The sequence below is a fragment of the Adiantum capillus-veneris genome, chromosome 12 (assembly GCF_014529385.1).
Source record: "Adiantum capillus-veneris isolate H3 chromosome 12, ASM1452938v2, whole genome shotgun sequence".
NCBI classification, from domain to species: domain Eukaryota; kingdom Viridiplantae; phylum Streptophyta; class Polypodiopsida; order Polypodiales; family Pteridaceae; genus Adiantum; species Adiantum capillus-veneris.
The window spans coordinates 119730770-120019127 of NC_140942.1; the positions used below are offsets into that span (position 1 = coordinate 119730770).

At 42.1% G+C, this 288358-nt stretch overlaps 2 protein-coding genes across 2 annotated transcripts; both read right to left on the reverse strand.

Annotated features, from left to right (window-relative positions):
- Positions 1-54061: 54061 nt before the first annotated feature.
- On the reverse strand, positions 54062-56728 carry LOC147446417 (uncharacterized). The gene is made up of 3 exons (XM_086524704.1): positions 56540-56728; positions 54804-54965; positions 54062-54672 (listed from the first exon to the last, which is right to left on the reverse strand). The coding sequence occupies exons 1-3, from the start codon at positions 56726-56728 to the stop codon at positions 54412-54414; spliced, it is 612 nt and encodes a 203-aa protein (XP_086380830.1). The 3' UTR covers positions 54062-54411.
- An 81755-nt stretch (positions 56729-138483) lies between these two features.
- Positions 138484-140282, reverse strand: LOC147446418 (putative serine protease EDA2). Its single transcript, XM_086526226.1, has 3 exons — positions 139801-140282; positions 139509-139634; positions 138484-138989 (listed from the first exon to the last, which is right to left on the reverse strand). Exons 1-3 carry the CDS (start codon positions 139999-140001, stop codon positions 138822-138824), a joined length of 495 nt encoding a protein of 164 aa, XP_086382352.1. The 5' UTR covers positions 140002-140282; the 3' UTR covers positions 138484-138821.
- Positions 140283-288358: the final 148076 nt, after the last annotated feature.

Genomic DNA, 288358 nt, shown 5'->3' on the forward strand with positions numbered 1-288358 from the left:
CAAAAAGAATGCGGCAAAGCTTGACTTTTGACCATACATCGTGCCATTTCCGTTAGTGACCTGTTTTTCCTCTCAGCAACACCATTTTGCTGAGGTGTATAAGGCACTGTACATTGGTGTTTTATCCCACGACTAGCCAGAAATGCATTAAATTCATGAGACATATACTCCCCCCCTCGATCGGAATGGAGGGTGCCCATAGTACATTTTGAGACATTTTCAGCCATAGCCAAAAATTGTTTGAAGCACATAAAAACTTCGGACTTCGCTTTAAGCGGAAATACCCATGCATGCCTGGAGTAATCATCAATGAAAGTCACGAAGTACAGGTAATTGCCCAAGGACGGAGTTTGCATGGGCCCACAAACATCACTGTGCACAAGCTGCAACCTGCATGTGGCCCTAACTGAACCATCCTTTGGAAACTTAGAACGCTGCATTTTACCCAGAATACAGCCTTCACAAACATGTTTGACAGGTGCTTCAAGAGGCGGCAAAGAAGCAACCATATCAGATTTCTGCAAACGCAGCAAACTGGCAAAATTCAGATGACCAAAACGTGCATGCCAAAGTTTTGCATCTGAAATAGCCCTTGAATCTGCAACAGCATTTGCAAAATTTTGTCCACACTTGTCATACAAAGTGAGCTTATACAGCCCACGGCACAAAAGCCCAGATGCAACAATTTCATCACCAAAACTGAGATCATGAACTGTACATCTGTCATCCACAAATTTGACTACAAGTCCAAGTCTAGCAAGTGCGGATACAAACAAGAGATTCTTCTTGATCCCAGGTACATAAAGTGCATCAACAAGTGTGAAGGAACTGCCATTAGCAGCAGTGAGCACAATCTTTCCAACTCCCTGAACTGGATAAGAGGCGTTGTTGGCACAAGTGACTGAATTCCCATGAGGGACAGACTCGAGAGAGGTAAACAATTCACGATGTGAGGTAATGTGCTTTGTAGCACCACTGTCGAAATACCACACATGTGAATCTGCAGCAACTGACAAGCATGCATCATGGACAGCAGGATTGTAAGTGCACTCTGCGCTAAAAGCCCATTCTGCATCAACATCAGCATCACAATCTCCTTTCACAGAAGACTCAACAATGGCTGCATTTGTAGTGGATCCAGCATTTGCAGTGGAACCACCCTCTTTCTTCTTAGCCTCTTTGGCCTTCAACTTAGGACACGACTTGATCAAGTGATCATTGGCTTTACAATAATGGCAACGCATCTTCTTTTTGCCCTTATCACCAGAATTGCCAGACGAAGTGCTGCCAGCAGAAGCATTAGGAACAGAATTTTTGCCACTCGCAGCAGAACCATAAGAAGTGGCTGCATTACTGTTACCACCCTTTCTTTGAGAAGCAATAAAAGCCTGTTCAACTGCACGCTGCCTAGTCCTGTTTTTTTCTAGAAAGTGACTCTTGCAACAGCAATGTGCATAATGCATCAAACTTGACAACTTCAGGATTTCCTTGGGTCATCAGTCTCCAAGTACTAGCAAAAGTCTGGTAGGAATCTGGTAAGGCATCAAGAACAGTCTGCACAAGGGAACTGTCCGAAATGACTTCACCTGCAGAAATGAGTTGCTCATTGATATCCTTGACACTAGCAAGGAAAGTGTCCATATCATCTTCCTCATGCATAATCTTCGACTCTAGCTCTTTACGCAGCAAAGCAATTTTAGCCTCATTGCGGCTTGCATAAAGACCTGCTAGAATATCCCAAGCCTGTTTTGCAGATTTTGCTGAACGGATGTGAGGAATAATGGTGCGCTTCACAGACAACGCAATCAATGCATGAGCCTGTGCATCCTTAACATCCCAACGAGCTTGTTCTACCGTAGGCAAAACAACTCTAACAGTTGCAATCCTTGCAGCAAGACCTGCAACATCCTCAATATCGCCTACATCTTCAGAACCAGGACGTACATCAATGCCCTGCACAATGTTCCAGACACCTTTTGACACAAGAACATGTTGCATCATATAAGCCCACATAGGGTAGTTGTCCCCATCCAACCTGTCCTCAGCAGCAAACATCTTGAACACATCTGTGTTGTTGTTGTCAGCCATGGTAAATGCTGCACCTGATGTGAAAACTGCCCGAAAATAGGAGAAATGGAGAGGGAACAACTTGTGCTATATAGCACAAACCGTAGAAGACTATAAGGCACCTGTTATGCAGAAAACGGCACTGACAGAAAATCTGCACAAAATGACGAAATAGCCTGTGCAATACTGCCCGTAGTGGAAACGGAGGCCGAAATGAGCCCAAATCAAGATTCTGAGCAGACCGAGCTCGTCGAGCTCGCCCAAAATATTTGTTGACCTGCGAACGCTCGCCAAAGCTCACTGAAATCGGAGAAAGTGAGCAGGCGTGTGCTGGAGCAGCTGGCGACTAAGCCCGGGAGGACGTGACCTGCTTTGATACCAATTGTTGGAATTAGGGTTGCAGAGAAACACACACAGCTTGGAGAAGACGAAGGAAGCTCAAGGCACACAATAGAGAGTGTGTTACTTAGTGTGCTATGGAAAGATAGATAGCCCTAGAGTGATGGGCGTATATACAATGCACGGGGGAAAAAACCTCCTAAAGAGGGAAAAAATGCCCCGGCGGTCCTAGTGTGTTCACACACATCACTACCACATGTATATGGTAACACTGTCTGGCAGTAACATAATGTCAATACTCAGGAAGTGACTCGGATGGGGCACAAAGACTCTTTGATGGTGTCAACCTCAAGAAGTAAACCTAGTGAACTATGACATCATTACACCGACAAACTATCACTCTCTAATTTGAGAAATCCGCCTATGTCCTATCTCACCGCTCTAGGTCATCATGCCATTTAGTTGACCAAATGAACTTGGAATGCAATGAAACTTTAGGAGGAGCTATAATAGGCCTAGGGGTACTATCCTATAAAGTCTAGAGGTCATCCAAAAAGGTACCAAAATCCCAATCTCATGGTCCAAGTCTTGAAAACTACAATAGAACAATCCAAATAGGTCGCTCTATGGTCTAGGAAACCTCCCTATGGTCAAAATATCAAAAAACAATCATTTTTAAACTCAAAATTGCAAAGTTAGCTCATAGACAAGTAGTCACAAACCACAACAAAATCAAGTGATTATACTTAAATGAAAGAGCAAGAGACAAGGAACACAATGCAATTCTTGGAACAAAATTTTGATTACTAGTTACAATGGGTTGTTGAGTAGCTGCTCACACTCTTACATCCAAAAATCTCTTCAAAACCTTGGATAATGTTACAATGGGTCCTTTCAAACTAAAGATTTTGAGATTTATACCTAGAGACTTTCATAAGGCTAGTGCCGGTCTACAAGGATTTTTGGGCTCAGGATAAAAAAAATACAGTTATGAGTGTACAGAGTGCGGCTCAAAAATCATAGTGTCTCTTTTATACAAAGCTTTTCTAAAAAATAATATGAGTACATCAAAATCTTGGGTATTGAGGAAGTGTGGTCAGCTAGGAGGGTGCCCATCAATTGCATCCTCAAAAAACTCCCCCCTTCCTAGCCGTTGCACGTTCTCATGCAAGCTTTGTCCGTCGATCTTCTGTAGTTGAACTGCCGCTTTTCTAGTGCTTTTGTGATGTGAGTAAATTTGCCAGCTTGAGCTACTATGTCAGTCTGTATTGCTAGATCCTTGAATGGGTTGTTCAAAATGGCACTCTAATATGCTATGCACCTTGCCTAAAAATCTTTGGTTAGGGGATTGAAGATGGTAGAGTCCATCTCAAAGAACCCTGTCATAAATGCTTTCTCAAATGTATGTGGTGCAAGGGGAGAAACATTATTTTGGCATACATCCCCATGATTATGTTCCTGCTGGGGGCTTCAGTCTCTAAATTCCATGAAATGCCTTCAATTCCTTCAAGAAATACCTGCTAAGCATGCTCTGCTATATCAATATCTTCAAATGATTGGATACAAGTGATTACCATCTTTGCTCTCTTTGTCAGCATCTGGAAAGTGAGGTCCGACACATCCCTCATCTGAGCAATCACTACTTGCATAGTATGGACCATGTAGGACTCTCTTGGGTTGTAGTTGATGATTGGCTTTGAAAGCACTGGGTACCTTAAAATTGAGGGCCACCTACTCCTCCATGTGTAATAGCTATCCTAGGATCGCCATCTACGAATTAGACAAGATGTAGGGTCGAACCTAAGATGTTGTAATGCATTTCTATACATGGTTTCATCTTGTGGTCTTTTTTTGAACCACTTTTTCTTCCATAAGGGTTGACTTTCCAAGATAAGTAGTACGTGATCAACAGTCATTGGCACATCCTCATAGTCACCCTTGGCAATGATGGTAAACATTTTTTCCTCCATAAGATTTCCTCTTCTTTCATCAAAGGAAGGGGAATCATTTCATAATCAAAGTTTTTGATTACTTCGTTGGGCTTGATCATCAGTAGTGCCACTGATTCTAGCACTTTGAGCTCATAAAGCATGTATTCTTTGTATGAGCCATCGGGCATATCTTCAATCCACTTCTTTTGCTCATCCTGGGCATATGTTTGCTCTATCTCCTTTTCAAAATTATGTAGACCTCACCCTGTTTTAACGTGCTTGGAATTTGTGCTTCAAATTCTACCACTTGTTGTGTTGTTTGGATAGGTACAATAGACTTTTATAGTAGGGCACTGATTGCATGATACTTTGCAATTCCTTAGCATACCTCTCTTCCCGGCTGGTTAGTTCTGCTTTAGCTTTGGCTAAATTTTCTTGGAGCTTCTTGATCTCTTGCTCCCTTTGTGTTTGTGTAGCCATTTGTCCAGCCAGCAACATCTATCTTTGTAGCTTCTCTTAGGCCAACTCTGCATTTAGTGCTTGATTTCTCCTACTGTGGCTATAGGAGCTTGAGATGCTGAGGCGAGAGTAGGGACTTCTTGCATTGCTAGGAGAGTTGACAATGTGTGCTTGACCATCATATAAGTCACATAGCTTTGTATATTGCTTTTGTCCTCCCGCCAAGGTCTTGTCTAGAGCTTGATGCTCTACTTGTAGCTTGAAGTTTGCCTCGATTTGCTTTTCTAAATCTTGAAAATTGCTTGCCACATCTTGTTTTTCACGTGTAAGATTAGCTTGTAGATGCTCGTATCTTCATGTAGGCACTCTGCTTGTTGGCGAGGAAGCTTAATTTATCTAATGGCCGCATTGGCCTCCGCTTTGGCATCTCTAGTATCTAGCTCTTTGGACACTGGTATTAGAAACTGCTCTTTGGTATTGAAATTGTAATATAACCATTTCCAAGAGATCTTCTAATTCAAAATCTTTGAGTTTGTCGGCGGATTCAACTTCAGCTCTCAAGAGAGGTGGTACCTTCCTGCGCACTTGAGTTGTTTGTTCTCACAAGCTGTCACACACTTGTTCTCTTTTCACTTGATCTTTCTTTGGTTGGTCTTCAGATTGCCTTTGTTCTTCTTCTGGTTCGCTTTGATCTAGCTTTGTGGTTTTAGAATCCTTATGCTTTGCTTGTGCTTCATCTTTCTTTTCTTCAGATTCTTTTTTGTCTCCTTGATCTTTCACTTCTTCTTGAGTCTGATCAGTAGGAGGAGGAGTTGGCGGTTTAGGTGAGACTTGTTGCTGCTCTGTCTCAGATCTCCTCTCCTCTTAGTAGTTTGTGGTAGACGTGTCCTTATGAGAATGTCCTTGCATAGAATTTGAATTCTTGGCAAATCCATCGTAGATTCTAAGTCTACCATCTTTTGTCCTTTTGAATCTTCTTATCCTCTTTGGTTAGCCTTGCACTTTAGAACCTCATGGATCTTTTGTTGGTAAGATTCTACTAGCTCCGCTTCAGCCACCACTTTTTGGCATTTGCGTTGATTGATCTTTTAAGCTGATCCTTTGATTTTCTCAAGATTCTTGTCGAGCTCCACACCATCATCTTCTTCATCTTCAGAGATAGCTTCTTCTCCACAGCTAACTTTGCCAATTGTTCTTCTCGAAGCCATTGCGCTTCCTCCATTGAGTTTGAACTTGTGATTTTGGAATATGCTCAACAGTTTGTGTTTTCTTACAGACCAAAGAAATTGTAATGTCCTCTTACTCCTCTGTGGATTGGTATTCCGAAGGTACATCGTGCTTTCTACCTTTGACTTCTCCCCTTAGTCCATACTCTGAGTCCGTGGCCTCACTATCCGGTGTTTTGGCACTCAAACTCTATCCCCTCATTCTTCTTGTGGTGTGTGTTGTTGATGATATGCCCACTGACTTCACTACATGTTTTGCTATGTGAAGTAGATTTAGTTGAGATTCCACCTCTTGTAGCTAGTTTATCATGCCTAGTGCTTAGTATGCTATCCTGGTTAGCACTGGGCCGGCATTCATGTACATCTTGTTTTTGTCACTTCCTTTGAGGCTTGCCTTGACCAAGTTTTCAAGGATATAGTTTCCTAGGTCACAATTGATCGCTCTTCTCTGCCAACCCCATATCCATCACCATTGCAATATGGATGGTGGAAATAGGGTTGCTGGGAAACACACATTGCTTGGAGAAGATGAAAAAGCTCAAGGTACACAACAAAAAGTAGTTTTTCTTAGTGCACAATGAAAAGATAAGTTAGTCAAAGAATGATGGGCATATATACAATGCACGGGGGAAAAAACCTCCTAGTGAGGAAAAAAATGCCACGGAGGTCCTAAGTGTGTTCACACACATCACTACCACACATGTATATGGTAACAAATCTCCCTGGGTGTGAGATCCCCAACCCGCCAATACCAAGATCAGGATGGGATCCTTGACAGGTCTCTAGGTCTAATAAAAATTAGCGTCTCTAAACAAGAAAAATCCAAGGAATAGAACTTTACCATTGACAATGGCTTGGGTCTATAGCCTTAGAAGAAGACCTAGTCCTGTCTCGCAGTGGAAACGGGACAACGTATTAAAAGTTAAAAAAAACCTATTTCGGCCCTATAAATTCCACAATTTTGGCTAAGGTATCCTCAACCAACACCTTTTCCCCCCTAACATTTGTGAGGGCACATCCGCTTGTAGATTCCTCTTCCAAGTGAAGAAGTTTTCTAAACGTTTTAGTGCACAGGGATGGATAGTTGCCTGACTAATCAGGTCCACCCGTCCATGATTGACAACCTTAGTCAATCCCCACTTACCACCCCGCACTCACACATGATTCATTTTTTTTAAAATTACTATCACATTGTTTTAACATTTAAAATAATGGTTTCTTTTAACTTTTCGTCACAGTAACTCCTTTAATCAAGTATTAAAGACAACATTGTAAAGCATTCTTTTAACAAACAGACAACTTTAAACTTAAGACAAGGTACTGTCAAGCAAAACATTGTCCATAATTACCATGACCAGTACTCTTCTTGTCCAAAGACCACCTAAGGGTGGAAAAATGGCACCCATTCCTTATTCACAATCCTGAGTGGATAAACCCCCACCCAAGGTTCCGGGTGCCCATACACCAAACCAGTTGCCCATATAACCGGGCGGCTCCCCTAGGATAAAAAACGGTATCCTAACTTATGTAGAAACATCAAGACATGAAACGGAGTAGAAACTCAACGTTCATGGGGATAACCGACTTATTCGTGGCTGGAAAGCCATCATTATCATCAAAATATACCAAGGAGTCGGAGGTGTCTTGAGACAAGCTGTCTTAAGAATGATCAATCATATCTTTCCTAATTCAATCAGTTTTAACCCAAACAATTCTTTCCTACTTTATAAACAAAATGCATGTTGGAAGTTACCTTCCGTTTTTGGTCAATTATTCATTTTCTGATTCTTACTCACTCCTTACGTATGCAATGCTAACTTATAAAAGAACTTAAACTATTTAAAGACTTAACTGAATAATGGAAAACCCACCTGGGACTGATTGGCCATCTGCTGGTGAGATGGTGCCTGAAGACTTTCCTCCGTAGGCCTACTACAAGGGCCCGCTTCATTCTCGTGCGACGCTCTAGTTCTCTTTCGAGCTCTGTCCTCATCATCAGATGTAGGATTGGCTCGGGTCCTTTTAGGTGCCATAACTTCTTATTCTTATAAAAAGGACGTCTAATCATTAGGTAAATAATTCAAAATCTAAATTAACCTTTGTATTCAACCGTAACCCATCCAAGGTTAAATTTATAGTCTTAATTGGTAAATTTTTGACCTAATAATTTCTTATTTGTATGTATAAACATGATAACTTTTTCCACAGCTTCCTTAAGGGTTTTCTAAGCTCACCTAATTTTCTTATAATTTTTTATATCTTTTTCCTAATTTTCCCATCGAATTTTAAGCTTGGAATCTACTTATTTTGAGCTTAATATTTATTCTATTTATTTTATCTTAATGGTTTCATTTCCTCAACTGTATATCATCAGTTTACACTTACTGTAAATTTCTTAAAAGCTTTTGACCGCAAAGTCTTTTATTTTTAATTAATCTTTGGCCAAAAATAGAACTTTTAGTCAATTATAATTTTCTAAACTTACTAAATAACTTATGGCATAATTATCACAAGTAGATAAGAATATTTTTGACCTTTGGTAATTATCTTATTATTTTTCAACTTAATTATATAATTTCCATCTTCAATTTTCAGCTAAACTTAGGATAATTTGACTTAAATAAAAATTTATACTACTTTTTTAACCTTGAAATAGTTATCACGGCCTCTTTATTATGTAAGCTAACTGTGATAAATAGAATGTAATCATATAACATGATTAGCTAATTTCCCCCTTTACATTTCAGTCATAATTAGTATATTTTGACTTAAATAACTATCTATACTAAGTTTCTGACGTTGAAATAATTATCACGGCCTTCTCTAATAAATAGCATGTAATTATGTAGCATGATTTACTAATTTCCCTCTTTTGTTTTTAGCTGGAATTAGTATAATTTGATCTAGATAAATATCTATACTACTTTTCTAACCTTGACATAATTATCACAGCCTCTTTAACCTATAATATACCTATGATAAATAGCATGTAATCATAGCACATGATTTACTAATTTCCCCCTTTTAATTTGTCCTAAAAATAGTGTAATTTTGTTAAGATAATTAGGTAAAATAATTATCTCAGGTTAACATAATTATCATGGGTTTCTTAAGATGTAATTAAACTCTCATAATCATCTTAAAGCATTTGAAATCGATTTGCTATTTTCCCCTTTTTAATTTATCCTAAAAATAATGTAATTATGCTAAGATAATTAGGTGAACTAATTTTCTGAGGTTAACACAATTATCACGAATTTCTTACAATATGATTAACCTTTGATAATTATCTCAAAGCATTTGGAATCAATTTGATATTTTCCCCCTTTTAATTTGTCCTAAAAACAGTGTAATTCTACTAAGATAATTAAGTAAACTAATTATCCGAGATTAACAGAACTATCATGGGTTTCAAAAGATGTGATTAACGTCTGATAATTATCTCAAAGCATTTTGAATCAATTTTCTATTTTTCCTTTTTTAATTTGTTCTAAAAACAGTGTAATTCTTCTAAGATAATTAGGTAAACTAATTATTTAAGGTTAACATAATTATCACAGGTTCCTTAAGTTGTGATTAACCTCTAATAAGTATCTCAAAGCATTTTGAATCAATTTTCTATTTTCTTCTTTTTAATTTGTCCTAGAAATAGTGTAATTTTGGTAAGATAATTAGGTCAACTAATTATCTGAGGTTAACATAATTATCATGGGTTTTCTAAAATGTAATCAACCTCTGATAAATAACTCAAAGCATGTTGAATCGATTTTCTATTTTCCCTCTTTTAATTTGTCCTAAAAACAATGTAATTTTGTTAAGATAATTATGTAAACTAATTATCGGAGTCTAACATAATTATCACAGGTTTCCTAAGATGTGATTAACCTCTTATAAATAACTCAAAGCATTTTGAATCAATTTGCTATTTTTCCCTTTTTAATTTGTCCTACAAATAGTGTAATTTTGCTAAGATAATTAGTTAAATTAATTATCTGAGCTTAAAAACATTATCATGGGTTTCTTAAGATGTGATTAACCTGTGATAAATAAATCAAAGAATTTTGAATCAATTTACTAATTTCCCCCTTTTAACTTGTCCTAAAAACAGTGTAATTCTGCTAAGATACTTATGAAATTTACTCAAAAAATTATAAGATAATTTTTTTAGCTTAATAACAGTCTAATGCAGCTCTAATAATTATCTCAACATAATCTAAACTTAATTAATATAATTCCCATTAATTTATGATTAATATGGATAATTTTAGCCCTAATATGATATATTAATTAATTAGATTAATATCCCTAAGCTTAATTACAACATTCAACAAAGAATATTTAATTAAAAGAGGATTTTTGAGTATACATAGGATTAACCTTTAATTTATTAAGAAAATAGGTTAACCTATCTTTGCTAATTAAGAAGTATTAGACTAATTACTGTTTAATTTAACCAACTAGAGCTTAATCTCTAGTGATTTCAACGTAGAGGTCTCTCTAGATGAGAGAGAGTGTGTCAAGGGTCCGAGTCTGTCCGAAATTGTGAAGCAAGGGTTATATTTATAGGTTTCTGGGCACTCACGGGCTGAAAAATGGCAGTAACTTGCATCCCCAGCAGCCCTACAGCTCCAAAAACGCCCCCTGCTGCTAAATCTAGTATGAGAAAGTTCATCATTACCCCATACAGCTCCCCAGATACACAGAATCGATTTTCTACTAGTTTGTTGACTTTTTAATGATTAATTTTGGAAATATCTGTAAATTCTAGAACCTTAGGATAAAAAGTCTTTAGCAGTAATAATTACTGAAACCATTCAATTTTACTTAAGTAATTAAATTCATAGTGTAACCTTTCAAAGCTCGTAACTTTTCCAGATTTGATCGGAATTCTGTTCTGAAAATTTTTAGCCCGAGGTTTGCTGTGCTTAAGATTCCAAAAATACCAATATTTTGCCATGGTCAGACAATTCTACATTTTTTCAATAGTCATATCAGTTTGATTAAGCTTTATACAATCTTTAAGGTTTCAGAAACTGGAAACCTTACATTGGGAGTGATGTGGTGATCAAGAGCTGGCACATAGTGTATAGGAAGTGCCATGCCCTGAGTGCATGATCAATCCATAAAGGGGAGTTAGCCCAAAGCATTGCGGAAAGCTTCAAACTTACCACGAGGCAATGCCTTTGTGAAGAGATCTGCAAGCTTGTCCAATGTTAGACATAAGCCAAGCTAATCTCTCCTACTAAGAGTTTCTCCCTAACATAGTGATAATGCACCTCAATGTGCTTTGTGCGAGCATGAAAAACTCGGTTCCTTGCAACTACCAATGTGCTCTGATTCTCAGTGTAGATGATGTTGGGAGTGTCCTATCCAACACCCAAATCAGCCACCATAAGGCATTTGAGCCATACACACTCAACCGTAGCTATGAAGACTGCCATGTACTTAGCCTCATAACTAGAAGTGGCCACAGTAGGTTGCTTCTTGCTCAACCATGATATGCATGAAGTGCGATCATGAAATAAAAACCACTTGGGACACTCTTGTGTCATAATAACCAACCCAATATGAGCTCAAAAAAGCATGTAATTATGGTGGCAATGATCCCCCATTGGCACAAGAATAGCCTTGAATTACATAAATAAGGGTATGGGGCCTTTCTTTGGTGTGGGTTGGCTCCCGTATCAACTGATGTAACTATGGTCTTTTGAGGTGTCATGCATGGAAAGAATTTGTAATTTTTTTTGGTTATGATAATATAATCTACTCACCATTGCGAGTTTTGAAAAAAAAAAGGTGTTTTATGGCCCATTTTTTAATGGCCTGTTGGATTTTGGGGATGCGACATGCATCTTGGGTGCTCGGGTTTTTATTTGCTTACCGTCCATGGAGGTGGATATCTTTGGTTTTGCAATAGTTTACTAAGGTGTTTGCTTGGCTATATTCAAAGGCCCTCTCTAGGCATGCGGTTTTCCTGTGGCAGTGGTGTTGGCATGGTGGAAACCCAAGAGGCTTCTGCTGGTGATGGGTAAGATGGGCCCTGCCCTTTTGACAAGCTATATGGTGTGCTTTCAGCTTAGTTTGGTATGTGTGCTTTTAGATCGGTTTGGTATGTGTCTTCCTTTGGTTGGGTTGACCTCTCTTGTTCTGGCTTGATCTCAATAATTCTTTTTGGACAAGTAGCTGCCTTGACTCATGCTGAGCATGGTTTGGTTGTATGTATGGTTGTGCTTAATACAATCTAACTCTCTCCATTTGAGAGAACATTAAGAAAAATTGGGTGCATTATAATCATGAAAGAATCATAGGTAACATATGTAAATGATTTGAATAATACCCTCGATAATATAGAGAGTTTGAAAAATACGATCTAGGATTTTACTGTATTTTTTCACTTGAGAAAGATACACTATCAATTCCAAGCCTAGTGGGCCCTATCATTCATACTTGCTCTACCACAGTTCATTACCTTGAATCTGATTCATCCAAGAAGATTCCTTTCATTTATCTCCAAGGATAAGTGGATATCTCCTTACACGAGAGCACAGAACAAGCCCCCCCCCCCACCCCTAGAATTGAACACATGACCATTGGATAGCCAGGTACTAACCGTCCCAAATCCCTCATGTTACTATTGCTTGTGTCACATTACAACTACAAAAAACTATTTTGGGTCTCCTTGTTGTTTGATTGTGCTTGCTATTGTCCTTGCATACCCTTGGGCATCACAATACCAAGTGTTTAGCTAACCCTACCTTCGATCCCCCCATAGTTGGCTCCCTATGCTATTGCCAGGTCATCTCCTCTTGTCAGATGTTGATCGTGATGCCACCTATGCCCCCTTTCCACTCTCTTTTTGTTCCATTCATGAGCCATCTAGAAGCATCTTCTTGGATTCCGTCTAATTAAACCTCGAGGGATGCACTATGTAATAGTGTTAATGTACCATGTGAGTTCACCAGAAGGGGTTTTTTAATGCAAACATTTTTTGCATATTTAATGAATTATAGTATAACTAAAGGGGTTTTTAAATTCCATTTTTAAAAACAATCCTAAAAAAAGAGGTCATTTTATTTATTTCAACATGTTAAAAAGGGGATTTTTTAATTACCCTGCGAACACACACTATATAGGGGGTTTTGAAAGTGCACCCCCAAGAATTAAATGGTTCCAAAATTGTGCTCTCCTTTTGGTAGTCTATGGCATTATGCATTATTAGTGGTAAAAGTAAGGCATGTTCATTCAAAGGTGAGAAATCCCAAATCCTCTCTGATTTCTAGATTCATTGGCTAGTAGACCAATTCATTTTCCATATTGCATCAAGATTCTAGTTTCAACTTTGGACAAAAGTGTCATTTGTGGAAGTTGTGAAAGGTGTTAACCTATCTAATACAATAGCTAGGGACAAGGATAGGCAAAAATAGGTTCAGTTGGCAACCAATCTCAAATTTTTGCCAAACAATGCATCATTAGAGCCCCCCTGGACGCTTTTTGGCTTAGAATGCTTAGACAAAATATTGAGGTTCTAGATCAAGAATTGAAGGAAGTGACAAGGCAACTTAAATTAGGGCTAGCTGGTATGAAAAGATCTTTGATTGAAGTGGAATATATTGTTGCTTCAAAAGAGACTCAAATGGACAAAATTTACATTTACTTGATGGCAACCCTGCCCTAAAAATTGTTGCATGATGACGCTATCATAGCAAAATTTTTAGTGAGGTATATCAAGAAATAATTAGCTTTGCAAGTGAAACTCACTTTAATCTTTGGCTTCAATGGGAGAATCCTAGATAGAGATGAATTGCTCCAATGGCTACAAGGCACACAAATTATTGACCATGAGGGCGTTTGCCCATGCAACTTACTTGGCCAAGGGTTTTTCTGAATTAGATTCAAGGAAGATTCTATTTTTGCTAAGGTCCTAGGTAAGGGTCCTCCTGTGTTCAACAAAGCTCAGGTGTGTATTTTTCTCGAACACTTTGTTCGATTTGCAGGGGTCTCTACAAGAAATTCATTGTGTATGGGTGGAATTTGTTGTCCTTCCAAGTTGAATATGGGACAACCTTAGAGATCTGGCAAGTTTTCTTGACACCCTTTTGTTCATCCCAACCAAGAGAGGCCTTGGCAGAAGCTCCAATAGAGTATGCATTGGGTGGAATGTCTCGAAACCCACCCACAAACAAATGATTGTCGATGTCGGGGTAGGACTAAAAGTAATTCCGCTGTAGTTTGGGACTTAACTTGGGACATGCTTTGAATGTAACAAGTTCAACCACTTTTCTAGAGTTTGTCCCAATAAAACCTAGATCATGGGAGGGAGAGAAGAAGGGAGATGTACAACCTACAAAAGAAGAAAAGATGGATTATTTTGAAGAAGTAGACAATAAAACTAAAAACTCATCCTAGTCCCTTATGCAAGCATAGCCCACCACTACAAAGCCATTTGAAGCCCCTCAAGAGCCAGTTAAGGGAGATGTACAACCTACAGAAGGAGAAAATATGGATTATTTCAAGGAAGTAGACAATAAAACTAAAAACTCATTCCAGCCCCTTATGCAAGCAAATTGCACCACCACTACAAAGCCATTTGAAGCCCCTCAAGAGACACTTAGAAATAAACAAGTGTATTCTAGACTACAAAACCTCTTCTACTTACGATGGCCTCAAAATGTGCCAATCACAATGCTAGGATAAAATGCAATACTTAAGGCGAACAAAAGAGTAAAAATTATGGCAAGAGGGAGGAGGAAAAACTATGCTACCATAAGAAAGGTTAAGGAGAAAAGGTTAAGGAGAAAAGTAATTACAACTTGCCTCCCGATAAGCAAGAGTCTATTATCCCCCTCCACAATGCTTTTGAGGTGCTGTAAGACATGATACCCCCGGACAGCCATGAGTCTCCCTTGACAGAAGGAGAAGCAAGAGAGGTTGGGGGCTAGAGTGGATCTATTATTGAGGAATTTCCCCCCCTTTCCCCATGAACCCTATTCTCCAAGTGATCTTGAACCTTCTCATGAGACAATGCCTTTGTGAAAAGATCTACAAGGTTGTACTGTGTTGTCACATAAGCCAAGCTGATCTCTCCTATTGAGAGCCTCCCCTTGACATAGTGATAGAGCACAAAGTGCTTTGTGCGAGCATGAAAAATTGGGTTCCTCACAATTGCCAATGCGCTCTGACTGTCAGTGTAGATAGTGTTAGCAGTGTCCTATCCAACACCCAAATCAGCCATAAGGCGTCTGAGCCATACATACTCAATTGTAGCTATGAAGACTTCCTTGTACTTAGCCTCACAACTGGAAGTGGCCACACTAGGTTGCTTCTTGGTCAACCATGATATGCATGAACTGCCAAGCATGAAACAAAAACCACTTGTGGACACTCGTGGGTCAAAACAACTAGTCTGCTGATCCGAGTCCAAAAAAGCTTGTAAATCTGGCGGCAATGATCCTTCCTTGGGATAAAACAAGCCAAGATGTAAAGTGACACTTAAGTAGCAAAAAATCCTCTTGACAGCTTGCGAATGCTTAGACCTTGGGCTATGCATAAATCTACTTACTTGTAATACTGCAAATTGTATATTCGGCCTCATGTTGCATACATAAATAAGGAAACCGACATCAGTTTGGTAAAGAGTGACATCAACAAGATCACTAGCATAATGAAGACTTAATTTCAAACATGTTTCCATGGGAGTGGAAATAGGTTTGAAATCCTCAAGTCTAGACTTACATAGCAATGTCCCTAAGAGAGAAAAGTAAGGGCAAAATTATTTTTCATCAAAGACACCAGATGTACGTGCACATTCTCCGATCTAGACAACACACCAACAAATTGCAGATTCACTATTTTAAACCATACTAAATGCAAATCCGTCAATTTAGGCAACATTAGTGTAGATTTGTAGATCTAGGCAACTCGTGTCATTGGTGTAGATTTGCGGAAAACCGAAAAAAAAATCATGCTGCAATGGCTAGCCACTGTAAAATGTGAGCTTTGTCCTAGAGTACAAGAGTATGAGTCAAGGAGAGGAAAGGTGGAATTATCCCACATGCAGTGGTACAAGGTTGTAGAGCTACTTAAAGCTCATTTCATAAATGAATAAACACAAGTCTATTAATTTGCATTACATCTCCCTTGTTCACTTGTATCTTTCATCCACCCTAGCTAGCACAATCCCGTTCTCAACAAGTGGTATCAAAGCATGGTTTAGCACATCCTAATCACATTAATCAATCCACATCTACTCTTTATGCTAGACATCGTATGTTAAACACTGATAGCCGTTTTTCGGCTTTCCGTAATTGCCATAGTGAGTTAACCCACCCTATCAAAATCATCCAAACACTGTGGCTATCCCTACCATTTCACTGTATATAGGTGTGTGTGAGTTAGGGAACTTTTCCCATATCTTCTTAAAAACCCTTAATTAGCTAGTCACTGGGCTAGTTGAGCCAAAAAAATAAAAAATATAAGTATATTATGGCCCATTTGTGTGTAAATATTTCATTGTATATAGAGCCTAAATAAAAAGATTTTTCATAATTATTTTGGTATTTATTTAAATATTTCTACCTATGGTGTGTTATTTATGCTATGTACATTGACTCAACATTACCATATTTTTTCTTACCATTTTGCATACTCTTATTCCATATAAAAATAATTTCATACAAGCTGCTCTTATTTTTGGTGTAACTCCATCCCAACAAAAATCCAAAAAAACTAGTTCTATTTATGTGTATATTTTTTCACTATTGTGATTTTTTCCTTCCTACATCTATTCTCTATTACTCTCATAAATTAGCCCACCAAAAATATTCATCTTTTTATGGTAGACTTATAATGAGAGAGATTTATTTTGACCCCTTTATATTTTTTCCACCTATATTATTTATATTTGACATGTACATATTTTTTTAGACCCCTCAATATTTGATTTTCTTAGTTGTACTATTCACTTATATCATGATCTCAACAATATCTTCAATTATAGACCTACCAAATAAGGTCAAGGGTAGGTGGCATGCATGCATGCACCATGGGGAGCTCACTCTTGGAGGTATTCAAAAGAATCATCCAAAGAAGGACCTCACAAGGACTTTGTGCAGTGGAAAAAACAGTCGGTTTTGATGAATTTTTAAAGATCACATGCTCCCCGAATTTGAAAAGGTGAGACAAACAAAATTTGTAGCTCGTGAGATGAAATTTTATCTCAAATTTTTTCAAATTTTTTTGAGCTACGAGCTGTGAGCTATGATTTTATTGGTGGACCCCAGTTTGCCCATGCTATGTAGCCACACTCCCTCTTCCACTTTATCATTTTCCTCTTTCATACACACTCCTCCCTCTCCTTCCCACTCCCAAACCTGCAACTCCCATGTCCTAATTCACCCTTTTCACCATTGCCACATCTCTCACACCTCCATAGCCTTCATCCTCCATTTCTACACCCTATGTGTCCCCCTTTCTCTCTACATATATGTCCATATTACCATACTCTATTCAGCTTTGTAAAGAACTTCAAAAAAATCAGCAAAAATCCAAGGATAACCTCTGCAAATAAAGGCTTTTATCATGAATTTTCCAAGATTTGAAATAACATAGCTTCATCGACACGCGCTGCTTCGCCATGCTGACTGCTTCTTCTTCCGGTGCTGTAAAGAGGTGAATGTCAACTCTCCAAAGCTTCAACCTCTCTTTACAAGCTCATCCCTTCTCTAACTTTTCTCATCATATATCTCACCATTTGGTGAATGAATTTGTAAATATTTTTTAGTGATAATTACTAACTACTAACCACTAACCTTATTGTAAAATGCACCCTCTACTAAAGGAGGCACTCCCAAATTATTCACTCAATCCTCTCTTCTTTCATCCTCAATAATTCTCTTTCCTTGAGCCCACATCCATGTGACTCAAAGGACAAGAGAGACCCATCCTCATTAAAAAAAATAAAAATATGCATAATCTTTTATTCCTTCAAATAAACTTGATTAGTCCTAATCCTAATCGGGGCTTCTAAAACCTATAAATAGAGCCCTTCTCTCCCTTGTAAATGATCACATGATCACACTACACCACACCATTCTCAACACATAACACACCACTCTTCAAGCCTAGTTGTGTAGAGTGTGTGCATCGTGAGTGCTCTATTCCATCATTACACATAGGTGCATGGAGAAGCTTGAAGTTAGTTATGCCATATAGAGGAGTGGAGTATATGCCATACTCTTCACCACACTTGTAGCCTACTCTTGTGCATAAATAAGATTGATAGTTTTGGGTGCAATTGTATGATGCAACTACGACTCTTCTCTCCAAATTGACTTGATAAGTTGGCTCATCAGGTGGTTGAAGGTATATTGTCCTTGAAGTTTGTTGTGCCATTTCATGCTTGGTGGTTTGAGGGCTTGTTGAATTTTTTTCCTAAAAGGTCAATTGTAAGAGTGTGCTCGGTGAGAGGGCTCCCGTGACCCTAAGACAATTTGTGTATTGGCAACAAGGTCAAGTTTTGTGCTGTCTCTCTATTTCTCATCAAGCTTTGTGTACATCTAGTCTTTAAGGCTAAGACTTAGTTGCTCAAGTTGATTTGTGCTCTTTACCTCTCTCTGGCGTGGTGAATGTTTGTGTTTGGTGTGTGTGGATATATTGCATTCCCCTCTCTTTGTGTGTTTGAGTACAAGGAGATATCACGTGCGTCCTAGTTCGCATCTACAACTAGGTGGTGCCCCTTTTCTTGTTTGGTTTCTAGCTGTGGGTTGTTGTTGTCTCTGATTGTGCTTGCCCTAGCCCCAATTGAGCAGCACGGGAGCCTCGAAGGGTGTTTAGAGGCCGCTCTTCTTGTTCCCCCTGCCCCAGACCGCCTCAAATTGGTGCCCCCATGGAGGATCCAACTTATGTATGTTTTGTGTAGGTTCAACCTTTAGCATAGTCAAGTAGGTTCCATGAATCACGAGAATCTATATGATCCTTTCATTCCGATTGCAAGGCAAAAGGTACACATAATTGTTAGTACTAAGTTGCAATTTCAACGTGTAATTCGTAGAATTTTAGGTCCCCTTAGGTTGGCAGAGATAAACGCATCAGTAAATCCCTTTATTTTGCCTCTCATTAGGTACGACCTTAGTTTGGACGTCTATATTTTTGTTTTGTTTTGAGTATTAGGTCATGCATAGACCATGGATAATGGCCCAGGAATAGAGGTTTTCCCCTTCCGTTTCACTCCACACATTAGAATAAACGTTGCAATTAGTAGGAAGATCCACTTTCAACAACGTATGGTGTTCATGTTTGGTACCCAAAGAGTAGGAGAAATTCTCGCGTCACCAAACCCTGTCATTCTACCTCTTATTGATTATCATAGGTCATTTGATGTGAATATTTTTATTTTGTTGTAGAATAGATTGCAATTTAGAAAATATTATTGTGTAAATCTTTTAAAGAAAGAAAAAACAAAAACGCGTCACTTTGAAATCAATTCAATGGAGAGCCAACGCCAAATGTCTGGATATCCTCTTTTCTTTGGAGATCCTGGAGAGGATGCAGAATTATTTTTAGCATATTTCAAGATGTCTTGTCGTATCAAGAGGATAGTAACTGATCAAGAACGCGTAGAGATGTTTGAAGTGGTCCTTAGGAAAGATGCTAGCACTTGGTTTGACTCGTTGCCTGAGGAAGTTAAAGGGAATTACACGGAAGTTGTGAATCATTTCAAGAGATACTTTTTTGATCCCCAAAACACTCAAAAACTATCGCAAGACATTGTTTCTCATAAGCAAAAAGACTTAGATGACTACTACTTGTACAAGCAAGAGTTTCTACGTCTTTGGGATGTATGGGTGAGAAATGTTGCTAACCCTGGTGATGGTGCAGAGTTCCTAAAGAAGGAGAGGTTCATAGCTGGACTCTTTCCTGACCTTAAGGTAAAAGTTGAGGCGGGTGCACCTGCTACCTTTGATGCAGCTGAAACTAGGGCTGCTGAGAAATATAGAAAACTCAAGTGCCTAAGGGGAGAGGTTCCAATAGAAGGTCTTAGACCCAAAGGTAAGTCACAAGCATCAACATCTAGGGAGCTTCCTGAGGTAACGGCGGAAGTGATTGAGAAGTTAAATGAATCTTTAAGCAGCTTGTCAATTCACCTTGCACAAGCTGTAGGTCCAAAGGGACAAGCAAAGAAGTCTGAAGAGCGAGATTCACGACCTAGGAGAGTCTTACAATGTTGGAATTACGGAGAGTCTCGACATGGGATGTATAATTCTCCTTGGCCCCGTGGGGAGCCAGGGAGACCTAACTTGAATTACCCAGTGATGAATGCAGGTGAAGGAACTGGTCAACAACCAAGGCTTCTACAAAGACCAAATGGACCAAGACCACCTCCACAAGGGGTAGAAGGAGTTCCACCTTTGCCAGACCCAAATGTGCATGTGGTAGAGGTGACAAACTCAAATGAGGTTGACATGGAAGCAAATGGCATTAAGCGTGGCCGAGGAAAAGGTAAAGAGAAAGAAGGTGTCACATCACAGAGTGACCATGGATGAGGCAAGAAGGCAAAGGAGACCAAGGAAGCTAAGAGGACTCGATGTCGTATCAATCTCCAAGACTTCCCTCTTGGACATGGTATGGCTCCATACAACCTATTGGAAGATATGAGAGGTAAGGGTCCTGATATCTCATGGCCTCAGTTTCTTGCATTATGCCCACAAGTTAGGAGGGATTTAACAAAGGCAGTTAGCACTAGGAGAAAGGTAAAAGAGAGTGTGCCTATTGTAAAAATTGCACATGCTGAAATGAATGAGGATATTACACCTGTGCTAAATTGTTACATCAAAGGAAGATTGGTTAGGAAAGGTCTAGTGGATGGGGGTGCACAAATTTGCATCATGACAGAAGGACTCATGCAAAGACTAGGCATGCACATCCATGAGACACCTGAAATTAAAGTCAAGATGGAAAACAATAGCAAAGCTAGGTGTGTAGGCATTTGTAAAAATGTTTTTGTAAAGGCCTTTGGCATTAAGAAGGCAGTGGATTTTTATGTTATGTCTACGAAAGGAAATGGTTATCCATTTATCCTAGGGAGACCATGGCTAATGAAAATGCGAGCTTTGCAGGATTGGGAGAGTGGAAAGCTAATTTGCAGGGATGACAATCATAAGAAGGTTGTCTTTGACATGAAGGAGCAACGCCAAGAGGAGCTCCATGAAGAATCATCTCAAAGTGAGACGGAGGAAGGCTGGACCGATAGCACTTCAGAAGGAGAAAATAGCGGCAGCATTACTGAAGAGGAGTCTTCCATCGAAGTCATGGGGGTAAGGTTTAATCCAAACAACCAAGAGACCTCTTGCCCAAGTTTGGAAGAGGTAGGTTCCCAAGAGAACCAAAATGTGCAAGATGAAGGAATGTTAGAAAGTATGTTGTCTACAACACTTACAAAGGACGAAAGAGAGGAGTTCAAATGTGTGCTAAGGAAATTTCCTAGGCTTTTTGCTAAAGACTACACCGATGTGCGTGGAGTAGATGCTGTTCAACACAAAATTGAGTTGAAGCGAGAGGCCACACCTAAGGCTCAGAAGCTACGAAGGCTAGGAGTCATCAAGGAGCAGGCTTTACTCAAGGAGGTAAGAAAGCTTCTAGCAGTAGGTTTCATTTATTCATTGGAGAATTCAGAGTGGGTCTCTCCCGTTTTTGTCACTCCTAAGAAAAACGGCAAGTGGAGGGTGTGTGTGGATTACCGTCCACTCAATGAGGCAAAAAAAAGAGATCACTTTCCCCTTCCATTTCAAGATGAGATACTAAATGAGTTAGCTGGTCATGAGAAGTACACTATGTGTGATGGCTACTCGGGTTACTTTCAAATAGGTATCGCATTGGAAGATCAGTTGAAAACAACCTTCATCACTCCTTGGGGTTGTTATGCTTTTAGAGTCATGCCATTTGGACTAAAAAATGCTCCTGCAACTTTCCAATGCTTCATGAACATGGTGTTTCAAGCATTCTTTGGAAAGTCAATCAGGGTGTTCATTGATGATTTCTGCATTTATAGCTCAAAATCATTGCATCTACAAAAGGTAGAAGAAGGTTTAAAAAAACTTTCGACATGGGAGGTCAACTCAACCCCGACAAGTGTCACATAAGTGAGGATGAAGTGATCTTGCTTGGTCACAAGGTTTCCTATAAAGGCATTGAGGTGGATCTTTCAAAGGCAAAGGCTCTTATTGAGCTCCCATCACCCAAGGATCTCAAAGAGGTCATCTCATTCATGCAAAAGGTGAAGTATATGTCACGCTTTATTCACTTAGCTTCGGAGTTGCTTCATCCTTTGTAAAAGTTGACACAACAAGTAGAATTTGCATGGTCTTATGAGCTTGAAGAGTACTTTTGTAACATTAAAGTCATTTTGTCAGAGCTACCAATACTCATGCCTCCTTGTTGGGAGTACACATTCTTTGTTAGCTCCAGTGTTGGGAAGGAAGCAATTGGTGCAGTTTTATTACAACAAGATCCCCACAGTACCAGGATGCGACCCATCTACTTTGCTAGTAGGATCATGAATGCTTTGGAGAGAGGCTACACGGAGGCAGAACTCATGATGCTGTCTCTCATGTTTGCGGTGAGAAAGTTTAGATCCTACTTGCTACCAAAACCTTTTGTAATTCTCTCTGTAGAAAATTTGTTCCCTTGGGTGTCATGTCAAATGAATCTTAGTACTAGGATCTCAAAGTGGATTATGGAGTTGCAAGAGTTTCAATATTCTTTCAAAGTAGAAGATAGTGTGCGTGCACAATTGGCAGGGATCCTTACTTATAGGGTACATGAGAAGGAGATTAAGGTGCCTGAAGTAAAGACCCTACCATTGCCACCACCTAAAAGTATTCCTAATTCTTTTACCTTGTTCTTTGATGGAGCTTTTCGACGAGTCACAGGAAAAGCAGGGGGAGGGCTAGTATTGCTCAACCCAAGTGGAGAGGTGGTCATGAAAGAGAAGGTCAATTTACCAGGTTCAACTAGCAACAATGAAGCAGAATACGACACACTACTTCATGGTTTAAAGATATGCATTGGCCAAGGTATACAACGTCTCATGGTAAAAGGGGATGCACTTCTCATTGTGAAGAAAATTTTAGGCATTTGGGCATGCAAGAATGAAAGCCTAAGGACAAACGTTCATGCCATTCGTAGATTGTTTAATCAATTTGAAGAAGTGTAACTATATCATATTCCTAGGAAACAGAATGAAGATGCCGATTTACTTGCACAACAAGCAGTTACATGTGTTGAGAAAGAAGTGCAGGTCATCATGGTGGTAGCAACTGTCAAGCAACCGAGATACCAGGGATTGGAGTCATTGACTCCCATTATTAGCTACATTTTGGAGGGTGAGTTTCCACAAGACTTCACGAAGGCTCAGAAGAGGAGACTCATGAAAAAGGCAAGCGCGTATCTCTTTCTAGAAGGATCCCTCTATCAAAGAGGGAAGGATCAAGTGTGCAGAAGAGTACCAACTATCAAGGAAATTCCAACCATTCTAAAAGGTTTGCATGAAGAGGCATGTGGTGGTCATTTTTCCCAATTGCCCAAGAGTTAACTGTGAAGAAGATTTTGCTTGCGGGGTATGTTTGGCCAAGTCTGCATGTGGATGTCCAACATTGGTGTAAAAGTTGTCACAATTGTCAGGTAAATGGGAATAGAAGATTGGTTTATGGTCCAAGGAAAATCGTGCTTGCAAATGGACCCTTTGAAAAGTGGGGCATTGATGCTATGGGTCCTCTCCCTAGGACAAAAAATGGTAAACTCTACATTCTAGTGGCTGTAGACTATATGACTAGGTGGGTGGAAGCACAAAGTGTGGCAAAGGTAAATGAGAGGATAGTGAGCAAATTTTTTTGCACTCACATTTGTTGTAGATTTGGCACACCTTTGGAGATTGTTTCTGATAATGGTCCAGGGTTTAGAAAGGGCTTGTTCACAGAGGTCTGTGAAGAACTTCACATTCTACATCGTCATAGTACACCCTACTATCCCCAATCCAATGGTCTGGTAGAAAAATCTAATGGTGTCATTGCAAGCATCATTAGAAAGATGGTGAAAAACAAGACAAAGTTGTGGGATGACTTCTTGGATAGTGCCTTGTGGGCCTATCGAACCACATATAGGGAAGCCAGGGAGTTCACAGCATTTCACTTGGTCTATGGTCAAGAGGCTTTACAACCAATTGAGCTCAACATTCCAACAATGCGACTTCATGGAAAAGCAGCACAAGATGATCAAGAAGCATGGATGGATCGACTTCTTACCCTAGCTGAGCTTGAGTGGAAAAGAGAAGCAACATATGAGTGCTATAAGAGGAAAGCCACACAGATGAAGGAAAAGCTTGACAAGAAACTGAAGGACAAAGGCATCAATGAAGGAGATCTTGTGCTAACGTATGACAATCGACTCGATAATCGTTTTGATGCCAAATTTGAAACTAGATGGCAGGGGCCATACATAGTTAAGAAGGCTTTCAATTCAAGTTACTATCAACTTATGGACTTGAATGGGAAAGAGCACTCTAGGAAGGTAAATGGTAATCGCTTGAAGACCTATTTGAGTCGCCTTCTACCAAAGGATCTACCAAAGATCTGTCAAAGGGCAGCTGTCTCATGTAAGTATTGTTACATGAAGCATGAGTGTAACTCCAGCCAAAATTCTGAGGGGCCAAACAATGAAGATCTCGTCAAGGACTCTGAAGCACTCTCTTTGGAAAAGATGCTCTATGATGGTACATGAATATACCATCATCCTGGGGGAGGGCTAATGATAGCCGTTTTTCGGCTTTCCGTAATTGCCATAGTGAGTTAACCCACCCTACCAAAATCATCCAAACACTGTGGCTATCCCTACCATTTCACTGTATATAGATGTGTGTGAGTTAGGGGACTTTTCCCATATCTTCTTAAAAACCCTTAATTAGCTAGTCACTGGGCTAGTTGAGCCAAAAAAAAAAAAAAAGTATATTATGGCCCATTTGTGTGTAAATATTTCATTGTATATAGGGCCTAAATAAAAAGATTTTTCATAATTATTTTGGTATTTATTTAAATATTTCTACCTATGGTGTGTTATTTATGCTATGTACATTGACTCAACATTACCATATTTTTTCTTACCATTTTACATACTCTTTATTCCATATAAAAATAATTTCATGCAAGCTTATCTTATTTTTGGTGTAACTCCATCCCAACAAAAATCCAAAAAAACTAGTTCTATTTATGTGTATATTTTTTCACTATTGTGATTTTTTCCTTCCTACATCTATTCTCTATTACTCTCATAAATATACCACCAAAAATATTCATCTTTTTATGGTAGACTTATAATGAGAGAGATTTATTTTGACCCCTTTATATTTTTTCCACCTATATTATTTATATTTGACATGTACATATTTTTTTAGACCCCTCAATATTTGATTTTCGTAGTTGTACTATTCACTTATATCATGATCTCAACAATATCTTCAATTATAGACCTACCAAATAAGGTCAAGGGTAGGTGGCATGCATGCATGCACCATGGGGAGCTCACTCTTGGAGGTATTCAAAAGAATCATCCAAAGAAGGACCTCACAAGGACTTTGTGCAGTGGAAAAAACAGTCGGTTTTGCTGAATTTTTAAAGATCACATGCTCCCCGAATTTGAAAAGGTGAGACAAACAAAATTTGTAGCTCGTGAGATGAAATTTTATCTCAAATTTTTTCAAATTTTTTTGAGCTACGAGCTGTGAGCTATGATTTTATTGGTGGACCCCAGTTTGCCCATGCTATGTAGCCACACTCCCTCTTCCACTTTATCATTTTCCTCTTTCATACACACTCCTCCCTCTCCTTCCCACTCCCAAACCTGCAACTCCCATGTCCTAATTCACCCTTTTCACCATTGCCACATCTCTCACACCTCCATAGCCTTCATCCTCCATTTCTACACCCTATGTGTCCCCCTTTCTCTCTACATATATGTCCATATTACCATACTCTCTTCAGCTTTGTAAAGAACTTCAAAAAAATCAGCAAAAATCCAAGGATAACCTCTGCAAATAAATGCTTTTATCATGAATTTTCCAAGGTTTAAAATAACATAGCTTCATCGACACGTGCTGCTTCGCCATGCTGACTGCTTCTTCTTCTGGTGCTGTAAAGAGGTGAATGTCAACTTCTCCAAAGCTTCAACCTCTCTTTACAAGATCATCCCTTCTCTAACTTTTCTCATCATATATCTCACCATTTGATGATTTTGTAAATATTTTTTAGTGATAATTACTAACTACTAACCACTAACCTTATTGTAAAATGCACCCTCTACTAGAGGAGGCACTCCCAAATTATTCACTCAATCCTCTCTTCTTTCATCCTCAATAATTCTCTTCCCTTGAGCCCACATCCATGTGACTCAAAGGACAAGAGAGACCCACCCTCATTAAAAAAAATAAAAATATGCATAATCTTTTATTCCTTCAAATAAACTTGATTAGTCCTAATCCTAATCAGGGCTTCTAAAATCTATAAATAGAGCCCTTCTCTCCCTTGTAAATGATCACATGATCATACTACACCACACCATTCTCAACACATAACACACCACTCTTCAAGCCTAGTTGTGTAGAGTGTGTGCATCGTGAGTGCTCTATTCCATCATTACACATAGGTGCATGGAGAAGCTTGAAGTTAGTTATGCCATCTAGAGGAGTGGAGTATATGCCATACTCTTCACCACACTTGTAGCCTACTCTTGTGCATAAATAAGATTTATAGTTTTGGGTGCAATTGTATGATGCAACTACGACTCTTCTCTCCAAATTGACTTGATAAGTTGGCTCATCAGGTGGTTGAAGGTATATTGTCCTTGAAGTTTGTTGTGCCATTTCATGCTTGGTGGTTTGGGGGCTTGTTGAATTGTTTGCCTAAAAGGTCAATTGTAAGAGGGTGCTCGGTGAGAGGGCTCCCATGACCCTAAGACAATTTGTGTATTGGCAACAAGGTCAAGTTTTGTGTTGTCTCTCTGTTTCTCATCAAGCTTTGTGTGCATCTAGTCTTTAAGGCTAAGACTGAGTTGCTCAAGTTGATTTGTGCTCTTTACCTCTCTCTGGCGTGGTGAATGTTTGTGTTTGGTGTGTGTGGCTATATTGCATTCCCCTCTCTTTGTGCGTTTGAGTACAAGGAGATATCACGTGCGTCCTAGTTCGCATTTGTTTGGTTTCTGGCTGTGGGTTGTTGTTGTCTCTGATTGTGCTTGCCCCAACCAAAATTGAGCAGCACGGGAGCCTCGAAGGGTGTTTAGAGGCCTCTCTTCTTGTTGCCCGCCCCGGACCGCCTCAACACATTGTCAGTAATAATTTCCCTCTTTTGATAAGTACTCTAATCCTTTTTTGATTTGTTACGATTAGGCATGTTCATGGTCATTCCATAGAGCCACTACCCGTCTTGGAAAATTCAACATTGATTAATTTGTGTATACATTTGTATGTGTGTAATTGCATGAATTTGTGTCCATTTTTCACAATATTTGCACAACCATAATTGTCCCATCTAGTGTTCATTTGCTTTTGCAATTTGTGTACACATAGAGCTTCTCGACTTCTTCTCGTATAGCTAATGAATGCTGAGATTGGTCATGAATTGATATCCCAATTGCGTGCTTAAAATCTCTTCGTATTTAGCTTTCAAGAAGCTTGCTTAACCTCTAGATTTGAAAGAGATTAGAGCCATTAATCAAATTCTTAGTGTATTTGTGTATCTGTGTATTTTGTGTGTGCCTTAGTTGTGGGAACCACTTCAAACCTTTTTTGTTTTGTTTTGTGAAGTATATATATATATATTTAAAAAAAAAGAAAAGTCTTCTGGAAGTTTTTGCCGCCTTGGTCACACCACCCACTGAGTAGAGCTTGCTTTTTTCCCCATCCGGCCAGGCTATCACCCTCCTACCCACGGACCCATTGCTCGCGTCGTTGTGAAGCAACCCCGCATTGCTCACCTACCTGTCACAACGTTCGATTGCGTATCACAACCTGCACCTGATTGCCGCCAAGCCCCATCAACCACCAATGGGTCTTGTGCCCACTCTACCAAAGAAAACCCTCACACACTCCTTTCGGACCCTATCTTCATGGCGTCGCAACTCGTCTATGCTTGCAATTTTTTGCAATTCGATTTGAAGCACCCTTTTTATTTCTCTATGCATCTTCATCAAGATTGCTCTATTTTGCCAAGGTGCCCCATCATCAACAAAGCTCTACAATCACTACTACATTTGGCCTATTCCTTAGAAGTTATACAAGCTTGTGAATCATGTTCCATTGCTCTGTCTAACCTTGCCACCGATTGCTATCCTCAAGTGATCACCCACGCTGCTACCACCTCAGGGCTACCACCTACGCTCATTAATGCTGCCCAGCTCAGTAATGCCGGTGGTCCCCACTCGACTACATGTCACCCTCGACTCTGCACTGATGGCCTAACTCTTCCCACGCAGTGACACCCATATATTTGGAGCTCATGGCACCCTACCCGATGTCCACAACTAGTCCTGCGCTATCACACATTTCTGGGGATGCCTTTTTCCTTTTAGCCTCGCTTCCCACGAGCCTCAAGAATTCCACTTAAGAGGCCTTTCCCACATAAGTAAAAAATGGCCCATATTCAGAAGTTGTTCTCACACCTGCAGTGAAGCCACAACGACTAAAGCATTCCTACAAAAGGATAAACTCCATAAGGTTATTTTAGAGGGTAAATATCCACTACCATAAGTTTTTTCAAAACTCCCTCAAGCATCAGAAGTGGAAAATTCCAATGAGCTTCACCCAGTAAAGAAAAGGGCACTACCTCCTTGTGAAGAGGGGCTTTACCGACGCTGAAGAGGAGCTTCACAAAAGGAGTATAGCTTGGACTAGCTTGGTCTCAATTTTATGCATCTATTTGAGGGGAGGTGCTGAGTATCTCTTGGATTAGAGATAGTTTGTCTCCTGGATTGAAGATGTTCTTTTTTTTTTCTCCTAGATTGGAGTGTGCCAGAAATGTCAGTTTCTTCAGTTTCTTTCTAGTCCAAACCTCAAGGGGAGGATTGTAAAGTGTAAGCTTTGTCCTAGAGTACAAGAGTATGAGTCAAGGAGAGGAAAGGTGGAATTATCCCACATACAGTGGTGCAAGGTTGTAGAGCTACTTAAAGCTCATTTCATGAATGAATAAACACAAGTCTATTTTGCATTACATCTCCCTTGTTTATGGTGAGCTTGTGATGGCTTAGCAAATACTCAAGATCGTGTTTATGAGTCCAAGTTAATTGATCTTGGAACCTAATTTGCTTGAGTGATAATCTAGCCGATACACACTCACTTGTGTGCACAATGTTTATCTTTCATCCACCCTAGCTAGCACGATCCCGTTCTCAACAACCACCACTGTGCTTAGAATGCTTTTGTTACCCGGGTATATAAAATGAAAGGTATGTTGGATTTGGATTCATATTTGGAATTACAATTGGATTTGGTATATGATGATTTCATGTCGCCACAGTGTTTATGAAATTGGATTCAAGATTTTTGAAAATTGGTTTCTAACGATGAGTGTGACCAATGATATCTTGATTCATCAGGGATGACATATACTACTTATTCTAGTGGTATGGGACACTAGAATATGCCATATGTGGATGACGACAGGCATAAGCAAATAGTTTAAGTTTATGAATTATTCTTTCAATATATTATATTTCTTACACAAAATGCTAAATGTTATTCTTGAAAAGTATGGTTTGCAGATACTTATCTCCACAATTGAGGACAATTACTTTCTAACGGAGAGGTATGTAATGAAAATTGATTTTTTGTTATTTAGTGCAACTGACAGGTGGAAAAAGCTAAAGAATATGCAAAAGGACATCACATTTATGTATATTTTATTATTCAAGTGCTCTTTATGAGCTATGGTCATTTTTGTACAATTGATCTTCACTTGAGCATTCAAGAAATCTATAAATAAATATGTGCAAGAGAAAAATGCTCACTCTTGTATGGGGGAAGATTGCACCCAATGCCTGTGTCCGTTCTTCTCCTTTCTGCTCTCTTCTCTCTCACTGTGCCATTGTAGCACTCCGTTGAAGGAGGTGCACTTGCACGTGCTTTCTCTCTTTCTCTATCTATTCACGTATAGCTTTGATTATATGCTATGGGATTCATCAGGTATGCATATTTTGTCTGTTTTATGGGTTGTAGTACGTTGTCTTTGGTATTTTGTAGTGCCTTCCACACCTCCAGCTATAGCATTGTCCCCCAAAGGAGTCCAGTTAGAGCTGACGGGTTTCATTGGAAACTTCAAAGGAAAATATTGCAGAGCTTCCTCCACACTCATCTAGGATGACTAGACTAGATACTGAAAAAACTTTGCTTTACATTGGTCTCCTTGGGGCCCCATTTTACAACATCTTGTTCTTTATTGCCATTGGACCAAGATTGTAAGATAACTCAACAACAAAGATTTTGGCACCCTCATCTCTTAGTGGAACCGTCATGAAGGAGGATGGTAGTCTCCCAAATGATTGAAAGAGGTCAATAGCCTATCCCTATAGGAAGAGGTCCTTGTTGGTAGACTCCTAGATCTCCTTTCCCATATATTCCTCCCACCTTGCTCTATGACAGTCAAGAGGAAGGCGTGGAAGTGGCCCAGAGGAAAGTCATTTCTTTCTCCCTCGACAAAGAGGGTTATCAGAAGCTGTCTTTCTCTGAGCAGTGGGACATCTCCACAAAACTTGGTTAAAAAAGCGGAGCAAGAAGAGGAGAAAAAAGCCTTCCTCTAGAAAATGCTTTTTGGTGTTTTGCCGACCGGGGAAAATGCCAAAGTGAGGGGTCTTGGCAATGGAACTTGCATCATATGCAATTAGTAAACTCATGCCATATTCCACCTCATATGGGGGTGTCCAACAATCCAAAGGTTCAATGTCTAGAAGAGTCTGCATATGGGTGTTTTGCTAGCTTGACATCCCATTCTTCAGACGAAACCTAACGCTAGGCTCTACGCACTTGGACGATAAAGAGTTGACAAAAATTTGTATGGTCAGAGTTGTAGTCCTGAAATCCATATGGGTTTCTAGGAATGAACAACTATTCCAGAAGAAGAACGAAATGTTGCATGCAAAACTAGTGCTAGAAACTTGCGCATGGCTTCTATTGAGCAGGAGGAAACGGCTTGCCAAGAAGAAGAAGATAAGTCCTTGACAAAAATATAGAAATTTTGTAACATGGACAAAGGTACGTTTAGGGTAAAATTTTCAGGGGCCTTTGCACCCATTGAACTGACCTTTTTTTGTATATATAGGATGCCTTTGTGCAAAGGATATGCCAAGGATTTACATGTATTTTTTTGAGTTAATTCAAATCAACCTCAAATAAACATTTAAAAAAGAAAAGATTCTAGTTTCAACTTAATTTGATTTGGACATATATAGTATAATGTACTTTCTTTAAAAGTCAAAATTTTGCAAGAAGCCAATAGCCTAATTTGAATTTTGTGATTAGTTTTCCTTAAATATGCTGGTAGCCTTATATTCAATATGCTAACCCTTTTTGGGATCAAGGATAATGCTCCTTTCGGATTCTTCCCAAGGGGCAAAACCAACCCTTAACGCATTATAAGCCAAAGATGAAGCATCTTGGATTGACCTCATTAATAGACATACCCGAGTAGATCTAACCATGATGCACACACTCTAGGCTTAGTCTTGAGATATTTGGACAATGCCTTATAGCCTTAACCTGCATCCATGATGACAGAAACTTTTATTCTGGAAGTAGCTTCCATTAGAACAGAGCCCCAAACTTAAAATACAAGGAAGACCTCTCATTCACGCATATATTCCTTCTTTTGTGATGCTATCAATACTAAGATGTAATCCATTGTCTTATTGCACTCCTCATGATACTCCTTGCTTGAGTGACATTTTCGCGTGAAGAACAGTAGCTTGCATCCCCTTCATAACGGAACAAGTGTTAGTATGCTTCATTCCTCAGGGCTTGAAACAACAATTGTGGCAAAATAGGGTTGGGTATTTGCTATTTTCATGAGAAAATTGTGTGAAATCCATTTTGGGTTTTGATCAACGTTGTTTTTTATATCTTTATGTAGCTCAACACATGACTCTACAATGTCAACTCAATTGAACACATCCTTTGAATAGCCACGAGACTTTCCTTATCATTGCCAAAACATGTAACATGATGTAAATAGAGATGTGTGTGTGTGTGTGTGTGTGTGAGAGAGAGAGAGAGAGAGAGAGAGAGAGAGAGAGAGAGAGAGAGAGAGAGAGAGAACCTCGTGATAGATAAGGTGCACAACCAATCATGTCAACATTGTGGGCACAATTGTCGCATGTGATTAGGACGCTTTCCTCTGTTTCACATGTCCACGATTGATCTCACATGGGTATGCATGTAAAAATACTTGTTATTTCATAATGAAATTAAGGCTCTTATCGTCAACACATTACCGTTGGGTGTAGAGGTTTGTTTGGAGGCATGGCGCCAAGGATCTTGTGAGCCATTCATGAACAAAATCTTAGATCCTATTATAGGTATGATAAGAAAAGTAAGTTGTTTGTTAAAACAAAGGAATAAACATCTTAATGTATATCTGAAATTCAATTAATTGCCTGGTTTGGTGATTATGTTGTGTGCCTAGTGGTTCTTAATTTTATTTCTAAATGAGATATTGTCTAAAACTTGTGCTTTCTAATGGGTTTTTTATAAGTTATCATGCACAATTAATAAGGCATTTTGACAACTCATCAAAGTTTTAAATATGGCTATATGAAGAGAGTTCATATTCTATGTTGACAATTTATACAAACAAAATTTCCATAAGTACATTTTTTGCACGTCACTATAGTGAGTCAAGATCTTTTTTTGTGCTATTTTTTATCTTTCGAGATGATCTTCTAAGCGAGATATAGATGTCAAGGGACAAGTCTATCAGTAAAAACATATCTTCAAATGTAGCTTTGATTCTACTTTCAATGTAGATATACAACTCAATAAAAAAACCCAAAAATATTAGAATATATCGCTGAATGCCCATGGGATGCTTAATAAGCTCCACCAGTGGAGCGACGGGGATCATACACTTTCACAAAGTTTGTCAAGCTTAAAACAAGGTTGCCACCACAGTCTTGAGTGTAGTGCTCTAAACCTCTAACCACTTGCTTGCACGAGTTTTCTAGACGTAAAGGGAAAAGCAAGTAAGAGTAGATGAGGACCACACACACACATGCACTTTGAGTGACAATTGTAAATTAGAACATCCGGTGCCCACAATGGCCACTTAGGATGAAGGTTTTTGTATGGAAGGTACTTTGGGGGGACCTTGCTGACTGGGTAAAAGTCCTAGCTAGAGGTATTGGTCCATATAGATACCCGCAATGCAAATTAGCAAGTGAGAACCTCCCCCACCTTTTCAAGGACTATCTGGGATCTGTGGCGTGGCAGAGGAAAGACATGCAAGTGGATTCAAAAGACATGGAAGATTGGGTTTGGCAAGAACGATCTTTTCTTGGGTGGGGAAAAGGTGTTCATGAGCCAACCACTTCTAATCAGTACAAAAATTGTCAGGTTCTGTTACTTTAAACATGTCTGGAAGGCCAAGAACTGTCGACTTTTTGAGAACGTCATTGAAACAACAAAGTTCACGGAGATCATTCAAGAAAGCAAGGAAGTGATCGTTGCCATTAGGAAACTTTGAAGAGTGGAACAAGGTTGTGACTGCAACAATATCGGAACTACATGGGTAAGAGCCTTATCCTTAGCCATCCAAGTGTTATACTTTTGCTGTAAGGTGGCCCCCTAATTAGTCGATGTACTGATGTTGCTGGAAGAGGTCATGGCTCGACACGAGCATGACTAGTAATTGTAATTATTTTGGGTTGCTAATATAATTCACTCACGATTGTGAGTTTCACAAAAATAAAAATAAAAATTGGTCAATCCTTGTCCAAAGAAGGTAGCTTGGTTGGTTGAATCTTTGTTCTTCCGTGACTCGGGTCATGGGTTCAAAGGCGGCCAAGCAAACCTGTGCGCTCATAAAGATGTTTGTATTGATTCGCACGAGATGTGTGCGACTAGCTAAAATAAGAATTGGTCAATCCTCCTTGGAATCCATGGAACAAAATATGCGATAAAGAAACAAGATTTGTGTTTCTAGCATTGACATTACAATACGCAGAAGAATCCTATAGAGTCACTTTCTTGCTGGGCCTTTCAGCCCCTCTATACTAGTATGAGAAGGGAAGGCCTATTGACTGGGCTGGTTGGCTGTTGGATTCCAATCACACATGACCCGAGAGATAGAAGATGACACATCGGAACTATTAACGCAAGGTCCTTATCTTGGTGGGATGTTCTGAAGGAGGACCAGTAACAATCCCTTATCCCAAAAATTGTGCAAAATTTACACAATGAGGCAATGCTATCACAATGGGTATTCACTGGTTTTGAGGAAGCTTGTAGGTGGATATATGTATTGCAACATTACATGCTTGAAAAAAAGGCTAAGAAGGTCATGTTGACGGTCATAGTGATGGAGATGAAAAAGCACTTGGTGGATCCACTGGAAGTGAATCCATCAAAAGTAGATGTGGAAGATGATTGCATATTAGGTGCAAACAATGATAAAAGATGGAGTTCCCCAGAGTTTTTAAAGAATGGACAATTTTTTTTTGGTAGGATGTCACAAAGGAACTGAAGGCATTGGCTATGTAGAGTAAGGTGAATGGTTGGCTTGTACAACCACATGGTAATGTTAAAGGCTATGTTTAATAGTAGGGTAAACGTCCCATATTAAGGATAGCGAGATTGCGATCACTCAATTTTCATGAAATCTGCAAGGTTTTGAGCGCAAGTGGGTTCATCACAAAGCTGATGATGACGGCTTTCGAACGCACTTGACGCTTCACGCTCCAACTAGGTTTACGACGATTGTGACATGGCCTTTTGTTTTTCCCGTTATAAAAAACGATGCTCCATTAGAGCTGGATGCACTTGAGCGTGAAGGAGGACACGCTGGATCCAGTACTGAACCCGGGTACCTACGAATAGGATCACGACACGTCATCATAATCGTCCCTCCACTAGCACTTCAGTGCTCTACGACTTGGACCCATCAGTCCCTTACATTTGTCCCAATACAAGGACGTGTCCTTTTATCGGGGCCTTTACCCTAAGGTGGATGCATATTTTTTGTAGAGGGTCAAAGAATTTGAACTAGAGAATAAAAGATTAGAGCATGAGCTATTGATTGCGAGCTGGAAGCATGAACATAGGGAGAAAAACGAGGATGGGGATTAGCATCTGTTAGCACTCCACAAGTAGGTGTCTCAAATGTTTTTTGCGGTGCTTCATTAAGTAGAATCTAAGGAATCTAAGGAGATGCCTTCCATGTGGAAATTGATTGGCTCTTGAACACCTCCCTCCCAAGAAGAGATCGTTCTTGAAGAAGCCAATTTTCTAGGTCTTTTGAATCTTGTTGTAAATCTTCCTTGCTAGGCCACAAATCACCAAGCACTCGTAGAACAAGTAAGGGAGGTCTTCGATAGCCGTCCTACATTGTGATCATCTATCCGAACCAATTTCCCTCGTGAAAACCTTCATCCCAATCGGCATAGCTCCCCATAACACCTTCCAAATAAGGACCTTCATCCCATGTGGCCATTACAAGCGCCATATATTCTTCACTATTGTCTCCCATCTTGACTTCGGCCAGTGCTTGCCTCACTGCTTGTTAAGCGAAAAGAACCTATCCTTCTAATACATTAGTGTGAAGTACGCTTCCTTGGTTTGTAGTTGAAGGAAATGTTTATTCTTAGGCCACTACCAAGATTCCCACTCGAACTTGGATTCACAATTCGACAAACAACACCTTCCGAGAACTCTGTTGATCTATAATCTTTCAGTCCCAATGAGGTTATACTGGAGAGGTAGTTGGTTCGTTCCTTTCTAGCTACATTTTTGTAATCCCAAAGCTGGCCTAAACGCTTAATACCTTTATTGTTAATCTTTCTAGCAACTTCTCTCCAAAAAGGGTTTAGAAGGATGCTTCCAGCTTTAGAGAGCCAAGGGGACCAGTGAGTTCCGGAATTGTGAAAATGCCTTGTTAGCTCTCTCCATTCCAAGGACTCCATAGCCTTGTTGCATTTTTGCTGCATTTTTTAGTGAGTTGGTCAGTCGAACCCGCAAGTTTTGGGACGGCCCACTGAGAGACAAGAAGCTTATCATGCACTTGAAGCCCTTTCCACTGGCCACCTTTCGAGCATAAGTCAGAGGTGGCCATCATAGCCTTAGATATAATAGCCCAATCTTGGTCCTGCTTTGCGAGTGTAACCACAAACTTGGCGCCTCCATATTAGTACTAAGGTTAAGAATCCTAAGATCGCTTTGCTCCATAGGTCTAACAATTGTCTCCTTTTTAGCCCACTACCAGGGAGTCGAGTCTTTAGTGTTGTTCTTGCATACGAATCTCTTCATTGGTTGCAAGAACTCTTTCCAGTTGCATTTGGCAAGCTACTCTACTAGGAATACATCCAAAACTCAATTAATTTCTCTCCAAGATTTCGGACGAGCCTTGCAAGTTTAAAAGCAAAAGCCTTGTAGCCTTGGCGCCATCATTTTCAAATCTTGCACGTTCTGTCCCCCCCCCCCCCCCCCCCCCCAAATCCCCCTCTGGCCCTATCCCACCGTTCATAGCCTGCCTTGCTCAAGAGAAGGTCTGTCCCACCTATAGGAGGCTCTACTCTGAGACACCTTGCCATCATCACCTTGACCATTGGTGCATCCACACACACACACACATGCTGCCTTTGCACACACGGCCCTCTCTCCTTGCGCCCCTCGTCTGCCATGCCTTAGTCCGTCACCCTTTCCGCCCTTGCCTATCTTGCTCTGCACATCGAGCCATAGAATGGCTACATGGGATACTGCAGAACACCATGCTCTGCGACTTGCTGCATCCATAGCTCGTTCGACAATAGCCAACATGGGATGTGCTCATCACGCAGTAGAGAACACACGCAAAAGAGTGGCTGATCCGCAAAAGAGTGCGCTCAAAGTAAAACAAAAAATCTCTCTCTCTCTCTCTCTCTCTCTCTCTCTCTCTCTCTCTCTCTCTCTCTCTCGCCTCAAGGCCTCGGGAGGATCTCGTGAGATTCTACTTGCTGGCTCAAAGAAAATGCAATTTTAAGGGACCTATACTTTGCTCAAAGTCACATCCATTAATTAATTAATACTGAAGATTCTCCACCTTCTCACTCGTAGAAGCCAAAGTCGTCTCTCAGCCTGTTCCCGCGCACTGCCTCCATCCTCACCTCTCCTGCTCGTTGGGCTGACCTCGCTCGCCCTCATTGAACGTAGACGCACGCTCCGCCCTCTGCCATATCTAACTCTCCCGTCTATACTCTGCTCCATGTCCTCAACCTCAACCTTCTGCCATATCTAAGTCTCCCGTCTATACTCTCCTCCCTGTCCTCAACCTCAACCTCAGAGAGAGAGAGAGAGAGAGAGAGAGAGAGAGAGAGAGAGAGAGAGAGAGAGAGAGAGAGAGAGCTCTACGCACAGCTGTTCCTTCCTCCTTTGGTTCTGAATCTTCTCTCGCGCTCAGCTTGCAGGGTCGCACGCTCACCCTCTGCAGATGGCTCCGACGGCGGATGTGTGTGTCTTGCCTCTGCGGACCTACATAAACGCCCAGACCAGGGCCTTCACGGCTTCCTACTCTCTACTCTCTGGCTCTGTACATGTTGACGGGAGCAAATCGAACCCCGAACCCCGACGGCCTCTAAAACACCGGGGACCGAATGGCGCGCCTCGAGCCTGTCATGGTAAAGCAAACAGGGGGCACCACCTAGCTTCAGCGGCTAGGACGCAAACAACACACCACCATAACAAAGTTTTCATCCAAAAGAGATGGATGCTTGGGAGCAATGATGAAGAGGAAAGGGAATGAGATCGAGAGATCGAGAGAGAATGAGAGAGAGAGAGAGAGAGAGAGAGAGAGAGAGAGAGAGAGAGAGAGAGAGGGAGGGGGTATAGCGGCTTAGTACTTAGGCACCACAAAAGGATGGCGAATCCGCACACCCTTCACACAAACACAAGCTCACTCCAAACACAAGACTAGGTGGCGATTCCGCGCACCTCACATGGGCAAAACATTGCAAGAAAACATACTCACAAAACCTCAAGCTTTATTTAGAGAATAAGGCGATGAAATGGGGAGCATAGGGTAGGGGAATGAGAAGGGAGAGCGTGGTAGAGCACATGGCGGATAGGTGGGAGTTGATGGCGAAGACTCGCACGAGGGTTACGGCCATCATCCTTCATTTAGTTTCCCTTCATCTTCCATAGCCCAAGGGTGTAGAGGTCATGCTTAAGACGAGCATGGTGATTGCGGTGATGGTGATGGTGTGGGTGTGTGTGTGTGCACTAGGCACACACAGTGCATAGTGTACTCTTTGGTGATGGTGTGTGTTCTTAGTGTGATGGTGACCCCTCTTTATATAGGGGAGGAGGGGGGAGAAATTATAGAATTTAGAAATGAAGAAATCATTATCTACATAGGCCATGTGACTGTGGGCCCCACTTGTCTGGCTGTGTGTATATGTGCCAGAACAGCAGTCTCATGAGAGAGAGACTAAGAGAGAGAGATGGGTTGATGAAAAAAAGTGAGAGGTGACATGGAGAATAAAGTAATTACAAGAGGGGAGAGAGGGGAGTGTGTTCAGAAGTGAATTTGTGTGCAGATGTGTGTGAACACAAGAAAAATCAGGTAACCATCGGGTGGGGATGGGTCTGTGGGCACCTTTTTCAGTGAAACTGAGTGTGTGTGAGTGTGGGGGAGGTTATTTAGCTACAAGACAAGAGACATGGTGCCCTTTAGAGAGAGAGGGGGGTATTTGGGTCATGGGATATGATAGGAGAGAGAAAGAGGGGGTAGGGTATACTATTTTGGAAGATAGGTTAAGTTGCATGTGAGTTAGGGTGCATTATTGGTGAGTTATAATGCATTATTGGTGAGAGGTGGGGTAGCTTGAGGGGAGAGAGAAAGGAGAAAGGACAAGGGGAAGAGAGAGGGGGTTGACCTTTTGAGTGGAGGAGAGGAAAAGGGACACCCGGCGGGGCAACAGTGAAGAAAAAGGAGGCAAGGTGGGGATGGGCTACCCCGCAGGCATGAGGTGGCCTATTTTACCTTTCTTATATATTTACATAATCATACTTTATTTTTTTTCTTACTTTTTCCAATGCCTTTTATCACTCCCTCCCTAAGAGGGGGTTTTCATGGGGTGGGGACAAGAGAAGAGGGGTATGGGAGCTTGGCTTGTGAAAAGCCCCCATCATTAGCCCTCCCCTTTCGGCTAGAGGCATTCATGTCTCTAGCTCATCTGTTTGATCATTATCGTCGGAGGTGGCGGCTGATGGTGTGTCCTCATCTGGAATGTCAATTGGTGGAGCTCGGTCAAATCAAAGAAAATAAGGTTTAAGTCGCCAACCATTTACCTTGGTTTTATGAAGTTTTCCATCAGCCTCCATAAGCTGGTAGCTTCCATTGGCATACTTTTTCATGATGATGAATGGGCCTTCCCATCGGAGCAGGAGTTTCTTATCCTTGCGCGTGTCGAAGCGATTGTCGTAGCGGAGCACCAACATTCCTTTCTTCAATTCTTTTTTCCGGAGATGCTCGTTAAAGCTAAGCCGTCTATGCTCTACTTGTGCTGCATAATAATTTATTGCTTCTTCTCTGTCCACATGCAGTCTTTCCAAGTTGATGATGTGATCTCTCAAATGCATGTTGGGTTGTTGAAGTTGGCTTGCCATTACTCTGAGACTTTGTAGTTGCACTTCAATGGGCAAGATTGCTTCCTTACCAAATACTAGGTGATACGGTGTGAATCCCAAGGATGTACGAAATGAAGTTCTGTAGGCCCATAAAGCTGGTAGTAGATACTTATCCCAGTCTCCGGGATGATTGTTTACCTGCTTGGTAATAATTTTAGAAACCATTCCATTTACCTTTTCAACTAGGCCATTACATTGAGGGTAATATGGTGAAGAGTGCCTCCTTGTAATGCCCAGTTTTTGCATTAATTCTCCTACCAAGTCTGCTCTGAAACCTGGCCCTCTATCAGAGATGATCTCTAAAGGTGTGCCAAACCTACAACATATGTGCTCGTAGATAAATTTAGCTACCTCTACCGCTGTGATTCTAGTGGTGGCTGGAGCCTCTGCCCATCTAGTCATGTAGTCGACCCCCATGATAATGTAGAATTTTCCTGAGTTGGCCCTAGGTAATGGCCCAATGGCATCGATACCCCATTTTTCAAATGGGCCATATGAGAGAATAGGTGTCTGTGGTTCAGGCATAAGTGACCTAGTGCCGGCCTTTTGACACAACTTACACGTTTTGCACCAATGGTGTACATCACGGTTGAGGCTAGGCCATATGAAGCCTGCCGGCAAGATTTTCCTACTTGTTATGTCTAGGGCAAAGTGACCACCACAAACCCCGTCGTGACAGCTAGCAATTACTCCCGTGATTTCGTGAGAGAGAGGGACCTTCCTGAGTATTTGGTCCTTACCCTTACAGTACAAACCATCATTGATGAGTCGATACCTTGTGGCCTTCCGCGTCAGCCATTGCTTCTGTCCCTTTGTTAAATCTGATGGGCATTCCCTTGTTTCCAAAAAATGCATGATGTCAGGCAAGGCATCACTGCCTTGAAATAGAGGGAGCTTTAGTTTTATTGCTCCAACCACCACTTCCTGAAGTCTTTCACTTGCTAGGGCATCTGCTTCTTGGTTTTGAGCCCTTGGGATATGGTGTATTTGAACTTCTTCAAACTTACCCAACAAGGTTTTTACACCACTTAAGTGAGTCCTTAAACTAGGATTCTTGCATGTCCATGCTCCATTTACTTGCCTTACCAGAAGTAGAGCATCCCCAAATACATTAAGGCGTTGTACACCTTGCGAGACGCACCATTGAAGACCCTTGGTTAGTGCTGCATACTCAGCTTCATTGTTAGAATGTGAATCTAACAATTGGCCCAACGAAAATAACTTTGTCCCTTTGTCATCAAAGACCACTATGCCTGCAGCTGCTTTGTCGGACGCTCGCTTGTAGGCTCCATCAAAGTAGAGAGAGTATGCTCCTTCTACCATCGGTGGTACTGGAGGTAATCGGACTTCTCCTTCCTTAGATTGCTTCTCCTTCCTTTCAAAGACTTGGTAGGTCATGAGTCCCCCAAAACTTGCCCTTGTCGTGCTTTCTACCTGTACCGTGTAGTCAAACTCTTGCAGACGAACTAGCCATTTAGTAATTCTAGCAGACACATCCATGTGTTGTATAACATAGGGAAATATTTCATCCGTGGTTAGAATCACAAATTGCTTAGGCAGCAAATATGACCTAAACTTTGTAGTTGCAAATCTAAGAGCTAGGACTAAGTGTTCCACATGGGTGAAACCTTTCTCTCCTGCTGTCATCATTCGACTAGAGAAGTAGATTGGCCTCATGAAAGATGTCGTCGTATCCTTTTGGAGTAGCACAGCCCCCAATGAGTCATCACCAACACTTGAGGTGACATAGAATTTTTCATCCCATTTAGGTGGTGAGATAGTTGGCAGAGTGGCTAAGACCTCCTTTACCTTGTTGTAGTGATGTTTGCTTTCCTCGTCCCAAGTGAAAGTTGATCTTTGAGTGAGTTGTTGCAGTGGTAGAACAAGTTGTGATAGTAGATGTATGAATCTACTTAAGTACCTCACCTTCTGTAGAAAAGAGACCAGTTGACGTGCGGTCGTTGGTGAAGGTAGGGCTATGAGTGCAGACACCTTACTTGGGTCGGCGTTGATACCTTTTGCTGAAATTTCATGGCCTAGTAGAATGACTTTACTCTCCCCAATGTGGCATTTATCCACATTTAATTGGCCACCTAGGCTCTGCAACCTGGCCAAACCTTCAGTTACCTTTTCTAAATGTGAAATACGGGAGCTATATATACAAAAATCATCAATGAACACTCTTATGGATGTTCCAAAGAACGGTTGAAAAACATATGTGACATATCTTTGGAATGTGACAGGTGCATTTGTGAGACCAATGGCATAACCCTGTATGCAAAACAACCCCATGGCGTGATAAAAGTGGTTTTTAGCTGATCTTCCAAGGCTATGCGTATTTGAAAGTATCCAGAATAACCATCACAGACGGTATAGCATTCAAAACCCGCTACTTCATTCAGAATTTCATCCAAGAAAGGGAGAGGAAAGTGGTCTCTCTTTGTAGCTGCATTTAGTGGTTTGTAGTCAACACAGACCCTCCACTTACCATTCTTTTTAGGCGTCACCACTACGGGTGACACCCATTCTGAGTTTTCTACAGGATAGATGAATCCCGCCTCCAGCAGTTTCCTTACCTCGGCCAAGAGTGCCTTTTCTTGTATGACCCCCAGTCGTCGTAGCTTTTGCACAACTGTTTTTACCCCTTCCTTCAGCTTAATATGATGTTCCACCACTGTAATGCTTGTGATTCTTTCATAGTTGTCAATGAACAGGTTAGGAAATCCCATCAACATTTGCAAAAAACTATCTTTCTTCTCAAGTGTTAATTCCGTAGACAAGATACCCTTCAACCTACTTCCTCCTAGGCCAGGTGATTTTCTCTCCTCTTCATTGGGTTGCCCTTTTGGTGATGGATCACCAGTTGTGCTTACCCTTTGTGGATCCTTCATAATGATACCCATCACATCAATGGAACTGTCACTTTCGTCGGTGGATGTGGTCTCCTCCTCATAACTGGAAGATTCGCTAGTGGTTTCATCTGTCGATGTTTCCAGATTCATTTGCTTCTGCTTGCCAATCCTCATGTCGTAGTAGATTGTCTCCCCTTTCTTACCGGTCATGCGTAGAAGGCCAGTACCCCAGTCCTGTTTTGCCTTCATGGCCATCAACCATGGCCTTCCCAAAATTAGTGGATAGCCCTCCCCCTTAGTAGGTATTACAAAAACATCTACCTCTACCTCAGTGTTGAAAGCTTTGATTTTCACGGCACTTACCACACCCACACACTTTTTTGCGTTGTTTGCCATCTTTGCCTTGCATGGAGAAGGCCTGTCAACCTCGAGCCCTAATTGAAGCATCATAGCTTCGCTCATTACACAGATTTGTGCACCTCCATCAATGTAGGTGTTTCCAACCCTCTTTCCTTTTATGTTTACGTCGACAATTGGAAGGATGTCATCCATGTTGCATCCCGAAATTGCTCCGGCTACCTTTGTTTTGGAGCGTCTTGTACTTACCATTTTAGACCATTGTCGCCTTACTTCAGGTACAAGATGTAGCAGATGTGGCCATGTAATTTTCGGTCCTTGCTCTGCCACATCCAATGTTAGATCATAGGGCTTAGAACTTTCCCCTAGCTGGAAGTCGGTGATGCCCAATTTCCGTCGTGGCCTGGATGGCCTCTTGCTAGTTTCTCCTCTCATGCTTCTCTCATCATCTGATTGTGTAGCCTTCTCCCTCCTAGCTCTTTTCACAGTCATGGCCTCAAGTGGTTCTAAAAAGGTTACCTTCTCCTTACCCTTGTCCCTCTCCTTTGCTCTGGGTGGATCCACTACTACGGCTTTTCCTTTCTCTTCTAGCCTTATGATGTTTACAGGGCGATCAGGTGGTGGGGCTGGTGGAAGAGGTGGAATGGATGCTTGTAGTGGTGTCTGGGGTGGACGTAGAATTTGTGTTGGTGGGGTTGGTGCTCGGGGTGGGGGTGTTCTTTCTCTAGGGGGTGACAATTGGTTCCTCCTACCCCCTCTATTATAGTTTTGTCGTGGTTTGGGACAGTAGTACATACCGTGACCGTCTTCTCCATAGTTGTAGCAATGATACTCCCTGTTTTGTCGTCGTGCTCTTCCAGGGTCTTGATCTCTTTCTTGACTCCTCCCTTGTTGTATTAAGTGGACAGACAAATTATGCAGTTGGTCAGTAATATGGGCCAACATATCTTGTTGGTCATCTCTTACCCCAAGAGCCGGTGGTGGTGGTGGAATGGTGGTTGTCGTAGTTGCTGGTCGACGTGATGTTGTTGTTTCTGGTGACTCAGTTTCTTTGGCTTTCATTCGCAGCTTCTTGTCCTTAAGGCGAGCAATCTCAACGGCTAACTCGTACGTAGCCGGGAATCTACCTTTCACCTTCTCCTTGAGAAGCGGCCATAAGCCATGCGTGAACCGATCTTTTTTTAGGAAATTGGGTGCATCTTCCCCCCTTGCCAGTGACTCAACCCACCGTTCCCACAAATCCACAAATTTGGACTCATAGGTGGCATATTCTAAAAGACCCTCCTGCTTCAAGTCTCTCAACTTGTCCCACAACTTTTCTGAAGTGGTACCTCCCCCAAAGCGCCTCTTAAAAGCGGGGTTTAAGGGTTCCCAGTCATCCTTGGTTGCTTGTGGAAGTGCATTGTACCATGATCTAGCTTCTAGCTTCATGAGATGCTTAAAGATTCTAACCCGGGATTCATCCGTGTCTTTGTTGCTCACTACACATGCTACTTCAAAGTCATCTAGGAAGTCTGTTACCAAATCCTCCCCCTTCTTTCCTTTAAATGTTGGAAATGCTACACTTGCCATGATTACTGAGAGAGAGCTATAAAGACACACTGCTTAACTTGCAAAAGTTTTTTTCTTCTTTACAAGGAGGCGTGTATACCCTCTTTTACTAGGACATAGATTAAAACTTCAAACGGTACATTGCCTTGTACCAAAGGTAGGACAAATGGTTGATCTGATGCCAGAACCTCAAAAAATCGCTCACCACCTAGCATGGTGTCAATGACGTGCTGGTAGTGAGCCTTCAAATCCAGTATTACCTTGATTGAGCGTACACGTGTTGGTATGTGTGATCTGTCTTGAAGTAGGTTGTACTGATTCATGTGAAGCTTAGAGGTGCTTAGTCACTGTCCAAGCTTGTGGGAGAGGGTGGTGTTCTTTCCTGAAACAAACTCAGTAGATCCCTAGTTTCTCTAGTGAGAGTGTGAGCCAATGATTCCGTTATCTGTGCTGCAGCATCAGGTGCGACTTGAAAACTGACTGTGATAATTACCTCAGTGACTTGAGTTACCCGATTCTCAAAGTAAAATAGTGTTGATTCTCTATTGTGTAGAGCTCCTTCCATTTTGTTGTTGTGGGTTGGTTGTAGGTTGCGGACATGGTTTCGATCTTCTCCTTCTTCTTCTTGGCACTCGGCCTATGTATATCCACTGGGTTTGGCGTGTTGGTTGACTCTCCCACTACAAATCGATTACCGTTACGCCTGACACTCGAGCTTTGATGGAGATGCGGAGTTCGTCTAGTTGTGCTTGGAGCTCTTCTTCTTCTGTCGTCCAATTAGCAAATCCTGCTAGCCATTCATCCATTCACAATAGTTTAGGGGTTTCAGTCTTCTAAACTGAAGGGTTTCATGAAAAGATCCTCAGTGGGGGGCACCAAATGACGGGAGCAAAGCGAACCCCGAACCCTGATGGCCTCTAAAACACCAGGGACCGAATGGCGCGCCTCCACCCTGTCATGGTAAAGCAAACAGGGGGCACCACCTAGCTTCAGTGGCTAGGACGCAAACAACACACCACCATAACAAAGTTTTCATCCAAGAGAGATGGATGCTTGGGAGCAATGATGAAGAGGAAAGGGAATGAGATCGAGAGATCGAGAGAGAATGAGAGAGAGAGAGAGAGAGAGAGAGAGAGAGGGAGGGGGTATAGCGGCTTAGTACTTAGGCACCACAAAAGGATGGCGAATCCGCACACCCTTCACACAAACACAAGCTCACTCCAAACACAAGACTAGGTGGCGATTCCGCGCACCTCACATGGGCAAAACATTGCAAGAAAACATACTCACAAAACCTCAAGCTTTATTTAGAGAATAAGGCGATGAAATGGGGAGCATAGGGTAGGGGAATGAGAAGGGAGAGCGTGGTAGAGCACATGGCGGATAGGTGGGAGTTGATGGCGAAGACTCGCACGAGGGTTACGGCCATCATCCTTCATTTAGTTTCCCTTCATCTTCCATAGCCCAAGGGTGTAGAGGTCATGCTTAAGACGAGCATGGTGATTGCGGTGATGGTGATGGTGTGGGTGTGTGTGTGCGCACTAGGCACACACAGTGCATAGTGTACCCTTTGGTGATGGTGTGTGTTCTTAGTGTGATGGTGACTCCTCTTTATATAGGGGAGGAGGGGGGAGAAATTATAGAATTTAGAAATGAAGAAATCATTATCTACATAGGCCATGTGACTGTGGGCCCCACTTGTCTGGCTGTGTGTATATGTGCCAGAACAGCAGTCTCATGAGAGAGAGACTAAGAGAGAGAGATGGGTTGATGAAGAAAAGTGAGAGGTGACATGGAGAATAAAGTAATTACAAGAGGGGAGAGAGGGGAGTGTGTTCAGAGGTGAATCTGTGTGCAGATGTGTGTGAACACAAGAAAAATCAGGTAACCACTGGGTGGGGATGGGTCTGTGGGCACCTTTTTCAGTGAAACTGAGTGTGTGTGAGTGTGGGGGAGGTTATTTAGCTACAAGACAAGAGACATGGCGCCCTTTAGAGAGAGAGGGGGGTATTTGGGTCATGGGATATGATAGGAGAGAGAAAGAGGGGGTGGGGTATACTATTTTGGAAGATAGGGTAAGTTGCATGTGAGTTAGGGTGCATTATTGGTGAGAGGTGGGGTAGCTTGAGGGGAGAGAGAAAGGAGAAAGGACAAGGGGAAGAGAGAGGGGGTTGACCTTTTGAGTGGAGGAGAGGAAAAGGGACACCCGACGGGGCAACAATGAAGAAAAAGGAGGCAAGGTGGGGATGGGCTACCCCGCAGGCATGAGGTGGCCTATTTTACCTTTCTTATATATTTACATAATCATACTTTATTTTTTTTCTTACTTTTTCCAATGTCTTTTATCACTCCCTCCCTAAGAGGGGGTTTTCATGGGGTGGGGACGAGAGAAGAGGGGTATGGGAGCTTGGCTTGTGAAAAGCCCCCATCAACGTACTCTGACAATGCACAGCCTCCTTGGCTAGAAAAATCACGGGCATTCTGACACAAGGCGTCTCTCTCTCTCTCTCTCTATACACATGCCTCCCCATGCTTCTTTTCCTTCAAAGCTACAGCAGCATCTTCGTAGATTCTAATTAACGTGTCCTGCTACGAAAATTAGGACAACATACTCGATTGGTATGCTTAATTTGAGGACATGCTTCAACTCTATACAGGGATGTCTCACAAGTCTACATTAAAGTACCACCTACTCAATCCTCCATTTTCTGAGTCACAAGAGACATAATGGCTACCAAAATGCATACCTGAGATTTTAGTACCACCATAATTTAGATTAGTGGTCTCTATATTTGGGTATGTTCCCTTTCCAAATACTTTTGCACAAACTTCTAAGAAATACCTGGACACAAACAGGTTTTTATTAAGCTTATGTACAACAAGACACGTACATTTAAGCATATGCAAATATGTTGCTTGTGTGTTCATGTGTGCGTGTATAGATATGTATATATGTATACATATCTATACACACATATTTATGTGTGTATAGGTATGTATAATGTGTGTGGGTAAATGCATGTATATATGTACGTAGATCTTAATAAACAAGGGTGTGTGTGTGCATGTGTGTTTAAACATACATATATATGTATGCATGTGCATGTGTGTATGTGTGTGTGAATGCATGTAAATATGTATGTAGATCTTAATAAATAGGAGCGTGTGTGCATGTGTACATGTATGTGTCACTCTTTATGTATGCAAATATATTGACATGCATATTATTATGTGTGCATGTATCCATTTACATGCATGTATATCCATTGGTGAACGAGTGTGTGTGTGTGTGTGTGCGCGCGCGCATGCGTGCGCAAATGTAAGATTGTACATGCAAATGCAAATGTAAGATTGTGCGTGCATGCGTGCGAAAATGTAAGATTGTACATGCAAATGTGGGCATATATTTACATGTAAATGTTGTACGTAGAGGAGTGTGCCACCCCCTTTTCATATTAAAAAACCTCTTGTATCTTTACAATAACATAAAAATGTTTTTACAAATAATTACAAATTTCCATGATAGCCCATACGTTTGGTTCATTGCGTGCAAGAAAACATTGTTTCTTGAAGCTGTAGTAAGAAAGAGTCCAAGCTCTGAGCATTGTTGGTAGACCCATTGGCGTCCCAAGACTACAAGAAGAAAAAACTTGGAAAATTTTCAATTATGACTTGGAATTATACAAAATTCTGATAACAAGATTTGTATAATTCTTCTTTTGGGTAGCATGGCATATTCATTCACGAGATAATTCTTTTTGGCTAGCAGGGAGTCTCTTTTTAATCAAGATATTTCTAGCATGGCAGATTCATTTTCAGTACATGGTGAATGTAGCTAACTTTGATACAAGGTGATTGTACAATAAAGTTTCTTGTCATGCTCCATTTCTCTAGATTGCTCAACAAAAACACGCACGCACACATAGAATATATGGTAGATAAGACTAAAGAGATGGACAATAGGGGTATTAAGGACATATGCAAATGCAAGGCTCGAACCTCATACCCCATAGAGCTGAATAAAGCATCAATGCTCTAATTACACTAGTATTAGGGGGGAATTGTGCTCTAATTGGCACGAAATTTGCTGGTAGATAGGTCTCTCTAGAGGGAACCGTCCACCTATGTCAATCCATGAATGTTTCAAACGAATTTGGTCTCTTTAATACATGCTAAACACACACGACACTCAACACATTTGAGCATTTGTCCATTGTGCCACCCAATAGAGATTTTTGATGGGTTAGTGGTTGCGAAAGCAAACTCCCTAATCATTGATGATTAGCATTAGGCTATGGAGGGTGAAGCCTTAGCTTAACCATGGTGTTAGGGTTAGGGTTAGAGAGATTGTGATTAGGGTTAGGCCAAAGCCAAGAGCATAGAGAGAGAGAGAGAGAGAGAGAGAGTACATACAAAATTAATAAGACTCCAAGTGCAATTGACTGATTAGAAATTAGCCTCTAAATAGACTTGGTGCTTTACAATCATTGGCTAGGTGGGTTTCATCCTCTTGATATTGGACCATGCCATCATCTATCCTTTCCTAGGTGGCTAGACGGTTTTTTCATAGCGGTGCCACAAGTTGGGCTAACCCTAACATACGCCCTCTTAAGCCAAACTTGGGGTTTACAAAGCTTTCTTGTGTTCATGTGTTGATGGGAATTATCTCAGTTAGTGTCAAATGCAATACGCAAAATACAAAAGTGTTCACCCGATAGAATTGTCAACTAGATTTAAAATCAAAAGTCACAGCATGCTCCCAAAGAATTGTCAACTAGGTGTAGGATCAAAGTGTGCACCTCCCCTAGAGATTTGTAGGAAACTAGGTGAAAGGTTAAAGTACAAATGTCATGCTTTCAAATGTTTTTGTGTGTTTGCCTCCAATGTCGGAGCGTCAAATGTGTTGTTGATGCCATCTTTAAATATGCAAAGTTATTTATCAATGTCGTTGTCAAATTTTGCTTCATCTTCATTGTGTGTCATTGTAGTATTTTGTCCTCTTCATGTTGTTAGCTTTATCTTCATTGGTATGTCAATGTTGTGCTTGTTCATTGGTCCAATTTGTTGAGGATGCGACCATCTTGGCCAACAATGTAATACACACCTACATATCCTTTTGTGTGCTTGTGGCAAGGGGCGGTGTTACCATACACACATTGTGTAGGCAGTGTCTAAACCCATGTGTGCAAGTGCCTTCGTGTACACATGTTTCATACATTTTATTATTGCCTTCACACTCATGTGATTCATGTTCTTTGTGGCTGAGCCTTGATGCTCATCGGGTTATTGCTAACCTTGAAGTTGGATGCATCATACATTTCAAGATATGTGCCCAAATGTGCCCTTTGGCTCTATCTGCAGGTGGGAAACCTCCCTTGGTTGGGCTTCTGGCAGTCGGTAGTGGCCGGTCGGTTGCTACCTTTCTGGGGCAGTCCGTCGAGGAACCAGGCAAGCCGGTTGAGGTCGGACGAGAAATGGCCGGCAATCGGGGCGACCGGAGGCAGTTGGTCGGAGCAAAAGATGTATGGGGCGGTCCGTCGGTCTATTCGAGCCCGAAGGAGAAGTTAATCGCAACTAAGCATGTCATAAAAACTAATATCTAATTCTGCCAAATTATTTTCTCATGTTAAATTGTTCATTTAATATGGGGAGGTACCAGGGGAGTAAAAGCTAGAATATTGGTAAGGCTGCCAGACCGGTTTCATCAGGGATCCAAAGGAGGGAATATAGGGATCCAAAGGGGGAGAGTTTGCAAAAGAGAAATTTGCATCAATGGAGCTTAAAAGACCTAAGGTTCAGCTCCATTAAGACTTCCATAGGCTAAAGTTCCTAAATTTAATTAAATTGTCCAATGGCCAAAAGTGGGGAAAATTGGATGGTTATCCGAAGACTAAAAAGTCTTCCCACATCCCTAGGAAGGAGGGGGCGATCCCTAATGGTAGGGGAAGAAAGAGAAACACACACACACACACACACACACTCCCAAGCTCCCCCTTTACACAAAGGGAATAATGGACACATGGCAGGCTCCTAGCCCAGTTGCCCCCAATCTCCCCTCAAATCCTATTGGATGGCCATAGAGGTGGACCAAGGAGAATTAGGCTAGAGTAAAATTAGTCTAATCAATTTAAAAATTCTTGATAAAAGAACCAATAGAAATTAAGCTCCCTAGGAGACTACTGGTGGACTGTCTACCAAGGGGTCCAATGAGCATCCAGTAGCCCAATGGCTTGCTTGATTCCTAGTGACCAGAAGACTAAAAGGTCCGATGAGAGTTTAAATAACTTATTTTAATCACCTAAAGCTCTCACAAAAGGGGAAAAGGGGACACATGTCACAAGGATATCAATTATGCTTCTTAATTGTTATTGGCTAAGCTTTGTAGGAGCCAATGGGAAGCCACCAAGAGTAATTGGGAGGAGAGGTCGACCAAAAGAGAGGGAAGTTGGCATTTTAGTCTATCTAAGTTTTTGGCTACACACACACAACTCATGTGTTGAGCAAGAACTCCATCTCCTTCTCCAAGCATTGAGAAGTAGAGGCCTACACCAAAAACTCTTGGCTGTGGAATGCAAATCCAACCAAGAGCCAAGCTTCAATGACATGCTCATCTCCTCTACCATGCTAATTACTAAGCTAAGCTATGCTATTAGAGTGATTATGTAGGAGAATACTTCTTTCTCGTAAGATACATCTTCTTCCTCTCAATCTTTCCTCATTCCTTGCTAGCTCTCACCATCTTTGAAGGTGTGTGAGGTCTTGGGACTGAGGCTAGGCCCACTAGGTGTGTTTTTCAAGCATAATTTGGTGCATGAAGCTTCCATCTTCATTGCACCAACGAGTTTTGTCAAGGAACACAAAGATTGTATTATACAAAAGTCTCCTTTGATGGGAGAAGCTATAATACAAAGCCTTTTTGGAAGGGGGACAAGCCGGTCCTCAACTATTGTCAATTGTTCTATTTCTCTCTCTTTTCAAGTATTGTCTATGCCAAACTAGCTAGGTGTAAACTGCTATGTTGCTTTCTCAAACTAAGTACTCTCTCTATGCTCATTAGGAACTTGTTGTTAATGAAATGCTCACTATGTTATCATTTTCCGCTATGCCCAAGTTACTAGTGCATTAAATGCTACAAAGCATCCCGCTTTGGCATCCACCAGTGGGCAAAGATGCGAGATCATCCCCCTCACGCACCTGATTGGGCATTCAATTCGATTTTGCAGCTGGACTTCAAATCCGTCCATTTGCCCTCCTTGCCAAAGTTAGGCATGTGAGCTTTGAGCCCAAGACCCACGTGCAAGAGCACTATATGAAGTGACCTAACCACTTAACCCACTGGCCCATGTTGTGGAATACCTTCGAAAGATAGGATAATCTTGCCAAAATTACAGGACTTCACACACACATACACACACCTAAAGATAGGGATGTGATTAGGAGGTGTTGATGGGCTTGGATCTCAGAGCTTAAGGGCTCAAAATGAAGCTGAAAGAAAAAGGATTTTGCACACTCAATTGAAAGCTTGAACTTCATGAAAATCGTGTACTTAAGGGCTCTATAGAAAGCTCTTGATAGACACGTCACACACACATATAGAAAGCTCTTGATAGACATGTCACACACACATAAGCCACAAAAGTAAATGGACAATGCAATGAGAGAAATGCCAATGCAAAATCGGTTGAAAAATAAATGCAACCGCACACTAAAACTACACGTGCACACACACAATTATCGGAAAAATGCTAATAAAAAAGCTCACTAATTAAGAAGGATAGTGAGTCATTGGTATTGCCAAGAACGTGCCCAAGCTTAAATTAGTGATGCTAGTGATTAGGGAGACGTAATTAAGCGTAGGTGCAAACCGTCGGCTCTGATACCACTTGATGGGTTAGTGGTTGCGGACGTGAACTCCCTAATCACTAATGATTAGCATTAGGCTATGGAGGGTGAAGCCTTAGCTTTACCATGGTGTTAGGGTTAGGGTTAGAGAGATGGTGATTAGGGTTAGGTTATGTCAAAGCCAAGAGCATAGGGAGAGAGTATATACACAATCGACAAGAGTCAAAGTGCAATTGATTGATTAGAAATTAGCCTCTATATAGGCTTGGTGCTTTATAATCATTGGGTAGGTGGGTTTCATCCTCTTGCTATTGGACCATGTAATCATCTATCCTTTCACGAGTGGCTAGAGGGCTTTCCCATAGTGGTGCCACAAGTTGAGCTTACCCTAACAATTTTTCCCACCATATCTACTTTCCTTCCATTTTCTAATGGATTCAATAAAGTTAAAAGGTCAAAAACTCAAAGATTCCAACAAAAAAACCCAGGTTTATTGTAATCCCACCTACTAATGGTGGGATTACACTAAACGTACATAGTGGAGTCCTGCTTATATGATTTCATGACCATACATAATGCAAGAAAACTCTACCTACATAGTGCAAGGAAATTCTAAAGAGAAGGAATTGCTAAAAGATTTAGGTATGGAGAAGAAATGCACTCTACCACTTCTTTTATATGGACATGAAAAGTCTAATGGGCTTTTTATTTCCTATGAATTTTCATTTTCATGGGGCTTTTCTTTTCCTATACCAACCTTTCACTTATGCATTGGAAATATTTTGAAAGGATTATTTTTTAATTTCCCAAAACTCACAATCATAGATTATACTAGCAAAATCATAGAATTACAAATTCCTACCATGCTCGTTTCGAGCCACAAAATCTTCAAATGATTGTAGATACATCGGCTAATAGGGGAGCCACCCCATGAAAAGTGGCAGTTTTAAAGTCGGCTATAAATTTCATGTAAAATCGCCCTTCACTTCAAACTTTTTGAAAAAATTATGGAAAATACTTTTAGCTCACGAGCTATGTCCTCAACGATACCCTTTCAAATCAATCATTATGGCACCCAAGGTCATGTTCCACTCATTAGAGTCCATATGTTTCTTGATGGCAATGATAGTCCCTTTGCTTTCTTGCATTATCTCTGAGAACTTAGCATCTTTCATGGTGTTCTTGAAGATCCTGCAGTTCCTTGCCTTCCAACCATGTTTAAAGTAGCAAAATATCACAATTTGGGTTGCGATGAGCATAGCATGGCTCTTGAAAACCTTCCCTCCCAAAAAGAGACTGTTATTTTTCTGAGGTTGGGAGCGTACTCACTTCAACCAATATCTTCAAAACGAATCTTTTAGTGATTCCCTTTAACGAACCACCTCAAAAAAGAATAGCCACACTTATTGGCACTAATTTTTTAGCACATTAGGACTAGTTTTAGCGACTTTTTCTTCTTTCGGCAATACTCACTCAACTGAGATTAGCCACACTTACTCGCACTAATTTTTTAGCACATTAGGACTAGTTTTAGCGAGCTTTTTCTTCTTTTTGCAATACTCAATTGAGTGAGTTGTAATAAATTAAAAGTAAACATACATGACCTCCATGCTCATAATGAGCCATGGAGTGCAAAAGGAGATTCACATCAATATGTCAGGTTGGCCCGGGAGCCACCCCACCATTTAAAACATGAGACACAAACTCAAACATTGGCTACACAGGGAGCCATCCAACCATATAATCAAACACACAAATGAGGAAGGGGGGAGCCTGGGAGCTCCATCACCTGCAAGAACTAGAATACCCACTACCTTGGATGCCACTGATCAAGTCAAGCTGCCACCCTGAACAGATCCTCCACGGCATGAGCCAGTAGATCTTGATCTTCAAAAAAGAAGCCAGTAGATCTTGATCGAGAATGTTGTTGCCACCATGACCGGGCGGATGCTACCACGATCGCCAAACATGTCGGAGACCCTGATTTCCCAAGAAAACCACCAGGCGAGTGATGAAATCTCTTGAAGTAAGACACTAGACCACAAGGAAGGATCCCCAAGGAGAACAAGTGCATTGCAGCCCCATGATTGGTACCCATACGATTCGTGCCTTGAAGCCTTCACACCAAGCATCGTTGAGCTTGGATGACTCTGCACCGTCAACCAGAGAACACTATTTTCTACCATTAAGGCGGGGGACTACTCAACATACCTAGATCCAAAAAGAAGGGTTGTTGGCCGAGAGAGAGAGAGAGAGAGAGAGAGAGAGAGAGAGCCTGCACCCGAGCATCAGAGACCCTCTTCTTGGGGCTGGTCTTGCACGGCCTTGCAAAGAGGTTCTCCCCCCCCGCATATGCATACGCACAAGACGGAAGCACCCTGCCCCAACAACGGGCTCCCAACCCGTGAGTGTCCACGTTGAGCTGCAAGGTATCTTTAAGAGTCTAAAAAGAACGTCACCAAATGAAGTTGAAAATATTATAAAACCTCAAGTGAGAATTCCCAGAGCACCTTCACGTCCCATGATAAGGAGGCAGAAAATAAGCCCATATTGTCCCCAAAGAGTTGGCCTAACGCTAAAAGGCTTTGGCCTCTCAACCCCTCATCACTATATCACACGGGCATGCTCAAATGCGATCAATGGTGGAGGAGAAAAATGCGAGGGGCGCCAATCGTGGACCGTCGGATTCAGTAGTTGCCCTGAATTTACTAGTCTGCCCGAATTTACAAATTTGCCCCGAATTTTCTAATCGGCCCACATTTACAATATGATACTCTTGAATCCCCTATATTTCAACGAACGCATGCGGGCCTAGTGGTTAGTGCACATGGCTTGCAGTGGGGAGGTCGCGAGTTCAAGACATGGGGTGCGGACTGCCCCGAACTTACAAGCCTACCCGAATTTACTTTTCTCCCCGAATTTACCAAATGTCCCGAATTTACAAATGTGCATCTGACGGTCCGAATCACCTCAACCGTCGATCCCATTTGAAGCCACCCGTGTGAGATAGTGTGGAGGCTCTCAACCCATGGGTTGTAGGTTTAAATCCCGTGTTGGGTCCCCTCTAAAGGGACATCTTGTGCTCACCTGTTGTTCATGTTGCTAGGGCTTTTTCCCTTGAACACTCGAGTGCATCCTCCTCGGGAAAATCACTCGAGGAGGAGGTTCTTAGTTGGTTGCTACGAGTTCTCTCCATCGTTCCTAGCATGTGGTGCATAAATTAGGTGGCCATGGTGATGCCTACGTGTGGAGCTTGCCTGATGGTGCATGGCCCTTGCCTGACCATGTTTCATGGCTAATATTTGGAAGGGATAAGCACCTCCCCCTGTGGGTCCTCTGGTGTGTTGAAAAAAAAATCCCAAATTAAAATAAAAGATTAATACCATTCAAAAAAGTATTCATTTTGTAATAGCAATATGATGCTTCATGTCAGCTAGTTCTCCAAGATTGTGGCCACAGATCCACACGTCATTGGGGTTGAACCATAGCGGATGAGCTTAAAGCCCCTTGCCTTTTGTTGCTAAGCTTGTGGGTACAATTACAGTCCCTCGCCTTCTGTCACTAGGCTCGAGGTTTTTTCTCTACATAATGATGGAGTGAAATCATAGCTAATACTTGGAAATCATGTGATCAACTAAGAAGACCAATTTAGAAAATTAGGGACTTTTTTTCCCAAACTCACAATAGTGAGTGTATGTATATATAACGCAAACAAAAAATTTACGGATGAAAGCCATGCTCCAACAAAGACATGGCATATATTAACAATCTACCCACCATATCATCTAACCAAGACATGGCATATATTAACAATCTACCCACCATATCATCCAACCAAGACATGGCATCTATTAACAATCGACCCACCATATCATCCAAACCATAAGACTATCCCATATATCAGCTGACAAACCACCTTGAGATTGTAATCAGCAAATAGGAACTAGAAGTCATCTTTTTTTTCTTTTGCTTCTTAAACAAGCTAGCAGTTCTAGTGTTGATCTTATTACGCTTAACCTTAACAATATGATTGATGAGGTCTACTTTTTTGCCCTGATCATTGCTATCAATCGGTTTAGGCTGGCAAGATTCGCTGAACATCCGTGACACTGAATCAACGTTATCAATCGGCTCAATTCTATCCTGCATCTCCTTAGTCTGGCTCTCAGCCTCTTCACTTTTCCCACCAGAAGGTCCAACTGGCATCACTGGTTCCTCTTGCACCCCCACTGTAGGGCAATCCTTTGCCACCTCCCTGCATATCCCATCCTATTCCTTGGTCTATGTTTCCATCCTAGTAGCATTTGATGAAGGCTTGACCTCTCTTGTGACTCGCCTCCAAGTTGTCCTGATCCTTGGAATGGGGGAAGTTGCCACCTCAATCCCTAGCATAATGCCCAATTTTGTAGCACTTGTAGCAGGCATTTGGGAACAAAGTAAACACTAATTCTTGTTGGTATGCTCCAACCCTCCTCATGCTCAAATCCATATACTTGGGGATAGGTTTATACATATTCCACAATATGCATACCTTAATGTCCCACCCCAACCTTACTTGCTGCAACTTGGGAATGAACAACATCCTACCACAAGCATGGCATATATGGAGTCAATGTGTTCTTGAAGCCAAAGTAAAAAGCCCTTGAGTGTGACCCACACCAAGCGGTAGTCCATAAATTCTTTGTTCGGGAAGAACTCGAGTGTCCACCTCTCATGAGAAACTCCTGAACAATTTTGTCAAAAGCACATCTTGCCACATAGAAGCCTTTTTTAATTGTAGTGAAGTAGCATAGCAGACCGCATTTCTGTTGTTAGTCACCATTGTCACCTACTCCCATATGTCTTGGATGTCATGCGTCAACCCATAAAGTACAACACTACTGAGTGTGACATCACAACTCTAGGCTCCGAATCGAAGCTTTTGGATTAAATTCTACTTGAAACACATACCCATCTTCCAGTTTGTTATGGCTTGCTTGATCACCGCGTGTAAAATTTCTTTTGAGAGTGATTGAGTGCCAAATATTGAGAGCTTTAAAATCTTCTCTGAATTGGAGGTATCTGCATTAGGATCACTCACCTTGTTTCTCCCCTTTGCCAATCCTTAGCATAATGACCAAATTTGCGGCATTGATAATAGGCATTTGGAAATGAAGAGAATGCTAACTCTTGTCTAAACTTACCAAATTTGGCAATTTTCTTGCTTATATTCCACATGACACAAACCTTAACATCCAAACCAGATCTTATCTGCTGCAATTTTGGAATGAAGAGCACCCTACCCAAGTTAGCAGCAATGGAGTCAACGTAGTCATTTAGCCAGATAGGAAAACCGGGCAAAAATGCATGAAATCTTTATTTGGATAGAACTTGGGGGTCCAAGGCATAGCATAAGCAAAGTGTGAAGCCCCCAAATTCTCCCTCTCATAGACAGTTCCTGAATACATTGCTTGAAAGCACATATGTCCACATAAAATCCTTTACCCACCGTTCTAAACTCGCATTTATGCTATTAGTTGTCATTACAGCCCACTCCCACAAGCTATGAGTCAACATTTGACAGCTCATGAAATAGAGCACCACAAAGTGAGTACTCAGGGGGTCACTATATGTAAAATGTATACATCGCGTGCATTCAAGGACTATTCATAAAACCCCTTAGCTATGAATTTTTCACTAATAACAAAAACCCTTTTTTGATTCAATCTGTAATTTTTTTTCAAGGTTATTTTTTCAACACCCTTAGGTATGCAAAAATGTAAGAAAATATAGAAAAAATAATCCCTATTATTGAACCCACGTGATAGGCATTTTTTTACTGTAGTGACCCCCTGAGAGTGAGCACAACATGCCTGCACACTTTGTAATGCTACCTCCAAATTGAACTCTACTTGCAGAGCGTATCTATCTTTAGCCTTGTTTTGACTACACCTGATAGCCCCGTACAAGATTTCTTCTGCCACTAACCAAGATCAAACGTGAGAAGACTTCGGCTTGAACTTAAACTCAAAGCCTCTAGCCTTGTACTCAGTCTCATCTTATGATGGGATATAGAGGTTTGAACTTATCCCATCATGAGTTTGAGGCTCAATACAAGGCCAGAGGTAAGTTTGCACCTCTAGCCTTGTATTGAGTCTCTTCTAATGATGGGATACACAGACTTCAACTTCAGTATCCTATCATGAGTTTGAGCCTCAGTACAAGGCTAGAGGTTGAAACTTAAGTTCGAGCCCTAGCCTACAAGGCTCAAAACTCATGATGAAATGAAGAGACTTGGAGCCTCTAGCATGACTTTGGAGACTTAGTAGCTTAGAGAAATAAAGTGGTTAACTTTAAACACCTAGTAGGGTGTAAGCTCAAATCTCATGATGGGGTCTAGAGGCTCTTATAAGGCTGCAGGGGACTATCACATACAACTCTCCACCCAACCTAGCTATATAGACTCGTAGCCTACTAAATATAGCACCCCTTGACCATATGTGCATCTTGGCCCTTGGCCTGATATTACTCTCCCTTTGGAGAAGTGTTTTCATCCTCAAAAATATAAGTGGTAATGGATTCATAAGAACACTAATGTTTTCCCTTGTGTTTTTCACATTGGCATCCCACACTCGAGCCAACCGTCCATTTGTCTGTTACATGGTGCAGTGGGAGGTTCAATGAAACCAAGAGAAACATCTTGATTTTCTACATTGTTGGCCCTTTGCAACCACTTGTATCCAAAACTGGATAAATATGCAACCACTTGTATCCAAAACTGGATAAATATGATCGTGTGTAGACTCAGTTTATAACTCACTTGAGTACTTTAAACGAGTCACCACAACTAAGAGGTGTCTAAATGGATGACCATGTTTCAGCATTTTTGAAAGTACCGGAACATGCAATAATACCTCTTCTCAATGTTCCATGAAAGTAACATGGTGACATAACCCATAAGCACCAACCAATTCCTTCACTTCCTGTTGTTTCTTGGGGGAAAGAAACCTCATCAAAATTGATGATCAAGGTTGAAAACCTGACAATAACAAGCAAGGACTAAAACTAGTCCCAACATGCTTTGCATCATGAGAAGCAAACTCCCAACTTAAAAAGGTAATTATTCCAATTGTGTCGCTTCTTGCTAACATATGCTCATAGCATATCCTTTAGTACTAGATTAATACTTACTTGCCCATCTATCTCTAGATGAGTGGTAGTATGTATTGGTATTTCTTTCAAACTGTTTACAGAGACAATCCTCCAAAAATGACTTGTAAACATGGGCTCACACTTACTTACCATACTTGTAACCTCAACAACTCTGTACTTAGTACTCGACAATTTTAGGCCACTAAAATTGTTCCTAATACTGTGTGCTCAAAATGGTCCAACAAACGGATTGTTAAGTATGGAGCCTGATTTACCCCTTGTAAATTTTTGTAATAAAAACACACATTTGTAAGGCCCCTGTTACGAAGAGAAGCCATCGTGCGTGAAGAAAAATCACTCATTGAAAACCAAAATTTTCACGGCCAGTCTTGAGCTTTCACTGGAATATTCCTTTTCACAGAAATATTATGGCCGAACAACGGCCAAAAAGTGGTCAAAAAATGGCCAATTGGTTGGCCAGTAGTTGGTAGTCAATGGTCGGTGGCCAGTGGTTGAAAGTTAATGGCCGGTGAGCGTTGGACAAATTCAATGGCCAGTGTCAGATTTCAAGATGGACTTGTCTTCTCAAGGGCGGCTACACATGGGCGCATTGAAGAGTCCAAGTCGGACTTGTTAACACAAGGGCGGCTACACACGGCTGTCTCTCATGAGAGAGGGCAACCCTTTTGGCCTATAAAAGGAGGCCTCTTCTACACAAAAAAGGATTGTGAAGCATTGCGGTGCATAGTGAAGTTGATGTGAGGTAGTGAGAGTGAAGCAAGGTGGGAGCTCCAAAAGGGTATAATCCCTTTGTAATCTACTTCTTGTTTTGAAGTACGAAAGCCATTGAGTGGTTGCTTTCTCGTGGACGTAGGCCACATTGGGTGAACCACGCATATCGTGTGTGATCTCTCTCTTTCTCTGTCTACTCCATAATCTCTCATGCGTGTAAATTATCTCTCTCCATTAAGTAAACTACTCAATTATCTATTTAGCTTCGTCATATTTCCTAACTACTAGTATCACAACAAGTTTTTCTCATAGTTAAAGTATCTCAAGGAAAGGATTCCTTGAATTGAGTGGGAGTAATGGCAGAGGAAGGGAAGCTCAAGATCGAGATGTTCAATGGCCAGACCTACCAACATTGGAAGATGCAGATTGAAGACTATCTCTACTAGAAGGACCTTTATTTGCCACTAGGTGGTCTTACAAAGAAGCCCGCAACAATGGCGGATGAAGCATGGATTGTCCTTGACTGAAAGGCGTTAGGAACAATCCGGCTAAGCTTGCTATCAATGGTTGCCTTCAACATTTTAGAGGACTTGATGAAGTCACTTGATGGCCTCTCTACGAGAAACCACAGTCATCTAATAAGGTATTTCTCATGAAGGACTTGTTCAATCTAAAAATGACAGAGAATGGTTCAATTACAGAATACCTAAATGACTTTAACACCAACATAAGTCAACTTTGATCGGTGAAAATCAATTTTGATGTGGACGAAGTGCGAGTTCTCCTTAGACTATCGTCTCTATCAAACAGTTGGGACAGCCTTGTGATGGCTGTAAGTAATTCTATCTCTGGCACAAATACTCTTAAGTTTGATGATGTTGTGGGTATTCTCCTAAGCGAGGAAATGCAAAGGAGAAGCACAGGAGAATCATCAAATGCTGCACTATTAGTGGAAACAAGAGGAAGGCCTAAGGGGAAGTTCAAAAACCAAAAGGGTCATGATCGTTCAAGGCAGAGAAAGTCACGCACAATTAGTTTTTGAATGTCAAAAGTGTAGCAAGAAGGGCCACGTCAAGAAGGATTGCTGGTGCAAGAAGAAGAAGGAGTCGGAGTCTCAAGAAAACAAGCCAACATCGGAGGCCAATGTGGCATGTAAAGTAGATCAAGATGCTCTAATTCTCTCATTAGAAATTGTGTCTAATTCCTGGATAGTAAATTTTGGGGCTTCATTCCATGTGACACTGCACAAGCAACATTTCCAAGATTACACCAAAAGTAATGTTCGGTATGTATACTTGGGAGGTGATGAAGCTTGTGAAGTTATCGGCAAAGGTACAATTTGTGAAGTTATCGGCAAAGGTACAATTTGTGTCAAAACTACTAGCAGAAATGAATGGAAGCTCAATCATGTTAGGCATGTTCCTTCTCTTCACAAAAATTTGATCTCTGTAGGACAATTGGATGGTGAAGATCACAACATTGATTTAAGAAAAAACGGTGGAAGATCTCAAAGGGATCTTTGGTGGTTGCCAAGGGAGAAAAGGTTGGAACAAAAGTGTGAAGGTGTCCATAAGTGACCATCACACTTATTGTGTGATTCACAAGGTGGGTCCTATCCCAAAAACAAAGCTTCTACAGACACTTCTAATGTTATGGAGAGGCAGGAGATTTTCTCAACTAGGATTCCTAGTTCTTCTGGACATCCATGTTGTCTAAAATACTTGATGCACCTATACATCATGGTATAGATATGCCAATATGAGTTTAAGATCGTCAAATACTCAACTCAATGTTTGCACTAAAAACATGTAGTGCTAAAGTGACACCCAAAATGACATTAATGGCAAGATTTTTGCTTGTCCACTACTATCGATGGTTACTCCACTGGGAATATATGTTTAATAATGAGGACAGTTACCCATGGAATGAAAACAGTTGGCTCCTAGCCCATTGAAAACTAACCAATGATTTTTGTGGTGTCATTGGCACTTTCTTTCGGAGAGTCAGAGCAGACTTGCATGACTACGCAAAACCAAAACATGTACATCAAAAACCTACTTAGAAGGTTTTCATTATCCCGAGAGAGAGAGAGAGAGAGAGAGAGAGAGAGAGAGAGAGAGAGAGAGAGAGAGAGAGAGAGAGAGAGAGAGAGAGAGAGAGAGAGAGAGAGAGAGAGAGAGAGAGAGCATGCTAGGATGAGGAACATTCGTTAAGTTACGGTAATGTATACCCTTTGCATATTTTGTTGTGCATCCGATGTCTAGCTTGTAGCTTATCTTATATGCATACAACATTCTATTGATATATTTCCTTCTCATAGAGAAATGATAAAAACATAATCCATAACTTAACCATCTGGCTTGTATGTGGGCGTGACTGTATCAACCTGACTTTAGTAAGGTGCTTTGCTCAAATATGATCATTTCATTAAATCATTGTAAACATACAATACCTTATTGTGTGGGTGATAGAGTAGCTAGTGTTAGAGCAAAAGCGTAAACAATGATATGGTGGAGTTCATTCCACCTGGATGGCATGCCTGGCATACAAAGTTGTAAGCCCTTGGCTTCAATGATGGTCTCCTTAATGTAAGAAGATTTGATATGTGCCTTGCATGTCTCTCTCTCTCTCTCTCTCTCTCTCTCTCTCTCTCTCTCTCATCAATGATGCTTTCATAGTACTAAAGAGTGTGATTGACACCCATCCTGTGGATTTGTCACTATCTATAGATTTTGTACCTCTCAAGATTGGTCTCGAAATTACAGAGGTTATCAATAGTGATTCCATTTGGTGATGGGGTTCAATAGGAGCCTTTTGCTTAATATCCCATTTATAAATGGTGGCTATGAGTGGAGCATTGTGCCATTCTAGCACCCTATGCACACAATAGGTCGAGCACCTCAAATACAACAAGGCCAGCACGACAAGAACTTCTAGGTTTGTAAACTCTAGACAATGACGCTCCAGACAGTGATGCTCATGTGCTTGACATTTCTTGTTGTCTATCAGGGAACAATTGAAGGTGAATGAGACCTCTATAGATTTTACACATGACTGAGAACTCCAATGCTTATATCTCCTTTTGTGCACAGTAAAGTGTTGTTGGCGATCGACCTGTAATGTACCCTATTATGTGCAAGTTTTCAATGGCAAGAGCTTCAAGATTCCATCTTATGTTCTTGTCCACAGGCATTAAGAAACAACAACTTGATAGTACAAATACTTAATTTTTCCCCTTCAAGGGTTTGGGCACAACAAGCATGCACATAGTTAGCATCTATAAGCGAGCAAAGCTTGAGATGGTATACATCATAGAGATAAGGATGCAAGGATAGTTGTAGAAAGAAATCAAGAAAACCCTAATTATATGGCTTACTTAACCCATGTTGCTAATTGACACCTCTTTTTGGGAGATGGGATCAACACCTCACAATCATCGGTTGATCATGATCATTGGATTGCATAGGGAATGCATGACAGACTTGACCCTTTATGTGACACCTCCTTTTGGGAAGTGGGATTCATGATTCACAATCGTCGGTTGATCATGACCGTTGGATTGCATAGGGAATTCACAAGATTCCCATGTTTTTGAATCTGAGGCTTGAACCCGTTCCCTCTCTCCCCCTTGAGAATGATTCTAATGTATGTGGGTGTGTTAAGTGCATAGATCACCTTGTCACAGATAAGTTTGTAAAGCTATGGTGGATAGACCAATGAGGCATTCATGGTTGCACCATAGCCAATAGATAATTAAGAACAGATTAAAGAATGAGCTCAATACACCATATAGAATGAAAATAACTTGCTTAATTGTATGGAATTGAAGAGAGTTCTACAAGCTTTATATATTGTCCATTTATAGGCTTAATTGTGGAGAAGTGAAATCAATGGTTGGATGGATATGTACCCCAAATGTAAGTGACAAGGGTTGTGTGAGCTACCGTAGGTAGCAGGTGACCTTGAGCAAGTGGCTATAAACTATGTAGCATGTGTATAGGGAATGAGTAGCATGTGCAAAGATTTATAGGTTCCATACAAAAAATGTAGCTATGCACTTAAATGGTGCATGCTTGGATTTTGGGGAGTGTTCTTGCTGTGAGTGTAAGCTAAGGCTTACCCCAACACACACCCTTGTAAGCTTAAGCTTACACGATAGAGCATAGATTGTGATTAGGGAGCCCAACATGGGTTACATGACAAGTAACTACATGGTGCTCATAAAGACCAAATCTGATGCGAGAAAAATAGTGTAGGTCCTACCTCCAAACTATATGTTTTGGGACAATGTCTAAGCACTTACAATGCAGGTCATTAATTTCCTTTGCGAACTTTGTTAGAGCCTCATTTTTAATGCATTGATTACTTGCTTTGGAATTTGGAGGATTCTGACGATGGTGGGCATATGGGGTGGACATGGTTTGATCTTGCAGGTGTATATACATCATGGAATCATGCTTTGTGTGTATGCATGATAATTTTACGCTTCAGTTATAGGGTGACCTTACCAATAGATATTGGCGGTGTCTATAGTCCTTTACAATCTCAAGATTAGGTTTAACACATATAACATGAATGGTTTCACTTTTCTCTAAGAGCTTTGACGACTCACTTTTTGCATACATTACAAGTATTACCAAAGATTCAATTCTCCAATTCTTGCTTAAAAGATGCACTTCACCCTACACCCATCATCTCCATGCAATGTGCAAACCAGGGTAGGCTCTTTGTGAGAGCATATGCAAGATTGTCATTTGTTTGAACCTTCACTAGCTCAATGTGCTTGGTAGCCAATATGTCATGTATCACATGATAATGGACTTCTATGTGTTTTGACTTGGAGTGAAAGACGGGGTTCTTTGCTAAGACAATCGCACTTTGACTATCATAATGCAACAATGGAGTCTGAGTAATGCCAAGATCTGCCACTATGCGAGCTAACCATAAAACCTCCTTGCTAGCATAAAAAACTACCACATACTCTGCCTCTATGGTGGAAGATGACGTGCACTTTTGGAGACATGATCTCCATGACACAAAAAAATAGGAAAACATAGCTAGACATGGATCTTTGACTATCCACACAACCCGCATAATCTACATCTGTGTAACCCATAATGGATGCATCAATATTCCCAAAGCGTAAGCAGTTGTCTCACGTACCTTCCAGATATCTCAAAATGTGTTTCACTACTTCCCAGTTCTTCCTACTGCCAAGATTTTCCATAAATCTACTAACCACTCCCATTGTAAAATTGATGTTTGGTCTAGTGGCTATCATGGTAGACATAAGAGTGCCAACTGCTAAAAAATACAACACCTTGTTTGTGCTTTCTCAACATAAGACTTGGGAGCATTAATCTTCCTAAGTTGTTCATAGGCATGCATTGGGGTACTCAATGCCTTCCTCCCCTACATATTAAAACATTGTAAGACCTTGTGGATATATGTTTCTTGTGATAACTCTAGGATTCGACATTTTCTATCCCTCTTGATATGCATACCAAGAAAGTGACTTGCATCTCCCATATCCTTCATAGAAATCTGTGTGCTAAGTGACTTCTTCAAAATGGAAATCTCATATTTAGACTTCCCAACAATGAGCATATTATCAACATAAAGTATGAGGGTGATGAAGGAACCATCATTCAACCTCTTGGTATATAAGTAGTGATCTTCTTGGATCCTTACATAACCTTGGGACTGCATGTACTTGAGAAACTTCATGTACCACTACCTTGAGTCGTGCTTTAGTCCATACAATACATTACACAATCTACACACTAGTTTTTCCCTCTGTAGGCTTCTTAGGTTTGACTTCCAAAGCCTTTGGCTATTTCATATAGACATCCTCATCAAGGTCCCCATGAAGTAAATCCATCTTCACATCTATCTAGACAAGTTCCATGTCCTCAACGGCTACTAGTACAAACACAAGATGTAATGTAGTCATCTTTGATTACTAGAGGAAAAATCTCAGCAAAGTCCATGCCTTTCATTTTCTTGAAACCCTTAGCAACCAATCTAACCTTATACTTAGGCTTGAGATCTTCAACCATGTACTTCTTATTATACACCCATTTGCAAGGAAAGGCTTTTTTGCCCTCTAGCAACGCGGTTAGTTCCCAAGTTTCATTTGCCATACTCAAGTTATACTCAAATTGCATTTCCTGCTCCCACTTCATGCTATCTTCCATCTCAATAGCCTCTTGGTAGAGGTAGGATCTCCACATTAAGTGACCAATAAATAGTATAGTCTTGGCTGAAAACACTTAGGGACATGAGAGACGTGTAGATCTCCTCACAACCTATGTGTTGGATTTTTCTCTCTTTGGAGCATCACTATCTCTCTTTAGAGCACTACTAGTGGTAGGTACATTGCTAGTAAGACTGAGTTGTTTGCATAGCTGGACTTGAGGCTACATCCTCAAAACTCACTTTGCAATATTCAACTCTTTCATGGGCTGTCTATCATCTTTGATTCATTAAAGATCACAGTCTTGTGAGCTATGAATATCTCTCCAAGATTTCAAGTTCTAGAGACGATAACCCATCTCTCCATTTGCACCATAGCCAATGAAGATGCACTTGTGTGACTTGGGATCCAACTTGTTTCTAAGATCTTTAGGCCCACATCAAAAAGACTTACACCCAAAGACACATAATCTGTCATAAATGGGATTCTTGTCTATCTACATCTCTTATGAAATCTTGTACTTCACTGGTGTACTAGACAACTTATCAATTAGATGTATTGTTGTCATAACAACTTCTCCCAAAACTCTTGAGGTAAATTTTCCACGGATAGCATGGAAGTGAACATCTCTTGAATGGTCCTATTCATGTGCTCAACAACTCCATCTTGAGTAGGTGTGTATCGCATAGCATACTGCCTCCAAATTCCTCCTTTGCTACAGAAATTCTTGAACCATTGGAGACGTACTCTCCCCCATTGTCATTGTTTAAAACATTCAACTTCTTGCGTGACTAGTTCTCAACCATATCTAAGAACTTTTGGAACCTGGAAAATCCTTTGTCTTTCCTCTTCAAGAGGTAGACCCACACCTTTTGAGTAGAGTCATCTATGAAAGTCATGAAATATAATGCCCCCCTAGGGACTTAAGTGGCATAGGTCCACATAGATCACTATGACCCAAATTTAGAGAATTCCCTAACTTTCTATCCAATGGTGAAGTGGTAAGTCTAGTGTATTTCTTGTATATGCAATGCTCACACAAATTAAAATTGGAGTAATTTAACACAAAAATATAGCCAAAATGCTATAATTTCTTCATTCCCTTTTGACACATATGACCAAGCCGCCTTTGCGAGGAGTTAGTAGAAGTCAGCTTGGCTACATAGATAGAATTCTCTTTCACACTAGAGACATACTAAGAGTACAATAAGCCAGAATTTTCTTCTTTAAGCATGACCAAGTTTCCTTTCAGATTAACCACGAACCATTGCCAATCATTGTAGTATAGCCTAAGTCATCAAGCTGTCCTATTGAGACCAAGCTCTTAGTTAGCTTTGCCACACGTCTAACACCTCGCAACATGAACTCACTACCATTATGCATACACAAATTCATATCTGCAATATCTCAAGCTGATGAGAATCACCTAGCTTAATTGAACTATGTGTAGAAGCATAAGTGGAGAACCACTCCTTGTGAGGAGTAAAATGAAAATTGGCACCCGAGCTAGAAGCATAATTGGAGAACCACTCCTTGTGAGGAGTAAAATGAAAATTGGCACCCGAGTCAATAATCCAATTTTGTGCATAGCATCCATCAAGATCTAACAATGCCTTTGGACTTAAATCAAAAGTGAAGACTAGGATATAAGATGGTTGAGGCACGTCAAGAACAACATAAACATGTGGAAACTCAATGTTATTGATCTCCTCTATCTTCACACTGCTTTTAGGAGGTGTAGGACTAATGACAATGGATTTACCCTTCTCTTTTTGCAACAAACTACAATCTTTCTTCATGTGTCCTCTCTTGTGACAATGGTAACATTTAATGTTCCTTGTGTCATGCCCATGACTCTTGCTACATGCATTATTACAATCCCAAGAACAACCGTGGGCTGTGACTATGAACTCTTTGCCATTGATGGATTTCTGGCTACTTTCACTAGACATATATGCATCACAATGCCCACTAGTGTCAAGAGATTGGTGCGAAATCTCTTCCGTGAGCAAAGCACTAGTAACATCATTAAAAACAAGCTTGCACTGAGTAGAGTTACTAATGGTAGTGTTACGCGTATCCCAATAGTCATGTCCATAATTATAAAAAGAATGGACTCACTAAGGTGTCGGGGAATGGTCGCCTTAGTAGAAGCAGCATGCTCCTCCCACTCATTATCAATGTAAACACCCTTTTTATGCTCTTTCAATGGCAGTGCAAGGCCCTTATTGACTAATACATCAAGCATACATTGCTTCCTTATCATGAAGTTTGTACCATCCAACTTCTTGATATAAGACTCTTCTTTCTCAAAAGTGCAAGCCATGACTCACAAGAGAAAATTCAAGAAAGTGAGACTAGGAATTTATATCGTAACTTTTGCAACAATTCTGACAGAGTGTCCTTTGCATAGAGATGAAAATCTCAACCGAAACTCAACAAAATGACCGCAATGTCAATGCAAAAGAGTGCAATAGGCAAAGTAGAGGACTCACAAGAAAAATCTAATAGAGTCTCCTTCAGGGAGCAAAATCTCAACCCAAATCAAGACAAGATGAAGGCACAAAATATCAAGAGGGATAAAGAATGTGGAATACTAGAGTTGTCACAGGAAAGACATATCCACAACCTCTTGTAAAATTCTATATGTAAGGGGAAGGCATTGAGTATCCCAATGCAGGCATATGAATAACTTAGCAAGATTGATGCTGCCAAGTCTAATGTTGAGAAAGAAAAAATGTCCAAGGTGCCAAGTCTCATGTATGCCACTAGACTAGACATTGCTTTTGCAGTAGGAGTACTGGTTAGCACATTTATGAAAAATCCTGGCAACAAGAACTGGAGAGAAATGAAACATGAAGTTGGACAAGTACATGTAGTTCCAATGTTATGTAAGGAGCTAGGAAGCTCTGATATCACTTGAAGAGTGCATGGTGCGGTGCATGTTTGGAGAGAGAAGAAGAAGTAGACACAAGCACGATGTGGGTGGAACTCTTTGTGAGGGTTTTGGAGTTCTATATGATCAAAGGAATAGATAATATTAGTACAGTCAGTGTGATGGGTGTTCAACTAGTTGGCATGAACCCTAACACAAGGTACTATCCAAGCTTTGGTAGTTGTCACAATTCAAGTAAAGTTTCATGGTTTGTCAACCCCTCCCAATTTTATGCAACTCATTTTTATTATTTGAATACATGCCAAAGTCAAGGACTCATATCTAAATGTGTGTATCTTGCCAAGGCTAAAGTAGTAGACGAAGACATCAAAACTTATATTCTCTCTAAATGGCTACCATAAGTTTTCTCTAGTCTTGAGCTTAATACTACTCTTTGTTTCTGCATAAAACTAAAAATTTTCAAGTATAACTAAGACATCAAAATTGTCCCACAATTGTGGATTCACCCCTAAATTCTTAGATTTGTCTTTAAGAATAATTCAAAGCGAAAACTAGCTGATATCTCATAAGCAAAGTTGTGTGATTAATGCATAAACTTCTAAAGCAATAAAAATTTGGTATTGACAAACCTTGCAAAACATATGAAAGATTTCTTACCTGAATTTGGATTGGTATCCTTCAACTGATTGCTATCAAAATCTTCAGTAAAGTTCCTCATAAATGAAAGAGCATCCACATATGCTTCCTGTGTATATAAGAATAAAACATAGTCATATTTTGTCATTGCTATAATTTTTTATGGGTTGGGAGCCTATCAAAGATTCTCAATATACATCTTATGAAGGTTAAGCACACATACAAAATGTTCTTTTGAGCCCATATATTGGGCTTAAAGTGATTGTCGTAGTTGCAATATGTTTTTTGAAATTGGTATTGCACTTACGACAATGATTCTTGTTAACAATTATGGGAGCATGGATTCAATACATCTTAGAAAAAGGCACCATTGTTGGATTGTAAATTTCCTAAAATAAGTCTATTTATAGCTAAAAAGAAAATTTTATTTAAGCCCTTTCAAAGACAACTAGTTGCTTCCCATCATTCAAAGCTATGATCAACATAAGAAGGGAAGATTAACATAAGGAGGGTGTGCTCCCTCGTGGTAGTTGGGATTGTGCCATGCTATCCACTGTGGCGTTGGCATGTGGACATGCAAGTAATAGACTTTTAAGGCCCCCCCTTCTATGGAGGTAAAGTCTCTATACTATGGTCAGGTGCTCCCATAGTAGCCAATTTACTTTCTGTTATATTGTGTCTATGGGCTTTGATTGATTGTAATCTATGATACCTAGATACCCAGGCTTGAGTTGTTGGATCAGGGTTTTCTTGTGATTCTTTTTGGAGATTGATCTAAATACTACTCATACTTGTGAGTGTTGCCAAAAAAAAAAGGGAAGATGGACAACAATCATTTCACTAATATAAATATTCATCATATTTTCTTTTCAATCATTTCCTTTAAAAGTGAATTAGCATGAGCATTCATAAGCTTTCTTTCCACACTAACTTGAGGTGAGAATGCTTGGTCTTCTAATATTGTAATACAAACATGGTATCTTATAGTGCTTTCTTCTTTAAATAGTGGAATGATGTGGATCACTTGATAACTATTCCAAAATTAGGCTCAGAGTACCTCAATAAGTTCAAATAACCAGATAAGAGATTAAGACTTCAAATGACAAATTGAGACTTTAGATGACTTGGCATCAAACTTCAGATAAAGAACTAGACTAAAACAAGATAGAAAATTTAGATTACAAGACACTAAATGAATGTGACTCAAAAAGCATTCTAAACTCCAATTAGGGTTCAAAGTACAACTGGATACAAGTGGAATCAGATTTTGGACTATAGAGTTTAGATGATACAACTTATCAACATTAAATGTTCTAGTGAAATCTCCTAAACTCTAGAGTACAAGATACAAGAGTCAAGAAGACTAAGAGCTAAGAAAACTAGAGATCAAGCTACCCAAAATGAGATTACTGGGTCCTATTTATAGATTTTTGCATCGGGTTCTAACTAGGCGGCATAGTCATACAATATGAGACTACTACCTCCATGTGGCATCTAGCATTGGTCGTAAATTTGGAAAGTCTCAACCTATAGACAAAGGACTTGTCCAACCATCGACTTCCTCCTCCCCTTTCTTGAATTTTGTCATATACCAAATTTCATATGTAAGGGCATCATTTTTTTTTGGGGGTTTCCCTTCCTTTTGTTTGTGGTGCCTTCTTCATAGGAGGTCTATAAACTATATTAGGTGACTTTTGAGCAAAAAGATTTGGTGGCCCATAAATTGTACTTGTATGGTCACCATCTAAATCTGGGGCATTTGAGAAGCTTCATTCTACTTCATGATTATTCTACAGATTTCCTTTTGCTCTAGTTTCTCCTTTTGTTCTGTCAGCATCTCGACTTTTCATGAATAAGAGAATGGGGTCTAGGAGGGCCTCTTTATTTGACAGATGAAGGGAATAAAAAATCTAGTATTAAGAAAGAAAGCAAATGACAACTTTTGAATTCTAACAAGGAGAACGGCTAGTTTATTTGAATTCAAATTTTATCCCCATAATGAAATTTAAAATCTAACAGGCAAAACCATATCATGTAGCATATCTATGGAAAGAGCTCGGCATGTAGATTATAGATCTATAATCTTCATTCAAATTAGAAATCGTTATGGAGGGCCAAAAAGAATAAAGTTTTCCATCCCCTTTTTGGGGGGAAAAGTGTATTCTTTGATCACTCTTACACACCCACCACTCTTGCACGCTTGGCATGCTCCTATTTGTTAGAATGCTAATCACCTCCATAATCTCATGATAAATAAAGAGGCCCTCCTAGACCCCATCCTCTTCCTAATTTAGGGTGTCAATGGGTGTCATTTATTTATGTGTGGGTCATACAAAGTTTTCTTTATCCTTTATCATTCTAGATCTAGATAGCTTGTGGCACATTGAAGCATTGTTATCCACCTAATTGGATCATGCTCATCTACTTTGATTATGGTTGTTTTGCATTATGGCTGATTTACTTTGATTATGCTTTGAACAATATCTCATACATTTCCTTCCTCGCCCATCATCGAGTTGCCACATCATCATGCCATCAATGGTCACATGCATGCACACCATCATGGGTCGCCGCCATTCAAAGCTGATGGATGCGCTTAGTGTCACCAGAACACCGCCATGTACTGCCCACTATGCGCGCACAACACCCATGAGCACCCGCCTGAGGAAGCCATGGCCAAAGAGCTCCATGAGTTCTCATTCCCTCAACTTGAACACCAATACATAGGCACGTTGCAGTATATATAGTATGCTTTCTTTGCATTCAATTTTGTATATGGGTTCATTCAATTTTGTATATGGGTTCATTGCCACCACATGGAAACCCTTGGCAAGGCCACCCTCTAAGTTGAAAAAATTTATCCAAAAGAAAATGGAGCACACCATTTTTTCCCTCAAACATGTTATTTGATGCTCAGTATTCAAATCCCCAAGCTGCAAAATGCTATTGAAAACTGCTAGCTTGGGCTCCAATCTTGCCGATCCGCACTTGAACTTTGCCGAGGCCACAAACCAAGGACACAAAAACAGAGAAAAACTATAAACAACCATTTTTCTAGCACCAACTCTCAACTTTGGCCCGTTCTATCTTACTGCATGAGAGTCTTCCTGATGAGCCTCCAACTCTTGTCACCTCCTCATGGTGTGTACTATCTTCTCAAATTCTATCAACGCCTAAAAAAAACCCCATACGATACAAATTCCAAAGCAGTCAGTACATAACCTTCCCCTGCTGACCAATTCTTCGCTGGTCATAACTTGTACTCTAGAGCTTCGATTGGAAATCTGAAAAGACGGGCATGCTGCACAAATCAAACACTTCAATCCTATTAGTTGACACTGGCTCTAGCCACCTATCCCCACTTGATCTATCCATTGGGGATCTACAAAGCCTTCTATCTTTGAACTTCGATACCTTTCAACCGGTGGCTCTGTTTGACGAGCCGTCTGGATGCGCTTCTAGAGCACCTTGAACACTACATTTCAGGGCATCTACTTGGAAATTTGGAAACTTAGACCTGCCATCCAAGTTGGCCTACCTTGGAGCCCTTTTGGCCTAAAAATTTGCATTAGACATGTATCTTTGCCCCCCTTGTCGTGCCTAGGGTCCTAACACCTGCTTAAGCCCTTGGTCTTGCACCTATAGGAACCCATAGCCTTGTATAACACACTTTCTAGCTTGGACCAGCTTTGGTTGCTGCACCAACACCTAAAACCAATCAGGTAATTGATTGACAATTGTTGTAATGGTTGTTGGTGCTTGTACTCTATATGTGTTGGTGATTATTGTTTCAAGTCATTGTGTCATTGTGGTCTATCTTGCCTTAATTTTTACATTTCAATGGCTATCTCTAGAGTAGTACCTAGCAGGGGTACTATTGGTGTGTTATCTCATGATCCACATGCCAGTGCCACCTTTTTCTTTAGATTCTCTAGTTATTCCTTTAGCCTGCTTTTCTCCAAATGTGGTTCTTGGTTTCTTGCCTTGGATTTTAGATGGTCCCAATACTCTTTAGAAAGCTTCTTCTTCTTGGTGGAGGGCTCAAATGATCTTGTCTCGCAAGTTTCCATATCATGCTTCTTTGATAAACTCACCTGCTATGGCTAGCCCTCTCATCATGGTAATTTCTATGTTTGCCCAGTCTGACCTTCCGGATCCTTTGTCTTTGGTGCTAGTGCCACAACTCTAGGATGCACATGTACACAAGTGGTAGACACTATAGTAGAAAGGCTAGCAGATATGATGTAGGGGTAGAACCCTACTCAAAAGTCCTCTCTTTTGTTGAATAGTATCCTTGGAATTTGAGTGTATTAAAACTTCAGTGGGCGCTGTTGGCTTTGGGGGTGGAGTGCTCTTTGTGCAAAGGACTGGTGCCTCTCTTATCAATTAAAATCTACGTGCAGAAGAAGGGTGTGAGTGATGGATGTCTATTCAAGATACAAGAGAGACATTCACAAAGGGGGGAGAGGAAAGCATGGAAAAGGGTTTGGGCTAGTGCAACATTCTTGACAGATTTTGTTTTTGTGTGGGGCTTGAGAAGTCTATTTATAAGAGTGCAAGTTGCTTATGATTGTTTTATATGACTAACAACGGATTGAGGAAACCTTGAATTCTATTGGCCATTGTAAGAAAACGTGGACTGATGCAATAAATGAATCACACCTCATTTGGCTTGTGTGGAGTGCTGATCTGTAGAAACTGTAGAAACTGGGAATAGCTTCTATGTATGGCATGAAAAAGGTTCTAAAGGGGGTATTTGCTTTTCTCTAGGTTTTGTAATCCAACATTTCAATTTCAGCTTTGTCGTGGGTTTTTCCTTTGGTGCATTTTGCAAGTCTAATGTATTTCCTTTAAAAAATTCCTTGCAGCTCGAGTTCTAAGTCATATTTGCTTGTATTTGGGATTTGTGCAGGTTGAAAATTGGTGCCCTGGAGCATTCAAAGCATTGCAACAGAGAGCCAATTCTAGCACAAAGAGGTGTGCACGCCAAATTTGGGAACTAAAAGGTAAACATGATGCTTTGATCCCCCCCCTCGAACAAAACAAAAGATGTTGAGAAGTTGCTACAAAAATGTAAAAAGCATAAAAATTTAGGGAAAGAATAAAGTTCCAAAGGAATAAATGACACTCAAATGAGTGTCAAATCCATACGACATCGATGTGTTGAAAACCAAGACTAAGATGACATGGATCCAGTCCCACAAGGAAGCTTATAGAGTGTTCAAATCCAACAAAAAAGTTACAGAAGAGTTATACTAGTACATATTAAAGATGGGCGCCAAATTATCTCATTAGTGAAACAATCACCACACTGAGATAGAAAACCCAATGCAGCAGCAACATGAGATGGGGCAAGGTAGGGATCCCCCTAAACACGAATAATCTGACAAAAATTAGAGAAATCTATGAACAAAAATTCTAAGTCAAGGAGCCCAAGCAGAGTGGTAACAATAGAGGAAAAGCGAGCAAGAGTCACAAAGGAACACATAGTTGTGATAGGCACACCGATCCATGTTCACAAGAGGAGTGCTTGTAGAAACACCATAAATTGAGAGAAGATTGGTAAAACCAAGAGAGATCCATCTACCAAGAAAGAACCAAAATGTAGAAATCGCAGGTTGTAAGTTGTAGAAGAAGGGTATTGTATCTTTACTTGTGTGTACGAGCCTCTTTTGGAACCTAGTCCCTCTAAGGCACATGTAGTGCTTGTGGCCAATTGTATTTTTCTTGAGTTTATATAAGTTCTCTCAACTCACAATTGTGAGTATGGCAAAAAAAATAAAAAATTAAAAAATAAAGTGATGTAAATGTGGCACCCAAGGAAGCATCAAAACGAATGCAAAGAGAAGGAAAGTGACTCAAAATCCATCATTGGCAGAGGTTGGAGATGGGGCAAAAATTTTCTAGCTATTAGCTCTAAAGCATAGTGAAAAGAGAAAGGGATAGATGAACAAAACGTTTGCAAGGCCAATAACTCTAGACTAGTATGTGATCCGCGCGTTGCCGCGGCTACATGTTCGTCAATTGAAACAACCATTGTTCTCCTTCCCTTCATAGGGAGTGCAAATGTGGGCAGATGCCTATGAGTCTCTTGTGAGCTTTTATAGATCTTTAATACACTTGTGCATCATCCACCACTATAACTAATTTCTAGATGACGATGTATGACAACACACAAGGTCTAAGTGCCCTCCACATTCACATCAACCAAGCACAAATCTATCTTTTGGATCAGCACTATGTCTACCTTTTTTAGTGTAAGATCAAACATCAAATAAAGTGTAGTTACTCTCCACATTCTTGTGGATTGACCAAGGACAAATCTCGTTCTAGTTGGTCATGCCAAGATCCAACATACTCCTAATCATGGAAAGTTTGTCCCTCCCCCCCTACCTGCACACGCCTCCCCCTCCCCCCCTTCTGTGTGTGTGTGTGTGTGTGGAGTTCAAGAATTGTCAGGTCAATTGGAGGTCTCTTGGGAATGAATTAAGTAATGGGCTCCCTTCGCATGATGTCTTGTCTTAACATCCTATGCTTCTCTCTAAGGAGGCAGTGAATTTGCAATTAGGCTAGAGATGTCCCCCTCACAAAATTGATATGTGACCTTGGTGAGTGGTAGTGGCCCTCTAAATAGACTAATAGAGAGCTGGTATCCTTATTTGGATATAGTGTTTTCATTGAACGACAAATTCTTTAGATGCATTAGTATCCCCTCTCACCATCCTTACCAATCAAGGCATTGGTCATGATAACAACTCTTCCATGATTCTCTCGTGTAGTTTTGGTCTTGCATTTGGGGCATCACAGTCAACTAAGTCAATTGCTATTTGTTGGCACTTAGAATGCATATACCAGCCATGACCCAACATGCCAACATTACACCACATAGTAGTAGAAGAAACTTTCCCATTGGTATGCACAACTGATTTGGTGAGTAGTGTGTCGTTTTCTTCCCAAAGGCAGTATTCATGATGGGTGTGTGACCTGGGGGTGATTGCATGGCTATAGAAACTTTGTCTCTATATGTGGGTAAATTTCAAAATTTATAGGTTCGATTGGCTAGCATGTACACTTGCATCTACCAAGACTCGTCGCATGGATGCTGAGTCTCATGCAATTGACCATAAGCATGTTAGTAATATAAGGCATATATTGTTTTTTTGTGTACATTCGGGCACCATTGGAACCTTAAAATGTGAGGGCAATGAAAGCAAAAAATTTCACTCAATCGTTTCTCTTTGCAAGAGTTTTGGGCATCATGCTAAAAGAAAGAGCGTGTTGAAAAATACACACACACACACACACACACACACACATGCATGTTCTTATTTGAGAGAGAAGATTGTATTCAACCATTCACATGCTTGCCCTTACCCATATTTTATACCATAGCAGCCATTTGGCTTAGCTCCCACTCCCTTAATGTGAGACAGAGCATTGAGGCACTACATGGAGGAGAGTCTTTTTGAACGCGATCATCATACCCTACATGAGTGCCCAGTTTTTTATCACATCAAACTTGCTTTACCCACATTTTAGCCCATACCATGGCCTACATACCTTTCTCTCCTAGCCACCTCATGGATTCAACTTGTCAGTGTGGCCACCCTTATATCCATAGTCTTCAAGCATGTTACATGTTGTACTCGGTCCCATAGATCAATCTGATCTTTAAGGATGACCTCTCTCTCTCTCTCTCTCTCTCTCTCTCTCTCTCTCTCTCTCTCTCTCTCTCTCTCTCTCTCGTTCTCTCATTCTCTCATTCTCTCATTAACCTTTGAGGTCACTGTGTCCCCCTCTCCTTGTATAAGTATGTGAGCATGCAAGCCCTGGAGTTCAAGAATCAACATTCATCGGCTAAAATTTTTAGGTCTCATATAATCTTCTTCTTCTTCTTCTGCTTCTTCTTCCTCTCTCTCTCTCTCTCTCTCTCTCTCTCTCTCTCTCTCTCTCTCTCTCTCTCTCTCTCTCTCTCAGGCTACATGTTGCTAAATTGGCTTTATCTGACATAAAAATAATTCTAAATTAATTATTGGATTTATAAGTGAGAGGGTTTTCTCGCTTGGTACACCAAGGAAAAATAATTCTAAATGAATTATTGGAATTTTAAGTGAGAGGGTTTTTTTCACTGGAGACATCCGAGTACAGAGTATCCCTAGTGCGTAATTCAAAGTAATGACGAGAACACTGTGAAAGGGAATATCTGTAAGACCACCAGGAACGGGTACTTCTGATGCATCACAACGGATGGGTGACAGGGAGCATCAATAAGAAGTATCCGACCATCCGGGAACGGACATCTCTGATGCGTCATAGGATGGGTGACATAGAGCATCGTGAAGAGGATTGTACCATAAGTTCGATAGGAAAGGACTAGGTGATGGGTATTCCTGATGCGTCACAAGGTGGGTGACGGGTGCATCGGAAAGGGGAAATCCATAGTCGAGAGGAAATCCGAACTGGAAAGATGAATACACGTAAAGACGCAAGCACAAGAATAAAGATGGGATCTGAGAAGCTTTTCTTAAAAAGCGGAAAATTTTAACGAGTTTTCCGGGAAGAGCAAACGCTTTCCCGTGAGGAATCTATGTCTGCATTGCATTTGTGCATGTGGTTGCATCCAGGGACCCCTGGGAAGTGTTGTGAAAAGCATTGTTTTAAACTTATAAGGTTTTATTGAGTTTTTGGGCAGGTTCAGACCAATTTTAAAATATGCCAGCCATCCACTTAATAAGTGGGCAGCCACTTAGAAAATAAAGCAACAAAACCAGCCAGTGGATTCTCTCTCCTTATTTTGGGTAGAACAGAAAAAAAATGAAAAAAAAATTGGGGAAAAAAAACGACAGCGATCTCTACGCGAGCAGCTATTCGTGCTGTGGTCAAGGAGCTATAAAAGCACCACATGCCCTCACTGAAAAGGAGTTACCAACGTCAGCAAGAGAAGACTCTGCCGCCAGATAACGCAAGAGATCGCGAGACTACAAAGCACAGAAGTCACTTTTCCCGCGAAACAGCGACATGTATCCATTGTGGATTCGCCATACGAATTGTTGTCGCGTGTTTGCGTGTGTTTTTGCAAGTACTTCATCATGAAGGAGAAGCGAGGAGGCTTCGGCCTACGCTTGGGAATTTCGGAAACGGAATTCAAAAATTGTCTGCGGAGTCTCAACTCCAAGTACAGACGAAAAAAGGATTGAGAGCTCGTCTCTCGGATTTCCCTTATGGGAAGGAACGACCATTGAGTCAGAGATTTAGAATGGAGGGGTTTTCTCCGGTTCTTGTGCTTGTAAAAAGATTCTCCCTAATAAAGGATTCTCTTTAAGGGGGGGGACCAGCCCATCTTCTGGTCCCCAGTACTGTGTCGATCTTCTCACTCTATCTCTCTCTCTCTCTATCTATTTCTCTCTATATCCTCTGGCTTCAATATTAAGTGATAAGTTTTATTTATCCGAGTATATTTTATATTGCTATGCGCTCCCGTTTGTGACACTACATGTCTAGTTTGTAGTATTAAAATGAAGCATGTGAGAGCCGAAGAGCTTGGTCATGTGTACCATCGATCCTGCTTTCTACCCGTTCATGAGTCGGCTCTTCTCTCTCTACCTATTTAATCGTGGTAGTTAAGAGCCTCAAAACGGGCATAGACTTTCACATGGTTGACTTTTGTGGCCCTCTCGATTAGCAAGAACCAGCTCAAGATCTGTCTCATCAGCCAGTCAAATCAAGAATTTATCGTAAAAAAACCATGGGTTTTCTTGACTTGCAAACAAAGCTAGGAGGCTATTTAGCCATTCTAAAGTGACCACACTCTAAATGTAAGCAAAATGACATGGAGGCAGTCCTACAATAAGAGACCGGAGTCATCATTTCTAGGGGGAGGCAAAGGGTCCACATTAGGTATGCAACACAAAGGAGGATCCAAATGAGAGAAGGATTGCTAACTCCAAGACCAAGGCCAACACCCTCAATTGGCAATATTCATCCTCCAATGCAATCACATCAGTGTTCTAGAAAAATCACTCTTTCGAACATACAAATGATTTTCCTTAATTTTTCAAGAGGAAATTTAGAAAATTAGGTTAATTTTGTAGGTTATTACAGTATTTTTCTCTATTTTGGGACGGGATTTATCCTTTGTCCCTTGCCCTCAATCGGCATTTTTGAAACTGAAAACAGCCTGATATTAAGCTGAGACATAATTTCCTCAAACATTTAATGCAAGACCCGCCTTGTAGGACCATTTCCATGAGCGCAGTAGCAGTAGGCAATGCCATCTGTCCCCTTGCAGAACCCCTTTTTTCTTGCCTATGTCAGGAGTTCGAGATGTGAAAACTTGGGAAAGCTAAAAAGCCTGGATGGTCGTTGGAGCTCTCAAAATTGTAGCATCCGCTGACTGGCCAAAAAAAGACAAAGAAAGTATGAAGACGGATGTGGGACTCTCTCTCTCTCTCTCTCTCTCTCTCTCTCTCTCTCTCTCATGGTGTGGAGGGCTGTAGCTAGGCAAAAATTGAAGCTCGTCGGGATCAAGGATGGAAGACAGGCAGTGATAGAGGAGTAGGTGGCTCAACAAGCACTTGTGGCCAATGGGACATGTATTAGATGTGCGGCTTGTGGAAGATCAGCTATTGGTAGCTAGGGGTGTTGATAGAGGAGACTACATGAGGCCTGTTACGACAACATTTGAGAAGTTGTACATGAAGTAAGTGGTGGGTTGTGTTCATGATCGAGTTTGGGGTGCGGAGGGGGGGGGGGGGGGGGGGGGGAGCATTCTCTGTCAAGCACCAAGGACAATCAATTGCACTCTCTCTGTCTCTTTTGAACAGAATATATATAAAGACTCCTCAGTAGGACTAAATGGCACTACCTCTCTCTCTCTCTCTCTCTCTCGCTCTCTCTCTCTCTCTCTCTCTCTCTCTCTCTCTCTCTCTCTCTCGACACACACACACACACACACACACACACAATCATAATAACTAATATCTAATTCCCGTGAATGATTTTCTCATGTTAAACTGATAAAATAATATGGGGAAGTACCAGGGGAGAAAAAGCTAGAATATTGGTTAAGCTGGCAGACTGGCCACAGTAGGGATCCACAGGGGGGCCATCTGCAAAAGAGCAATGTGTACCAATGGGCTTTGAACACACTAAGGTTCAGCCCATTAAGACTTCTAAAATGCTAAGGTTCCAAAATTCAAAGGTTGTGTCCAAAGGTCAAACACTAGGGAAATTGGATGCTTTGTGTGTGTACCAAAAAAGTCTTCACAACTCCTACAAAGGAGGGGGAGAGCCTTGCAAGTAGGGGATGAGAGAGAAACACACTCTCTCTCTCTCTCTCTCTCTCTCTCTCTCTCTCTCTCTCTCTCTCTCTCTCTCTCTCTCTGAAGCTTCCTTTACACAAAGGGAATGGGGGACACATGTCGGCTCCCTAGCCAAGATGGCCACAAGGTGCACTCAAATCCTATTGGATGGCCATGGAGGTGGACCAATGAGAATTAGGCTAGAGTAAATCTAGTTTAACTCTTTTAAAAACACTTAATAAAAGAATCAATAAGAATTAAGTCCTCTAGAAGACTATTGGACAGTCTCCCAAGGGGTCTAATGAGCATTCAATAGCCCAATGGCTTGCCTGATTCCTATTGGCTAGGAGACAAAGGGGTCCACCCAATGAGAGTTTAGTTGCATTAATTAATTACCTAAAGCTCTCACAAAAGGGAAAAGGGGGACACATGTTAGAAGGCTATCACTTATGCTACTTAATTTTTACTAGCTAAGCTTGGAGGGTTCTAATGGGAAGCCAGCAAGAGGAAATAGCATGAGGGGTCGACCAAGAGAGAGAGGGGGCTGAATTTCTCAAGGCATTATTCCTCACACAGTCACACTAGCTCATGTGTGAATCAAGAAGACTCTCTCTCTCCTTCTCAAGCTTTAATGAAAAGCTTATCACCTACTCCAAGCTTGTGAGAAGGGAAGCCTACACCAACAACTCTTGGCTTTGTGATGCAAATCCTACCAAGAGCCAAGCTTCAGTGCATGCTCATCTTGTCTACCATGCTAATTACTAAGCTTTGCTATGCTAATATGAGTGATTATGTGAGGAGATGTACATCTTTTTGGTAAGACTACTCCTTCTTCCTCTCAATCTACTCTCATACCCCGCTAGCTCTCACCATCTTCGAAGGTGTGTGAGGTCTTGGGTCTGAGACCGTGAGGGAATTAATGTTGTGTTTTATAAGTGTTTTGCTTAGTGCTTGAATCTTCCATCTTCATTGCACTAGCTAGTTATTGAAGGAGCACAAAGAATTGTATTGTAAAATGTCTCTCTTGATGGGGGAAACCTATAATACAAAGCCTTTTGGAGGGGGGGACCGGCTCCATGTAAATTCGGTCCTCAACTGTTGTCAATAGATTAATTTTCTCTCTCTTTTGAAGTATTGTTCATGCCTAACTAGGTGTTATGTTTTTTGTTGCTCTCTCCACCCGAGCACTCTTGTTATGCTCATTAGGAACCTATTGTAATGAAATGCTCACTATGTTCATGCTATTTTTTGCTACACACAAGTTACTAGGCCATTAAATGTTACATTGGTATCATAGCCCAAGGTTTCCCTTTTCTTGATCAAGAAGGGAGGTCCTTAAGCTAGCTATAAATGGTTGGTACTATTAATTGCAATTGAGTGAGTAGAATAGGGATTTTTCAGCCTTGTAGTGCGCTTGCCTTCGTGCAAATGACGAGGCATCACCGTCGAGAGATATGGTCTTAATAGTGGAATCCTACGGGGCTTGCCTATGGCTTAACCACTATTGAGCTATTAGAAGCTTGACAGGAGCCGATGTTGTTTTGGTGTTGAACACCCTCTCTTTTATTCCTTGCAATTAATGGTATTCGAGCCATGGGTACAATAACTTGAGTGGTTTTCTAATAGGGTAAAGAGGAGTAGCAACTAGGGCTTGAAACCAAAGTACACCTCAAAAAGTTTGCACCTAAAAGTTGTTAGAATTGCTGCCAATAGTAAAGAGAGTGAAATTAATGTTGATATCTTTGATTTTGCTAATGAGCAGGCTACTAATGATGCCCCTGTGCTTGTTAACTACCTTGTTTTTAGGCTTCAACAAGCCATGGGCAATCCATCCCTCCAAAGTGAAGTACAACGGAAGCTTCATGCTCATGGGATTCTCCAAACTTCCCACCATGATGAGAGAGTACCTAGGAAGCCTCCTTGCGAGACTCCCAAAAGAGGCCTCTGTCCGATTCGGGAAGAAGAAGAGGATCCATACGAAGGGCTCAAAAATTTTCTTCTTGATGATGCATCTCCTTCTCAAAGGATAACTCAAGAGCCCCCACCGCAGGAACGAGAAAGAAGTGAGTCTCCTGCCACCTCAGTGGAGATGGCTCCACGAAGACGGCGGGCAAAACGCTCTCCATCACCTCCTAAACGGAGAAGACCACCGCACACTTCTCCACACCATAATTCAAAGAGGGATGACAAAAAGCAAGAGAAGAAAAAGGCAAGAAAAAGGTCACCCTCTTCTCCATCTTCTTCATCCTCTTCCTCTTATGAAGAAAGTGTTGGTGCGGACAAAGAGAACCAAGGCAAGAAAAAGGCAAGAAAGAGGTCACCCTCTTCTCCATCTTCCTCAAACTCCTCATCTTTTGAAGAAAGTGATGGTGCAACTTTTGAACCATAAAAAAGAAGAGGTCATAAGAAATCCTATGCCACGTGGAAGAGGTCGTCCAAGATCAAGCAGTTCAAAGAGGGAGGAAAGAGCATCTCTTTCTCTATGATGTCACCTTTGCTGCTACGGACAAAGTCTTGGCCTTTATCCAAAAATTTGATGCAGCGTTTGGAGATGAGGGCTTCACGGAGTCCTCTAAGCTATGCCATGTAGCTATGCACTTTCAAAAGTCCACCAAGAAATGGAGATCTAGCCTATGGGCAAACGATGAAGCTCCACGAGCATGGAAAGCTTTAAGAGCTTCCATTATGAAGCAGTTTTTGGCCACAGATGCCAAAGACAAAGTACTCACCGAATGGCGAAGCTTGAAGCTCTCTCCCTACAAATCCATTCACAAATATGTAGACAACTTTTGGGACCTACACTGTCTTCAAAAAGATGGATTTTGAAGAGCAAGCAACAATTTTGTGCGGGCTTAACTGAAGAAATGGTGGAGTATGTCAACTCCCAAAGGCCATGCACTATATCTGCGGTTATACACCATATTATGGTGGCTTCTCGAATCAATTTCCAAATAGGGGCTAAGAGAAATTCTAAGCCCACAAAAAACAATGGTTCCAATGAGCCTAAGGGGAAGAACAATGTCCAAAAGTCTCCTAAGGGAAATTCCAATAACAACAAAGTTAATGAGAAGGGAGTTTACAAACGTAAAAACAAACTCTCTCCTAAAGAGCTTGAGCGTTATCGCAAGGATAACCACTGTTTCAAGTGCGGTGAGCAAGGGCATGCGTACCACGCTTGTCTGCAAAAGAATACCCGCCATGAGCCTCCTAGAGCTACCTTGGTTGAAATCCAAGAAGAGGAAGCTGACCACAAAGGATCTCCTCTTTGCCATGCTTGGGGAAAGGTAAGAGAACATGATTCTTTTATTCTCTTTGACCCTGGTTCTACTCACAATTTCATTTCCAGAGAGTTGGCCACCAAGCTAGGCATCCAAGCCTATGAGATGGGAGATGTCCTACCCGCAGATGGTGCTTTCAAGGGGCAAGAAGCTTTAGTCACTCCCTTAATTGGGAAATTGAGGCTCCATGTCCAAAGCTATGTGGACAAAGAGGACTTATTTATCTCTCCTCCCAAGCACAAGGATGTAATCCTAGGGGCACCATGGTTTGATCGCATGGATGCCAATGTTAAATTCCCTAAAAGGAGAATCTACTTTAGGTTCAAGGACAAAGATATGTACATAGATGCTAAGGAAAAGGGTAACACCATACCCATTCTACATACGCAAGCTTTCAATAAGTCAATAAAGAGCCTTATTTCTGTGTATATGATTTTTGTTAAAGATTCTCAATATGAACCTAATGCTTTAGCAAAAGAAAATATAAACAACCACAAGGAATTAGAGTTATCCAATTTTCTCAAGGGGTTTCAAGATGTCTTTATTGACGACATCCCTTGTGAAATAACTCCTAAACGAAGTAATGATGACCATGCAATGAACTCCTTCCAGGAAGTTCATCGCCTAATAAACCTCCTTATAGATTTTCTCAAGCTCAACAAGAGGAGATTATGCGGCAAGTGCATGAGTTAGTCGAGAAGGGCATGGTTAGGCCTAGTTCATCTTCATTTTGTTCACCCGTGCTATCAGTGCAAAAGAAAGACAACACATATCGTATGTGTGCCGACTATAGAGCACTAAATAGGATCACTATCAAGAATAGGCTTCCCGTTCCACGGGTAGAAGACCTATTTGATAAGCTACAAGGGTCGACCTACTTCAGTAGGATTGACCTAAAAAGTGGCTACCATCAAATAAGGATAGTTGATCAAGACATTGTAAAGACCGCATTTCACACTACATTTGGTCTTTACGAATACATTGTCATGCCTTTTGGCTTGACCAATGCATGAGCCACATTCAACCGCTTGATGGAGAAGCTATTCAGGCCTCACCGAACCTTTACTGGAGCGTTGTTTGATGACATTATCATCTACTCTAATTCACTAGATGAACACAAGAAACACCTCCAGGTCATGTTTCAAGTCTTAAGAGAGAATAAACTTTATGTTAATCGAAAAAAAATGATTTTTTCTTACAAGAGATTCAGTATTTATGTCACATTATCTCTCAAGATGGAATCCAAATGGATCCATCAAAGTTAGAGGTAATAAAAGGATGGCCTAAACCAAGGAATCTTCATGAACTAAGAAGCTTTATAGATATGTATGCATACTATAGACGCTTCATAGAAAAGTTCTCACTAATAGTAGGACCATTACATGACCTAACAAAGAAAAACGTTAGGTATACATGGTCTGCCAAGGAGAACAATGCTTTCGAAAAGCTTATCTCTCAACTTGCGATTACACTGCCGGATCTCTCAAAGCCATTTGAGGTCCACTGTGACGCTTGTGGTGATTTCCTTGGAGCTGTTTTTCTCCAAGAAGGGCATGCCATAGCCTATGAACGTCGAAGGCTCGACCTTGTTGAGTAAGCTCTAGGCATATATGAAAAGGAACTCCTTGCAGTTCTACCTGCCTTAGACTCATGGAAGCACTATTTATTGGGGACTCCTTTGATTTTGTGAACGGATCACCAAAGTCTTAAGTACTTCATGACGCAGACCAAGCTCTCCGACAAACAAATGAGGTGGGCAAATTTCCTTTCGCATTTTCATATTGCTCACATTGCTGGCAAGCATAATCAAGTAGCCGATTCACTCTCAAGACGGCCAAGAGTGAATGCGGTTTCCATAGCAACTCACAATGATCTATCTTCTATGATAGATAAGTATGCTATTGATCCCGATTTTAGAGATGTGATTTCAGCCCTTGCACTAGGGAATGTGAGCATGTGAGCATGAAGCGCTCACCTCTCCCTCCTGCCAAAAGCACCTGACTGTGAGCCTGTCTGTACAAAGCCGACACTCCTCTGATCCAAGCATCTGAGAATCCCATCTTGCGGAGAGTGCCCTCTAGAAATTCCCAGTCAACTCGGTCGTATGCCTTCTCAAAATCGAGAAGAAGAATCACAAGGTCCTCACCACCGAGCCGTGCCAGGGCAGAAGCCTCCCAGAAAGTAAAGATGTTGTCAAGGATACTACGTTCCTTGACAAAACCTGTCTGAGTCCCATGTATAAGGCTCTCTAAAAGTGAGCATGAAGCGCTCACCTCTCCCTCCTGCCAAAAGCACCTGACTGTGAGCCTATCTGTACAAAGCCGACACTCCTCTGATCTAAGCATCTGAGAAGCCCATCTTGCGGAGAGTGCCCTCTAGAAAGTCCTAGTCAACTCGGTCGTATGCCTTCTCAAAATCGAGAAGAAGAATCACAAGGTCCTCACCATCGAGCCGTGCCAGGGCAGAAGCCTCCCAAAAAGTAAAGATGTTGTCAAGGATACTACGTTCCTTGACAAAACCTGTCTGAGTCCCATGTATAAGGCTCTCTAAAAGTGGCTGAATCCTCAAACTCAGAGCCTTGGCAAGAATTTTGTAGGCTGAGTTGAGGATGGTGATGGGGCGCCACTGTCGAATCTCATCCAAGGAGCCACCCTCCTTGGGAATGAGGTAGATCAGTCCCTCACTCATGCTGTCAGGCATCACTCCTGTGTGCAAAATGTACTGAATAGCACTACAAAGATCTGGGCCAAGCAGTTCCCAGTACTCCAAGAAAAAGCTGGGAGTCAACCCATCCTCACCTAGAAAACTACCACGAGGGAGGGCTCCTCAAGCTTAAGTGGCATCTCTAGCCTCTGGCGCATCTCCTCTGTCAGACATGGAATCTGTGCCCAAACCTGCTCCCTGCATGCATCCTGCCACTCTGACTGAGGTCAGCTCTGACAGTAACTCACGGTAAAAGTTAGTAGCAACTGCACGCATATCCTCGGGCTCACAAGCAACTAACCCATCGGGACTCCTCAAGTGAATGACCTTGGCATGCGAGTGCCGAGGTCGCACTGTCTCAAAAAAAGCACAAGTCACTCTGTCACCCACCCGAGTCCACTGAGATGCCTGTCGGTGAAAGGCAAACTCATGACGTCTCTCCTCTGTGCTAGCAAGCTCTTGTCGAGCCTGTTGTAACTGCTCCTCCAACCATGGACTGTCTGTATGCTGCTCCTGCATCCTCTATAGTGAAGCAATGCCTCATCTGAGACGCTGCTCTGCTTCTCTTACTGTAGCCCGGAGAGCCAGAGACTCCTGAAGAAAAAAGTGGCTAAGCTGAGCTAGGCCTGAGGCCACTCTATCTGCAGGTGAAACCTGGCTATCCATGCCCTCTGTCCAGAGAGCCTCTACCCTCTCTCTGAGTGCTGAGTCCAAAAAGACCCTCTCTGAGATGCGAAGTATCGTGCTCCCAATCCTCTGCCTGTCTGCCAACCACCGTGAGGATCATTGGTGCATGGTCCGAGAAGGAAGTCCCTGCCAGGATGCCCACTCAACCCCCTAAGTCACTGAAGTGGTCACTGGTGTAGAAGCGATCTATCCGCGATAGATTCAGTCCTCCCACTCTGCGGTCTGATCTAGAGAAGGCAAGACTGTCTGGGGGCCTCACAAAACCAGAGTGTTGCCATGTATCCGAGACCCTCAAAGTCATACACAATCGCTCCCAAGTTGCCAACTCGACTCCATGCACAGTAGCATGGCTGCCACCAATCCTGTCAGAAGGGTCCTCCAACATGTTGAAGTCCCCTCCTATGCACCAATGATCGGCCTGCGGCAAAGACTCAACAATCTATGACCAAAACTCTGCACGAGCACTCGCCACATTGGGCGCATAGATATTCAGAAAGCCCACAAGGCCACCCTGAACCTGCATAGTAATCCACTGAGCCCTGCCTGGCACAATAATCCCTCTGCCCACAATAGCTTGCTGCAATGAGTCCGCAATAGTCATACATACCCCACCCTGGATGCCTCCAGGTCCAAAAGCAGCTGACCAAAAGGTGTCATATCGTCCACGCAAAATCTGACCACATCGCCGAATGCGGCTCTCACTCGATGGTGCTCCTGAAGCATAAGAAGATCAATCTCCCCTCCCACAAGGCAACGCTGAAGCTCCTGACACAATCGGCCCCGCTGTCGCTGAAACTGGGGCCCACCTAGTCCCTGCACGTTCCATGAGACGATCCTCATGGGGAGCGAGAGAGAACAGATGCTGCCACAACAACAAGATGGGCTATCTTCGAGGGAGGCTTGGATGGGGAGTAGTCCGCATCCTGAGTGCCTAGCCCAGAGTCCCTAGCCTAAGCCCAAGCAGAGCAAGCCGTGCGTAAAGCAACCTCCTCTATCCAGGAGTCTTCATGAATGTATACATAGCAAGGCAAACACTGCGTATCAGCAAAGAAGTACACCACAATGTGCCTACATCCTGCTGAGTCTGGGGGTGTCACCGCAAACTTGGCCAATGGCCACAGAGTCTGCAGCATATCTGTAACTTCAAGTTCTCCCATGTGGTGAGAGAGTTCTAAGACCTGTGTATACAACCATCCCACCACTGAGTCGAGGGACCACTCTGTCTGGGCCCTACCACAGAGGGGGAAGGAGAAACCAACTGCTGAGTCGAAGGCCTCTGTCCCCCTAGCGGCGAGGAACAAAACATGGACCCTGAAGCAGGCTGCCTCATGGTCTGCTGCGGAATCGTAGAGAAAACGAGTGAGCTCGTAGTCGAAGAAGTCCCAGCGGCGTCGGATGTCAATGCTCGTCAGCCCACAAGGGATAGCTGCAAGGGAGGATGTCTGAATGTGAAAAGGGGGCCACAAGAAAGGCTGGCCCTCTCTCGCTAGGCGACTCGCGGCAAAGGCGCTGCCAAGAGACCTCCTAGCCGCCGGAGAAGGACCAGTCTACTGAGCCGACTATGAAACTGGAGCAGGAGGGGGGGGGGGGGGGGGGGGGGGGGGGGGGGGAGAGGGAGCTAGGGAGAGTGGAGGAGAAGAGGGGCGAGATGGGGCGACAGAGGTAGAGGGGCGAGGTGGAGAGGTGACGGGAGCAGAAGGCAGGGAGGATGAGGAAGAGGGGGGGAACTCTAGGGGGGAGCGGCTGTCGAGGGAGAAGCGGAGGTGGCGGGTGGCGCAGGGATCTCATCCTGCTCAAGAGAACCAAAACGGTTCCCCGTGGGAACCCACTGTTGCTGAGTAGGCACCTGAGGGCCACTCTGAGTGCCAGGCTGACGCTGTGGCCCCTGGCGTCGTCGGCCACGGGCTTGATGCCACCCCTCCTCTGCTGGAGCCCCAGGCTCGGAGGGTGGCTCTACGTCTGTGGGTTGTGCCGCTCGCTGTGGCTGCGGGCCAGCCCTGGCAGGTTGGGGCTGAGCTGTGGTGCAAGTCGCGGCCTCCTCCGTGGACAGGCCTTCGCTAGATGGCCAATTTGTCGATAAATGAAGCATTGGTTCGGGAGGCCCGAGTACTCCACACTCTGTCGAAACCAACCCCCACTCACCCGAGGTAAAAGGATAACCTTCGGGTGTGGGTATCTCTGAACAAAACTCGAACTGAGGGAATGCCAGCCGCCTTGGCAGCTACTGATGCTGCCGTACGAGGTGTCTCACGACAGTCCCAATGGCGGAACCGATCCTGGAAAGAAGTGGTAAGTACTCCTCCGTAAGAAAGCAGACTGAGATGGGGATGTCTGCCTCCTCTACTAGAACATCCGAAGCTGGTCAAAACCATGTCGCCACTGTCGAAAGTGGGCACGTGATGCTCGGATGGCCAGTGGACTCATAGCTATGACCTTGGACACCATCTCGGAGGACTCAAACGCGATCTGATAGTAACCCCGTCCGAGAATCTGGACATCCAAGATCTTGCCCACCTCTGCGAGAAGGCGGGCTTGGAGAAGGTCTCGCAGCTCTCCTTTGCTAGGTCGGGTGCCGAGAATCTTGCAGATGACCGAGGTCGCTTGCAATCGCTCTACCTCTGCGGCAAGGCTCGCTTGCTCTGTAGACGAGAGAGCAAGTCGAATGGTGGACTCAGCGAGGTCGGGCGAGTCCCTCTGGCGAAGCTGGAGTCTCCATCTGTGTCTACTGCTGTGGCGTAAGAAGGGGACGACGGGAGGGTGCTACAATTGGGCGCGCCAAACACTGCTCCAAAGAATTGAAACAAGTGCCGAAAGTGCCGAACTGCAGGGAGTTGTGAGGAGGAGGAACCAAACGGGCGAGCGAGCGGGCCGAGGCGGAGGGGGGTAGCGGGCTGGGGCAAGCGGGCAGGCAGCGAATGGGCGCAAGAAATAGGGCGGCGCGGCAGCTGGGGCTGAGGGTGGGCGGACGGGCAGGGACAGGGGCAGCGGGGACTGAGGGGAGGCGGGGGGGTGGGAGGCAGCCAGCGGAGGATAAGGCAGTGGGAGGGGGGGGGGGGGGGTTGTGGTTTGTGTGATGGCGCAACGAGGATAACACACCAGCAACGAGCGCGAGCAAATTTCAATATTGTTTCTTAAGTTCTCCTTCCTTGAAAATTTTAAGCTCAATTGCAAAGGACAGAGAGAGACCACTAGGCCACCACTAGGCTACATATGTGGTGAGTGAATGGTAGTATATATCTATCAAATTTAAAGCGGGTTGGAAAAAGCATCTAGAAAGTGAGCATCCTGCTCAAACATTAGATTTCCCATGTCAATATGCATGAGGCAAATCAAACATTCCTATGAAGATAACAAGGTGAAAATTCACTAAGGGTTGGGGGCCCTTAGGGGGCATTGCGGTAGGGCGGGGGCGGTGGCCTTCTTGCGATAGCAACTCTTGTTTTGGAATGCTGGGGGAGGGGTGCCCTCCCGCCTCGTCACGGGGAGGAGAAAGACGCCCATCTGGTATGGTTTGATAGTGGCGGTGGGCTTGGTCGGCTGGCTCATGGGTGGTTTGCAGTGTTGTACTTGCGTCGAGTTGTCTCGAGAGGATGAAGGTTTGTAAGAGTTGTGATCTTTGTGTTGAGCATTGGCAGGGCTATCGATCGGATGCCGTCAGTAGTTATGAGCAGGGTGGAGAGGGAGCAGGTTAAGGTCGAGGATGGAGTAGTTTTTGAGCAGGGTGAGGAAGGGTCCGGTCTAGGCACATGACAATTGGTTTTTTTCTCTGTCGTGGTATCCTTGTCAGATGTTCAGGAGCGAGTTGGAGAAGAGCTAAGTTGGTCAGAGTTTTGCTCCGTAATGTCATGAATGTTAGTTCTGTGGAGCGAGGAAGTGAGTATCCAGAGCTGTTTTGAGGTTGCTCCCGATTGTGGGTTATGGCAAATGTCATGTTAGGAGCGGATGGGTTGGTTCTTATCCGCTCTCGAGGAGAAGCAGACATATGTTGACGAAGACTGCTTGGGGTTGGTTCTTCTCGGCTCTCGAGGAGAATCATGCATATGTTGAGGAAGGAGCTGTAGAGTTCTCTCTTCCATCAGAGCGCTTGCTGGAATTGGCAACCCTTTATGTTTTGGTGGTGGCCCCTAAGCGGCCGGCGATGGAGCCTCAAACTCCTCCCCTTGTGCGGCATGCAGTCATTTGAGTCCAAAGTTTGTGCTTTCCTGTGTGGTCATGATTCGGCTCAGTGGCAAGGAGTGGTTCTCCGGTGGCAACTAGACAAGACTATGTAGCTTTTTTTTCTTCCCGAGGGTGGCTATGTGTTCAGCCAGTGACTGTTCGGAGTGGCTCCCCAATCAGCTGATGTACCTCATGGTTGGTGGATGTGTGCTGGTGATGTTGCTTGATGTTTCATGCATCTATGACTCGATACGAGCATAGATTTTATTGTAATTTACTGTTTTGTTTTTAATATATATCCACTCACATTATTTGAAAATGTGGTATCACAATAAAAGATTACATTTTTTGAAAAAAAGTGTGACAACAATCAACTATTTAGTTTACAATATATTACAAAAGCATAGAATATAAACGTATATAGGTAATGTTGTGTATATATATGTTTATAATATTGAATAATCTTGATTTTTTTTTCTTCTCCTCCTTTATAAAACTTAAACTCTATAGGATTCTCTTTATACAAAAAACTAGTAAGTAGAAAATTTACCAGTAAATCTGTTCCATTTTTTATGGCATCTAAGATTGGCTGACATGCAATAGTCTGATATCCATGTTGAGCCTTGACCACAAAATATAAAACGATAAGTAAATAGCATGTTTTTAGATTAGTCCTTACTTAAAGATGGAAAAGTACTACTCACATAACCGGCAGGAAAGGATCCCATAAGTTGTGCAAAATCACCATCATCAAGCTTCATAGAAAACATCTTTTGTAAGTTCACAAGCTGTTGGCTCTCTCTCTCTCTCTCACACGCACACACACACACACACACACACAAATATTTGTGTCCTGCATGCATGTGTGTGCACTTACAGGTCAACAATGTGCATGTACTCATACATGGGCTATTAAGTATGTATTGGTAGCACCTAAAAGTGATGTCTTGTATAGACCTTTTGTAACACTTTACAAACCCCATTTTCATGTTTTTTTTTTCAAAACTCACAATTGCGGGTGGTTGTTGTATTATAATGTCACAAAGTGAATTACAAAGAAACCTTAAGCTCATGCCTAGCCTTGAGGGACAGAAGGTTACATCTGAATTTGGTCAGAACTACTCGATAGAGTACCAACCTTTACACAACACGGCTCGACCGGAAGGTGAGAGTCACCCTAATCCAATCATCCAAGGAATACCTTCTACTTATCACACATTGTGACCTTACTTTCTTGTACAATGTGTGCAAAGCTAGCCACAGAGAGGTCACTCTGGAATACACGGCACTTCCTAGCCTTCCAAATATTGATGAAGAAATAGTAGCCAACAATTTGAGTACAGTTGATCAACAATGCAGAACTTCAAAACTATTTTCCACCAAGACACAAATCCTTCTTGACAAGTTATATTATTTAAAGTACAATATAGAACTAGAAGTCCAAAAAGAGTACCACCACAAAGTACAAAAGTTGATACATCCAATACATGCTATCACCCACATAGATTCTTTTTTTTTTTTTTTTGCGGAACTCACAATTGTGAGTGGTAGATATATTATCAAATCCAAAAAAAAATATAGCAGAAGCCATGCTCCCATTAAGCGATGGCACCACGAAGATCACAGGACCATCACCATCATACAACTCAAAAAAAAAAACAAGCTCCACAAGACGAGCTAGACCACCTTAACCGAAAAGAGAGCTCATTGGCGAATAGGGGAGCCACGCCAACGAGAATAACATACCATAAAGTAGATGTTGCCAAATAGAACCAGGGTACACCACCTGAGATGCCATCGGACAACAAGCATCAGCCACATGCTTGAGATCCATCAAAGGAGAAAGTACCCGAGCTTGATCATATAGCCGAAAGGCGAGCGGAGCCCACTCGCCTCCACCACCGAAGCAGAAAATAGAAGAACGCACCGCAAGATTCCACCAAGTCGAGCCACCAGCGGAGCAAACACTCTGAACCACAACAAAATGCATGAAGGAAAACACCCGCGGCTCCGAACCAAACCCATAACAGTGTCCTGCAACCAGCGAACCAACATCGTGCTCTACATCCCAGAAGGGAGCCCGTACCGCACTAGGAGGCCACTGAGAAACGACCCCGCACTCTGCATCCCAATCGTAAGCTCGCACCGAGCTTGGAGACCATTCTCCTCCCCAAGAGGAGGTGAGAGGACCTCCATCCCTCGGAGCTCCAAAACTCTAGGCTGCCTGTGGCTTGGAAACCCCCGGCCTTGCCCTGTTGCAACGTCCACAATGGACTCCCCAACCTTAGGACCAACCTCGCAGGTTGAAAGGCCGCGCATATCCAAACCCACATCAAACCCTTTTCTGAACATTTACATATCTATCTATTCTATATATTAAGCAGAGAGGTATTCAGGGGGCCACATGGCGCAATTTGCTTTATTTGGTAGTGTGGCCCTGCATCTCCGACTACAGTGAGGACAGTGCACACACACACACACACACACACACACACACACACACACACACACACACACACACACACACACACACACACACACAGAGGCGGCCGAAGGGCGCCGGCCACACTAGTGCATATATATATAGATATAGATGCATTTTTAAAGCTGCGCTTTCGATACTTAGAGAAAGGAGAAAATTTTGAAGTTCTGCTAAATTAGTGAGGACAGTGCACACACACACACACACACACACACACACACACACACACACACACACACACACACACAGAGAGAGAGAGAGAGAGAGAGAGAGAGAGAGAGAGAGGGCCGAAGGCCGCCGACCACACTAGTACATATATATATAGATATAGATGCATTTTTAAAGCTGCGCTTTCGATACTTAGAGAAAGGAGAAAATTTTGAAGTTCTGCTAAATTTTTTTGAACCTTTTGTCAAACTTTGTAATACAAAACGAACTTGTGGTATGCATGTCATGACATGAGCTTTGCCCTTACTTGTGTAGCATTGAAAAGAGATTTGATGTATGTTGAATTCCTTTGTAGCTCTTTCTCCAAATGTTGTGTTAGGTTGCGATAAGCTGGCCCACAAACTAGACCCAATGACTCTCCTAGCTAACAAAATAACATATCATTTATGATTTTTTATATGCAAAAACAATGAAATAAGATCGAGAAGTATGGTGTATACTTTTTATTAGATCTATAAGCTTCAAATTTAGTAGAAAGTTTTGAAAAAAGAGATCCCTAATCACTCTTATCCTATTAATTGAGCATAAATGATATCCACTTACAAATGTAATAGAATCAAATTGCTAAAAAAATCCTTAGTTTGGCATCAAATGCTACATACCTGTACATCATATAATTGGTAGTTCTCAATGCTATTCACAACTCCAGAGCTTGAAATGCTTCCTCTTACAAGGTGTGGAAATTTAAGTCTAAACCAAGCACTCAATGCACCTGCATAAGAGCCACCGAATACTATCCAAGGGTTCTCGTGACTTTCAGATAAGTTGTATCTTTGGTTGATTTGTTTCTGCATCACAAAATAAATAAGACTCCTCTTTCCAAAATTTCAATATAGATAAAGCAAAGGCATGGTGATTACAAGATCCTCAAATCAATATTTGATAAGGATTGGTATATCCCATGATTATGGCAACCGTCATAAATGACCAATGTGATCTATTACTTTTTTTAGTATTTAAGGCCAGTTCTTAAAAACAAATAAATTCCTTGCCTAAAATTTTAACACCAGGTTGTTAATGAAGCACTTATATGTCTCGAGACATTTTTATGTTTTGTCTAGTGACCAATTTCCTTGAATTAAATGAGGAGTTTTAAAATGGAATCTCTAGTGCTATATATTCACAAAGCTAGGTTATGAGCTAAAACAAAACTTGGCATTTCTATGCATTGGTGATCAAAGTGAATTACATGCATAAGGTTCCATGGCCATTCACAATGATGTAGATTCGATGGGGTAGGATGACCATTTGGCCAGTTTATGTATGATAGTGGGCACTATTTATTTTCATTATAAGATTTTGAAACCCTCATCCTTCAGTTAATGGAAGAGATCTTGCATAGAGTGAATCTATTTAGCCACAGTAAGGATGTGGAAGGCTTTTTGATGCAAGCAAAATTTAGTACCGACGTTGCACTCAAGAGCTCTCTCTCTCTCTCTCTCTCTCTCTCTCTCTCTCTCTCTCTCTCTCTCTCTCTCTCTCTCTCTCTCTGTTTCTCTACTTTATGGGCGGAAGAATGGCCTCCCAATGTCTATGGCATTGGGAGGCTACTGTGTTTAGAAGTAGGAATGAAGTTTTAAAAACAGCTTGTTGGTATGGACGCATGACCATGCACACTCCATTGCCTCTTTGATGGGCCGCGATCTCTTTGTGCCAATGATACTGCAAATTTGACGTGGACTAGATACAAAGATTTTCATTTTGTGGAGCATGAACAAACCTATTCCAAATTACATGAATCTCAATATGGAATGGTTTGGAGGTTTTCGTCAGGAACTAGTATTTGCCTCTTTTCCACATACATGCTACAAATGCGGAGCAATTGGCTACTATGCTAATTTAATTTTCATGTGACTGTGTATTTCAGTAAACCAATGGCAATCATGACCACTTAAAATCCGGTTTTCAATGAATCTAGGGCTCCTTTGACATAGGATGTGAGCATTCTCATGACTAAGAGCATGCCTGAAGTGGGAAAGATGAGTGTTAGTGATAACTCCTCTCAAGAGAGCATTAGTGGCGAGTCACCGCCTTCGAATGACAATGGGAAGACAACCCAAAAGGAAATGCATGTGCAAATGCCACTACGGATGCTACTGTGGTAGAAAAACTTGACCTTGTTAGACATATGGCTGTTGTAAAGGATCCATGCAAGCAAATGATTGTGGCCAGAAAGAAGAAGAGGAAGAAAAAAACTACGGTTAGCTAAATGTTAGTGTAGGAAAGTATCAAAAGAAGGAAGGTAAGATTATATAGAGAATGAAGAGCCTGTCCGACCATCTTCCTTCACACATGAAATTCAATAAAGCTAAAGAGGAGGGGCAGGTCCCTAGAGGGAGTAAGAAGCTGCTGGTTACTGGGACACACCTATTTAAAGACCCTCTGTTTAGAAGGTTGACTAAGAAAGATTTGGGTAAACTTAATAAAGATATTGGTTTGGTAAAGCCTAAAGCTTGGGACCTCTTTGCTCAGAGCATACAAAAAGTGATCAAAAGTCCAGGCCCTCGGGTGAAAAAGGCTCAAGAAGAGCATTGTAAGTAGCTCGAAGAGGAGATTGCTCATCTAACATCCAAAAAGGCTAATGGGTTGGCCTTCGAAGAAGATTAAAAATGTTGGCAGGAGGCTATAGTCAACCTCGCCAAGCAACGGCTTGAAGAGGTTAGGAGGGGAAGATTGATATCCAAGGAGACTTTCCTCCAGCCAGAGGCCACTAATCAAGCACACTTTTTTAGGGCCCTAAAAATCAAGAAGAGTCGGGGGGCTCCGTCCACTCACTCACAGATAAGAATAGGACTACTACACAAGATCTAGACGAAATGGCTAGGATGATGTTTGACCATGTTGTAGAAGGCATGGGTAATATTCTAATTGTTGGGGTATAGGCGTCTGTGCCTTGCCCGGCCGCCCAGAGTCTGGGCGCCCACTGACTTGTATACCTTATACATAGCATAAGTGTATAGGGGGCTACTCACTCTTTGAGTCTCCCCACCCACATCGTGTCGTGTGTCTCCTTCTCTCTCTCACTCTCAGTCTGTGGTGCTCCCCGATCCCCTTCAATTGGTATCAGAGCGTAGGTGCGGAGGGAGCGCGTGTGTGCACAGTCACGACGACAGCGGAGAGCCAGTTTCATTCCCGAAATCGCTTCCGCGCGCGCGCAGTTTCAAGAGTTCAAACAGGGTTTCGACTTCGGCATCGGCAAATTCAGCTTTTCGAGAGCGTTTCCACCAGGTGTATTGACGTTTTACCCCCCTTTCAAAGCCATTCGAGCCATCAGAAACCTCATTCGAGCTACGGTTGAGGAGCTGCATTTTTCAGCCCTCTTTTGGTAGTTTATGCTGCGTTTTTGGGCCGAAACGGAGGTTTTTTGGCATAGCTTTCACACACGGACTTGGATACATGTGATCGAGGAGTCTACCTTGGGATTTTGGCATGCTCCGGACGCGCTCGTCATATCAGAATTTTAAAATTCTGAACGCTGAATTTTCTGTAGCAGCAGTTGTTTATTGTGTGTCGAGGATTCCACACATGGTTTGCTCTCAAATGTGAGAGTGATATTTGCTACAAGTTTCCTCACAGGTGGGAGGATACGATGTATGCCTTATGTGGTTTGATGCTCAGGGAGACTAATGTGATTGCATTTTGAGCTCGGCAATGTATGCCTCGAGCATGTTTTTTGGCAGTCACAGGTAGAGCAAATATTTGTGTACTAGATTTGCAGGTGTTTGCAATGATGTATGCAAAGTGTGGAGATTGGTGCATGCATTTGGAGTGCGGTTTGATGCGCTTTGGTTGCTCATGGTTTTGAGCGTGCAGTTAGTTTGGTTACTGGTTTTGTGGCCGTTTTACTGACGAAACTCTTGCGAAATTTTCCCAGGAGTTTTATGCGTATCATTTATGCGATCTAGGTAGAGATTGCGGGTTGCACTCAGCATTTGCGTGCGGTGTTCTCTGCAGGTGGGAGATTTGTGCGTGTGTATGCATTGATACCGCACAGTGTGGGCTTGGTGATTAGCTCATGGTTTGACAGGAGTACAGTTATCTTGGCACACTCACAGGAGTGAGTATTGTGATGTATGCTTGTGTGGCTACAAGCTAGGTAGCCGGATTCGAGCACTAATGGCTTGAGGTTTTTCAGCAGGTTTTAGCTACAGGTTTTACAGGTTTACAAGTTTACAGGCAGGTTTGAGGGCTTATTTGGGCGCTGAATTTTCAGCCATTGTTTCCTCTTTGCAGGTGTCCATGTATGGCTCAGTTTGTAGGCTGATCTGGGACACGTTTGTGACTTGTTTATGCAGCTGTTTAAGAGCTGAATTTTGGGGCTGTTTTGGGACTGATTTGCATCCATATCTTACAGCCATATTTGCAGACTTTTGTTGATGTGATTCGAGCCAGTTTAGGGCTGATTTGGTTGACATTTGCTACTCATTGTTGGTTGCTCTTTTGCGAGCATTATGGCTCATTTTTCATTTGACTTCCAACGTTATGGTCTGACACAGTTTGATGGTGTAGATTTTGTTGCTTGGAAGGAACATATGCTTGTTGCATTGGCAGATTTGGGGCAGGATAAACCCTTGCATGGTTTATCGGCGAAGCCCAATTCTATGCGTGATGATGATTGGTAGGATCTTGATGAGTTAGCCATGTCTACGATTCGTTTGCATCTGGTTGAGTCTGTTGACTGGCAGGTCTCGAGGGAGACTACAACTCATGCTTTATGGCAGAGTTTACATGCTATGTACGCGACATCCATGTCTACAGGGGAGTCTAGTCCCACTTCTATGTCCATGGGAGAGATTGGTCCCACACGCAAGTCTCGACAGCATAGAGACTTGACATGTTGGCATTGTGGACATAGAGGGCACATTAGGCGTCGATGTTTCAGGCGTTTGAGACAACGGAGGCGACAGATGCGTGATTCAGATTTGGGCATGACAGATGCTAGTGAGATCAGTACGGTGGTTACTGAGTATGCTTGTGACGGCGATGTCACATTTACATCTAGCTCGTCTTCAGACGATCTTATGTCTACGGATTACATATCGGATTGCACATTGTCTTCACATTGGTTACTAGATTCAGATGCTACTTTCCATGTCACGTCGCATCGTGAGTGGTTTAGAACGTTTTCTAGTGGGAGACTTGGTTGTGTGCACATGGCTGATGGTGTTGTGTATGACATTGAGGGTGCAGGAGACGTATGTTTGTCCTTGCCCACTGGTATGAGATTTACCCTACGTCATGTGCGTTATGTGCCAGATCTGAGACGGGATTTGATCTCAGTCAGACAGTTACGGGATAGTGGATGTCAGATTTCGCTAGGAGAGCGAGATTTTGTGATGCATTTGGGTTCGCTAGTGATTGCGAGAGGTGCCAGGAGTGGTACAGGTTACCCATTGCATGTGGATTACGCTAGAGACGGTGTTGTCTATGTGATCACGCAGCCAGGTAGAGAGCGAGAGAGCAGGCGAGTCTCTTTTGCTCATGGGTTGCAGGGTACTTTGCATGGAGTGCAGAGTAGTGAGCTCGTTGTGCACACAGTTGGGGCACAACTTGAGCAGTCACACAGAGAGGTGACAGAGTCAGACATGCATGCTTTGCTAGTGACTGAGCAAAGCAGAGAGTCAGTTGTGCGAGATACTTCTATGCAGGATAGACAGGTAGAGCGGTCTTGCTCTAGTGAGTCAGGATAGGAGGACGTTGTGCAAGAGTCTATGCATACGGAGTAAGAGCATGAGAGCTCTAGTGAGTCACAACAGATTGAGTGGTCATGTTTGCAGTGGATGATTGCAGAGGAGGCTGAGATGTCAGCGATTATGCAGTCATTCCTTTCTATGCTTGACAGTGAGCATGGGGATATAGTTGTGCAGGATATGTCTTCCAGCAGACACCTAGAGCAGCTGGTTTGCTCTGAAGTTGCACGACAGGTTGATGCGTCTTTTGTGGACAGTCAGGAGATGCATGTGGCTGACATGCCTTGTCAGTAAGAGATGCCTATTGCCAGAGATATATATGTTGATGCATGCTCCGTAGAGCTAGCAGGGCCCGCTAGCATTGCATCGGCATTCGGTGGTCTCATGTATGAGATGTTGGTCTTGAGACCGGATATCGCAGGTGCAGTAAGAGAATTTGCAGTTGGGGTTGTCAGTCGTTTGTTGACTGATGATGGCATAGTGCACGAGGGAGATATGCAGGTATTGCGTACATACTTGCAGTACGTGTGCGGTACGTCTGGTGGTGTATGGACTTACACGGGAGCAGGACAGCCGGATGCACACGATCACAGCCAGCCAATGGGCATCGGTTGAGAGCGGTTTTCTCTCACCTTTTGTAGTCTTTAGACTAGGTTCCCTTGCTTAAAGGCACAGTCGCCTTTAAGTGGGAGGTTGTTGGGGTATAGGCGTCTGTGCCTTGCCCGGCCACCCAGAGTCTGGGCGCCCACTGACTTGTATACCTTATACATAGCATAAGAGTATAGGGGGCTGCTCACTCTTTAAGTCTCCCCACCCACATCGTGTCGTGTGTCTCCTTCTCTCTCTCACTCTCCGTCTGTGGTGCTCCCCGATCCCCTTCACTAATGCCGGTCTGGGGCTCTTCTTTTGAGTGGAAAGATTGGAAATGGCCCAAGAATTGCTTTCTTTAAAAACCTCAAACCAAGGTCATTTACCAAGTGATAGTGCACGAGGCTGATTGATTTGGCCCCTTGAACAAAAAGTGGAAGGTGCAATGGTTGGAGGCTAGATGGCTTAAAGTCACGAAGAACATTTGGAATCCAAAGTGGTCACAATTCATGAAGTTTATTCTATGGAAGGTGCTATGGGGGGCTCTTCCGACAGGTGTCAAGATTCAAGCACCTGGTATCGGGTCTGATAGATGTTCAGGGTGCAGTTTGGCTAGTGAAGACCTCGCCCACCTGTTCATAGAATGCCCGAAAATTGGAGGATTACCAGGGAAGGTATGCAAATGGATGCAAAGAACGTGGAAGATAGGATTCTTTAAGAAGGATCTGTGCTTTGGTGGGAAACATTTTCAAAATCCGGTGCTTCTAGACTGTACTCAAATTGTCAGATAGTGTTTCTTGAGTAATCTTTGGAAGGTCACAAACTGTTGGGTTTTTGATAGTGACCTTTATGTGGCTAGCTTCTCAGTGATAGTTTAAGAAAGTAAGGAGATAATATCTACGGTAGGAAAAGGACTGTAACGTCTCCGACCCTCTAGATCGGTGACATGGAGAGCTCAACACATCCGCTTCGACTCCACAATGCAAAGCGGAGGAACAATCAAGTGAGCTATCCTAACTCTACGTATCCTTTAGTGAAGTCACCCTAAAAGGGGTGCTTATGTGTTTTGGAATTAAAGATAACTAGAACCCTTGGTTCATAGACTGACATTTTTTCCTCATCAAGTGTGAGGAATAGCCGTCGTCAGCCAATCCCCTAAGGTTAGGACTTAATTCTATGTTATCTATCATCATTTAAGTCCACATCCATGGAAAGCACCCGACTTATCGGGTCCACTCGTCCGACAATTGGTTCTAGACCAATCCTCGCTTTCCACCCCACACACACCCTTGTCTTTGTTTCCTAATTACTACCACACTGTGTAACATTTACAAGAAATTCCTTAATTAATAGATTTTCCTTCTAATAGTAATATTTTAAAATATCACCAAGACAGTATTTCTCCAGACAATTTCTAATGAAAACAACCTACTTATTAGACTTAACAGGCTGATCACAGCCGACTTGCAACAACAGGATTTTCCACTGCACCAACAAAGCCTTTGTACAAAGGTTTTCTCATTCATAATCAATTATTCAGTTCAGGGCAACAACCCTCTTCTGAAACCAACCCGGCATCGTACACCAACACGGTATCACGCAACAATGCGGCATGGGCACCAACCCGCATCATGCACCAATGCGGCATCACACAACGACGTGGCATGGGCACCAACCCGCATCGTGCACCAATGCGGCATCAAGCTTTGGTCTCTCGCTTCGCAAGTTTCACGGTGCCAATCGCAGTTTGTCACTCCATTGCCTTGCGTTGCCTCGCGTGAACCTCCTCTAACTCCACGAGTGAGTGTGTGCATGTGTGTTTGTGTGTGCACACAAATGCATGAGTGAATTTCAGCAGAATATCCTCCTCTTAAAGAGCTCTCTGAGCATACAATGTGTGGTGTGAGGGGGTCTTTATATAGGCTAGGGGAGGCTCCCTGCAGACTGGAGTGAACTCCCGGTGATGGGAGGCAGGCCTCCAAGAGGAGGTGGACTCTCCCAATTAGCTAAATTTTAATTTAGTTAACTGGGCTCTTTTAGGCATGTCCTAACACTTGTTAGGTGAGTGCCTGGCCCTTTAACCCTTCAATTTTACTATAATAATAAAAAATGTCAGCTTAAATGTGAGATAAAGTGCACATTCCGGCTCTATTTTGGAAGCCGTCAGGGGTGTTGGAAAGCTCGTCTCGGGACTACAATGGCCACATGTTGTCACACACATCTATTGCCCATGATTGAATCCAAAAATTCACAATCCGACTCTATTTTGGAAGCCAGAATGTGCATTGAAAAGATCGTCTCGGGGACTACAATGGCCACACATTGACACACACATCTATTGCCTATGATTGAATCCAAAAATTCACAAAAATGGACACTTTAAGTTCAATAAAATTTCACTTTTTTCAATTTATCAATGGGAGAAATCAAAATGTCCTCATGTTGGGAGAAAATTTGGGTAATCCTTCATAAGAGATCTTTCACCTTCCCAAGTAGCATCTTCTTCAAGGTAGTCCTTCCATTGGATCAGATGCTCTGTAAGGGATCTATTTCTAAAGTTCCTTTCACTAGATTCTAAGATTCTATCAGGTTGAAGCTCAAGAAGACCTTGGGTGGGCATTATAATTTGTTCATCATCAAGAACATGATTTGTGACTGGGGATGTATTTCTTCAATTTGCTAACATGGAATACATTATGAACCTTGAGATCAGAGGGTAGCTTGAGTCTGTAGGCTTGACTTCCTATGTTATTTTCTATTAGATAGGGTCCACAATATCTGTAGCTAAGCTTCTTATACTTCACCAAAGATAGATTAATTTTCTTTGGCTTTACTCGTAAGAAAAATTGATCTCTTGGCTTGAAGGTCCTTTCTGATCTGCTTTGATTTGCATACTTCTTTTGTCAATCCTTAGTAGCTTGAATGTATTTACATATTGCCTTATTCTGGGCCTCCACATCTTCTAGCATTTTCTTGGAAGCTTCGACTCTTATAGTTGGATCTTAGAAATTTAAAGGTGATAAACAATCCTGACCATAAAGTGCAAAGAAAGGTGTCATTCCAATACTTTGATGGTGGGATGCATTATATGCAAATTCCACTAGGGGCAAGTATTGGATCCACTTGTTAGGTTCTCTTCTACAATATGCTCTTAGGATGTCTTCAATGACTTGATTCACACGTTTGGTTTGACCATCGATCTGAGGATGATATGTTGTACTAAAATCCAACTGGGTACCAATGGCTGTAAACACTGAAGTCCAAAATTTGAAAGTGAACTTAGTATCTCGGTCCCTTACTATCCGTTTTGGAAGTCCATAATCTCCTTGACAAAGAGTCGGGCTATATCTGAGGCAATATAGATAGTCTTTACCAGGATGATGTGGGCAACTTTAGTCAACATATCCAAGACTACCATTACAGAGTCATATCTTCCCTGAACTTTGGGTAAGCCGGATACAAAGTTCATACTAATACACTCCCACTATCTAGAGGTGGAAGTTTCCCTGGGAGTTTTACCATTTTAGCTTTAACTCTTGGTAGATTAAGCATTGGTGAACATACCGTAGTACATCTCCTTTCATTCCGTGCCAATAGAAGCTCTTCCTTACTGCATTGAAAATTTTGGCATAGCCTGCATGTCCAAATGTTTGGCTATCATGAGCTTCATAAAGGATAATTTTTCTTAAGGTGGCATTCTTTGGCACACACGATCTATGTCTGTAATATAAGCACCCATCTTTGACATCATAGTGTTGTTGTGATGCTTCATTCTGAGGTGTCTTATCCTTCATGTTAGCAAGTTGCTTCTAATAATCGGGGTCCATTTAAGGAGCTTCCCTTACCTTGAATAAAACTGGGTTACTAGGCATAGAGATTAAGCTTACAAGACTTTACGGCTCAAGGCATCTGCTACTGAATTCTCCTTGCATGGTCTATAGACAATTCCAAAGTCAAACTCTTGAAGTAATTCAACCCACCATCGTCGTCGCATATTGAGTAGAGGTTGAGTAAAAACCCACTTCAAGATTTTGGGATCAATCACTAAAGTAAATCTCTGGCCCAATAGATAATGCCTCCAAAGCTTTAAGGCATGAATGATTGCTAATAATTCAAGATCATGAGCTGGATAATTCTGTTCATGAATCTTTAGCTTTCGAGAGGTAAAAGCAACGAGTCTTCCTTCTTGCGTAAGCACTCCACCGATTGCTATCACTTTAAGCATGGAGCAGAGGTTACCTACCATTTTAGAGTTTCAAAACTCTCATGGTGTTCAACATTCCATTGAATCATTGTTCCGTTCTTTAAAGATTAGTCAAAGGGGAAACAATTGCAGCATAATCTTTGATAAAGATGCGATACCAGTCTGTTATACCAAGAAATCCTCTGATTTCACTAACATTTTGGGGTCGTGGCCAATACCAAAATAACTTTAACCTTGGTGGGATCCACTGAAATTCCATAAGTTGATACTATAAATCCCAAGTATTCAATCTTTGGGGATGAAAAGATACACCTACTTATTTAGCATACAACTTATGCTGGCGTAGGATCTGCATAACTTTTTGTACATGACCCTCATGTTGTTCTTTGTCCTTTAAGTAAACTAGAATATCATTTAAAAAATACGAGGACAAAATCATCTAGGTGTTCTTTAAATATATCTTGCATAAGAGGATTGAAGGTTGCTAGGGCATTCGTTAATCCAAAATACATAACAATGAACTCGTAATGTCCATAGCGAGTGTTAAGTGCTGTGTTTGGAATGTCTTCTTCCCTAACATGAATCTGATAGTAGTAACCTAACCCTACGTCTATCTTTGTAAAGACTTTATCTCCGTGAAGTCAATCTAGTAATTCCTCGATGCAGGGGATTGGGTACTTCTTCTTTACCGTAACCTGGCTCAATCCTGTATAGTCAATACAGAGTCGAAGAGTTCCATCCTTCTTCTTATGAAATAGAACATGTGCTCCCGAACTTGAATTGCTGGGTTGAATATATCCTTGTTCCAATAACTGGTGAAGTTGTTCTTTTAGCTCAATCACTTCAGGTAAGGGCATTTTATAGGGTCTTTTTGACACAGACGCACTTCCTGGAAGAACTTCAATTTCATGATCTATATCCCTTTTTGGTGGTAGTTTGGTGAGTTCCTCAAGAAATACATCGGCAAACTCACTTAACCAAGGGCTTTCAGTTTTTTCTTTCTGAAGGTCCACTTTGTTAAGCTTTACTACATAGATTTGTTGTCCTGATTTTCTACGGTATTTTAGGAGTCGACTAGCTTTAACTAGTTGAACCTTTTAGAGTTCCCCTCTTTCCTTGAATTAAAGCTTGTTCCCCAGTTTTATCCCTAACAATTACTTTTCCTTCTGAACACAAGATGCTAGCTTTGTTTGCTACTAACCAATCCATTCCAAATATTCCATCGTATATCCCAACTGGTAAGGTTCTAGACATTGCAGAAGTGGGTCTTCCCCCTATCAAAATCTAGGATTCCCAATGTATGTCTACATATAACTAATTTCCCATTTGCCATTTCAACTATCATAGGATTGGTTGGATTCTGGGATAGCCTTAACTTTCGTAAGCATTTAGGAGACAAAAATGAATGTGTGCTTCCACAATCGATGAGCAATGAGAAAGATTCACCTTGGCGGTTGGCCGGTGTTTGAATAGTTTCATATACTGTTCATGAGCCCGAGGATTGTCAAAAGCAACATGGAGGGTCGCTCTATCCATTTCTTCCTTTAGTATGGGCTCTATTCTTACCACATGAGCACACCCTTGAACATGTCTTCCTCTGCCATAAGCTCTAGCAACTCAACCACGGCCTCTTCCATGTCTATATGCACGTCCTCCAGTTCATCCTCCCTAATGATTTCTACCAGGTCTAGCTTCAACTGTTGCATTAAATGCCAGGCGAGGACATTGTCGCCTATAATTCCCTAGTTCACTGCACTCAAAACATCGGAGCTCTCTTTGTGCTTGGTTTATGGCAGGTGCTGCATAACCTTGGGGTCTTCTCCCTTGGAATCAGGCTGGATTAATTCTTCTATGGGTCTCACTAGAATTGGTTGGCTAAAATCTCTTCTTCTTGGCCAAAGTCTTAGCACGCAGTAGTGCATCCTACAATGATGTGGGATGCATGGCTTCAAGCTGAGCATCCAAAAGTGCAGTTAACCCTTGGTAGAACAGGGCCACTTGTTGCTCGTTCGTTAAAACCGGTCCATACCTCCTGAATGTAACCGTAATGCTCATAAGTAAACCATTTATCACCACTCAAGAGACAATTTACGAGAAAAAAAATGATGTCTTTTATTATGTGAGAACCTTTTACAACGATGGGGTCTATGCCCTTATTACAAAATTATGATAATAAGTTTAATTTTTTGGCGTGTAATCATAGCATGATATTTTTGTGTGCTCTTTAGATAGAAACACGGGGGTTCTCTAGCAGGGGCTAGGAATCGATAAGTGGCGAGGAGTTGCGATAATCTGGTCGTCTATCCCTTGCCCAAGAAGTGGCTATTTCTCCCCATAACAAGTACTCTATCTTTTGGAACAGCTGCAATGACCTTGTCATAGACCCATCGATTGAGGTTAACGCTTTCGTCTGCAATCATTGTCCTGAAGTTGGTTGGCCAAAAGATATAGTAATGGACCAGCTTCAACTCTTCACAACATTTAAGGTGACAAAGATCATTCCTCAAATTGCTTAGGCTTACGGCCCTGATGATGAAAGTGCCTCCACTAACCCACTAGGTTCTGTACCATCATTGCTGGGTCCTGGTAAAATACAGAGTGGTCAATACTTCTACAATCCTTCCGATTGTTTCTCAAAATATGTAGTCATTTAATCGGCACGCAGTTAGATACATGATGTTGAATATTTGAAATCACATGTATGCCTCATGCTGATCCTGAAGGTTTTATATATATCTCACTTCAGATGGGGATCAACTTGCATAAAGCTTAAGGGTGCAAAAACAGAGGTCCCATTGACTTTGTGATTTGTCCCTTTTAGCTTGGTGGAGTTGGGCCATGAGCAACGGATTCTGATCCATTGCTTTTTTGAAAGAGAGAGAGAGAGAGAGAGAGAGAGAGAGAGAGAGAGAGAGAGAGAGAGAGAGAGAGAGAGAGAGAGAGAGAGAGAGAGAGAGAGAGAGAGAGAGAGAGAGAGAGAGAGAGAGAGAGAGAGAGAGAGAAAAGAAAAAAGAAGTAGAGAAACATGGATAAAGCCTCATATGCGGATGTGGTAATGGGAAGCTGAGAGGATGGTAAAACTAAAAGTTTGGATACAGCTGAGGGCGGCCCGTGTGGGGGAGATAGTAGCCCAAAAGTCACAGGGGGTGGCCTCAACTGTATTTCAGGGCTAAGTAAAGAGGAACTTAAAGGGCAAAAGTCCTAGCTTGAAAAAGAACTGAATGAGATTCTGAGTGTGCTTTCTCTGAACAAAAGGATGATGGAAGAAGCAAGGAAACCTATCAAATCTCAAGATGTCTCCAAGGGGGATAAAGCTTATCAAGCCTTAAAAAAAAGCAGTCCCTCAAAGTGTGGAAGTGGAGGATGGACTCACCATCGCCATTTCTCCTGCTCTAATTTAGAAACGGCTTGCCGAACTGGCTACATCCACATTGATCTCTGGATTCATGGGCAGGGTGCCTATCAGAGCAGAACTTATCAATTGGCTCCGTAGTCCCTATGTCCTAAATTAGGGAGGTTCTATGCTTAATGCTCAATACATGGCAAAATATCTTTTCTTTGTGCAATTCAACGATGAAGAGGCCGTAGCGAAGGTCTTAACCAAGAGAATCAATCGCTGGTATGCGTGCTTCCTTGGGATCCATCTTTTGAGTCCCCTGATACGTTTCAAGATATGTGCCCAATATGGGTAGAGTTTGTCAACCTCCCAAGGTGACTGAGAAGAACTTTAAAAGACCTTGCAGCAACCCTAGGTACCCCTCTCTTTGTACCATCAAATAGAGCAGTGGGAACTGCAGCCAATAAGGTGTGTACATGGTGGGATCTTAGAAAGGCTCAGCCCAAGAATCTCATATAGAATGTGGGGGCTGGTATTAAGGTCATTTCATTGAACTTTGGCACCTTCTTTGGGGCCTGTTTCAAGTGTAACAACTTTGGACATTTTGCTAGGGCATGTCTAGCCGCTTCAGCAGCGATCCCAGGCCATGTCATGAGTGACAAAGCCGATTCTTCTATGAGACATACAGAAACTGAAGAGAAGACTCCACAAGATGGTACAATGAAGACACATGAACATAAGCAGTTGACCTCCGACCTAGCAACCAAAGGGAATGAAGAGATACCCACCAAGACCCAATCTACAACAATAAGGCCACCCCCAATTAATTTTCATGTCCACTACACATAGAAAACCGTCATCTCCACTGGTACAAAAGATTGTTTTGTCTCCCACATTTAGAAATAAAGATGAATGCTAGCACCAAGTGTCCAATATTTATTGCAAGCGTTTCAAATCCCAAGCATGGGCAACCAGACAAGTGAAAAAAGCCCCACCAGACGCTCCCAAAACCCCCTTCCTATATGATAACATCTTTGATATTCTTCGGGATGATAACCCTGAAAACTTCAAGGTCATTAAGGGGCATGGGATTGAGGTAAGGAAGAGAATAGGAGGAAAGGGGGCACCAAAGATGAGTGCCTTGAAGTTGAGGAGTTTGTACCCCTATCTCAATAAACGGAAGATTTGATCTGCAATTCTTGGAGCGTGAAGGGGATTAAAACCCAAAAGAAGAGCTCACTATTTTGGGAGGAAGTCAGAAGAGGTAAGGAGATCAACTTATGGGCTATCCACGAGCATAACCTAGATGCCACTTGCAAAAGAAAGCAAAAATTTGGTAAGAAATTGGCCCTCTATGGAGAGGGATCCGATGGATTCAGTGGGGTTCTCTCTATTGTGGATATGGATCTTGAGCCTCAGGTAGTCTTCAATCATCCCTCAGGGAGGGATTTGAGAATCAAGATCAAATGGACTGATCAAATTGTCACTATAATCAACGTGTATGGGCCTTGTGTAGCGAAGGATAAGGCCAATTTCATAAAATATAATATCTAACATTACCAAATTATTTTCTTATTAAAATGGTCACTTAATATGGGAAGATAAAAGGGGAATACGAGTTAGGATATATATATGTGCTTCTAGACCTATCCCAACAGGGGACCAAAAAGAGAAATGGTTGCATCTCAATAGGGGTCCAAAAGGAGACGGTCTACCAAAGAGCAATGTGCAATAAGTGCTTCTAGATTTACCTCAACAAGGGACCTAGAGGAGATATGGTTACATCTTAAAAGGGGTCCAAATGGAGGCATTCTATCAAAGAGGAATGTGCATCTAGTGGAGCCTAAAAGACCTTAGGGTTAGCTTCATTAAAGACCTCCAGAAGTTAGTGTTAAAAAGTCCTTTGACCTTATGCACGCTAAGGCTAACCTCGAGGTGGGAATCCTACCCAAGAATAAAGTGCTAAGATGCTTAAAGTGGTTGTGGGAACCTTGCCCAAATCTTGAGGTGATTTTTATGCTTAAATGAGTAAGGTTTTTGAAATGTTAAATTCAAAGATAAATTCTAAAGAGTCAAGAATGTTTTCAAGCTTGATTGACTAAGGCTTGAGGTATTCAATTCAAAAAAAGTGACTTAAGAATCATAAAAGACACATGCTTGCTCGATTGACTAAGTCCTTGAAGTATTCAATTCAACCAAATGACTTAATAAGCATAAAAGACACATGTTCAAATGATCCTCCACATGTGGCCCTCATGATGTGCTTGAATGCTATTGGATAGGTTTTAAAGGGGTTCAATGAGAATTTAGATACATAAAAATAAATAATTAAGTTCTTTCACTCAAAGAGAAAAAAGAGGATACATGAAAAAAAATAATAATACGAGAGAGAGAGAGAGAGAGAGAGAGAGAGAGAGAGAGAGAGAGAGGTGGACCAAGCATAAGATGGGGTATATTCTCCCACACACACACACACACACAGACACACACACATTCTCTCATTGTGTGGAGTGCAAAGTGCAAGAGCTCCATCTCCTGCTCCAAGCTTGTTAAGAAGTGGAGAGCCTATGCCAACACTCTTGGCTATGGAATGCAAATCCAACCAAGAGCCATGCTTCAATGCTTAAGCTTGCCACCTTCTTCATCTTCATTACTATGCTATTATGATATGGTAAGCAAGAGGAACTATTTCTTTCTCCTATGGAATGATTTTCTTCCTCTTCCCTACCCTCATTCCCCTCTAGCTCTCTCCACCTTCGAAGGTGTTTGAGGCCTTGGGACTGAGGCTTGGGATAGTTAATGCTTTTTTGCAAAGTTTATGTTAAGCTCATGATGCATGAAGCTTTCCATCTTCATAACATCACCAAGGTCACAAGGAACACAAAGATTGTATTGTAACAAAATCTCTCTTGATGGGAGAATCTATAATACCAACGTCTTTTGGAGGGGGGACCGGTTCCAAGTAAATCCGGTCCTCAACTATTGTCATGTTCTCTAATACTCTCTCTCTCTTGCAAAAGTATTGCTCATGCCAAGTTAGTTAAGTAGTAAGTTTATGTTGCTACCATCAATTAAATTCACCCTCTATGTTCTCAAATCAATCTCACAAAAAATGCTCACCTTAATTCTCTTAATTCTGCTATTCTCGAAGTTTATAGGCCATTCCCATACATTGGTATCAGAGCATTTGGTTTCTCTTTTCTTGCTTAAGAAGAGAGATCCTTAAGTAGCCTTAATGGTTGATTTTGTTAATTATATTAGGGTAAGGGGGATTGGGCTCTATTATCGATTTTTTTGAGCCCACTATGTGGGAAATGGTGCACACATCGAGAGCTTTGGCCTTAATAATGGGGTCTTTTTAGACTTGCCTACGACTTTACCATTATTGAGCCATAAGAAATCCAAAAGGAGATATCCCTCGACAATCCTGCTATGTTAGACCTACCCCACTACTCTCTAAAATTAACCAATTCGAGCCGTGGGTATAGATACTTAAGTGCTTATTTTCAAAGGCTAAGAGGAGTAGCAACTAAGGTTTTGAATTGCCAAAGGATACACTACGTAAACACAAAAATATAATTAGCATGGCTGACAATAACCAAGAGAGTAGAATGAACACTGATAACTTTGATTTTTCACATGAAGGTGCTAATGATGATGCCCCCATGTTTATTAATTATTTTGTTACTAGGTTGCATTAGGCTATGTGCAACCCTACTTTGCAAGCCGAAGTTAACAACTTCATGCTTATGGGATTTCCCTTCCTCCCCAAGAGAAGAGAGAGTTTAGGAGGTCTCTTGACGAGACTCCCAAAAGAAGACTCTCTCCCGTAACAGAGGAGGAATCCAAAGAACAAGAAAGAAATGAATCCCTAAGTTCCTCTAAAAATGTGGCTCCATGAAGACGGCGGTCTAGACTATCACCAACTCCTCTCACGAGGAAACGGTCAACCTATAGTCCTTCTCCTCATCACTCCAAAAGGGGAGAGATGAAACAAAGAAAGAAAAAGGCAAGAAAGAGGTCACCCTCTTCTCCTTCTTCTTCACCTTCCTCCTCTTCCGATGAAAGAAATAGTTATTCTCCCAGAGAATACAAGAGGAGAGGACATTACAAAACTTACCCTACATGACGAAGGTCCTAAAAGCTTAAGAAATTCAAACGGGAAGGAAAGAGTATCTCTTTTCTCACCTATGATGGCACCTTTGGTGCCACCAACAAAGTATTGGCCTTCATCCAACAATTTGATGAAACCTTTGGATACAAGGGCTTCACGGAGAAGCTATGCCATGCAGCTATGCACCCCCATAAATCTACTCGTCAATGGTGGGCTAGCCTTCATGGCAACGGAGAGGCCCAAAAGACATGGAAAACTCTATGAGTTTCCATGATGAAGCAATTCCTTTCAAGCAATGCAAAGGACAAAATGCTTACCAAATGGCGGAGTTTGAAGCTACTCTTCAACCAGTCTATCCACAAATATGTAAACAAGTTTTGGGATTTACATCTCAAAGCTACAATCTTTCAAAGGATAGACTTCATCGAATAAAAGAAACAATTTTGTGTGGTATTACTTGAAGAAATGGCCGAGTATGTCAACTCACAACAGCCTAGAACTACTACCAAGTCATCCACCAGACTATGGTTGCTTCAATCGATTTCCAACAAGGGGCGATAAGAAATTTCAAGCCCATGGAAAACAAGGATCGAAATGAAGTTTAAGGGAAGAACAATGCTCAAAACTCTTCCCAAGATGGCAACACAAACACCAACAACAAGAAGGCCAAGGAGAAAGGAGCTTACAAAGGTAAAAATAAGCTCTCTCGTAAAGAATTGGAGGCCTTTCATAAAGACCATAAATGCTTTAAGTGTGGGGAGCAAGAACATTTGTTATTGTTCTTGCCCCAAAAGAAATGTACTCAATGACACTCCTAGAGTTTCCATGGTTGAAGCTCCAGAGAGGATACTCATTGCAAAGGCTCATACCTCTTCTATGCTTGAAAAAAGTTAAGGGAGTATGATGCCCTTATTCTCTTTGACCTTGGCTGTACTCACAACTTCATATCAATAGATTTGGCCACTAAATTGGACATTCAAGCTTTTGAGATGGGAGATACTGTAGCTGCCAATGCATATTTCAAGGGATATCAAGCCTCCGTTACTCCCTTGATTGGGAAGTTGAGGCTTCATGTCCAAAGCTACGTCGAAAAAGAAGACTTTTTTTCGGATGTTATCTTAGGGGCACCATGGTTCAATTGCATGGTTGCCAACATGAAGTCCCCTAAAAGGAGAATCTATTTCATCTAGAAGGAAAAGAGCATGTACATAGATGCTAATGAGTCAGGGAGCACCATATCCCTAGTAAATATGCTTGCTTTTGATAATTCAATGAAAAACTCTATTTTTGCATATATGATTTTTGTTAAAGAATCTTAAATGATTCTAATGTTTTCACAAGTCGCAATAAAGGGAATCAAGAGGAATTAGAGTTGTCTAATTTCCTTAATGGATTCCAAGATTCATTGATGACATCCCTAGTGAGCTACCTCCAAAATGAGGGGATGATGACCATGCAATAGAGCTTCTACTAGGATGCTCATCACCTAATAAACCTCCTTATTGAGTTTCACAAGCTCAAAAAGAGGAGATCATGAGTCAAGTGCATGAATTGGTGGAAAAAGGGATGGTAAGGCCTAGCTCCTCTCCATTCTATTCACCAATACTTTTAGTGCAAAAGAAAGATGGCACATATCACATGCGTGTCGACTTTAGAGCACTAAATAGGAATGATATTAAAAAAAGAGGATTTCCCGTGCCGCGGGTAGAAGATCTATTTGATAAGTTACAAGTTTTGGCCTGGAAAATGCTCCATCCACATTCAAACTCACAATGGAGAAAAATATTCACGCCACTCAAATTCTCTTGAGGAGTACAACTGACACCTCCAGGTAATCTTTCAAGTTGTGAGAGAGAATAAGCTTTTCATTAATCAAAAGAAAAGTGAATTTTTTTCTACAAGAGATTCAATACTTAGGTCATATTATCCCTCAAGATGGTATCCGTATGGATCCATCAAAGTTAGAGGTAATAAAAGCATGGCCTAATCCAAGGAATTTACATGAGCTAAGAAGCTTTATTAGTATGTGTGCATACTGTAGACGCTTCATAACAAAAAATTCTCAAATAGCAGGACCATTACATGACTTAACAAAGAAGAACGTTAAGTATTCATGGACTACTAAGGAGAAAAATACTTTTGACAAGCTCAAAGAGAAGCTTACCTCCCAACCAGTCCTTATGCTTTCGGATCTCTCAAAGCCATTTGAGGTCCAATGTGATGCTTGTGGTGATTGCCTTGGAGCAGTTTTTCTTCAAAAAGGGCATGCCATATCATATGAGAGCTGAAGACTCAATGCCGATGAACGGGTCTTGGGCATATATGAAAAAGAGATTTTAGCTGTTCTACATGCCCCATACACATGGAAGAACTATCTCTTGGGGGCTCCATTCATCCTACAAATGGATCACAAAGCCTCAAGAACTTCATGACACAAACCAAGATTTTTGATAAACAAATGAGGTGGGCAAATTTACTTTCACAATTTAAATTTCATATTGCTCACATTGCTGGCAAGCACAATCAAGTGACCGATGCACTTTTGCAACAGCCAAGGGTAAATGTGGTGTTTATAGCAACTCACAATGATCGATCTTTTATGATAGATGAGTATGCTATTGACCAAAACTTTAAGTAGGTAATTACAGGCTTTACATTAGGGAAGAAAAAAAGAACCATTCACCTTGAAGGATGGTTATCTTCCAAACGACAATAGGCTATGTGTTACTCACCAATACAATAAGAAAGTCATGTATGAATCCCATGCTTCTCCTTATGTGGAGCAAAGAGGGATTCCATAATTTACTCTTTGAGGAGTAGAAATGTATTTCTGTTGGTCTACCATGAAAAGTAAACATACAAGAGTATGTTTTAAAATGCATGGTATACCAAAAATTGAGATTTGATCGAGGGAAGCAACTTGGATTGTTTTAGTCGACATGCTTAGCAAGAAGACACACTCTATGCCTGTCAAAAAGACTATGAAGGTACATCAAATGGAAACCCTATTTAGACCTCAAATTTTAAAGTATCATGGTTTGCCAACATCCATAGTGTCGGACAAAGATCCTACAATGACCGATAATTCCTAGAAGGGTCTCTTTGAGAATCTAGGAAGTTGATTAAATTTCTCTTTTGGCCTATCATCCACAAACTGATGAACACAGTGAAATAAGTAATCTAACAATTCTTGAATATACTAAAAGCCTATGTCATGGAAGTAGATGAATGTTCTCAATGAGAGAAGTACCTACCTCTTATAGAGTATGCGTACAATGACATTGTACATACTTCTATGGGGAAAGCACTTTTTGAAATTAAAGAGGGAAGATCCAAAAGTCCCTTACTACTTAAAGTACATGGGAAGATCTTCGATACTGTTGAATATAGCCGAGACTCACAAGAAGCTTTTCCAAAGATTAAAAGAGGCTATATCTATTTCAAAGCAAAGGCAAAAAGGGCTGCTGCTAATAAGCACAGAAGAGCCTTATCCTTTAAGAGAAATGATTGGGTCTTGCTAAAGTTTCTCAAGGCTCATCTAAGGCATATTACAGGCAAGAATCCTACGAGCGACCAAGAGTATTATGCTAAACTAGCAAAAAGATACTATAGTCCTTTCTTTTCAAATTCTTAGTCCAATCAATGAGATGGCTTATCTATTAAAGTTGCCCAACCATTTGCTCATTCAAAATGCTAACCATGTAAGCCTACTCAAGCCTGACAAAGGAGCCACCAAAAGAACCAATAATGGAGGACCTGCTAGAGATCAAAGATCAAGAAGAGGTGTTGCAGCCCAAATTGATTCTTCGACGCATGCAGACAAGGTACTAAGAAACGGTAAGATTATCCAATGATATCTTGTTAAGTTTAAGAATTATCATTTTAAAGATGTTAGATGGATGCAAGAAACCTAGCTTGAGGATAATAGGAACCTTGTCAATGCTTACAATGCTAAACTAGAGTAAGCAAATGAAAATGAATTTTAGTAAACAACGTTTTTGTTTTATAAGACTCGTTCTCTTTCTTTTATTGTGCACAAAATCTAAGAAGTATGCATGCTTAGGATCATGTTTGTGGTGACAACATCTCCCAAACACCAAGTAGAACTTGTCACTCTACTTTGGAAGTATGATATGGACTAAAGAGCAGACATGCTTGCACAGCTAAGTCTCCTAAGCACCAAATGGATTAGTCATCCATTCTGGAATGATGTCATAGGGTAAAAAGGGATCCTCTACCCACTTAGAAACATGGACTAATGAATAGGCTTTATCTTCTCTACCTCCTAGTCGAGGACGACTATGATTTCAAGAGAGACGTAATATCATAAAATATAATATCTAACTTTACTAAATGATTTTCTCATATTAAACTGATCACTTAATATGGAAAGATAAAAAGGGGAACAAGTTTTAGGATATATATATGTGCTTCTAAACCTATCTCAACAAGGGACCAAAAGGAGAAATGGTTGCATCTCAATAGCGGTCCAAAAGGATACGGCGGTCTACCGAAGAGCAATGTGCAATAAGTGCTTCTAGATTAACCTCAGCAAGGGACCAAGAGGAGAGATGGTTCTCAAAAGGGGTGCAACTGAAGGTAGTATATCAAAGAGCAACGTGTATCTAATGGAGCCTAAAAGACTTTAGGGTTAGCTCCATTAAAGACCTCCAAAAGTTAGTGTTAAAAAGTCCTTTGACCTTACGTAAGCTAGGGCTAACCTCGAGGTGGGAATTCTACCCAAGCATGAAGTGGTAAGATGCTTAAAGTGGTTGTGGGAACCTTGCCCAAATCTTGAGGTTCTTTTTATGCTTAAATGACTAAGGTTTTTGAAATGTTAAATTCAAAGATAAATTTTGAAGAGGTATGAACGTTTCTATGCTTGATTGACTAAGGCTTGAAGTATTCAATTCAACCAAATGACTTCATAAACATAAAAGACACATGTTCAAATTATCCTCCACATGTGGCCCTCATGATGTGCTTGAATGCTATTGGGGATAGGTTTTAAAGGGGTCCAATGAGAATTTTGATCCATAAAAATAAATAATTAAGTTCTTTCTCTCAAAGAGAAAAAAGAGGACACATGAAAAAATGAAATAATAAAATAATATGTGTGTGTGTGTGTGTGTGAGAGAGAGAGAGAGAGAGAGAGAGAGAGAGAGAGAGAGAGAGCGAGCTGGACCAAGCATGAGAGGGGGGTATACTCTCCCATAAAGACACACACATTCTCTCATTGTGTGGAGTGCAAAGTGCAAGAGTTCCATCTCCTTCTCCAAGCTTGTTGAGAAGTGGAGAGCCTACACCAACACCCTTGGCTATGGAATGCAAATCCAACTAAGAGCCATGATTCAATGCTCAATATTGCCATCTCCTTCATCTTCATTACTATGCTAGTATGCTATGTTAAGCAAGAAGAGTGATGATAAGTGAGGAACTATTTCTTTCTCCTATGGAATGTTTTTTCTTCCTCTTTCCTACCCTCATTCCCCGCTAGCTCTCTCCACCTTTGAAGGTGTTTGAGGCCTTGGGACTGAAGCTTAGGATAGTTAATGATTTTTTGCAAAGTTTATGTTAAGCTCGTGATGCATGAAGCTTTCCATCTTCATAGCATCACCAAGGTCACAAGGAACACAAAGATTGTATTGTAACAAAGTCTTTCTTGATGGGAGAATTTATAATACAAACGCCTTTTGGAGGGGGGACCGGCTCTAAGTAAATCTGGTCTTCAACTATTGTCATGTTCTCTAATACGCTCTCTCTTGCTAAGGTATTGTTCATGACAAGTTAATTAAGTATTATGTTTATGCTGCTACCATCAATTAAGTTCACCCTCTATGTTCTTGAAGTGATCTCACAAAAATGCTCACCTTAATTCTCTTAATTCCGCTATTCTCAAAGTTCATAGGTCATTCCCATTACAGCCAAACTGTGGAGCACCTAAAAGATATCCATCCTGAAGGAAAATGGATCTTGGTAGGTGATTTTAATATGGTGGAGAAAAGAAGGGACAAAATTGACACATTGAACATGTTAGCTGGATTTGAACAATCCAAATGGCTAAGCCTATGTGAGAAGTGGGCATTGGTGGACATGTGGGAGCTAGGCCCATGAAGAAGCCCGCCAAGGTTCACATACACTAGCTTACAATATGTCAATACGACTTCTCGATTGGACCGATTCTACTGCTCTCATCAGGCTGATTGGTTACCTTCATGCTTGGAAATGAAGGTGATAACGTCATAATGCTTATCAGATCACCTTCCATTAAGCATAAAACTGAAAAAAACAAAGGAGCGGATCATTGCCCTCAAGGTTCTAAAAAGATACTCTCAACAAGGATCCACCTCTTCAATGACCCTCTGTTCAGAAGCCTTGCCCTAAAATCTATGAGCAAGCTTCGAAAAGATGTGGACTCAGAAAGCCCTAGGGCCTGAGATATTTTTGCCAAGAGTATCCAAAAATCTATCAAAACTACAGATCCCAGAAGGAAGAAAAAAAAGATGAACAACTCAATCAACTCATAGACAATGTTGAAATCTTAATCACCAAAAAACAGGAAGGTTTTTCTTCAGAGACAGAGCACAGAAGATGGCTAGAAGCGAAAGCAAAATAAATCGATCTTCAATTGGAGGAGGTGAGGAAGGCCAAAATCCTTTCCAGAGAAACCTTGCTTCAGTCGGAGGAGGCTAACCGTAATCACTTCTTCAGGGCCCTCAAAGTTAAAAGAAATTGGGGCTTGGTCTACTCTCTCACAAATATGGATGGAAATGATATTAAAAATCCTGATGAAATGGTTGCATTAATGCTCAACCACTTGCAAAAGATCATAGGCCAGCTCGAGGCTCGCTCCCCTTAGATAGATGCCGCCAGAGAAACTCTCCTTGGGAGCATCAAAAGAACAATTTCCCTCTGTGAATCCAACCTCCTGGAGAAGGCGTTCATCGAGGATGAATTCTCCCTTGTGCTGCATGCTCTAGGCAAAGAAAGATCCCCTAGTTGGGATGGGTTTGTTGGGTTTCCAAGCCCTCATTTATTTTGATGTCAGCCCGTGTGGGAACAAGCCCTTATGGCATGCAGGAAAGCTTTAGTTATTTTTACCACTTTGCATGGAACTTTGCTATATATTGTAAGTATTTACTAAGGAAAAATCAATCAACAAAGCGTAGCGTTACATTTTTCTTGTGTCGTATTTGCTCTTTCTCCTCTCTTGCTTGTTCTCGTTTTCTCTGCTTCTACCGTCTCTCTCACCATGGCTTGCAACAAGTGGCACCCACCATAGCTTCAACCTAGGATCTAGTATCAGAGCTTGTATGAGTTGCCTCTCAAAAGGCACTGTGGGTAGAAGCATCGTCAGCATCTCAAGAGGCGCTGTAGGCGGGCATATCAAGACTCTTAGAGGCGGATCCTAGGCAGATCAGCATTCCAAAACGCAGTTGAAGTGCTGCAGGAGGTCGAGGAGCTCGTCAAGGCCACAATTGGCACTCGCAGGCAGACATGCCCCCTCTCAAAATGCCGCTTCCTAGGCGCTACAGAAGAGGTGACTTGACATTCACAAAGGGCAGTTTCGCAAGCATCTCAAAATTCTGTGCTTCTTGGAGGCAGTTCTACAAGGCGGCGAGATCCTTGCATCTCAAAAGGCAACGTTGTTGTAGGTCCCTAGCTAGTGCTATTGAGCCCGGCTGCATATCAAAACACAACTGTTGAGCGCCAACTATAGTAGTGAAGTTGATTATCATTTGAAAAAGCATAATTAAATGCTGCCTTAGGGAGTTGGTAGCACAGTAGGCACTACAAGACACATCATCTAAAAACGTCTTCTTTGTGGTCAAAGCATATCAAAAGGCAAACATTAAAGGAACATTTTTTTGGGAAATTTTCAGAACATCTCAAAACTTTGCTATAGCATGGACGCAAAGGAGGATTGGGGGATTCTAGATATCCGACAGGACTTCAAAAATTGGCACAAAAAACATACCATATATGTGCTGAAGGTTCTTCTAGCAATTCAATGGCTTACAAATGAGTTGTGCTCAAGAGACATGAAGAAGAGGATATTTGGAGACATGAAGTACCAGTTGCCATGCACAAATACTTGCCTCAAGAACGTGGTATATGCATTCATCCCCATTTAGCATCCTAGATTTGTTATTGCTATGTTGTCAACACAATGATATATTTTCAGTCGTAGTATCTTTTACGTTATCTGTTGTCAATCATGCCACGACATACATTGTACGGGTTAGACACTGCCACACATAAGTGGTAAGACCTCCCAAAAATTATCAGTTTTTGTTCTCAAGTCCTATTTTGTTCTGCTTCTTGTGAGGTCACTGTGGGTACACCTTAAACCCAAGGTTTGGCAGTGAAACAATAACTCCATTTATTGGTAGCTAATTTTTTGACCTACACTCTATCTATTCAAGGGGGCGTTTACTATCATAGCACTAGGTTATGGATACACCGAAAATCCTTGGTTGTGAGAGAACCTAAAACTCACGGTTGCCGAGTATACCAAAAAACTCGAGGTATCATGAGAGGGTCTATCTAGTTCGGGCTTGAGGGGGCGATTGTTGGGTTTCCAAGCCCTCATTTATTTTAATGTTAGCCCGTAGAAACAAGCCCTTATGGCATGCAAGAAAGCTTTAGTTATCTTTACCAATTTGCATGGCACTTTGCTATATATTGTAATTATTTACAATGGAAAAATCAATCAATAAAGCATAGCGTTATATTTCTCTTGTGTCGTATCTCCTCTTTCTTCTCTCTCGCTTGTTCTTGTTTCCTCTGCTTCTAGTGACTCTCTCGCCATGGCTTGCAGTAGGTGGCACCCACCATAGATTCAACCTAGCAAGGTTGACTATTGAGTTCTTCATGGAATTTTGGGAAGATCTTAAGCCCCCCTTCACAAAAATGGAAAAACAAGCCTTTGGGGATGGGGTCATGGATGTAAGCATCAAAAGAGGCCGCATTAAACCTATCCCCAAACAAGTCTACTACTCCCAACTTAAGCATTGGTGCCCCATAACGATGATGTCAGTAGCCTATAAAATTATTGTGAAAAATTAGCCCTCAGGCTTAACCCCCCCCCCCCCCCCCCCCCCCCCCCCCCCCCCCCCCCCCCCCCCCCTCCCTCGACAAATTTCTCACTCTCCACTAGCATGGCTTCATCAAGGGAAGGTCAATCTATGACAACATTTTGGCCGCAATGGTCGACATTGAATATGCCGCTTTTTCAAAGCAAGAGTATATCTTAGCTCAACTGGATCTTGACAAAGCCTATGATAGGATAACATGGTCGTTTATTGAAGATGTCATGAAGTCATTAGGCTTTGGGCCACGGATGTGCCCCTAGTCAGCACCCTAGGTGCTGGAAGCCAATCAGAGATCTTGTTGAATGAGAGAATTGTGGGTGATTTTGAGGTTAGAAGATCCATAAAACAAGGATGCCCACTTGCCCCTCTTATGTTCTCCATTGATTCCCACCCTTTGGTTACGTAGTTGGAAATGCTAAAGGAGAGATTCAAGGATTGGTTATGCCAAATAACCACCAACTACTGGCAAAGCTTTTTGTGGATGATTTTCTGCTCTTTCTTAAAGCTTTCCCTGAGGTTATTAGGAAATCGCTGGAAATTGTACAAACGTTCACCTTAGCCTCAAGGTCAAGGTGTAGTGTGGAAAAATCAAGATTGATCTCTCTCTCTGAGAGTGACTCGTTTGATCCGTCTTTGTGGACCGGGGAGATAGTGTAAAAAGGGAAGATTTTTCCTTGGGATCCCCGCTGGGGGTGGGAGTTACTCACAAGCAAAGATTCTTATGGGTTATGGAGAATTTCAAGACTAAGATGCATAGGTGGGAGTACGTGCTTCTCCCCTTCCCAAGGAGAATAAAGGTTATCAATTCTTTCATGTTACCCTAAATAGCCTTCAATGGTATGATGCTTAAGCTAGCTAATTGCAACTAGAAAGAGTTCTTAAAACCAGTAAAAAGGTTTATTTGGAAGGACAACACTAAAGGAACAGCACCTTGGCAATGGGAAAAATGGGAGACGGTTGCAAGACTTGTGGAGCAAGGTGGGCTTGGGATTCTTAACCCCAGCACTCACGCAGAGGCTCAATGTGCCAAGTTTTTGGTAGCCCTAGCTAAGGAACACGAGGCTTGGGCTATTATGGCTAAAGATATGATGGAAAAATCCAAAATTTGCTTGCAAGACAGGTAGTGGAAAGAGGTGGTGCACAACAAGCTGTTGGCCCAGCAATGGGTCATCCTAAAACTTGGGGGTACGATAGGTGATCTTACTCATAAATGCAATCGAGTAACAGGGTATTTGGAATGGGAGAGTTGTCAAGGTATTTCCACAACTCTATATCTCATTGGTCCCCTTGGCTCTCCAAGGTTGGAAGCCCCTTTTTAGAGGAAAGTGGCCAGGAAAGTCAATAACGAAGGTATTAGGCATATAGGCCAACTGTGGGAAGTCTATATAGTAGAGGCTATTGGAAAGAAAATGATCAACTGGCTTTTGAGTTTAGCCTCAGTGGGCTAGAAAGATTGCTGATCAGCAGAGCCCTTGAACATCTCACTTTGTGGTATCTGCCAGACTCTGAGTCCAAGCTCGAGTGGAAAGCATCGCACTGGCCTGTGAAAAGACATTTCTTAAAATTGCAAACAGAGAATGTGTATCTTGCTCTTATGAAATCACAAGATTGTTTCTCCCCACTCAACAAACAGTGGTGGGGAAAGAATTGGCCTGAGTCAAGGTGGAAAATGGTGGTCAAGAACGTTTGGGGCCCTCAATGGCCAGATAGGATGAAGGTCTTCTAATGGAAGGTGCCATGGGGAGCTATGCCAACTGGAGTGAAGGTCCTTGCTAGGGGAATTGGTACAAATAGATGCTCGCAATGTAGAACATCTTGTGAAGATCTCTCCCACATGTTCACTGAGTGTTCGACAATCTGTGGACTTGCAGGCGAGCTTTGCAAATGGGTCCAAAAAACTTGGAAACTAGGATTCTTCAAGAATGATCTCTTTTTGAGAGGGAAGATGTTTAAGACTCATAAACTGCTCATTGCTACACAAATCGTGAGATATTACTGTTTTAAACACATCTGGAAGGCACAAGAGAATTGAATTTTTGAGAACTCTCTGGAGGTAGCTAAGTTTGTGGAGATAGTCCTAGAAAGCAGGGTAACGATCATCACCATTGGAAAGTAAAGGAACTCAAAAGAGTGGAGCAGGGCCCTTGGAGCTACTGTAATGGACGTGCAAAGGTGAATGTGTGGGATCATCCATAGTCACGGGGTGGCTCCCTGTATCTAGAATCCATTGATGTGGTCATGGCTCGTCACGAGCATGACAAGAATCTATAATTTTTGGATCTGTTAGTATAATCCACTAATCTGTTAGTATAATCCACTAATCATTGTGAGTTTTGCAAAAAAAGAAAGGATTTAACTTATGCTTTTATTTTATACAATTCTTCCTTATGCTTTGAATGTTTCTGACTGTTGGTTCCTTTATGCACAGGAAAGCTTTATCCCTTGCTACTAATATGATTTATTGAGAACAAAGGACATATCCTAAGTGGGACCAATGTCTAGCCTAAAAAAGTGGTGTTGTGTTATGATTGGTTCACTACAAGAGCTCTAATTAAATCACTTCGCAAAGCGGGCAAATGGGGTAGCTTGGTAGATGGGTCAACACATCGAATAGCGGGAGCAACTTGGGCACAAGGGGAAACACTCCAAGAAAATGGGGTTAGTTTGGCTAGAAGGAGGAGCTAAAAAAGAAGGGTTGTTGTAGAGCCGGGGAAGAGGAAATAGTCAGGGAAGGGTTTTTGCAGGGTGATGATGAGCAAGTAGGACCATGGTTCACTGGTGAGCATGCTCTATGAGAAAATTTCTAAAGTGATTAGAGTAGTGATAAAGTGCAGGTAAAGATAGCTGATAAATTATGACAATGGGCTAGCAGTAGCAAGGAGTCGAGGGTAGAAATTAAGAGGGCCTTCACAATGACCCGATAGCGGTGTTTTTAGAAGGCCTTCCAAGCTAAAAAATGCAATCACATAGGCCTTCACTAGCACATTAAATACGGTGCACATCTTGTCAGTACCTCAATCATAGAGGGTCTTTGAACCACCCGCTACATTTTGGAAGGCCTTCTAAATTGGCAATGACCTACTAGAGCAAGTTAACTAGATATTTTTACCTCCTACCAAAAGCTTTCTTTTTGTCCTCATTTGACCGTATACATGCACTTAGAATGGGAACACTCACATGCAAACTCAATTAATGGCAATTAGCCAAAAAATAAATAAATCTAGCATATGATGATACGAAAAAAATCAAGCATATGATGATATAAAAAATGCCATCTCTTGATGCTTGGAGAAAGCGAGAATAGAACATACACTCAAGCAAGTCTTAATAAAGAAAGAAAATTGCACAAATTCTAATGGATAATCCTAATTAGCATTAATCACTTGGGTAGCTAAGAAAAAGATAAGAAGGTAGTAGCTACCCGAGGGATTGTTTAATGACCATGGGAAACTTACCATACCACGTAAGTGCAAGGGAGGGTTGTTTTTTGAGAGACTACAAACATATAAGTTAGGGTAGGCCCTCAATCATTACCCCTTAAACTTAATTAAGTTAAAAGAGGGTGTGGTTAAACTTACAAAAAGGGGAGAAATCTGTGAAGAACACTATGGTCAAGAGGTGAGAGGGGTTTAGGGTTTCTCCTGCTTAGCTATGTGCGTGTCTCATGGGTGAGGGCCCTAGTGGAGGCCACTACAGGGGAGGAGGGTGGTGCTCTTCTTTGACGGAGTTGGTAGCAACTACATGGTATTTGTCCTCACATCAAAAGCATTTCTTCGAGCTTTAAGGTGCTAGTTACTGGTGTTGTACCCTACTTTCTTTCTCTCTTACCCCCTTGTTTTTTGGACTAAAGGGCCTGAAGGTGGTATGTTCCTACATTCATAAGAGCAAATGTGTGTCCAATCAAGGTGTAGATAATACTATTCTCTTGTAACAGTGCCCTGGATCTACTTTCTTAGTGTAGACTCTACTATTGTTGGGCCTCTAGCGTGGTGGATAGTCCATTGTAGGGACTATTCCCCATGGTGGCACTAGGGGCCACCAATCACTAAGATGGGATCCCTACCCGATCTGCTCATGGTGGTGGCAGAAGCAGTCCTTGGTGGTGTCTTGCATCTCCTATTCTTCTACTGGTCTATTGGACGGAGGAGCTCTTTTCCAAGGTGATAGAGCTAATAGGTTCCCACTTATGTGCTAAGTTGCATTATACGTTATACGAGATATATATAATACATCATATACAGGTGTATTTTACATGACCTCATATTATACGGGCGTATTATACGGTGCCACATCAACAAAAACGGGCAACCTTTTTTTTCTGGTTTTTCAATCGAAAGAAACTTTGATAAACAATGCTTAAAATTTTTTCCGATCGAAAAATACATTGATTGAAAAAAAGTATATATAGTTGCAGTGTGCCTTGTTGAGACTAGTATTCATCACAAAAGGTATTTCATGTCATTATCAGAGATTTTTTTCTTTATAATTCAAAAATCATTGAAATTTAAAATAGTTTTATTTATTTTTGTTTAAAATCAATTTAATTTTTTTAAAAAATTTTATTGATTCTTTTTTTTTTATAATTCAGAAGGTGTAAACTTTGTATGTTGTGTAGAGCTCAAACTCACACTCATACAAGGTGTTTATTTTTTAGGAGTCACTTGTTACGTGCTCAGTTTACTGACATGGGGAAGTGAATTAATGATATAATCTAGAGTTTGTCGTTGTTTGCAAAGTGTACTCTCACATAAGGTTATCAGTCAGCAAGATATAATAGAATAGAGGTCAGTTTTATTTAGGTAGGTTCGATTTTGATGTGTAGATATTTTCTCACTTCAAAGTGAACATAGATATAATTTCTTTTGTCCTTTGTAGAGCCATCACACTATGCTCTCAATGGAATTAAAATTTAGGAATCTCATGTCCAAATACATTGATATAAAATTATCTTTATTTGGATTGCTATGTCTATCATACTGTGTGATCGTACACGTGAAACAACTGCAGATAGATAAGCTCTCAAAGATCTATCATGGAGTGTGAGAGCTTCATGTTCGCACTTCAAATAGATATGAAAATCTTCAAGGTTTGCAATTAATCAATCCTCATGTTACAATGAGGATCAATTGCAAGATTTGATTAATATTATCAATTATCGTAATGTGTGAAAGCCGTAAGCTTGCACTTAGATAAATCGATATAGTGCAACATGATGATGAGATTTATTCGTATTGTTTTGAATAAGTGATTAAGATTATCGATTATCGTAAAGTGTGAAAGCCAAAAGATTTCACTTTAGATGAATCGATGTAGTGCAATGTGAGCATTGTGATTGAAATATTTTGTTTGAAGTGATGAAGTTATTTTGCGCTTGAAAAGATAATTTGATTGACATGAGTTTAACACGAAGAACGATAAGGCTATCATTGCTTATTGTTAATTGATAATGTAACGTGAGTGTAAGTGGACATATTTTTATCACTATAATGATCGATATATCATTGCTTGTGTAGTTTACTGCTTTGAATTGTTTTTTACCTCAAAATTGACAGCTAGATTTGTTGATTCTAGCAGATTAAATTCATATGTTAGCATGGTGAAAGGACTTGAGTGGAGTTACCTCCACGAGTTGCGTCCCAGAAAGAATATATCTCGATTAAAATTCAAGAATTGCGGCCACGAGTTTAGTGGTAATGCGACCAGAATCAAAGAGAATCTGTTTAAAGTCCTTGATAATATGTCCGAGTGTACGGCTCCGCCAAGAGATATTCACGCTAGATTGCCAAAGTGTGCTTGCATAGCATAGCAAATTCTTGTAGCTAAAAAGAAAAGTGCTACTGCCAAACAAGTTGCAATGAATGCTGAAAGTCTATTGTCAATGAGAGGACAGAGCATGTGCCTATGGAAGCAAATGATCACAGATCCTAGCTCAGCTAAAGTTAGTAAAGCATCATTCAATGGAAAAAATCTATATGAAGCGTTAGATAAGCAATGGATGCTTGAGTTGCTTTTGAAATGGATGCAAGATTTTGTGGTGTGTGGTATACCATTCAATGCTATGCACAACCCCATATTTGAAGATGCTTTAATGAGCACATCCAGAAAAGGGTTTGTGCTTCTGATTAGAATGAGATGCGCATAGAGTATCTAGATAAAGTGAAAGACATTACTGAAGCCATCCTCAAGCGCACAGTTGTAGACTTTGTTCCTGCGTATGGTTGCACCATAGTGCTAGATGGATGGATCAGCTGTCAAAAGAAACCGCTCATCAATGTGATGCTTATCAACCCTAGAGGGTCCATGTTCGTAGAAGCCATCGACACCTCTTTAAAAGAGAAGACCAACAATTATCTAGCAAGGATATACAGGTGGACAAAGAATGTGACTACAATTGTCACAGATAATGCATCCAATTACAAGGCTGCAGGGAGGGCTATCCAAGTGAAGTACCCAGAGATTACTTGCGTGTCATGTGCTACACGTACATGAACCCCAATCCATAATGCCTGCATAGACCCCTTCTGTCCAAATTGAAGCATCATGTTGCAAGAGTGCAGGTCATTGTGGAGACAGTCGTGCGCATGTAGATATTTCACGTTCTAAAGAAGAGCATTTATTATTTGCAAAATGTTATTTTGGAATAGCTTTATTGTTCCTTCAGTGGTCACATAATCGCGAATGGTAGGTTGATTGCTGCCATCTGCATTGCACTCCTTTATCCACTACTCTACATGGCCGCCATTCCAAAAACGTGAAATGAGCATTGAACGCTCTATGTGGTGGACCATGGCAAGTGGATAAATATTGCCGTGATGAGCGATGTCCAAAGCTGTGTCTTCGTCTTTAACCTGCTGATCCACTATGGGTCCATGCAGGTTAAAGACACTTCACATGAATCCATGTCCCTTCTCTCGAGGAGGAGCTCTGTGCTGCAAATGGCACAACTTGGAAGTGGAAGTAGAAAAAGTTTTTTGTGATGATTGTTTTGGAGAGTTTGAAGGTTTTTGGAGGGCCTTTCACATGTGGATACCACATGGCGGTTGAATAGTCCTGCATGTGGGTGAGCAAGCAGCCCACCAAGGGAGGGGGTATATAGGTAGAAATGAGCACGCTTCATAAGCATCCAAAGGTTGAGGTGCTCATTGAGAGCTCGACTATCATGATGCGCGGTGGGTGCTACATTGGCAGACGCAGGCTAGGTTTTGGTGGCTTGGTGGTTTGGAGCGGAATTGGACCCATGACGGTGGTGCCTCTTGCAGGAGATAGGAGCTAATGTGGCATGACATGACCGCTTTGGGGGTGGTTCACATGCCCTTCATGCAAGCCTTTATTAAGAGCAAGTGAGGAGAGCGTCGGTGGACCCCTCAAGATTTGGTGCATCCGAAGCGTGGAGATCAAGGCAAGCCAAAACTGGATGGTCTTCACATGCAAAAATTAGTCCTAAAATAGCTAAAGGTGGAGACAAAAAGGGGTAATGCCCACGCCTCTAAGGGGGCAATTTTTTTTTTTGGGCTTAAGGGGAGCATCCTTGGAGGAGACAGAGAGAGCTCTCAGGGCATTTTTTTGGCGAGCTCAAGGAGGAGCTCTTGACGGTGAAGAAGGAGAAGTGTTTGGACTATTTTGCCGCTAGTGAGGGCACCATCAAGGGGATTTCTTTCTCCTCTCAGCGAGGAGAGTCGCACAACAGTGAAGCCGAAGTTGTCCCAATTTTGTTGCTCGATGGTTTCATGCCAAGCCGGTTGTAGTAGCAGGTGTCAAGGTTGTTTATGGATGATGTTTTTGCCGCAAATGAAGCAAACCACATCCAAAATTCTTGTCTTTTCTTCCCCCTTTAACCCCTTCTTCTCTTTTCTCTATTGCAGTCATCTGGTGCCGATGTTTGAGGTGTGCGTGCCTCCCCTGGCCTCTATGAGTGTGAGAGAGAAAGAGAGAGCGGTGTGTGCTACGACACGGTTGCAAACGGGTAAGATTGGTGTGTTGTGTTGTCAATTGTGTGAGTTTTGAAGGTGAACTCTAGTGGATTGGGGTGTAGTGATTATCCTGGGCTATAAAGAGGCAGATTATTTGGGTTCCGAGTGTGTTCCCTTTCCCCCTATCCATCTTCTTGTGCCGCCACATAGAAGTATCTGATTGATACAATTTAAAGGTGAATTTGTGGTTTTGGAGCAAATGAAGTTTAGATTTTGAAATGCAGATATGGTGCAAGATGGCGTGGATGAGTTTTCCTAATTTCAATGGGTGGAGGATGCAAAAACCTAGCTGCAAGACTATCGTCTATTCATGGTGGAAAATAGGTTGACAAAAGAAGAAGGGGCAATACAAATTTTTTTGTTGCTGGTTTGTAGGAGTGCAAAACGGTGGTTTGATGGATTACTGGCAAAGGAAAAGATGAACTGTGAAGTTTTTTGGAAGCTGCTTTTTGGTGTCAATAAATGCTAGCGATGCAGATGGATGAGGTAAAGAGAAAGCTTGATGATCTAAAGCAAATGTTGGACGAAGATTTCTAGGCGTTGACTGATACGCCAAGTGTTGATTTTTTAAAATTGAGCAAGTATTTTTGATTGCCTGCATGAGGAGGTCAGAGATAAAGTAGAGAAGATGGGCCCGCAACGTATGCTGAGGTGGTGGAGTTGCCAAGAGGCCGGACCAAAAAGATATTGAGGAAGTCACAAGCCAGGCAAGGGTTGTCAAGTGTTGTGGTGCCTAGGACAATTGAGGTGGTGAGGGTGGAGCCAAAGGTGGTGCAAACAAATGTACCGGTGCGGGAAGAACCCATGGTTCTATGGATGCAAAGAAATGGGGTGGTTCCCATGCCACGGTTGCCCATTAGGGCGGCTCCAATTGTGCAGGAGGTAAAGACAGTTCTAGATAAAGCAAGAGAAGTAGTAAAAAGTCATGGTACGGATGTTCAATCTTCTTTGAAGAATGGTAAAGACTAGAGGGTACAATTTGTAGATGAAGTCAATGTGATAAAGCCGGAGGAGATTCTCAAATTGGAGATAGAAGATGAGGTGAGCCAAGAAAGTACAACTCTACAGATGCAGATACAATCTGAGAAACAGAGTCAACCGAGTCGAGGTATGAAGAGTTTGATATTTTTCATGTGCATGGAGGTACAATGGATATGTATGAAGAGCAGGGAGAAGTGCATGTCGATATTCCTTGTGAGGATCGAGTGGAGGAGTCTATGTCTACCTATTAGGATATGCAGTTAGAAGTGGTGCGGGATTTTGCCAAAAGGGATGAGGTGGCCTTGCCTACAAATGAGGACTGGGATGATGCAATGTGGAGAGATTTTATCTCCACTTTGGGAGAGCATGATGCGGTGGTCAAAGAGCCAACGGTTGAAGATGACAGGCAGGTGGAGCAGATCAACCTTGAGGAGCTCGTAGTTGAAGAAAAAGAGCTTGATGATTCTAGTATGGAGGGCATTGATGGCAAAGAGGAGAGTACAAGTTCAGAGGAGGTGGAGAGTTCAATGTAGCAGGCATGTTCTATGGAGAATGAAAGAGATGCCCATAGTGGGTCCAAGCTGCCAAAAGAGGTATGTAATACATGGTTGAAATGTATGCTTATAAGTGCATCAATGAGGTATGCTATCTGCCAAAAATGGAGTTCCATTGAGAGGAACTCTACTTTACATGGTTGGGAGGGAGGGTCAGAAGTGTTGGTTGGTGCAGATGGTTCAGGTAATATGTTTGCAGGGCCAGGTTTGTTGATGAGGTGTGTAAATGTGCGAAGGGATGCTAAAGTGCTTTCGGCATATTGTGTGCATGGATGGCTGCGAACATGGGTGAAACACTTCTGGAAGGTTCTATAGATTGATAAAGGAATCCAGTTTCAGGATTTTGATCCAGGTGGAAGCAGTACGCAGGGGGTGAGGCAACCCACGTGAGGTTTGGAAGCAGCAAGTATGTGTAGGGCCTTATACATATGTAGTGTTTTTTGGTTTGCTAATAGTGTTTACCAATTTTTGCAGTTGGTGGAAGAATTATGTAGTTTTTTTTTGAACATGAATGCTCATCAAGGGGGTGGGGCAATCATGGTGCAGCCAAAGTATGTCAACCCTAGCAGAGGGTACATGCAGCGATGTGTATCCTTATAGATGCATGGAAGAGGGCTAAAGCAAATGGGAAGAGCTTGGGCAGGCAAGTGGCAGCGGTGATGTATGTTTTATGTGGTTTTTAGACCAAATGAGCTCCAGAGAAGGCTAGACAAGGTGGCAGATGAAGAATGTCCAAGGTGCTAGTTTTTGGCCTGGGAGTGTAGCGCTTGAGATACTAGAGGAGCAGGTCCAAACGTCTCATCAAACGGAGTTACACAGTGCAAGATATTTGGGTTTGAAGCTGGAAGTGTTTGAAGATCCGTATCGGATTGGGCAATTTTGCAGATGGAGCATCAGAGGCGAAGTGAATGCATGGCCCTAAAGTGCTCATCATGTGGACCATGTCGATCTTTTCAGATCGTCATTTGGAATCTCGAATGTCAAGATATAGCAGATGAAGTTTCACCAGTGACTAGTTGTTGGTTAGGTTGCCTCGATAGATGTGCCATCTGATGTTTTTGGAGCTTTACCAGGGTTTGTATACACAAAAAGTGACTCGGTTAAGTTGCCTTGGTAGATATGCCATCTGATGTTTTTGGAGATTTGCCAAGGTTTGTATACATTCTATGTGGCGTATGGAGCTAACAGAAAGTGACTGCGCACAACAATCGGAGCACGAGGCTATTTCAAATTGAAGTTGGTGCCTGCTAGATGTATTGTGGTAGCATATGAATTTTTTCCGTTTTGGTCGGCTCAGTTGACGTGCTCAAAAAATGGTGCTTTCCCAAGACACATATGGCAACCGGATCTGCAAGTGGCATTTTACGGCTTGGGAGGATGAGCTTGGTGCTGCAAATGGCACAACTTGGAAGTGGAAGTAGAAAACGTTTTTTGTGATGATTTTTTTGGGGAGTTTGAAGGTTTTTGGAGGGCCTTTCACATGCAGCTACCACGTGGCGGGTGAATAGTCTCACATGTGGGTGAGCAAGCCCAAGGGAGAGGGTATATAGGTAGAAACGAGCACGCCTCAGAAGCATCCAAAGGTTGAGGTGCGCATTGAGAGCTTGGCTATGGTGATGCGTGGTGGACACTGCATTGGTGGCGACTTGCGGACATAGGCTAGGTTTTGGCGGCTTAGTGGTATGGAGCGGCATTGGATCCGTCAAAGGCGCTGTCATGCCTACATGGAGACCGCTTTGGGGGATGGTTCATACGCCCTTTGGGCAAGCCTTTTTTGAGAGAAAGTGAGGAGAGCACCGACGGCTCCATTGGTGCGCCCCTCAAAAGTTGGTGCATGTGAAGCATGGATCCTGAGGCAAGCCAAAAGTGGATGACCTTCACATGCAAAAGTTAGTCCTAAAATAGCCAAAGGTGGACAAAAAAAGGGGGCAATGCCGATGCCTCTAAGGGGGGAAATTTGTTTTTTTCTTAAGGGGGACTTCCTTGGAGGAGACGAAGAGAGCTCTTCAGGCAGTTTTTTGGCGAGCTTGAGGAGGAGCTCCCGGCGGTGGAGAAGGAGAAGTGCTTGGATTGTTTTGTCACCAGCAAGGGCACTGTCAAGGGGATTTCTTGCTGCTCTCAGCGAGGAGATCCGCACAACGGTGAAGCCGAAGTTGCCCCAATTTTGTTGCTCGATGGTGTCATGCCGAGCGGGTTATAGTAGCAGGTTTCAAGGTTGTTTGTATATGATGTTTTTACTGCAATTGAAGCAAACCATATCCGAACCCTTGTCGTTTCTTCCCCCTTCTTCTCTTTTCTTTGTTGCAGTCATCTGGTGCCAGTGTTTGAGATGTGCGTCCCTCCCCGGGCCTCTCTGTGTGTGACAGAGAAAGAGAGAGCGGTGTGTGTTGTGGCACGGTTGTAAACAAGCAACTTGCAAGATCTGTGTGGTTTGCTATTTTTTGTGTGAGTTTCAAAGGTGAACTCTAGTGGATTGGGGTGCAATGATTATCTTGGGCTATAGAGAGGCAGATTACTTGTGTTTCGGATGTGTTCCCCTTTCCTCCTATCCACCGCCAACAAGGTTAATTTTTACTAAAAAAATATGTAAGGCATGCACAATGGTGCAACAAGGTCTCTAATTGGTATTTATTTTTTCATATACATATTTTTTAATGCTTTGGATAAGGATATCTTCTTGTCAAAATTTATTTTTCATGTATAGATGAACAAAGACTCTTTTATGGTTGCGTTCTTTCATTTTAATATGTATGTAATAGATGATGTTTTGTCTTATTAATATGCATGGTTCTGGACCATAGCAATGTGCTTCTACAAGGGTGAATTTTAACCAAATACATTCCTCTAGCAACGTGCCAATTAGTATGGTCTGTATAAATATAGAAACTCTCATGATGGATGTCAATTTTAATGGTCTTTTTTTTAAATATTTTGTGATCATCTAAAGAGTAGCGGTCAGATTCTCTAGTTGCATGAACTAAGTGTAACATTATAGAACTTTTATCACATCTATGAGGATGTTCAAGTATGATACAAATTTCTTGATTATTCTTTTAGTAGTTCTAGTATAAATTTTATCATCACCTCTACAAGATGTTATAATCATTTGATTTATGAGTGTAATGATTTGGTAAACATTCAAACCAAGATTCATTCGCACTCCATCAAGACACTATGAGTTTGTAATTACTTTCATGAGTTTTACGAGAATTTTATGATGAATATATAGGTACAAACAAGTGTGCCATGCACTTCTAGTTTTTATTTTTAGCAATTCTATTGTATTGTATCTACCAGAGAATATGGTGTATCTTGACTGTTTCATGAGAAAAGTGCAAGCCAAGATCATTTTCACTACATCACAACACCATGTGTGTGTGTGTGTGTGTGTGTGTGCAGTAGACGTATTTCCAATAAATTTCTTACATCAAAATAGTCTAATGTACATATGGCTGCAAGCAAGCATGAGTTTTGTGGCTACTCTTAAGTTTCTTATTAGCCTTACACACTTAACACTATGAGTATGTCATTTGATGGTACCTTTGGTCACATCTAGGATCACCTTTGGCTATTAAAACTAGAGGCAATGTACAACCGTAGAGGCACGCCATATTAAGCAAAGAGATATATGAAGGCTTAGATATTTTGTAGTCAGAATTGGGCACACTATAACCTCCCTTAGATTGTGGAGTTACGAAGTTGTAGGAATCTCGTTAATTTAAGCAGAGAGTAGATGTACCCATGAATTGGACACATGGAACTAGTATGTTTTTTGTCAAAAGAGAGTCCAAATGTGTATCATCAATTTCTTGACTCATCTATTTTAGTAGGAAGCATTCCAAGCTCCAAAAAAGGAATGGATTGAGAAGAGAGGGAAGTGAGTTTTGCCCAGTTAGAGCATCTCTCTTGAGATAGTCTCCTCTATTAGTTGAGAAGTGAGAGAAATACATTTTGATCACTTAGAGAATCTTCTAAATATGAGCTAGGATTCCTAGAAGAGGAGGTGGTTGGGTGACAAAAGCATGCATTAGTACGGTGCTAGTCTCTAGTTCTCACATGGAGGGTGTCACTAGATTTGTAATGGGATACTTTTATGTCACCATTTTGCTTGAACTATTTGAAGAGTTTGAAAATCAATTTTTAGGTCTTGTATAACCACAAAGTTTCCTTATGAGCTGAAAAAACTTGACATTTTTTTGGAATATGGATCCCACCACTAACCTTACTCTTACACAATATCTCTGAACCTAAATTGTGTGAAAAAGTGGATCCTATTTTTGGTGTTTTTTTTTCAAAATTTTGTAACTATACTGCTCTAAAATTTACGTTTGCGAGTTTTATATTTCTAGACAATTACGATTAGTAGTTCTCAACATGTTTTGATACTTCTAGGGAGAAATAGGTATTAAAGTTGAAAGTTATGAGCAAACTACAAGAATTAATTAATCATGTTTCTTGGCCAAATTTAGCAGTTTTATGATTTTTTTGGTGCCTTTTCTGATATCCAAATGCAATTTTAACTATTTAGGTGGCATGTGTAACATAAAGCTTATCTTCATGAAGTTTGGGGCACCTTATACCCTATTATCATAGTATACACCGATGGTTGCGTTTTTTATTGTAGAAGAATACGTGACATTCTAGTGTAGCAAGTATAGCCTTCTCAACATTGTTAATTTATTAGACCAATTGTGTGAATTTTGTAGGTAATAACCATATCTAATCATAAACTTCAAACTTGACTAGATATTGAGTAGTTTCTATGGGATTCTAGGGGTCATACTGCTAAACCCAATTTTTTCATGTTTGTTGTATTTAGAACTTCAACATTGTCCCCAAGGTTCCACTTGATAAGAGATCTATTATTCTTTTGACATACTACATGGATCTTTTTGAATCCAATGGCCCAAAGGGAACCAAGAAAGAATGTATATACTATCTATATTGAGCATGACTATAGGAACTTTGATGATAGGTCTGCAAAATGAAAAAAATGCAACTTTTTTGTACCTATTTTTTTGGCAGGGAGGCAAAAGAAACCATGTGTTTTGATCACCAACTCATTGAACTTAATGGGGAATTTTATCTCATATCCAACAAAAAATCCCCAGTCTCATTTACGTGCAATCAACAATAAAAAATGGTTGTTTTGGGCAAAATGGAGTGGCCCATCAACTTTGGAGGCTTTTTCTGACCAAAGGATGATAAATTTTATAAGTTTCTCATTTTTTTAATATATGTAGTAGTCCTCGAATTACAAGCTCATTAAAGGATTTTCCAAAATGAGTGGATATACTAAGCTTTTGGAGGTTTTTTTTCAAAGCCCTACAAGGACACTTTTATGTCATGTAAGGTTACCAACCCAGCGTTAAGATATCAAGCCCAACACATGGTACACTTGGATTAATTCTCACCTACATTTATTATTGGTACGAAGTAACGAACAGGAGGATCAATGCCAATAGTCTACAGCTTGGACATCATAAATAGGGTTTACCTACAAAGAGGGATGGCCAATTATCTTGCAAGCTCACTCACCGGTGTCTTGTATAATCATTTGGATAGTGCCAAAAAAGAAGAAGCTTTCAACCTCCATCTGTATTGTGTGCTCTCTTGGTTGTGTGTGTATGTGAGTGTGCCTATGTGTGTTTGTACTTGCATGCTTGCAAGAGCTCAAGTTGTATCCTTCTCTATCTCTCTAGGGACTTTGTTGCGGAAGCTCTAATGATGTCTTGCCCTTTCAATCCTCCGCTAAAATTATTTATCGTCCTTGTTTTTTAGTTCCTTTTTTTCCCTTTCCTTTGTACTTCCTTATTATTGTGTGTCCTTTTTCCTATTTGTACACTCGAACTTGTTCTTGTCTATTGTGGGCTTGCATGCTATTGAATGGGTTGATAGGTGGGAGAGTGTGGCTATACAAGTAAGTGAATCTTGGTTTCTAGTACTTTCTTTGGTTTTTTTGTTCTATGTTTTATTTGTTTGGTTTTTGATTTTAGGATGCTTATGTTTGGTGGGATGTGGTGGGGCTTGCTCTCTCTATTAAGTCTTGCATAGTTGGGCCTCCTCTAGTTGGTCCTTGGAGTTTTGTTGGTTTTTGGTGGGATGTGGTGGGGCTTGCTCTCTCTACTGAGTCTTCTAAAGTTGAACCTCCTCTAGTTGGTCCTTGGATTTTCCTTTACTATCTCCTTGGGGATATACTAATACAAGAGAGAGCAAGTGGATTGCAAGAGAGCTCCTTGGTAGCTCCACTTGACTGTTCATGGAGGCCCTTCCTCTTTATTTCCCTTTATAGACTTCTTTGTGAGCTAGTTTCTTCTTAGCTTTCAACTTCATCATCGACTGCTACCTTCTTCTATGCTTCTTGAGCTCCATGATTGCAAGATAGTACTAGTTGGTGGGTTGTCCCCAACATTAAGCAGCTAACGTAGGCCACAATTCCTTTCTCATAATAATACTAGTTGCCTTCCACATACAATTGCAAAGAGTACTATTGGTGAGAAATGCCTACCTTTTAGAGGTATTTTTCGTCCAGTTTCTTCCTTGGGTGGCCAATGCACCCTTTAATCTCTGTAAGAGAGGTTTTTTCCATGGTCTTTTTAGGTAATGTAGCTTTTTCGTTAATGTCTAGTTTTGTAAAGTTTCTCACCTTTTGCCTTTGGAACTGCTATGGATCTTAGTCATATCCTTACCTTCAAACTCAACACCATTTGAGTGGTGCAAAGGGTTTTTCAACTTTTGTTGTAAAAAAAGAAAGGAGGGTGAAGGGGGTGGAGAGAGAGAGAGAGAGAGAGAGAGAGAGAGAGAGAGAGAGAGAGAGAGAGATAATATACAGCGAGTACATAGAGATTCAAATCTATTGATTTGAGAGTCAATCAAACACAAGTAAGGTAGCATGTAAGCTCAAAAAAGAAGGTCTTCACTTACTATTGCAAAGCTCACTGACAATTAAATACATATGGCAATTTATTTGAAAAATGGATGATTGTTTCAATCGTCAAGGGTAGTATATAAGGGGCCTTTGTGTACCAATAACGATATAGAATAGAGGAGTTTCTGTTTCAAATTGAAATTTCACAACGTGAACATAAAAAAGAAGCAAAAGAAATGTGTATGTGTGTGTGCACTTTCGTGCACATGTGTAGAGATGTGCAAGGCTAGACATGTTTGCACAAACTTGAGACCTATGCTAATCTTAAAGATCAAATTGGTCAATAATTTTTCTAATGATACCCATAAAAAATTACATTAACATGTGATATTAGCGCAAGTGCAATTTCTTAGCTAAGTGGAAAAATTTTCACATTTGAAATTACTTGGTAATAAGGTCAAATGTAAGCTTTCACATACATACCTGATAGTAATTGCGAAAGTTTGCAAGGTCATATAAAGCTTCCCCTGTACTAAGATATGCAAGATTTTCTGTGCTTAAATCTTGTCCTGGGATGCTATCCCCATAGTACCGATGCTCAAGAGTCACATATGCAGCTTCCATTTCTTCTGCCAATGTCTACAAACCCACATGTCTAAGAAGTAAATGATGGTTAGAATTATATGAAATTGTTAGTTTTCTCCTTTCAAATGCATGTATTGAAAGCGATGAGGTCTATGGAGGGCATTGATCCCTTTGCATGTTGGCTCACAAACACATAAGGCAAAATGCTATAATCAATAAACCCATGTTTGTAACTAGCCAAAGAATGTTTTCATACTTCCCTTGTATACATATCACACCTTTTTTGCAAGAAGGAAATGCTCGAGTGTGGTGGACCGAGATGTTCTTGCTTAGGCATACAACCACTGTCCTTTTTATGTAATGCATTGTAGATGTCATAAGGGTCAAGGAGGGGAGCGTGTCTCCCTCTCCACCTTCCCGTGTATCTGGCTTTTATATAAACTAGTCTTTGAACTATCCCTGCCTGGCTTGTTAATCTCATTGAAACACATGGCATCTTTCGTAGGCTATCATATTTTATGTTATGATGTTTTGCATGAAGAAACACTCATATATTATCAACAAAACACATACCAAGTAGAAGCTATCCCTGATGCCTCGACATCTATACTCTCCGCAAATGTCAAGAAAAATGGGGCCATTAGGATCGACGAAGTAGTCGACCGACTCATAATACCGTTGTTGAAAAGTTCGATAATCCTGTGAAGACATTCATTACAGAAGGCATCATGGAAAGAGTTAGAGAGAGTTATCACTGTTGTAAGGGTGAAATGCAACACTTGCTCTTTGCAAAAAGAAAAAAAACACTATTAACATTTTGGCAGAGGTAATGCTAAATATGACCATGTGCCAGGGTTGGAAGTACCTGAGGGTTGAAGTGGTCGAGGGTTTGGGTGAACCAGAGGGGGCCGCTGTCTTGCTGAAGAATGAGCGGCTGGAAGTGCGCATGAGAGCGGAGGAGCTGAGGTAGATGGTACTGCATCTGTACGCCATGGCAAGGCTCGGGACCCATCACCACAGCCATCACCACCATCGCCACACCCAGCACCGCCGCTCCCGGCCTCATGGCTCACCTCCCTTCACGCTCTGAGAGAGAGAGAGAGAGAGAGAGAGAGAGAGAGAGAGCTGGAGGGTGAGCTTGACGACGAGCCCAGAAAATGCCTCGGCGCAGCCTCGCTATCTGGATCTTTTTTTGGTGTTGATCGCATCGCCGAGCCCCGCTCGCTAGGCTACGTCCACAACAGCCCACAGCTTGGTGTCAATGACGAGGCCTTGAGAATTACTTTTATGCACACCCTATTCCTTTGCAAGAATGGGGATGTGGTGTGAAGGTTGAGTAAGATACTCTAGCATCACTGCCACCTAAACAAGATGATGTTTCCTACCAAGTCCAGCTAGGTTGACACCTGTATTGAGTTGTGCCTTTGCAGACTCTATGTTAGAAGGGCACACACATCATCATTGCCACCTAAGCAAGATGATGTGTCCTATCAAGTCCAACTAGATTGACAATTGTAATGATTTAGTATTTATATCTCATTATAATCACTCTTCTCATACATTAATTCTAATATTATATTAATATTCATACATTTCAATCCACAAAATGTCAAAAATATGTAGTCATCTTTTAACTTCGTGAATACAAATACGAAATAAGTGTCAACGTCCCTTGGGGGTGCCCATAAAACAAATATTGTGTATTTTATCAATCTGTTATAATTCTTGGGTATCCACAAATGAAGGAAGCAAACCTTCAAATACACCCTATGTTTGTACATGAGGTACATCAAAAGTAATGATAGGTTGAGCATAAACTTCCACAAATATTAAATTATGACTTTTGAAAATCTTATTTGTAATAGGATTTTGAATTATATAGCCTTTACTGCCACTATTATACTCCAAAAAAATATATTTTCTTGCCTTAGCACCAAGCTTCCCATGTAACTCTCGAGGAATGTGAGGAAAGCCAAGACAACCAAAGACACAAAGATAACTAATTGAAGGCTATTTTTTAATACCAAGCCTCATACGGAGTAATGTTCTTTAAGGCACTAATAGGACACCGATTCTTCAAGGCCTTGAACATACAAAAATCCATCTCCATCAAAGGCATTTTCTCCCTTTCCACAACACCATTGTTATGACACAATGCTTTTCTTTAATGCCTTTATTTCCCAAAAATCCTTTCAATGACCTGACATATATTTTGCCCCCAATCTATACAACGAGTTTTGCTTTCAGTGGATACACCTAGCAAAACCTAGAAAAAATCATTGATAAAAGTTACATTATAAAGGCTATTACCCATTGTTGGTGTCCAGCATGTCACAATCTAGCATGGATTGAGTCTTTGGTTTTGCAATACATGCCTGAATCTACTTTTCTTAACGATTGAGCACAAATAGTCCATTTTCCGACATAATTCTAGTGATGCAAGAGTAAACATTATCTTGATCTTATACACAACACATCTATCATCCTAAAAAATGATCTAATAAACATTTTCTGCAAGAGATGATACATTTAACAAATTCTTCTTGATCTCAAAATATGCAAGACATATGACAAGCATAAAATTCAGACCATTTAAAATGGTAGCCAAAATCTTTCCAATGCCTTTAATTGGATAAGAACCATTATATTTACATGTGACCTTCTTGTTGAATTTTCATCCAATGAATGAAACAAATACTCCCTTGAAGTAATATGCATGTATGGACTACTAATAAATTACCAAACCATTTGTGTCTCATTGACACTATAAGAGGAAAAGCCTAAGAATACTAAAAAAGCATAAGAATCCTCCACAAAGTTTGCATACTATTCCTTGGCTATTAAAGAAGTACAAGAACTTGCAGCAACCAAAATTGACTCTTTTGTCTTCTCTTCAAAAATTTGCTCCTGATACTCACTAACATAGTGACTGGGTTTCTTGCAAAGTGACGTTTATCTTTCTTCTCATACTCCTACAAATCAACTTTTGACTTCTTTGAAGACTGTCTATGGGCTATTGAGTAGTGTTATGGTTTATGGTAGAGATTGTACTTGAGTTTTTTGCGTAGTTTTTAGGGGCAACTCTATCGTATTTTTCCCAGATTCTCGCCATGGTTTATGCATATTTGCAGTTTACTCTCTAATGGTTTAGTGGTCGAGTTGTCTCCCACTTTGGCAGTTATCTGCAGTTTTTTGGCTTATGGTTTGCGTTGAGTTTTGACTCATTATGCAAAGAAAAATTTTCTTGTTTTTTCTCTTCTTCTCACCATAAACGTTTGCAGTGTTATGTGATCTTCTACACTGGTCGATATATTCCTATTTTGACAATGATTGAGTGTTTACTCTCACTTTGACAGGTTTTGTCAGCTTGGACACAGCTTGGTGTTCTTGCACCCACTCTCGTAGGAGTGAGGATTGCATATGCTTGTGTCGATACAGACAAAGAATCAAACGTTTTAGAGGTTTTTGCAGATTTTTACAGTTTCTGTTGTGGGATGCGTTTTTGAGCTAGTTTGTTGTCTATTTGCGTATATGGTTATGTGCTTTACGCTCGGTTGAGTAGTTTGTCTCAGTTTATGCTTGCAGATAGCAGATTGTGGATTTGTTTTTTGCATATGTGAGCATCGGTTTTGATGCAATTAGTCATGGTTTTCATGATTGTGTAGTGGCCAAGTGATCTCCCACTTTTGTTGTCATTTTGGCATTCACTTATGGCAACAAACATGTGTGACAGTGAGAGACGGAGGTCTCATTCTTGCCAAACATTCAATGTTGGCCATGTGGTCACACAGGGCACATAAGGGACCCTTGTTTCAGACATATGAGACAACAACGGAGATGTATACAAGATGCAGATATGGCTTTGACACATGTTAGAGAGGGAGTTCTAGTGGCAGTCTATGCTAGTGACGGTGATGGCATGCTTGCCTCAAGTGTACCTCTTGTAGATTTGTCTATGGATATCACACTTTCTCCATAGTGATTACTAGATAGCGATGCTGCTTTCCACGTCATGCCATGTCGTGAGTGGTTCATCACATTTTCTAATGGGAGGCTTGGTTGTGTGCACTTGGCCGATGGTTCAGCGTTTGACATAGAGGGTACAAAAGACGTTTGTTTGTCTTTGCCCAGTGGTGCATCATACACGCTATAGCATGTGCGCTATGTTCCTCAGTTGAGATCGAGCTTGATCTTAGTGGGACAGTTAGCAGATTTTGGTTGTCACATACTGCTTAGAGAACAACCTTTCCACATGCATTGCCGCTCATTGGTGATTGCTAGAGGAGCCCACAGCGGCCTGGTATATCCTATGCATGTGTCTGAGGTTTGAGACAGGGTAGTCTCGATTTTTTTACTACCATGCTTTGAGCGAGAGACGAGACATGTCTCCTTTGCCAATGAGCTCCACCATGCTTACGAGATAGAGCATTTAGTTGTGCAGGATGTGCTAGTAGAGTCTATAGAGACAGAGTCTACTGGCATGTCCTGCTAGTAGACTCTATAGAGACAGAGATAGAGGGGCAGTTCTCTAGTGAGACACAATAGGTGTTGTGAGACTTTGTGCAGGTAGAGGTTGAGCAAGTATGCTCCTTAGAGAAACAAACATAGTTGACAAATATGGAGTTATTTGATATGCTCATGTTAGAGGCTGATGAGTTGGTGCAAAGACACACAATTTTGCCTATGGGTAACAGGGACGTGGGTTTCCCAATGTCGGTGTTGACGCATCTATACGCGATGGGTTGTCCTGATGATGTAGTGATTGCAAATAGCACAGGGGAGGTGAGTACAGCCAGGTTTGCACATATTTTGTTAGCGTTTGGGCCTCTCATGCTAGACTTGTTAGTGTCAAGACATGATCTAGCAGCTGTAGTGTGAGAATTTGCAGCAGGGGTTGTTAGTTGTGCAATGGCTGACACTAGCATGATGCATATAGGAGTTTTTCAGACCATACAGAGTAGTCTGCAGGATTTACATGCAGGCTCTAATGTGTACGCACACTCGCCTACCACTAGAGCCGATACAACTACATGTAGATTGACTGAGTGTGTACTCTCTCCTTCTCTGCTTCCCACACGCACACCGCACCGTGCATGCACGCATCCGTGTGTGTGTGCACACACACTCTTCGCCATATGGTTAGATAACAGTGCCACTATTCTAGTTAGCAGTGTCATATCTTCTTATGCTAGATGTTAGTACACCATGCTAGTTAGCACTATTGTCATCATATCTAGCATATACCCAAATGATGCTAGATAAGGGTGCCATTATTCTAGTTAGTAGTGTCATATCCTTCTTATGCTAGATATCATTGCCACCATGCTAGTTAGCATTGTCTTCTATTCTTATTAGCACTAGCATTATGCTACCTAATAGTACCACCATGGCAATTAGCATTGCCATATGCTAGTTCAGTTAAGATCTTACTCTATAGTCTCTATATGCTAACAATGCCAATGCTATTGTGCTAGTTAAAAGTGTTATCCGCCTTGATTTTTCTTACAGCACATGTGACATGTAGCTCATCTTGAAGGAGCTAGATGCTCTTGTTTGGGAGGACAGAGGGATACCCAAGTGAAAGGTTGTAGCAGGTTAGAGAAGGTGAAGATATTGGTGGTGAGGACCATGGATCAAATGCACATATGGTCAATCTGAAGCCTACAATAATGAGCATGGATGTGAGTGCCTCTACAAGTGAGATTTTAGATATTACCAAGGTTGAGGGACTGGATAAGATAATTCAGGAATTAAACATTGTAGATGAAGAGAAGCAGTCAACACAGGGGTACAACGAATAAGATAAAGTAGAATAAAAAGAGGAGGTGCTAGCCGAGACAAATGAAGTTATAGCTGAGGTCCTAGAAGACCTCATAAGCCTAGAAGACAAATGAAGTTATAGCTGAAGCCTGAGGTCCTAGAAGGCTTTGACATGGACATAGTCAACATAAGAAATGATTCCCCACAGGGCCATCTATTAGGCTAGGTAGCAAGGAAGAAGGGTTGTGTGGGAGCTTGAGCAGTCGAGCATATCCTACAAAAAAAATGAAAACCCTTTGCAGGTAGATTGCCAGTTCAGTTTTGCAATAAAAATATGTGCCTACAAGAAACTTTGAATTTCTCCATTGAGTTGTTTTCTGCATCAGTACTCTCTGCACGTTCTTGACTCGATAGAATTGAGAACTTTGATACGTAGATGTTACCTATAATGAAAAATTTCTATTTGTATCAATGAGTAGGGGGGTGTATAAATATCTTAAGTGTTATATTCCATGTGTAAGTTGTTGTGTGCTAGTCATGTGGGTGCTTGCTCATTTATATGTTTCAATTGATTGCTCTGCAAATGGTATAATGATTGTGGTGTGGCTATCAAAAGTACTATTTGTCTATTGCCCATCCCTCAACCACTTTTGCAGCTATTGGCATGGGGTACTCAATTGCACCTGCTATACTAGTTGAAGATGAGAGACTACTGATATGTTTGCAATGACCACCACTACCGAAGGAGAAAAAAAGGATGCATCAAAAACTAGTAGTCTTCCCAATAAAGGAAATCATCATCGATCACGTTCCACCACCCTTGTCAATGTGATGAGCTGGGCTTAAAAAAGGAGGCTTAAAGAAAAGACCACCTCCCATGGAGTGGGGTACAAGGGTTGTCATTCTTGACCTGAATGGAGTGTTGTTGTCACATTTTAGAGCAGGTGAGGCAATCTCATTGCATATAGAGAGGATAAAAGAGGTGCTATATGAACATGGACATCATATTTTCATCCATCCTAGATCCCTTCTTATTGTGGTGCTTGTATGATTTCAAGGTGTGTATATGGAGTTCTTTGTAGCCCTACAATGTCCCCAACCTACTTTGTGTGGCATTTCCAGAGCATTTCATTACCTCGGTGGCTTTTGTCTCAATCTCAGTATGAAAAAGGCAAGAAGGTGATGAAGTCACTCTCGGGTGAAAAAATATCATTCTGTAAAAATTCTTGTCTAATTTTTGGGGTAAGGAAAAGCAGTAGAATGCTCAAAACACTTTTATTGTAATGGTTCTACCTACTAGTGCTTTTATAATCTCCGCCATTGTTGTTTGATTTCACCAAAGCTTGAAAATATTTTTTCATGGGTACCTCATTGATGAAGTTGCAAACTTTCTTTAGCTTTGGTTGCTTGCACCCCCTACAAGAGTCCTTTGGCTTTTGTGATGCTTGTAGAAATAATAAATCATCCCATAAGAAACACGCAGGTGTTGCTTAAAAATTTCCCATCAAAATTAAAAAGCATTGATATAGACATTGTTAAGTGTGTCGCAAATTGCATCGCTTAAGCAACACAAATTTTGTGATGCTTTTAGTGATGTCTGCAAATTATTTTGCATCATTTATGCTATGACATTGCTCGCAACTTCAAAACATTTGTACAAAGAAGTTGTTGCGAGCCATTTCATTCTCCCGTGACTTCTTCAGGACTTCTTCTTGCAATAGAAAGCTAGATGTAACAAAAAATCTCAATATTGAACATGAAGGTAAGCCCCCCTCCCCCCAACACACACACGTAGATGCATACACAGATGAATATATACATATACATACACACACACACACACACACACACACACACACACACACACACACACACACACACACACACACACACACACACACACATACATGATACCAGTTGATCCTAAACGACGCTTCCGCACTCAACTAAACTTCAACTCTGCGCGGTGCCACTAAGGCTCTCGCACGCGTCAAGCAAGACGTGATCTCGGGCCGTTTTCAGTACTAGCCCCTCAACGAGCCGCCAAAGGGACTCAAGTCAGTGGACGCGAGCCTCCCAGCACGCGAGCTCCAAGTTGCAGGCCCTTGGCCTCTAGGTGAAGGTGTTCATCTTGAGTGTCCCGGGCAGTCCCATAACACTTGGTATCATATATATATATATATTGTATATATATAAATAAATAAATAAATATATATATATATTTGTATATATATGAATATATATATATATATATACGTATATATGAATATATATATATATATACATATATATATATATCTATATATATACATAGAGAGAGAGAGAGAGAGAGAGAGAGAGAGAGAGAGAGAGAGAGAGAGAGAGAGAGAGAGAGAGGAAATGCTATATGAATGTCTTTAAAGGGCCAAAATGAAATATGAGACCAAATTGATACAAGAGTCATGGTGAGGGAACACACACACACAAGCATATGTGCACACAGACACAGATGCATTCACACACAAACAGACACAGAGATGCAAATTGGCACATCTAGAGAGAGAGAGAGAGAGAGAGAGAGAGAGAGAGAGAGAGAGAGAGAGAGAGAGAGAGAGAGAGAGAGAGAGAGAGAGAGAGAAATGAATTGTATTATTAAACATCATCAAAAGGCCAAAATGATCTATGAGCCTAAATTGTAATAATCGTAGTGCGTCTAATACAATGTTTAGGTACAAAATAAAAAGAAGTGAAATAAAAGGTAAAATGAACATCAATGTCCAAGGATGTCCAGGATGGGGTGTTATCCTAGACATACTACATCGATCGATGCTGAAGAGCATCATCAATGTCCACCTCTGTAAATAGTTGTATTGGATGTCTCTCATGTCATTTTAGAGTAGTCTGTCATGATATAGTAGTTCTAATCCTATTATGGAGCCTCCCTTGATGTCGTGGTGGCCTTGGTAGACGTGGGTGTCTAGCTCTTCCAAGCTCAATGGCTCTATCAATCAATATACCTCCCATGTAGGTAGATTTTGAAGTCTGCTATGAAACTTGCTGATCTACTGAAGTCTATTGTGAATCTTTCTCATCTAATTTCCAAGTCTCTACTCTAAATAAGTCAACGATATCCCTTTATGAATATATTATATTGTCTAATCTCCTCAAGAGACACTCCCTACGTCTGCATAGCTCTAGAAAAAACAACCCAAGGCATCTCTTATACTAATATCTCCTGACTCGAGCTAGTGGTCCAAAGCCCTATTTGAATAGACAGTGTAAGCAACCTTGTATCTTATAGTATATCGAACAATGACATATGTGATGTAAGTTTGTATCTACCTTTTTATGACACAACTAAAAAATCTTGGCCTCTACGAGTACTTACTCTTCGAAATTTGCTAGTCTCAATCTCTAGCTGATGCGATGTTGTGCACATCTAACCAATAGCACATTGTATACTATGGGATATATAAGTGTCCATATACGCAGGTGTGATCACATATCCATCCTCTATGAGCTGTAACAGATTCTCTTTCTAAAAATCTATCTTTGAGACAAGCTCTCAAGTTGGCTCCATCCATGTCCTCCTGGTGTCTAGCTGAGTCAAGTCTTGTCTAATGAGGTGGGTAATGTGAGAGACAAGGAGGGTGCATCCAATACTAGAAAGGGGGTAGTCTATCCATACTAAATCCAAGTAGCTAAAACCATGATGTCATCTGCAAATACCAAGAAGATGTGTTTCCCTGTGAGGTATCAAGTGCCTCTACAAATAGCAGGAAGCAACAAGCTCTAGACAAATAACATCATGTAATACAAAGGTCGTAGTCCTAATCATCTGACAAATCGTAGAGTCTAGAGGTCTCTCCATACATTTTCATCCATCAATACAACCAGGTCGGCAATGATGGTCTACTAATGGTCCCCATATCTATACCCCATAAAGTATAGCTAAAGTAACCAATGTGTCAAATAGACACATCTTTGTTAGAGGTTCTTGAAATTAAATCTACAAACACATCCTCTCTATGCTCACCAAAGTTGCGTATGCTCTTGTCAGTTAGGTCTCTATTTCTCTCCTCAAGATTCTATAAACCAGATACAAATTGTGCCACTTTGACTTCCTAAGACATTCTCGCTGGATCATACTTGACAAGGGGGAAGAAATATTGATGGTACGATATATTCTAGATCTTTGATTCCCTAAGTACAATGAATAATTTCATTTATGTGGGTCGAATGATATAATGTGTTTGATAGTTCTACTCTAGCTATGTTTTAAGATAATCCCAAGTTTTTGTATTTGGGTTGACGTTGTTCTCATTACAATGGTCTTTCCACCAACACTTTCCTGTCTTCTATAATTTAAAGTTGGCAGTAATGGATTTTTTCTCTATAGATGAACGAGCCAAGTCAAAGTAATCATCCATAGGCTCAATCCAATCCTCAAGAACTTTGGCCACATCTTTTCCTTCCCCATTGAAGTTCCCAAGTTGAGGCTTGCAAAGCATAGCATCCATATTCCAATCAACGGTTGTCCATTCAAGTAAACCTAGAATATTGGCATTTGTAGCCACTCCATTTCCTCAAGGAGGCATAATTTACTACTGCACCGTATCAGGATCAGTCTTACTTCAAAACATCCTAATCTGTCTTAAAGAATTAGTTTTGTTAATTGAGAATACGAGATGGGAGGAAGAAATGATGCATAAATCAAATGAATTTCTACATCAAAAAACTCTTGATGTTAAACAATTCTATAATACACTACCTTTCAAAGGCTATCAATATTCTCTTATAGTCCTGACAAAATGTACTTTATGATAACTGCTGTGGCACCCTTCCACCAATGGATCATAGTTGTTCCACTCTACAAGTATGTGCTCTCGAGTATTCCATTCGTCTCTTTGAATTAAAGGTGTAAACAGGTCCTCATTTGCATCCAAATTGTACTTTTCTTTTGTGAGTAAATGGTTTTTTGTAGTCATTTGGAATGTTGCTATGGACTGTAGAATTTCTAAAACTGAAGTAATCAAATAAGTAAGGGGAATTCTTGGGAAACTCATCTAGTGTCTGCCATCCATCTATATAGTGTATATTGGCAAGGCTAGCTATGCATTGAGGCCTATTATAGCTATTGAATACGATCTTTAAATTGTGTGGGTTATGGGTAATGGACCTCCTAAATAAGTCAAAGAATGATTCACAAGGCATTGAAATGTAAGAATGGGTGAAATTATTTATACATTTCCTTCCCCATACATTAAACATCACAATGTCAAACATCCTGACACCATTACTAAAGGAGGTACAAGTCTCGCTAACCAAGTCTCCTTTGTTGGTTTCAAGATAAAATTGTGGGCATTGATCTGCATAATAGTTGGTCGGTGATGATAATCTCTTTCCCCATCTTGGGTTGTACCCACTTGATACTCCCCACCAGTGTGGGTTTGTGCTCATGTGGTCTAAACTTTGGGCTCCCTACAACATAGTGGTACTATGCTCTGCAAGTATTTGGAACTATATAATTTGTGGACACTAGCCTCTTCTTCTCTGCCTTGTTTTGTCTCGTAGTGATCAGGGATTTTAATTACGCGATGATACATTTTGTTAAATGTTAATTATTGTTGTTATTATCACTATTTTTTTCATGTTAATAACATAACTAATGTCATGACCTACGAAAATCGGTAGAAAACATAGAACCGGCGGGGCAACCAACAATCCCGGCGGGCTTATGAAGAAACCCGGCGGGCACAGCAAGAATCCCGCCAGCCCCGTCATGTACCCCCTCCATATTTGGCAGCTCTATATAACCCTGTAGTAGACATCACATCACATCACCGCTTCCTCTAATTTGGTGATCCTTTAAAATTTAGAAGAAAAACTAAAGGTAAAAAAATGAATAGTCTTTAAAAAAATTAAAACTTAATGTAACTCTGATCATGGATCATTAGTTCTTTTTTGGATTGAACTGATTCTTGAAAGGAGGTAGAAAGGTGAAACTTTGGGTCGGTATCTCTACATTTGGGATGGACTAATCTCATGTTTGGTTCACCGTTATATTTGCTAAATTGATTGCTATATTGATAAGAACTTCTATCATGGGTCATTAGTTCTTTTTTGGACTGAACTGAATCTTGAAAAGAGATAGAAAGGTGAATCTTTGGGTCAATATCTCTACTTTTGGGATGGACTGATCACATGTTTGATTCACCGTTGTATTTTCTTGCTATTCCGATTAGAGCTCCAATCGTGGGTCATTAGTTCTGTTTTGGACTGGACTGATTCATGAAAGGAGGTAGAAAGGTGAATCTTTGGGTCGATATCTCTACTTTTGGGATGGACTGATCACATGTTTGATTCACCGCCGCTGTATCTGCTTGCTATTCCGATTAGAGCTCCAATCATGGGTCATTAGTTCTTTTTTTGACTGGACTGATTCATGAAAGGAGGTAGGAAGGTGAATCTTTGGGTCGATATCTCTACTTTTGGGATGGACTGATCACATGTTTGATTCACTGATGTATTTGCTTGCCATTTTGATTAGAGCTCCAATCATGGGTCATTAGTTCTTTTTTGGACTGGACTGATTCATAAAAGGGGTAGGAAGGTGAATCTTTGGGTCGATTATCTCTACTTTTGGGATGGACTGATCACATATTGATTCAACGTTGTATTTGCTTGCTCATGTTTGAGTAGATTGAGGTTTATTCCCTTTAGGGTTCACTACTACGCTTGTGTGTGATATTGATTATAACACTAATGTTTGGTTTGAATAATACTTGAAAGAAGAGATAGCATAATGAGCTATGTTTATTGGTATTGCAGGCATCCAATAAGTATGTCTTCCACCGGGAATGTGAGCGGTGATGTTGGTGTCTCAAGCCTGGCTTCCTTGAGGAGACCTCCTACCTTGATGCCAGGTCCTGCTTCGCAGGGCACCACTTCGCATGGCAAGCGAAAGGCAGGTGGAAAAAGTCCAGGACCTGAGTGGAATTTTGCCACAAATTTAAATAAGTATCAAGATTGGAAATGTAACTTTTGTGGCGAAGAGAAATCTGGAGGAGCACCAAGAATAAGGGATCATTTGCTAGGGGGCAATACTAGAATCCAAGGAGGAAAGTGCAAGGGCTTAGGTGCAGAAGAAGCATCTATGCGCTTAAAAGCTTTAATTGGTAAGCTAGTTTCCACGACCAAAAGATCAAAACTCTCTACTTTCGACCATCACACCCCGGTATCGATAAGATCAAACCAGTATGTGGGATCATTGGGTGTAACACCCACCAATGGAAGCACTCAAAGCAGGGAACCAACTTCTCATATCGATGGAACTACACCTCCGAAGCATGGATCTCCTGACTTTCAGGTAGGATCGTCAAAAAGTAGACAGGTTAGCTTACAGACGAGCTTCAAAACGCTTGCCTTAGAAGAAGCACAACTTGCACTAGCTAAAGCCGTCTATTTCACTGGGGGATCAATTGCCATTGTCACCGGTGATGCATGGAAGTCAACTTGGAAACGCATTGGGGAGTATGGTGCTGGATTTACCCCTCCAACATATCACCATATGAGAAACCAACTGTTGGATAAATGTTACACAAGCACACAAAAGGATATTCAAAGGGTAATATTAAATGCAACAGAACAATCTGGATACACCATAGTTAGTGATGGTTGGTCCAACGTTCAAAGGCGTCCATTGATCAACATCATGCTTGTATGTCCTCGTGGTGAATGTTTTATCAAAGTTGTGGATAGCTCTGGTCAAATAAAGTCTGGCAGTTTTATAGCTGACATCATTGGCGACACAGTTGAGGAACTTGGAAAAGAAAATGTTGTCCAAGTAATCATGGACAATGCCAAAAATTACAGGGCTGCACGTAGGATACTTGAAATTCTCTTCTCTCACCTATATAGTGCTGGTTGCAATACACACAACTTGAACTTGGTATTGCAAGATTGGTACAAGAGGGAGGACACAGAGTGGTTGAAATGGATAGTAGACAATGCTCGCTTAATAGTCAAGTTTGTTTTGAAGCGTCAGAGGGTTCTTGACATGTACCGTCAGAGGATGTCTACTATGTTAAAACTGCCGTGCGAAACTAGATTTTGCACCAACTACTATACGATAGAATCACTAATAAAAAATAGAATGCTGTGATGGAGACATTTGTTTGTGCCATTTTTTCAGAATGGGAGGCTGGTCAAAGAGACAAGATAAAAAGCAAAATAGGGGTGATCAGAGATCTACTAGCTGATCACCACTTCTGGGATGATGTGGTGGATATGCACAATGTCATGATGCCAATTATGCTCGCATTACGCCAACTAGATTCTGCCCGCCAACTAGATTCTGCCTTGCCTAACATAGGTAAGGTGTGGATGGCTTGGTGGACTGTTCAAGAAATCCTTGCAAATCCAGAGGAGCCCCAGGAGCCAATTGTGAAGCCTTGGAAGACACCATTCACTCAAAAGAGGAGAGAAATTTTGAGAAAGTATGTGCATGGTCGATGGGTTGGAGCACATAGTCCACTACACAGCGTAGCTTTCTTATTGGATCCAGAGTATTGGGCAATGGAAATAGACAAACTTGATGAGGAGGTGCTGGAAGACTTTTATGATGTGATAGGCAGGTTTTATGATGATCTTGATGAGCATGCATCAACTGTTATTGATCTTACGAAGTTTAAACTCAAAGAGGGTAAGTTTGGTATAGAATTTGTGTAGAAACTTGCCACGAAGCAACCAGCGTGGAAGTGGTGGATGATGAATGGTGGTAGTGCACCCACCCTTAAACGCCTAGTTGTTAGAATCCTAGCCCAATGTGCATCCAATTCAAGTTCTGAGAGAAACTGGAGTACATATAAATATGTACATTCCACCATCAGAATCTGCCTTCTAAATTCAAGAGCTGAAAAATTGGTGTATATGTACTGCAGCCATTGGCTATTGGCAAGAGTGCAAGCTGAGAACTACAAAGAGGAGATGCCGCGCTGGACTTATGATGTAACCAATGATGAGGTGGACGAAGACAGTGAGCTGCAAGAGGAATCTCATGAAGTAGAAACTACATGTAATTTAGAAGAGATTCAAGAGAATTTGGAAATTGAACCAACTTTGACCCGTCGTCGCAGCAAGCAACTATGGTTTAATTAATAGATTATCGAATCCATTGAGTGACTTCTGGTTAAGTTCAAAAACTGTTTATGTTATAAGCTTTTTTTAATATTTAGTTTAAGGTTTAGACATTTGATTAATAATAAACGAAGCCCTTAAAAACCTTTACAAGGCCACAAATCACTATTAAAGCTTCATAATATACAAAGCCCTAACAAATTGTTGCATTATCACATATCATAATTGAAGTTGAAGTGAAGACAATTCACAATTCACTAATAAATTCTCGCAAGACAATGAGTAAATGTTTTCAAATGTTACAAAAACTATTCAAGTGATAGTGAAATATTTGTGAGAATATATTCATTCTCCTGTTCACGCTGACCTTTAAGCTTATTATAGTCTTCAGACATTTTGAACATTGCATATAGCTTTTTGGATATCTCATACTCACATATAGCACAATGAAAGTTATGCATCATGCTTTGCATCAAGCATGATATATGATACATATGTCCGCATGGCAAGCTGAAGTGACCACACCACTCATGAAAGAATGATCTACATATGGGGCAAGGAACACCGTGCTCACCAGAAGCTGGAGGGGCCTCAATAGATGTTGGGTGCTCAATCAATGTGGCAACATTTTGTTTTTTTATAGTCGCCCCTAACTCTTTTATGTGGCGAGATAGCACCTTCACCTCCCTTTGCAAGTCTCTATTTAGGGTTTCTTCTGCATGAGAGCCTTGTGTAGCTTGTGATGCTTGCCTCAGTTGAGTTTGAAGCTCCTCCTTAACTTGGTGCACTTCCATTGATGCACCTTCTAGTGCCAATGACATCTCTTGCCGTGTGACGGTGATTGCAGTACTGCGAATGTCCTCAACCGTCATGTGAGGTGTCTTTGAGCTAAAGTCCACTGCTTCACCCAAGAAATAATGCATGTATAACATCTTGGCAAACCACAATGGACAATCCAAATGATGCATAGGATGACCCATAACATCAAGATATATGTTCTCTCCATTGTCTCGTATGTCTGCATTAATGCATTGTGATAGCTTGAGTCGGCCTTTCTTGATGTTGTCATCTGCAACGCCTGGCCATATGGATTTGACCATTTCTTTGTCAATCCTAGTGTTCACCTCTTTCCATTGTGTACCCACTGGGTTGGCCCACTGGGAGCAACGAGCTGCAATTCGAGCGGTGTCGTTCACTCCACCGCCTTGACACATGGATCTGAGATGCTCAAAAGCGCGCTTAGCCCTTTGATTATCATTATCCATATCTTGATTAAACACTATACTTCAGTTATGGCATATAAACTTAATGATAATCAATTGCTATAAGAGTAACCACCATTTTATGACAATCAATTGCTATAATTTTAACCACCATTTTACGACAATCAATTGATATTAAAATAACCACCATCTTACGACAATCAATTGATATAAGAGTAACCACCATTTTTTAAATCAATGAATGACAATCAGTGACTCCACGTGGCTTATTGCTTGAAATTTAAGAGAAAAAACAAAACTCATAGTAAATTTGTTGTCTATTGAGATATAACAAAGTGTTTTTATTAATCATACATCATCCATGGCGCATAAAACCCAATTTTTAAAAGTGCTTTTATAAGTCAAAAGTCTCAAAAAACCCTGCTTCATAAAGTACATCATATATCCATCAAAAAAAGGCTACACTCATTTCAGAGGGAGGGCGTAAGCATCGTTCTGGTTGGGCTTCAAATATTTCTAATTCTTCATCCAAAAGTGCCAAGGTCTTTCTGTCTATGGATTTATTCCTCACCCAACCTTCCACAACAATCCTAGATATGGCTTGTACCTCCACTGAAACCTTATCTTTGAACCAATCTGTGCTGTAGTAGTCAGAGATCTCTCCACAAAACTTACAAAATTGCCATATCACCCATGCTATGGCGTACACATCTGTGGCCTTGGTCCATGGGCATAAATTCTTGCCATCTAGTAACTCAGGAGCTCGCCAAGGATGAAGCTTTTGCCAGTTTTCATCGGTATTGTTGGTCTTTTGTGTCTCTAAGCCAACACGCAAAGCCAACCCCCAATCAATTATTCCAATACGGGGAGTGAGATCCTTGGTAAAGTCCAACATGATGTTCCATGGATGGAGATCATTGTGGATCACTTCCTCGTCATGTGCGAATCGCAATGCCTTCACCAAGGCATGGATCAACGAGGGAGCATGATTGCACAGGCTCTTGATACGTGTTTTCTTGTATTCAAAGGGCTGCTCCCATTTAAAGTCTTCAGGGATCTTTCCTTTCCCCTCTTGATGCGCTACAAGCATCGTGAAAGAGCCATGTGGAAGGGGCACTGTCTCCATAAGATCACCTAAAGTTTCCCCATTGAAGTAGGGGAATATCAGAAACCATGGCAACGTTACAGAGTGGTCAATACTCCTCACAATCCCTCTATGGTTGAGATCTACCGCACTTTCTGATGCAAAGCTTTTCCACTGATGCTTGGACTGTCCTTTGAACTCCTTTGCACAATAAGTATTCGTTGCAGGAAGGAAACTGATCCCTTTGATTTGAACTTGCCACCCTGTGCCATAAACCCCTGACCCAAGTTTCTTGATCTTCTTAATGGAATTATTTGGAATGCCCAGAGTCATACTACATTCAGAATTGTATATACTGCTCTCCAGGTGACTTGCAGAAGTAGTAGATCCCGATGTTCCCTCAATGGCAGCCTCCTCAATAAACGGTTCTCCAACTTGGGTGCTCCCCATAACTCTGGTGATAGCCATTCGCATTTTCTTGCTTAGGCCAAACTGTGTGTCTATGTGGGATGCTCGCCTTGACCTCTCCTTTTCAGCTCTCCATCTCGTGTTCCAATGCTCTAGCTTACCCTTGTCTACTTCTTGAGGGCATTCCTCTTTCAAATCAGAGGCCACCTTGGGCAAATTGCCCACCCAACTGCTTAGTAATGAGATTATTGATTCGATTGTTTTGTTTGGATATAACAACAACATTTTGCGGGCAATCTCACTGTATAATGATTGCAATCTAGATTCATCTGCAGCAATCTGCGTTATATCGTCGGGATCTAGTGCACTGACGATTGTAATCAACAATTGTCTAATTTTCTTTTTGAACTCTATCATTGAAGTAGCAGAAGGATCCATTTTGCCTGCAATGGTATTATTGCCAACAACACATTGTGAAATATAACTATGTGCCACTGCATTTGGATATTTTCTATGTGAAAGAAAAAGTGCAGTATAGACCATAGATCTCGTACGCTTTTGCAATGACACACCTAATCGCAATTGCAACCATGTGCCAATGCCTCACCGTACAAAAACTTACAAACAGATGCTCCTGACATTCTAGCAGCAACACACCTAGTCGCAATTGCAACCATGTGCCGAAGCATGAATGACTGGGAGCAACATAAAACATAGTCACCCTATGCTTTTGCAATGACACACCTACCCGCAATTGCAACCATGTGCCAGTGCATCCACGCATGGTGACTTATTTCAAACAGATGCTCCTATCATTCTAGCAGCAACACACCTAGTCGCAATTGCAACCATGTGCCGAAGCATGAATGACTGGGAGCAACATAAAACATAGTCACCCTACGCTTTTGCAATGACACACCTAGCCGCAATTGCAACCATGTGCCAGTGCATCCCGGCACGGTGACTTATTTTAAATAGATGCTCCTGTCATTCTAGCAGCAACACACCTAGTCGCAATTGCAACAATGTGCCGAAGCATGAATGACTGGGATCAACATAAAACATAGTCATCCTACGCTTTTGCAATGACACACCTAGTCGCAATTGCAACCATGTGCCAGTGCATCCACGCATGGTGTCTTGTTTCAAGATTCAAGCATATGAAGCATTATGAAATTATTTGAGCACACATTCATGCATTAGATGCTACTGTCAATCTAGCAGCAACACACCTAGTCACAATTGCAACCATGTGCCGAAGCATGAATGACGGGAAGCAACATAAAACATAGTCATCTTGCGTTTTTGCAATGACACACCTAGCCGCAATTGCAACCATGTGCCAGTGCATCCACGCACGGTGACTTCTTTCAAGCAGATGCTCCTGTCATTCTAGCAGCAACACACCTAGTCGCATTTGCAACCATGTGCCGAAGCATGAATGACTGGGAGCAACATAAAACATAATCACCCTACGCTTTTGCAATGACACACCTAGCCGCAATTGCAACCATGTGCCAATGCATCCACGCACGGTTACTTATTTCAAACAAATGCTCTTGTCATTCTAGCAGCAACACACCTAGTTGCAATTGCAACCATGTGCCGAAGCATGAATGACTGGGAGCAATATAAAACATAATCATCGTACGCTTTTGCAATGACACACCTAGCCGCAATTGCAACCATATGCCAGTGCATCCACGTACGATGATTTGATAAAAGAAATTTTATACCTTTAAGTTTTAACGCAAAAAACTAAAAAAAACATCAATAAAATAAAGAAGGGATTAAAAAATTACTGCTACACTACTTTGAGAATGTGGAAACCTGCCAGAAAGTTTGGTGAAGAAGACTTTTCAATGTACCTCTTTTGTGAAAAAGACAAGCACCAGTATCGCCTTTATATAGCCACGGTGGGACCGACGGGGAAATAGCTTTACCCGGCGGGCCTCGAGCCGGTCTCCAGGTCTCCTTGGAGGTCAAAAAAGATGAATGTCAATTAACATATTATTTGTTATTTTGCATTTCTATTGTTATTAACCTGAAATTATAGTGTGATCACATCATTTTGAAATCCCTGGTAGTGAAGAGACACTGTAAATCTAATCCCATCCATAGGTTCTCTTTGACTATCAACCATGAGAGTATGTTCACCCATACCCCATGAGGTAAAATTTCAATCATCTACACACACACACACACCCCATCACTGAAGCTAGTAAAAAATTTGACTATCAACCATGAGAGTATGCTCACCCACACCCTATGAGGCAAAATTTTAGTCATCTACACACACACCCCATCACTCATGTTAGTCAAAAATTTGACAAAACTTAGGTTAAAACTCAAAGATTATTATTACCTTCAAACAACTCACATTAAATCAAAATAAAAAAAATCAATTATAGATTATAAAATATTACATTCTACTTTGACAAGGGTACATAAATACATAAACATCCAATAAAACAATTCTTGGATGCTAAGATTGATGTTATACCCTTGTATCTACTCACATCTTGGGTTTCAACGTTTAAAACTTATACTTGAGCACTTAAGTTTACATTTTCTTCCTTATACCATTGTTCCCCACAAGAGATATCTATTGATGGTAAAGTACAAATGTATTTTATAGAGGGAAACCATATGCCAAATACAAACATCAAGCATGTCATTTTTTTGAGCAAAGTTTGTGCAAACAGTGACACAAAATTCTTACTTGATCAAGTTATGTAAAAAATGAAGCAAGTATAACATAAAACCCTTGTGTAATGGCAATTGCAAACAATGGAGAAAAATGGTCAATCCATAGAGGATTAATTTTTTTAATCTTGTGAAGTCAATGCTATGTCAAACTTGCCCCGTCTAGTCCTTGGAATAGCTCTACTTTTGTTAGTCTAGATTGATGCACAAATTTGTGAGCTACAAAGTCCAACTAGCTTGAGTACATAAGAATACACATAGTAAATGTGTTTGTATGGCACATACATGCGGCATAGGATGTTTCGTATTTGGAAATCCTCACAAGTACATCAAGGGATGTTTGCAAAGGTCACAGATTATGTCACCCCCGTTTGAATCAAACCAAGAATGATATCATGGAAAAAATGGGACGCCTTTGGCACCAATATAACTTCTCTCACTAGCTTTGCTTGCATGCTTCTACCCAACAGTATCCTCTTGTTGAAGTCCTTGATTACCATTTAACACGATTCTCATCTTTAAATTTTGCACAAAACACTACAAGAGATCGCCTAAATTTCAACGTCAATGGCAGGCGTCGATATATGTGTAGATAAATCTAGAGGGAGATCAAATATAAAGAAAATCAAATTAAAAATTTCCAAGGCCTATTTTAAGGTGTATACCGATGCCTATATCCATGCATATACCGGCACCAATTTTGGCATCCATTGGCTCGTGTTGCTCATTCCATTGAGCTCTCTTCTTCTCTTCTCATCTATAGGTGAGCCTCAACAACAAGAAAAATATAAAAAAATTAGTTTTAATGTTATTGATTTCTTTAATAGAAATTTAGACCTTTAAACAAAATGTGTTTTTATGTTTTGGAGTTGATTTTCTTTATCTGCTATGTGTGAAGTATATCTTACACTAAGAGGTAAATTAAGTAAGGTAGTTAATGATTACTTGCATTGTGTAGAGGAAACTCACACTTGTAAGTGATTCAATAAAAGTAAAGTTAGCAGTTATTTGCTTTGTGTTGAACTATGTTAACACTTAGAAGTAACTTAAGTTAGATAGTTACAGTGAGGAGTTGCTTGTTGTGTGTTGAACTATGTTCATACTTGGAAGTAACTTAGGTTAGATTTATCTAATGATTATCTGTCATGTGTAGAGTAGTACTCACACTACATACAATCTAGGTAGATTAAATAATAATCTCTCTCTTTGTGTAGAGGTATCCTCACACCTAGAAGAGATTTATAGAACTTAGTGAATTTTGATTGCTTGCCATGTGTAGAGTAACACTCACACTTGGAGATAATTTAGATAGGTTTTATGCACAAGCATGAAACTTATGCAAAAACCAGCAAAGTTAGCCGCACGTGCCACAGAAGAAAGCTTCGGGCGCTTTCAAACACACGAAGCAATTGCAACTCCGATGATGAATTGGAATGGAACCCAAAAGATATTGATCCAAAATGTTCAGATGTTGAAGGAATTGATGACATGGTGCCTGTGATTGAGGGGACGGATGAGCTATAAAGTTTGTATTGTATTCTCTATCAATTTTGCAATGCAAAAGTTATGTAGAGTTTAGCTTCAAAATCTCTCTCTCTCTCTCTCTCTCTCTCTCTCTCTCTCTCTCTCTCTCTCTCTCTTACTATGTCTTTGTCTCCCTTTCTCTCCATTTGCTCCATATCATTGTCAAAAAGAGAGGGAGAGAGAACAAAACTCACACAATTGTAACAACAGCCACATGTTCATTTGTTGCAATAAATAAAGATTTACATACCAAAAAGAGGTTTTTGTTACAAATCTTGAGATTTAAGATACAAAAAGAGCTTAATATTGTAAGGGAGATTTAATTTAAATCATGGATTGCATCTCCTAAAAGGTCAGATACGCAAAATTCTAAAAGGCCAAATGAATCGCTTGCACCCACATTGCCAATCTCTTCTTTATTAAGAGGCCCATACTTTGCCTCGTACCATGCCAACTTTCTTTCTAGGACTGCTATACAAGCGCGTGCATGGCTAGGGTCTCTCCTTGACTTGCCAAATCCACGCCTTGGGTTGCAAGCTGCTCAATGGCTGCAATTTCTTCAGGCAAGTATGTATATCCTCTCTTGCGAGGAGGGTAAATCTTGCAAGGATATTTCTTTCAAGGATAGTGTGTTGCAAATCTGAAACCTTCAAGGGAGTGGAAGGTTTAGCATTTCCATTGACTTGAAATAATGTATTGCGTAAGAAGTGATTCGGGCATAGCTGTCTGCATTGCCTGTAATTCAGTGGCTCCCCTTGAATTTTTGATCGTCTTGTTGGGACGCTGTAGCCAAAGCGTTGAGGTCTCCTTGAGCCACCCGAACCTCTTTCTCTTCGTAAATTTGTTGAGCCAATGCATGATTAAGCAAAGGATCATTTGGCTCCTGTGCATTCTATCTTCCATAATTGAAATGCAAAATAATAAACTTTAGTGAAATAGGTCTTAGCAATTGGAAAAGAGAGTTGTTTTAGAGAATTGAACGATCCAAATTGAAATACTTTAAAACCTCAACTTGAAGAACTTTAAAGATGTAATTGAACACCATTAATGAAACACTTTAAATATCACCACACTAAATATCATCACACATTGCACACCATTAATGTCAAAAAAGTTGATTAATGGTTTAATCATCAACATACCTCAAGCCAGATTCAGCTATGATATGATAGCGACCATTATGGCCTCCATTCAAACAAAGTCTTAAATCCCATATCTCAGGTCTATCTAGGGGTTTGGGGGATTTTCACTAGCAAGATGTTTATTTACATTTCACAAAAATTCGCGCTTGAGAACCTTAGCGGGCTCTGGAATACACACAATCAAGCGTCTAAGAATATATGAGAGACTATATATATCAGATGCCTTGGTGAATGGAAGAGGATTTGTGATGATATTTTCAGGGGCAGTCCATGGATAATCTCGTTCAAATTGAGCTCTGCATTGAGGGGTGAGATTTGGCAGCTTGGAAAATGTTGCATACGTGCTTGATGGTGTGCTTTGCCCTAGTCCACAATGCCAGCATACACTCCTCGCTCGCCAAAATGAAGTAGAATATTTCTAGTGTGTAGATCATTGTGAATGAATTCGTGACTATGCACGAATTTAATCGTTTGCAGAAGAGCATTACAGATGGGCAAAATGTTGTCTGTGAACTGTTGTACAATTCTCGACGTGTGTTGGAACTCTCTAATTGCAAGCTAGCTTCCACCATGATGACATGCCTGAATCCACTGCTCAAGATGACCTTCATTCCAAATCTTGAAGATCAGCATAGGTCTTTTGCTATACCAAACAAGAGCACGAGGCAATATCATGCCACAATGCTGAACAGTTGTAGTTGTTGCCTCCTCTAGCATGATCTGTAATGTCGGCTTGCTTCCTATTTGGTCTTTGTAGATCTTTGCCGCATAGACAGGGTCTTTCAAGAGAGGATGAGCCACTGATACTTGTTTCGCGTTTGCAAAACGTCCTTCACCTAATTGGGGTGCTTGCAAGTGAAAGACGGAATGCTCCCCAAGTAAGTGTAGGACAGGAGGACATATCGTATCATCCAGGTGTACAGCTAAGGGTTGAGCACCTGATGGAGGAGGTACATCCTTGTTTGTCCTAGGACGTTTTGAAGAGCCTTGAATTTTATCTTTGATCTTCAATTCTGAATGAAGTTGTGCTACAAGCTGCATTCACTCTTTGATTCCAGGTTTGGTTTTGATTTCTAGATGGACCATACTTTCAAAACTTCTAGTGACCTGACTCAATAATTACTTTATTGTGTTATGCATCACTCCATTAGTGCACATAGCTGGGTCAAACAAAACTGGGAATCCGCTGCATAGCATCAGCCAACACAGTTCCACAAGTTCAATTACAAAATCATCAAACTTTGCATGTAGTGGATCAAATGCTCATCGCAAATGATCGTCTGAAGCTCCATAGAGAGACAAAATCAGAGCATCACTAATGATTTTGCAATACTGACGCGTTAAATTTGTCTCTACCATGACTGAAGCCTGAAAATACATGAAGCAAATATAGGTAAGGTAAATCTAGAATAGATAAAAAGTTGACATATATGATTGTAAATAAGTCTAAACAAAAACATTTCATGGACAATAATAACCTCTTGTAATGAAAGATCGAAACATTTCATGCACCATAATAACAACAGTAATGAAAGACTTTAAAATGAAAGACTTCCAAACCTCTCTCTACAGTGCAACACGGTGGTCAACAACAACTAGAGACGAGGAATCTATTAGATCCAATCAGCCTAAAGTGCGACTTGATGTTCAAAGCATTCAGGATTGAAGGATATAGAATATATATCTCCTCCTTGCTATGCGACATGGTGGTCATCAACAACCAAAGATAAAGAATCCACTTAATCCAATCTCCTTGCAGTGCGACGTGATGGTCAACAATAACCAAGAACGATGGATTTAAAAAGTCTAAACCTCTCCCTACAGTGCAACACGATGGTCAACAACAACCAGAGACAAGGAATCTATCAAATCCAATCTCCTTGCAGTGCGACGTGATGGTCAGCAGCAACCAAGGACGATGGAATTTAAAAACCTAAACCCCTCCCTGCAGTGCAACACGGTGGTCAGCAACCACCTGAGACAAGGAATCTATTAAATAAAATCTCCTTGCAATGTGACGTGATGGTCAGCAACAACCAAAGATGATAGATTTGATAACCCGAAACCCCTCCCTGCAGTGTGACACGGTGGTCAACAACAACCAGAGATGAGGAATCTATTAAATCCAATCTCCTTGCAGTGCGACGTGATGGTCAGCAACAACCAAAGATGATGGATTTAATAACCCTAAACCCCTCCTTGCAGTGCCACATGGTGGTCAGCAACAACCAGAGATGAGGAATCTATTTTTTTAAATCTGATCTTTCAATAGTGCGATGCAATGGTCAGCAACAACTAGAAAGAAAAGATGTAAGTTAGCTAACTCCTCCCTGCAGTGCGACTCGGTGGTCAGCAACAACCAAGGGCAAAAAGTCTAATTGAACAACCTAAGCTACTCCCTGCAGTGCGACACGGAGGTTAGCAACAGTCAAGGACGAAGCTTTCTACCGTCTAACCTCCCTTGCAGTGTGTCACAAGGATCAACACAGTCAACGACGGGTGTCAACCTGCAGACTAATGATGTGGTGTGAGCAAAGCTCCACAACAACAACGCTAGTAAAAAAACAAAACATAAAATAACACTGAGGTGCGAGCAAAGCTCCACAACAATAGTGTTACCAAAAAAATTACAAAAAAAAAGAAAAAAATTACCTGCTCTGTTTGTCTCGGCGCGGGTTGCTCTGCTCGCTCTATACCTACTCTCTCTACTATCCTCTCTCTCTAGCATTTGTCTCTACCTCTCTCTAACAATCATTATTGCGGCAGTTCGTTCGAACTGCCATGGCACCTTTTTTATAACTCTAATTGAAATATATTTTGATCGAAGTAAATTTTATTTGGATAAACACGTATAATACGGATATACAACATATATCTACGTAATATACGTACAATTTCTAATATACGGGCGTATAAATGCAACTTAGATGAGATATCGCGAGCCCGACAATCAAGCACTTCTGCCTTCACACTATAGAATACACCTTGCCTCACACAGCTTGCCACTCTTGGTCTCACCTTGGCAAGAACCTTGTCAAGACTCCTACCAAAAATTCCATTGTGACCTCGATACTTCCAAGGCATGCAAGTGAACCTCCCTTACACCATAGACCCTAGCAGAATGATAAGATAGGTAGATAAGAATGGTAGAAAGGTGACTAATACCATGCATAGCTTCTTCTTATAGGTATTTCATCACCATCTCATGAAGAAATGGAAAGAAATACCAGCTGAGCTCAAAGAAAAGGTAATCAACATTTTTCACAGTTCTTTTTACACGGAGAATGTGAAAGATCATTTCTCCACTGGATGCAAACACAAATGTGCGACTATTTGAATCACAAATGCTTGAAGTTATACCAAGCAGTGAAGATCAATGCACTTAAGCCATCTTGGCTCAATAAGAAAGATTCGAAGAAACCAAAGAAAGAATTACACAAAATTTTTGACAATCAACCAAAAGAGGCAAGCAAGGTGCCAGTGGAGTTGGGGAGTTTGAAACACTTGGGCAACAATGGATGGTGGAGAAGCTTTGAGGACAATTTTGTAAGTACAATTGCACAACATCAATGGTTAGAATTTCATCAATTAATGATTGACTAATTTAACTTCTTTGTATCTTTCAATGCTTTCAAATAGTGGGTAATATAAATAGCAAGCCTACCCCGTTCGACCAAAGTTATGACGCAAGCTATGGTTGTACTGAGCTCATGGAGATTTTGAGATCTTGACCCGACGAGGTAAAACACATCAAATTTGATAATTATTTTCATTTATACTAAACTATGGCGTAAGCTATGGTCTTACTGAGCTCATGGAGATTTTTACATGTATGGTGTAAGCTATGGTCTTATTTGTTGGGGTATAGGCGCCTGTGCCTTGCCCGACCGCCCAGAGTCTGGGCGCCCACTGACTTGTATACCTTATACATAGCATAAGTGTATAGGGGGCTGCTCACTCTTCTGAGTCTCCCCATCCACATAGTGTGTGTCTCCTTCTCTCTCTCTCACTCTCTGTCTGTGGTGCTCCCCGATCCCCTTCAATTGGTATCAGAGCTATGGTGACCGCGGAGAGCACGACGGCTTTGAGAGCTTCGAGGCGATAGCTCGCTCGCTCTCGATGGTGGAGTTTCACGGAGAGCGATTTTAGCTTGAGGAGCATTGTCTTTGGAGCTTAGGAGCTTGGTGTGGTCAAGCTTGGTCGAGGAGGCGGTTGCGGCTTCCTTGGTGAGAGGAGCTTTTGAGCTCAGTGGAGCTCGTTAGAGAAGTGCTCGGCGGAGGAGAGCTTGACATTCGAGTGCTTGGATGCTGTTGTGGCAGAGCTCTTGTGTTGGAGCTTGCATTGAGAGGACATTGCATCACGTAGAGTGGAGCAGGAGCAGGTTCAAGATTGTGTGCAGCTCGTTTTTGCCATTTTCGGGCTCTAAAACGCAGTTTTTTGCGTAGCTCCGTCATACAGAGTCAGATCTACATGATCCAGGAGTCTAGGTCAGGGTTTTGGCACGCTCCGGACGCGATGGTGATGTCTATTTGCTGAAATTATGCTTTGAATTACAGCAGGTACAGCATCAAGTTTATTTGTGCACTCTCGGGTCCCAAAAACACTGTTTTTGGCATAGCTTTCACACCCGGACTCGGATACATATGATCCAGGAGTCTACCTTGGGGTTTTGGCACGCTCCGGACGCGCTCGTCATATCAGAATTTTAAAATTCTGAATGCTGAATTTTCTGCAGCAGCAGTTGTTTATTGTGCGTCGAGGATTCCACACATGGTTTGCTCTCAGATGTGAGAGTGATATTTGCTGCAAGTTTCCTCATAGGTGGGAGGATACGATGTATGCCTTATGTGGTTTGATGCTCAGGGAGACTAATGTGATTGCATTTTGAGCTCGGCAATGTATGCCTCGAGCATGTTTTTTGGCAGTCACAAGTAGAGCAGATATTTGTGTACTAGATTTGCAGGTGTTTGCAATGATGTATGCAAAATGTGGAGATTGGTGCATGCATTTGGAGTGTGATTTGACGCGCTTTGGTTGCTCATGGTTTTGAGCGTGCAGTCAGTTTGGTTACTGGTTTTGTGGCCGTTTTACTGACGAAACTCTGGCGAAATTTTCCCAGGAGTTTTATGCGTATCATTTATGCGATCTAGGTAGAGATTGTAGGTTGCACTCAGCATTTGCGTGTGGTGTTCTCTGCAGGTGGGAGATTTGTGCGTGTGTATGCATCGATACCGCACAGTGTGGGCTTGGTGATTAGCTCACAGATTGCAGTGTGATACTAGAGCAGGCGAGGCTTGTATTGACATTGCGGGAGCTCTATTTTGGAGTGTGTCTCACAGGTTTTACATTGTGTTTCTGGCCATATTGGTAGACAGTTTCCAGGTGTTGTTGGTGAGGTGGTTTTGCTTTCTAGTTTGCTACATTGTGCTCATGACAAAGATAGGTGATCGATCAGATTGTGACCTCTCACAGATGCGCATGTTTGATGGGTCAGACTTTGCGGCATGGAGAGAGTGTATGCTTGATGCATTGACACAGCGAGGGTTGCATCGACCATTGAGTGGTGATGCAGGTAGACCTTCAAACATGTCTGACGATCAGTGGCAGGAGCTAGAGGAGATGGCACTATCTACGCTCTCTTTGCACCTTGCGGAATCTGTATATGCTCTTGTTATGTATGAGACTACTTCGAGAGCACTTTGGCGCAGATTACATGATATGTATGATAGATCTGAGTCATCACAAACTTGTGTGAGACATGTACATTCACGAGCACGCCGACAGGTAACATGTTGGTATTGTGGTCATTCTGGACACGTTAGACGGCGCTGTTTTCGTCGTATGCGACATCGTAGGAGACATGGCAGTCTCAGAGATGTATGTAGTGATGCCATGGACTCAGTTGCTTTGACAGTTGATGCAGATGTAGTGTCGGAGTATACTAGTGACGGGGATGTCACTTTTACCTCGAGCTATGCACGAGATGCTATACATGTGGATAGTGCACTCCCTTCGCAGTGGTTGCTAGACGCAGATGCTATGTTTCATGTCATGCCGCATCGTGCATGGTTTTGTAGCTATTCTAGCGGGATGCTTGGCAGTGTACGTTTGACCGATGGATCGGTGCATGCGATAGCAGGTGCAGGAGATGTGAGACTGTCATTACCGAGTGGTGCATCTTACTTGTTACGACATGTGCGCTATGTACCAGATTTGACAGTGAGTTTGATCTCGATTGGTCAGCTAAGAGATTGTGGATGTCAGATTTCGCTACGAGAGCGAGATTTTGTGATGCATTTGGGTTCGCTAGTGATTGCGAGAGGTGCTAGGAGTGGTACACGTTACCCATTGCATGTGGATCACACGAGAGACGGTGTTGTCTCTGTGATCACGCAGCCAAGTAGAGAGCGAGAGAGCAGGCGAGTCTCTTTTGCTTGTGGGTTGCAGGATGCTTTGCATGGAGTGCAGAGCAGTGACCTTGTTGTGCAGGTTGCGTCTACGGATGCACAGGTAGATCGGGACAGCTCTAGTGAGTCACAGCAGGATGAGTCATCAGAGGTGATGACAGAGATGACTCACATGGATGTTGAGATGTCGACTATTGTGGAGTCATTTCTTGATATGCTTATGCCAGAGCTTGATGCAGATTCAGGACATATGGATACACTTGGTACACATGTGATATGTGGTGGGCACGAGGAGTCACTCCAGAGCTCGGAGTCAGAGTGCCATGGTCTCTATGATAGGGGACAGGATTGCCATGTGTTGAGTTCTGAGTTGGAGGTGGCAGAGGTTGCCAGGGTTGCATCAACGTTCGGTGTCCTTATGTACGAGATGCTGATCTCGAGGCCCGACATAGCAGCTGCAGTGGGAGCATTTACAGCAGGGTTGATTAGTCGTTCGATGACTGATCTCGGCATAGAGCATAGGGGAGGTTTGCAGGTATTGCGTACATACTTGCAGTACGTGTGCGGTACGTCTGGTGGTGTATGGACTTACACGGGAGCAGGATAGCTGGATGCACACGATCACAGCCAGCCAGTGGGCATCGGTTGAGAGCGGTTTTCTCTCGCCTTTTGTAGTCTTTAGACTAGGTTCTCTTGCTTAAAGGCACAGTCGCCTTTAAGTGGGAGGTTGTTGGGGTATAGGCGCCTGTGCCTTGCCCGACCGCCCAGAGTCTGGGCGCCCACTGACTTGTATACCTTATACATAGCATAAGTGTATAGGGGGCTGCTCACTCTTTGAGTCTCCCCACCCACATAGTGTGTGTCTCCTTCTCTCTCTCTCACTCTCTGTCTGTGGTGCTCCCCGATCCCCTTCATTATTGAGCTCATGGAGATTTTGAAATCTATGCATTAATCTATGGTCTCACTGATCTCATAAATATTTTGAAATCTTGACCTAGCGAGATAAAGCATATAAACTTTGATAACTTAGTAATTTTGTTTATGCTAAACTATATGTTTGTATATAATTTTGATACCTAAGCTTTTTCTATCATTTCTTTTTTTTAAAATAAAGAATTGGACTTGAACGTTGTTGTAGCATGAGGAAACCTCTTCACTAGAGTAGCACACTCGTGCGCTACTGTTTCTTTTAGATTTAACACATTCATAGTTTTATGTATCTAGATTCTCCCATTTTGTATCCAACATTTGACTTGTTATTTATATGTCATTTCAGCTTGAAGCATTTGCCCATTTTCATAATATAGCATTTGACACTATATGCGAATGTTTTTACATTTGACATTAGCAATCCATTGTATATAGTGCATTTATATTGACAATGAAGAACAAATTCTCTTCAGATTTTGTTTCATCCCAATGTTTTGAAATTAAGTTGATGTTCACCAATTTGTTATTGTTTTTAAAATTTCAAATTTGTATACAATGACTGATTGGGTGAGGTCCTGCCATCCAAAAAACATTTCACCTACAAGCATCGATATATGTGTTGGTATATGTAGTATTGCAATGTCTATACCACAATCAATTAGTGTCAATATATATACATAGTGACACACATAGCGACCCTTACATCAATGTATATTATGATGCTATTATCGACACCCATATTGATGTTCCGCAAAAGAAAAAACCAAGTTCATCTATGTCAATATGCGCGTCATAAGTGCGAAGATCAACTTGAGTGTTAGATAAAGGGAGATTTTTTGTTTTGCAAAGACAACCATAGCTACAAAGATAGAAACCAAGAAAGCAAGTAAGAGTCCATGTTTTCCAAAATCTTGAAAGTAAAACTAGATTACAAAGATCCCATGATTGCAATAATAGAGATCTTTTTTATTGCACTTGTTATATGTCACAAGCGTGGATAATATGGCCCATAAGCTCATGGAGGTCAATTTAGCCATGTATACACTACCTCTATTTTTTGCAAAGGAGACTACCATGATATCAAATTAACGACATAATTTTATGAGGTATATTCCATGTGTGGAGAGTATGAGTTCTCATGGGCTATGGAATTGGTACCATTTTTTCATATGTGTCATGATGCGTGGTATGATTTTGATCACTCTCGTTCTATGAGGATCATTACGGGTACCAAGGTCGTCTTTTCAGACATGATGATGATTATGGTTGCAAAAAAGGCAAGTAAGTATGTCAACCTTGTGACGGGTTATATGCGGATATTTAATGTTCTGCCTTGATATGGTTCTTATGAATTGAATGAAAAATACACATTTCGGTATCCTTTACTACTATTCTATAAGAGATGCATCAAGACATTCCACTTGTGATTTTTTAATGCTATGACATTATGATTTAGTATTACATATTTACATCTTCTCAATCAACATGACTATTTTATGGAGACTATGCTTTTATGATATTTAAAAAATTGTTGGTCAACTCGAAGGTCAAACCTCAAGAAGGCTCCATTTGATAGAACATTAGTTTCCTTAAGAAGAAAAAAAAGTACTTTTTATTTTCAGGACAAAAATTCTTCTTTATAAGGGGATTAGTGAGGACAAGAGTCCTAAGCAAGAACTAGGCAAGGGACTATGAGCCCAAATGGCATGCATGTTCGAGGGTCTCTAGGGACCTTCTTCACCACTTGGAAATAGCAACACATATAAGAGAGGCATGTACGGAGTGTGGAAATTTGAGATTCTTTTTAGACCACCACCAAAAAGATTCAACACAATATCACAATGGCCAATTTTGCTCTCATCCCCTTGACCAGGCATGATTGCAGCAACTTCCACACCTATTGGAGCAAGGTACTACCAGCCATTTGTACGTTTCTCAGTGTGATGACCATCCTTATATCAAGAATATTGGAAGTTTGAACCATTGTAGCAAACTTCCTAACATATGGATTTATGCGAAGCATCATTGATTGCAAGATTTCCAAAACATTTGGTTTGATTTTAGAAACATCATGCATCCTATTTTGCAACTCATTCTGTTTCAAAAAAATACAATTGAGCAAAGCGAGGGATTTGATCTAATTGTTCCTCTAGCATTAGTGGATCAATTTTAGGATAGATGGATCCATACACTTTGAAGGTATAGATTCCTTTTCTTTGACAAAGAGATTCATCTATATGAGCTCCTAAAGAAGAAAATGCCAACACACTATTGTATGCTCTAATATTTTTTAGTAATTTCTTGCTTCTAGTATTACCTCCGGTGCATTAATTATCTTAATTATAAAAGGGTGAAAGCATGTTTACATGTCATGCTTTTTCATGTCCCGGACAATGCTAACTAGCACAATTTTGACATATGCTAACTAGTACAATAACTTGAGCTACATCTCCAAGATCTATGACATATGATATGTCAATAGAAAGAACTTGAAACAAGGAATTCAAATGTACAACCTCCGACAAATTTTGATTTTATTTGTAAAAAATTTACTGGATGCCATAATTTTTGAAGATGTGCTAACTTGAAACTGCTAACTAGCACAAAAAACGCGACAGGTTAACATGCTTTCACCCAAAAGAGGTTCACATAATGGCGGTAGAGAAACACTCCATGAGTTGCAACAAATCTTTCCCACAAATGTGCGAATGGTCTTTGCTTCTATCTTCCAAGCAAAAGCACCACAAAGGGAACATGAAAAATCCAAGCTGCCTATGCTATGAAGTATAGAATTTTTGTGAATAAGTGACAACATAGAGATATGCATCAAGGATGTGTTTTCAAGATATATGTACGTGATGGATAGGCAATGTGTCTCGACTTTGGAGTGATCTCCCTCTCTAGAGACAATAATGGGCTCCATATGAACATCTCCATTATTGACTTCCAAATTTCTTCTCACTTCAATCTCCTCAAAATTTTGCAGAAGCATTGGATAAATATCTACATCTGTTGCAACCCTTCCCTCTAAAAATTCATTGCATTGATTCACATTTATCAAATGCTGGAAATCTTCCAAGAGAGCTACTACATTATTCCCCCCTAGAGAATGTCGAACTCTATTTCTTGCTGCCTCACATCGTGTAGCTTGAAAGAATTGACAAATCCTACTATGTATTGCATGCCCAAGAGACAAAATCTTTGTACCAATAGCCATCTATCCAAAAAAGAACTCTTATAAGTACTCTTAAATGTGGAGAATTAAGGAGAGAGTGGATTTCTCAACTATGTGCATCTATTTTTCATCTTGGAAACTATCAGAGAGGGGGGGGGGGGGGGGGGGAGAGAGAGAGAGAGAGAGAGAGAGAGAGAGAGAGGTAAGAGAGTTCATGTGGGAGGAGAGGAATCCTTTCTTCCTTCCACAACCTTGGACATAATCTCTCTCTCTCTCTCTCTCTCTCTCTCTCTCTCTCTCTCTCTCTCTCTCTTTCACACACACACACACACAACACAAGATTGTTTGAGGGAGAGAGGGGGAGAGGAGAGACAAAGGGTCTCTCCCTCATGTAATGGCTATTGCCTGCACAGGAGAAATAGGCATTACGGGAATGATTACCCGCAACTACATTATATGAACATCAACATATAGAATGACAAGAGAAGGAAGTACACAGTACGCAGGCCCATAACACCTCTTGCTTCATTCATGTATATCCAGACATAGAGTTACAACAGTAGATGCCCTGAATATCATAGAGATTGGTTAAGTTACATCAAAACACAGGTATGCCCCTCCATATACAACCGCTTCTCCAGCGCAGACCGGGAACGGTGCACACACTCCTGTCCCATGATATCCTGTGAAGAACTGCCGCTACGGCCGCCGCATACCGCATGCTCCTGATCCGCAGTGTCCAAACCTCTGCAGAACTGCACGACCGCATGTGCGGCTAATGCCGTAACACCTGGCACGCACGGTGGATTGTGAACCCACACTCAGCCCCTTTGGTTGGAAGGTTCCGGTGGTTGCTCTGCACCCTGCTCTGGTGAAGAGGAAATATCAATATAGCCAAAGCCTCTAAAATCTGTAGTATGTGCCCGATAGACCTCATCCAAAAGACGTGGATCTATCTCAATATGTTCCGGCCAGGGAGCCCGAGGAATAAACTGCGTTGGCAAAGAAATAGATTGAGGCACCTGTGGCAGAGGAGCAAGAGGTGTATGTAAAGGATAATAGCGAGAAAGGTATCTATTAAGAGAAGACCAAAATGGAGGGCAAGGTGGTAGACTGAGAGAAAAAGAATGAGCTAAGGTCTCCACCCAAAAACAAACCTTGCGCCGCTCCTTACGAAATCGACGAATCATTTTCTGCAAACGAGATACATGAGCCTGGGATTCAGCACAATCCTCTGTAGCTTATGCCCAATCAGTAACATCAAAACCCTTGGGAAAAACACTCTTACCTCTGTCAGTGTTGGATGACTCGGGGTGTTGCACCACAACCTGCTGAGTGGGTGGCTGTGCTCTCACCTCAGTAGCCAAGCGTGTGCTCCAGCTTTGTAGTTGATTATCCAAAAAAACTCGGAGATCTTCTTGCATCTCCACTGCCAACGCATCCAAGTCATTCATATTGATCATTACATCACCAAGGTGCGAGGCTAAGTAAGAGGCTAGGCTATGCTGCGTTCTCAACTGGAGAAGTTCCTGTTGAATAGAGGCCACAAACTCAACATTAGCCCCTCGTAACATTTGTATTTCTACCCCTTGTTGGCGAGTTGTTGCAGTCAGCTCTTCATTTTGAGTGGACAACTCAGCAATGCGAGTCTGCGAGGCCGCTACCTTCGCTTCCAGCTCATTGACTCTTCCCTCTGTGGCGGGGGCTGGCCAGGCCGCACGAATAGACTCTGCAAGTCTGCTCAAAAAAGTGCCGCATGCTTGCAATTGGTCAGCGGGAGTCGCTGCCGTAGCCTCCCAAGGTAGCGCTGCGGGAAGAGTACCTCCCGTCGAGGTAGCCGCATTGGTAGTGCCAGAAGTTTCTGGTTGAGCGGGAACATCCGCAACCGGAGAGCCCATCCTCAGCGGAGTAGCACTACCCACTCTCTCCTGCATTCGGCGGAGCCAGCGAGCCATCGCAAAATCCTTCGAAAGAAGAGATGCCATCGCCGGAGGTGGTGTAGAAAATTGTTGTTCCTCCCTGCCGCGCTTGTGGATTGCTAATCCTGCACTTGTAGTGGCCATCTCTTGGGCTCTAGAGGATACCACTGTTGACGATGGACCAGGAAAATCCCCAGTGCCCACATGCTGCTGCTGTGTTTTCCTCTCAGGCGGCACTACAAGCTTTACATTTGTGACAGAGGAGCATAAAACTTAGAATCCAATCCCTGCATATCCACATATTCCCATTTGAAAACATCCTTAAACTCTGTCATCATCTCTAAAACTGGCCTCCAGCTGCTTATTAATGTATATAGGCTGCGACTCGGCTTGCTCCCCAAGAAAAACCTTCTCTAATTCATTTTCTTTAACCCTTGTAATTTTTTCCATTTGCGCCTTAAACGCTCGTTCTTGCTGAATCACGTCCTCCAATGATTCAGGGCTTGGAAGCACCTGTTGTTGCTCCCCTATTCCTGCTGGAGTTCTTGAAACCCCCACCGAATTCCCTTTCAGAATCAAAGAAATATTCGCAAGATATAAAGAAACCAAATCCGGATTAGCTTTGAGAAATTGTTCCTCTTCATCCTCTTCTAATCCTTCCACCATATTGACTGTTTCTTCTATCACCGACGAGGCTGCCTGAACTGGCTGTCTACATGTTCCCAACATCACATACACTTTTCTTATACCCTTCTTTACTGTAAGCATATTTGCTTCCCAATTATGCTTTACCCTCGCTTGTCGTAACCAGGGTCTCCCCAAGATAATGTGATAATCCTAATTATGATCTTAAATATTCAAGACTACTAATGAAACAGAAACGGATAAGCCCGCCACATCCAAAACAATGCCCTGAAGTAAACCCACTGACTGCACTCTTCTTTGATCTGCCATGCGGACTACAAAGGGTGCAGGCTCCCAATCACTGAGACCAAAATGCTCACAAGCTGCTTGGGTGATAATGTTTACTCCCGCTCCACCATCCAATAGTACCTTGTCAATGTATGTTCCATGGTATCGAACTGAAAGCTCCGGAATGCGGGTATCCGTGATCCTATTCGTCGGCAACGGGGCTGAATCATCCTCCTCGCTTTCAACTTTCCCAATGGAGACTCCCCTCCGGTCAGTGTGGTCGTTTGTCGCAGCAATGCATTATGGAAATTCAGGACCAATTTTAGCAATGAACCCAGAGGTACTTGAATTGATGACGTGAGGACCTCTTTCCAAACTGAATTCCAATCCTCCTGTTCTTTAATATCATTCTTATTTGCAGCTTTTCCTTCCTTTATTTCCAAGCCCACAGTCGATGGCATAGTCGATGGTCCTGCTGTCTTTACTAGTGGTGCGGATTGTGGCAACCAGGACACAGTCTTTTTCCGCACCTCTTCCTGAGCCGTCCAATCCGGAATATTCACATCGGGAGTTGGAACCACATTTTTACCCGATCGCGTGATTAATGAGACCACTGGATCAGACTCCTCCAGTCCTTCGATCTGAACCATAGCCACACTAGGCTGTTTCCCTGCAGCACGTTCCTGCTTTTTCCGATCGTATTCCATAACTTCAGTACACTCAGATCGCCAGTGTCCATCCCCCAAACAGAAAAGGCATGTCTTGGGGCGATTAGGATCTTGGCCACCTCTTTCGCGACCTCGTCCTCCCCCTTGACCCCGTCCTCCTGCTTGACCTTGCATAGGCGTCTCTGATGTATGAGCATGAGCCATCGCCACAGCAGGATCTTGTCCCTGCCCTATCTGTGGTTGTTGCCAGGTAGAAGAGTCCCCTCGACTCCGACGACCCCGGCCATTGAAATAAAATTCCAATGTATTATGAGTATTGGTCGTGCAAATTGCACACCACTTCTGATCCATTGCGTACTCCTGAGAAGCATGGCCCGGATTCCGACATTGGGTACACCATAGTTCCTTCAGACTTTTAGCCACCGCAACCGATTCGAATGATCCGGATGAAACACCTTTCCCGTGACACTGGGATTTTTTTCGCGGTGTCTCTTCTGATTCTTTCCCCGAATCGCTGTTTCCTGAGTCCGAGGAATCGGATACTGCGGATTTCGACTCGAACTATCACTGCCACTGTCTTGCGACTTGCGATGATATTTCTTCCTATCTTTTTTCTTTGACTTCTTTGGAGATTTCGTATCCTCTAAAGCCTCGCCTGCTACTACAGCCCTAGCGATTACATTATCCAGTGGAGTAGTTACCTTATCCACTGTTGCCATAGCCGTTCTGAGATCCTTGTTGAGCCCCCGCAAAAAATAATCATTCAGCACTTCGGCTGCCGGCCTTTGTGCCTAAGGTACCCTCTGCAAAAGCATCCAAAATTTGCAGCATAATCCTCCACTGGCAATGACTTCTGCCGGAGCGTTCGAAGCTTCTCCAAATGTTGAGGGACTGTCTTTTCCATTCGAAACCTTCGTAGAAACGCTATGGATCCGTCACCATACGTCTGGAAATGATCATCAGGGTATTCGGACAACCATTTCGCAGCTTTCCCTGAGAGTGTAGATTCAAACACTGATTGTTGATGGAGAGGAATCACCACCCCACGATGATTCAATCCATAACTTTATTGAATTGGCGCAAATGTGCATCAGGGTCTTCACTCGAAAGACCTCGAAACCAACTATACTGAATCTGAGGATGAGCCATCACCCCTTGTCCAACTGTTCCTCCTCCTCCCCGAAAAAGCTGACGAGCACTAGGAGGTGGAGACAGTGGCGGAGATACCCCCGGACTGCTTACTGGAGACGATGGTGGAGCAACCTGTGTGGGTGAGGGTGAACGTACGACAGGAGGACATGAATGACTGCGCGGAGTACGTCTCGCTCGCCGCAACCGCCTACCACGCACCGGGGTTGGTGATGGAGATACAGATTCCTCAATCTGCGGTAAAGAAAAAACAAATTCATTGGAACCGCCTCTCCTCCAACGTCTTCCTACAATTGGAACCACAGGGTCAGGTGGACCCTCCGACCTAGTGCACATGCATATTCATCGCAGGCCGTCCATCACGTATCGTGGTCGCCAGATGTAATGGCTATTTCCCGCACAGGAGCAATAGGCATTACGGGAAGGATTACCCGCAACTACATTATATGAACATCAACATATAGAATGGCAAGAGAAGGAAGTACACAGTACACAGGCCCAGAACACCTCTTGCTTCATTCATGTATATCCAGACACAGAGTTACAACAGTAGATGCCCTGAATATCATAGAGATTGGTTAAGTTACATCAAAAGACAGGTATGCCCTTCCATATACAACCGCTGCTCTAGCGCAGATCGGGAGCGGTGCACACACTCCTGTCCCATGATATCCTGTGAAGAACTGCCGCTACGGCCACCGCATACCGCATGCTCCTGATCTGTAGTGTCCAGTCCTCCGCAGGACCGCATGTGCAGCTAATGCCGTAACACCTCTCAAGTATGCTTTGAATGCATCTAACCTCCATAAGGTGGAGACTCTCTCAAATATTTTTTGAGGGAGAGAAGAGAGACAAAGGGTCTCTCCCTCTCAAGTATGCTTTGAATGCATCTAACCTCCATAAGGTGGAGACTCTCTCAAATATATTTTGAGGGAGAGAGTAGAGACAAAGGGTCTCTCCCTCAAGTATGCTTTGAATGCATCTAACATCCATAAGGTAGAGAGAGAGAGAGAGAGAGAGAGAGAGAGAGAGAGAGAGAGAGAGAGAGAGAGTTGGTGCATAAAACAACTTTGAAGAGAGTATGGCCAACGTTGTGAAAGAAAGAGAGGATTTTCCACCTATGCCCATCTCTCTTTGATGATGGAAATATGTGTGTGTGTGTGTGTGTGTGTGTGAGAGAGAGAGAGAGAGAGAGAGAGAGAGAGAGAGAGAGAGAGAGAGAGAGGTAACTGTTGTGTAAGACAACTTTGGCAAGAGTATGGCCAAAGTTGTTCAAGAAAGAGAATATTTTCCAAGTATGTCCATCTCCCTTTGATGATGAATGTGTGTTTGTGTGTGTGTGTGTGTGTGTGTGTGTGTGTGTGTGTGTGTGAGAGAGAGAGAGAGAGAGAGAGAGAGAGAGAGAGAGAGAGAGAGAGAGAGAGAGAGAGAGAGAGAGAGAGAGAGAGAGAGAGCTATTGTGTAAGACAACTTTGGCAAGAGTATGGCCAAAGTTGTTCAAGAAAGAGAAGATTTTCCAACTATGTCCATCTCCCTTTGATGATGAATGTGTGTGTGTGTGTGTGTGTGTGTGTGTGTGTGAGAGAGAGAGAGAGAGAGAGAGAGAGAGAGAGAGAGAGAGAGAGAGAGAGGATCTAATAGAAAGAAAGAGAGCAGGTGCGTAACACAACATTAGAGAGAACTTCTTTCAACATGTTATGGACACAATTCTAGACTCAAAGAGAGAGGGAGAGGGATACCTCTTTCATGAAGACCACTTTGGAAAGTAGTTGAGAGTGAGAGAGTGAGAGAGAGAGAGAGAGAGAGAGAGAGAGAGAGAGAGATAATGGCATTAACACCTAGAAAAGAGAACTTATATAGAGCTCATCATGTCTCCAAAAAAGACAACCAAGAATTGTGAGAAAATTTGTATCCACTACATACAGGAGATAAACCCCCAGAATGTAGATCCCCATAGCCTATAATTGAGAGAGAAGAACATGTAGATCCACAAAGCCTATAAATGAGGAAGATCTTGAATATTATCATCCACTACATAATTCACTTCCGGTGAGGCCCCCCCCAGTTTTGAACTTATGGAACATCTCCAGTCACAATAAGCCCATTCTTGGGCAACTGGGTCGACACCAATGCATTGAGCTTGTTTATGATAGATCTGACTTTAGAGACACATGTATTATGCTGTATTGCTACTGAATTCAATTTGTTTCTGGTGCTTTGCAATTCAAACACAATGCTTTTTAAATCCATGCTATGCTTGTCAGGTTTGTTCTCAAGAAGCCTCCTCTCTAAGAGACTCAAGATTTTGTCCTGGTTGCTTCTTATGTCAGAAAGTTGTTCTTGCACTGAGTTTTGTTGTTGCAAAACACCATTAATCTGTAGTTTCATCTGCACCTCTAGTCAATGAAGGTAAACCCCTTGCTCACGTTGTAAATGGATCAACCCGGGAATGCTATCTCTGTAGGAAACATGTGCTACCTCCACTCTCTCACATGCGGCTTGAATGTTGGCGTATACTGTGTGGATGGTACCTAGTCCATCTACAATCTACCTCTTTGAAGGTCCATCCCCCCCTTGGCAGCACGCTTGGCATTCACACATTGTTGATTTGGTCTCTCTCTGGGGTAGAAAAGACCACCTCCAACGAATCTCCTCCAGAGGTAAGGGCTTGCTCCATTACTGTGAGAAGATTATGATAGGTTATACATGTTTTTCTCTTTATCTCTTTTTTCTCTTATATACCTCTTTTATTTCTCATACTCACTCTCTCTCTCTCTCTCTCTCTCTCTCTCTCTCTCTCTCTCTCTCTCTCTCTCTCTCTCAGCCGTTTTTTGACCTAGTAGGCAGCAGTTCACTCTTTTGACCATAACTTGCTCATCCGAACTCCGATTTAGGTGATCTATAGCCTCAATCGAAGAGCACGAAGCCCTCTACGCATTGATGTAAAGACAGAATTTTTCTGTGTAATGAAAGGCTTTGCTGTAACAGCATCTCAGAACTGAAAAAACTGTCAAAACTTTGCGTTTTTGTTGCCGACTTGAAGGCAATGTCAGACAAAACTCGCAAGGGTGGAAAAGCCACACTCGCCATGGAGAATGATGCAAAATCTCCAAGGAATTTGGATGCTAATCCAACCACATCGTCTACAACAACGGAAGCAATGATCATGGCTTACTTGATCTCGTTACAAGAAACCGTCAACAAGCAAGGTGAAGAGTTGCGCGCACTTGCAATGGAGAATGGTACTTTAAGAGTTCTCGTTGTGGAGAATGAGCACCTCAAGAAGGTTCTTGAAATGCAAACAACACGCTTGATGCATCTTGAGAATGAAGTTCAAGAATGTAAACGCTCTCTTGTGGACATGAATGTAGTGAAAGAGCGCTTGAGCAAAGTTGAGAGTGATCATGTATTGAAAGAGGAAACGATAGATACAATACGACATGATGTATGTGAGATGAGAAATGCATCCAAATCATGGGCTGATATATGTAAGGATAATGTGGTTTCTACATCTCCTATCACGCAAGCCGTTGTCCAAGCAAAGAATGTAGAGAATGTGGACACTCAAGAATTGCAAGAACGACAAAAACGCTCAAAGAACATCGTCATTCGTGGAATCAAGGAGGAAAGCATGGAAACACCCCAATCTCTTGCGGTTGCTATTGAAGAGTTTTTTGCTACACACTTTGGCATGTCAGGAATCATGGCTTATGGTGCACATCGAGTTGGAAAACAAGGAGTCCCTCGCTCGGGAGAAAGACCTATTGTATGTACCATGGCTGATGAGGTAAAGAGAAAGATCATCCTTGACAATGGTTGGATCTACCTCAAAGGAACGGGTTGTAATGTATATGAGGATCGCACTCTTATGCAACAAAATGTACGTCGCAAAGCATACGAGGAAAGAAGCAAGAAGGTTAAGGTATCATCTCAAGAAGAAAAGTCACTTGACGAGGATGCAAGTCCACCCAACAAATAGGGACACATGATCTATGAGACCAACTCACGCTTGCGAATAAGCTTTTGGAATTGTAACGGGTATCCATGGAATGCGGGAATTGGCATTGATGAGCTTACCAATGACTCCGATGTGATACTTCTTGTCGAAACATGGGAGCATGATGCGCAACGAATTCTTGGATTTGACAAATACGATGTACATTCTTTGATGTGGGCCAAAAATGCAAAGCAACGAAGAGGCCAAGGAGGCGTAGCATGTATGACCAAAAAGGGTTTGAAAGATGTTTCCATTGTCAAAGAAGATAAGTATAAACGCTACTTATGGCTGAAAATCAACCCACCAAATGGTCAAGTCATGTTTGTGGCCGGCTGCTACATTCCTCACTATGACTCCAACTTTTATGCTCGCTTGAATATGGATAGAGATCAGCCCTTTGTTGAACTAGAGGAAGACATTGCTCATTACAAGGATCAAGGTGAAGTCATTGTTTTTGGAGACATGAATGCTCGCACAAATATGTTACAACACGACACACAACAAGTCGACATGCCGCATGTATCAAGAAGAGTGGATGACTCATACATGTATAATCGAAGTTCTAATGATGCAAAAGAAGTGGATCACTATGGAAAGTCACTTCTACATATGTGCAATAGTACCGGAATGCTCATTGCAAATGGTGTATCTCTATGGCAAGGCACCAATGACTTTACATGTAGAAAGCACAATGGTGCTAGCGTGATTGATTATATGTTGTTCTCAGAAGCCACTCTAGAATGCATACAAAGCTTTACACTTGGTGAATGGAATCCGGAATCGGATCATAGGATGTTATGTATTGACCTCAAGTGTGGTAAACGGCCCGAGCATGTAGCCTCCAATCATGATGTGAATCATTTGTACCTACGTCTAGACTTCAAACGAGCACTTATATATGCTGATATGGTGGACCAAATGTTAAGCATGATAGAGCATCAAGGGAGCCCAACATTAGAATGCAAGTGGAAAGTTTTCAAAGAAGTAATTTTCTCTTGTGCGAAGGAATGCTTTTCGGTGAAACACATGTCTTGCAAAAGGTCTAAGAAGGGTAGCACCAAGAAGAAATGGTTTGACATGGAATGTAGTCAAGCCCGAAAACACTTGCTAAGATTGGATGCAATCAAAGACAAGGAAGTTTACTTGGAATGTTCACACACATACAAAGCACTTGTTCAAAAGAAGAGGAGAAGGTGGGAAGTCGAAAAACAACTTCTTTTAGCACAAGAGAAAGCACATGCATGTGGCAAGTTTTGGCAAAATCTAAAAGGCAAGCGCGTTGAGAGCTTTGGTGACTTGACTCTTGAGGATATGTATATGCATTGTAAGAACCTCTATGAGCAACCCAATGTTGATAAGATGGAGGGTTGTAGCTCCCTTCCATTTATGTCTCCCTTCTTTACCATTGAAGATGTATGCCGCGCGCTTGAGAAACTTGCTACTCGCAAGGCAGGTGACCTTCAAGGTGTCAAGGCTGAAATGATTAAATGGACAAGCAAGAAAACACGATATTGGATATGCGATATGTTTAACCTTGCACTTCAGTATGGCATGCCTCATGATTGGAGTGCAAATTGGATCAAACCTTTGCACAAAGGAGGAGATGTAAACAATGTGAACAACTATCGCACTATAATGGTTGGTTCTTTGATGGCAAAGTTATTTGGATGTATCATGGAGATGAAGATAAGTGAATGGGCTGAAAAGAATGGCAAACGTGCGCTTGGCCAAGCAGGTTTTCGAAAGCATCATAGCACTATTGATCACCTTGTCACTCTTCGAGTTCTTATGGAAGCGTCTCGATTGAAAGGAAAAAAGTTGTATTGTTGCTTTGTGGATTTCAAGAAAGCTTTTGACATGGTACCGCGAGGAAATCTTTGGAGACGTATGCAAAGCCTTCAAGTGCCGAGAGAATTTATGCATGCAGTCTTTCGCATCTACCAAAAAGTGATATGTCGATTACGTATGGGAGATGGAATTTCAGAATTTTTTGCAAGCACTATTGGTGTCAAACAAGGATGCCCACTTTCCCCAACCCTCTTTGGGCTACTCATTGATGAATTGGAATACATGGTTCTTGATTTTATGCAGCAAGAAGGCATAGAAGAGGTTAAGATTGGAAATGCGGTGATCATGCTTTTGCTTTATGCCGATGATGTAGTGCTCTTGGCACATACCTTAGAAGATGCACAAAAGCTTATGAGTGTCTTGGAACGCTTTTGCCTACATAGCGGGCTGATCGTGAATGGATCCAAAACCAAGGTTATGCTTGTAAAGACCCTCAATGACGAAAATCCATGCATTGTATACAACAATGAGAAACTTGAAGTGGTAGATCACTTCAAGTACCTTGGCCTTGAGGTTCCATCCAATCATAAATGGAAGGATTGTGCAATGCGTCGCTTGGAAGCCGGAAAGAGGGCTTATTATGCATTTGAGAACATGTGCAATGCAGGAGAGATCAAGTGTTGGGCTCTCAAAAAGTACCTCTTTGACACATTGGTGACACCGGTGCTTCTTTATGGAGTGGAGGTGTGGGGTGGAAGCATCGGGAAGTCTACTTGGACAGAGTTTGAGAATGTCCAAAAGCGTTTTCTCACCAACTTTCTCCAAGTCAAGACACAAACACCCTACATGCTCTTACTTCTTGAGTCCGGATCGCTTCCCATTGAGGTCTTGGGCATGGAAAGGGTTGTGGAGTACATGCGTAAGACACAACGTAGCCCTTTGCATCGACTTCCTAGAATCGCATATGAAGCAAGTCAAAAGGTTCAAAAGACATGCAAGAGCAAAATACTAAGTTCGGGGTGGATGCTTGATATCAAGAAATGGTTTGGAAGATGGGATGCATGTCACTTGGTCAAGGATGCGTCGATCGACTCCCAAGTTAATGAGGCCTTCTTACAACGCCAATGTATCATGGCTTGGGAGAAATCCGGAGGTTCTCGCTTCAGCCATTACACCACACACGTTGCCCCAAACTACAAATCTCTCTTCTTCTCGGAACGAGGTAACCGAACCCATTCCTACATCCTTGAGCCCATCCCGTTGAGTGCGATCCGCACCATTGCCTCCATTCGTCTTAGCTCCCATTCTCTACGCTGCGAGACAGGACGTTGGGGCACTGGCGAGGAGTGTCATCGACTTTGCACCTTATGCCCTCGTCAAGTGCGAGAGAGTGAGTACCACACACTACTTGAGTGCTCAGCTTTTGACCACATTAGGTCCTCTTTTCCCCATATATTCAGCCATGAGCTCTCCCTACATACCTTCCTCTCCCAACCACGATGTGGACTCTCTATTGCGACGCTCATTTCAGCCATTTTTGAGCATCGAGAGTCACTTATGAACTCCACTCACACCACGTGACATGTTCATTTGGTCCCATAGGTCATATTTGACCTCCCAGGACGATAATAGAACTATCTATCTATCTCTCTCTCTATCTCTCTCTCTCTCTCTCTCTCTCTCTCTCTCTCTCTCTCTCTCTCTCTCTCTCTCTCTCTCATAATCCTCCTAGAGATAATCGGACTCCCTATCCTATTTACCATAATGTAACCCTCGTGTATACTTTAACCCTTGGCAATTATTGACTTTCAAAATCTACCAACTGTACGTAGCATACCTTGCTCTCTTAATAAAAATTAACTATCTATTGTATGCCCCACCACATGGGTTACATGCATGAACTGATACTTAGATAAAAGAGCCTTGTGGTTACTCTTTTCATAATTGGTTTGTACAAAATGATTTAACCAATATTATGTGACTTTGGTCGACATGAGTGCCTTGATTATTCTGCCAATCTGGACGTGGGTGGATGCATTTTCTTTTCCCCCCTTTCTGACGCGCTCTATTTTGGGATGGTGGAAGCATGGACACCACTCTGTACGTACTTGGCGGAATTGGTGGTGATTAAAGACACTGTTGCTACCGTGTGATCCTTTCGTGGATATATGCCTGGCTAAGCAGGATTCGAGGAGACTGCGGTGCTATATAAGGTGAGCTACAGGCTCACTTGGTTTTCATTCTGCTAGTGTGTGTTTGTTCTCTCATTGTGTGTATGCTCTATATTGGTCTGTTCATCGTACAAAGCTACACTTGAGGGTCTACAAAGCATGGCCCCTAGATAGAAAAACGTGGTGGATACTACTAAGGTAAGGAGGATATTTTTTTTTTGCTTTTGCTTCAAACATTTTCGGATAAGGCATGATATGTTCTCCCAAGGGGAGGGAATTTGGACTTATTGCTACAACAAGTGCTAGTGGTATTGAAAATGAATTTAATGAAGCTTGTAAGTTTAGGAATTGAGGGGGTTGTTCTCGTACTACTGCTCTTTGGGTTCTTTTATGATAAAAAGTGGTGCATGGATTCGTAATACTGCTTGGTTTACCAGCAACTAAACTATCCAGCTGGTGCTTCATATGCAGATGATGCTACATCTGGGACTATTGTATCATATTCATCTCGATCTTAGGTATGGTTATTGGAGATAGAATTTCTTTTACTACTTTTTGTTGAGAAAAAAAGTTATGTTGCATGTATACATTTGGTCGAGGCTTGCCTTGCCGTTGCTAGATACCGGCAGGAATCTCTTACTGATGCTCCTCTTGTTCTAGCTTTTTTGGGAAAACACTTTTGGCTTAGAGGTGAGTATTACAGTTTCTTCTACATGTTACTCAATTTACCAACAACAATTATGTAGAGCTGGGATTCACTACAAGAGGTGCTTAATAGTAGCGACGCTCGTAGTGCGATGCTCAAACATGAAAAAGCACAGCGTCGCTATATGCGTCGCTATAGGCATCGCTATGTTACTTATAACATAGCGACGCCTATAGCGACGCCGCAAGGGCTAAAAAAAAAAACCAAGAGTGTCCAAAAACTCACATCTCATATCTGAGTTTTCGACGCGCGCTCAAGCAAGCAAGGTAACGCTCTCCCTCTCTCTCTCTCTCTCTCTCTCTCTCTCTCTCTCTCTTTCTTCTCCACACACACACACACACACACACACACACACACACACACACACACACACACACACACACACACACACACACACACACACATGAGGAGAGGAAGGAGAGCTAGGTATGCCCCTTCCCTCTCCTCACTCTCATGTTCCCTTCCCCTCTTTCTCTCTCCCTCTCTCTCTCACACACACACACACGACGAGAGGAATGAGAGCCAGGTATTCTTCTTTCCTCATCTCACTCTCATGGTCCCTTCCCCTCTTTCTCTCTCCCTCTCTCTCTCTCTCTCTCACACACACACATTGTGCTTTTGAGAGAGAGAGAGAGAGAGAGAGAGAGAGAGAGAGAGAGAGAGAGAGAGAGAGAGAGAGAGAGAGAGAGAGAGAGAGAAAAGAAGATGAAGAAGAGAGTCTTAACATCGTAGGAAACTATCCCAAGAGACCTTAAAGATCTATTCGACAGGAGTTGAACTCAAGACATGTTATTCATAAGGGAAATGGCATAACCAATCCATCACACTTCGGTGATATAAAAGTTATACCATTTTTCTCCTTTTTTTTATTGGCGTGCACACACACCCACACACACACCCGAGAAGAAGAGAGTTTAATTTAATGTCGTAGGAAACTAATTAAAGAGACCTAAAAATCTAGCCTACGAGGAGTTGAACTCAAGACCTGTTATTCAAGAGGAATAGGCATAACCAATCTACCACACTTGGGTGATAGAAAGGTTATACCATTTTTCTCTTTTTATTGGCACACACACACCCACACACACATACACACACACACACACACAAGAAGAAGAGAGTTTTAACGTCGTAGGAAACTATCCCAAAAGACGTTAAAGATTAGGTTAGATATAGTTTTACGTTAAATTAGATTTAGGTTTATTTAAGTTAAATTAGATTAGATTTAGGTTTATTTTTAGTTAGATTTACGTTTGACTAGATTTAGGTTATTTACCTGTTATTGCAGAGGGAAAATGGTATAACCAATCTACCACACTTGGGTGATAGAAAGATTATACCATTTTTCTATTTTTATTGACACACACACACACACACACACACACACACACACACACACACACACACACACACAGAAGAAGAGAGTTTTAACGTCGTAGGAAACTATCCCAAAAGACGTTAAAGATTAGGTTAGATGTAGACTTACGTTAAATTAGATTCAGGTTTATTTAAGTATAATTAGATTAGATTTATGTTTATTTACGTTAGATTTAGATTTACGTTATATTAGATTAGAGTTAGGTTTATTTACGTTATATTATATTAGATTTAGGTTATTTACCTGTTATTGAAGAGGGAATTGGCATAACCAATCTACCACACTTGGGTGATAGAAAGGTTATACCATTTTCTTCTTTTTATCGTTTAAGATAAGGTTAGAAGAAATGGCGAGAAAATTTCCTTCGCTCACAGCCTCGACAGTCCATGCGGACCAGCAATTCCACCTGCATGTTCGACTGCTCCTACCATACAATAAGCCGTCATGTTCAGCTAATGGAAGAGCAAATTGAGCCTACACAGAAATTAGTGATGCAAGATGATGATTCCAAGGGTCACACACACACACACACACACACACACACACACACACACACACACACACCACATCCCGTCAAATCTAGATTAAGAATTAAGTGCCTTGAGCATACATCAATGTTTAAACGGCCACTCATAATCTTTGTTGGTTGTAGTATAAGTCATACACAGTAGCATGGTGTAAAGGTCGACATTTTAGGGTGGAACGGATCGAAAAAAAATGTTTTACTCAAGATTGTGGAATCATGGCAAAATTTGAACAGTCTAGTCGACGACGGTCCTCTGATGCAGATCCTGTGGTGGCAGAACTCACTTACTTCGGCACGCTACAAGAGATTTTGAGGATCGATTATAGAGGATTTTTTGTCGACTTGTTCGACGTGCAATGGTTCAAGATAATCATGGAGGGTCGCAACGCTACTGTGCGTAGAGGAGAGTCTAGTTTTCTTCAGGTGGATTCAACTAAGAAATGGACTGACCTAAAAGACACTTTCGTACTACCCGAGCATTGTGAACAAGTAAGTATGTAAATAGTTAACATCCCATTTTAGAATTTATGTGCTTGGAAGCTCTCATGTAAGTTATGTGGCTCTGGCAGGTGATATTCCATCCTACAAAGTTTGCATCAAACTGGTGGTACGTCATAGAGGTAGCCCCTCGTAGTGCACAAACGTATGAAGGCTACCATGTGCCAATCACAACGGCATCAATGGAGGAGATTGGAGAAGATGCTCAGTCAGAAGACGTGGAGGTGGTGCTAGACGAGAACATCAAGCTGCTACTCTCTATGGGGTGCATGCAGAGGATCTACAAAATGAAACAGAGGACATCTGTTTAAATGGAGAGCTCTATATAGATATAGGAAGGTATGCTGAGCTATGCGAGGATGAGAGAGAGATCTCTTAAAGCCATAAATATTGTATTTGAGCAATTTTGCTCCATTTTGTAAATTCAGAGTTATGCACTTGCCTCTTCCATCACTCAAGTTGAATAGAAGAAGAACGCTTTCTGTTGCTGCTAGCCTTTGAACATTCCAAAGCTACAAGCACATTCAATTTCTTGTATGATTCTCCGGCTCTTTAAGTATTTGCGTCATTGCGTCATTGTATTTATATGCGTCATTGCATCATTGTATTTAATGGTCTTTGCATCCACTCCAAATACGTATGCTCTAGGTATGTTCTCATAAGCAGAGACGACGAGCACCTCCTCGTCTCTCTCTATCTATCTCTCTCTCTCTCTCTCTCTCTCTCTCTCTCTCTCTCTCTCTCTCTCTCTCTCTCTCTATCTATCTACTTGTCCATGTTTTCTGCTCCATTCATTCAATATTAAGTTTAAATGTTCGTGTGTTTAATGCAGGTATGGATGATGAGGAGTTTCTTTCTTCTTTGTCACCCCAGCAGAGACAGTGGTACGTGGAACGTCATCGCTCTGGCGCACCATCGCGTGTTCCAACTCCATCCATATCTCCCTCTGTTTCGGAGTCCTCATCGTGCTCCGAAGCTTCGGTGTTGACGAGACGATCTTCACACTCATCTAGGCACCGGCGCTCTAGTGGCGGTGGTGGCGGTTGTTGTGGGGGTGGCCCCACCGATGCTTCGACACCGCCTTGTGTTTGATGAGGCTCTTTACCCTCCCCTTCTTTGCCCGTCCCGACACCAGCCACGGCATCGCCATTGACACAAGGTTTTGCTCGGCTGATTGCCGTTCCCCGCAGCTACACACCACTAGGTCTCGGGGAGGTCACCTAATAAAAATGTAACCTATCACGTGAGTTCAACAGAAGGGTATTTAAAGTTCTTGAAATTTACAAAAATATATATACAGAAGGGCATTCTTTTTTCAAATTTAAAAATAACTTACAAATTCTAAAAGAAAAGGGTACATTATATTATTAACAAAATTCACAGATAAGGGGTTTTACAAACATGTCTTGAATGCCCGTGATCTGGTAGGTTTACACATAATGAACCCCTCGAGCACTAGCTACTCCTCCAGGAGTCACTCCAGTGGACACTCCTCGCTTCCGGGCTCAGACTCCAGTGGAGACACCTGGAGTCCGTACCCCCGTTGACACGCCGCTAGAGACCTCTGCCGAGACACCCACGTTCACGTGTCAGTGGTGGCGAGAGGGATTGCCTTACTCCGTCGACTTCAGCGGCGGCATCATCTTGGATGATGAAGGCAAGAAGGTGATTTCGCGCATGCGCGGGCTTTGCTCTCAAGTGTTTAGACACTACATACTAAACACCTGGAGTGAAGTACTGAATGAATTAAAAGACAGAGTCATCAGCATGCTTCATGACGAGTTTCCCGTTCCAACACGGGATGACCGCTTCAATGAAGATGTGATGAAGGTTCGAATGCGCGAATACTGCAAGTATAAGCGTTCCAAAGTGCAAAAAGCAATAAAGCATGGGTGGAGCAGACCAGATTGACTGGCCAAAGAAGATTGGAAGCATGCGAAGAAAGAAGCGCGCGAGAATTCTGACAAGTGGAAGCAACAAAAGGACGCAGCCAGAGCGCGAGTAGAGGAAGGGAGCTCCAACCACTTGGGGAGTGGCGGGTGGGCATCATTTGAGGCCGATTTTGTAAGTGTTTTCGCATCTATGTTTGATAGTTTAGGGTTTATGGGATTTGAAATTCTAACATAATGGATTCTTTGTATGTTTTGATAGTGGTCATTTACGGGACATGATCCCACACCATACGAGCGTGAGTACGCAGGCAGGAAGGGCCTAAACGCCCTTATAGACATCCTAACTTCTTGCGGCGGCATGGTTAGTATTAGGGTTTATTATTTTCTATTTATTGTATTGTTTTATAAACGTCGCTATATGTTTATAATTACAAAAAGCTATCTTATTGTTTTTTCTTTGCAGAATCCGACAGATACGGCACTTCAACACGATGAGACGTTTGATTAGACGACGTCAGTTTAGCCATAGCTAGATAGCATTAGTTTCTTTTTGTCATAGATTATGTATCATGATACGACTTTTATACGTCTTTTTGAAAACCATGTATATTTTTTAAATAATGACAATGGTTTATAACTATTACATTTGCAATGATCAACAATCAAGTGATTTTGCTGATGTGTACAATTTTCATTGATTTACTTTCATCAATTCACGCTTGTCATTTTTGTATCTTTATTTTGCAAACAATACGTACTATGGATGGTGGAGTTAATGATTATATTGTCTTGTGGGTGACTATTTTGGGTCTATATTTACCTTTGCACTTTTTTTCAAAGGTAAATAGACAAATGAAACATTCAATATGGTGGATGGCCTGCCACCAAATTTTTTTCATCTCGGGCGTCGCTATGACCGTCGCTATATTAGGCTCTGTAGCGTCGCTATAAGCGTCGCTATTGATGGCCCTACAACGTCGTTATAGTCGTCGCTATAAACGTTGCTATATAGAGACGCTTATAGCGACGTCCCCGTATCGAGGCTAATAGCGATGCTCTTAGCGATGCCGGGGGTTATAAAAACCCAGTGTATTTCCGCCGCTAAAAGCGTCACAAGAGCACACAACCTCTTGTAGTGATTTATTTTGTCAACGATGCTGTATCTGGGACTGATATATAGTTTTTAGGCCCCGAATTTGTTTGGTTGTGACCATATATCCGGTCATTATGTGTTGGTATAAACCACTTATGGCCTTTCTCTTATCCTCTGTGTGGTATATAGGACTATTGTAAAGTATTCGGCCCAGGATATAGTGTGAGTTGACCTTATATCTGGTCTTTTTTTATGGTCTTAACTGGCTATCCACTTCTCCTCTGTATAGTTTGTATAAACCTTGTATCTACTTGGATATGGTTGGGAAGCTGATGGGCTTTCCACTGGTTTATCTGGTATGGAATAATGAGTGATTGGTTCTAATGGTGTTTGCAGAATAGGTGGGTAATGTGCTCACACTATTGATCGGAAAAGTATCTCTTCTAACACTGCTTGTCCTTGAAATATTCTCTAGATTTACTTTACTTTGATGTTCACTCTTCATCTGGGTTGTATGGGCTCCTTTATCGGCCTAGACTTGGATCTCACATAAATTTAACCCAATTGGCTATTCGGTGGTAATTACCTTGAGGAAGATATAACTAAAGAACTCTTTTATTCTACAGAACAAAGAAAGGTTTACATAGAACTTTGACTTCAATAAATACATTGAATTAATTTTCTAAAGAAAGTCTTCTCAAAATTGATGGGGTTAAGGAAGTATGAGCTTCTTTTAGCTGATTATGTATGTCAATTAAGGAAATTTTTAGGCTCTATTTCACATTTGAATTTTGGTATTAAACTTTGGATTGGAAGGAATACTGTACATTTTGAAAAATTTAACCTAACACTTTGATGATTTGTTTCTAAAAATCACGACCTTTAAGGAGGCTATTACACATCATTTTCATTTCAACATCATAGTTTTCTTCGTAAGTTAGTATCAAGGTGACATGGATGACGACTAGTTCACCCTAGTTACCTGTTATGCGGTTTGAAAACTAACGAATAGTTTGTTTTCTTACTGTGGATGCAGGTAAGGGTGTCCTTCCTTGGCTGATGTTTGAGAAGTTGGAATGCTGTTCACTTATACTATCACACTAATCAGGACCTTCTTACCCTATTATGGCCTAATACTAAGATGTATTTGTTTGGCTTTTCAGTCGAAAGGAAAACATGATTTGATACTTTTAACTGTAGATCTTGGTCTTTGTAGTTTTTCTCATGTGTTATTTATATTGATATAAGTTTAAACTCTCTCTCCTTAAGCACATGGGTGCTTTGGGTTTTACCTATGGCACCAGGACCTAGTTTTTAGGATTTATATCCTTAGGAGATGCGACTTGCGAACGCATTTTCTAGGGTAGGGTGTATCTTAGACAACCGCTATGACCTTTGTCTTGGTTGGTTTTTAGGATGGAATACCTACCATCTCCTCTTTTAGATCTTACTGATATTGATATTTCTTTTACTTCAGATTGTCCCTGTCTCTGTTGCTCTTGACCTATCCACCCTACCCTTCTCCCCATCATCCATGCTCGTGATTAAACTTATCCAGGACCCTTTGGCAATTTCTCTTCTAAACCAATTCTCAAAGGTTATGAAAACCCATGACTCTATCATGAATCTGTTAACCTTTAACGATTGGGTACTTATCCTCGCCAATCTGGTTGCTAAGTCAAAAGAAGGAATACTTCACCTTCAGAAGTTGGCTTCTAACCTTGCTACCATTGAAATGAGTCATCAGTCAGATCTTCTATAATTCTCGGCTAAAGGAGCCAACCTTTATAACTTTATCAGGAAACTTTGTGGCCTTGCTTCCTGTTTTGCTACCACTAAATATTTTGATCTTGCTAAGGCTCCAAAAGGCCTCTTTTGTAGGGATAATGCTGCTCTAGAAGCAATCAAAATCTTTCAACAGGGACTTAGCTCATCTAGTGAAACTTCTTTATTGGATATGGTTCGAAAGTCTCGAAGTTTTCTCCCTTCCTCCCTCCAAGATAGATTGCTATTGAAGGAATTGAGCTTGACCATTAGCTTTGGGAGCTTCAAAATAAAGCTTTTGTGGCTCCCATCTCAATCGAGACTTGGGTTTTTCTTGCAGCCCTACCTGCCTCCGCTAGTGAATATTGTCGACTCGAGACCCTCAAAGGAGTTCAGTTCTTGGACAAAGGTGATGTCATAAAAGCACCTTTTAGTATGCATTTCTTGGATTCCAAAAAATGCCCTATCCTGTCCGGCATTTATGTCAGAACCAAATCAAATGTGCTTGCAAAGCTTTAGATGCAAAAGATGATTGTGAAAGCAACATCCTTTGGTTCAATCATGCAATTTGGTTCCTCCTCAACCATTTGGAGGACCTCTTCCCATCTCACACAAAGGAGCATTTTCTACCTATTATTTGCTCTTGGCTTAGTGACCAAGCTAAGGAAGCTGTGCAAGCCCAAATCACTTACCTTCACTTTAGGAATTTCATGTACGAGGCTCTGAAAGAACTAAAATTAGATGCACCAAGTCATCTACTTTCTCATTTAAGTGCTTCTAAAGGCATCAAACATATCCTATCCCTTCTCAAACCTTCACTTGATGAAGAGGAGTCCCCTAACCTCAAAAGGCCTTTGTTAACTAGTTCTGCTTCACACTCGATCATAGCTTTTTTATCCCCTTCTTCTACACCAGGGTCCTCTGAAGGACGTAATAAAGCTAGAAGCTATGTCAAAGGTAGGGGAAATAATCTCCCTATCAAGAAAATATTTAACACTTGATTGTATTACTCTTTCAGATTAATCGGACTGCTTCTGGAAAGCTGTTTTTATGCAAGGAAGAGAATCTAAAGAAGCGTAATTTTCATTCCCACTTTTCGAATCGAATTTTTGTTTACTCCAAAAAGTTTAATACAATATGCTTTTCTACATATGTTTAACAGTACTAACAAGGTGGATGAACTGACCTTTAACTCTATGTATTCTACAAAATTTCTTACTTCAGACAAACAACCATCTTGTATGTGCTCTCTCTTTGGAAATTACTGTTCTGACTTCTAGGGTTTTGGACAACACGTGTGCACTACGGATCTGTCTCTTATTAGTTCAAGAGAAATCAAGGACCTATTGAGTAAGGGTCTGAATCATATCCCACTCCAACCACTAAATCCACACTTGGCTTTTGCCGCACTACTTACTTGCTTGACTGACATAGTCAAATTATTGAATTTAGACAGTCTACAACATGATAGACTTGCTGATTCTTTATCCTCTTACTTTTAAACTTGTATTGAATCAATCCCACTTGCATGGATTAGTTAGGAAGCAACATGGCTTTCCCCTAACTATCCTCTATGATACATAAACTAAAAAAGGATTGGTTTGTGGTAAGACTTGACAGAGCCCCTCATATACCTACTATTATCTGCAAAACACTTAGCCAAGATAATGGCTCGGTTGAGGCTTAAAGGACCAGAATTTTTGTTAGCTGGAATGTGTCCAGAAGAAGACATCCAATACCTAGACTCTTCCCTGAGCTACTTTAAATTAGACATTCAGAGTTTGAAACTGCCTATACTTTTTCCCAATTATAAAAGTCACAAGCATAAGTTCAAATAGATTTCGGATGCCTCCAATTGTATCATGTTACATGCCACAAATGTGATCACTACTTGCCTCGATCTTATTCTCACTGACTTTAATAACATCTGTGAAGAAATGTTTTTAACGGTGAAGACCTTCACTAGACTTATGATTAATAACTACTGGCTAGCTTGTAAAGAACTCAACTGAGGTATTCATTAATCTCCCACAATACATTGTTTCTATGTTTTCCGCTGATATCACACAATGCTATAAAAACATATCATTTTTTGGGCCTTCTCAGCTTTTATTTGTTCTACAGTAGATTTGTAAAATGGTTTTTGAGAGGAGGAATAGGATGGGACACCATAGTATTTCACTAGCCCGAAGCCCCAAATGGGTAAAAAACACAAAAAAAGGACCACCCACACATTATAATCCACATAATCTAATGGAGATTATTGACTGGCTCTTTCGGAATTGCTCTGTCATGCTAGGAAATCCATGGTATCCCTATGGGCTTCTCATGTTCACCAGTCACGTGCAATATTTATCTGGCTTTCTTTGAGTATAAATGGATACTTAAATAGTTGGAGACAACTGACACTACTATTGATCTTACAATGTTTCAACACACTTACAGATATATGGCTGATTTATTAAGTTTAAATCCTCCCAGTTTTATGCAATGCATACCATTGATCTATCCTGATACTCTTTAAGGTTGAACCGACCTTCATGGAATACTTGAATATTGACAACAAATACGTTGTTACTAAAACAATTTTTCTCAATCTGGAGCTGTCACTTTTTTCTCCGTTAACCGGAAGTTAATTATAGCATTGAATTCTCTTGGAAAAGAGACAAGCTGCACCTGGGCTTGATTGAATTCGTCGGGAGGAAGAGTAATCGTCCATGTAAGTTAGCAATAAAAACTTGTCTAGGCATGGTATATCTGATTATGTACTCATCCTCAAACTCGTTCATTGCATTTCAGGCAATATGTCATCTAATGAAGAAATATGTAGCGAATGGGTTTTCTATTTATGAGCTGTTGGGCACTATTAAGAATTTTCTTAATAAAAACTCTTGGCCATTACGCTTGGCTAAAAAAGAGAAAGTTATTGAACTTTTGGAACTCTTTCACTGATACACTAGTTGTAGGGGATGGTCTCACCACCTGGTGAGGACCCCCCCTCACCTAGTGGTAGGCCTCTCCCTAGGTAAGGGTGTCTCTCTCTCTCTCTCTCTCTCTCTCTCTCTCTCTCTCTCTCTCTCTCTCTCTCTCTCTCTCTCTCTCTCTCTCTCTCTCTCTTTATCCTTCTAGAGATAATCAGACTCTCTATCCTATTTACCATAATGTAACCCTCGAGTACACTTTAACCCTTGGCAATTATTGACTTTCAAAATCTACCAACTGTACATAGTATACCTTGCTCTCCTAATAAAAGTTGCTATCTACTGTATGCCCCACCACATGGGTTACATGCATGAACTGCTACTTAGATAAAAGAGCCTTGTGGTTACTTTTTTCTTTATTGGTTTGTACAAAATAATTTAACCAATATTATGTGACTTTGGTCGACATGAGTGCCTTGATTATTCTGACAATCTGGACGTGGGTGGATGCATTTTCTTTTCCCCCCTTTCTGACGCGCTCTATTTTGGGATGGTGGAAGCATGGACACCACTCTGTACGTACTTGGCGGAATTGGTGGTGATTAAAGACACTGTTGCTACCGTGTGATCCTTTCGTGGATATATGCCTGGCTAAGCAGGATTCGAGGAGACTGCGGTGCTATATAAGGTGAGCTACAGGCTCACTTGGTTTTCATTCTGCTAGTGTGTGTTTGTTCTCTCATTGTGTGTATGCTCTATATTGGTCTGTTCATCGTACAAAGCTACACTTGAGGGTCTACAAAGCATGGCCCCTAGATAGAAAAACGTGGTGGATACTACTAAGGTAAGGAGGAAATATTTTTTTTTCTTTTGCTTCAAACATTTTCGGATAAGGCATGATATGTTCTCCCAAGGGGAGGGAATTTGGACTTATTGCTACAGCAAGTGCTAGTGGTATTGAAAATGAATTTAATGAAGCTTGTAAGTTTTGGGAATTGAGGGGGTTATACTCATACTACTGCTCTTTGGGTTCTTTTCTGATAAAAAGTGTTGCATGGATTTGTACAACTAAACTATCCTATTGGTGCTTCATATGCAGATGATGCTATAGCCAGGACTATTGTATTATATTCATCTCGGACTTAGGTATGGTTATTGGAGATAGAATTTCCTTTACTACTTTTTGTTGAGAAAAATAGTCATGTTGCATGTATACATTTGGTCGAGACTTGCCTTGCCGTTGCTAGATACCTGCAAGAATCTCTTACTGATGTTCCTCTAGTTCTGGCTTTTTTGGCCATGCCAAGTTTGACTACAAACTGGAGTATTTGGGAAAATACTTCTGACTTGGAGGTGAGTATTACAGTTTCTCTTACATGTTACTCAGTTTACCAGTAGCAATTATGTAGAGCTGAGACTTATTTTGTGAATGATGCTGTATCTGGGACTGATATACAGTTTACAGGCCCCAAATTTGTTTGGGTGTGACCATATATCCGGTTATTATGTGTTGGTATAAACCACCTATGGGCTTTCTCTTATCCTCTGTATGGTATATAGGACTATTGTAAAATATTCGGCCCGGGATATAGTGTAAGTTGACCTTATATGTGGTCTTTTTTACTGATATTAACTGGCTTTCCACTTCTCCTCTGTATAGTTTGTATAAACCTTGTATCTACTTGGATATGGTTGGGAAGCTGATGGGCTTTCCACTGGTTTATTTGGTATGGAATAATGAGTGATTGGTTCTAATGGTGTTTGCAGAATAGTTGGGTAATGGGCTCACACTATTGATCAAAAAAGTAGTGCTTGTCCTTGAAATATTCTCTAAATTCCGTTTGCTTTTATGTTCGCTTTTCATCTGGGACGTTGTATGGTCTCCTTTATCGGCCTAGACTTGGATCTCTCATAAATTTAACCAAATTGGCTATTCAATGGCAATTACTTGGAGGAAGATATAACTAAAAAACTCTTTTATTTTGCAGAACAAAGAAAGGTTTACATAGAACTTTGACTTTAATAAATACATTGAACTAATTTTCTAAATAAAGTCTTCTCCAAATTGATGGGGTTAAGGAAGTATGAGCTTCTTTTAGCTAATTATGTATGTCAATTAAGGAAATTTTAAGCCTCTATTTCACATTTGAATTTGGTATTAAACTTTGGATTGGAAGGAATATCGTACATTTTGAAAAATTTAACCTAACACTTTGATGAATTGTTTATAGAAATCACGCCCTTTAAGAAGGCTATTACACACCATTTTCATTTAAATATCAATAGTTTTCTTCTTAAGTTAGTACCAAGGTGACATGGCTGACAACTAGGTCACCCCAGTTACCTGTTATGCGGTTTGTTAACTAACGAATAGTTTGTTTTCTTACTGTGGATGCAGGTAAGGGTGTCCTTTCCTTGCCTGTTGTTTGAGAAGTTGGAATGCTGTTCACTTATATTATCACACTAATCAGGACCTTCTTACCCTATTATGTCCTGATACTGAGATGTATTTGTTTGGATTTTCAGTCGAAAGGAATACATGATTTGATACTTTGAACTGTAGACCTTGGTCTTTATAGTTTTTCTCATGTGTTATATATATTGATAATAGTTTAAACTCTCTCTCTCTCTTGCTATCTGATCATATTTGTGTTGGGATTAAAGCCCAAGTGGCCTCTTATGCGGATATGGCTGGCCGTCCGCCTAACTCACTTTGTTCTAACTCTTTGTATATACTAACTTATACTTTGTGAATACTAAGGTATTGGGAGATAACCCTTCTAACAGTTCTCTGCGTACTGTACTGTGTAAGCTCACTGTGTGTGTGTGTGTGAGAGAGTCGACCCACGCTCCGCTCCGCGACTTCAATTGGTATCAGAGCCTTGGTTCAGTGAGGATTTGCGCAATCGCGCGCGCGCACTTTTCCGGCAGATTCTGGATCCGGAGTTCGAAAATTCACACTCGGCGTTCCGGGAGCGTTTCCAGCAGGTGACCTATAGTTTTACCCCCCTTTCGAAGCCGTTTATGCCCTCAGAATTTTGTTCTGAGCACTACAGCAGAAGATAGATTTCAGCCGCAAAGAAATCCGTCTTGTGTAGATTGGCAAGCAGGAGGTGGTCGACTTCGACATACATCACTTATTAGTCTTCAGAGCATCATCTATAGACCAGGTACACATATATATCATCAGATATATATATTGCAGTCTGCATTGTTACTTCTTGTGCTTGCCAGGTTCCAGGGGAGGTGTGGCCATACGACGGCTTGACACCACTGGTATGTATTGCAGATTGATGTACTGTGATTGTGGGTCTGCTAGTTGTGAGTCACGCTAGCAGACAGACCGCCGCAGCGGTCATAGGACAGTGATTGGTCTATTATAGGATGTATGCTAGTTTTGGGCAGTTTGCTGAGCCATCTGAGAGGGTCGTGTGTGAGGTTTTTTGAAGCCAAGCACTGGGGGCTGGGTTACCCAGTGTGAGGTGGATTAGGTTGCTGGAGTTCCCCTCTACACGCATCTTCTTCGGCGACTTTTATCCCTTAGGATGTATGACTTTGTGTAGACACTGGATTGCATCTTATGCGTCAGGCCGTTGAGGCATTGTTCAGGGTTCAGTCTTGAGACAGATACAGGTTCTGTCATCGCCCAGAGAGGAGACAGTGTATGCTTACAGGATTTGTCACTGGTCAGCTATTTATGATTGTTTTTTGAGCTATCTTTTGGTTCCCAGAGCTCAGTTTACAGGGGAGACTCTGTCAAAAATTTTCAAAATACTGACAGTTCCTGAGGAGAGGTGTTCAGCTTGTTGATTACAGCTTGTTTACTGTGTACAGAGGCCAGTTTACAGGGGAAACTCTGCCGGATTTTTCTCAGGAGTAAGCAGTTTGGCAGATATGGCATCTTCTCAAAGTGAGACTCTTTACAACATAAAGAAGCTGGATGGCACAAACTTTCCATTCTGGAAGAAGCAGATTTGGCAGGTTTTGGTGCAGAAAAAACAAGTGAAGCCACTGAAGCTCAAAGGGGAGAGACCAGAATTTATGGCTGAAGATGAGTGGGAAGAGCTTGACGAGTTAGCTTGTTCCACAATCATGCTGACACTGGCAGAAAATGTTTACTTCAATGTATCAGAAGAGACTACAGCGTATGGCGTATGGCAAAAGCTATGTGATATGTACGAGAAACAAAGTGCTGCTTCTCAGATTTACTGGCTCAAGAAATTGGTGGATTTGAAGATGAATGAAGGGACAGCCATGTCAAATCATCTGAATGAATTTCACTCAATTTTCAGCCAGTTAACATCACAGGAGATAGTCTTTCCAGATTCAGTGAAGGCTATGTTTCTCTTAATCACTTTGCCAGACAGTTGGGATACTTTTCGTACAGCGTTAAGTAATTCTGTCGCGCCAGAAGGTCTTACAAGTGCCAATGTAGAAGGCAGCTTGCTCACAGAGGAAGTGAACAAGAAGAACATTGACAAAGGCAAAGGCAATAGTGCTTTGGTCGTTCGAGGGAGACAACAGTTTAAAGAGAAGAAGGGTAAGAAGGCACAAAACCGAAGTAAGTCTCGTGATTCGAAGTCAAAGGATGACATAGAATGCTACCATTGTGGCAAGAAGGGTCACATGAAGCGAGACTGTACGAAGTGGAAACAAGAAAAAGGCAAAACAAAGAGTTCTGAGCAAGATGAAAAGAAGAGTTCAGTGAAGATTGAAGAGGTGAATGTCACAGGATCTGGTTCAGACAGTGATTCTGGTATAGCAGCTGGTGACATCTTCCTTACAAGCAATCTTGATTCTGTTTTCTTGACTGCAGAGGATGGACATGCTATGAGTGATTGGATTATCGACTCAGGGGCATCTTTACATGTTTCTCCGCCCAAAGAGTGGTTTACATCATATGTGGCTACTAAAGATTATGTCAGAATTGGCAATGAGCAGGTTTGTGACATACTTGGAGTGGGAGATGTGCAGTTGAAGTTTTAGAATGGCTCTTCTTTATGGCTTAAGAATGTCAGACATGTTCCAGCAATCCGAAAGAGCTTGATTAGTACAGGGAAGTTGGATGATGCGGGTTATGTGACAGTTTTTGGAAACAGCGCTTGGAAGATCTCCAAAGGTTCGATGACTGTAGCACATGGCAGCAAGTCAGGAACTCTGTACACTTTACATGTTTCAGAGGTTAAAAACCATGTAATTAATGTGATTGAGCAGCCAAGTGTGTCACTGTGGCATCGTAGGTTGGGACATATGTCAAAAAGAGGAATGGAAATACTTTCTCATTATGGTTATTTGCCAGGCTTTTCATTTCAAGATTTCGAGTTTTGTGAGCATTGTGTTTATGGTAAGCAAACACAGGAACCGCACAGATCAAAGAGGAATCGTAGGGACGAACGGTTAGCTCTTGTACACAGTGATCTATGCGGACCAATGCCTAGTTTGTCACTAGGGGGAGCAGCGTACTTTTGTACATTCATAGATGACTATTCTCGCAAAGTATGGGTTTACTTCTTGAAGCACAAGGATGAGGTGCTCAAGGTCTTTAAGACATTCTTGCAGCTGGTGGAGAATCAAAGTGGTCAGAACCTGAAGTGCTTGAGAACTGACAATGGTGGAGAGTACGTTTCCAAAGCTTTTCAAGACTTTTGTGAAGCAAAAGGGATTAAGCGGGAACTTACTGCACCATATAATCCTTCACAGAATGGGGTTGCAGAACGTATGAATAGGACCATACAAGAGAAGGTCAGAAGCATGTTGTCAAATGCTGAGTTGCCTGATGGATTTTGGGCGGAAGCAGTGGCTATAGCAGTCCATTTGATCAACAGGTCTCCTAATAGGGTTCTGGATAAGAGTGGAGTGGCCGAGATGCTATGGACAGGCAAGGCACCTTCGTATAAGCATCTCAGAGTCTTTGGTTGTGAAGCTTATAGCCATATTCCTAAGGAGTTCAGAAATAAGTTAGAACCAAAGAGCAAGAAGTGTATATTTCTTGGCTACGGAGAATCGGGCGAGATGGGTTACCGGCTTTGGGATCCTGAGTCCAGAAAGCTTATTCGTAGCAATGATGTGCATTTCAATGAAGCCAAGTTTCACGCTAAGCCAGAGAAGACAGGAGATCAGAAGAGTTGTCTTCAGGGAAGATGGACCTAGTGCTAGCACATCAAGACAGCATGGTCAGGCTCAGGAACAGCCTATAGTGGCTAGAGAGGCAGAATCAGTTGTGGTGAGACGTTCTGAGCGTGTCTCCAAACCACCTGATCGTTATGTGCCATCTCTAAATTATGTCATGCTCACAGATTGCGGAGAACCATCTTGTTACAAGGAAGCATTACAAGTGGTTGACTCGAAAAAATGGCAGTTGGCCATGCAGTCAGAGATGACAGCTCTGCATAAAAACCAGACATGGAAGTTGGTTAAATTACCACAGGGCAAAAAGGCTCTACCTTGTAAATGGGTTTACAAGTATAAGATCACCGCTCATGATAGTCAGCCAAAGTACAAAGCAAGGCTTGTTGCCAAGGGCTTTAAGCAAGAACAAGGCATTGACTTTGATGAAGTCTTCTCTCCAGTGGTCAAGATGACTACATTGAGATGCTTTCTTGCATTGGTTGCTATATTGGATTTGGTGTTGCACCAAATGGATGTCAAGACAGCGTTCTTGCATGGTGATTTAGATGTGGAAATTTACATGCAGCAGCCAGAAGGGTTTGTTGAGAAAGGCATGGAACATTTGGTATGCCAGTTGTTAAAGAGTCTTTATGGCTTAAAACAATCACCGAGGGCATGGTACCATAAGTTCCACCAGTTTATGCTTTCTCAAGGCTACAAACGTAGTGAGTTCGATCACTGTCTACATACAAAGAAGGCTAAGGATGGCAGTTGGCTGATCCTTATTTTGTATGTGGATGACATGTTGATTGCTGGCAAACACTTGGAAGAAATTTCAGCTTTGAAGTCAAAGATGGAAAAATCGTTTGACATGAAAGACATGGGTGAGGCAAGTCATATACTTGGTATGCGCATTGAGAGAGACAGATCAAAGAAGTTGATTTGGTTATCTCAAACAGAGTATATTGACAAGGTTTTGCAACGTTTCAATATGGAGAAGGGAAAGGCATTGAGTGTTCCATTGCCACCATATGTGAAACTTAGCAAACAAGATTGTCCTGTGTCTGAGGAAGAAAAGGCTGAAATGGATAAGATTCCATATGCGTCTGCAGTGGGTAGTTTGATGTATGCAATGATTGCTACACGTCCAGATATTGCATTTGCAGTGGGAGTGGTTAGCAGATATATGTCAAATCCCGGCAAGAAACATTGGGAGGCAGTGAAAGGTATCATGAGATACTTAAAACATACAAAGAGTATGCGCATATGCTATGGTAGTCAGGATTTGAGTGTCAGAGGATACACTGACTCAGATTATGCAGGAGACTTGGATAAGAGGAGATCTACATCAGGCTATGTCTTTACATTGGCTGGAGGTGCCATATCATGGCGATCTCGATTACAAGATTGTGTTACGCAGTCTACTACAGAAGCTGAGTATGTTGCAGCAAATGAGGCATACAAAGAAGCTATTTGGCTTGGTAGATTGGTTGCAGACTTGGGAATCAAAGTAGATATGCCAGAGTTATATTGTGATAGTCAAAGTGCTATACAATTGGCAAAGAATCCAGTGTTCCATTCGAAGACTAAGCATATTGATGTCAAATATCACTTCATTAGGGAAGTACTTGAAGACAAGCAGATACAACTGCTGAAGATCCACACCAAGGACAATCCTGCTGATCTACTCACAAAGGGACTTCCAGGAGAGGGCTTTGTGCATTGTCGTGAGTTATTGGGCATTGGATAGATGGCAGCCATGTAAATCTTTGTACATTTATGTTCATAGATTTACAGTTACTTAAAGTGCCACATTGGACTTTAAGTGGGAGGTTGTTGGGATTAAAGCCCAAGTGGCCTCTTATGCGGATATGGCTGGCCGTCCGCCTAACTCACTTTGTTCTAACTCTTTGTATATACTAACTTATACTTTGTGAATACTAAGGTATTGGGAGATAACCCTTCTAACAGTTCTCTGCGTACTATACTGTGTAAGCTCACTGTGTGTGTGTGTGTGAGAGAGTCGACCCACGCTCCGCTCCGCGACTTCAATTTGTCCCCCCATCTCTCCATTTCTAAAATGGAATCACCTTCGATGGCGGCATTGCCCCTCTTACCCTCAAGCTCCTCATTGTTGACAAATTTCACAAAAGAAGATCAAGAAAATTACTCTCTCTCTCTCTCTCTCTCTCTCTCTCTCTCTCTCTCTCTCTTGCGCTCCTGTTGTGGTTGTAAAGACTAATAGAGAGAGGAGGAGGAGGTAGTACAGGGAGAGAATAGATCTTTCAAATTCAACACACCTTTCAGGTTTAAAAATAGGACATAGTTTTTTACACTATTTTTATTAGAATCTAGGTGGGACTTTTTACTTTTCTTCCTGCTCTCGAGAGGCATTTTTGAGTTTCAAAGTGACATGATTGTGAGCTGATCCAGACACACTTTTTGTGAATACAACTACTTCATTCTAGCATCTCAAGACTTGATTTTTCCTATCCAGTGACCCTTCAAATTTCACAGTATGACACACAAACTCCAAAAGTGATAAAATAAACAACAATTGTAAGCATGTCAAGAGCTGGCACTAATAAGGCAGGTAGAACTACTTCATGCCAGGTCGAACAACTCCATGACACCACCATAGACAAATGAGCTAGACACTCTGGCACGTGTCAAATCAACACAACAAAACGTACTTGGTAGTGATGCTGCCACGCCATATAGCTATGCATTGATCATAGTCACTTGTAACCCACATGAAGGAGGAGGATGAGCTCACATTGTTACAACAGGGCATGCTTCTTCAAGGGCCAGAAGAGGTCCTTGTTGTAAGGATCTTTTAATGAAACTCTAACTTAACATTGTTATTTTGAAAAGATCGTGTGGCGGTCATGACACACATGGTATTTATAAGGTGACATTTGGATTTAGAGCTTCTAAACCCATAGCTCATTGGTGTATGATCTTTCCAAGTATCAAGAAATTTATCCCACTTAGACTTCAGAGAGAGAGAGAGAGAGAGAGAGAGAGAGAGAGAGAGAGAGAGAGAGCAGTGGGGTGACCTGCAAGGCGAGAGGCACTCCAAATTGGCCATTATCTGATACATACATTGTGTTCCAAAATGGCCTTGAAAGCCTCTCCCTCCAACTCCACATCTTTATCGCCACCACCAGCCTCTCCCTCCCCGACGACCTTCCAAGCATTGCCTCGCTAGTGGCGGAAACCATCACTCACTCTCCTTGATAGCAAGCGATCACCGATGTAGAAAATATAGCCTTGCTCTAGATGATCCACTAATCTATGATCACATACGTTTAGTGCCTAGAGGAGAGTGCTCCCAATGATCACAATGATGGAGGCCTTGCAACCACCAACGGTGAGTCCTGCTACCCTAAAGGGAATGGCTACCTCCCACCTGGAAGGAAGTTCTTGTGTGACCCAGCTTCCCTTACTACATGATGGTGGATGTAGAGGCTATCATTCACCTCCATGCTGCCCTCCTCCTCCTCCACCCCTTCACTTTCCTTCTCTCTGAAAGCCTCTCCCTCCAACTCCACATCTTCATCACCGCTGCCCGCCTCTAGCTATTGCCCTAATCGGAAGCTTATATGGGTAGATGCAATAGCCATTAGCATGCTCATGTATGGAGCATTTGTGCCTCTCTTCTCTAATGTCTATCTATTTGTGCAGAGAGGAGGAGCCATTTCCCACCCGTTGCATCTACTTTGTGCGAGTACATCAGAACCCAACATTCACTGACCAATTGTTGCGGTTGCTTCTCTTTGGGAAGAATGGACCGTAAGCGGCATCATCCTTTGAATATGCTCTCTCTCTCTCTCTCTCTCTCTCTCTCTCTCTTTGTGTGTGGCAGGTGCCTACTCGTCCAACATCTCTTCTGCTCTTCTCCAGTGGCTACCTGGCTGCTGCAATATCCATGGCAAGATGTGGCCACGTATGTCTCCAACTCCTGGCCAATTGGAAACTTATATCAACAATTTCAATATCCATTAGCATTTCATGTGTGAAAAAATCTATGTTGATGTTCTCTAGCGATTGCCCGCTCCCACAAAGAGGAGGATGTGTTTCCGACTCCGTTCATCTACTCTCCCCCAGTGCATCAAAATGCATGATTCACGACTAGCTGCTGCTGCTGCTGTTGCTCTTCGGGAAGAAATGGCCCATAGGAGGCATCTTACTTTGCATACTCCCTCTCTCTCTCTCTCTCTCTCATGTGTGTGTGTGTGTGTGTGCGCGCGCGCGTGTGTGTGTGCCGCTCGTCAAAACCCTAAGCCCCATCTCTAAGCGTCTCCCCCTGGGCGAGGGCGGCCCTGTGGGGGGGTGTTACTGCATCATCCCTGCCCAAGGCCCGAGCTTGAAGCCCCGCGCACCTTTTGTTGCCGATCCTGCAGTTGCCGACCCACGTTTGTCAATGAGCGACAGACTTTGATAGACCCTGCACTACCTCCTGCGCCGCCTTTGCCTCGCCCTTTAACCCATATATTAGTTCAACGTTTACCACCCAGCTCTGCCCCACAGAGCCTCAATTTTCCGACAGAGTCAATTAAAGTTGGTTTTGTTCAGAACCTTACAGAGGCAACTTATAGAGACTGGTCAAGGGTTTTTTTGTTCGACAGCAAAGGTCCGAGGGTTGTTCGACAATTTACAGAAGCCCAAGTTCAATTCAATTTCAACCTCAGTTTTGGTCCGAGTGCCTACCCATGGCCACTCGAGCCACATTTTTGGGGGTCGTTGCAACACCCCCGATAATAGATAGCATCGCCCGTCTTCAAAACGAAGTCTTTTGACTTCGCAAGGAAAACAAGGAGCTGAAGCAAAGGCTCGTTTTCATGTAGTCTTTGCTCAGCACAGTAGAGAAATCCAAGAAGGAAGAGATGGAACTGATGGAAATCAGCACAATGAAACAAAAGCGGAAGTGGAAACTACCCTCACGCAGAAGGTCAAAACTCAAGTGCAGGATGTCATCTCCCGCAAAATTGAAGATTGTGTAGTATCTACACTACGTGAACAATGATGACAAGATGATATCACTCTCAATGTTTGCATTGGCGGGCTTCCAAGTGATTGGAAAGGAGAAGGAAATTTCCACGAGTCTTTCGTCCGCATCCAAACAACAATCCATATGGTACAATGGGACCCAACAACAATCACCACTCTTACACACGAGCATCACACCAACCATGCAATCCTCACCTTCAAGACCAAGGCTTATTGAGTCAAGCTCCTTGAGCAATCAAGGCTTCTCAAGGACATAAGAATTTGCTTTGTTGAAGATCTCACACACACCCAACTCAAGCACAAGAATGTAGAACTCCAAAAGGTGCGTGAAGCACTCATACCATGAAAATGGGCAGTCTATCGAGGAGGTAAAGCCATTATCCAGGAGTTTCGAACTCCCAAACCGGCTCCCTCCTCACCTACCCCTCCTTAGGTTTTGTTAATTTCACTTTATCTTCCCTTTTTCCACCCCTTGTTGGACCCTCAGTCCTTAACTGATATGTATCCAACAACCCCTTCACTTAGAAGGAATCCTTTGTAATGCTTTGTTTCTGGTCCCATAGGTCATATCTGACCCCCATGGACGATAATTCAATCTCTCTCTCTCTCTCTCTCTCTCTCTCTCTGCCCTCGCCCATAGAGAACACACCGTCCATGTCTACACTGTCTGTAGTGATTGTAGCATGCCTACAGACATCATCAGCTATAACTCTCTCTTTTCTCTCTTGACCATAGACGACACACCACCTTTTGCAATCGTAGCATGCCTACTAACATCATGAGATACAGGTTGTGTGTGCACTTCTTCAAGGCGACCATCTATGGCTGCTTTGACTATGCCAAAGTGTGCAAAACATTCCTTGCCCACAATACCACTTAGATTGATGTTTGACGCGGCACACATAGAAAGTGTGGCAGGGACTGCATGGGGTAGCTAAAGTGTGAGTTTAGTTGCATCCACTCCATGACACTCTTATTTTTTCGTGCAAGAAAAATGGTTTTGCTAAATTTTGTATTATTATTAATTAATAAAATGAAATGCAACAGTATTTGCATCGTTGCAAAATTTGGATTAATGTCTGTTAGAATATGCACATGCAATCCAATTTTGCTTTTGATCGGCCGGGATTGGCTGAAAAGCGTGAGAGACTTGCTATCCTTTTGACTTCTTGTAGGACCCTGATGAATCCCACCCATTGCTCAAAAAATACCTTTGTCCAAAACCTTCTCCAACCTGTCGCTCTAAAGGCCACGTAAGCACATGCTCTCCCCTGTCGACCTTCTCTGATGTCACAGTGAGTGCTCCCTCTTAGATTCCTAGCTTCCCACTGTGATTGATCCTGCCAAGCCTAGGCGAAGGGCATGTTCTAATGAATATGGGCTTGGGTTGCAGCCTTCGGCACCATTATACTACGGATTTTAGACATTTTGAACAAAAGGCTTCTTTCCCACTTCTTTTTGCACCTTAAAGTGGAACAGGACACAAACATTCATAAACGTGAAAATTTTGACTTTTCTACCCAATTTTTGCTGGCGTCAATGCTATTGGCTCTTTTTTTACCTATACAAAAAACTTATACCTAGAAAAAATGATGAAAAAATTGCCATTTGTAATTGCAAAAACCAGTATTTCTAATGCAGAATTACAAGAGTGATATTCTCACTCAATATTTGAAGGTAGGAAAATTACACCGCGTGCGGAGGGTGGATCTCTCTCTCTCTCTCTCTCTCTCTCTCTCTCTCTCTCTCTCTCTCTCTACATGCGCACACAGAGGTGCTCTCTATCAGACAGAGGCTGTGCAGGCGTGAGCTTAGGGCCCGTGTCATAAAATCTAATATCTAACCAACCCAAATGATTTTCTCATATTAAATTGATCACTTCATGTGGGAGAATAAACGGGAACAAGTGTTAAGATATAGATATGTGCTTATAGATCTATCTCAACACGGGGCCAATGGTAAAGGGGCCCAAAAGAGAGATGGTCTATCAAAGAGCAAGGCTAACCAATGGAGCATAAGACCTTAGGGTTAGCTTTATTAAAGACCTCCAATAAATGTGTGTAAAAGTCCTTTGACCTTAGGTAAGCTAGGGCTGAGCTTGAGGTGGGAACCCGGCCCAAGCTCGAGATGCTTGTCCTGCTTGAGGTGCTTGTCGTGCTTGAGGTGTTTGTCATGCTTGAGGTGCTTGATTAAGATGCTTGAGGTGCTTGAATGGCTCCTTGCTTGAGGTGCTTGACTTGCTGCATGATTAAGGTACTTGAGGTGCCTTGAGAAGCTTGCCTGAGATGCTTGTGGGAACACCCCCTAGTTCAAGTGCTTTGTCATGCTTGGTGAGTAAGGTGCTTGATCACCTAAAGTCAAAAGCATTCCTACAAGAGGGGGGGCGAGCCCTTTTCCTAGGGGCTAGAAAGAGAACACCCACTCACACACACAAGGGAAGCCCCAACTTGAAGAGGCAGCAAGGACACATGTCAGGTCCCTACCCATGTTACCTTCATGAGTTGCTTGAAGCCTATGGGCTAGGCTTCAAAGGGGTCCAATGATAAATTACTTGAATTATCTAATTGATTTTGCATTTATCAAGTCCTCTTTCTCAAAGGGGAAAGGGGGACACTTGTCCCAAGGCTACCCATGTTGCTTGTAATGGCTCTTGCTTGTGATTGGCTAGGCCTGGGAGGGTCCAATGAGCTTCAAGCATGAGCTACAAGGGGGGGTCGACCCAAGCTAGCTAGGGGCTTGCTTGAGGGGTATACTCACCCACACACACTCACAAGCACTCTCATTGTGTGCTATGCAAAGTGCAAGAGCTCCCTCTCCAAGCAAGTACAGGTTGAGAGCCTACACCAACACTCTTGGCTATGGAGTGCAAATCCAACCAAGAGCCATGCTTCAATGCTTAAGCTTGCCATCTCCTTCTTCTTCATTACTATGCTATTATGTATGCTAGCAACAAGAGTATGATAAGTGAGGAACTAATTCTTTCTCCTACGAAATGTTTCTTCTTCCTCTTCCCTACCCTCATTCCCTGCTAGCTCTCTCCACCTTCGAAGGTGTTTGAGGTCTTGGGATAGTTAAAGCTTTCTTCAAGGTCATGTTATGCTATGATTGTGATGCATGAAGCTTTCCATCTTCATTGAATCACCTAGGTCACAAGGAACACAAAGAATGTATTGTAACAAGTCTCTCTTAAAGGGAGAAATCATAATACAAATGCCTATTGGAGGGGGGACCGGCTCCACATAAATCCGGTCCTCAATTGTTGTCATGTTCTCTAAATTCTCTCTCTTGCAAAAGTATTGTTCATGCCAAGTTAACTAATTGCTATGATTATGTTGCTATCTTCGATTATGTCTACCCGCTATGCTCACAAAGTTATTTCTCGAAAGTATTCTCATTAATTTCCGCTATTCTCAAGTTGAATAGGCTAATTCCATTACATTGGTATCAGAGCATTTGGTTTCTCTTTTCTTGCTTAAGAAGAGAGGTCCTTAAGTAGCCTATAAATGGTTGATGTTGTTAATTATAATAGGGTAAGTGGAACTGGGATCTAATATCGGTTTTGTTAAGCCCACTATGTGGAGGATGGTGCACACCTCGGGAGGTTTGGACTTAATAATGGAGTCTTTTTAGACTTGCCTACGGCTTTACCATTATTGAGCCACAAGAAGTCCGAAAGGAGCTAGCCCTTGGCAACTCTGCTATGTTAGACCTACTCCTCTAGTCTCTATAATTAACCACTTTGAGCCGTGGGTGTACATACTTAAGAGCCAATTTTCAAAGGCTAAGAGGAGTGGCAACTAAGGTTTTGAATTGCCAAAGCATACACTAAGTACATACATAAAATTTTGTTAACATGGCTGACAATAATTAAGAGAGTAGAATGAACATTGATAGCTTTGATTTTGCACATGAAGGTGCTAATGATGATGCTCCCATGTTTGTGAATTATCTTGTGACTAAGTTGCAACAAGCTATGGGCAACCCTACTTTGCAAGCCGAAGTTACTCAACAACTTCGTGCCTATGGAATTTCCCTTCCTCTCCAAGAGGAGAGAGAGCTTAGGAGGCCTCTTGAAGAGACCCCCAAAAGAAGACTCTCTCCCATTCGAGAGGAGGAATCCAAAGAGAAAGAAAGAAATGAAAGTCTAAGTTCTTCTGAAGATGTGGCTCCACGAAGAAGGCGGTCTAGAAGATCGCCTACTCCTCCCAAGAGGAAAAGAGCAACCCATAGTCCTTCTCCTCATCACTCTGAAAGGCAAGAGAGAAAACAAAGGAAGAAAAGGGCTAGGAAGAGGTCACCCTCTTCTCCTTCTTCTTCACCTTCCTCCTCTTCCGATGAAATTTATGGCTATTCTCCTAGAGAATACAAGAGGGGAGGACATCGCAAATCATTTCCTGCATGGCGAAGGTCACAAAAGCTAAAGAAGTTCAAGGAGGGAGGAAAGAGTATCTCTTTTCTCACCTACGATCGCACCTTTGGTGCTACCGACAAAGTGTTGGCCTTCATCCAGCAATTTGATGCGGCCTTTAGGGACGAGGGCTTCACAGAGTCCTCCAAGCTACGCCATGTAGCTATGCACTTCCAAAAATCAGCTCGTCAATGGTGGGCTAGCCTTCGTGGCAATGGAGAAGCCCCAAAGACATGGAAAACTCTACGAGTTTCCATCATGAAGCAATTTCTGCCAAGCGATACTAAAGATAAAGTTCTTACCGAATGGCGCGGCTTGAAGCTTCTCTCTCATGAGTCTATCAACAAGTATGTAGACAAGTTTTGGGATTTACATCTCAAAGCTACTGTCTTTCAAAAGATAGACTTTGCCGAGCAAAGACAACAATTCTGTGCGGGATTACTTGAAGAGATGGCCGAATATATCAACTCTCAACGGCCTGGTACTATTACCGAAGTAATCCACCACACCATGGTTGCTTCACGCATCAATTTCCATCAAGGGGCTAGACGTAATGTCAAGCCCATGGAAAACAAGGATAAAAATGATGCAAAGGGGAAATCCAATGCTCAAAATAACTCCCAAGGCACTTCCAACAACAACAAAAACAACAACAATCGGTCCAAGGAGAAGGGAGTTTACAAAGGTAAAAACAAACTCTCTCCTGAAGAGCTTGAAGCTTTTCGCAAGGACCATAAGTGTTTCAAGTGTGGAGAGCAAGGACATGGCTATCGTTCTTGCCCCAAGAAGAATACTCGCAATGAGACTCCTAGAGCTTCCACCATCGAAGCTCCAGAAGAGGATGCTCATTGCAAAGGATCATCACTCTCCTATGCTTGGGGAAAGGTAAGAGAGCATGATGCCTTCATCTTGTTTGACCCAGGCTCTACTCTCAACTTCATATCAATAGAGTTGGCCACCAAGTTGGGCATTCAAGCTTTTGAGATGGGAGATATATTAGTCACTGATGCAGCTTTCAAGGGACAACAAGCCTCCGTTACTCCCTTGATTGGGAAGTTGAGGCTTCATGTCCAAAGCTATGTCGACAAAGAAGACTTCTTCATCTCTCCTCTCCAACATCAGGATGTTATCCTAGGGGCACCATGGTTTGATCGCATGGCTGCCCACATGAAGTTCCCTGAAAGGAGAATTTACTTCACTTACAGGGGAAAGAACATGTATATAGATGCTAGTGAGCGTGGTCGCACTATTCCACTTGTAAATCCTCTTTCTTTTGATAAGTCAATGAAGAGCTCAGTTTCTGTGTACATGATTTTTGTCAAAGAGTCTCCAAAAGATACTAATGTTTCATCAAATGTAAATGATAGGAATCAAGAAGAGTTAGACTTGTCTAATTTTCTAAAAGGATTCCAAGATGTGTTCATCGATGATATCCCTATGGACTTACCTCCAAAACGAGGGGATGATGACCATCGTATTGAGCTCCTTCCTGGAAGCTCACCACCTAACAAGCCTCCTTATCGAGTCTCACAAGCTCAACAAGAGGAGATCATGAGGCAAGTACAAGAGCTGGTAGACAAAGGGATGGTGAGGCCTAGTTCCTCTCCCTTTTGTTCTCCAGTCCTTTTAGTGCAAAAGAAAGATGGTACATACCGTATGTGTGTGGACTATCGAGCACTAAACCATATCACTATCAAAAACAGATTTCCCGTACCTCGGGTAGAAGATCTGTTTGATAAGCTACAAGTCTCTACCTACTTCATTAGTATTGACCTTAAGAGTGGCTATCATCAAATAAGGATAGTGGATGAAGATATCTTAAAGACCGCGTTTCGCACAACGTTTGGTCTTTATGAATATCTAGTCATGCCTTTTGGCTTGACTAATGTACCAGCTACGTTCAATCGTTTGATGGAGAAAATTTTTAGACCATATCGAAAATTCACTGGAGTGTTCTTTGATGATATCATCATCTACTCCAAGTCTTTGGAGGAACATAAGCAGCATCTCCAAGTGATTTTTCAAGCATTGAGGGAGAACAAACTTTATCTCAACCAAAAGAAAAGCGAATTCTTCCTTCAAGAGATTCAATATTTAGGTCATATTATCTCTAAAGATGGTATCCAAATGGATCCATCAAAGTTAGAGGTAATAAAAGCATGGCCTAACCCAAGAAATCTACATGAGCTAAGAAGCTTTATTGGTATGTGTGCATACTATAGACGCTTCATAGCAAAATTCTCTCAAGTAGCAGGACCACTTCCGACTTACCAAAGAAGAACGTTAAGTTTGTATGGACTGCTAAGGAGCAAAATGCTTTTGAAAAACTCAAAGAGAAGCTTACTTCCCAACCAGTCCTCGTGCTTCCGGATCTCTCAAAGCCATTTGAGGTCCAATGTGATGCTTGTGGTGATTGCCTTGGAGCGGTTTTGCTTCAAGAAGGGCATGCCATAGCATATGAGAGCCGAAGGCTCAATGGTGATGAACGAGTCTTGGGCATTTATGAGAAAGAGCTTTTAGCTGTTCTACATGCCCTAGACACATGGAAGCACTACCTATTGGGGACTCCATTTATCCTACGAACCGACCACCAAAGTCTCAAGTATTTCATGACGCAAACCAAGCTTTCCGACAAACAAATGAGGTGGGAAAATTTTCTTTCGCAATTTAATTTCCATATTGCTCACATAGCTGGTAAGCACAATCAAGTTGCCGATGCACTTTCACGACGACCAAAAGTTAATGCGGTGTCTATAGCTACTCACAATGATCTATCCTCTATGATAGATGAGTATGCTACTGACCCTGACTTTAGAGACATAATGTCAGCCCTTGCTTTGGGGAAGAAAGAGGAACCATTCACCTTGCAGGATGGTTATCTTCTCCACGGCAATAGGCTATGTGTTACCCATTCCCTTCGTGAGAAGGTTATGTATGAATCCCATGCTCCTCCATATGCGGGGCATAGAGGTATTCAACCTACTCTCCGAGGAGTAGAGACGTACTTCTATTGGCCTACCATGAAAGTGGACATACAAGAGTATGTTTCAAAATGTGTAGTATGCCAAAAGACCAAGTATGATAGAGGGAAGCAACCTGGATTACTCCAGCCATTGCCTATTCCAAATTCACCATGGGAGAGTATATCCATGGATTTCATCTTTGGATTACCCAAGTCTATCCATGGGAATACAGGAATATGGACAATAGTCGACAGGTTTAGCAAGCAAGCACATTTTATTCCTGTCAAAAAGACTATTAAGGCACATCAAATGGCAACTCTCTTCATATCTCAGATTTTCAAGCACCATGGATTACCACATCCATCGTGTCAGATAGAGATCCTAGAATGACCAGTAATTTCTGGAAAGGTCTCTTTGAAAATCTAGGAACAAGATTGAATTTCTCTTCGGCTATCACCCACAAACGGATGGCCAAAGTGAGATAGCCAATCTTACGATACTCGATCTACTCAAGACTTATGTTACCGAAGTAGATCAACGCTCACAATGGGAAAAGTACTTACCTCTTGTAGAGTATGCCTACAATAATATTGTACATACTTCTACGGGAAAGCACCTTTTGAGATCATTGAGGAAGACCTAAAAGTCCCTTGCTACTCAAAGTACATGGGAAGATCTTCGCCGCCGATGAGTATAGCCGTGACCTACAAGAATCTTTTCAAAAGATTAGGGAGGCTATATCCATCTCTCAACAAAGGCAAAAAGCTGCTGCTGATAAGCACAGAAGAGCCTTAATGTTCAAAGAAAATGATTGGGTCTTACTCAAGTTTCCTAAGGCTCGATTAAGGCAAACGACGGGCAAAAATCCTACGGGCCATCAAAAGTATTATGCTAAACTAGCAAAAAGATACTATGGTCCTTTCCAAATCTTGAAGCCCATCAATGAGACGGCTTATCAACTCAAGTTGCCCAACCATTGGCTTATACACAATGCCTTTCATGTAAGCTTACTTAAGCCCTACAAAGGAGAGCCACCAATTGAACCAATTATTGAAGACCCTCTCGAAGTCGAAGACCAAGAAGAGGTGCTACAACCCGAAGCTGTCCTTCGGCATGAAGACAAAGTACTACGACATGGTGAGATAATCCGACGGTATCTTATTAAGTTCAAAAATTATCCTTTTGAGGATGCTAAATGGATGCAAGGAGTACAACTTAAGGATAGTATGAACCTTGTCAATGCTTACAATGCTACATTAGAGTAAGCAAATGTACAAATTTCTTTTAAATGACTCATGTTTTTGTCTTATATGACTAGTCATCTTTTTAATTGTGCATAAATTTAACTAGTATGCATGCTTAGAATCATGTTTGTGATGACGACGTCTCTCAAACACCAAGTAGAATTTGTCACTCTACTTTGGGAGAATGAAATGGACTAAAGAGCAGACATGCTTGCGGCAGCTATGTCTCGCAAGCACCAAATGGATTAGTCATCCATCTTGGAAAGATGTCGTAGAGTAAAAAGGGATCCTTTACCCGCTAAGTACGATTGACTAATGACTAAGACTTTATCTCTTCTACCTCATAGTCGAGGACGACTATGATTTCAAGAGAGAGGTAATGTCATAAAATCTAATATCTAACCAACGCAAATGATTTTCTCATATTAAATTGATCACTTAATGTGGGAGAATAAACGGGAACAAGTGTTAAGATATAGATATGTGCTTATAGATCTATCTCAACACGGGGCCAATGGTAAAGGGGCCCAAAAGAGAGATGGTCTATCAAAGAGCAAGGCTAACCAATGGAGCATAATACCTTAGGGTTAGCTTCATTAAAGACCTCCAATAAATGTGTGTAAAAGTCCTTTGACCTTAGGTAAGCTAGGGCTGAGCTTGAGGTGGGAACCCGGCCCAAGCTCGAGATGCTTGTCCTTCTTGAGGTGCTTGTCGTGCTTGAGGTGTTTGTCATGCTTGAGGTGCTTGATTAAGATGCTTGAGGTGCTTGAATGGCTCCTTGCTTGAGGTGCTTGACTTGCTGCATGATTAAGGTACTTGAGGTGCCTTGAGAATCTTGCCTGAGATGCTTGTGGGAACACCCCCTAGTTCAAGTGCTTTGTCATGCTTGGTGAGTAAGGTGCTTGATCACCTAAAGTCAAAAGCATTCCTACAAGAGGGGGGGCGAGCCATTTTCCTAGGGGCTAGAGAGAGAACACCCACTCACACACACAAGGGAAGCCCCAACTTGAAGAGGCAGCAAGGACACATGTCAGGTCCCTACCCATGTTACCTTCATGAGTTGCTTGAAGCCTATTGGCTAGGCTTCAAAGGGGTCCAATGATAAATTACTTGAATTATCTAATTGATTTTGCATTTATCAAGTCTTCTTTCTCAAAGGGGAAAGGGGGACACTTGTCCCAAGGCTACCCATGTTGCTTGTAATGGCTCTTGCTTGTGATTGGCTAGGCCTGGGAGGGTCCAATGAGCTTCAAGCATGAGCTACAAGGGGGGGTCGACCCAAGCTAACTAGGGGCTTGCTTGAGGGGTATACTCACCCACACACACTCACAAGCACTCTCATTGTGTGCTATGAAAAGTGCAAGAGCTCCCTCTCCAAGCAAGTAGAGGTTGAGAGCCTACACCAACACTCTTGGCTATGGAGTGCAAATCCAACCAAGAGCCATGCTTCAATGCTTAAGCTTTCCATCTCCTTCTTCTTCATTACTATGCTATTATGTATGCTAGCAACAAGATTATGATAAGTGAGGAACTAATTCTTTCTCCTACGAAATGTTTCTTCTTCCTCTTCCCTACCCTCATTCCCTACCAGCTCTCTCCACCTTCGAAGGTGTTTGAGGTCTTGGGACTGAGGCTTGGGATAGTTAAAGCTTTCTTCAAGTTCATGTTATGCTATGATTGTGATGCATGAAGATTTCCATCTTCATTGCATCACCTAGGTCACAAGGAACACAAAGAATGTATTGTAACAAGTCTCTCTTAATGGGAGAAATCATAATACAAATGCCTATTGGAGGGGGGACCGGCTCCACATAAATCCGGTCCTCAATTGTTGTCATGTTCTCTAAATTCTGTCTTGCAAAAGTATTTTTCATGCCAAGTTAACTAATTGCTATGATTATGTTGCTATCTTCGATTATGTCTACCCGCTATGCTCACAAAGTTATTTCTCGAAAGTATTCTCATTAATTTCCGCTATTCTCAAGTTGAATAGGCTAATTCCATTACAGCCCGTAGTAGCAAATGACATCAAGTAGGTGAGCTTGGGGCCTACACACGCACATGCAACCTGCGTCCATTGCACGCATGCATGTCATACCTCTGGAGGTTCCGCTTGCATGCTGGGTGCATCGCTGATTGAGAGAGAGAGAGAGAGAGAGAGAGAGAGAGAGAGAGAGAGAGAGAGAGAGAGAGAGAGAGAGAGAGAGAGAGAGAGAGAGAGAGAGAGAGAGAGATTGCAGTGCATGCATACCATCCTATGGTCTCTCTGCCCTGCAGTGCTGGAGTACAAAAACTGACCGCGTTAGTCCCTCCGGAAGATTCAATGACAATTAATTTGCTAAGAAAAATTGGATGGTTGTAGTTATCCTTTAAGCATAGACTTTTACTAAGGCCTCCCGAAGATTTTACATATATTTACCGGATATTTATCAATTAAGCAAAAAAAGAGGTCAAAATTTAGTAGATTTGATTTTTAAAGCTGACAGGTGCTGGGAGGGGTCATCACTTACCTGCCAGGGACATGAATAGTAGCAAGCGAGTGCTAGGAGAGCTGTAGGGTTGCCTGGAGATGCAAGTTACTGCCATTTCCAGCCTATGAGTGCCAGAAACCTATAAATATGACCCCCTTGCTTCACAATTTCACTCAGACTCGGAGTCCTGGCCATTTCTCTCACATAGAGAGAAACTCTACTCAAAAATCACTAGAGAGAAAGAACTCTAGCTAATTATCAACAACAATTAGCCTAACTCTTTTTTAATTTGTAAAATTATACTAGTTTATCTCTATTTTCTTAATTAATCCAATTAATTAAGAAGATTAAATATCTTTATGCTATAAATTACTCTCTTAAGTCTTAATATTATGCTGATTACTTATATTAAGATTATGGATATTAATCTAATTAATCATTAAGACGTATTAAGACTGAAATTAATCTTTTTAGCCTTAAGTTAAGGGTAAATTTATTAATTAAGCTTAAATTAGTACAAGATAATTATCAATGCTTGATTAAATTGTTAGGAAGGTAGGAAAGTTACATCATAATTTTTGATTAGTCTATATAATTATTAGGCAAAAAATAGTTGATTTAAACCAAAAAAATAAGAAACCTACTTAATTAACTTAAATATTCTCAAGTTAATTAGAATTATTCTAATTATTTAATTAATCTTAAAATAGCTATTTTTAGCCACAAATTAAAGAGGAAAATCAGTAAACTAACTTAGATGCTTATGTGCTATTTATCAGAGTTAATATACATCATAAGTAAGCCATGATAAATTAGACTAAAGACAAAAAAATAATCTAGCTATTTATCTAAGCAAAAGCAGACTAATTTGAGTTGAAATTAAAACGGGGAAATTAGCTAATCAAGTTAAATAATTACAAGGTAATTTCTAGAGTTATTATACATTATAATTAAGCGTTGATAACTAGCTTAAGGTTACAAAGTTAGTTTAGCTATTTATCTAAGACAAAATTGACTAATTTTAGTTGGAATTAAAATGGAGATTATAGTTATTAGCTAATCAAGTTAGATAGTTATGGGTGAAAGCATGTTAACATGTAGTGCTTTTTGTGCTAGTTAACATATGCCAACAAGCACATCTTGTAAGCATAACACATGATACACTTTATAGTTCATGATGGTGGCCCACACACTTGTAAAACATGACTGTTGGGCTTCAAAAAAATGCATCATAATATTTTTACAATCTCAAACAGTTAAGCTTAGTCATCGTTACGCTAAGGTAGTGGTGTAGTCATGATGCATGGAGGGAAGCACGGCGCAGGGGCCACAAGTCTGAGAGAGGGAGGAAAGTGATTGCGAGCTACAAGCAAGTCTGCACTTAGAGGCCAATAGTCAGCCCAAGTGGAGGATAGCTCACCACTAGAGCCAACCACCTGCAACAGCTCTCTTGACAGTACTCCACCAAGAAGGAAGTTGAGAGGCAAAGGTTTTGTTGCTTCTCCTCCGCCCTGCAAAAGATTGAAGGCTTCTATTTCCCAAGGATCCCCAATGTCAAATTACATGCATGCAGGGAAGGGGAAGCAGGACTTAGGTACTCTCTCTCTCTCTCTCGCTCTCTCTCTCTCTCTATAGCTCTCTCTCTTCAATAAGGGGGCCACATTTGGAAGTTGTAAATCAAGAAAATCATGACACATTTATCCAGTAGTCCCCAACTACTAATCTGTTAGTGAATCCTCTCACCCATGAGAAATTGTGTTGCTAAGCATATGCTGCAATCAACACAGAGGACTATGAATTAATCTTATATGCTTGTTTTTGCAGTAGCCCCTGGATGCAATCTTGTTGTGGATTCTCTCACACTGATCAAGTGCGTGTGCATTGCCTTAGGCATTCAAGGTGCATGCTTAGATGATTGCATCTAAGGAGAGCCGACGCAATTGCCTGTGTAGAAATTACTTGAGTGCCCTATTCTAGTGGGTTCTGTAAGGCTTTAATCTTATAATCTTGTGTGGTGTGCAGGCCGATGGAAAGATCCCAAGCTAAACATCCCACTGTAGGAAAAGATTTGTGTAAGAGCAGAAGAGTTTAATGTTGTCTGTCATTGTTAGAAGCTGGACACACCCCACGGAAACTGACTAATCGGAAAATTATCATTTGTTGTAATTATTCATTTATTGAGAAAACCCGATTTTTCACCTTGTAAATATTGGGGCTTGATAGAAGTTTCCAGATTGTATCCCAGTTTTGGTAGTTAGATTGTATCCCAGATTGTATCCCAGTTTTGGTAGTTAGATTGTATCCCAGATTGTATCCCAGTTTTGGTAGTTAGATTGAGTAGTTGGTTAATTTGGAACTTTAGGGTTTGAGAATTGTAAGGTATATATACCACTTTTTGACCTTAATGAAAAACCTTTTTGTCATTTTGACAAATATACTGTCTATGAGTGAGCGTACATTGTACGAGAGAGAGTGAGAGCTTCTTCTTGACGCTACGCGAGCATCGGCGGTCAGAATCGAGTGCATGTAACGTGTTTCTCCCAACGAGAGCTACGCACCAATACTTGCATTGCGCGCGTACAGTCTCGTTTTGCGAGCTCCTTCTACGAGCTTCATATGGTGATTTGGTGAGCATACGTTGTCCGATTTTGCATTGCAGCATATCCACGCGTTCACATTGAGTAGAGCTACACATTAGGCACTTTAGATTTTGGAAACGAAGACCTCCAAATTTCGGCCAAACATCCTACGTGATTTTGCATCGGGTGTTTTGGGTTGGGGTTTTGGTTCATAGACCTTAGGGAGAGCGACCTATTGGTGGTAGTAGGGTCTCCTTCAAGTTCTGTGGTGTTTTGAGATTGTTTGATGGATGTTCGCCTCTTGTAAGCGTTGTAGGAAGCTTCCTCTTAGGCACTCTTGAAGGCTGTGACTTAGACATTGGGTAGAGACCTCTGTAGGAATTAGTTAGGAGTCGGTCGAGTGTAGGTTGACACCTTATACTTGCTTCCACGCGCCTACGGATCGAGATTCATCCTTAGCTGACAAATCTTGTTAGGTGAGTTCTCGCTCCGTCGCGGCGTATTCGTCCAACATTGGCGCCGCTGTCGAGGAAAAAAACCGTAGGTAGGTGACCAAGACTTGTCCTTGAGGATAGGGATTTTTGGCTTGCCAAGAGTCTCATTTTACATTTAGATAGGTCCAGAGGGTGGAGGACTCTCTAGGTCTTAGAGGGAGTTTAGGAAGCGTGTGTCTGGCCTAGATCCTTCGACTTAGGTAGATTTAGGTAGACTGAGATAGTTTTAGATATTAGTTGAGTTTTTGAGTAGGAGTTGGAGTGGTAGAAGCGGTGAGAGTAGAGCTTGAGAGCCCGGAGAGGCCAAAAAGCAACCAAAACACCATTATCACCATTTCACATGATGAGTAGGAGTAGAGTAAGTAGGACATCATGATTCAGGATCTAGAGCACTTCATGCATGTCTACTTACTCAATAAATTCATCACAAGGTTGTAAAAGATGCAAAAAGACGCAAAAGTGTGTTTGAAAGCTGAAGTGAAGTCCAAAAGTTATTGTGAGTGTTTCTGATAGAGCTGCAGAGCATAAGGAGCATTTCTGTTAGGAAAAAAATTAATTTCAAGCCAGGAGACATCCTACGTGTAGGATGTCTATAGGCTAATCTGGTGGGAATTTTGGGATTTTGAGTTGACCAGTGTGTTCAGAAGGTGGGGTTTACCCTATTTTCAATTGGAAAGTGAAAATTTGATCGTATCTTGACAAGATAAGGCCAGATAGACTGAAATTGCCAGACATCCTACCCAAATTGTGCCAAAGCATTATTTTAAGACCAAAACCATAGGATGGCTGCATGAGCATGACCTGCATGAAATATTGAGTGACTGAGAGGGGTTTCATCTCATTTGGGTGAGAAAATTTGGGTTCAAAGCGGACTTTAGTACTTTTGACTGAAAAAGGCAAGAACAGCTAAAATTGGAGACTTTTGAAATCCAAACCAAAATCCAAGCATACCACTGGGTTGCTGACATCAACGGGAAGCTGTGGGTCAAGTCTGGGGGGTCAAACAGGCCAAAAAGACATCCTACGTGTAGGATGTCTTCTGTGTGATTTTTCACTCCAAAACCAGATTTGAGCATACCAAAGTGATCAGCAACTCAAGGGGAGCCTGGGTTTTGAATTTGAAGCCATTCTGATGAAAAAGACATCCTATGTGTAGGATGTCTAATGCAAGAAATTGAAGCCAGAAAATGACTGTGGGCATACCAAGGTGTTGTATAGCCTGAGGCAAGCCTCCTAGTCTTTGGTCCAAATTGGAGTTGATTAGACTGATCAAGATCAGCAACTGGCTGTCGGAACAAATTTCTGATCCATTGACCAGCTTATAGGTGTCAAATTCCAAAAGTAAAAATAGTTGTGGACTCAGCACATCAAGGGGAATCCATAGTGCAAAAATCTAGGCAAAACAAAGCAGGAGACATTCTACGCGTAGGATGTCTATTGGGGCCTACTGAAGAGAAAATTTGACTGAGCTTAGACAGTGAGATTCCACTTGGCTTAAGGGTTCCAGAACTTCTTTCAGAAGTGAATTTGGTTTGTCCATTTGACGGAGCAAAGACTGAATTAAGACTTTTTCACATAAATTGACCAACATCCGAGGGAAGTACAATTCTAGATTAGCAGACCTAATCCAGAACATCAACAGTGTATAAAATACAGTAGTGGTTGAGATTAACTCTCGAGTTATATCAATCATTACTAAGATAACCTCTAGCAGATAAATGCTTTGATTCGATTGCCGAAATTAAACGCTTGTGTACATGTATATTTAGCAGCAAAGCAAGAAGTTGTGCGGAGACTGATCCTTTGCCAGGTGAGTGGTTGGATTTGTGGTAAATTGCATTGATAAGTAGCTTAGTGGGTGACCAAGGTAGCTTAGTGTCCACTGAGGAGAGTGTAACTCAGACAAGGCTAGATCCACTAGCACCGATTATTGAGGAAGGTAGTGATACTGATACTTCGTCAGACAAATATTTCTTCATGATGGGTAGTCAACAGCCAGGAGGTTTCACCTACGACAGACCAATGCCAGGAGGAAGCACCTCCCTAAATCCTTTGATTGATTCCAAGCTCACTATGATCTTCTTAGAGGGAAAAAACTCGAGGGGAGCCCTAGTCTATTCTGACTATCGAGGACACAAGTGCATTTGTATCGAAGAGAGGCCGGCACAGAGATTGGAGATAACTCGAGTCTATGATGATGGAGAGAGAATCCGAGACAAAAAGGGGAACCACTATCTGATAGTCAGTAACCCTGAAGATTACAACAGATATGGAGATAACGTGGAGAAAGGGAAAATGGTTTCAAAAGCTCAAGAATAGCCACCAAACATTGATCGACCTGGAGCTATTTTTATGTATGATAAGAAAACAACCAGGGTTCCAACTTATAATGAGAACGTGGGAATCTACAAGCATGAGAGTGAGGGTATAGTCGCTTACTTTCGCAGCAAAGAACCATACTTAAACAAATTGAGCAAAGACAAGGTTCTTTACTTATTCTCTTATGAAACTGCTATGGGGAAGGATCTAGTTTTTGTTGACAGGTACGGGCGAGAATACCAACGTATTCTACCAAAGGAGGTAGAAAAGGCAACAGGTCCACGAGCATTAGCATATGCCCCTGAAGAAGTGCCAAGAGCCACCTACACCCCAAGCAAGTCGACAAATCCCTTTTTTGAAGAGTATGACGCTACCTCACATTCCACCCGACCACAGACGTTCGACAACCAAAACCAACTAGCAAACCAGCCATCATTGCAGGCATGGCTTTGACTCGACAACAATGGAGCTGTTGGGTTAAAGGCCCGTGTGCCCGGCTACCCGTTGTTCAGCCACCCATGTACAGCCATTCATTTACTCATTCATAATAACTATACTCATAACTACACATAGTAGTGTGAGTACCGCCCCGCCACACACTGTGTCTATCTCCTTCTTCGTGCTGGCTCTCTGTGTGTGTGCTCTCCGATCCCAACAAGTGGTATCAGAGCTTGGTAGTGAGAGCATTGAGAGCTTCATCATCATTGTTGAGTGTGCTGGAAATTGCTGTTGTTTCATTGCCGTTTTTCGGTTTCGTGCACGCGCGCATTTCTAAAGAGCAGAAGGTTTTTCCGAGCTTGGCATTGGAAGGTTCAGCACTCCGCGAGTATTTTCAGCAGGTGTCCTGCAGTTTAATCCCCCTTTTGGAGCCATTCGTGCCATTAGAAATCCCATCCGAGCTATAGACTAGGATTAATCTGCAGGTGTCCTGTAGTTTAATCCCCCTTTTGGAGCCATTCGTGCCATTAGAAATCCCATCCGAGCTACAGACTAGGAGCTGCGTTTTTTCAGCTCTCTTTGGTAGTTTTCTGGCTCACTTGGATCCATTTATGCTCACGGATTTGTGTAAGCTTGGTCAGATTATGTCTCTATTGTGGTTATTCAGACATGGAGTATGTTTATGCCTCTATGACAACTCATTGTTGATGCATTTTGTGGCACGGTTTTCCTAGGCCTGTTGAGTTACAGGTATCACGGGTTTATGCATTTGTTTGTGGATTTCTACATACGTTTTTTGACCATATTATGGGCTGATTTATACTCTATGTGTTTGCTCTTTGATTGAGCAGCAGGTGTTGTCAGATTTGCAACACTACTTTGTTGTGGCAGTTTGTTGGTTGGTTACAGGTTTCTCATTGTTGCATTCTTGTTGTAATGGGCACTAAAGAGGACACAGTTTTCAATATTGAAAAGTTGGATGGTGCTAACTTCTCACATTGGAAAGATTAGATTTGGGATGTCTTGGTGCAGAAGAAACAGATTCGACCTCTAAAGTTGCAGGGAGTTAAGCCAGAGAACATGGAGAGGGATGATTGGGAGGAGTTGGATGAGATGTGCAGGTCTACCATTAGGCTTTCCGTTTCAAAGTCTGTTTATTACAATGTGAAATATGCACAGGGTGGAGCTTATGAGCTATGGCAGCAGATTTGCGATATGTATGATAAGCATTCGGCTGCTTCTATGGTGTATTGGATTAAAAAGCTTATTGATTTGCGAATGGAGGAAGGTGCTTCCATGAATGCGCATTTGAATGAGTTCAATACAATTTTCAGCCAACTTGCTACGCAGAAAATTACGTTTGAGGACAATGTAAAAGCTATGTTTTTACTTGTCACGTTGCCTGAGTCATGGGACACATTTAGGACAGCCATAAGTAACTCGGTTCCTGCGGATGAGTTGACAAGTACTAATGTGGAGTCTAGTCTTCTCACGGAAGAGATTAATCGAAAGAATAATGCAGGTAGTAAGTCTTCTAGTGCAATGGTTGTCAGAGGCAAGACTATGGACAAGTATAAGTCCAACAGGGGTAAATCTAGAAGCAAGTCCTGTGCAGGCACAAGTAAAAAGGATGTGGAATTTTTTCATTGTGGTAGAAAAGGCCATTTCAAAAAGGATTGCTACAAATGGAAAAGGGAAAATGGAGATGGTAAGAAGAAAGACCATAATGCTAAGGACAAGCCTAAGTCCAATGTCAAGATTGAGGAGTTAAATGCAACACAGGGAGAGTGTAGCTCTCAAGATGACCATGTATGTGCTCTGACTAGTGCTACTAGTGAAGAGCTTGGTGATGTGTTGCTTGCATCCTATTTTGATGATGCTTTTCTTCTCACTCATGAGAGTAGTATGCCTACGGATTGGGTCATTGACAGTGGTGCTTCTTTTCACGTTACGCCTCATAGTTCGTGGTTTCATGACTATGATGCTTCGAGCACAGGTACTGTCAGGATTGTCGATGGGCATTCTATGCAGATTCATGGCATTGGGGATATTCATTTGGCTATGCCAAACTCTACTACGTTTGTCTTGCAGCGTGTGCGTCATGTGCCAGCTTTTGCAAAAAGCTTGATTAGTGTGGGTCAGTTGGATTCACTTGGTTTCAATGTATCTTTTGGTGATGGAGGTTGGAAGCTCACTAAGGGCAGCCTTGTTTTGGTTAAAGGTGCTAAGAGGAATACGTTGTATTCCCTTTCTGTAGCTAGTGTGGCTGATCACATTGTGGGGATCACTGAGCAACCTCCTACTTCTTTATGGCATCAGCGTTTGGGGCATATGTCACTGAAAGGTTTGAAGTTGTTGGCACGTGCGGATTACATTCCCGTTTCAGATTTTGGTGGTTTTGACTTTTGTGAGCATTGCCTTTATGGTCGACATGCTCGGTCTTCTCATAAGAAGAGTGTTCCACACAGATCTTTGGAAAAGCTAGCTTTGGTGCATAGTGATGTATGTGGGCCGATGCCCAATGCTTCTCTTGGAGGTGCTATGTACTTTGTTACGTTCCTTGATGATGCTAGAAGGAAGGTATGGGCATACCCCATTCGTAAGAAGGATATGATGTTTGATATATTTAAGCAATGGTTGGCTCTTGTTGAGAATCAATCAGGTTGTAAGTTGAAGTGATTATGTACGGACAATGGGGATGAATTTATGTCTCATGCTTTCACTACATTATGTGTTGAGAAGGGTATACGGCGCGAGCTTAGTGCTCCCTATACACCTCCTCAAAATGGTGTGGCAGAGCGCATGAACAGGCTGGTTTGTCAAATGGATTTTGGGCTGAAGCAGTTGCCACTTCTGTGCATTTGATAAATCGTTCACCTAGTGTTCCTTTGGGCTTCAAAGTGCCTGAAGAGGTATGGACAGGTTTGCCACCTTCGTATGGTCACCTTAGTGTTTTTGGCTGTGAAGCTTATGTACATGTATCTAAGGCAAAACGCAGCAAATTGGATCCAAAGAGCAAGAGATGTATCTTCTTGGGTTATGGTAGCTCTGGTGAGATGGGTTATCGATTGTGGGATCCTATTGACAGGAAGATTGTGCACAGCCATGATGTTGTTTTCCATGAGGACTCTATGTATAGAGCATCACCGCGAGTGGTTGAGGTTCGGCGTGTGATATTTGAGGAGGATGGTCATCGGTATGATGGTCCCATGGCTGCTCGTGGGCAGCCCATTGACCCTCAAGTGGGAGATCAGCCCTTGTTGGGAGATCATGTAGATGTGGGACAGCCAGATGCACCTCCTGCACAGTCTTTGAGGCGTTCAGAGCGGTGTGCAAGACAGCCTCAGCGTTTTGTGCCTTCTATGGATTATGTATTGTGACTGATTGCGGGGAGCCATCATGTTATGATGAGGCCATATCTAGTGTTGACAAGCTCAAGTGGGAGCAGGCTATGCAGTCAGAGATGGATTCGTTGATCCAAAATGAAACGTGGGAGCTTACTCCTTTGCCAAAGGGTAAGAAGGCACTACCATGCAAGTGGGTTTACAAGATAAAATTGTGTTCAATGGATGCAAAGCCTAGGTACAAAGCAAGGCTTGTGGCTAAAGGATTCAAGCAACAAAAGGGCATTGATTTTGATGAGATCTTCTCCCCAGTGGCGAAGATGTCTACTTTGCGTATGTTGTTTGCTTTGGTAGCTACAGAAGACATGGAGTTGAAGCAAATGGATGTAAAGACAGCTTTCTTACATCCGGACTTGCACGAGGATTTGTACATGGAGCAGCCAAGTGGGTTTGTTATTCATGGCTCAAAGAAGATGGTATGCTGGCTTCTTAAGACCTTGTATGGGCTGAAGCAATCATCTCGTGAATGGTATCGTAAGTTTGATGCATTCATGAGTTCATTGGGCTATGTACGTAGTTATGAGGACCCATGCCTCTATACTCGCAAGGCTGCAGATGGTAGTCTTATTGTTTTGGTTTTGTATGTGGATGACATGTTGATCGCAGGGAAGTGTATTTCTGATGTGGATGCCTTGAAACATAGGATACATGAGACCTTTTCCATGAAGGATCTTGGGGATGCCAATCATATTTTGGGTATGCGGATCACTCGTGATCGTTCTCGCAGGATGCTCTTTCTTAGTCAGAAAGAGTACATTGACAGGGTGCTTGAGCATTTTCATATGGAAGGGGGAAGGCCATTAGTACCCCGTTGCCTCCATATGTAAAACTCAGCCATGATGATTGCCCTCAGACAGATTTGGAGACTACAGAGATGTCTCAGATTCCCTATGCGTCAGCTGTTGGTTCCTTGATGTATGCCATGGTGGCTACGCGTCCAGATCTTGCTCATGCAGTTGGTGTGGTTAGCAGGTACATGTCTAACCCGGGCAAGCGTCATTGGGATGCAATGAGAGGTATTCTCAGATACTTGAGAGGGACTTCAGAGTTGTCCCTATGTTATGGTGAGAAGCATATGTCTGTTTGTGGATATACAGATTCAGACTATGCAGGGTCAGTGGACTCGAGGAAGTCTACTAGCGGCTATGTGTTCACAGTTGCAGGTGGACCGGTTTTGTGGGCATCACGCTTACAGCCATGCGTTGCTTTGAGCACTACAGAGGCTGAATATATGGCTGCCACTGAGGCTGCCAAGGAGGCTGTATGGCTCTCACGACTAGTGGGAGATCTTGGTATGGCTGGTGATGCTCCGATTCTACATTGTGATAGCCAGAGTGCCATAGCGTTGGCATGGAATCCTGTCTTCCATGCGAAGATAAAGCACATTGAGGTGATGTATCACTTCATACGAGAGGTGCTAGAGGACAAGCGCATAGAGCTTGTCAAGTACACGCTGACGATAACCCTGTTGATCTACTCACGAAGTCGTTAGCCTCACAGCGGTTTGCACAATGCAGATCGCTGATGGGTATGGCTTGACTTCTTTTGCTGTACTTTGGCCACTTTAAAGGCACACTGCCTTTAAGTGGGAGATTGTTGGGTTAAAGGACCGTGTGCCCGGCTGCCCGTTGTTCAGCCGCCCATGTACAGCCATTCATTTACTCATTCATAATAACTATACTCATAACTACACATAGTAGTGTGAGTACCTCCCCGCCACACACTGTGTCTATCTCCTTCTTCGTGCTGGCTCTCTGTGTGTGTGATCTCCGATCCCAACAGGAGCAAGACCGAAACCGAGATGGTTATCAAGCCGCACGAGGGCTAAGGGATTTGCAAGAACCACCACTCTATTCAAGGTATCAACAAGGAGAGAGTAAGCCAAAGACTCAAGGGTCAACAGAGCCTGGAAGACCACCCATGGAACGAGTTCGAAGAGATGAACCATCTCTGGCGAGAACTGTTAGAAATTATGGCTTGGGAGCACCATTGGGAGAGGAACCAGCCTACTACAGAAGACCTGAGGAGGTATATCGATTAGGACGTGGAGATACAATGATGAGGTTTGTAGACCCTCGTAGAATTAGACCTTCTCAAGTGCAAAAATGGGTAAACAATAAATACACAAGAAACAGAGACCCAAGAGATCATGTAGCAGCCTTTGTGCGTGTAATTAGAGCCGAAGAGGTGTTAGACTTCCCTACCCAATTTGCAGGGTTTGGACTAACCCTAGAGGATGACATTGCTACTTGGTTTGACTCTATAGAGCGTAGAGACTTTGAGTCTATGGAGAAGTGTTTGACGAGTTTATCAAGGAATTCTCACAAAGGGGGATATCTCATAATACCGTCTCACAGATCCATAAATTCAAACAGAAAGATGGGAAATTTTTACAAAAGGTAGCCCTAAGACTAAAAATATATGTTAAGTTCTGTTCTGTGGAAGAACTCCCAACTTAGTCCAGACTTATACTTATATTCATCCAAGGACTAAGGAATGAGGATCTCCAGAAAGACTTACATATGAAGAGGAGCACGACGTTGAATGAGTTGACCAAGGAGGCTCTTTACCTTGTGGACAATTGTGCGATCTACAAAGAGGGGGAGTTCAAGGACCTTCACGAAGATTCATCTTCACAACAAAGTGGAAGCAAGTCTTCTAAGTCAGCACCAAAAGGAGAAGTAGTTGTAAACCAAGAGAAGCTTGTAGATGAAGTGCTAAAAAAGATTAACTTCTACGCCAAACCCCAGGCTAAATAGCCTAAGTGGTGTGCTATTGAACAAAAATGGACAAACCATGGGACAGAGGAATGTTATTATAACAAGGGATATGTGAGAGAGAGACGTTACGCTCCCCAAGCTCAGGTAGTGTCTCCTCAAGTTCCACCCATGCCTATGTATCAAGCAGGAAACATACCAGGACCTGTAGGTGTAGAAAGACCACAACCGGTGTTGGGGCAACAACCACCCCTACCAGGATTATGACTAGTCGGTATGAGATACACACCAACCGTAACCGAATCAGAGGAAAAGGCTTTGGTGCCTATGCATGCATATTATGAATATCCCAATGGATATGCGGAAAACTCTACCTATTATGCACCGGAAGAACCCTCGACAACATAACCATAGAGCATGATAAGAAGTACATGACCACTAACAACTGCACAGGCAGCAGGAGAAGGAAGATATAGCTTAGATGAACAAACATTGTTGTTCATAGCCAATGGAGGCATGGGCGGATAGAGACATGCATACCAACGAAGGAGAGCTCAAGGAGCACCTCAACAACCCAAGGGACCTTGCTACAAGTGTGGTGGAGACCATTGGCTAAGAGACTGTCCTCATGATGAAATCATTAAAGTCAACGCATATTGCACCGAGTGTGGAGTTACTCATTTGATTCCCGATTGCCCTAAAAACCTGAGCAAAGGAGTAAAAACCACCTTGAACATGTTGATGGACGCAAAGCGGACCCCGAATCCCGACGTCCTCTAAAACGCAGGGGGCCGAATGGCACGCCTCGAGCCTACCACGGTAAAGTGAACAGGGGACACCACCTAGCTTTGAGCGGCTAGGACGCAAAAAAACCCACGATGATATGAACACCGCAAGCATACACACACACACACACACACACACACACACACACACACACACACACACACACACACAACAGAGAGAGAGAGAGAGAGAGAGAGAGAGAGAGAGAATATTTTCAAATGATGAAAACCCTCGGGGGTGTGAGGGTGAATTATTTCTGCAATATTTACAAGGTGGTATGCCGTGGTGGTAGAGAGGTAGGGGGGGAGGAGGTGGTGCAACATACTTGGTGCGTTCTCTAAGGCGGCTCAATGATTGTGAATACTTACCACCAAGAGCGTGCATACGTGTGTGCATCGACCATTGGAGTCGAGAGATGGATGTGGTTCCCTTCGCATGGTGCAATTCCCAAGGAAAACCAAACACACAAGCCCCCTCCCTGTGATGGTGATAGTGTCAATCCCTCCTACTATACTCTACCAAATGCTTAGTTCCTCATGAATTGCCCTCCCCCTCGATAGTGACCTCTCAGTGCCAATTTATAGGTGTTGGCTGCTTGGATTATGGTAATCCCAGTGTGGTTAGGGTAAGCTTAATCGGGGAGACAAAGAAAGTGGTGGGCCCGGTGTGGTTGACCCTTGCTTTGTTTTGGGAGGTTATTAAAAGATGGGAATCTCTAGGCGGGCCTTTGTGACCATCACCTAGAGAGAGGATATTTACAAAAAATGGAAATTTACAATGGCTCGGGTGAAAACTGAAGATAATGATGAAAATAACCTAAAAATTACTGGGATGGCATCGTGGTTGCATGTTGTCGGCGAATGGCATGCTACTGGTGCGTCGGGGTTGAGCGTACTTCTTTTCGGAGTCGATCGGGGCATGCCTTTGGTGCATTTTCTCTTTTTGTTGTTGGCGGCACGTGCTTTGGATCCTTCTTCTTTTGTTTGTTGATGTCATAGCCGTTTTTCTTGTATTTGCGGTGCGGTGTGTATATGCGTGTGTGTGTATTTGTGCATGAGGGCGGTGTGTGTGTGTGTTTTGTATAGGTATGTGTGTGTGAAAACGTGCGTGGGAAGGGGGGGCTTTATATATATAATGTATATATAGTTTTTGTTTTTGTTTTTTTTTTCTTCTCCTGGTGGATGGCCGGCGGCTTGTTTCTATGCAAGGCGGATGGGGAGGGGGGGTAGGCTAAGGGTAGAGAGTGTGTGTGTGTGTGTGTGTGCATGTAGGTAGGGTGTGTGTGTGTGTGTATGTGTATTGCGGACTGCTGCGCACAGCGCGATGGGAGAGAGGGGGGCGGGGGGGGGGGGTGATTGTGTGTGTGTGTGTGTTGTGTGTGGGTGGTCCTATGCGACGCTGCCCGTGAGAGGGAGAGAGAGAGAGTGTACTTGCTTGCTTGCGTGGCCTGAGCGCCCGGGTGAGAGAGAGAGAGAGAATCCGCGCTAAGCTTTGAGAGAGAGAGTGTGAGGGAGAGGGAGGGGTGAGGCTTTGTGATAAGAGAGAGAGGGAGTGTGTGTGAGGGAGAGGAGGGGTGAGGTGGGGAGTGGGGTATGGGAGATGTGTGGGTGAGAGGGAGAGGGGGGTTCATCGTCTTGTATGGGAGCTTGAGGACGAGGGGGTGGGGGGGGGGGGGGGAATAAGTCAATGGGTGGAGTGAGGGAATATATCCGCGAGCCAAGGGGGGGGGGGGGGATGAGGCCGATGGAGGGTGAGGCGAGCGGGTGGGGAAGAGGGAGGAGGGGTCGGGGAGGGACTATTAGCGGGCCAAAAGTAGGGGTGGGGAAGAGTGGTAGGGGTGAAATGTGAGGGGGAATGTAAAGGAGAGTGTAAGAGTGAGTGTAAGAATACGGAGAGCGGAAGAGGGGGGGGGAGGGGGTCATGCGGCTCACACAGAGGGAGCACGAGAGAGGGATTGGGAGTTTTTTTTAGAGCTTCTGCCTGGCCGGGGAGGGTAAATTGGGAGAGAGGGGAGAGGGGGGGGGGGGGTTAATGTAGGGAAAATGAGGGGAGAGAGAGAGAGAGAGAGAGAGAGAGAGAGAGAGAGAGAGGAGAGAGAGAGAGAGAGAGAGAGAGAGAGAGAGAGAGAGTTTTTATCCAATGCTCGTAGGGCGGGGAGGGAGGGGGGAAATAAGCTACGATGGGGGGGGCTACTAAGAGGGGGGGGGGGGGGGGGGGGGGGGGGGGGGGGGGGGGGGGTGAAATGGGTTTTTCTCCTTTTTTTTTCTTCGATTTCCGAAAGTCGGCTATCATTAGCCCTCTCCCTTTTGGCTAGAGGCATTCATGCTTCTAGCCCTTCTTCTGCTTCTTCAGTTGTAGAGTTAGAGGGTTCTCCCTCTTTTGGAATGTCTAGCACGAATTCTGGGTCAAACCTAAGAAAATACATTTTCAGTCTCCATCCATTGACTCTAGTCTTGTGAATTGTCCCATCTGCTTCCATCAGCTTATAGCTGCTGTTGTCATAGCGCTTCTTGATGATGAATGGCCCTTCCCACCTGGGTTGAAATTTCTTATGCTTCCTAGTGTCAAATCTGTTGTCGTATCTCAGTACTAACATGCCTTTTTCCAGTCCTTTCTCTTTAAGCCCTTGATTGAAAGTGAGTCGGCGTCGTTCTACATGTGCTGCATAGTGATTGATCACTTCTTCCCTATCCAGCTGGAGTCTCTCTAGATCCAAGATGTGGTTTCGGAGGTTTACAATTGAACGGTGTGTCTGGCTAGCCAAGACTCGTAAGTTGGCTATTTGTACCTCAATGGGTAGAGTTGCCTCCTTCCATAAACTAGATGGAAAGGAGTGAAACCTAGTGATGTTCGAAACATTGTTCTGTAGGCCCAAAGAGCTGCCATGAGATTTTTATCCCAATCCCCCGTGTGGTTGTTCACGTGTTTTGTGATGATTTTGCAAATCATTCCATTTACCTTCTCTACCAGACCATTGCATTGTGGGTAGTATGTTGTGGAATGCCGACGTGTGATGCCTAACTTCTTCATTAGTTCTCCCACCAAATCACCTCTGAATCCTGGTCCTCTATCTGATATTATCTCAAGAGGAGTGCCAAAACGGCAAACGATATGCTCAAAAATGAACTTTGCCACCTCTTGGGCTGTAATGCGGGTGGTGGCCGTTGCTTTTGCCCATCGCGTCATGTATTCTACACCCACTATGATGTACAATTTACCTGATTGGACCCTTGGTAAGGGATCGATTGCATCTATTCCCCATTTCTCAAAAGGACCATATGAAATGATAGGGTTTTGTGGCTCGTAGGTTAACGTGCGATCACTCGCCACTTGACAAGCCTTACATGTTTTACACCAATGGTGTACATCTCTGTTCAAACTAGGCCAAAAGTATCTTGCCTGTAGAATCTTCCTACTGGTGATATCTAGAGCAAAAGGACCGCCGCAGACGCCGTCATGGAAACTTGAAATTACCTCTGTGAATTTGATCTTTGCCCTTACAATATAAGTGGTGTCTATAAGGCGGTACCTAGTAGCCTTCCTTACCATCCATTGTTTTGACTTTTGGTGTGTCCTGCTAGACATTCTTTTGTATCTAGAAAGCTGATGATATAAGGCATAGCATCACTACCTTGGAAGAGGGGTAGTTTTAATTTGATTGCTCCTACGGGAACATCTTGTATTCTTTCTTTAGCTAGTGCATCAGCCTCTTGATTTTCTGCTCTGGGGACATGGAAGAGCTTCACTGCTTCAAACTTCTTTAGAAGGTCCTTAACTTGGCGAAGTTGACCAAGTAAAACCTAATTTTTGCACGTGACATTTGGGTTATTGTTGAGCCTTTTCTTTGAGATCCATATCTGGTTTATGCCCTTGGTTTTTGGTTGAACTATCTGCTTCGGTTGAATTCTTTTGTTGCATTGTTTTTGGTTTGCCCTCGCATTTCTATTCTTCCGCATCCATACTTGTTTCCCTTGTTTTGGTAACCTAGATCTTTGCACTCCGATCGGTGACTTCATATGTATGTAGTTAGCATGGTTGGTTTTTACCTGTTTGTTAACCTTGGGTATCATGTTGTTCTTTAGTGACACTCGTGCTTTTGGCTCTTTTTCTTGTGATTGCATTGTTGGCAACTGATTAGTCCGGTATTGCTGAGCAAAGGCTATTACATGTTGTTCTTGTGCATGCCGAATTTTGATTGCATTCGATCTATCTGCACATTGTACTCTTTTTGCCAAGGTTGTCCCAACAACATTGGGTGTTGTGTGCTTTCATCTTTGACTACATAAAATTTGTGTGGGTAAATATATTGACGTATTTGTACATGCAATATAGTCCAGCCCAATGTTTTCAACGAGTGTGATGTACTACTTTCCAGCACTTGAGGAGTAGGATGAATTTGACCTGTGGACTTGAGCTGTTGGTATAATCCGTAAGAGATCAAATTTGCTTGAGCTCCAGAATCTAGCAATGCCATCGATTCAACTTGATTGCTATCCACTTTGACTACAATTATTGGCTCCACTATGTTTTCATCCAACTGCGTTAGTCAAATGGCATTGATTCGAAATGGTGCTCCACCTTGTTGTTGTTGTCGCAGAAGTCTTCGTTTTGCAATGCATTCTTTGGCTTCCGCTTGAGCTTCTTCTCGTACTCTCTGTTTCTCCTTCATTCGTTGTTTTCCTTGATGGATTTGTTGAAGCATCTCCTATGTGAGTGGTAAATGATATTTCTTCAATCGATGTCCACTAATCAAATTGGGCATTTCTTCACCTGCTAATGTAGCAAGCTTGATAGCTCCGCTTTGTGATAGATCACTAATCACAAAGGGTCCCATCCTTCGCTTTTTAAGTTTATTGGCATGTTGCTTTAAAGTATAAACAAGTACATAATCACCTATTTTGAACTCTTTAGTGCGCACATGCTTGTCAAAAAACTCTTTTTGTTTTCTCTTTTTAGTATAGATTGAAGCTACAACTCTCAAGAGGAGTTCATCTAGCTTTTCAAGATCATCCATTCTTGAAGAGAGATCATGCCCTGTCCATTCTAAGCGTTTCGCTACTCGCAGAGTTGGAATTAAAAACTCTATGGGTAGTATAGCATTTAGGCCAAACACCATGTTGTACGGTGTTGCTCCTATCGATGTTTTGTAAGCTACCGTTGTACGCCCATAGTGTTGAGTGTAGCTGCTGATCCCAATCTGTTCTTGAGTCTGACACAATTTTAGTGAGAACCGTACATAGTGTTTTATTTGTGGCCTCAGCTTGTCCATTTGCCTGTGGGTGGCATGGAGCAGTTTTCCTATGTATGACCATGAATTTCTCTAGCAAATATTCAATGACTTCATTAGGAAAATGTGTCCCACGATCACTGGCAATTTCTATTGGTAAACCATATCGTACAAAAAAATTCTCATACAAAAATTGTGCAGTGGTCTGTGCATCTGCTTTTTGCGTTGCCTTGGCTTCTGCCCATTTTGTGAGATAGTTATATTGGGTATGTGTGCGATATGCAGGGGGTGAAATAGGTCCCACAAAATCAATTCCCCATTTTGCAAATGCCCTTGATCCCATCATTGGCCGTAGTGGCATCTCATCTCTCTTTATTGGCACCTTTGTTCGTTGACAAGCGTCATAGCACTTGACAAACTCGTCAGTATCCATATGAAATGTAGGCCACAATATTCCTGCGGTTAAGACAATTTTTACCGTCTTATCGCCCGAAAAATGGCCTCCACTTATTCCGCTATGTGCATGTTCTAGAATCAACAGGTATTCGCTTTCACTTGCACAGATTCTAAGTTGATTGTCCTTTCCTCGCTTATAGAGTTGGTTCCCAATTAACTGAAAGGCGCGAGCTTCCAGCTGTATAGCTTTTTTCTGTGCTCTTGTTATGTTCTCAGTAAACGTCCTGGTGGTTAAGAAATCAATGATAGATTGACTCCATGCAGGTGCAATGTTTACCTGAAACAATGTCCCGTGATCCACTGGTCGTTTGGCACTACATATAGTACAATTGGTAACATAAGAATGTGTGTCCGCATATATAGTTGGCCAATAAACCCCTAACTGTTTCAGTCTCTGGTGTGTTTTCACTGTTGAAGAATGAAATGCACAATCCTGGACATGTGCTTCTTCAAAGTAACACTCAAATTCTTCCGGATTTACACATAATCGTAGGATTTGGTCCGATCCTAGATGATACAGCCGTCCTGCTATCAACTGGAAGTTTTTTGTTTGTCGAATTGTTTATTGTTTGGATCTGTATTCCGTATTATCAAATCTACTTCCATAGAAAATAATGCTAACAATTTCCTGAGACCATTTGGGTATCATTTCAATATTGAAAAGATAAGCATCTGGTATGTTATCATCTACTCCTTCAGGAGCTTCCCTGTTGTGTATCCTTGAGATATGATCTGCTCGTAGATGGGTTTTACCCTTTTTGACAACCATTGTGAAATCAAACTCTAGAAATATAATAAACCAGCGTACAATTCTCCCTGTATTGCATGGTTTATTTACCAGATACAAAAGAGCTTGATGATCTCTGAAGAACACAAATTTGTTTGCGAGCAAATAATGCCGAAAGTTCTTTACAGCATAAATCATTCCTAACCCTTCTTGTTCGGTGGTTGTGTAGTTCTTCTCCGCCCTGTTTAACTGTCGGCTTGCATAACAGACTGGAAAATCCATTGTTCCATCTCCCGGTTGAGCCAAAATACTCCCGATTGCATATGCAGAAGCATCAATGTGAACATGGAATATCTTTTCCCAATCTGGTGCTTTAAGTACATGTGTTGATACAAGGTTTTCCTTCAGCTTTTGGAATGAAGTTTCACACTCCTCAGTCCAATCAAAATTGACTAGCAAACGATACAGAGGTTGTGCAATGACTGCATACACATATATGAATTTTCGATAATATCCGCAGTGTCCCATGAAGGATTGCACTTGTTTCGCATTAGTAGGCCTGGGTAGGTCTACTATGACTTTGACTTTGTCTAGGTCAGTGGTTATGCCATTTCTTGAGACAATGTGTCATAAGATGCGGCCTTGCTTAACCATAAAGATACACTTTTTCGGGTTAAGACAGATTCGATATGTCCTGCATTTTTCAAAGACCTTTTGCAAATGGTCAATATGTTCCTCTCGTAGTAGAGAGTGTACACAAAGATCATCCATGTATATTTCTAAGAATATTCTCAGGTATTCTTTGAACGCGTGCGTCATTAACCTTTGGAAGGTAGTTGGGGCAATTAGTTAAGCCAAACGGAATAACTCGATACGCATAAATTTCCCATTCCATTAGGAAAAATATGAACCCTCTAGGGGCCCTTTGGGATTAAGGTTAATTAGAGGCCAGCCAATGAGAAGAGGGTGGTAGACACACTCTATGCCCTCAAAAATGTAGGGGAACAAAGTAGTCTTACACTTCTTAAATGGGCTCTTACCTAGTGGTGGGGTGGGGGGGGGGTGCGTGGGCCATATGGAACCTCCAACTTCCCTCCTTTTTGATCCGGTTCTGAAAAAATCCCAAAAATTTGAAATTTTTCAAAATTTTCAAAACTCAAATTTTATCTTCTGAAAACCCCCCTTAAAACTATTTTATGGTCAAAAAAGCATTTTTTGATCTCAAAAAGTCAAAACGTGCATCCAAAAACCCTAAAATTCAAAATTTTTAAATAACTTTTGAAAAATCTTTTTTTGCTATCCAGAGCTCCCCCAAAAGTAGTTATTAGGCGAAAAGTGATTTTCTCTCTATAGAACCCCTTTTCCAACCCCTCCTTGGTTGCAACCATCACACTCATCCTCTACTCCAACACTCTCTCTCTCTCTCTACACCATCTCCATTGCTGCAGCAAGGAAGCTCCTCTCTCCTCCCCTACCACCTTCCATTGCCACACCAAGAAAGGGTTATCCACCTTCTCCTCCCATTGCCACACCAAGCAAGGGTTATCCACCTTCTCCTCCCATTGCCACAAGGGTTAACCACCTTCTCATATCACTTTATCCCACCTACATTGTAGCAACAAGCAAGTTCCTTCTCCTCCTCCTAGTTTTCTTTGCTCAACCATGGCCAACTCTACTTCGCAAAGGCGGCCAAAGGATGAGGTCACAGCAGTTGCATGCCACAACACCAGAGGTGTAGATGATGAGTGGGTGCCACAAGAGTTCACCAAAGGTGCTTGGGTATACATGCAACCATCTACTATTGGCCCTCATCGTGTGCAGAATCGTGCAAACTTGGATCTTCATTGGAAAGGAAAGCTCCTTGGCTTCAAGAACCGCAAAGACAAGGGGACTGTAGCCATTGTGCAACATGTTTTCTCAATGTCAACCATGCACTTGCAACAACCACCTCGTTTTCCAACACATTGTAAGTACGTGTTTTGAGGATACAAAGCTAGGTGTGAAATCATAGTGTAATGTTATTTTGGAAACATACTTAACATTTGTCATGCATTTATAGTCATATTTTCATCCACGTTGGTGGAGGAGCAGCCACTACATAGTCTCTCCGGCACATTCAATGCTATACATGCGGATATTGGAGCAATAATGTTCCCACATCTTTGCCCAACCAAACTGGTTCAAAGAAGGATTTTCTTCTATTCTCACTCCTATATTGTCCCTACCTCTACACAAGCGTTTGGAACGCTTGAACCCATCAAAGTAACTTCCTTATTAAGTATGGAGTGGCCGGTCCCACATTTGTGGTCGGTAGCATCTTTCAAGAAAAAGATGATAATGGATGCCCAAAAAGATGATAATGGATGCCCAAAACGCTTCTAGGTCTGTGGGCTTGAGTTGGTTTTTGCCTATTCATTGTTTTGTGCACATTTTTAAAGAGTTTGGATTTGTGGAGACTACCACAATGCTTGTATGTAAAGATGCGCATTACGAGGAATTAGGAAGGCTTTTAGAAGAGGACTGGGGTTTTGTGGAGGGCATGCACAATGGGGACCGGTACCTGTGCACTCCTTGCCGCACTGTCGAAGCAAGGGACTTGCCGATACACCGTGTGCGAGCCACAAATGGCTCCAAGCACACAACAAGACTAATCTAGCAAGCTCAAGAGAGCAAAGGGTGTGTCACTCACCGCTCTACGCTCGCCTTCGTGGTGGATTCCTCGCCGCGATGAAGAAGAAGCTGTAGTCGTGCCACGCTCAACCGCTTTGCCGCCGTCGTGCCTTCGTAATGCTCGATCGCACGCACACTCTCTCTCTCTCACACACACATACACACACACACGAGGAGGTGAAGAAGAAGAAGATGGAGATGGAGATGGAGCAAGAGCACTCTTCTATTGCACAAATGAGAGAATGAGTGAATTTTAGGTTTAGTTGGCTTTTATATGAGCTCACCCCATTCACACTTGGGCGCCCATGCTTAGCCAACTAATCCCTTGAATGTCCCAGTTAGAGTGCGCCTCTCATCGGCGATCACTCTTACCCTTTTCCTATTGGTCCAACAAGCCCGGTACCTGACTCTACCAAATACATAATACACGTCCGTCGTAGGTGATGGGGTGTCCGTGAGCCGTGAGGGTTAACATGCCCCCCTTCCTGATGTAGATTCCGTCCTCGAAAGCTATTTGAGTTGAAGCTCGTTCGTCGAGGTGGAAGAGCATTTGAGATGAATGTCCTTAGCCTTCTTTAGTCACTGCAAAATCAAACAACATTGGCACAATAATTGCATTCTCATAAGTGATTAAAAAGCATATGCAGTTTTAGGTAGACAAATTGATTGGTAAAAGAATTTCAAACAATTTGTCAGCAATGAGCATTAAATTGCAATGTAATCAAATGCATAAACAGATGTAAAGGTAAAAAATTAAACAAGTCTAGGGTCGCTAATTTGACGGTCGAAAGGCACTAGAGATCGAATATTAATACCATGGGTAAGCTTCTTAATTTTCTGTGGTCAATTAAGTTGTTTAATCGCGAGAGCCAAGTATTCATGTTCGAGGGCTGACTAGAGGCTATATCTAGAAGACCTTGTAGTTAAGCTACCATAAAAGGAATTTCTCATGAAATCATCGCCTGACTGATTACTTTTTCTTTGACCTCCCAAAGTCTTTTCATAGTGATTCAATTTTGATGTGTGTGCTTATTTTGTATGCCTTGGGTTTTTTTCTTTTCAAGTAAAAGCGCCCATACTGGGAAGCTCTAGGGCTCTAGTACCATAGGCAATACATGTGAGTGAAGTACCAAATCAAGCTGAGATTTCTCTTCCAGCTTAAGATTTTACAGTGTGGCACTTTGATTTTTTGTTTGTTCATTTTCAGCATTTTAATTTTGTAACTTTGGGGGGTCATATAACACTGGTACACCTCCCCAGGCTCATCACACTAATAAACTCCCTTTATAATACTTAAGCTAAAGGTCAATAGGGTCAAGCCCACTAGAAAGCCCTAGTGCATTTCACACAATGCTGCCTAAATCGGATTAAGAACCTAAGTAACCATTAATTATTAGGAAGGCATTCCCCATGGTATTAAGAGAAGATTTCTAACACCTAACTTGGTCAAACTAGTTTGTCGGACTGCTTAATTTTTAAAACTAGACAAGTGATTATGAAAAAAAATTACATTGAATTAAATATTTGATACTAAGCAAATGCGGTGAATATTAGGCTACCAATCACAATTAAAGCTGACAATCATAGGTGCAAAAAAGATAAGGGGCAATGCTAATGGACAAGAAACACCTGTTTGTGTCGATGGTCGTGCTTGATTTGAAGAGTGAGTTGAGATAAGGATTCCATGAAGGTCCAAATCCTACCAATAGCAACACGCTCCTCTACACACTAGGAAACAAAAGGAATACCTCCGGGAGGCACATTAGTGGAAAAAGGTACCAACACTTATTGAACACAACAAAAAACATAAGGAACCCTAACCTAATTATTTGCACTCCCCCTAGAGAGTCAAGGGAATAGGATATTGTAGAGGTTGGGGGGAAACCCTAAGGCTAAACCCCTATCTTCGTCGTCGAGATAAACAAAGTCATCATCCATGAGACCATATGTGCCATCCGTGTAGTCGTGTAAATTTTCTTCTTCATCATAGGTGCCCATGTTTACTAAGAAGGTCACTAGACGCCTATAGTCATCTTGGTCAAAAGGGTAGGCTTGTGCAATGGGAGAAACGCTCTCTACTAAGTATGGATCAGACGTGGTCAAGAGACGTATCAGCCATTCTAACTCCTCAAAATTCCTCACATGCTAGCGTACCTATCAAATCCCATTCACATGTAAGCACTGGAAAGACCATGTGAAATATTTGTGAAAAGTAACGAGGGTACCTCTCACCCAAGGCAGGAGTGGATGACTCTAGCGTACTAGCCATATATGTACACGCAAATAGATGATGGTTAGAGTGCAAATATTACAAGGGTCGTGCTCTTGTGCATAATTTGTTTTTATGATTTGTGTTATGGCTCTTGCTCTTTTACATTTTTATCTTGTTTTTGTGAGTATAAGGCTTTATATATACATTCCCTAAGATTGGAGATGAAGAAGTTAGGGAGAAAGGTTGAGAGGGAAGCAAGTGAATGATGGATGTCCACAAATACTCCCCCCTTCCTTGGGTAGATCATACCATTTGAAATGATGTTGTCACCCTTTGAAACCAATTGTTCCAGTTGGTAATAGGTGAGGATTTTTTCCAGTAGTTTTCTATTACCCTAGGTGCCTCGTCAAGTTGCAAGGGTGATAAGGTACTCTCCCAGGATCGAACTTGAAGTGGTTCATCAGGTGATTCTTGAACACTGGGAGGTGTGGATTCTTTTGTAGCTTCATGGAGGTCCACTAATATAGATGGAGGCTGTGTAGAATCTTTTACCTCTACGGATGTATTACATGAGGAGCTAGAAGCTTCATGGAACTCCCGCCTTCCTAAGCTAGGTGGAATAAACTGGTTTTGCCTTGGAGCCCAAACTAGCTCTGGACTAGGTGTGTAGCATTCTGTGATCTTTCCCTTCCCACGGTCTGCCATTGGCTTTAGCGTTACACTGTTTGACTCATATGGGTTTGTTGTCGATAGGGAAGGACACATTTTACGTTTAGGTACCCAAATTTTCTCATTTCCATCATAGTATCCTTGGGCTTCTAATAGTTGTTTTGGAATCCATCGTGATTTGGTCTTGACTCTCCTAGGGCGCGCTCTTGGTTTTCCCGGGAAATTTTTTCTTGGAATGGATGGGAGGGTTGAGGTAGTTGGAACTAAGGCCTTGGGGACCCATTGATATGTACTCTTAGGTCGTGCAGGTTGAGTACTTGCAATATTACTGCTTGCTGCAACTACAAGTGTTGAAGTGCTAGATTCATGGGTAGCCGGCAAAGACGAGTTAACCACCTTGGCTTGTGAATGTTGGCTATCCTTCAACTTTGCTAGAGTTTGCAACGTAGGTGACTTTGCTTGAATGATAGGGGTAAGAGTCGGTGGTCGCGTCGTGACACTACCAGTATCCCAATCAATTGTTCATTTGGTTGCCAACATCCACGTGCGTCCCAGGTTTACGTTGCCTTCCATAGCTCCTGCGGGCATCACTAGAAACCTCTACACTATGCTTCCATTGTCATAGACAACAGGGGTCTGAAGGACTCCAAGAATAGCAATTTTCTTTTTATTAATGCCCTTGACTTGCATCGTACTCGGGGATAGGGTCGGTTTCCCTAATTGACACCAAACTCCATAAGATAACAAATTGTGTTTAGCTCCTGTATCTAATAAGGCATTGTATAGTACTTTCCCATAGGGGCTATTTAGCTCAATTGGGTATCATAGGGGTGGCTCAGATTCTAATGAGTCGTCATCTGTGTCCTCGAAAAATGCTTGTGTGATTCCCAGATTAGCCTCTCGTTGGCGTCTAAGACGTTGTTGTCGTTCTCGAGCCTCAACTCTTGCTTGGATTTTTTAAAGCTCTGCTTGTTCCTTGGCAGCCTTCTTTTGATGGATGGCTTGCAACTCTTCTTGGCTTAGAGGATCAAAATATCTTTTGAATTTACTCCCATTAAGGAATCCAATGGTTTCAACTCCATCTAGAGTCTCCACACGAATGGTACCTTGCGGAGTAATTTCACACACTCGATATGGTCCCTTACCAGCGTATTTCAATTTCTTCTTTTCATTACGTACCCCGTACATAAGAACTTTATCACCAACCTTGATGTCTTTATCCTTTAAATGCCTATCAAACCACTTCTTTCTCCTATCCTTCTCCACTAGAGCATTTCGCTCAGCTAATTGCCTTTCTTCATCTAGCCTTTCCAGGATATATAATCGCTCCACTAAGGGGTTACCATCCCAACCTTCTTGAGAAGCTACTCGAAGACTAGGAATGACAAACTCCCATGGCATAACTGCTTCTTGGCCATACACCATCTTAAACGGTGTGCAATTAATAGCAACTTTATACGCAGTACGATAAGCCCATAAAGCTGATGTAAGCTTTAGGTCCCAATCAGTGTGATGAGCCTCGACTGTCTTTGTCAAAATGGAGATGAGAGTTTTGTTTGTACTCTCAGCTTGGCCATTTGCTTGGGGATAATAGGGTGTAGACTTGTGGTGAGATATCATGAAGTTTGATGTGAGTTCTTTTATTACTTCATTTATAAAATGAGTTCCATTGTCACTCACAAGTTCAAAGGGGCATCCAAAACGTGTGATAATGTTCTCAAAGAGGAACTTAGCTGTTGTTTTTGCATCCGCCTTTTGTGTTGCTTTTGCTTCAGCCCATTTGGTTACATAGTCGTTAGAGACAATGATATATCGTGATTGCGTGTTACGTGTAGCCGGACTAATTGGTCCTACAAAGTCTAAGACCCACTTTTCAAATGGTTGGGTTACCTTGATGGGATGTAGAGGCATCCTATCCCTTCTTTGTGGCTTGTTGAAGCATTGGCATTCATCACATCCCTTTGCAAAAAGTGATGCATCCTTAAACAGAGTGGGCCACCAGTAGCCTGACTGTAAGATCTTTCGGGCAGTCAACTTTCCTGAAAAGTGACCACCAGCTACGCCCATGTGTGCCTCTTGTAGAATATATAAATACTCATCCTCGCGGGCACGGCGTCTAAGAACATCATCTTTTCCTCTCTTATAGAGAGTTCCAACCAGTAAGCAATAGGGTTCGCATTCCTTGATTAATTTTCGAGCTATATCTTTTCGCAGTTCTTTGGGTGGAAAACCATTAACTAAGAAGTTAACAATATTTTCACTCCATTCAGGCATTGTCTCAACAATGAACAAAGGAGTATCAAGCAATTCATCATCAACCCCCGTAGGAGCTTCGCCATTAGGGATACGAGATAAATGATCCGCCATGACATGTTTCCTCCCAGGCCTCACAAAAACGGTGAAGTCAAACTCAAGAAGAATTAACAACCATCGTGTAATTCGACCTGTGGAACACGGCTTGTTTACCAAATATAGCAATGCTTGATGATCAACATAAAACACAAACTTGGTAGCAAGAAGGTAATAGCGAAATTTCTTTACTGCGTAAATCATAGCTAGACCTTCGCGCTCTGTAGTAGTGTAGTTCATCTCCGCATCATTTAATTGGCGACTTGCAAAGCTAATAGGGTAGTCCAATTTATGTTCTCCTGGTTGAGTTAGAACACACCCAATAGCAAAATTTGATGCATCAATATGCACATGAAAAGGTACATTCCAATCAGGTGTTCGCAAGATTGGAGCACTTGTTAGGGCCTTCTTTAATAACTCATAAGATTGATGACATTCTTCCCTCCAGTGAAACTCGATAAGAAGCTTGTACAATGGACACGCTATCTTGGCAAAGTTTAAAATAAACCTTCGATAATAACCAACATGGCCCATAAATCTTTGAACTCCTTTATAGTTAGTAGGTGGTGGCAAATCGGCAATGGCTTTAATCTTACTCTCATCTGTGGATATCCCGTTCTTGGACACTATATGCCCTAGAATGACTCCATGCTTAACCCAAAATTGGCATTTGAAAGGGTTCAATGAGATGCGATAAAATCTGCACCTTTCAAATATTTTTTGTAGATATAACAAATGCTTCTCCCAAGAAGAATAAACACAAAGGTCGTCTAGGAAAGCTTCACAAAACTCCCTTAGAAATTCTTTAAACGCAGTGTTTATTAATCGTTGGAATGTAGCAGGGGCATTCGTTAAGCCAAAAGCCATAACACGAAATGCAAACACTCCAAACTCTGTGATAAAAGCAGTTTTAGCTTGGTCCTCTAATGCAATTGTGATTTGATTGTAACCAGAGTACCCATCTAAAAATCTATAAGCTTCCTTGCCCGCAACTCTTTCAAGCACATGTTCTGAATATGGCAAGGGATAATGATCTCTCCTAGTGGCTGCATTAACTTTCTTGAGGTCCACGCACACTCTTAGTTTCCCATTCTTTTTTGGCACAATGATTATTGGAGAAACCCATTCTGAGTGCTCGATAGGGTATATGAATCCACATTGGATAAGTTTTTCAATATCCTCTTGTACAATTTTCGCGTACCTAGGATTCATTGGATAGGGTCGTTGCTGGACGGGTTTAGTAGTGTTGATCATGGGAATTGTATGTTGCACCACAGAAGGTGGAACGCCCTTCATGTCATGATATGTCCAAGCAAAGATATCCTTGTATTCCTTGAGGAGCTCCTCAAGTACAGCCTCTTCAGTTTCGGTAAGGTCTTGAGCAATAAAGACTGGTTTAGACTCCTCACCTGGTTCTGCTAATTCTATCTCTTTAACTACCGCTGGACCATCATAGACTCCACTGCTTCCATTGGTAGGTATTTGTTGGGCTTTGGCATACACAACCTTTTGCTCCCCCGTGGTATAAGATTTAAAATGTTCAGGAGCCGTATGTAAGTCAGTAGGCTCTTGTCCTGATGGAGACCTTTCTTTTAGTTCTGCCTCCTTTTGTTGTTGTGCTAACTCTCGGTTTTGACGTCTTCTTATAGCTCGACTCAATTTCGGCTCTGTAACCTCCAATTGAGCGAGGTCAATGGGTAGCGGGCTACACCACATGACACTCTGGAGATGTTCACCCCAATTGTCTACTAGCTTTCGATGAGCATCACATGCCCCTAGATAGCTAAGCCATTCTGCAGTAGATCTTTCCTTCTTTATCCTAGCTCTCACATTTTCTCGATATCGTCGTCTCTTATATGACCTTTATTTCTTGTTAAGGTTTTGATTTTGGTAAATGTTTGAACTCGACTCGCTTGATAGGTCTTCGCTTGTATCTTCTTCACTCTCATATAAATTACCATGGATGGTCGTACTAGACCTTGAGTGTTCAGTTTCTATACTTGTCTCACTCGATGTTTCCTCAGGTTCTGAATCCATTTCTCCCTAAGATTCCGTTTCTGATGTGTATTGGCCTGAAGCCTTTGAGGAATCATCGGTTTCACTCTCAGGTAGGTGTGCCTCTTTCTTATCATCGGATGTTACATGCGCTACACCTAACATGTTTACTGGTGCAATGTGTGGTATCTCTTCCCCATCTGGTGTTACCCAGGTTGTTCCTCTAGCTCCCCATGTATCTATAGTTGCCGCTAGGTGTACCCAATCGACATTGTCTGACTCAGCCATTCCGGGTAGGATATCCATATAAGGAGAGTTCTCCCCAATATCCGTGTCTTCGTTACACGTGTAACAATACTGTAATGGAGCTGAGTGAATTGTTGTGTCTGATCGATTATCAATGATGAATTTATTTCCTATAGGATGCGTTCGACCACTTAAAAGATCAACTCGAATGACAGAGTCTTGGAACTGTAAGTAGACGTGGTTTCTGGACCAGTCATGCACCATTTTTTCTTCCCTCATGAATGGACGCCCTAAGATCATCTCAAATGACATAGGATGCTTGGAAAAATCCATAACAATGAAAGTCTGCCTTACCTTGTGTCCCAAGACCTTGATCCTGAGATCCATAAGCATTCCAATAGGCGTAACAATAGATCCATTAGCCATTTTTACCACTACACTTGTGGCTTCAAGGTGAGGTTGCCCCATAGACTCCCAACAACTCTTTGTCACCATGCTGACTCCCGCACCACCGTCAACGACTCTCTTTACATTTAATCCTTTAGTAGTGATTGGCAGAGTAGAATTAGATTCATCACCTTCAAAGTATTGCCCCAACTTGTTAACGGGTAACTGTGGTAATCCGGCCTATAATTCTCCATTGAGGAAGGCTCGAAGAGCTGAGACTAGCTCGGGGTATTTATATAGTTTGGACATGATGGTGGTTCTAACTTCTGAAGACATGAAATCCATCAATTTGGCAACATTTAATGGCATCTTGTGGGACGTAGGACCCTGACAAGAGAATGGTGAAGATGGAATTTCCACTTCCTCAAGGGGGTTGGGCATTCCCTCACCAAACATTCTCTCTAGTAGGAAAGGTGTGTGTCCACTTTCAGATGTCCTACCCTCACTCTCTTCCCGAATGATACTCGGCATAGCTAACGGCCTGTAGTTCTTGTGAGGTTGAACTTGTGTGGGAAACACTGTGTCCGACATCTGGATATGTTTGGGTTCAGGTTCTAATGTTCGTTGAATTTCTTCCACCAAACCCCTCAGTTGTTGGACTCGTTCAATTTCCACTGTTGGGTTTGGATAGGTTCCAATCTTTCTCTTGCAATCATCATTTTTTGTCTCTCGTGGCTTATCTTGGGGGTTTGCAACTGGGTAGTTTAACATTGAATATTCTTTTGGTGTTCGTCTTAATTCCCTCTCGTGATCCTCCTCACTGGCTTTTTCCTTTGTAGTAACAGTTTTGGTCTCCGTGGTATCTATCGAATCTGAGTCATCCTCAGGGTCATTCATATACACGGGATCCTCTCCTGTCCCTATGTTAGTCTTTGAACTAGGTTTTGATCTAGAAGCATTAAGGGATTTCTTTCTTCGTGTTTTCTTCTTTCTCGCTCGGCCAATGGATGCAGCATCTCTCTCTTCGAGGATGTAATTTTGCTTTTGGAGCATCGACCGTGTGAGTGCATTCATTGGTGCTATGTTTATAGTTGGTGGTGTCCCATCAACAATCTCTATTAAGTTCAATGGTGTGATTTTTGGTGCGTTTGGATTGTTAGGACACAGTGCGATCAAATGATCTATGCCACAACGATTACAAATGAGTATTGGCATTGCCAATGCACTCCCTTGACTTGTTTGCATTAGCGCAACATTCTTTTGCATTCTAATGGGGCACTCAGCTACTCGATGTGGTCCACCACATTCGTAGCACTGAAGAGGTGGTCTCCTGGCAAAACTATTAATGTTTTGGCCTCTTGCTGCTAGCGCAGTAGCTTGATATACCGGTTTGATTTGTCCCCAATGTTCTTCCATATAGTACATGGGACACTCCTCAAGCATGTCGACTCCATAGGTGATACTAGGGTCTATGTCCCCTTCGCAATCTACATAGGTACTAGATGACTCGCAACCTATTTGGTTCATGGGTGTAACTCTTGGATGAGGGGGTTGCGGTCCTAGCACTGGAGGTGGCAACGGTGTGGTTTGGACCACATTTTGGGTTCTAGGGACCATGTGCTGTAATGGCAACTGTTGCTCCATGGGTGGGGTAGGCATCAATGCAGGAACTCGAGGTGAGTCTGCCCAAGCTATAGGCGGTCTATTTTCCATGATGCGTTTAAGCATTAGGCAATCCTTTGCTTGATGGCCATACCTACCACACGCGTTACAAGTCCCGTTAAACTTTACTCTGAAAGTAGGGCATTCACTCGTAGTATGTGGGCCCAAGAAAATTGAGCACCATTGTTGCTCCCTTCTTGGATACATATGAGTGTTTTGTGGAGATTATCCCTAAGGCTTTCTTGGATGGCCTTGGTGAGATCTGCCAAAGTCATCTCAGATATCGTTTGCTCTTTCACGATTGGCTTTATCTTCATTGGCTCATGCCCTGATGCTTGCGAGCTACTTGACTTCGGCTCGACAGACACTCTTTCTCCTGCAATCATTAAATTATCCTCCAATTGGATTGCATTCATGGTGACTGATTCCCAAGTAGTGATACCTCTAATGACTAGGCCATTATAGATACTTTCATGTCGTAGTCCCCTAATGAATCTATCGAGCAATTGGTTGTTGTTGAATCGCTCGTTTGGATTGCATCGAGAATTCAAATTCTTTAGGCGACTAATGAAGTCTCTCACGGATTCACCTTCTCCTCGTTGGGCTTTCTGGAGCTGAGAGGCTACACCCCAAAGTACTCCCTCTCGTATGTATTCTTTTAAGAACAGTCTCCTAAGAGTAGAGTAGATCGTTTTCTCTTCTACCCTTAAGGTTCTATACCAATCTCCAGCCTTTCCGCTTAGGGTCAAACTCAAAGCCTTACACTTATGTAGCTCATTGTGCTCTTCCAAGGAATCGCACACATGTTCAAAGACTTCCATATGCTTTCTAGCATCTCCGTCTCCACTGAATTTCTGTGTGAGCTTAGCTACTTGAACTGCCTTGCTCCTAGGCTCTCTATCATGTGCACTACGCATGTTTTCCGCAATAGAGCGACCGATAGTTTGAGCAAATGCTGCCAAATCTCCTATTTGAGCAAGTATAATGGGTGTATGTGCTCCTGCAACCACATGTGAGATGGGAGTTGGCCTTGGCCTTGGCATACGCGTGGCTCTTGGGTCCCAAATTTCGTATGGTGGTGTACCAGACGGTGGTCCAAAGTTTACAGGCGTGGCCCTAGGAATAGGGGGTGCCTGATATGGCATGTTATTATTAAATGTCATGGCTCCACTTGTATAAGAGCTTGGATAATTACATTGTGGATTGTAAGCTCTTGGAATAATCAGAGGTGTAGGAGCTACATGAGGCTGAGGTACGACAGGTGCACATGATTGAAACATACATTTAGGTATAGTTGGGGGCACTGTGCTACTAGGCATCGGCGCAGTGTTAACAAATGAACTCCATGGTGTACTTCTTTTCATGCTCACCATTGGGATATGCATGGTAGCCGTAGTGTCATTAAGAGAAAGATGAGCTAGATCTGGGAAGGTAAAGCTGCCACTTGTGGGCTCAGATTGTACTGAGGCTCCTGGTGAAACAACATATGGAGGATCAATGGGGCTCACTGAGGGAGTCTCGATTTGGTGACAGGGTTGGTTGGTTGGCCTTTCCCGTATCCAAGAATCTCATTAGGCCTGTTGAAGGCATGTTGATCCCTGTGTTCTGTCTTTCTAACTCGACAATCCTATGGAGGACATCACAGACTTTCTGTTGTTGCTCATCTATTCTAGTAGCACCCGATGTGGATTGTAGAACATCTAACCAACCCACATGAAAGGTGTGTCCTATGTACCGATCAGTTAAAGCTTCTGCTTGTAGGTCATACTCCCAATTTTCGTTTAGGAATATCCCATATAGGCCTGGCGTGTTGGAGGTTTCCCTTGAAGTGGAAGCATTATTGCTCCCCATAGCTTGCCCCTCCGTGAATTCTACCTTGGGAGCACTCGGTTGCTCGGCTGGCATGATTGTTGTCATAGGAGCGTTTGCTTTCAGGGTTCAACTTTGTTCTAGCCTTCGTAGGTTCTCAATTTCCCTCTCCCTTGTTGCTTGCATATAGCATTCGATCTCTTGTACTTCGGCAAGACTCCTACCATCGGGTAGTAGAACCTCAGAGGGAGATAGTCCTAAAGGATCAGGAGGTGCAGTGGATGGAACATTCACATGCACACTCTCAAGAAGCATAGGGTCTATTTTAGACATGAATGGAGAATTTACTTCCCCACTCCCTTCATTTATTTCATTAACTGCATGTTCGGAGCGAGTAGCTCTACTAAGGGTCTCTTTTAAGCGGCTAAACATGCTGGACCCGGGCCGTGGGCCCATGGCATGCATGTCTTGACTTGAACTATTAGGGTTTGGTGTAGGATACCCCTCCATGACTTCGTAGTCAGAGGAAGAATCACTAGACGCGATATGAGTATCTTGGGTCTCGCTACCTTGAGTCCCGGAGTCTCGGCCGAAGGTCCAGAACCTAGGGTGGAGGAATAATGGGTGCCCGCGTAAATGGAGGCACTACCAATATGCTCATGCTCTAACACTCGTCCAGAGCGTAGGTTCATATGACTTGGATCCCCTAGAAGTGTCAGTGAGGGCCCACGAAGGCTGCTCACCTAGTAATTTTGGGTGTTTTGCAATCCAAGTCTTTTCTTATTTATTTATTTTTTTGATTTTTTGGTCCTTTTTTTTCTGACTTAGCTATAGAATAGAACGTATGATAGCTCAAAACGAGCGTCTTGGTCAGAGGGACGTGCCGTGCTTTACAGCCCTCCGTTTCGTCACTTTACGCCCTTGGAATCCCTAAAACCGTCAATTTCTAGTAGGGAACTAGGCCCAAATTAGAAAGTCTAAGGGTGCAAGTGGGAAGAGAAGGGAGGAGAGTGGAGGACCTGCCCCACATGCTCTCATTCCCTCTTGAGGAGGTAGGGTATATATATAAGAGTGAGTCTAGTATATATCATAAGACTGAGGACTGAGGCCTGGGCCTGGGCTTGGGCTTGGGCTTGGGCTTGGGCTTGGGCTTCCGATCAAAAATTTTAGTGTAGCCCCCCGGTCACTCACGCTTAAATATTTTCGGTTTTTATTTTTTATTTTTTTTAAATTACTTTTTTTTTTTTGGCGATGACCGCGCGCGGTTTAGGTGACCCTTTCTTGGCCACACACACTGTCACCTACCTAACCTCCCAGTCAACAGCTCACGGCTCACAGACAGCGCACTACCTTATCTACTTACTAACAGTGATGCTAACCACTAACTAATCTGTTAACTGCTTACTGACAGTGAGCTAACTGTCCACCTACTTCCTCTCTCACTACCTTACTGTGCAAAGACTGTGTGCAGGCAAACCTTGACAGACAACTGTGTGCAAGCAAAAATTTCTAACTGCCTTCCTACTTATTCATTCACTGCAAACAAGCTAATGACTACTAATTGTGCAAAGACTGTGTGCAAACAGAAAACACAACATTATGCAGAAATCACAGAACTTGCAGACAACACAGAAATTAACAACTTACAGAAAAACAACTCATTCCTCTTCCTCTTCCTCTTCTTTCCTACTACAAACAACTCATAGGAGAAGCCCAAAGTGCCTCTTGGGCTTAATGCAGGGCGATTCCCCGGCAGCGGCGCCAAAAAATGTTTGCTCCTTGCCACACTGTCGAAGCAAGGGACTTGCCGATACACCGTGTGCGAGCCACAAATGGCTCCAAGCACACAACAAGACTAATCTAGCAAGCTCAAGAGAGCAAAGGGTGTGTCACTCACCGCTCTACGCTCGCCTTCGTGGTGGATTCCTCGCCGCGATGAAGAAGAAGCTGCAGTCGTGCTACGCTCAACCGCTTCGCCGCCGTCGTGCCTTCGTAATGCTCGATCGCACGTACACTCTCCCTCTCTCTCTCTCTCTCTCTCACATACACACACACACGAGGAGGTGAAGAAGAAGAAGATGGAGATGGAGATGGAGCAAGAGCACTCTTCTATTGCACAAATGAGAGAATGAGTGAATTTTAGGTTTAGTTGGCTTTTATATGAGCTCACCCCATTCACACTTGGGCGCCCATGCTTAGCCAACTAATCCCTTGAATGTCCCAGTTAGAGTGCGCCTCTGATCGGCGATCACTCTTACCCTTTTCCTATTGGTCCGACAAGCCCGGTACCTGACTCTACCAAATACATAATACATGTCCGTCGTAGGTGATGGGGTGTCCGTGAGCCGTGAGGGTTAACAGTACCGTTGTAAGGTTGGAGCTTCAGGTAAATGAATGCACTATTTGAAATCCCGCACCTCCTTGTACATATGATTTCACTATGATCATTGGATATGCAAGCTTGGAGTGTGGACTCCCTTACAGAGTGTAGAGGGCGCTATTGCAAGCTTTGACATTGCAGTGAAGATGCCCAACGATGCTTTGGAGGCAGTCCAAGTGAACAAGCATTGGACTCTCAGTAATGTTCGAGAACATTTGGTTATTATGGGTTTTGAGGCCCTTCAACAAGCACAATTTCGTTTACAAGGTCACAAGGTGAGAATCCTTCCACCACATTTTCAATACATCATGGTTTGTCGATCATTGGATGCTTATTGTAATGAATGTCCGCAAATTGGGAAGAGAATGGAAGAAAAATTAAAGGTCGAGGAGGACTAGGGGATAGATGGAACTATGCTATCGATCTTATAACTTTGTAACTCTTGCAATTTTCATATTGATCCCTGCTGTAATCAACATGATTTGCTTCGGCAAATCATGCCTTTGAATATAATTTTTTGCATTGGGATGAGAAATCATTTTTTGGTGAAAGTGCCTTTTTTTTTTAATGTCTTAAAAAAAGGGTCCATTATAAAAGGGGGGCCACCTAACTCATTCACTATTTTCACTTTTGCAACTCTTGAGCTCCTCCGCTCTCTATCTACACCCCAGGCTAGACATGGATGCTGCCACAGCCTCTGCATCTGCACCCACATCCACCCCTTTGTCACGCTTCATCCTCTTCCTCGAGGACACCAAATACAAAGGGAAGTTGGACCTCCACACTTTTTTTACTCGTCTCCCTGACCTGGATGCCACAGTTGCCCTTCACATGGATGCATTTGAGGAGATTTTTGCGTTCATGGAGGAGCACATCATGAAATATTCTGTATCTATCCCCCCACATGCAGGGATTCGGGTGCCTTGCGATCTTTTGCACTATATACACAAAGGTGATCGCCCATTCTCCAAGCGGCTGCAACGATTCCAAGAAATTGCAACCGATGCAGGCCATTACTTGGACGAGCAAGCCCCTGGGGTGTCAGCGCTCAAGAAGCGCAACTTGGGGGTGGAGTACCTTTCTCGGCTCGCAACATTTATCTTCTTGGTGAGCGAGGAACCTGATCTGGAGGAGCTTCGCTTACCACACCTTCATGTTGGGTCCTTTATCAAGGACACCAAGGAGCAGCAGGTTATACCCATGAACCCTGTAGCGGAAGGAAAAGCACACCGGCTCAAGTACCCTAGGGGTCTTGAGAAAGTGGTTGAGAAATCCATAGTTGCAGCTGGCCCTAGTGACACTCCAGTGACACTACCATTGACGGATGTGGCTATCCCAGAGGTAGAAATAAGCCTCTTCTCCTCAGTGTTAGTAGATGGGGAGGAGTATGTGTTCCTGCATGATTTGGAGAAAGCATTTGGCCCGCGCATGGATGAATGCTTGAGCGTGCTATGCAACAACAGTAAATGTCCCTTAGAAAATACGCTAGATGCCCTAGAAAGCAAGCTCTTGCCAGATGGGGACTCTGTTGCTGACACTATTGCAGTTGTATGTGCGGAGGTCCTGGCAGCAGAGCAGTTGCACGTGGCCGATGAAGATTTCCAAGCCACGCAAGCCAAGGTTGAGGCTGCTAGGATGCCTATGCCATTATGCAACCTCCCATCTAATGATCCAAAGCTCGTATCTGTGGTGCATGGGAGCATTGACTTGGATGCAAAGGGCAACAGGGAGGAGGATGACAAGGAGAAGGAGGTAAACTGTATCCTAATTTTCATGTTACTATTTTATCCTTCATTGTCTTTTTTCTCAACCTTCATCGGTTTATGACAAGATGTTGTGGAGGTTGATGATTTTGTTGCAAGGACGGGTGGCAAGCAGACGGGCTTTGGAACTCAAGCTTCCCTTGGGCATTACCTAGGACAACTCCCCCCTGGCGATGTGGACATTATCCATAATGAATTTACTCCCCAAGCCCATTTTATGACTTGGTCGTTAAAAGCTTTGAGCAAGTTTTTGTGTTTGAGCACCATTGCTCAAACTGCGCATCAAGTGTTCCTAGTGCGTAGATCCCTTGTATGCACAGCGTTTGGCACTGGCTTTCGTGGTAAAGTGCTTGCCCAGATAGAGATACATGCTTCCATTGGCTCAACTGACCCAAAGGCCATAGCGCAGTCCCTCTTGACTGGGGAGTTGCCTTATGTGCAAAATAGGCGCCAGGAAATGATCAAAATAATTATGAACTCCTCAGATACATGATGTAAAATCACCGTTTTGGAAGGAATAAAAAATATTTGAAATTGTCTCTCTATATTATTCTTTTGAATGTGATTTGTCAATCTTCAAATATGTTTCAATTGGTGATATGAATTTTTTTTTGATTGGTGACTTTGTAATTTCAAGTTTTGTATGTAATTGCAGTCAATTTCAGTAAATTTGTGCTTTTTAAGTACCCTTGGGGGTAGATAAGCCTATAAGGGCCAAAAAAAAAGCCTGGCCACAAGGGCGCGCAAATGGCCCATCCATCAGTTTTGGATGGGCCATTTGCGCGCCCTTGTGGCTAGGCTTTTTTTTGCCCCTATTAGGCTAATCTACCCCCTAGGATACCTACAAAGCACAAATTGATTGCAATGGATTGGTTTTGGATCACTCATTTAGATGCACCCTTTTTATGGCAATTCCAGCATATGTTCACACTCAAGGGCACTAGAAAAGGTGAAATCAATTATGAGATGAAGTTTCCAGCACACTATCCCCTGCTTCAGCTATACCTAGTACACCCCTGCACCAAAAAGTCCAATTACATTGGACATTTGAAAAATCCAAATTACTGTTGCATAGACACTTGGTTTCACAATATGTTATTTATTTTTATATCCTATAGGGAATTCAAAGCTTGAAATGGCCAAAAAAGGGTGTCCACAAGGATCCATGTAAAATAATGATGCAAAACCAATAGGTTTTAGTAAATTTGTGCTTTGTAGGTATCCTAGGGGGTAGATAAGCCTACAAGGGGCAAAAAAAAGCCTGGCCACAAGGGCGCGCAAATGGCCCATCCATCAGTTTTGGATGGGCCATTTGCGCGCCCTTGTGGCCAGGCTTTTTTTTTGCCCCTAGTAGGCTAATCTACCCCCTAGGATACCTACAAAGCACAAATTTATTGCAATGGATTGGTTTTGTATCATTCATTTAGATGCACCTTATAGGTTTATCTACCCTCAAGCGTACTTAAAAAGCACAAATTTACTGAAATTGACTGCAATTACATACAGAACTTGAAATTACAAAGTCATTTCATTACAAAGACAATAGACACAGTAGACACAACTGTTGATCATATTGTCATTGGAAAGTCAAATCATTACAAAGATAAGGGCGTGCAATACAAAAAGAGGGGTAACTTCGGCTAATGCTCGAAGTCTCGTCGCAATCGATGTGCAAGATGCATATCTTTTGGCTGTATTGTCACTCGCTTTGCATGTATGGCACATAGGTTGGTATCTTCCAACACCGAAATGATGTGGGCCTCTGCAGCTTCTTGAATAGCCTCTAGCGCTATTGCTTGCATTCTATACTGATTTCCATAGCTTTGAAGCACCTCCTTCACAGTGCGAGCAAAGGGGGCGCGTCGAATCAAAAGCTCCATCGTCTTCTGGTAATAGAAAATTTCTGCAAATGCCCTTGCTATTTTTCGGCGCCGCTGCGGTTGTCTTGGGGGCACTTGCACATTTGCTGGCGGGCGGCGTTTAGGCTTCTTGAAAAACTTAGACTTGCGCTTGTTTACATGCTTAGGGGCTGGTTCTGCAGCCTCTTCTGATTCTTCCTCTTCCCTTGGCTGCCGATCTTGTCGTGTGGGGAGAGCTCCCTGGCCTCTAGGCAATGTCTTCCCCCCAACGGACACCTGGTGTGTGCGCGGTATTTTTTCTCACATCCATGGTGGCTCACTCTCTGATTAAGTGTCTGTATGGACCACCCGAATCCTGGATGGTCCTGCTTGTGATTGGTGGCGCGACGGCTGCTCCCTATCGGACTCTGTTGTTTGCTGGCCCTCTTCTTCTCTCCAGCGCTGGGCACGTTGCTTCATTCTCCTTCTAGGTGTTATATCTTGAGGAGGTGGAGATTCAACAGTCCTCGATGACTCTCGTGCCCTACCACCATGCCCACTACCAGATGAGTTCCTGGAACGGCCAGGCGTTCGTGGCCGTTTTATTGTGCTTTTAAGCCATGACGGCTTCTCACATCCTTGGAGGGTGTTTTTGTTGGCAGGTGGATGCTCTTTCGCGGTTTGTTTCGTGCGCTCCATTTTTTTGGTAAGAGCTCACCTGCTCTTAAGAAATGAGTGGTTTATGAGAGCATGCAATATTTATAAGGGCCCATTTAAAAAGGGCCCTGTTCACACTAATTTTTTTTTTTAAGTATTATTTTTTAAATAAACATGTCGCTAAGAGTTGGACCTTGGGTTCACGTTTAGTGACTCGCGCAGTATCCACTTTGATCCTTGTCGCTCTCTGCATCGCCGCCATGCAGCATGCTTGGTGGGACCTTGCGACATTTGCCACTTGTTGCTATGCTCTTGACGACTCCATTTCTGCACTTCAATAGCAATCTTAGATTGTCGCGCACGCTCCATTGTGAGCTTACGAGCAAATGTTGTGTGAAAAAACCAATTGAGGATCTCCTCCAAATAATTGGATTGCACCATTCCAGCACCATGTCGAGTATTTTTGAAGTACACTCCCCTTGCTCGATAATGGGACTTCTCCATGCCTTGAGTGTTAAAAATTTCAAGCGATCCATACTTGTGCATAAAAAATGCACCATGCGCAAACAAGATATGTTGTTCACATGAGTAAACGATCCACATTATTAAATAAAAACAATCCCTTGTAATGAATACACCATGTAAAATGAATTACCATGTAATGTGTGATGTTATTTTCACCCCAAGAAAGGGTGAAGACCTTGGTAAAATCCGCCAAGGCTTCTTGAAATGATTGGCGTTGTTCTTCTGTTGTGCTGTTAAGGCCCATAAGCTTGACCATTTTATCAAAATGTGCCCAAACTTGCTTGCACTTGTTTACAAGCTCGCCATTTGAATCATTGTCGGTAGTAGCTTTGCATAACTCCTTCCAAAGCTCCCAAAGGTTACCTGCCTGCTGGTTGGAGCTGTTTTGAGCATCATATTGACTTGGCTTTCCTTGGGAAACTTTCTTCAAAAAGTGTCTAGCTTTTTGTCCACTCATTGACACTTGTTGAGCAATTTCATGGGCCTCCCCTGTGTTTTTTGCAGCAATGATAGACACATTTTCACCGTGACAGCCAATGGAATTCAAGAGTACCTCCACTCTTTCGATCGCTTTCTGGGACGTTTCCAACGTTTTCATTGTGAAAGCATAGTCAATGTGGAGATTTAATAGCCTATCAAAAATGCGCATGAATGCGTGTAATGTACAAAAATGTACATTCGATAGAGGAAATCGAAAGATTGGATTCCAAGCGTGGTCCTTTTGATCACGGTCTGGGGCATTGAGCATGGGGCATCTCAGAATAGACGCTTCCCATTCTCTACCTTCATCTCCGACATCACGACAATCTAACCCTTGTTCTCCATGCCCTTGCCATGGAAGCATGGAACCGGCCTTTGCAATGCTCTTATGTGATTTGTTTCCATCAGGTTTGTACCCTCGAGTGCAAAATGGACAAGGCATGAGAGAAGAAGCCCCTTGTTTGCAGCCAAGCAAACACTTTATGGTCTTCAAATCCCCACCTAAGTGCCACTCCACATCATAACTACCAAAACCCTCAATCTCCAACTTTTGACCTGCAATTTGGGAGTGTATTACTTCTGTGATCCATGGAGTTCTCTCAAAAATCCATGAAAGTACTCCATTAGTCTCTTTGGGCACCTCAATAGCACCCAACCACCAAATGTCTTTCTCTGATTGCACGCTAAAAGATGGAATGGGAGATGGCTCGATTGAATCCCTTCTCTTGGTTTGCAGAAGGGCCTCGTTCATTAGAGTGACACTTAGCCTCTCTAACCTTCGGCCTTTCACTATTTGACACTCATCGAGTTTCAGCACAAAAGAGACTTTTGTGCCAAGCACTACAAAATAATTAGTGCTAAGACCTTAAACTTCAGAGTTATAATAAGAATAATACCAAAGAAAAAAGTAAAGTGTGTCACCTTCTTCAGGTAACTCGTAAAATCTAAGCATGGCTTCTTGAAGCCTTTTAAGATCCACGAAAATATTGTTCCACATTGTGTAAGGAAAGCCCTTCTCCGAAGGTCTTATGGATTGTTTCTTACCTTTTCCCCTTGTCTTTGTTGCGCACGAAGCATAAAGGGAAGTTGGCATTGTGTCCTCAATGTGTAGGTATGTCCCAATGCGGGAGAACACATCTTCATTTGTGGCCTTCTTTGCGAGCTTGAACTTGTGAGGAATGGGAAATAGGTTTTCCACAATGCCATGTTCTTTGAGGGCATCCTTTAGGAGTTGGAAAATAGCCTGATAGGCTTTGGTGCTGATTCCAGCCTCATCACAAGCTTGTTGAACGTCATCATCACTAACCACATTTCTTAATTTACGCATAAGGTCCTTGGTGACTGCATCCTTAATGTGCTTTCCTCCAGATGATTGTAAGATAGAAATCACGCCCTGGGTATTGAGACAACTAGTGAGAAGGTTGACTCGATCATCTTGGCTTGTTCCACCGCATGCCTCTTGGATGAAGTTTCTAGAAACAAATAAACATAAATGTTAGAAAATAGTGTGAAGTAAGAATGCATCATGCAAGTAAAGACCAAATCACCTTGTGGCTGTAACTCGTCGTTTGCGTGATCCTCCCAAATGTGCAAGAGTTTCAATGGATGAATACGTGCATTTGCGTTCCCTTGCACCAAGGGGTGTTTCTTTCAAGTATGTGATGGTGTTGGTAAGCTTCTGGATGTGGGACTCTTTTTCTTGCATTTTTTGTTCAAGAGTTTTAACTACCCTCTCCGAAGAGGCAAAACTCTCTTGTAATGCCGTCGTCTTGAGGTGAAGAGCTTGACATTCATGCATCCACATATACAAAGAAGCACCTGCGGGTACCCATACATAACCGCTTGCAATAGCCTAACAAACCTGCTTCTCCCCTCCCAAGAAATTGAAGAAATGTGGAAAGGTTATTAAATGGTGGATGGAAGCGGCTTATAGGATCATAAGGGTACAAATGTCCATCCACCCAAATGTCAACATTGGTCTCACAAGTGGTACGACGTTCCTGTGATGACTTTTGATCACCTTCACTAGTGGTCTTCGGTGCAAATGCCGTGGGTAAGCGAATATGTATGCTTTTGGTGTACGGAGTACGTGGTGGTGGAAGCAAACCATTTGTGATGTCCGTGAGCACCATGGAAGCTGTTGCGTGAGAAAACAAATGATGAAAAGATAGAGGGGGAAGGGTAGAGAGGTTGAGGAAGATGGGAGGCGAGAAGAAGGGAGGGGGAGGAGGGAGAGATTGGGGAGGAGGAGGAAGGTAGGGGCAGGGAGGGAGAGGAGAGGGAGAGAGAGAGAGGAGGGAGGAGGAGGAGAGAACAAAATGTTTATTACTTTTTGGAGGAAAAGAGTTTTGAAAAAATGGACTTTCTAAGCTTGTAGGTTAAAAAATGGATCAAAAAATGATTTTTGGATATGTATATATGTTGGGAGGGAGTTTTAAGTTAGAAACAAGTAAAAATGAAGTTTTTTTAAAAAAGTCAAATTTTGTCTCTTTGTGACCCACGTTTTTGCTGATGTGGACACACCCCCATGCTTCCATCCTTCCCTTTAGGTCCACATCCTACATTTGTCTAAAAAAAAGGCTAGAAAAGCCTACTCAAAACTACCTTCTTCAATGCCCTTGCCCCCTAAACCCCACACAACATTAGCTTTAATCCCTAAAAATTAGGATTCCTTACAAGGCCCATGCAAGGTTCATATTTCTCCTAATGCTGTGGAAAATGCTGTTTTGTGTTGATCCTCCCTTGCAATTGCCAGTTGGTTGTATCCTGAAAACCCGTCCAGAAAGGAATAAGCCCGTTTTTCGGCCACCCGTTCAAGCACATGTTCTGTTATTGGTAAGGGATAATTATCCCTTATGGTGGCTGCATTTACCTTTTTGAGGTTTACACACACTCGCAATTTTCAGTTCTTTTTGGGAACTACCACAATGGGTGACACCCAATCTGTATGTTCAATTTCATAGATGAATTCAACTTCCATCAGCTTGTCAATCTCCTCTTTGATTCGTTTAGCAAATGTGTCATTATATGTATAAGGACGTTGTTTGCTAGGTTTTGCATTTGATTTCAAAGGAATCGTATGTTGGCATATCGATGGATCAACTCCTTTGAGGTCTTTATATGACCATGCAAACACATCTTTATATTTCTTGAGAAGTCGTGTTAGACGTTCTTCTTCTTCAGGCTCTAAATCGTTTGTTGTATAGATCGGCTGAGGTTTTTCACCTAGTTCCGCGAGGTCTATCCTTTTTGCATTTTCAGGCCCATCGTAAGATTCTTGGTTGGTTAATTCCCTGACTGGTGGTGTCATGATGATTTTTCTATCCTGGATGGTAAATTTTTGATAGTGTGATGGTACATTCATGTTTCCCTTTTCTGACTCCCCTTTACCATCACTATCTTCTTCAATAGTCCATACCTCAAGTAAAGACTGTTTCAGTTCTTGGTATTTTTGTTTACGCTCTAGTTTGGTCCACTCTTGGCCTTTTGTTGTTTCTTTGTTTGATTTTTGAGATTTTGTTTCTGTTTTAGCTTTTCGTACTTTTTTTATTTCTTCTCATGTTCTTTCCCTTCGATCTTTTGAGAACCTTCCTGATATTTGATCTTTTACACAATCCTCTGCTATTACAAGCATCAAATAGTGAGTTTTACCATTTATCCTGGGCATCAGGTTCTCTCTCACTTTGTTTCCTACTCATTTTCTCCTATAGCGCTCCTGGCGTCTAGGGTGCTGATTAGCAAAATCATAAAACTTGCTATTCTCTGTTTTCCCCCCACGCTCACTTGAGTTGTCTGAACACTCATTATCTGCATCATTATTTACTTCCAGATGTTCAGAGGAGTTATAAAACTCTTCTCCTTCATGTGGTTCTATTGTCTCATCTCCTCCTGGTATAACGCTTACCATGTAGTAGGGTAGCACATCATAGCCATCCTTATCGCAAAATTTTGTTGTTGGACTATCTGTATGGTATAGACATCCAATGTTGCTACTATGTGTTCCCATTCTAGAGGTTCCAAGGCATCTTCAAGGAAGGGTTCCGGAATATACTCCTTGTCCTCAATCGCTCTTTCTAAGACGCATTCCTCCCTTCTTAAGCTTCCACAATGTGAAGCTCCACTCATCCATAGATCTTTTTGTTGCCCTAACCATGCTGGGAGTTCGGATCCTGCTACTGTACCTAAATCAAACTCTTCCACAGGTGTTTGGTTCACATCTTTGTAACTATGGTCTTTCAGGTGTATTTTAGTTGTTGTCTCGCCATGTCTGAGGTATATGTGGTTGTAACCCCAATCTTGGACCATCTTCAATTGTCGCATGAATGGTCTTCCCAAGATGATCTCATAATTGTTCTTTTTGTCGAAATCGACTATTGCAAATGTATGCTCATACTCGATTCCACATGAAGTGACAATCACTTTTTCTAAGAGTCCTAGAGGCTTCTCCATGAATCCATCTGCCAATTGCAATTTCATTCTGGTAGCTCTAAAGGCTCGTTTTTCCCATTTTTTCCAGATTTCCTTGGTGGCGATAGCAACTCCCGCTCCACTGTCAAGAATAGCTTTGGAAACTACTCCTTGGAATTCTACTGGTAGCATGGTGTTTCCATCTTCTCCCTCGCAATACTCTCCAACCTTGTTTAATGGTACTGGCCTAGTGTTTAATTGAGGCCTGTCCAACTCTCTGTTCCCTTCTTGTAGCCTCAAGGTGGGGTCTTTCACTCCAAATTTTTCTAGGCATTTACCTAATGTGGTCCACATGTTTGGTCGTAACGTTAGGAGTTTGGCTAATGTGATTGTGCATGCTACCGGGGTGGACAATAACTCAATCAATCCTTGTGAATCCATCACTTTGTTAGAAAAAAGTCTTTGAGATGGGATTGCTCTCACTTCAGACTTGGCTTTATACTCTCCTAAGTAAGAGGATAGAGTTTTCAGCGAGTCTGGTTGGCTGTGCCCCGAACTAATTGATCCCTCGTCTCTCCCCATGTCAATGTATCTCAAAGTTAATTTGTGACCTTGCCTCAAATTATTCAATAGGAGGTAAGATCACATTCTTCTCTTTTCTCATGCTATTCATGTGGTTACTCATCCTGTTAGTTTCGTTGGCCTCACGGATTTGCTTCCACAGATCGTCTAGATCGTCAATGTTTTAGGCTGGAACCCGTCACTTGCCTTATCTGTTGTATTTGGCACTATGATAGGCTCTCCTCTGGACTCATAGGCATTCGTGAGTCTTTCCTTTGTTTCTACTTGTTCCTCTAAAGTTGGTTTGACAGGGGTTGGTGCTGGTACTTCATGCCAATTTGTAGGTTTACCCAGCGGGTCTTCCATCAATGATTGAGTTGTTTCAATCATCTTTTTACACATTTCCAACCTTTGTTTTTCTATTTTAGCATATGGATAAGTCATCCACCTTTGCTCTTGGATTTGGTTCTTTTTTACTCTACCTTCATAAGCTTTTTGAAGCGCATCCAACTGCTCATTTACCTTGTCTGCTGCCAGTACAGATCCTCCTGATCCTGCACTTTTGGGCTCTGCTATTTCCTTGGGTGCTATGGTTGCCGTGGTGTGTGAACTTAAGCTAGCTAGATTCTCTAACCGCTCTAATCTATCCTTTGTATGTTTTAACTCCTCGATAGAGATGTTTGCTCTCATTCTTTCCTAGCTTTCATACGCGTCTTTTTAGCTTTCCAAGTGCTTCTCTGATTTTCGTTTCTGAACTTTGGGCATCGGTTTTTGGCTCTTTCATTATGGGTTCGTTCGTCATTCTTTTAGCTTGGGCTCGTGTCACCGCCTGAATAGGTATGATTGTTTCATTTTCTGACCCTCCACTGGAAGGTCCTATTTCTAGCATTTATAGCCGACTTTCCGAAATCAAAGAAAAAAAAGGGAGAAAAACTCATTTCAACCCCCCCCCCCCCCTTGCCCTACCAGCATTGGATAAAAACTCTCTCTCTCTCTCTCTCTCTCTCTCTCTCTCTCTCTCTCTCTCTCTCTCTCTCTCTCTCTCTCTCTCTCTCTCTCTCTCTGCCTCATTTTCCCTACATCACCCCCCCCTCTCCCCTCTCTCCCAATTTACCCTCCCCAGCCAGGCAAAAGGTTTGAAAAAAAACTCCCAACCCCTCTCTTGTGCTCCCTCTGTGTGAGCCTCATGAACCCCCCCCCCCCCCCCTTCCGCTCTCCGTATTCTTACACTCACTCTTACCCTCACCTTTACATTCCCCCTCACATTTCACCCCTACCACTCTTCCCCACCCCCCCTTTTGGCCCGCTAATATTCCCTCCTCGACCCCTCCTCCCTCTTCCCCACCCGCTCGCCTCACCCTCCATCGGCCTCATCCCCCCCCCCCCCTTGGCCCACGGATATATTCCCTCACTCCACCCATTGAATTATTCCACCCCCCTCATCCTCAAGCTCCCATGCAAGACGATGAACCCCCCCTCTCCCTCTCACCCACACATCTCCCATACCCCACTCCCCACCTCACCCCTCCCTCTCCCTCACACACTTCGTCTCTCTCTTATCCCAAAGCCTCACCCCTCCCTCTCCCTCACACACTCTCTCTCAAAGCTTAGCGCGGATTCTCTCTCTCTCTCTCTCTCTCTCTCTCTCTCTCTCTCTCTCTCTCTCTCTCTCTCTCACACACACACACACACACACACACACACACACCCGGGCGCTCAGGCCACGCAAGCAAGGAAGTCCACTCTCTCCCTCTCACGGGCAGCGTCGCATAGAACCACCCACACACACACAATCACCCCCCCCCCCCCCCCCCTCTCCCCTGTCTCCCATCGCGTTGTGCGCAGCAGTCCGCAATACACATACACACACACACCCTACCTACATGCACACACACACACACCGCACACACACTCTACCCCTATCCTACCCCCCCCCTCTCCATCCGCCTTGCGCAGAAACAGGCCATCAGCCATCCGCCAGAAGAAGGAAAAAAAAAACAAAAACAAAAACTATATATACATTATATATATAAAGCCCCCCCTTCCCACGCATGTTTTCGCACACACATACCTATACAAAACACACACACACACACCGCCCTCATGCACGAATACACACACACGCATATACGCACCGCACCGCAAATACAAGAAAAACGGCTACGACATCAACAAACAAAAGAAGAAGGATCCAAAGCACGTGCCTCCAACAACAAAAAGAGAAAATGCTCCGAAGGCATGCTCCGGCCGACTCCGAAAAGAAGTATGCTCGACACCGACGCACCAGTAGCACGCCATTCTCCGGCAACACGCAACCACGACACCATCCCAGTAATTTTTAGGTTATTTTCATCATTATCTTCAATTTTCACCCGAGCCATTGTAAATTTCCATTTTTTGTAAATATCCTCTCTCTAAGTGATGGTCACAAAGGCCCACCTAGAGATTCCCATCTTTTAATAACCTCCCAAAACAAAGCAAGGGTCAACCACACCGGGCCCACCACTTTCTTTGTCTCCCCGATTAAGCTTACCCTAACCACACCGAGATTACCATAATCCAAGCAGCCAACACCTATAAATTGGCACTGAGAGGTCACTATCGGGGGGGGGGTGGCAATTCATGAGGAACCAAGAATTTGGTAGAGTGTAGTAGTAGGGATTGACACTATCACCATCACGGGGAGGGGGCTTGTGTGTTGGGTTTGCCTTGGGAATTGCACATGTGAAGGGAACCACATCCATCTCTTGACTCCAATGGTCGATGCACACACGTATGCATGCGCTTGGTGGTAAGTATTCACGATCATTGAGCCGCCTTAGAGAACGCACCAAGTAGGTTGCACCACCTCCTCCCCCCCTACCTCTCTACCACCACGGCATGCCACCTTGTAAATATTGCAGAAATAATTCACCCTCACACCCCCGAGGGTTTTTATCATTTGCAAATATTCTCTCTCTCTCTCTCTCTCTCTCTCTCTCTCTCTCTCTCTCTCTCTCTCTCTCTCTCTCGGTGTGTAGACTTGCGGTGTTCATATCATCGTGGGTTTTTTTGCGTCCTAGCCGCTCAAAGCTAGGTGGTGCCCCCTGTTCACTTTATCGTGGCAGGCTTCAGACGTGCCATTCGGCCCCGACATTTTAGAGGCTGTCAAGGTTCGGGGTCCTCTTTGCGTCCGTCATTTGGTACCCCCACAGAGGAGGGCTTTCTAAGACCCTTCAGTTTACAATGCTGAAAGTGACACCTACTATCAATCATGGATGAGTGGCTGAAGGTGTTTTCTAACTGGAGGACGAAAGAAGACGAGACGAAGGAGGCACTAGCTACCTTCATTGAGGTGCTACTGCCAGGCTGCAGTGTCATCAGCGTTCAAGAGGTAAATTCTCCATCTCGTGTCGCTCGTTCTAACTATAAATCGAAAGCATCAGGTGGGAGATTGGTGAAGTGCCATCCCTGTTGTCAACCAAGGCACACGGTCGATGAGTTCTAGCAACAACGAAGGCAGCGAAAGGGCTGAAGTCATCTACATCGACATTCATCGCAAAGAAGTCATTCACGTCAAGGAAGGGAAGCAAACGGTGAGGCCTCTTTTCCCTAAAGAAACTGCAGTCAAAGATATAACTCCAAGGTGGCCTAAAAGGGCTGCTCGAGCCAAAGGCAAGGAGAAGATAGGCTAGCCTAGAAACACATGACCCCAAAAGGAGAGGCATCTGGCCAAGCAAGTGCTTCAAGCTCAGAGAGCCGGGCTGTACCCACTTTGTCAAAGAAGTCATCCAAAGCTAAGCGGCGGAAGGTCGCCTACCGATTTGCACGATGCATGCGAGTGCTACCAATCCACTTTGACAATCCAGAAGAAGAAGTGGTGAGAAGATTCCCATGTCCTAGAGAAGAGTGGTTCGGCTACTGCTCTCGCTGTTTTGGGAAGCGAGTGGAGGACCTTCCTCCTCTCCTTGTACAACTTATCCTGAAGAAGCTCTCTACCACGGGAGAGACCCAGTGGGCTGGAGACGAGCTGCAGCTGAATGGAGTAGAATTCATGCAACACGTCGATTACAAAAATTACCTACAATTGCTGTTAGCCAAAAGGTTAGGAGTGGTCAGACACGTCGCCATCACCCCGTATGTGCTAAGCAACGAAGGAAAGGTAGAGCCCATGAAAGGGGACGACCTCTTGTGGATGTGTCGACTCATCAACACTGGCACGGTAAGAGTATAAGTAAGTATTCCACCCTGTGTGCATGATGGAAAACAAGACGATTGCATTCCCGTACAGATTCCTGCAACATATGTATGTGAATATCTATGTAGATAGGAAAGTCTTCTACCAACAGAAGACCGTTTACCTATTCGGTGCGGCGGTACTAGGAGAAATCCTCAATTCCCCGAACCCTATCATTCTCCCCATACTAGATTACCATCATTCCTTTAATGTCTCTATTTTTATCCTGTTTTAACCTATCCATCCACCCTTGTAAAAAAGCCGCTATGAGCCGCTGCTATTGATGTAAAAAAAAAAAAAAAAGAGAAAAAGAAAAAAGGTTTGTAATTTCCTGAGTCACCACCATGACAAGTGTTTCTTTCCCCACGTTCAGTGGAAAGAAGGGAGAGGATCTCACCCACCGACTTTTTGGCTGATTTCGACATTGATTGTGTCGTCTCCAACAAAGATGACGATGCTTCACGACTTAGAATTTTTCCTCTACTGATGAAAGTAGAGGCCAAGTCCTGGTATAATGCATTGCCCCAGGCTACCAAGAATGCATGGGATGTGTTAAGGGATGCTTTTGTAAAGAGGTTTGTTGGAGGCACAACCTCAGAGAAGCTATGGCAGTTTGCTGACAAAATTAAAGCAGGGAGGCCTGCTAGAGTATGCCACCTACAAGTCAAAGTTTGTGGACCTATGGGAGAGATGGGTTGCCACACTGGAGGAAGGCAAAGGAGAGCCTAATTTCCTAAAGAAGGACCGTTTCATTGCTGGTCTATGGTCGCCGCTTAGAGAGAAGGTGAAGGGAAGGTTTCCTGCAACATATGAGTTGGCAGTCGAAGTAGCCTACCTTAAAGACAAGAAGCTGCGCATGCAAGCAAGAGTAAACGAGTCAAAGGAAACAAGATCGGCCCGACCAACCCCAGTGGTTGCAACAGCCAATCATAGAGTCCAACCACAGGAGGCATCAGAAGAACAACAAGACCGACTGAGTCGCATCACCACCCAACTAGAGAGTTTATCTGTTCATCTAGTGCAGTAAGGGCATGCATCTGGCAGAAACGGAGAACAAGGAAGGGGACAACGAAGGCAGAACCCAGAGTACCACTGTTACAATTGCGGGGAAGACGGCCATGGAATGTACTACTGCCCACACCTGAGGAGGCCAAATTTCAATAGAGGGGGGAGACAGAATCAGATCTCTCTACCAAGAGCAAGACCACCACCACCTAGGAAGCTAGGATGAATCCCATTGATCCAAATCCTGCGACCACTTGTACAACAGCAACCACCACCCCAATCTATCATTCCGACACTCCCCCCACCACCTGCTGTGAACCAAGCGGTGAGTGTTATTAGCTTAGAGGCTAAAGGGAAGGCGAAGGTAGAAGAGTCAGCTCGAGAGAAGCACACTGAGGAAAAGCGAAGGTAGAAGAAGTGGATGCTATGGGAGTGAAGCGTGCGAGGCACAAGGAGGCATCTCAAAAAGAAGAGAAGATGAAAGGGAAGGCCGAGTCTAGCAAGCAAGCAGCTAAACCACGGCGGAAGATAGACATCGTGGACTTCTCACTAGGTGAGTATGCACAACCCTATGACTTAGTTCAGGATGTGTTAATGCAGGGCCCGAAGATAACTTGGCCCCAATTACTCCACCTTGCACCCAGAATGAGGAGACAATGGATGAAAATGGTAAGTACCAGGAAATCAAGACCACGGATAGTTGGGGCTATCTCTGGGAGGGATCTCGACGACATCCTTCCAACCATGAATGCTCACATCAAACGGCAGTGTATGTCAAACGTCTCCATAGATGGTGGCACGCAAATATGCGTCATGAGTGAAAAGATGATGCACCATCTAGGTCTAGAGGTAAGTAGTAGGCTGGCACCCTGCAAAGCCAAGATGGCAAACAATGTAAGAGTAAAATGCATAGGCATTGTAAATGCGGTCAAAGTAAAAGCATTCAATACAGAAGTGGAGGTAGACATCTTCGTCATGCCACACAAAGGGGAGGGCTACCCCGTCATTCTTGGAAGGCCTTGGCTTATGGCTATGGAAGCTAAACAAGACTGGAGCACCGGGATGATCTAGATGAAGGATGCTAAAGGGAAGTCCATATTCTATGACATGAGGACTAGAAAGCGGTGCAACATGATCTTGGAGGCTTCAGAAGACGAGTCCACCAGCGACTACTCGTCTACCTCAGGAGAAGAAACGACCACCACCGACGGGAGTGACAGTAGCATCGAAGTAATGGGAGTCATTCTTAGAAACCCAGAGAGATTAGCACAATCTGAAGCAACCTCGGCAAACCAAGAGGGATCATCAGGTATGCAGTCATTGGAGGATGCAGGTAAGCTACAAAAAATGCTCTCAAATGAGTTAACCAATGAAGAAAGGAAGGAGTATGTCTCCATGTTAGGAAACTTCACTACTTTGTTCATTGATGGCTATGATAAGATCACAGGAATTACAGTAGTGAAACACCACATAAAGCTCAAGGAAGGCAGTAAACCCCATAGTACAAAAGCTTAGAAGACTTGGAGTAATCCAACAAGAGGCATTGCTTAAAGAAGTGAGAAGTTTGCTACAAGAAGGTCTCATCTACCCTGTCGAAGACTCAGAATGGGTCTCCCTAGTAGTTGTTACACCAAAAAAAATGGTAAGTGGAGAGTCTGTGTGGATTACAAACCTCTCAATGCAGCCACGAAGAGAGACCACTTTCCCCTCCCATTCCAGGATGAAATAATCAATGAAGTGGTAGGTCACGAACGCTACACAGTATGCGATGGCTACTCAAGATACTTCCAGATTAGCATTGCGGAGGAGGATCATAATAAGACAACCTTCATCACACCTTGGGGATGTTTTGCCTACAGAGTGATGCCGTTTGGCCTCACTAACGCCCCAGCCATGTTTCAGCGCTATGTGAATTTTGTTTTCCAACCCTACTTAGGAACATCCATACGGGTTTTCATAGATGATTTTTGCATCTATAGCTCACGAGCCCTTCATTTAAGCAAAGTCTATGATGGCTTAACCAGGCTGCAAACCTTAGGTGGCCAACTCAACGTAGACAAGTGTCACATTGGTGAGAGCAAAGTCACTCTCCTCGGTCATGTAATTTCAACAAAAGGAATCGAGGCTAACCCTAGCAAGATTCAGGCTCTAGTATCTCTATCATCACCCACCACCGCCAAGCAGCTGGTTTCTTTCCTTAAGAAGGTAAGATACTTAAGCAGGTTCATTCACCTACTATCTCAAGTGGTCCTTCCCCTACAACAACTCACCCAGAGGGATGTTTTCTCATGGAGTGAAGAGAATGAGCAACAATTTACTGAGGTGAAGCAAATCCTAGCTAAGCTTCCCACTATTTCACCTCCTAAGTGGGACGAGCCATTTTATGTGAACCCTAGTGTGGGAAATGATACATTGGGAGCAGTGCTAATGCAAAAGGATCCCAAAGCCCTATTTATTTCTCTAGTCGAGCCATGACCCCATCAAAAAAAGGATTCACCGAAGTAGAACACATGGTTCTAGCACTAATGTTTGCTACCACAAAGTTCCCCTCCTATCTCCTGCCTAGACCATTTGTAATCTTGACAATGGAAGAGGTTTTCCCATATGTAATGCGACACATGGATGTCTCATCTAGGATCTCAAAGTGGTTAATTAGACTACAAGAGTTTGACTACACCATGCAAGTAGAAAACTCCACCAGGGCTAGTTTAGCGGGGATTCTCACTCATCGCCATTATGAGAAGAAGCTGAAGGTCAACACGGAAGCAAAGGAAGAAACATCAGATAAAGAAAGTCCTAAGCTAGAGAGAGCTTACTCTCTTTTCTTTGACGGAGCATACAAGAGAATAATGGATCAGTCTGCAGGCAGGCATTGTCATTTTCAACGAACAACAAGAAAGAGTATTCTCCATGGGGCAGTTATTACACTCCCACTCCAACAATGAAGCAGAATATGCAGCCCTAATCTTTGGGTTGGAACAATGTATTTCACAAAGAATTCAGCACCTGAATGTGTTCGGCGATGCTTTGCTTTTGATAAGGCAGATAAATGGAACCTAGGACTCACATTTGGAGACAGAAACAAAAGCAAAAGGAACTCCCTTCAGTACAAGCAACAACGGAAGGCAGACAACTGCATTTGAAAAAGGACAACCGACTTATGTGGATACCAATCCGCAACAACACAGTGGCAACAAAGGACGTAGCAAAATACCTACACAAACCGGCAAAAACAAGCTACCCATGGAAAGCAAAAGAAATACGGTCCATGGCCATTCCAGCCAAGCCAATTCTCTCCACAGAAACAACTACGGCTATATCAGCAGTAGCGGCAAAGCAATTTCCTTTTGCACAAAAGACAATTAAACAGAGAGCAGTAGAGTTACAGCTATTACTTGCAAAGAAAACAGGCAACCTCGACGGCGAATGCTAATAAGCATCTTGCTTATATCCTTCTCTTGCATTGACCGAGTATGCATTGTATAGGGCCATAGTAAACTACCTAGCATTAGCACATTTTTTTCAGCCCATGCACGACACATACCCCGCGGCGATAACTTGTCGTCCGGAGGACTCCGGCTAGGAGGGGGGAGGCATTCTCAAATGCGGACTCAATGAAAGAAAAACCAAAAAAGGGCATGATTTTTGACTATTTTAAGGGTTGTTGTTTGATTGCGAAAATTTCCGGACTAACCCAAGTACATATGCCCTTATACATCATGTATCTATAGGTATATGGGGCCAAACGCCAAATCAAGCCCCTAGGTGTGTATATATAAGAAAAAATAGCCAGTTTTTGTGCAAACTATTGGTAAAACAGAGAAATCCGGCCATAAAAATTGCATGTGAGTGTATATAATGTTTTTTGGTGATGTTTTTTATTTATTATAATTTTTGGGGATTTTCTAGATTGGATTTTCTATTTTCCTTTTATTTTTACTATTTTTCGGCAGAAAAACTTCAAAAATACAAAAAGCAGGTGAAAAACAGTCGCAATGAAAAAAAAAATATGGGGGTGATCAGTGACTATAGGACAACCTATGGTACAGTGGGGGTGCAATTATGAGACTAGAGCGGAAAGCATGATTTGGCCAGATTTTGACCGAAACGTCAAATTTCTCGTAAACTGGGCAAATGAAGTCCAAATCAAGAAATTTTCGAGCCTAAACCACATCTCGCAAGAAGATGGAAGCACATGTCAATTTTCATGAAAAGTGGTTTACCATCAACAACCAAGTCCTATGGTGGTAGACCACCACAAATCATCGAAGATATGTAAACACAACCACGGGTGCTTCTAGAGTGACAAATTGCCAAAAGGAGCTCCGGTGAAGCCAAAGTCGACAAAAACCATACGGCAAGGATCCCCACAGGATCGGGAAACTATAAAGACCAATATCAAGAAATTTCATCGCCGAAAAGCACTTCAAAAGTGAGAAAAGGCTCGAAGGCTCTGAAGTCCACACAGGGAGTTACTTTCTATCCATTTGACTTTTTTGTTGAAATTAGGCTTAAAAGGGACTCAAGGGGACTAAGGGCAGGCACTAGTGGCACATTCCATGAAAAAAATCATCAGGAGACATCCTACGCGTAGGATGTCTCAAGGGAATTTCTGGGCACAGATCCCAACATTTTTCATCACACACACTTTTTGAATGACCGTTACAGGCTAGCCACCAAGTTTCATCACATTTGGACCAAAATTGACCTCATATGCATGAAAAAACGCAAAGTTAGGGCATAGAGGCAAGAATGGGCCATAGAACTACCAAATCTTGTCCAAATCACATGGAACTTGCAAAACACATTCAGAAGCACATAACCAATCCATCTATGTGGTCACCTGCAAAATTTGGTGAAGTAGACATCCTACGCGTAGGATGTCTATTTGACATTTTTTGCCTACAGAGGCTGTTTTTTCACTCCAGATCCAATCACATCATCTTCAAGAGCTCATATACCAATTTTGAAGCCATTCTAATCATTTTTGACCCCAACACCTTCAAGATACACTTTTGGAGCCCAAAAACACTACCCAGGGCCTAAACCACATCAATTCTTGTCCAAATCAAATTCTAAAGGCATGGCCATGTTCCACAAGCCAAGGGCTGTACACATAACAAATCCCAAGCCATTTTGAAGAAAAAGACATCCTACGCGTAGGATGTCTCCAGCATAATTTAGACCTTCTGTGCAAAGAGTGACATCATGGGACCCAATACCATGGTGCAATGAGCCCATATATCAATTTTCAACCCATTTGGACATCACTTGCTACCTGTTATGGACTTTCTACCCAATTTGTGACCTAAAGCCTGAATCAGCCCAAAAAAATCCACTTTTTGATGCCCAAATCCATATCCAATCACATAGACATGTTCCATAGGCCAAGAAATACCAGCATGTCAAGTATCACCCAATTCTGATGAAAAAGACATCCTATGCATAGGATGTCTAAATGGAAATTCTTGGCCAGAATTACACTGTGAGCACATGCACAGTTTCAAGAGTTCCTTTTAAGCTTTATTTTCAATTTTCAAGTCATTTGGATAGTTAAAACTCAATTTCCCAGCTAAGATGGAAAAAATGCTAACTTCGGACTATTGAGTGCAACAGGATCTATGGCAGCCGCGAAGTCACCGGCAAAGAGGAAAAGAATGACCATTAAGGATTACTTAGAAGAAGTGGAGCCCTTCATTATACCAGAAGGAACACTAAAGTCCACGAGCACATGGATCCAAAAAGATCTGCTAGAGTCCAACGACCTAAAGATCTACCAAGGAGTGTTCAAAGACACTGAAGGGAATGTGATCGAGCTACCAATGCTACCGCGGGAACTCAATGAGTTCGTAAGAAGCAAGATGGCCGGGTACTTGGAGAAGATTGATCTCCACAACTATTTTGAAGTTGTACCTGCCGAAATTGACATAAAGAGAGTGTGGGAGTTTGTGACGACCATCAAAGAGAATGGCGTGGCCAAAGTTACAGATCTACAAGGCAAGCCAAAGACATAAAAAGTCATCACCGAGAAAATTGTAGCAGATTCACTAGACCTCTCCAACAAGGGGGATAGTGTAACTAAAAGAAGAGATGATGTCAAGGTGTACACTGAGAAGAAAAGTAACTACACTTTTGAAGATATTGCCAATCCAAAAGTGGCAATCATGAGTCAGTTGTACAACCAATACTTCCATATGTGTACGAAGCGGCCACAAAAGTACAAAATATTGCTAGGAGCAATTGCCACGACATTCACTTGGGCAATGATGAAGAGCACTCCAAAGCTAATCAATTATGCAGCCTATATACATAACAACTTAGTGAAGATGGGTAACAAGAAGCCCACATATATTGTGCCAGAAGAACTAATCACTAAGGTGATTTATGGGGCATTGTATGCAAAAGGAATATGGCCTGACCCCCCATCACAGAACAACTGGTTGAGGCTCAAAGAAGACAAGGAAGAGGAACAACCCAAGGCACCAAGGGTGGCCACAAGATTGAAAAGACGGCTAGAGCCTGTTCAAGAAGAGAAGCCAGAGAAAAAGAAGGGAAAGAAAGAATTTGTCCAAGTGCCGGAAAAAGAGACAAAGTCACAAAAAGCGGCAAGACTAGAGCGGCTGATGGAGAGCTTCAGAGCAGAAAGGGCCCGTAAAGACGATTTGAGTGAACTCTGGAATCCGTCTCTAGAAGCAATGTCGGGATCATCCCGAAGGGTGCAAAGGGACAGATTCGAAGATTACATTAAAAATTTTGAGATTCTTGATGCCACATCAGAAAATATTCTACATGTACCTTTTACAGAAGAGGAAGTGGAGCAAGTACGACAGAAACTGCTAGACGAGCAAGAGGGACAAGAGAGAGAAAGGAAGACAAAGGCAGACCGAGATTCAAAGAAAAAGCCTACATCTCTACCGGCCAGCCCTGAGTCCAGCCCACCGCCCTCACCACCTCCTCATAGCCCTCCACAAGAAGACAAAGAGGAGCAAGACAAACCAGAAGAACAAGAAGAATCCAAGCAAGAGCAAAGCCAGGAGCAGGAACCAAAGGAAAGGCTAAGCCTAAAAGTAGGCAACCAGAGACAAATGAAGCATACAACACATTTCTGGACCTGCTAGCTGCAGGATACACAAAAGAAGAGGCTGACACAGTCGCATTTGACTTGGAAAGCACAGGGCCTAAGGAGCAAATGCAAAGCATCAGGTTAGTAGAACTAAAGGAGATGGCCACATATACAATGGACCTGCACCCGTCCTCCAACGATTGGGATGTGGTGATGACAAAGTTAACCTGGTTAAGAGCGTAGTCCATGGCCTCAGAAAGTGAGATGGAAACTCTCAAGACCACTGAAGTGAGGATAAAGCTGGAAGTAGACTCTTTACAAAGACAAAGTCAAAGGCAAAGAGACGGAGCTACAGGCCAGTCTGGCAAAGGCATTGCAAAGATTCCAGAAAATGGAAAAAGAAAATCATGCAACAGCCCAAATAATGCAAGGAGTCAAAGAGGAGTGTAAGCAACTCAGCAAATCATTGATAGATGCAGAGAGGGAAAGGGATAACCTGACCCTACAGCTGGCTGAGGAGTCCAAAGAAGTTTAAGCAATGCGAAACGCCAAAGAAAAGGCGGAGTTAGATCAAGAAGCCAGCCAAGATGAGCTCCTTGAGCTCAAGGACCAGCTTAAAGTGAAATATCAAACCATCCAGAGGCTACGGGCATCTTTTGCCAGAGTCAGAGCTACTAGCTCGACTCACATCACTACGAAAAGCCAAATTTATAAAGAACAGATGAAAGAACTTCAGCAAAAGCTGACTCTAGAGAAAAAGCAACGATTGATGATGGCAGAACGGTCAATTGTTATGCAATCATGTATGGAAGAAGAATAAAAAGCAATGCGTGAGGAACTAGAAAGTATCAAAAGAAAGCTCGAGGAGGCGGAGAAGATAAACGCCAAGTTGAACGACCTCCTCATGAACATGGGAGAAGAAGCTAACACAGAAAAACAGAACCTTCTATAGCAGATTGAAGAGCTGAGAGGACAGCAAGCCGAAGAGCAAGAAGGCATAGGGCCGGCAGCTACTGAGGGCATAGATCTAGAAAATGTGCCAGATCCTGTGGACACACCTATGCAAGAGGAAATCCTATTAGGATCCTCTCAAGAGCCACAAGAAGAGGAATAAAAGCTACGTAAAGCAATAGAGGTGGAGATCAGAGAGATGACTAAGGAAGCCTTGAAATGGGAGCAGAGGGTTTTCAAATCCATGTTGACGCCACCAACCTCAGCGCGAATGGCTACAGCCCTCTCTCCCATATCCTTTGCTAAAGTATGAATCCGCCACCATCAATAAGAGGATTAGAGAAGAGCTGACAGTGCCGCTCTACAACGCAAATATCTCCCAACTAGAAGGGGCCAGGTTAATAGTTGACTCTCAGCCAAAATGGAGGAATGCGTGGTTGACGAAGTATCCACAGTACCTAATCCATTTGGTAGAGGCACCCAAAAGCATCAGAGACAACCTAAGCTTTTGTCCTCTACCAAGGATCAGGATGTGGAAGGCTCAGGAGATATTACAAAGGATCCAACCCACTTGGCTGAATTATCCTAAGCTTCCGGGCTTGAAGGCAGGTGAGAGAATAAGTGTCCAATACATGGTGAAAACCCTAAAGGGCGCCATCAAATTGTTCACTAGCTCACCTGACCTTACGTGCATCATGATGAGGAAAATATGCAAAACTCTTTTAGAAATATCTGAGACATTCAAGCAAGGCCAGGTGATAGACAGTATCTTCTTCTTCCAAGATACTTACAGATGTGCCTATGATCTCTCTGGTCAGCCTTCCAAGGAGGTGATACATGCGTTGTATCAAAGGATAATGTTTGTGCCATCTTATCACCTCCATGCCTTTGAAGAAGTGTTCTACACCAGCTTCTTCACCGTAAACACTGATATTTTCGGCCCAACAATGATGAATCTACATGCAAGATATGAATCACTGATCAAGATGCGCGAAACCATACGATGAAGAAGCAGCTCAACGGCCATGTCGGGGACGACATGAGCAAGGTGGGGGGGAGTGTTAGAAGCTGGACACACCCCACGGAAACTAACTACTCGAAAGATTATCATTTTTTGTAATTATTCATTTATTGAGGAAACCCGATTTTTCACCTTGTAAATATTGGGGCTTAATAGAAGTTTCTAGATTGTATCCCAGTTTTGGTAGTTAGATTGAGTAGCTGGTTCATTTGGAACTTTAGGGTTTGAGAATTGTAAGGTATATATACCACTTTTTGACCTTAATGAAAAACCTTTTTGTCATTTGGAAAAATATATTGTCTGTGAGTGAGCGTACTGTGTACGAGAGAGAGTGAGAGCTTGTTCTTGACGCTATGTGAGCATCGGTGGTCGGAATCGAGTGCGGAAGTGCAACGTGTTGCTCCCGACGAGAGCTACGCACCAATACTTACATTGGGCGCGTACGGTCCGGTTTTGCAAGCTCCTTCTACGAGCTTCATCTGGTGATTTGGTAAGCACACGTTGTCCGATTTTGCATTGCAGCATATCCATCCGTTCACATTAAGTAGAGCTACACATTAGGCACTTTAGATTTTGGAAATGGAGACCTGCAAATTTCGGCCAGACATCCTACGTGATTTTGCACCGGGTGTTTTGGGTTGGGGTTTTGGTTCATAGACCTTAGGGGGAGCGACCTATTGGTGGTAGTAGGGTCTCCTTCAAGTTCTGTGGTGTTTCGAGATTGTTTGATGGATGTTGGCTCTTGTAAGCATTGTAGGAAGCTTCCTCTTAGGCACTCTTGAAGGCTGTGACTTAGACATTGGGTAGAGACCTCTATAGGAATTAGTTAGGAGTCGATCGAGTGTAGGTTGACACCTTATACTTGCTTCCACGCGCCTGCGGGTCGAGCTTCATCCTTAGCTGACAAATCTTGTTAGGTGAGTTCTGGCTGTGTTGACGTCCGTCGCGGCGTGTCCATCCACCAATCAATATCTAATTCTCCTAAATGATTTTCTCATGTTAAACTGATCATTTAATATGGGGAAGTGCTAGGGGAGAAAAAGCTAGAATATTGGTTAAGCTAGCACACCGGCCCACAGTAGGGATCCAAAGGAGGGAAAATAGGGATCCAAAGGGGGGAAGGGGGGGGGGGGGGGGGGGCATCTGCAAAAGATCCATGTGCAACAATGGGCTAAAAAGACCCTAAGGTTCAGCCCATTAAGACTTCCAAAATGCTAAGGTTCCAAAATTCAAAGGTTGTGTCCAAAGGTAAACCATGGGGGAATTGGATGCTTTGTGTGTGTCAAAAAATTCTTGACAAATCCCTACTTAGGAGGGGGCGAGCCTTGCTTGTAGGGAATAAGAGAGAAATCCACACACACACACACACAAGCTCCCTTTACACAAAGGGAATGAGGGACACATGTCAACTCCCTAGGCCAGATGCCCACAAGGTGTACCCAATTCCTATTGGATGGCCTTGGAGGTGGACCAATGAGAATTAGGCTAGAGTAAATGTAGTTTAATTAATTTAAAAACACTTAATAAAAGAACCAATGAGAATTAAGTCCTCTAGTAGACTATTGGACAGTCTCCCAAGGGGTCCAATGAGCATTCAGCATCCCAATGGCTTGCCTGGTTCCTATTGGCCGGGAGGCAAAGGGGTCCAATGAGAATTTAGTTGAATTATTAAATTACCTAAAGCTCTCACAAAAGGGGAAAGGGGGACACATGCCAGAAGGATATCACTTATGCTGCTTAATTGTCATTGGCTAGCCCCAGGGAGGTCCAATGAGAGGATAGGAAGAGAAAATAGCAAGAGGGGTCACCCAAGAGAGAGAGAGAGGGGGCTGATTTTTGCAAGGCATTATCACACACACACACTCACACAATCTCATGTGTGAAGTAAAGAAGACTCTCTCTCCTTCTCAAGCTTTAATGGAAAGCTTACCACCTACTCCAAACTTGTGAGAAGGGAGGCCTACACCAACAACTCTTGGCTTTGTGATGCAAATCCAACCAAGAGCCAAGATTCAATGCATTCTCATCTCCTCTACCATGCTAATTAATAAGCTAAGCTATGCTGATATGAGTGATTGTGTGAGGAGATGTACATCTTTCTCGTAAGACTACTCCTTCTTCCTCTCAATCTACTATCATACCCTGCTAGCTCGAAGGTGTGTGAGGTCTTGGGTCTGAGACCGGGGATAATTGATGTTGTGTTTGATAAGTGTTTTGCTTAGTGAACAAAGCTTTCATCTTCATTGCACTAGCTAGTCTCAAAGGAACACAAAGAATTGTATTGTACAATGTCTCTCTTGATGGGAGAAACCATAATACAAATCCTTTTGAGGGGGGACCGGCTCCATGTAAATCCGGTCCTCAACTATTGTCAATAGCTTAATTTCTCTCTCTTTTGAAAGTATTGTTCATGCTATCTAACTAGGTGTTATGCTTTTTGCTGCTCTCTCCACCCAAGCACTCTTGTAATTCTCATTAGGAATCTATTCTAATGAAATGCCCACTATGTTCATGCTAATTTCTGCTACACACAAGTTTGTAGGCCATTAAATGTTACACTGGTATCAAAGCACAAGGTTTCTCTTTTCTTGCTCAAGAAGGGAGGTCCTCAAGCTAGCTATAAATGTTTGGTATTATTAATTTCCTGTGAGTGAGTAGAATAGGGATTTTTTAGCCTTGCACTGCGTCTGTCTACGTGTAGTTATCGGGGCATCACCGTCGAGAGCTATGGTCTTAATAGTGGAGTCCTACTGGACTTGCCTACGGCTTAACCACTATTGAGCTATTAGAAGCTTGACAGGAGCCAGTGCTGTTTTGGTGTTCAACGACCCTCTCTTCTATTCCTTGCAATTAATGGTATTCAAGCCACAGGTACAGTAGCTTGAGTTCTTTTTCTAAAGGGGTAAAGAGGAGTAGCAACTACGGCTTGAAGTGCCAAAGTACACCTAAAAAGTTTACACCTAAAAGTTGTTAGAATGGCTGACAATAGTCAAGAGAGTGAAATTAATGTTGATAACTTTGATTTTGCTAATGAGCAAGCTACTAATGATGCTTCGATGCTTGTTAACTATCTTGTTTCTAGGCTTCAACAAGACATGGTCAATCCATCTCTCCAAAGTGAAGTGCAATGGCAGCTCCGTGCTCACGGGATTCTCCAAGCTCGCCACCATGATGAGAGAAGACCTAGGAAGCCTCCTTGTGAGACTTCCAAAAGAGGTCTCTCTCAGATTTGGGAAGAAGAAGAGAATCCATACGAAGGGCTCAAGAATTTACTTCTTGATGATGCATCTCCTTCTCAAAGGAGAACTCAAGAGCCTCCACCGAAGGAATGAGAAAGAAGTGAGTCTCCCGCCACCTCGGTGGATATGGCTCCTCGAAGACGGTGGGCTAAATGCTCTCCATCACCACCAAAGCGGAGAAGACCATCGCACCCTTCTCCACACCATAATTCAAAGAGGGATGATAAAAAGCAAGAGAAGAAAAAGGCGAGAAAGAGGAAACCCTCTTCTCCATTTTCTTCATCCTCTTCCTCTTATAAAAGTGATGGTGAAGACAACGAAGATCAAGACAAGAAAAAGGCGAGAAAGAGGTCACCCTCTTCTGCACCTTCCTCAAATTCTTCACCTTCTGAAGAAAGTGATGGTGCAACCTTTGAACCATCAAAAAGAAAAGGCCATAGGAAATCCTATGCCGCATGGAAGAGGTCATGCAAGCTCAAGAAGTTCAAAGAGGGAGGGAAGAGTATCTCTTTCCTTACCTATGATGGCACCTTTGGTGCTACGGACAAAGTCTTGGCCTTTATCCAACAATTTGATGTGGCGTTTGGAGATGAGGGCTTCACGGAGTCCTCTAAGCTACGTCATGTAGCTATGCACTTTCAAAAGTCCGCCAGGCAATGGTGGTCTAGCCTACCAGCCAACGGTGAAGCTCCGCGAACATGGAAAGCTTTAAGAGCTTCCATTATGAAGTAGTTTTTGGCCACCGATGCCAAAGAGAAAGTACTCACCAAATGATAAAGCTTAAAGCTCTCTCCCTATGAATCCATCCACAAATATGTAGACAAGTTTTGGGACCTACAACTCAAAGCCATTGTCTTCAAAAAGTTGGATTTTGGAGAGCAAAAGCAACAATTTTGTGTGGGCTTAACGGAAGAAATGGCGGAGTATGTCAACTCCCAAAGGCCACGTACCATATCGGCGGTAATACACCATACTATGGTGGCCTCTCGAATCAATTTCCAAACGGGGGCTAAAAGAAATAATAAGCCCACGGAAAACAAGGGTTCCAACGAGCCTAAGGGGAAGGACAATGTCCAAAAGTCTCCTAAAGGCAACTCCAACAAAGCTAAAGAGAAGGGAGTTTACAAAGGCAAAAACAAACACTTTCCTAAATATCTTGAGCGTTATCGCAAGGATAACCACTCTTTCAAGTGCGGCGAGCAAGGGCATGCATACCACGCTTGTCCCCAAAAGAACAACTGCCAAGATCCTCTAGAGCTACCTTGGTTGAAATCCAAGAGGAGGAGACGCACCAAACTCACCACAAAGGATCTCCTCTATGCCATGCTTGGGGAAAGGTAAGAGAACATGATGCTTTTATTCTCTTTGACCCTGGTTCTACTCACAATTTTATATCTATAGAGTTGGCCACCAAGCTAGGCATACAACCCTACCAGATGGGAGATGTCCTACCCGCAGACAGTGATTTCAAGGGGCAAGAAGCTTCAGTCACTCCCTTAATTGGGAAATTGAGGCTTCATGTCCAAAGCTATGTGGACAAAGAGGACTTCTTTATATCTCCTCTCAGGCATGAGGATGTAATCCTAGGGGCACCATGGTTTGACCGCCTGGCTGCCAATGTTAAATTTCCTAAAAGGAGAATCTCCTTTAAGTTTAGGGAAAAATACATGTATATAGATGCTAAGGAAATGGGTAACACTATCCCCATTGTACATACACCAGCTTTCACCAAGTCAGTAAAGAGCTCTATTTCCGTGTACATGATTTTTGTTACAGATTCTCAAAATGAACCTAATGCTTTAGCAAAAGAAAATAAAAGCAACCAAAAGGAATTAGATTTATCCAATTTTCTCAAGGGGTTTCAAGATGTTTTTATTGACGACATCCCTTGTGAGCTACCTCCTAAACGAGGTAATGATGACCATGCAATTGAACTTCTTCCAGGAAGTTCACCACCTAACAAACCTCCTTATAGAGTTTATCAAGCTCAACAAGAGGAGATTATGCGGCAAGTGCATGAGTTGGTTGAGAAGGGCATGGTTAAGCCTAGCTCATCTCCATTTTGCTCACCTGTGCTATTAGTGCAAAAGAAAGACGACACATATCGTATGTGTGTCGACTATAGAGCACTAAATAGGATCACTATCAAGAATAGGTTTCCCGTTCCACGGGTAGAAGACCTATTTGATAAGCTACAAGGATCGACCTACTTCAGTAGGATTGACCTAAAAGGTGGCTATCATCAAATAAGGATAGTTGATCAAGACATTGTAAAGACCACATTTTGCACCACATTTGGTCTTTCGAATACATTGTCATGCCTTTTGGCTTGACCAATGCACCAACCACATTCAACCGCTTGATGGAGAAGCTGTTCAAGCCTCATCGAACCTTCACTGGAGTGTTCTTTGATGATATTATCATCTACTCTAATTCATTAGACGAACACAAGCAACACCTCCAGGTAATATTCCAAGTTTTAAGAGAGAATAAACTTTATTTTAATCGAAAGAAAAGTGAATTTTTCTTGCAAGAGATTCATTATTTAGGTCACATTATCTCTCAAGATGGCATCCAAATGGATCCATCAAAGTTAGAGGTAATAAAAGGATGGCCTAAACCAAAGAATCTTCATGAACTATGAAGCTTTATAGGTATGTGTGCATACTATAGACGCTTCATAGAAAAGTTCTCACAAATTGCGGGACCATTACATGACCTAACAAATAAACGCGTTAGGTATACATGGTCTGCTAAGGAGAACAATGCTTTTGAAAAGCTTAAAGAAAAGATTATCTGTCAACCTGTGCTTACACTACCGGATCTCTCAAAACCATTTGAGGTCCAATGTGATGCTTGTGGTGATTGCCTTGGAGCTGTTTTTCTCCAAGAAGGGCACACCATAGGCTATGAAAGTCAAAGGCTCGACCCTGTTGAGCAAGCTCTAGGCATATATGAAAAGGAACTCCTTGCAGTTCTACATACCTTAGACTCATGGAAGCACTATTTATTGGGGACTCCTTTCATTCTGCGAACGGATCACCAGAGTCTTAAGTACTTCATGATGTAGACCAAGCTCTCCGACAAACAAATGAGCTGGGCAAATTTGCTTTTGCAATTTCATTTTCATATTGCTCACATTGTTGGCAAGCATAATCAAGTAGCTGATGCACTCTCAAGACGGCCAAGAGTGAATGCGGTTTCCATAGCAACTCACAATGATCTATCTTCAATGATAGATGAGTAAGCTATTGATCGAGAGATGTGATTTCAACCCTTGCATTAGGGAAGAAAGAAGAACCATTTACTTTACAAGATGGTTATCTTCTCTATGGCAATAGACTATGCATTACTAACTCAATACGTGAGAAAGTAATGTATGAATCTCATGCTCCACCTTATGCGGGGCATAAAGGGATTCAGTCTGCCTTAAAGGGAATTGAAACATATTTCTATTGGGCTACCATGAAAGTGAACATACTAAGAGTATGTTTCTAAATGTGTGGTATGCCAAAAGACAAAATTTGATAGAGGGAAGCAACTTGGATTTCTTCTGAAACCCTTGCCAATCCCTAATTCACCATGGGAGAGCATATCCATGGATTTTATATTTGGATTGCCCAAGTCTATCCATGGGAATACGGGAATATGGACGATAGTAGACAGGTTCAGCAAACAAGCTCATTTTATACCTGTCAAAAAGACTATCAAAGCCCATCAAATGGCAACCCTCTTCATTTCACAAATTTTCAAGTACCATTGCTTGCCGATGTCCATAGTGTCGGATGGAGATCCTAGAATGACCAAGAATTTCTGGAAGGGTCTCTTTGAGATTTAGGGACAAGGCTAAACTTCTCTTCGTCCTATCATCCACAAACGGATGGCCAAAGTGAAATAGCTAACCTAACAATTCTCGATCTACTAAAAGCCTTTGTAACGGAATTAGATCAAAGATCCCAATGGGAGAAGTACTTACCCTTAGTGGAGTATGCTTACAATAACACTGTACATACTTCCACGGGAAAAGCACCTTTCGAGGTAATTGAGGGAAGATCAAAAAGTCCCTTGCTACTTAAGGTACATGGGAAGATCTTCGTTGCAGATGAGTATAGCCGAGACCTACAAGAATCTATTCAAAAGATTAAGGATGCTATCTCTATCTCACAACAAAGGCAAAAGGCTACTGCTGACAAGCATAGAAGAGCCCAAGCCTTTAAAGAAAATGATTGTGTCTTATTAAAATTCCCCAAGGCTCGATTAAGGCACACGACGGGCAAGAATCCTACAGGACACCAAAAGTACTATGCTAAACTAGCAAAAAGGTACTATGGTCCCTTCCAGATTCTTAGGCCAATCAATGAGATGGCCTATCAACTCAAGTTTCCCAATCATTAGCTCATACACAATGCTTTCCATGTGAGCCTATTAAAGCCTTACAAAGGAGAGCCACCTCAAGAACCAACTACTGAAGACCCACCGGAGATCGAGGACCAAGAGGAGGTGTTGTAGCCCGAGTCCATTCTCCGACATGAAGACAAGGTACTAAGAGGTGGTAAGGCTATCTGACGATATCTTATTATGTTTAAGAATTATCCTTTTGAAGATGCTAGATGGATGTAAGGCATACAATTAAAGGATAACCTAAACCTTGTCAATGCTTACAATGCTTCCCAAGAGTAAGCAAGTACAAAATGTAAAAAATGAACAAAGGTTTTGTCCTATAAGACTCTATTTTTCTTTATTGTGCACAAAAATGAAGTAGTATGCATGCTTAGATCAAGTTTGCGGGGAGACGACATTTCCCAAACACCAAGTAGAGCTTGTCACTCTACTATAGAAGATTGATAGGACTAATGTGCAGAAATGCTTGCGCAGCCTCAAGCTCTCAAGCACCAAATGGACTAGTCATCCATTGTCGAATGATGTCGTAGGGTAACATAGGGATCCTCTACCCGCTAAGAAAAGGACTCATGAATATGCTTTATCTTCTCTACACCATAGTAGAGGACGACTATGATTTCAAGAGAGAGGTAATGTCATAATAATCAATATCTAATTCTCCTAAATGATTTTCTCATGTTAAACCGACCATTTAATATGGGGAAGTGCCAGGGGAGAAAAAGCTAGAATACTGGTTAAGCTAGCACACCGGCCACCACAGTAGGGATCCAAAGGAGGGAAAATAGGGATCCAAAGGGGGGGGGGGCATCTGCAAAAGAGCCATGTGCAACAATGGGCTAAAAAGACCCTAAGGTTCAGCCCATTAAGACTTCCAAAATGCTAAGGTTCCAAAATTCAAAGGTTGTGTCCAAAGGTCAACCATGGGGGAATTGGATGCTTTGTGTGTGTCAAAAAAGTCTTTACAAATCCCTACTTAGGAGGGGGTGAGCCTTTCTTGTAGGGGATGAGAGAGAATACACACACACACACACAAGCTCCCTTTACACAAAGGGAATGAGGGACACATGTCAACTCCCTAGGCCAGATGCCCACAAGGTGTACCCAATTCCTATTGGATGGCCTTGGAGGTGGACCAATGAGAACTAGGCTAGAGTAAATCTAGTTTAATTAATTTAAAAACACTTAATAAAAGAACCAATGTGAATTAAGTCCTCTAGAAGACTATTGGATAGTCTCCCAAGGGGTCCAATGAGCATTCAGTAGCCCAATGGCTTGCCTGATTCCTATTGGCCGGGAGGCAAAGGGGTCCAATGAGAATTTAGTTGAATTATTAAATTACCTAAAGCTCTCACAAAAGGGGAAAGGGAGACACATGCCAGAAGGATATCACTTATGCTGCTTAATTGTCATTGGCTAGCCCCAGGGAGGTCCAATGAGAGGATAGGAAGAGAAAATAGCAAGAGGGGTCGCCCAAGAGAGAGAGAGAGAGGGGGCTGATTTTTGCAAGGCATTATCACACACACACACTCACACAATCTCATGTGTGAAGTAAAGAAGACTCTCTCTCCTTCTCAAGCTTTAATGGAAAGCTTACCACCTACTCCAAGCTTGTGAGAAGGGAGGCCTACACCAACAACTCTTGGCTTTGTGATGCAAATCCAACCAAGAGCCAAGATTCAATGCATTCTCATCTCCTCTACCATGCTAATTACTAAGCTAAGATATGCTGATATGAGTGATTGTGTGAGGAGATGTACATCTTTCTCGTAAGACTACTCCTTCTTCCTCTCAATCTACTATCATACCCTACTAGCTCTCACCATCTTCTAAGCTGTGTGAGGTCTTGGGTCTGAGACCAGGGATAATTGATGTTGTGTTTGATAAGTGTTTTGCTTAGTGCACGACGCTTTCATCTTCATTGCACTAGAGAGAATTGTATTGTACAATGTCTCTCTTGATGGGAGAAACCATAATACAAATCCTTTTGGAGGGGGGACCGGCTCCATGTAAATCCGGTCCTCAACTATTGTCAATAACTTAATTTCTCTGTCTTTTGAAAGTATTGCTCATGCTATCTAACTAGGTGTTATGCTTTTTGTTGCTCTCTCCACCGAATCACTCTTGTAATTCTCATTAGGAATCTATTCTAATGAAATGCCCACTATGTTCATGCTAATTTCCGCTACACACAAGTTTTTAGTCCATTAAATGTTACATTGACCGTGGCCTCTCCATGGACGGTGTCGACCCCAAATTGGTGAAGTGGGAGCAGATTACAGATTTGGAGTGTTTCAATGTATTCAGAGAGACAAAGGATTGCAACAAATATCGCTTCAAATGCAATAGCATTCGTAGTGACATGTACGACCAAGTACTTCAATTGCACTGCAAGGTGTACCAAAAGGCACCCATCAACATGGAAATTAATTTGGCTTTTGCAACGGGTTTTGTAAAATAATTATGTCCAGTGGCAATTGCAAGTGGCTCAATCATGTATTTCAATTGCCAATTGGGCTAAGTTTGTTGTCCAGCATTTGTAGGACCTTTGAGAAAAAGGATACTACAATTCCCATGGTGAAAAGTGGAGGGTGCGTAATACCCACCCCTCAAGTAAAAAAACAGAGGAGGGCTCCGCGGAAACAAAGGACAATTTCACTAGCCAAGTAGTTCCGAATGTTATTTCTGCTACCAGGGCAACACCCCTC

What these genes read in the sequence shown, in the direction of transcription:
- LOC147446417 (XM_086524704.1), bottom strand. Translation starts at nt 56,728, where the DNA reads ATGCCAGTTGGACCTTCTGGTGGGAAAAGTGAAGAGGCTGAGAGCCAG. An exon ending in TCATCAATCATATTGTTAAG is followed by an intron (nt 54,966 to 56,539) that starts GTTAAGCGTAAT and finishes CGTTCTTTTTAG; the next exon opens with ACTCTTAAAGATACCTTGCA. An exon ending in AGAGGGTCTCTGATGCTCGG is followed by an intron (nt 54,673 to 54,803) that starts GTGCAGGCTCTC and finishes TTGACGGTGCAG; the next exon opens with AGTCATCCAAGCTCAACGAT.
- LOC147446418 (XM_086526226.1), bottom strand. Translation starts at nt 140,001, where the DNA reads ATGAGGCCGGGAGCGGCGGTGCTGGGTGTGGCGATGGTGGTGATGGCT. An exon ending in TCGACCACTTCAACCCTCAG is followed by an intron (nt 139,635 to 139,800) that starts GTACTTCCAACC and finishes ATGTCTTCACAG; the next exon opens with GATTATCGAACTTTTCAACA. An exon ending in TCAGGGATAGCTTCTACTTG is followed by an intron (nt 138,990 to 139,508) that starts GTATGTGTTTTG and finishes GTGGGTTTGTAG; the next exon opens with ACATTGGCAGAAGAAATGGA.